Source organism: Oncorhynchus mykiss, chromosome 4 (assembly GCF_057628025.1).
Source record: "Oncorhynchus mykiss isolate SJ-2025 chromosome 4, ASM5762802v1, whole genome shotgun sequence".
Taxonomy (NCBI): domain Eukaryota; kingdom Metazoa; phylum Chordata; class Actinopteri; order Salmoniformes; family Salmonidae; genus Oncorhynchus; species Oncorhynchus mykiss.
Genome location: NC_143025.1, coordinates 18744621 through 18996075, shown reverse-complemented (window position 1 = coordinate 18996075; position 251455 = coordinate 18744621). Strand labels below are relative to the sequence as shown.

The 251455-nt window shown below is 43.4% G+C and overlaps 8 protein-coding genes, 1 non-coding gene and 1 pseudogene across 48 annotated transcripts; 6 read left to right on the top strand and 4 right to left on the bottom strand.

Moving 5' to 3' along the window:
- Positions 1-11778: 11778 nt before the first annotated feature.
- Positions 11779-43927, top strand: LOC110521434 (transcription factor E2-alpha). 22 transcript variants are annotated; one of them, XM_090231326.1, is made up of 21 exons: positions 11779-12357; positions 15581-15682; positions 17133-17205; positions 25894-25967; positions 26438-26510; positions 27106-27146; positions 27411-27546; positions 29474-29520; positions 34958-35057; positions 35225-35361; positions 35520-35661; positions 35860-35918; positions 36033-36111; positions 36290-36366; positions 36476-36682; positions 36842-36953; positions 37121-37262; positions 37557-37619; positions 38186-38421; positions 38689-38840; positions 38932-43927. In XM_090231326.1, the coding sequence occupies exons 2-20, from the start codon at positions 15602-15604 to the stop codon at positions 38832-38834; spliced, it is 2025 nt and encodes a 674-aa protein (XP_090087452.1). In that variant the 5' UTR covers positions 11779-12357; positions 15581-15601; the 3' UTR covers positions 38835-38840; positions 38932-43927. The 22 variants fall into 22 exon arrangements, with proteins under 22 accessions (XP_090087452.1, XP_021454650.3, XP_090087455.1 ...); XM_021598975.3 differs by having other exon boundaries at positions 36473-36682; XM_090231328.1 differs by having other exon boundaries at positions 11795-12357; positions 35550-35661.
- A 435-nt stretch (positions 43928-44362) lies between these two features.
- LOC149983932 (cytochrome b-c1 complex subunit 10-like) lies at positions 44363-46551 on the top strand. Its single transcript, XM_090231344.1, has 4 exons — positions 44363-44443; positions 44611-44718; positions 46070-46208; positions 46388-46551. Exons 2-3 carry the CDS (start codon positions 44660-44662, stop codon positions 46185-46187), a joined length of 177 nt encoding a protein of 58 aa, XP_090087470.1. The 5' UTR covers positions 44363-44443; positions 44611-44659; the 3' UTR covers positions 46188-46208; positions 46388-46551.
- Positions 46552-55658: 9107 nt separating this feature from the next.
- On the top strand, positions 55659-68554 carry LOC110521432 (methyl-CpG-binding domain protein 3). Of its 12 annotated transcripts, none has more exons than XM_021598970.3 (8): positions 56025-56127; positions 57579-57656; positions 59630-59789; positions 60039-60176; positions 60306-60396; positions 61071-61248; positions 61403-61546; positions 64172-66740. In XM_021598970.3, the coding sequence occupies exons 1-7, from the start codon at positions 56114-56116 to the stop codon at positions 61539-61541; spliced, it is 798 nt and encodes a 265-aa protein (XP_021454645.1). In that variant the 5' UTR covers positions 56025-56113; the 3' UTR covers positions 61542-61546; positions 64172-66740. The 12 variants fall into 12 exon arrangements, with proteins under 12 accessions (XP_090087447.1, XP_090087449.1, XP_021454646.1 ...); XM_021598966.3 differs by lacking the exon at positions 56025-56127 and adding an exon at positions 56940-57244; XM_036969183.2 differs by lacking the exons at positions 56025-56127; positions 64172-66740 and adding exons at positions 56961-57244; positions 66835-68554.
- LOC110522751 (unconventional myosin-Va-like) lies at positions 67151-78807 on the top strand (annotated as a pseudogene). The gene is made up of 18 exons (XR_016495565.1): positions 67151-67180; positions 69026-69109; positions 69373-69517; positions 70790-70945; positions 71222-71378; positions 71915-72140; positions 72450-72572; positions 72709-72789; positions 72989-73086; positions 73215-73346; positions 73676-73868; positions 75693-75860; positions 76263-76496; positions 76638-76859; positions 77137-77353; positions 77662-77788; positions 77923-78195; positions 78511-78807. The product of XR_016495565.1 is annotated as an unconventional myosin-Va-like (transcript).
- Positions 78808-84337: 5530 nt separating this feature from the next.
- LOC110522750 (protein unc-13 homolog A) lies at positions 84338-165003 on the bottom strand. Of its 2 annotated transcripts, XM_090231313.1 has the most exons (44): positions 164679-165003; positions 154520-154549; positions 154320-154419; positions 147784-147901; positions 144579-144702; positions 144178-144248; positions 143872-143923; positions 141694-141723; positions 141315-141522; positions 140208-140327; positions 134474-135238; positions 132421-132511; positions 129387-129433; positions 124021-124105; positions 119472-119477; positions 119037-119111; positions 118681-118900; positions 117603-117830; positions 116607-116748; positions 115991-116160; positions 115627-115742; positions 114058-114221; positions 113694-113847; positions 113331-113399; positions 109535-109624; positions 109154-109288; positions 108275-108408; positions 106983-107068; positions 106671-106797; positions 106329-106425; positions 105348-105491; positions 105151-105228; positions 104939-105016; positions 104697-104785; positions 104324-104473; positions 102682-102805; positions 101064-101069; positions 94815-94844; positions 93794-93850; positions 93588-93668; positions 92609-92756; positions 86341-86433; positions 86012-86171; positions 84341-85810 (listed from the first exon to the last, which is right to left on the bottom strand). In XM_090231313.1, the coding sequence occupies exons 1-44, from the start codon at positions 164698-164700 to the stop codon at positions 85522-85524; spliced, it is 5403 nt and encodes a 1800-aa protein (XP_090087439.1). In that variant the 5' UTR covers positions 164701-165003; the 3' UTR covers positions 84341-85521. The 2 variants fall into 2 exon arrangements, with proteins under 2 accessions (XP_090087438.1, XP_090087439.1); XM_090231312.1 differs by lacking the exons at positions 94815-94844; positions 101064-101069; positions 119472-119477; ... (12 more) ...; positions 154520-154549; positions 164679-165003 and having other exon boundaries at positions 84338-85810; positions 119037-119106.
- Positions 165004-166104: 1101 nt separating this feature from the next.
- On the bottom strand, positions 166105-176239 carry hmg20b (high mobility group 20B). 5 transcript variants are annotated; one of them, XM_021598964.3, is made up of 9 exons: positions 175952-176239; positions 172777-172878; positions 171726-171929; positions 171300-171420; positions 169478-169533; positions 169293-169362; positions 168980-169195; positions 168523-168655; positions 166105-166711 (listed from the first exon to the last, which is right to left on the bottom strand). In XM_021598964.3, the coding sequence occupies exons 2-9, from the start codon at positions 172852-172854 to the stop codon at positions 166699-166701; spliced, it is 891 nt and encodes a 296-aa protein (XP_021454639.1). In that variant the 5' UTR covers positions 172855-172878; positions 175952-176239; the 3' UTR covers positions 166105-166698. The 5 variants fall into 5 exon arrangements, with proteins under 5 accessions (XP_021454639.1, XP_021454637.1, XP_090087441.1 ...); XM_021598962.3 differs by having other exon boundaries at positions 172698-172878; positions 175952-176187; XM_090231315.1 differs by having other exon boundaries at positions 169478-169530; positions 175952-176141.
- Positions 176240-184534: 8295 nt separating this feature from the next.
- LOC110521428 (elongation factor 2b) lies at positions 184535-196398 on the bottom strand. 2 transcript variants are annotated; one of them, XM_021598960.3, is made up of 13 exons: positions 196308-196398; positions 191196-191410; positions 190907-191088; positions 190437-190648; positions 190050-190228; positions 189066-189171; positions 188513-188765; positions 188220-188415; positions 187668-188034; positions 185795-186148; positions 185425-185607; positions 185029-185161; positions 184535-184889 (listed from the first exon to the last, which is right to left on the bottom strand). In XM_021598960.3, exons 1-13 carry the CDS (start codon positions 196308-196310, stop codon positions 184696-184698), a joined length of 2577 nt encoding a protein of 858 aa, XP_021454635.1. In that variant the 5' UTR covers positions 196311-196398; the 3' UTR covers positions 184535-184695. The 2 variants fall into 2 exon arrangements, with proteins under 2 accessions (XP_021454635.1, XP_021454636.1); XM_021598961.3 differs by lacking the exons at positions 190907-191088; positions 191196-191410; positions 196308-196398 and adding an exon at positions 190747-190813.
- On the bottom strand, positions 188867-188935 carry LOC118945928 (small nucleolar RNA SNORD37). Its single transcript, XR_005041081.1, has one exon. It is a non-coding gene; the product is annotated as a small nucleolar RNA SNORD37 (small nucleolar RNA).
- A 6189-nt stretch (positions 196399-202587) lies between the features above and the next one.
- Positions 202588-221081, top strand: LOC110521427 (cyclic AMP-responsive element-binding protein 3-like protein 3-B). Its single transcript, XM_021598959.3, has 10 exons — positions 202588-202796; positions 208479-208592; positions 208760-209000; positions 209310-209443; positions 209748-209858; positions 209970-210076; positions 218364-218432; positions 218529-218613; positions 219103-219193; positions 219782-221081. Exons 1-10 carry the CDS (start codon positions 202776-202778, stop codon positions 220105-220107), a joined length of 1299 nt encoding a protein of 432 aa, XP_021454634.2. The 5' UTR covers positions 202588-202775; the 3' UTR covers positions 220108-221081.
- A 3020-nt stretch (positions 221082-224101) lies between these two features.
- LOC110521426 (relaxin-3 receptor 1-like) lies at positions 224102-229423 on the top strand. Its single transcript, XM_021598958.3, has one exon. It carries the CDS (start codon positions 224404-224406, stop codon positions 225607-225609), a length of 1206 nt encoding a protein of 401 aa, XP_021454633.1. The 5' UTR covers positions 224102-224403; the 3' UTR covers positions 225610-229423.
- The last annotated feature ends 22032 nt before the right edge of the window (positions 229424-251455 follow it).

Here is a 251455-nt window from a genome sequence, read left to right as displayed (position 1 = left end):
TACAAAATTCATCTAGAAATATAGTTTTCACATTGCAATACATGTTCAAAAAAAGTCATTGCCTTTTACAATGCAATGCTCACATTACTTTTGTTATGATTCTTTTCTCATTTGTTAAAATACATTTTATTACTTAATCTGTTAGCTCTTAATTGATAATCACTAAATTGAACACAGTGGCCTCCATCATTCTTAAATGGAAGAAGTTTGGAACCACCAAAACGCTTCCTAGAGCTGGCCACCCGGCCAAACTGCGCAATCGGGAGAGAAGGTCATTGGTCAGGGAGGTGACCAAGAACCTGATGGTCACTGACAGAGCTCTAGAATTCCTCTGTGGAGATGGGAGAACCTTCCAGAAGGACAACCATCTCTGCAGCACTCCACCAATCAGCCATTTGTGGTAGAGTGGCCAGACGTAAGCCACTCTGTAAAAGGCACATGACAGCCCGCTTGGAAAAGGGCCAAAAGGCACCTAAAGACTCTCAGACCATGAGAAACAAGATTCTCTGGTCTGATAAAACCGAGATTGAACTCTTTGGCCTAAATGCCAAGCATCACGTCTGGAGGAAAGCTGGCACTATCCCTACGGTGAAGCATGGTGGTGGCAGCATTATGCTGTTGGGATGTTTTCCAGTTGCAGGGACTGGGAGACTAGTCAGGAAGCAAAAATGAATGGAGCAGAGAGATCCTTAATGAAAACCTGCTCCAGAGCGATCAGGACCTCAGACTGGGGAGAAGGTTCACCTTCCAACAAGACAAAGACCCCAAGCACACAGCCAAGACAACGCAAGAGTGGCTTCAGGACAAGTCTCTGAATGCCCAGCCAGAGCCCGGACTTGAACCCAATCGAACATCTCTTGAGAGACCTGAAAATAGCTGTGCAGCAACGCTCCCCATCCAACCTGACAGAGCTTGAGAGGATCTGCAGTGAAGAATGGGAGAAACTCCCCAAATACAGGTGTGCCAAGCTTGTAGTGTAATACTCAAGAATACTCAAGGCTGTAATTGCTGCCGAAGATGTTTCAACAGTAGTACTGAGTAAAGGGTCTGAATACTTATGTAAATGTGATATTTCAGTTGTTTTTTTATAAATCAGCAAAAATGTAAAAAAAACTTTTTGCTTTGTCATTATGGGGTCTTGTGTTTAGATTGACGGGGGAGGAAACAATTTAATCAATTTTAGAATGAGGCTGTAACCTAACAAAATGTGGAAAAAGTCAAGGGGTCTGAATACTTTCTGAAGTCACTGTATATACAGTGCCTAAAGACAGATTAACTAGCATGGCTTGACCAGCTTAACCAGCATAGCTACCTCAGCATTCTACAGCGATACACCACCCCATCTGGTTTGTGCTTAGTGGGACTATCATTTGTTTTTCAACAGGACAATGACCCAACACACCTCCAGGCTGTGTAAGGGCTATATGACCAAGAAGGAGAGTGATTGAGTGCTGCATCAGCTGACCTGGTCTCCACAATCACCTGACCTCAACCCAATTGAGATAGTTTGGGATGAGTTGGACCGCAGAATGAAGGAAAGCAGCCAAGTGCTCAGCATATGTGGGAACTCCAAGACTGTTGAAAAGCATTCCAGGTGAAGCTGGTTGAGTGAATGCCAAGAGTGTGCAAAGCTGTCATCAAGGCAAAGGGTGGCTACTTTGAAGAATCTAAAATATGTTTTGATTTGTTAAACCATTTTTTGGTACCAAAATGATGCTATATATAGTAATGTGCTTATTATAGTGATAACTATTATTAGTTTAATTCACAGTAAGTTTTAAAAAGTCTGATATTGACAAGATCAGATATGCACTTCATGTAACAATGCATCCCTTATACAGTAAACATGTATCCAAAAGGAAGTTGCTGGGGTGAGATTCACACTAAAAGTGTCTGCTATGTAAATGGCATATGTTATGGCATTACAGGACTGTTTTGGCCAATGCAATTTTATAGTAAAGCAGTGTGAATCACACCCCAGGAGCTTCATTTTGGATACATGTTTACTGTATTGGGGATGCATTGTTACATACAGTACATCTCTGACCTTGTCAATATCAGATTTATTTTAATTTACTGTGAAGTAAAATTATAATAATCCTCATAATAGAACATTACAGTATACAGTGCATTGCGAAAGTATTCGGCCCCCTTGAACTTTGCGACCTTTTGCCACATTTCAGGCTTCAAACATAAAGATATAAAACTGTATTTTTTTGTGAAGAATCAACAACAGGTGGGACACAATCATGAAGTGGAACGACATTTATTGGATATTTCAAACTTTTTTAACAAATCAAAAACTGAAAAATTGGGCGTGCAAAATTCAGCCCCTTTACTTTCAGTGCAGCAAACTCTCTCCAGAAGTTCAGTGAGGATCTCTGAATGATCCAATGTTGACCTAAATGACTAATGATGATAAATACAATCCACCTGTGTGTAATCAAGTCTCCGTATAAATGCACCTGCACTGTGATAGTCTCAGAGGTCCGTTAAAAGCGCAGAGAGCATCATGAAGAACAAGGAACACACCAGGCAGGTCCGAGATACTGTTGTGAAGAAGTTTAAAGCCGGATTTGGATACAAAAAGATTTCCCAAGCTTTAAACATCCCAAGGAGCACTGTGCAAGCGATAATATTGAAATGGAAGGAGTATCAGACCACTGCAAATCTACCAAGACCTGGCCATCCCTCTAAACTTTCAGCTCATACAAGGAGAAGACTGATCAGAGATGCAGCCAAGAGGCCCATGATCACTCTGGATGAACTGCAGAGATCTACAGCTGAGGTGGGAGACTCTGTCCATGGGACAACAATCAGTCGTATATTGCACAAATCTGGCCTTTATGGAAGAGTGGCAAGAAGAAAGCCATTTCCTAAAGATATCCATAAAAAGTGTTGTTTAAAGTTTGTCACAAGCCACCTGGGAGACACACCAAACATGTGGAAGAAGGTGCTCTAGTCAGATGAAACCAAAATTGAACTTTTTGGCAACAATGCAAGACGTTATGTTTGGCGTAAAAGCAGCACAGCTCATCACCCTGAACACACCATCCCCACTGTCAAACATGGTGGTGGCAGCATCATGGTTTGGGCCTGCTTTTCTTCAGCAGGGACAGGGAAGATGGTTAGAATTGATGGGAAGATGGATGGAGCCAAATACAGGACCATTCTGGAAGAAAACCTGATGGAGTCTGCAAAAGACCTGAGACTGGGACGGAGATTTGTCTTCCAACAAGACAATGATCCAAAACATAAAGCAAAATCTAAAATGGAATCGTTCAAAAATAAACATATCCGGGTGTTAGAATGGCCAAGTCAAAGTCCAGACCTGAATCCAATCGAGAATCTGTGGAAAGAACTGAAAACTGCTGTTCACAAATGCTCTCCATCCAACCTCACTGAGCTCGAGCTGTTTTGCAAGGAGGAATGGGAAAAAATTTCAGTCTCTCGATGTGCAAAACTGATAGAGACATACCCCAAGCGACTTACAGCTGTAATCGCAGCAAAAGGTGGCGTTACAAAGTATTAACTTAAGGGGGCTGAATAATTTTGCACGCCCAATTTTTCATTTTTCGATTTGTTAAAAAAGTTTGAAATATCAAATAAATGTAGTTCCACTTCATGATTGTGTCCCACTTGTTGTTGATTCTTCACAAAAAAATAGAGTTTTATATCTTTATGTTTGAAGCCTGAAATGTGGCAAAAGGTCGCAAAGTTCAAGGGGGCCGAATACTTTCGCAATGCACTGTATATATCACACTTTATATGTTTCTACTTTACAGACCTACATTTTCATTATGTACTTCTCAAAATCTTTAGTAGACAAACCGGTTTAAAATAGGGTCACCAAGTGGTTAAGTAATAGTAACATTTATTTTAACAAATGAGAAGAGAATCATCAAAAGTAAAATGAGCATTGCATTGTAAAAGGTAATCATTTTATATGAAAATGTATTGCAATGTAAAACATGTATTTCTAGACAAAACATTGATTAATTAAGGATTGGACTCTTTTTTTCTCTCCAATTTTCGCCTAAATCTCATACCCAAATCGAACTGCCTGTTGCTCAGAACCTGAAGCACAGATATGCATATTCTTGATACCATTTGAAAGGAAACACTTTGAAATTTGTGGAAATGTGAAATGAATTTAGGAGAATATAACACATTCGATCTGGTAAAAGATAATGCAAGAGAAAGGCCATAATATACTATTCCAGGTTAGGCGCCATTTAGATTCTGGCCACTAGGTGGCAGTAGTGTATGTGCAACTTTTTAGACTGATTCAATGAACCATTGCATTTCTGTTCAAAATGTTGTATCAAGACTACCCAAATGTGCCTAATTGGTTTATGACTACATGTTCAAGTTCATAACTGTGCACTCTCCTCAAACAATAGCATGGTATTATTTGACTGTAATAGCTACTGTAAATTGGACAGTGCAGTTAGATTAACAAGAATTTGAACTTTCTGCCCATATCAGATATGTATATGTCCTGGGAAATGTCCTTCTTACTTACAACCTCATGCTAGTCACATTAGCCTATGTTAGCTCAACTGGACACTGATCCCGTATAGGTTAAATTAGGTGAAAAAAGTGGTTGTATGATTTTGTGTTGTACTTAGTCAAAAGAAGAAAAAAAACAATATTTAACAATTGAAAAATAAATAGGATATTCTGGTATTAAGAGCTCCCACCTCAACTATATATTTTCCACATGCAGTACTCAGGACATCAGTTCTGCCTCAAGATGGCAGTATCCTTTCTAGAATGACCTGAATACTGAAGCTACATCCCAGTGGTAACTTGCTACTGCACACACAAACATGCTGCTATTCATTCTGCTGAATCCACCACAGAGGAAGCCGGCCCAGCCATCAAATCAAATACATTGTTATTGGTCCAGTACACATGGTTAGCTATAGACGCTAAGCAGACCATGCTGAACATTCAAGTACAGTACTATATTTTTTACCCACTTAAGCAAATGCATAAACACACCACCATTATGCTTCTTGATGCTTTCTTACGTATTCTGAAATGTGTGCACTTTGACTCTTAACTTTAATTCCTCAATTTTTGCTAAGATCTTGTACTCTTCCCTGTCCACTTACACAGTTGTGTGTGTGTGTGTGTGTGTGTGTGTGCGCACGTCTGATTCCCTCAGGGTGTCCTGTGGGGTGAACGGAGTCACGTGACGGCTCCCTCCACTCCCCTCACTTCAGGCCCTGCTCAGCCTGCCCCCTCCCACCACCCCACAAACACACACACATCTAATGCTCTACTAATGACAGTTAAGAAGACTAAGAGTCCACTTTGTGAGTTGCATATTCCCACAAATGGTGTGTGTGGGTGCTCTCTCGTGTGTTATCCATGTGGTTATAAATGTTTCCTAACTCAGCCTGTGATGAGAAGGCATACTGTCGGGAAAGTGTCCAAATTTCCACTTATTCTTCATCTTCACTGAGATAACGTCTATTTGTGCATGTTTGAGTATAATGAATCTAGTATTTTTGGTGAATACTTGAAGCTAACAATCTATTTTCAAACAACAAAACATCATGAATGGAGAACACCTACATTATACATGACTACAGTGAAGTGCAGAATGTCTTTAGGCTTGACACAATGAATAAATGTGTTCGGTATCTCCGACACAGTAGGATGTGGTGTTATTTTCCAGGTTTAGGCCCATGTATTGTAGTCTAAACATATTGGATAAGATGCACAGTAACACTGGGGGGGTAAGAGATGCCTGGGAGCTGTTGTCTACCGTCTCTGGTGACCACTTTGTGTGTGTGTCGTCTTCGTTATGACCTGAGGTAGTTGGGCACCCTGCTGTTTTCACAATGAACACACACAGAAGACATGTGTTCTTTCTTATGTTGATCAGGGACAGTGACCCTTGACCCCTGAACCCTGCCACCCTCTGCATCTACCCCCACTCTGCCCAACTCCCACCAGGAAGTATTTTGGGGACGGGGAGGCTTGGAGCCTTGCCGCTGGCCATTCCCCTCCCTAGAGGAGAGGACGGAGGTGCATTTAAACCACTGCGGCAAAAAACCCACCAAAACTCTGCAGTCATTAATATGCAAAAATGCAAATGAGGAGGTAATTAAGAGCCTGAGCTCTCTGGAGGCTCTTTGATTGCTAATTAATTCTAATCTGCAAAGAAAGGGGGAGGGGATGCAAAAAAAGGATGGAAGAATATAAAGATATAATGAAAGAGGGTCCAATACCTGAATTTCTTACATTTCTAACTTTAGAAATCAAAGTTATTATCTGGGGTCATACGCTTAAAAATACCCTAGTCATTTCAGCCAATAACAAAATGGTAGATATATAGGTCACAAACATTTTGGGAGAATAGCAATATGTACTTGATTCTTTTCGAAATAAAGAAATATAGTCTAGGCATTATTGTTATATTTTGCTGATGTAATTTTTACCTAAAGAGAGATTATGTTTTGAACAGAAAGGGTTGTGGTAAACAATAGAGTATCAATGTAACGGGAGAACGTTAGACATACTGAAGCAGATTAGAACACACGGATAAACACACTTATGGCCTGATGTGTGTCAGGGAAAAAACAGAAAAAGGTCAGGTATCTTGGCAGAATGTGTTCTACTGCTGCAGCAGCTGTGTTGTGGAGTAGAGGAGATGTCATTTCATCACGTTTGCAAGCAATAACACCCCCCTCTTCTATGCTCTTGCTCAGACACATGCACACACGAACACACACACACACGCAGGCACTCACTCACACAGACACACACACACTGCTGTTATTGTTGTTCCAGTGCTCCCAAGACACCAACAATCTCTGTCTCCCTCCCCCACTCGCTCCCATCTATCTCCCTTTCTCTACTTCTTTTCCTCCTCCTGTCCTGGATCTGCCTGACATGCCTGCTCCAATTGATTTAGAGTCAATTCAAACCTTGATCTGATTGTAATCATATGAATTTGCCCTCCCACACTTCCTACTCAGTATGTGACTATTACATTATATTTACAAAATGTCAAGCGACCAAAGATTGGGAAGTGTTGATATTGCCAGGGACCTCTCTCTCTCTCTCTGTCTCTGTCTCTGTCTCTGTCTCTGTCTCTGTCTGTCTGTCTCTGTCTCTGTCTCTGTCTCTGTCTCTGTCTGTCTCTGTCTCTGTCTCTGTCTCTCTTTCTCCGTCTTTTGTTGCACTACCACATTTTTGCTCTCCTTCTCACTCATGGGACCGCAAGTCTGTTCCGTGGTGGGGGTTCTAATGTGCCTGCCTGACAGTGTTCTGTTCACCGTACCTGAAGTGTGGGTTGCAGAACAGGGGCTACCCATGGAATTACTGCGCAATAATGGGATTTCAAGATGGCAGGAGGGGTGTCAAAAATCACAAGAGAAAGGTAGTGGTCAGGAATCCACCTCATGTTAAAATGGGACAATAGGGTTTGTTGGGCTTTGTTAATAGACAGTTGATTTGTTTTTGTCTGTGACATACAGCATTATGTTCATTTTAGCTTTGGGATGGTTATGAGATTCATTTTAAAGTCAATCCAAAAAGCTCTGTGGGAATTATAGTTTCAGTCAAATGCAATATACTGTATTGGAAGTATAATACAGAACACATTTGTGTTCACATTTAACTTATTCTTTGTGTACCATGGGGGTACTTTGTGTACCATGAGGTTATCTACGAATTATTTGAATTTGAGGTGTCTTCACATCACATACAGTCTTAAACTTGTCTTTCCTCATAGCTAGCTGGCCTTGTAGCTTGTTAAACACTCTTCTCTGTGCACCTTGCTGATATTACACAGGTGGGCATCTGAGCTTGGATAGTTTCTGCTCTGTGGGGGTCAGTTTACCATTAGTACAGAGAGCACAACAGATAGGTCCTCCTCCCCTCCCCCTTTCTTTCTGCAGAGATAGACTCAAAATACAGGCATCCATCCAACGCTATCAATCTATCCCCTGCTACCTTCAGCCCCTTTCATTGGAGCAATGCTTTCAAGGGGTACGGAAATATGAATATTTGCCCAAATACACAAGGTTTATTCTCTAAACACACATGTTGTGGACCAAATGCTTTTTTATGTCTGGTTAATGACATTCTCTCAAGGGATTGTCTTGATCCTGTAACAAGTTGCAGTGATGGGAGTGGCTAGCGTTTGAAGTGTTGTCGGTCTTGGCCTAGTTTCTTGTGTGATCAGAACCCTATGCACCTCTGCCCTTCCCCCACAACCAATCCAAAGCCTCTACCATTACTCAGTCATTGACTGTTAGGGGCTCAGTGTAGTGAGCAGCTTGTCTCACTGCTGTGTGATATAACCTGGTGATGTGGTTTGCATGAGTGGCTTTCTATAGACTGAACAGAGAGGATGCTGGGGAGGAGGGCTGGATTTGAAAAAATATGTAAGAGACTGTTGAGACAGGTAGCAGCAAACCACAAAACATAAAGAGGAAAGGTACATGCTGCCATTTGTTCAGTGTAAAATGGAACAAAGAGAACATTGGCCCACAAGGCTTTTTTCCTTGTTCTCCCAGGAGTGGTGAATCCCCCTTTGTTTATTTGTTTCTGTTCTTTACATAATTAATTTGATAAATACATCTAATATTGCATTATTTGTACACTTAGTACACAATTATTACTTACATGAATTGGTCTATATTCAAAGATTTGTATACATTTGAATATTTTATACATGTGCCCAAATATATGACCGATTAGCACCAATGTGCAAAATATATGCTAATTTTTATACGTGCATCTGGGGTTAATTACAGAGAGGAGGCAGGGAATGGCTTGGAGGAAGTAATGAGGGCAAATATGTCACTTTCTCGCTCCAAATACATTCTGTCTTGTCTATTGTACTATTAATGCATTTGAAGATTGTATATTAAATATACAGTATTTTGGTATCCATTTGTTCTTCCAGTGACAATGATATATGATTATCATGATCTGGGGCTGCCAGGCTACCATTCTGCGACCTGTTAATCATAAACAACCATTGCAATATGACGGATGGTTAAATGATGTGATTTTAAATCATACTTGTCTATTTCCCTGGCACACACATTATTGATACAACATTTACAGGTACACTTAACTCAAATCAATACTCCATTTTATGTTTCAAGTTCTATACAATGTCCCTTCCACTCCACCTTTATTTCTTGGAGTTCACTATCCACTCCAATTTTCTATGAATTCATGTCTTTGATCCTTTAGTTAAAGGTTTTCAGACATTTTTTTTATTCCCCCCCTCTCTTCACTCTGGCTGCCCTTGTACATGCTCTCCATGTCAGGCCCAGCTGTTAATACAAACTACTTGGAGAGCTTACAAGCCTCATTGCTAACACTGACAACAGCACTATTCTTACCCAGGGCCCAATAGTGGAAAAATATATTTTTTCTTCTGCCAATTCCTTTTCAAACAGATGTTTCCATCTGTTCAAATTTTTATTTTTGATGAATAGATACCTTAATTCCAGATTTTTCAAGTGGCTGTCAGATAAGTGAATCAGATGTCCTTTTTTGACAGCAGGGATCATTTTCTGTGTTTTTTCTCCCTGCCTTCCATCAATGTGTTCAGTGTGTTAGTAAAGGTATTTATGGCCCATATGTGCATTTGTAGGCAATAACCCCATTACATTCCACAGATGGTCCCTGGGACTAATTAATGCACTGTGCTGCCGAGACTCTCCTACCCAGGGGACACCGTGATTATTTACCTATATATTCTATTGGCAGCCAATCCCTCTCTCTCTCCTGGCTATCCTAAGTGAATGGACAGTTAGATATTTAGTTGATGCTTTTAATAATTTCCATACAAAATCTTTGCTTTCCAACTGTAAACTTTGGCCACAACTTGGACCACAAACACAAATGGTTGTCATCATCCTCATCCTAAACATCATCATCACATGTTTATCTACCCATTAGCCAGTCTGAACTTGATGTTGGTCATTGCATTCCTTATCGCATCCTTGCTTCATGGTTGATCTAAAGGGTTTGTAGTTTCTACACGCAATGCTCTCCAACCCTGTTCCTGGAGAGCTACCCTACTGTTTCGCTCCAACCCCAGTTGTAACTGAGCTGACTCAGCTTATCAACAGGCTAAATATTAGAATCAGGTGTGCTAGATTAGGGTTGGAGCAAAAACCTACAGAATGGTAGCTTTCCAGGAGCAGGGTTGGAGAACCCTGTATGACAAGGTTTAAGGCGGAGCCTCTGACATTAGTTATAAAGCAGCCATTAGAATAACATAAGACCAGCTGGAGTTGGTCAGCTGGTCTCAACACATAAGACATGCTATAAGAAACATATAAGCTGATTAAAACATACATTTCCAATAGTGTGTGATGCGCTTAGAGTTTACATATATATTGCCCTTCAGTGTCATAACATTTTGTTTTGTTTTATTAGGGGAAGTGAATTTGATTTAAAGTCATTGACATTCCAAAGCTGTGTATCTTTTGTAGTAATTTATATAAAGATTCAATCTAACTACCTAGCTATTAAGTCATATCTTTTAAAAAAATGTCTTAACTTCTTAATCACCAAAACGTAGACTTCAATATATGCCTCTTCGTCTCTCAACACATGCTCTCTCTCTCTCTCTCTCTCTGTCTCTCTCGCGCTCTCTCTGCAGCCAGACCTCCTCCCCTCCCCCCACATTCATGCTCTGTTAAAATCCTGTACTCTGTGATCCCATACTCTTTTCTTTCCCTCCTCTCTCAGTGGAGAAGACCAAGGAAGTTTAGTTTTATGGTTAAGGTTCAGCTTTTGTCAATAAATATTGTGTCCACAGTGAAAATAGCACGTAATCAATCAACATTATTTAGTGTCTAGAGAGTTTTCCCTGTTCATATCACCAGGTCAAGAAAAACTCAGGCCCAACAATAACATAGTTATCTATTATCTTTAAAAAAATATTATTCATTGATTGGCAAACATTTAGTAAAAACGGGATAGATAGGCTTATCAATGGTGTGAGCAGTTTTAAGGTGAGAATTGAGAGGGAAACAATTGATTAGGTAAGAAAATTGTCAAAAGAAAAATGATTAAAGTCTAACGTTGTAATACTGTTAGACATGTGGTGTCTATCTGACCTTAAAAAAGAAAGACAAAAATTATAATAATATAGAAACTATTCCTATTACTCTGAGAAAGCATTGCAATACACCCACAATAATAGCTTTTTATTTATTTTAGCTTTATTTAACTAGGCAAGTCAGTTAAGAACAAATTCTTATTTTCAATGACGGCCTAGGAACAGTGGGTTAACTGCCTGTTCAGGGGCAGAATGACAGATTTGTACCTTGTCAGCTCGGGGATTTGAACTGGTAAATATGTGTGTGACCAATACAATTTAATTTGATTAAAGGCTAGATCATAAGGTCTGACATAACAATTTGGTGATGTCCACTCTGTTGATACTACGGTGCACATAGCCTATAAACCAATACAACTAGTATAGTGTGTGGTTGACATAGGCAATGAATGTTATTTATTTGACCATTTCACCCATCCGCTTAGAGTAGGCTAGGGCTACGCTTCCAAAATGTAGAGCGAGAAAAAAACGATAACCACAGCATTAAAATGATGTCAGAGTTTACACTGTAGCCCCCCTCACAGCCTTCATTATCACACAGCAAAAGCAAGCGTCAAGAAGAGGGAGGTTCCAAAATGTATTTCCGGTCGGCTATTGGCCTCTGTGTCTGCTTGTCACTCATACCTGCTTTTCTATTGGCTATGCTCTTACGGATTTATCAATCCATCTCGGGAAACTGCTGTGTAATCACAGTGAACTTTCCTACAATAACCTTCCGCTGAAAGGCGTAGTCCATTAGATCTCTTTTATTTTGAAGAGAACACCATAAACTGTTGACCAACGAACTAACATATGCGGTTGTTACATCAATGTAGATCGTTATATCTAATATATTTTTATTGTCCTATGAGAAAATAGGTTGTCTTTCTATAGGCGTTTGAAATCGGACACCGCTGGCGTTGGGGCCCTCATTTCATGCGTAGGGATACGTTGTTGCTTTTGACAATGTGGACGGAGGTGGTTAAGATGTCTACTAGAAGAATGAAATCATCTTAATTGTAACAACAAAAAGGAAGACGTGAGATTAATAACTAGATATTGTTTGGATTCGGACTGGTTACATTGTACTAATGATGTGAGTAGTGTAACAGAGCAAGGTTCAAGAGGAATAAGGAAGACATCTACAGCGATCCAATGTGTTTCACGCGCTGAGGTTGAAATTCTCTTGAAGTTTTATGTTTTTTCCCCCTACGATACTCAGCCTTTCTTTTTACTGTTGGATGCCAGACATTTGAAGATTAAAGGTAAAAATGTTTCTGTTTCACACTCGCATATAGTCGTTAAAATGCACGAATTCATTGTACCTAATGTAGGCCAATTGTAGGACGTATGACTCTACAATTATCAAAAGTTTTGGGAATGTGTGGTTGGAGCAGGGGGGTGTAAGTTTTTGTCTGGTTTCTAGTAAGGTGGCGAGTTCAGCCATCAAGTGTGTGATGGTCTCCGCACCAACCGTGTAGTGAGGGAAATTAGTCCTTTGTTCACCATAAATATATTGTTAGGTTATTCTGAATATGACACATTTTGATGTTTGCCAGCCTCAATTTTCCAATAAAGAAGCCTGTTATGTGGTTATGACGAAAAACGAATTGACTGTAGCCTAAATAATGTTGAGGGGCATTATAAACTTGTGCTTTCATTTGTTCACCCTACCATTTTAAAGGTTCATAACAAATGTAAAGCAAGTAACAAACCTTTCTATAACCAATAATACACAAAACCACCAACCCTTAATTTAATGAAAGTGGTTAAGCGGCTGTTCACAGGCTAGACTTTAATTTATTTTATTGCACATTTGGCAGGAAATTCCTTATGCCCCCACCATCTCTCTGAACGAACTCAAATGCAAACTAACCTTGAGTTGTATTTTGTAATATTTAAAAATAAGCAACATTTTTATTGCATTATTTCAAGGTCTTTCGCAGTTATTCAGAGGCCACTTTTTTTCAGTATCTTTCAGAAGCCCTTTTCATAAAGGTAATTCATTATTTTAAACTTTGTGTAGCTGGATATTCCACTACATAGAGCATTTTGAACCTGAATATCCTCCGGCTGAAAAGCATCCCTTTTCAGTATAGCTATATAGGACCTAGATGTGGCCTGTTATCATTGGAAACGGATAGCTGACTGTTTAGAAGAGTTTATAATCTGGAATAAATATTTACGTTGTTTCAGTCTTGGAAACTACGCGGAACAATGTGGGGTGAAATGTATTGTAACGAACTATCGTTGGACTGAGCTGATTTGTTTTTATACATTTGATCATGATGTCCACACTGCTTGCTTCGATTTCTGTCGCTGCTACATTCTGGTTGGCTACATTGACATTATATTCTGTTTCTAAGAAGCAACAGTTGAATTTAATTTATTTAAACTCAAACATAAGCAATTTGTTATGATAATAACACAACTATCCAAAGCTCACATTCTACTTACTAGTTGGTGATTTGGCTTCAAATTGCGCGAATATTTTGCGAAGTACGTTATCCCAATGGATTTTATTTTGCTGTTAGATCTCAAATATTTGAGGACTATTAGGTCCGTTTTATCGAACGTGTGTATATATTCATTTTTAGAAAAATGTGTTCCCTTTAGAAATACATTCTATAGGCCTAGTTTTGCACTTGGAGGACTTATTTCATTGTCTGTCTCGCATGTGTACAAGGCAACCATAGACGTAATCTGTTGCAACCGAATATTGTTTGTACGGTCAGTAGCAAAATATGCAATTCTGCATTACAAAATGTGTGTATCCACAAAGTCCTTTTAACTATCATGACATACCCACAACATTTTGGAACAGTAAATGTTTTTATGGTTTATGTTTGGCAAGGTTTGTGTATCCTTGGCCTACCACATTATCCGAAAGTCTGGCAAAACAACATTAGGCTTATTTACACTTGGGCCTAGTGTTATATTAGGGCATTACATTTGTTTTATTCAAGGTTAGGTTATGTAGACCTAACCTGCCTTCACTTTCAATACAAAGGCCTATTCCTGGTGGATCCTTTGCATGGTATATAGCCATTTGTATGGTCAAATTTGATCTCCTTTTGAATCTTTTTTACACAGGTATTCTCAGCCTTCAAAGAATATATTCAAGTTTCAATATGCTGAAGCATCATTTGCTGAAACTCCAAACACATAAAGTCCTTGATCCCACAGTGTGGTCTTGGCTCTAAGGAACTAGGCCCTATGTGTGACAAATAAGAAGAAAGTAAGAATAGCTTTCATTTTGAAATGGATGTATTGTTACAAATCTGGTCTTTTACCTTTTACTTCTGAGAAGTTGCATTTATTTTCTGGTTTAAGCCCCTAAATGGTTGATTACAGCAAATTGCACTAGTAATGGATTACAAAGAATGTGGTAAAAGTACACCACCTGTTGGTGCCCTAGTGCTTCTTTCCAGTTGCACTGGCAGTGTTTTTGTGTGGCATGTACTGCTGCTGAGCATCCAAGCTCTACCCATGAGGCCTCAGGCGCATGTTGGAATGCAAAACACAGGGTAAATCCAGTATTCATGCTTATTTTTTTAATATATTTTTTCATTTGACAAGGTTCCTCTGCGCTGACATATGGTAATTTGGTAATGACATGTTTGCATACATCCATTAGCTCTGCCTTTCACCCCTATTACCCAGTGCAAACAATGGTCCCAATTATGTCTAATTGTAAACCTAATATACTTTACTTTCATATAGAATTGGATGATTGACGTGCGTGTGATTTGTTGTGGAAGCATCAGAAAGGAAGACATGGTCTCAGAAGTCTGATTACTCTTGCTAAAGGTTGGATAAGGGATACAAAAACTAAACAGGCCTATATGTTTCACATAGAAAGTCAGATTCTCTTCTTTGCAGCCTGTGTAGTGAGCCTCACTATTAGTAGCTTATTTGGTCATGCCCAAAGGAGTTGACATTCTCTGGTTGTTCTTTAGGTTGTAGTTGTTCATATGTTATTATTACCAATTAATGAATGCACTGGCCTAACTTTTAACTCTGTTACAACAAAATAGTGTTTCCCATTTTTCCGGTCTATTGTTTGAACAACTGTGTCCCATATGCCAAAATAGCCTTGACACCTCACCCACGTCTGACGACAATTATTACCATGAAAAAGTCAGAGGCGATCAGGCGGCAGTGTTAAGGTTGTAGGGCTTCTGGGAAATCATTTAGTAAGAGGGGAAGGATCTTTAACTATTAGTCTCTGTACTCAACTTCCGCCAATTCTATACTCATCTGTGTCCATAGATAGTGGTAGGTAAGGGTCAATGACAAGGCCGAAAAAGCAGTATGTTAGTATGTTCACTCATTTTCACAAGTGATAGAACTCATGAATTCTTTAGTAATATCAGCCAGTAATATCTAGTGTGATATTTTTTTTCTCAGTCACATTCAATGTGTTTGTACTCTCTAGTCTGGTTCCATTAAAAGTCAGTCTATCCTATTTGCGAATCTCTCTCGTAGGGTTGTTAGAGACTGAGGGGCATGAACGAGCAGCCGCAGCAGAGAATGGCTGCAGTGGGAACACAAGACAAGGAACTCAACGACCTCCTGGATTTCAGTGCGGTAAGAGAGAGTGGTCTAGGGGTCTGGGGCCAGGTCATAAGGGCTGCTGGGCCGGGTGGACGGTAGGGTGGACGAGAGAGATAAATGGGGAGGGACGGGCCCGTTACATCGCTCACCTCATGCTTTTTTTTATCCTTTAACTCCTGCATGGCAGAAGTAGCTTAATTTCCCCCCAGACGTTGTTTGGGGGGAAAATAATCTGTTTTACCCCATCCCACGTCAAAGTAAGGTCACCTGAATACAACACAAGTCCAAGGTGTTTATTCATTGGGTTTTAAATCAGTCTTTGAACATGAGAGAACATAATCTGCAGTAAGGTTGATTTATGGTTTGGGCTGACCTGAATGCTGAAGATTTATTTAGACTAGATGCATTTGATTCCTATGTTTGCAGTTATGTTTATATTTTGCTCCGAGTTTGGTTTATCTTATTTTGTGCACAACCTTGCAATAGTTTGATTGCTGATAAGTTCCAGGACTTTTAAAGGGATGCTCCATACTCTTGAGTGGTTCTGGCACTCTCAAAGTATACACAGCTGAAAAACCTTACATCATATTCAACTCGATACATGCTGTGTGAAATGGGGTAGCCCTGTCATTTGTGTCTCTTGAATAGCAGGTCTTTATAAATGGTCAGATGAATGGGATTTTGGTTAGGATTTTTATCCACTTGCTGGCATCGGCCTGTTTTTTTTTTTTCCCCCCATTCATTTTTACCATATGATTTCTGTCTTGGGCTTTTGAGTTGACATTCATGTCAGTGTTTCTCTCTGAATAAATGTAATATCCTTAGTAAATCCATTGTTATGGAAAATTACCTTATACATCCATGGATTCAAGACCAGGAATTCTAATTAAGGTAAACGCTTGTCATCAGACTTGATGTCCCACATTAATTGATATCCCTCCACCAACCACAGCTTACTAATGTTATCTGCCCATGTATTTGATTTCCTCTCCATTATTTTAGCCTTATGATGTGTAACATTGGGAAATTCCATTGGTTCTGTTTCCTCTGTCAGTTAATGGGCCACTAGTGTGTGGAGCATCAACTATCATGCCCTCAATCAAGACCTTGGTTTGCTATGCACATCATTTGTGTAGCCACCACTCAAATCATAAACGCGTCCATGGTTCTATAAGTAGTAGCTAGGGAAGGAATCTAAACCCACTAGAGACAAAGGTGTGTGTGTGTGTGTGTGTGTGTGCCGTGCCGTGCTATGCCAGGATTGGCTGAAAATGCTGCAGTATGGCTGTCGCTGGCCCAGATGCCAAAGAGGCAGAAACATACAGTGGCTCATGAGATGGCATGTTAAACAAGCCCCTGTAACCAGGGATTAGGATACTTCACTCTTATCCGTGTCCAGCCCAGATTTCATATCACAGATTATCTAGTTTTACTGTATGTTCAATGAAGGTGTATTTATGAATTTATTTCCCACCTCTTCTAGATGTTTGCACCACCTGTGGCTAATGGGAAGAACAGACCGACGACACTCGCTAGCAGTCAGTTTGGTGGATCAGGTAAGATTCTATTCAGAATGCAAGATCCTGTCATCCTGAGCCTTGAATATCCTGCAGGGCCATACTTAAACTGTATTGTATGAAGCTTTAGTTTTTTTTTATAAGGTCATTAAGTAATGGAGAATGGTTATGTAATGACAAAATATTTTGGTTGGAAGTACTAGGGCAGTGGTTAGTGCTTTGGTTCTATTGCACTATGCCTTCACCCATTCACTTGGTTATATAATTAAAGATGCTGTATATGGGGCGGCAGGTAGCCTATTGGTTAGAGCGTTGAACTAGTAACCGAAATGTTGCAAAATCAAATCCCCGAGCTGACATGGTAAAAATCTGTAATTCTGCCCCTGAACAAGGCAGTTAGTTCTAAACTGACTTGCCTAGTAAAATAAAAATATAGATTTTTTTGGATTGACCTCTTACATCCTCTGTGTGCGGACACTATTTCATCACCTTTTAGTGCTGGTAGTAAGTTGGCCAGATCTAGTTACTTTGATCCGAGTTCTCCTCTGGAAACGTGAGAGCCTGCTCTGTCCCTCCATGTGTTCACATTTCCCCTCTTTGATCTAACCAAGATTATTCATCTGTGCTGAAGCTTCAGGACACTGTTGGTGCCTTTGAACGCTGTGTTGTTGGATGACACTTAAGAGAAAAGCTTTCTGGAGTTCAGCAGAATGTCTTCATTTATGGTTGTTGAATGAGACTCATCTTTTTTTGATGGGGTGATGAACAAGCTATCTTGGTAACCCTTTTAATTGATGGCAATATCTCAATTTAGGAAATGAGATCTATATATTTTATTTTCATTGCATCTTTTTCTAGCACCAATATACAAAAACTTGCTTGTATTTTCCCACCATAAACACCTGAAACCCCTGTGTAAGCTAGTTGCTTTTGCTGAATGTTATTAGTAAGTCATGTTCCTTCCCACTGTCACCCTGCCAACCTGCAGTGTGAAATGGAGTCACACTGCGCGGCCCCCAGAGTGAAAACTCTGCCACAGAGGAACAAAGACAGAAAAGGGCTTATGGACTTGAAACGACTCCCCCACCCCGAAGTGTAAAACACTCCTCCCCCAACTCCGCACAGGACTTTTCCCCCCACTGGTTCACAGGAAATGGCTTGAGCCTGAGACAATGCCCCTCACCCCCAGCTCTGGGGCACTTAACTGGCCCAGCATGGAGCGCTGGCTAGAGTAGGAGCCCTCTGAATGGGGATCAGTGGCAGGACTCAGTGTTTGTTTCTATTACAGCAGGCAATTACTTAGCAGTGAGGAGTTAATTCCTGCCCCCGTCCTAAGTGTGCCCCTTGGTCATTGACACCATTCGAATGTGATACTTCATGCTGTCACATTTAACTTTCAGAGAACTCCAGGTATCTCGTAATAGCATTTGAGTGCCACCGCACAAACCTCCATAGATGCCAACCTCTAGAGAATCTATATGAGATTGAGACAAGCCTATCAATCCATGGAGCAAAACAGGGTGTCCATAAACAACAATTCAGGCTTGTGTGTAAACTACAAAGTATTGCACTTTGATGTTTTTATCAGTCATGGAAATAAAAGTGCTGAAAACATGTTGGCTCACTATTTAAAAAGATGAAAAACAAGTTGTAGGATGAAAAAGTAGTTTTGTTGCAGTTACAGCTGACTAGCGCTAGTTAATGCTACCTAGTCCAAAAAATTACAAATTGGAGTCAAAAGTATCGCAATAATATTGTGATGTGTTACTGTCGATTTCTTTATTTTTTTTCCATCCCTCAATCCCCTTGTTATAAAATCAAATATAAAGTGCCTTCAGAAAGTATTCCTACACCTTGACTTATTCCATATTTGTTACAGCCTGAATTTCTCACCCATTTATACACAATACCCCACATTTATTGAAAATAAAATACAGAAATATCTCATTTACATACAGTACCAGTCAAAAGTTTGGACACATACCCATTCAAGGGTTTTTCTTTTTACTATTTTCTACATTGTAGAATAATAGTGAAGACATAAGCTATGAAATATCACATATGGAATCATTTAGTAACAAAGTGTTAAACAAATCAAATTATATTTCATATTCTTCAAAGAATCCACCCTTTGCCTTGATGACAGCTTTGTGAACTCTTGGCATTCTCTCAACCAGCTTCACCTGGAATGCTTTTCCTTCACTCTGCGCTCCAATTTATCCTAAACCATCTCAATAGCCCTTACGCAGCATGGAGGTGTGTTGAGTCATTGTCCTGTTGAAAACGAATGATAGTCCCACTAAGCGCAAACCAGATGGGATGGCGTATCGCTGCAGAATGCTGTGGTATCCATGCATTTGAAGTGTGCCTCGATTTCTAAATAAATCAGTGTCACCAGTAAAGCTCCATCACACCACAACCTCCTCCATGCTTGACCGTGGATCATCCGTTCACCTTCTCTGTGTCTCAAAGACACAGCGGTTAGAACCAAGAATCTCAAATTTGGACTCATTAGACCAAAGGACAGATTTCCACCGGTCTAATGTCCATTGCTCGTGTTTCTTGGCTCAAGCAAGTCTCTTCTTATTGGTGTCCTTTAGTAGTGGTTTCTTTGCAGCAATTTGACCATGAAGGCCTGATTCACGCAGTGTCCTCTGAACAGTTGATGTTGAGATGTGTCTGTTACTTGAACTCCGAAGCATTTATTTGGGCTGCATTTTCTGAGGCTGTTAACTCCTATTGAACTCATCCTCTGCAGTAGAGGTAACTCTGGGTCTTCCTTTCCTGTGGCGGTCCTCATGAGAGCCAGTTTCATCATAGCGCTTGATGGTTTTTGAGACTGCATTTATAAAAAACGTTCAAAGTTCTTAATTTTCCACATTGACTGACCTTCATGTCTTAAAGGTTAAAGTAATGATGGACTGTTGTTTCTCTTTGCTTATTTGAGCTGTTCTTGCCATAATATGGACTTGGTCTTTTCCCAAATATGGCTATCATCTTTATACCACCCCTACCTTGTCACAACACAACTGGTTGGCTCAAATACATTAAAACGGAAAGAAATTCCACAATTTAACTTTTAACAAGGCACACCTGTTAATTGAAATGCGTTCCAGGTGACTACCTCATGAAGCTGGTTGAGAGAATTCCAAGAGTGTGCAAAGCTGTCATCAAGGTAACGGCTGGCTACTTTGAAGAATCTCAAATATATTTTGATTTGTTTAATACTTGTTTGTTTACTACATTATTCCCTATGTGTTGTTTCATAGTTTTGATGTCTTCACTATTATTCTACAATGTAGTAAAAATAAACAAAAACCCTTGAATGAGAGTAGGTTTGTCCAAACTTTGGCTGATACAGTATATATTCCCACCCCTGAGTCAATACTTTGTAGAAGCACCATGGGCAGCGATTACAGCTGTGAGTCTTTCTGGGTAAGTCTAAGTGCTTTCCACGCCTGGATTGTGCAACATTTGCCCATTCTTTTCAAAATTCTTCAAGCTTTGTCAAATTGTTTGTTGATCATTGCTAGACATCATTTTCAGATTTTTGCCATAGATTTTCAAGTAGATCGAAGTCCAAACTAACTCGGCAACTCGGGAACATTCACTGTCTTGGTAAGCAACTCCTGTGTAGATTTGGCCTTGTGTTTTACGTTGTCCTACTGAAAGGTGAATTAATCTGCCATAATCTGGTGGAAAGCAGACTGATCCAGGTTTTTCCTGTGCTTAGTGACTCCCCAGTCCTTAACAATTACAAGCATACCCATAACATGATGCAGCCACCACTATGCTTGAAAATATGGAGAGTGGTGCTCAGTGATATGTTTTGGGCAAATCCAACACAATACAACTCTTTGTATTCAGGACATAAAATTAATTTCATTTGTTACAGGATCACTTTGTGCCTTGGTGTAAACAGGATGCATGTTTTGGAATATTTTTATTTGGTACAGGCTCCCTTTCTGGATGTCAGTTAGACATTGTAGTTACTGTATAATACTAACCTATCACAGCCATTAAACTCTGGAACATGTTTTAAAGTCACCTTTGGCCTCATGGTGAAATCCTTGAGCGGTTTCCTTCCTCTCCGGCAACTGAGTAAGGAAGGATGCCTCTGTCTTTGCGGTGACTGGGTGCATTGATACACCATTCAAAATGTAATTAATAACTTCACCATGTTCAGTGGGATATTCATGGTCAGCGTTTTTGAATGAATATACCAATATGTGCCCTTTGCGAGGCATTGAATAACCTTGCTGGTATTTGTTGTTGAATCTGTTTGAAATTCACTGCTTGACTGAGTGAACTGTGGGTTACAGATGTCATTAAAAAAATGCATGTTATAAACACTATTGCACATGAGTGAGTCCATGCAACTTATTATGCGACTTAAGCACATTTTTACTCCTGAACATATTTAAGCTTGCCATAATTAAGGGGTTGAATACTTATTGACTCAAGACATTTGTAAAAAAACAATTCTAAAACCATTATTTCACTTTGACATTATGGGGTATTGTGTATTATAGGCCAGTGTCAAAACATTTTAAATGTAATGCATTTTTAAATTCAGACTCTAACACAACAAAATCTGAAAGTCAAGGGGTGGGATACTTTCTGAAGGCACTATACAATCAAAGGGGAGTAGCCTCAATACAGGGATAGAATTGCAAACTTTAGCAGTTTTACATCAGTTTTTCCTCCTGACAGTGGACTTTTATTGAAGTAGCCAATGTTTGTGATTCATGTTAACTTTTTCCCCATGATATTTCCCCACTTCTTCCACTTTGTCCTGAAATGACAACTTTATTTGATTTATTAGGATATGTAGAGGCGGGCCTACACACCATACCTTAATGTCAAAGTGGGATGTTTTTAGAAATGTTAACAAATGTAATACTTTTTTTTTTTTACTTGAATTGTCTTGAGGTATTCAACCTCTTTGTTATGGCAAGCCTAAATAAGTTCAGGAGTGAAAATTTGCTTAGCAAGTCTCATAAGTTGCATGGAGTCACTTGTGTGCACTGTTTTATTTTTTTTTTATTATTATTTTTTTTTTTCCCCTTCTCCATTATGATAGGATCACAGGGCCATAACAAAGAGCAGCCTATTTTGTTCTTTATTGTTCTCCTGGTAACTTGTGTCAACTTCCTGTTTGCCTGGGCCAACTGTATCCCGTGACATCATGGCTTCAGTGTGCCTCTACTAGTAGATGACCCAGCGCGGGAAAGGCATAAGCAGAGCTATTCACCAACACAAAAGTACTCAGAGGGGTACTAATTGCAAAGGGAGCTCTATCAGGCGTCCCCTCACTCACCTCTGCAGCTGCTGGCCCCCGTCACCCAGCCAGCCACCCACCCAGGACAGCCCCCCCCCCCCCCCAACCACAACAAACAACCCCCATTCACACGCACAGACAAATGCTCGTGCACGCACCCCCACACAAATATTTTTTCAGATGATTGTCATGGGGTGTTCTGATGTGCCCTATACTGCTGACACTAGAAAATGGCTGCTCTACTAGGTCTATATCTTGTTGTTAAGACATACGCAAGAAACAATCCAGGCTGCCTTTTGGCGGCATATTAGATTTTGCCATGTGAGAAGGTTTTGTGCCTCAAAATATGATTATTTCTTCAGTGGCTGGTTGCTCCTGTGCAGTGTTAGAATTGCCCTCATGGCCTTCACTAGATTCTCATTACTGAATCAGGTCATAAAGTTGAGGCGCAATGTTTCAACAGGTACAGAGTGAGAATAAAATGCAATTACACTTATATTATAACAGCATTACACAAACAATTAAATTAATATTTTCAAAAGAATGACGAGTGAACTTGGAACAATGAAGTCTGTCCTCTCGTCTCACACCGCTGTCCTTCTCTCCTCCCTGTGCCTTTTACTCCCTCTGTTCCTCCAGTCGTTCACCCTTGTCCCTCTCTCCTCCACTTGTCTTGTCTGTTTCTCCTCCCCCCTTGTCCCCCTCTCCTCCTTTCCTTCAGTCCTTTACCCCTGTCCTCCCTTCCTCCATTGTGGCAGTAGGCTCAGTGTTTGGCTCCCACTTCTTAACATGGCTGGCTTTGTCATCTCAGCAGCTCCCCAACTTGTTTAATTGCCTTTGAGTTAATTACTCCACAAAGTGTGAACAATGTTGTCAGAGTTGTCCTCAGTAAGGCGATTCTATCTCAGACACTACCCACTCGTCAAATGAAGGCCTTTAAAAAAAATTGTAATTGTTACATTTTACCCCCTTTTTCTCCCCAGTTTTGTGGTATCCAATCCAATGAGTAATTACTATCTCGTCTCGTCGCTACAACTCCCGTACTGGGTCGGGAGAAACGAAGGTCGAAAGCCATGCGTCCTCTGAAACACAACCCAACCAAGTCGCACTGCTTCTTAACACATCGCGCATCCAACCCGGAAGCCAGCCGCACCAATGTGTCGGAGGAAACACCGTGCACCTGGCTACCTTGGTTAGCGCGCACTGCGCCCGGCCCGCCATGGGAGTCGCTGGTGCGCGACGAGACCTGGGCGCGAACCCAGGGTCTCTGGTGGCACAGCTAGCGCCGCGATGCAGTGCCGTAGACCACTGCGCCACGCCTCAAATGGAGGCCTTTTTAAGTGGTGTAGGTCTAGGTGGGCACCAAATACTATTATTGAGTGGCTGCTGGACCAAAGCCATTGTAGACACTGGATAATGGAAAAGCTTGTTTTATAGACCTGGGGTTCCTCTTATTTGATCGTGTCTCAGTGTTGAGTAAACTAACTCTGCCAGCAAGGCTGTTTTAGATGAAGTGGTGTCCATGCAAAGCCTGTTTTACATATTTCGTTGTCCATCACTCCTGTGTGCTGTTGTGACTATATGTAGCTGTGTTAGGAGTGTGGCCTTTCTGCCCACTGACAGTGACTGAGTAAGGCTGATCTTTGGAGGTCCTGCTCCCCTGCTTCTCCATGCCAGTGGCATCAGCTCCATAGATCATGGCTGTCATAGCGTGTGTAGGTGCTTGCACCACTCTGTTAGCCTAATCAGTCATTTTTACTCGTCAGTCGCTCATCTCACCCAGACCCCCTCTCCCTCCCTCCCTCTCCTCACACTCTCCCTCTCAAGCACACATTTTTTTAATTAGGCAAAAATCAAAGGAGAAATATGAATATTCATAAGGCAACTACATTAATATGCACAATTATGCAAATTAGTATGCAATTAAGCCCTGTGTCTCCAGAGAGGCTTGGTAGCATTAACGGATAAGACTATGGGAGAAGGGGGTATTTGGAATTTCTGCTCCGCCAATCTTTCGAATCCTTGTTTTTCCTATGCCACAGCCACCACTTGTGAAATAATTTAACATATTCATATACGTTTTGTGTACTGAATATGTATGTTATTGGTTGTTTTATGGCTTAGCGTATGATGGCATCTGCAAAACTGCTGTGGAACGAATTTCAATGAGAAGCTGGACAATGACACATTCTGTTTATAGTTTGTTTTCTCAGCCAATCAGTGAAATGACCCCTCTATTAGACTGGTGATTTTCACTTTGATGTTTTCACATGGATATGTATGGAATCGTTCCTCAAAGGGATAGTTCACCCAAATGTACAAATACATATTGATTTCCTTACCCTACCTTAAATAGTCTCTGCCTAGATCTTTGGGATTGTTTACACTGCTTGTGGAAAACTGTCTATGGATAAGGTATGACAGCAATCCATGCTTTTATTTAGTTTCCCTGGCACTGTTTCCACATGCTAACATTTTAGCATTTGTGGCACAAATCCCTTTCAAGTCATGGGACCAATATTAACATATTTTTTATGCATCATGTTCAAAACCTCTAAGTGACTTTGAGCTTCACAGTCAATTTTGAATACTTTTGGATAATTTGGAAATGAGGTGCTAAAAATGCTAATATCGGTCCCCTGACCTGAATGGGATTTGTGCCACAAATGTGAAAACGTTTGTATGTAGAAACTGTGCCAGGGGACCAATATTGCATGGATTTCCATCATACCTTGTCTCTTTATTTTTTTATTTTTTTTATTTTACCTTTATTTAACCAGGCAAGTCAGTTAAGAACAAATTCTTATTTTCAATGACGGCCTGGGAACAGTGGGTTAACTGCCTGTTCAGGGGCAGAACGACAGATTTGTACCTTGTCAGCTCGGGGGTTTGAACTTACAACCTTCCGGTTACTAGTCCAACGCTCTAACCACTAGGCTACCCTGCCGCCCCCCAACTGCTTACAAGTTGAAGAAACCAATGCCATGTTGTAAATTGGGTTAACTATCCCTTTAATTCAACAATGGCAGATTCTCTTAAAGATGACCTGTTGTCCCAGTGGCTTTGCCTTTAAACCAGTTAACTGTTGTGAATGACATACATTGGCTCACGGCCCTGCACTGCTGACAAGTTCACCTGAGTGATGGGTGCTAGCTTGTATTATGGCTACATGCCTACAGATAGGTTTGAGCTATAGGACCCTACCTCTAACTTCACTGTTGGTCGACGGTATTGCCCTGCTGCCACTCGATCCCACTGCTGACACCAAATGAACACTTGCACTAGTACTAGGAAGGAGGAACATGCCCACGGTCTTAGTATAATTTGTCCGGATCTAGTAGTTTAATGGAAGTTGTCTCTTCCATGTTCCAGCCAACCTAATGTGTGTTTTTAAAGCTGTCTATCTATACCAGTCAGTGAGTAACCCCACCGTTTCTCTCATCCAGCTCTGGACGAGCGCAGTAGCTCTGGATCCTGGGGCCCTGGAGAACAGAACAGCCCCTCCTTCAACCAAGGACGGGTAAGCATTACCAGGGACTCCTCATAGGCTCTCAAACTCTCTCACTCATACACGATAACAGCTGAGTGTGTTGGCAAACTTTAGATTCAGACTGGTAGTTTTTACTTTGTACCTAATGTTTTGGATCAGTGTCAGGTGTTGGCAGGCTCTGCGCTAAACTTTACATCTGTGGAAGCCCAACGGTAATTGCAGCTTCACAGCCACGGTAACTGTCTTGGCTCATTTCGGTGTAAATTTCAGGAACGGGGTATAGGGGGTGAAGATTGGCTGCAGCAAACTGTGATTACTGATTACCACAACTTGATGATTATGACATTTCTAGAGCCTGGATTCTGCACATTTCCTGAGCTTGCATGACAGTTTACAGACTGGGATGAACCAGTGCACTGGCCATGGCATGGAAGGACTTCAGTGAACTCTGCTGACTTGGACTCCAGTCCTCATCATGTGTTCTTCCTGTTTTCCCACAGGGCTACGGAGATGGCTCCCACTACAATGAGCATGAGGGCCTGTCATCTCCCTTCCTCAGTTCAGGAATCGGAGGTAGGCTACACTCAGTCTGCCGGCTTGTCTCTTTGTGTCTATCACTGTTGTAATGAAGTGGTTCCCAACCTTTTTCAGTTACTGTACCACCAACTGAATTTTGCTCTGCCCGGATACCCCTGAAGTTACCCTCTCGTGCATTTTTACCAGTAGGGCTGTGGTCTCATAAGTCTTTTCAAGTACCCCCTGTGGATAGGCCAAGTACCACCAGGGGTCCTAATACCCCTGGTTGGGATTCACTGTTGTAATGGGGATAGGTTGTAAATAAGTAGGGGAGGTTACTGTTGGTGTGTACATATTTTGTTATGACCATGAAATTGTTATCTGAGCGACAAAGTGCCAGAAACTGTGTGTGTAATGTGTATTTAGTGGGTGCTGGGGATGTTAGGAGCACTGAAGCAGAAACGCTCCCTTGGGGTTTGTCTGGCTAGCAGCTGAGCACTCTGAAAGGGGGAGCCCGCTTTTATCACTACTTTTGTATTTTAAATGGCTACTAAGAATTTTTTACTTTGTCATTTTGAAAAAGTACTCTGAATACCCAATGTGTAACTTCCATTCCATAAGGAACCTGCTAATTGTACTTTTTGTCTTGCAGGTAAAAATGAGAGGGTACCATACTCTTCGTTTGGAGGCCAGGTAAGAGTACTGCTGACCCCTTTGCTTAGACCCTGTTATGATCATAGTTTAGGTTGCCCACATCACCAATTCTAACTTGATTTGAGCAAAATTCATAGTCAGGTTTCAGTATAAGGAAGACCCTGTTTTCTCACTTCTCTTTTCACCCGAAACACATTGAATTAGAGCGTTCTGGATTTCTCAGAACTGTGCATTCATGTGTTTTTGTATGCATTCCTGCATGTGTTGTTTGTTAACCCCTTGCTCTTTGTGTTGTTCTGCCAGCCTGGCTTCCTACCCAGTGACATCGCCATGCCCAGTCCAGATTCCATGTCCCCCTCTGGGCTAAAGTCTGCCTCTCAGTTCTACCCCGGATCGTACCCCAACAACCCCAGGAGGAGGCCTCCCGATGGCCAGCTAGGTAAGAGAGGTGGATTCGGGAAAAGCTTTTCTTTGTAGAAATGTTTTTCAGGCTCTTCCCTTTTTATGTCAGATTATAGAACAAGTTGTCTCAGCCAAATATATGTGTAGCTTTAACCTTTTTAACTGGGTGAAAAATGCTAACAATACACAATAACAACGTTAATATGGTCAAATAATATTTTATTTTCAAACAAGACACTAACGGCTCTAATTTAATAAACCTAACACAATGGCAAATATTAGTGCTGGCGGAAGCGCTATAGGTCTGGGGTGTGCCAGAAATATTTGTGCTATTTTGACAGCAGGAATTATGAGCGCATTAACTGGCGGTGCTGCGAAAGGACTGGGTTTTGATGAATAAATTAATTGTAGGTGTGACAAGGGCTTGGCCACTCACTGGCAAATTAACGTGTTTCATGGCTTAATACTGCATACCATTGTCTCAAATTCTGTAGGTTATTGATGGTCTTTGCGTTGTCGTTCAATTTGGCTGGGGGCAGGAATATTCTCGTCCTAGCCCCTTGTGGATTGATGCTACAGTTTATTAAATAGCATAGGCTACATAAACTGGTAATACCTGTAAAAAAAAAAGTTAAAAAAAAAAAAAAAAAACAGTGTTTGGAGTGTTGACAGAACATTGTTGTAATTGACTTCAATGAGTAAAGGCCTACATATCGTTATGCATCGCTCTTATTTCTTCTCTAACAAAGAATACTAGGCTTCTGAAAATTGTATTGTGTGAGGCCCGTTCTCAATAAGCAAGATACATCCTTGGCCTACCGTTGATATGGCGTTATAGGACTGAATAATTTGAATACGTTTGGAAATGGGCTTCTTTGGTAACTAGACAAGAGGTGCTCTTTGGAAATGAGGATGGATACAACCTGATTGGAGTATGCACTGCAGGTAGGTCTATGTGAATAATGCAAAAGCATCACGAGTAAACGTTTTTGTAACCTTTTATGGATAGGCTACTTGGCTAATGCATGGCCAGGAAAAACACCTGGTGAATTGCTTTTGAAACAGCTGATTCTAATTCTAGTAGGGTAAGGGTTTCCTACTTTGTGCTTGTTTTGTTATCAAATGGAAGAGAAAACAAGCAATTGTTACAAGAAAATAACTTGAAAGTTTCTAAATACAATGGTCACCGGCATCATCTCAGCTCTCATTCTGTTATGGGCATATGGACATGTAGCCTACATTGAGTGTTTTTTTTGTGTTTTTTTTACACACATCCAAAATAAAAACAGGCGCTGGCTAAAATAACGTACATAGATACAAAGGGGATGTCCGCTCACTGTTTTTCTGCTTCAGAACGTGTTCTTCTAATAAAGCTTTGGTGATTGACATTTATTTCAAAGTGGTGTCACGAGCTTAACCCTTTATCGATAGTCTTGACTACTTGGCGAATGCATTGGGACAGACAAAAAAACCTGCCTTAGTCAAGTGAAACAAAGTGAGAAAATATTGTTTTGATGTTTCTCTACGAGGTTTACGGGAACAAAAAACATGTTTTCCTTGTACCATGTGCATAGGGCACTGTGTGGCACGCCTGGACAGGCTGTGCTTCCGCTGTCAAAATCCATGCCATAACCAGCAGCGTTACCATTAAGGCCAGGTTTTGGTTGGTCTTAAATATTCCCACCAGTGCTGTCTGAAATTGGCACTTTGGCGCATGTTTTTAAGAACATGCCTCAGATATTGCCACCCCTCCCACCTTGGCGCAAGCGAGCTCATGCAAAACAGTTCAATTACCAATCCTGGCGCAAGGGCTGGAAAATAGCAGAGCGCCGGCTTTAACAGGTCAAAATTTCCAACGAGCGTGCGTTTGACAATTGTGCTGTCTTAACACCAGCTGAAAATAGAGCCCTAACAGTCAACCTTTATGAAGCGTGCTATCTGATTTACCTTCTGTCTCCCTGTAGACACCCAACCGAAGAAGATCCGGAAACCCCCTGGCCTGCCTTCCTCGGTGAGTGTTCATTCTGCTCCCCTTCACTTCTCCCCACACTAACACTTACCACTCTGTCTGTCTGCTCCAGAAGCTCTCTGACAGACAGACAGGCAGGGCCAAAGGGCCTCTGCTCACTCAGACAAACAACTGGCAGGCGTGTGAGAGAGCTTCCAAACAAACATTTAGTCTCTACAACAGTGGGCTCAGACTACTGACAGAGTACCAAATGAATAACTTTAGTCTACATTGTGCTCCACTGACAAATGCTACAGATGCTGAGCAAGCCTCCAAATAACCAACAGTAGTAAATAACACTGTAGAGTTGTTTTTGTTGAACTAATGCTTGAGATTGCATGCCGTGTGGTATTTGCTTACCATGCCCTGTAAGATGGTCCAGTGTGTTCAGGGTGCCTGATGCCTTTTTAACTAATAGTGGAAGGCCCCCTGCCAGGGATCATTAAAATGATATATTGGCTTTACACAAACATTTTCTGTAACCCAAACCATGGGCACATTCACTCTCCTGCGCTCTCGTATATGCATATATGACACCGCGGCGAAGACGGTCATAGTGAAACCTCTGTGGCCAGGGTTCGTGACTGCACCACATAGGCAAAATTAAACACCACCTGGGTTTGAGGCCCGTCTCTCAGCCGCTCCCACAGTTTGAGCGATGGCCATGTGGTTTTAGTGTAAATTAATGTAAAACCCCTGGCTGCCCCCCTCAACCCGTCCGCTTACGCTTCGCCACACGATGGTCTGGGAGGCCTCCCCCTATGAGTGACCCAGTTGTGAGGCGTGCTGCTCGCAAGTCCTCTTAGCCTGTGTCTGAGCCCAGATTAATGACTGCTGATGATCCTGTCTCCCTCACCCTGCTCTCCCTCACCCTGCTCTCCCTCACCCTGCTCTCCCTCACCCTGCTCTCCCTCACCCTGCTCTCCCTCACCCTGCTCTCCCTCACCCTGCTCTCTCCCTCACCCTGCTCTCTCCCTCACCCTGCTCTCTCCCTCACCCTGCTCTCTCCCTCACCCTGCTCTCTCCCTCACCCTGCTCTCTCCCTCACCCTGCTCTCCCTGCTCTCTCCCTCACCCTCCTCTCCCTGCTCTCTCCCTCACCCTGCTCTCTCCCCTCCCTGCTTCCTCTCCCTTTGCACCCTCAGCTCTGTGGTAGCCTAGTTCTAGCTCTCCAACCCAACTGCCAGACCCCTCAACTAAACTTCTAATACCTGTACATCAGGTCCTGCCCTAACCCCTAACCTCCATGTCACACACAACACAGGCCATTCCTCAGGCGTATTGTTACCCCTTAATATGGTGCCATCTACACTACATGAAAAGTATGTGGACACCTGCTTGTCGAACATTTCATTCCAAAATCATGAATATGGAGTTGGTCCCCCCCCCCCCTTAACTGCTATAACAGCCACTCTTCTGGGAAGGCTTTCTACTAGATGCTGGAACATTTCTGCAGGGACTTGCTTCCATTCAGCCACAAGCATTAGTGAGGTCGGGCACTGATGTTGGGCGATTAGGCCAATTCCCAAAGGTGTGAATTATATGGACCTCGCTTTGTGCACTGGGGCCTAACCCAAACTGTTGCCACAAAGTAGGAAGCACAGAATCGTAAAATGTTGTCATATGCTGTAGTGTTAAGAATACCCTTCACTGGAACTAAGGGCCCTGAACCATGAAAAACGGCCTCAGACTGTTATTCCTCCTCCACCAAACTTTACAGTTGGCACTATGCATTGGGGCAGGTAACGTTCTTCTGGCATCCGCCTGACCCAGATTTGTCTGTCGGACTGCCAGATGGTGAAGCGCGTTTCCACTGCTCCAGAGTGCAATGGTGGCGAGCTTTACGCCACTCCAGTCGATGCTTGGCATTGCGCATGGTGATCTTAGGCTTGTGAGCGACTGCTCGGCCATGGAAAACCACTTCATGAAGCTCCGGGACGAACAATTATTGTGTTGGCGTTGCTTCCAGAGGCAGTTAAGAAGTCTGTAGTGAGTGTTGCAACCGAGGACAGATGATTTTTACGCACTAAGCTCTTCAGCACTCGGCGGTCCCGTTCTGTGAGCTTGTGTGGCCTACCACTTCGTGGCTGAGCCGTTGTTGCTCCTAGACATTTCCACTTTACAATAACAACACTTCCAGTTGACCGGGGCAGCTAGCAGGGCAGAAATTTGACAAACTGAAAGGTGGCATGCTATGACAGTGCCACGTTGAAAGTCACTGAGCTCTTCAGTAAGGCCATTTAACTACCAATGTTTATCTATTGAGATTGCATGGCTGTGCTCGATTTTTATACACCTGTCAGCAACGGGTGTGGCTGAAATAACCTAATTCACTAATTTCAAGGGTTGTCCACATACGTTCTTTAATACATGCATACAGTACCAGTCAAAAGTTTGGACACACCTACTCATTCAAGGGTTTTTCTTTATTTTGACTGTTTTCTACATCGTAGAATAATAGTGAAGACATCAACTATTAATTAAATCAGAGACAGTGTCACCAGCAAAGCACCATTACACCACCACCTCCATGCTTCACGGTGGGAACCACACGTGCAGAGATCATCCGTTCACCTACTCTGTGTCTCACAAAGACAAGGTGGCTGGAACCAAGATTCTCAAATTTGGACTCATCAGTCCTGAGGACATATTTCCACCGGTCTAATGTCAATTACTTGTGTTTCTTGGCCCAAGCAAGTATCTTCTTATTATTGGTGTCCTTTAGTAGTGGTTTCTTTGCAGCAATTCGACCATGAAGGCCTGATTTCACGTAGTCTCCTCTGAACAGTTGATGTTGAGATGCGTCTGTTACTTGAACTCTGAAGCATTTATTTGGGCTGCAATATCCGAGACTGGTAACTCTATTGAACTCATCCTCTGCAGCAGAAGTAACTCTGGGTCTTCCTTTCCTGTAGTGGTCCGGATTGACTGACCTTCACGTCTTAAAGTAATGATGAACTATTGTTTCTCTTTGCGGCAGGTAGCCTAGTGGTTAGTGTTGGGCCAGTAACCGAAAGGTTGCTAGATCGAATCCCCGAGCTGACGAGGTAAAAATCTGTCATTCTGCCCCTGAATAAGGCAGTTAACCCACTGTTCCTAGGCTGTCATTGTCAATAAAAATGTGTTCTTAACTGACTTGCCTAGTTAAATAAAGGTTAAATAAAGCTGTTCTTGCCATAATATGGATTTGGTCTTTTACCAAATAGCCCTATCTTCTGTATACCACCCCTACCTTGTCACAACACAACTGAATGGCTCCAACGCATTAAGAAGGAAAGAAATTCCACAAATTAACTTTTAACAAGGCACACCTGTTAATTGAAATGCATTCCAGGTGACTACCTCATGAAGCTGGTTGAGAGAATGCCAAGGGTATCCAAAGCTGTCGCCATGGCAAGTGGTGGCTACTTTGAAGAATCTCAAATGTAAAATATATTTTGATATAATTAATTTTATTACTACATGATTCCCTATGTGGTATTTAGTTGTTTTGATATCTTTATTATTCTACAATAGTACAAATTTAGAGAAACGCTAGAATGAGTAGGTGTGTCCAAATCTTTGACTGTTACTATGTGTATATGTAGTTCCTTAGACCAGCGTTTCCCAAAGTCTGTCCTTGGGACCACAAGGGGTGCATGTTTTGGTTTAGTTGATTATTTGAATCGGCTATGGCGTGCTAGGGCAAAAAACAAAACTTGCACCCCTTAGGGTCCCGAGGACCGAGTTTGGGAAACCGTAATTTAACCTTTTTATTTAACTAGGCAAGTCGGTTAAGAACAAATTCTTATTTTACAATGACGGCCAAACCCTTCCCGAACCCGGACAAAGCTGGGCCAATTTTGTACAGCGCTATGGGACTCCCGATCACTGTGATACAGCCAGGGATCGAACCATGGTCTGTAGTGATGCCTCTAGCACTGAGATGCAGTGCCTTAGACCGCTGCGCCACACAGTGGTAATAATACAGACCTACAGTGGTTGTATTATTAATGTAGAGGATATTTTCTCTTAAGTTGATATTGCTTTCTACTAGGCCCATTCTATTGTCATATTATATCACTTGATTTACAAATGCTCACACAGTCAGAACCTGAATTACATTAAACCCCCATTAGTGAGAATTTTCCACAGAAATCCGAATTCTTCCTAAGAACACAATTATCCACCCGCAATCATTGTTTCATTCCCCCACACATCTATCTAGAGCAGAGGATTCGCTCAACATTGTTTCCCCTGAAAGACAAGCCTATTGTTAAATGAAGCCATCTCCGCCTTGTTCTCTCAAATTAACCGTGATGGTAGTAAAGCCCCTATTCACACACTGACTCCCCTGGCCATATCATGCTTTGTTTAAGTCATTTAGATTACCTTATTCTGTCCCCCACCCCAGCCTTATCTATGCCTATTTCATAAATCATCAGCGCCTTAATTCCCCCCCCCACACTCCCCACTCTTTGCCCCCGCCCCCTCCATTGCAACCTCGCTCTCTCTCGCTGACTGGCACCCAGCCCCCGCCTCTCTCAGCCCTCTCCCTCTCCTCGGCTCTCCTCAGCCCAGCTGCCTGTGGAGTTGGACCAGGTCCAGGAACAGGCAGATGGCTCTGTAATTAGAAGTGCATCTCTCCATTCCCTTTCCACTTCTCTCTGTTAAATCAAATTACAGAAAAAAAATCTGTTTTCTGGTTTAGCATTCTTTGCAGCATAGCCTCTCTCTCTTCCCTCTTTCACCCCGTACATGCCAGAAAGCGTGAGTGATGGGTTATAGTGTCAGGAAGCTGGGATCTTTGTGTCCATTTGAATTTTAGGGGAGTGATTTGATGTTTCTGACACATGCAGGGGAAAAAAGGTTTGGAATGGCTTGCCATTTTCAATGTAGCATTCATTGTGGTTCGGAATAACTTGATAGGACCCTTGAAGGGCCATTTAACCAAATGGCTATTAGAGTATTGGGTCACGGACCCATATCACCCCTAATTCAATAAATACAAATTCAATACATGCGTATTATCTATGCCCCTTCAGTTGTGCATATCTCAGTGTGTGAAAGGATAGCTTGAGGGGAGGCGCTGCAGGCTCTAACCTTGCTATGTCACTGGGCTCCTGGGAGAGAGGAAGTGCTGGCTGTGCTGTGGGATTGTAACCGTCACTGTGCCCAGCATGGCATGGCCACACTGTGCTGCTCTCGCATACGGCATAGGCAAGGGAGGCATGCCAGCCTCACCCTCACCACCTCCTGGCTGCTTAGTGCTACAACTGTTAGCTAAACATTAAAACCATTGATTAGTGGCAGTTGTGTATTTGTTATCTTGGCAATTGTAGATGTAAGGTGCAGACACCTTTTATTTTAGGGGAGGCTGACTGTAGGTATATATCATGGCACAAGTGTGCTTTGTGTTTTGTTGAAATGACGGCTAATGTGAAATTTGTTTGACCCATTAGGTGTATGCCTCTTCCTCCGGGGATGAGTATGCCCGTGACAACGGAGGATATCCTGGCACCAAACCTGGCTCTGTCTACCCAGGCTCTTTTTACATGCAAGGTAACTATGTTAACCACTTAAGCGCTGGAGTGATGACAGTCTATCCTCTTTTTTTATGTTAACTTAACGATGTAAGGTATATGAAAATGTGTTTTGAGTTCAAATGCACTGGAGTGAGTCATGTTTGAGTGAGTAAGTCCATTGCCTAACCCTGTTGTTGTTAACAGAGGGACTCCACCCCTCCTCTGACCCTTGGGCCTCCTCAGGACCTTTGGGTCAGTCTGGCTACTCTGCCATGCTGGGGAACTCTCCCCACATCGGCCAGCCCGGATCCTTCTCTGCCATCAACCCACAGGACAGGATGGTGAGGACAACCCCACACTATGTAATATTTCATATCATTTACATTCAAGTAACTGTTGTATTGAGTTCTGTTCTTTTTTTTAATGCTATTTCTACTCTCTGACGAATCCAACTTCCATACAAGTTGCTCTAACCCAAGCTGTTCTGTCTTCCCTCTAGAAGCGTCAACCCCTGCCTCTGTCCCCACAGAACTACCCTCTCCACGGCAGTGAGGTGAACGGCAGTCTCGCGCCCGGCTTCCACTCTGGGTCTGGGAGCTACAACCACACATCCTCCATCAACGGCGCAGACAGCATCATGGGTACAATAAAGGCTCACATGACAACTGTGCATTTTGTTAACCAGTTACCTTGTCCTTCTCCTGTTAAACATGTTGTGTTGCCCCTCGGTTTAACATTGTCTTTAAAGTGGTCTCACTAGCTTATTGGAGACTTTTTATATAGTAGTTGCTGCCTTTTTAAATAATGGGTGAGGTCAATAAGCTGTCGTTTCTCCACAGCCAATAGAGGCACCACTGCAGGGAGCTCAGGGGATGAGATTGGGAAGGCTCTTGCTTCAGTGAGTAATCCTCTCAACAACAAAAATCCTACAAACCTTTTGATTGAACTGCATTGTGTTCTTTCAGTGTTCTGCTGTTCACTGTCTAAAGACACTTTGTCCTGTGTGGGTTAGATCTACCCCTCGGACCACAACAGTAACAACTTCTCCTCCACACCCTCCACCCCAGTGGGCTCACCCCAGGGAATTGCAGGTATACATACTGGATTATATCTGCATCTGGTAGCTTGTATTAGTAAAGGGTTTGACTGGATCTCTGGAGCCCTGAAAATGGTTCTGGAGCTCCATCTACTGTTGGAAATCAGAGCTGTCATTTTGTTGGACAGGATTTTCTGTGTAAATATGGCACTTCTTCTATTCTCTCTCTGCAGGAGCGGCATCTCAATGGCCAAGACCTTCAGGGCAGTCTGCCCTGTCACCCAACTATGAAGGGCAACTGCATGCCCTGGTGCGCCCTCTTCACTCCAAATAATTTCAAAATGTATTATTTGATGTGATCGTATAGTAGTCAACATAGTGACTGAGATTTGCCCTGTACATCTGTCTCCTTGCAGCAGAACAAAATGGAGGACCGCCTGGAGGAGGCCATCCACGTGCTGCGTAGCCACGCTGTCCAAGGCCCTCCCGGCCTGGGAGGAGGAGCCCACTCTGACATGCACAGCCTGCTGAGCGCTGTGTCCTCTGTACACAACGGTGGCCTGGGAGGTCTCTCTCAGGCCTTCTCCAATGCTGGCCTTGCCCTCAGCAACAGACACCCTACCATGGTGAACACACCCTCTGACTCCAAGACTTAGCCCCCTGTTGTCTTACATTAGAGATTATGATGATTTGTATTGAACTTTCCAAGCAGCAGGTTTAATAAAGCTTTTGCCATCGCGTTGCATGTTGTGCTTGATGTCTCATGTTTTGTTACCGTTCTCCAGGGAGGGAACCACCAGGAGGAGCCCACAGGCCTTCCTCCCAGCAGTACCCTGTTGCACGGTCACCACGCCTCCGGACCCCCACAGTCCACTGGACAACCAGAGGGCTTCACCAGTGAGTTACACACTGATTCACTGCTCATCCCCCACATGACCTGTGACCTTTACTCCTGTTCCCTGATTTAATATATAAAACATGGCAAGCCGTTAAGATAATGGGGCTACTTAATTGTTCTCTAAATCGGACATACTGAAGGTATGTGCTTCTGTGCTGCAACACAGGTCTGCCAGGAAGTGTGGCCCGCTCCACACACTCGTCCAGCGGCTCGGACATCAAGCGGGAGGACAAGGAGGACGACGAGAACTCCTCCATCGCTGACAAGTCTGAGGACGAGAAGAAAGAAACCAAACGCATCAGAGCAAGGTAGGTGATCACCAACCGTCTCTCACCCCGACTATTGACACTGGCAACTGTCAGATAATGCATTCCTGTGTATTACCATTGGTTGATGAACATACTGTAGACTATTTTATCCCACATAGGTGGAAATGTTGTAAAATTATGTTAGTGAAAGAAATACGAGGAGAAATGCATTACATTAGCCCTGATGTAGATGCACAATTTCAACTGCTAGTGAGCTGTGTTAGTTGAGTTGGTCACTAATTGAATTGGTAGCTAGTTGTGTAATGCCCTCCCCTCATGTCCCATTGTTTTCAGAAAGGAGGCGTTGACCCTCCAGATCCTCTCTGGCCTCTCAGGCCTGTCAGACCCGGGAGATGAGTAAGTCTCTCCATCCATAGGCCATAGTGCTTTGTGTGCTGAAAGCACACAATTGGGGAGCCAATACTGTATATCAAAGTCTACCGTTCTGCAAAGCCTAGCACATACATTTTCATTTGGTTTGATGGTAATAGACGTAAGTTGGAAAACAAAGCAACATTGAATAGCATAATCGTAAAAGATAACAACATTTCCAACCCATGTGGGATAAATCATTATTGTGTAGTATTTTTACCAAATAGTCTTATAATGTGTTTCACTGCAATTGGTAACTTATTTTCCTAGTCTTGACTAAATTAAATGTTTCTATTCGGATCAATTGTATGACTTAACAATGTATCTGGAGCTTCCTTTTAATACATTTACTTTCAGAACTACATAACTTCCTGGTGCTACCCAGGATTCTTTTAGAATGACAGCTAAATGCTTAGGTGTCTATGCTGCTTCGCATGTTTTGCTGAGGTGCAGCTGGCACATGCGGCCCAACTCTTTGAAAGTCTAGTTGCTTGGTTTGTGAGTGCCGTCCTCCCGTGGCTTCATTCCTCTCCGTGTCTTCCGCCTTCTAGTCAAGAGGATGAGGATGACGAGGACCTTCCTCCTGAGGTAAAGGTAGAGCGTGAGAAAGAGCGGCGAGTGGCCAACAACGCCCGCGAGCGGCTGCGAGTGCGAGACATCAACGAGGCTTTCAAGGAGCTGGGCCGCATGTGCCAGCTGCACCTCAGCAACGACAAACCTCAGACCAAACTGCTCATCCTGCATCAAGCCGTCAACGTCATTCTCAACCTGGAGCAGCAAGTCAGAGGTAACGCAGGGCTACTGTGGCCATATCTCTTGTATTGTCACTTTTTACATGTTGACCTCTGTATTACTTTGTCCCCTGTGTATATTATTTTCTCAGTGGACCATCGAGAACCATCCCGAATATTTCATCCAGCTATTTTTCACACCAGAAAAATCTGTTTTATGTGTCTTTTTAATAAAGGATTGAGTTTTTATAGCACAGTGGAAGGTTGGATAAATGACTTGTATGCAATGTAAACTTTTATTCCCTGCTATCCCCTCTTGTCAGAACGCAACCTGAACCCTAAAGCAGCATGTCTGAAGCGACGGGAGGAGGAGAAAGTCTCTGGGGTGGTGGGGGAGTCCCCCATGCAGCTCTCAGGAGGCCACCCCGGCATGGGGGGAGATGGCCATAACCCAGTCAGCCATATGTAATACCAGGTAGGTATCTCTTCATCCATATTTCATCTTTGTCAGTAATTGTAGTGCTTTCAAGTTTAGAAGACTGACACTATTGTATTTTCCTTTGCAGATCTGGTGGAATTCCTTTGGCTCTCGGAAGATGTGGCCTTGATCTCTTCTTCCACCCATTCTTCTCAGTGTGTACATATACTGATGTGTCTGTGTATTGTCATAATTCAGTTTCAAGACACACATTCACACACCCTTATCCACACATGCATACTGCCAAAACTGACACAGCCAATTTGCCGCACTCCTGACCATGACTACCAGCGCAAATGTGAAGAACCTTGTACTTTATTTTTTTTTTAAATATATATATATACACATGTATTTTTTTGCTTCCGTAACATGATGGATCACCGGAGTACTAGTGTCCGGCCACAAATGGGACTTAAAACACTGCCGAGAGGTGCTCTGTGAAAGACAGAAGCCTAACAAACTACAAATTTACAAAGGATTTGTGCCTAATTGTTACATATTTTATGAGACATTTAAGCAAATGTGTGGAACGTTTTGTTTCGGGGTTGCTTGTATGTATGAGCAAGTGTAGATTTGTCATTCCCAACTTAATGGTACAGTCTTACATATGTTATGTAACCAAATCCATGTGATAGAGAGGGCAGTTGACCTGCATCGTGGGACAGAGTTGAGGTCCCACCCCAGCTCTGTGGGCCCTGGGCCCAACATGAGAGGAGGCAGAAGGGGGAGGAACCTCACCTGCCTAGTTGTCATGTTCAGGGTTGTAGAAGACTCCAAGGCTTTTCTTCCCTGCCATAAACTAAATAATAGTATTTCAGACTCCAGTATTGTTTCAGCATCCCCTCGGTGTAGGTTAATTGGGAGACACCTGGCCAGGGGTAGAAAAGCAGTTTTACAGCACAAAAGAAACAGTAATTTTTCATCCTGCGTCTCACCCATTGGTTACTATTGATGCCATCAGAAACTAGAGAAGCTTTCTGGAAAGCTTGTGGTGTTAACCAGCCACTCTGTTCCGTCTAGTCATGAGACTGGAGGCTTGGTTTGGAATACTCTGATGGGCATCTTATGGCCATATTGTGTAGTGCCACCCTTTGAGTTTCAAATCAATTGACCCTGAACTCATGCCCCATGCATTGTCATTCTTAAAAAACTAACACTAGGCGCCAATTTGCAGGATCAACCATTGATACCCTTAATGGAATGAAATATCCTCTTAATACCAGATAAGCAATTTATTTGAAGTTCAGTTGTCTATTCTTAAAATTGAAGCTTTGAGCATTCCCAATGAACGACACTACATGGCCAAACGTGTGTGGATTCGGTTATTTCAGCCACACCTGTTACTGACGTATATAAATCGAGCAAACAGCCATGCAATCTCCATAGACAAACATTGGCAGTAGAATGGCCTTACTGAAATGCTCAGTGACTTTCAACGTGGCACTGTCATAGGATGCCACGTTTCCAACAAGTCAGTTTATAAAATGTCTGCACTGTTAGAACTTCTCCGGTCAACTGTAAGGGCTGTTATTGTGAAGGGGAAACGTCTAGGAGCAACAACGGCTCAGCTGTGAAGTAGACCGTATATGCTTACAGAACAGGACCATGTAGTGCATAAAAATCATCTGTCCTCGGTTGTAACACTGACTACCGAGTTCCAAACTCCGGAAGCAACGTCAGCACAGAAACTGTTGCTCGGGAGCTTCATTAAATAGGTTTCCATGACCAAGCCACACACAAGCCTAAGATCATGTACAATGCCAAGCGTCAGCTGGAGTGGTGTAAAGCTCGCCGCCATTGGACTGGAGCAATGGAAAAGCATTCTCTGGAGTGATGAATCAAGCTTCACCAATCTGGGTTTGGTGGATGCCAGGAGAAAGCTACCAGCTTGAATGCATAGTGCATTGGTGGCAGAGGAATACTGGTCTGGGGGCTGTTTTTCAAGGTTCGGGCTAGGCCCCTTAGTTCCAGTGAAGGGAAATCTTAATGCTTCAGCATTTATTTTATTTCACCTTTTTTATTTAACTAGGCAAGTCAGTTGAGAACAAATTCTTATTTACAATGACGGCTTACCCCGGACGACGCTGGGAAATTGTGTGCAGCCTAATGGGACTCCCAATAATGCTTGGTTGTGATAAAGCCTGGAATCAAACCAGGGTCTGTAGTAACTCCTCTAGCATTGAGATGCAGTGCCTTAGACCGCTGCACTACTTGGGAGCCCCAGCATATAATGACATTCTAGACAATTCCGTTCTTCTAACTTTGTGGCAACAGTATGGGGAAGGCCCTTTCCTGTTTCAGCATGACAATGCCTCCATGCACAAAGCCAGGTTCATACAGAAATTATTTGTTGAGATCGGTGTGGAAAAACTTAATTGGCCTGCACAGAACCCTGACCGCAATCCCATCGAACACCAGACCTGATCGCACAACATCAGTGCCCGACCTCACTAATGCTCTTCTAGCTGAATGGAAGCAAGTCCCTGCAGCAATGTTCCAACATCTAGTGGAAAGCCTTCCCAGAAGAGTGGAGGCAGTTATAGTAGCAAAGGGCGGACCAACTCCATATTAATGCCTATGATTTTGGAATTAAAAGTTTGTTGAGCAGGTGTCCACATACTTTTGGCGATGTAGTGTAGTAAGAGCTCATGCTGTGTCTTGACTATATTGTTAAAATGTCTGCATAATGAGACAATCTGATTTGTAAATCCACCTCAAGCATAAATTCAACTAAGGATATTGTTTCAAATGGAGCAAAATTAAATGCATATAAATATATATTTGTCTATACATTGTAGATTTTAAATCCATGACAATGTTAGTTTGAAGTTTAGAGTATCGTAGTTGAGCAGAATGAAGAGCTGATATTAAATCTTAATGTATTTTCAAAATGAACTCAAATTGGACTGTCAGATTTGCCACTAGAGAGGAAAGCTTAACTTAAACAAGAACACAGGCTCAGAAAGAGAAACGAAGACCGATGGGGTCAGTTGTAGGCTTAATTATCATTATGTATTTAGTGGCCATTAAGCTGTCAGTCTTTGGTGCATCCCATTTTGATGAGATTTAAACATTTGACAAAGGGGTACAGTGGCCTAAAATATTGATATTGTTCCTGTTTTTTTTATATATATATGAGTAAGGAAGTTTCTTTGTTCATTACCCAGATTCGTTATTTCTTTTCAAATGGGAACGTGTGGATGGAATTTATGCCACTGACTGTCCTATTGAAGTGTTCTTACTGAATGGTCATGTGGCTTCACAAAGCAAAGTCTATGAAGACGGGCACTGTCTCAAACAGTAATTATGCAACTGGTTTTGAATGTAACATTCAAATGTGGATTGCCTTCATTTTCAAGTACATATCCAGGTTTTGTCCGTCGGTTCAATGTTATTATTTACTCTTCATTTCAAACGTTCCATTCTATTTTCTGCATTCGTCCACGTGGTCGTCAATGTGCAGCTACATTGTCCTGACATGTTATTTTTGAGTTTGTGTTTGGATGGTCTGAAAAAACAAGTGTTAATTCCTGTTGTAAGTTAATATCATGGCTTCAGACATGGTATAGCACCGACCTCTAACCACAGAGGCAGAAATGTACATTGTTACTTGTTGGTCATAGTATTGAGAAGGATTTAAGTTTACTTTGTAGAAAGTGAGGAAAAGAAAAGAAAGACAGTTTCAAATCAATAGTGTGGCCTTTTCATTCTCAAGACTAAAGATGTCATTACTGGAGAGTGATGCCTTATCAGTGCCTGAACTTGTATTTTCATTAACTATAAAGACAGTTCTTTTTTTAAACCATAACATTTCATGTATCGCCAAGATTAGAGGTACATCGGATGAACCACCCCAACCCTCCCTTTTCACTTTTCAGGAAGAAGTTGAACATTTAAAAAAATCAAACATTCTATGTATCTAGATAAATAAACATTTTAACTTTATGTAGATCTCTTGTTATTTTTATTTTTTTATTCAACTGGATTTGACCATACTACTGTTATGTTGTGGCTGTAGGTTCAAGTCCTGGTTTTGTTTGTCTGTTTCCCCCCCCCCTATTGATAAACCACTCAACACTACTGGGTTCTAAGATATGATGGGTTCTGCCCTTGTGATCTGCTTTTCGAAGCACCTCAAACTGTCTATATATGGCTTCAGCTTTGAAGTGGGGGGCTGTGTTATTTTGAGCCATGACAACTGGAGCTTTTTGTCACTAGAACTATCATTTCTGTGTAAAAGAGTAAGTCTCCTCCATTTACTTTGAGATCTTTTTTTTCTGATATCAATCTCCTTATTGACTTTGACAGTGACTTACTGTAAGGGGTATTGATGTACCTCTTCAGAGTTGATTTTGAATATTTGTTTCTCTACTATTACAAGGTGAAATATGTGTAGGCCTACTAAATATTGCAGATTTGTTCTGAGAGAGAAAATTTACTGATCTGATGTCATTACGTATTCTGTGAACATCCCACAATGACAAAATGTACAACCTGTATTCTGAAGTTGTTGGATAGGGGGAAAGATGGAGGGTCTTTTCTGTGTGTCGACCTGAAAATTGACACCGGCCCTGTTTGAATACTTAGAAGTGCGTCCATCCCGCCTCGCTTAATGACATGACTGGATAGTGTGAGTTGTATTGTCAACCTGTTTCAAATCTGACATGAATATAACTTTATTTGATTTAATTTCTTATATGAAAGAACCTTGCTTTCACCTACCAAATTATTTCAGACCATAGATCAATTCAAGGAGGAGGGCACTACTTTTTTTAAATTCAAGTATTCAAATGGGGCCACTCACTCACTGCTACAAAGCCTGGCATCTTACACTTGCAGCGAGGACACAATCAAGACTGAGCAGTGTTTTCAGAGTGCCTCCAGTCCCGGTCTTTATTATAATTTTTTTATATATATAAAGTAGTTATTGAGAACTGTCCTGTATATAACAGTAATGTAGCAATAAATGTGCCATTTTTAATAACAGAATTATACCTTTTTCAATGTCTGGCTTTTGAATCTTGTAAACATGAAAGGAAATAAAGGAAAACATTGTAATAAAGGGTTTATCATAGCTTGGCAAATGAATGTCTCCTCTCAATGATCTCCCATTGGTGAGAAAGTATAGACCACAAGCCCTAACTAAAGTTTTCCAAATGGTTGAACTTGGTCTTCAATGTGATGTCCCTTAAGCCCAGACAAAGGTAATGTTATTTACTAACCAGCCTCTTCCTCTCCGGCTCAGATTTAAAAAATAAAAAATCACATTAGAGATTTAGCCAAATTAGGCAGTCATAAAACTAGAATCTAATGGCATTGATTGATAGGGAAATATTGACCATCTAGTACCCCACTGTAAAATGAGCACTAAAACAACAATCATACAAACCATTCGCTATCTATAAATCAAGGCCTACTCACAATTCCAGTATGACTATCTGTACACAAGATTATGTATCTAATATATATGAAAAAATAAAATAATTTTATAGCTATATGTTGAATAAAAAGGAAATTGTGGCTTAAATAGTAGCCAATGCCGTAGTATTGGTATAGTCTTTGTAGCGTATGTATTTGACAACAATGGGTCAACAACTCAGGTTAGCGATCAAATCTCATTGTTATTCAAATGATAAACTAAACTGTACAAACAATTGTCACTACCTAATATTTTAAGAAACATTATTTTACGATGTTTATACTATTTGGAAATACTGTATTCCTTATGATGTATTTTGAAAGCTTTTTGAAACATGAATTTAAACAGACATTCCTGAGGTCCTACAAAGCAGCAGCCATCTGCGACGGAGGTGAGAATGGTGCAAGTGATAAACGAGTTAATGGGGGCAAAATACATTGCCATCGCCAGGACGTGGTAAGTTGAAGTCTGTATCATAACTTTGTGAATATTTATTTGACTTTAATAAATAGATTCTGACAACCGTCCAATGTGTCTCCATGAGCCATCACTCAGTTGGCTAGGTGTACTGATCTAGCTAGCTAACTTTACTGGTCTTTGCAAATCTGTTATCCAAAAGAGTTAATCTCGCTAACAATCTCAGGCCTCTGATTTAGATATGGCCTCAGTATTACAGCATGATGCTGCACGTCACTAGCTTGCTCTGTGCTACAAATTCCACCTTTTTGGAGTTTGTTTACTTTTACGAGTAGGGTCACTGTTAGCTAGTTACTGTAACTACCTAGCTAACGTTAGTTCCATAACAGAACAATGAGGCAGATGTTTCACCGGATGTACACATCTGAAGCATCCGGTTGGCGTTTATTTTCCGCTCGCCGCCAAATATAGTGATGCGAGGAAGCCCAGGGTCCGGCAGTGAGAGAAAATCGACCTAGATGGATTTTGGACGATATTCTGCAAATGTTCTTACCGATTAAACATGTAATCTCAATACAGTTCTGTTACGAACATAGTGGAGTACGTTTTGCAGACTCTTTGCCAAAGTAAAAAAAGTAAAAAAATAAAATTAAATAAGCTTTGTTTTGGAGTGCAATTGTTGTTATTGCACGCGTATTTCACAGAGTAGGCGTTCCCTAACGGAAATATGCAAATACATGCATGTAGGATAGGATCTCGCTAGCTCGTGCTTGGCTCTCCCACTCTGCTTGTTCTGCCCACTGATTTTTATTTTATCTTTATTTAACTAGGCAAGTCAGTTAAGAACAAATTATTATTTTCAATGACGGCCTAGGAACAGTTGGTTAACTGCCTGTTCAGGGGCAGAACGACAGATTTGTACCTTGTCAGCTCGGGGATTTGAACTTGCAACCTTTCGGTTACTAGTCCAACACTAACCACTAGGCTTGCTCCAATTGCAAACAACATATTTGGATATTTTGGTCTCTCTTGGAACAATTACCAACCAAGTGATTTATGGCCCTCATTAGCAACCTATTTTGAGTAACTTCCTTCTTCATATCTAATAAATAATTTATTCGGTTCTAGTCAAGAATGCCAGTAGTTTACAACATGAGCCTTATATTCTTATCTGTCTAAATAACTTTGGCTTTGATTCTGAGACTGACCACTGTTTTTGATTTGGCAGGCATTTCAATACAACTTACACCACTTAGTGATCTCTAGGTTTAGGGGTCAAGGGGTTAAATACTGTGAGGAAAAGATGATGTTGGGACTTGACAGCAGTAGTGAAAACTCCTGTAGTAGGATACTTGACTTCAAATATCTCCTCATGTTATCATTTGTCCAGGGTTCCCACGATGGTTGGTTGGGGATCAGTGGGCGGAGTTGCCCTTGTCCACTTCATGGATTGGAGGCTGATCTTGGATTGTGTCCCCTACATCAACGGAAAGTTCAAGGACAACTAGAGTCACCTCTGGCTCAGAATTGTAAGTGAACATAAAGCAACTGAACAACCCTTTCCGGGCCTGTAGTTGTAGGCTATTGAGTGGCCAACAGATGGCACTGTCGTTAAATCACTTTTCAGTTGTCCCCTAAGAATATAGGCTAGCAAATGAATTAATAAATGACTGGACCGCTAATGACTGGACTGTGTGTCTGTTTGCAGGACTACAACTTGGGGAAGGGAATGGTGGAATGCTTGCTCTTTCTGCGTTGCGAAAGTGTAATGCCCTGACACACCTATCATTCAGGGCTTGTAGAAGTTTTCCCAAAGGGATGTCTAGTTAGATTGTTCCAATGTTATTTCATGTGAATAAATATTTAATTTACTTACTGTCTGTCAAATTATTCTACACATTGCCAATCATTCCAAATATGTTAATGCAATGTTACCAGTGTGTGAAATTGTTATTTTGAGAAAAGGCTCTCAAAAAGTTGGTTCTTAATGCATAAAGTATTTGAAATCAAATGTTATTGGTCACATACACATGGTTAGCAGATTTTAATGTGAGTGTAGCGAAATGCTTGTGCTTCTAGTTCCGATCTAACAAGTAATCTAACAATTCCCCAATGACCAAGACATTTGATGTGGGGGAAAAAAAGCTTTAAATACAGTATGTTTTTCTTTTGTCTAATATTAGTTAACATAAGTACAGCACCAAATAAGTTAATAGTGTTTTTTGAATAGCATTTCATGCAAATAAATTGGTTTAAGTCATTAGTTAGGTTACCATCCAATTGGTGACAGATTTCCATGTGAATATGCTAAAATCGGAAAAAAAACTATGCGCACATTTTCCCACCAGAGATGTTGTGCGTGATGAGGAACTGCACATAAACAAGTACTTTGTGGTTAAATTCCAATTGACCGGATAAAAAAAACTTGTTTAATGGGTTTCTATTGCATTTTCAACTCAACTGATGGTTTTCTCACCAAAACATGTGGGTTATATAGTGAGTGTTTAAAAAAAAAATTATTTAACCAGGTAAGCTAGTTGAGAACAAGTTCTCATTTACAACTGAGACCTGGCCAAGATAAAGCAAAGCAGTGCGACACATACAACAACACAGAGTTACTCATGGAATAAACAAGCGTAAAGTCAATAACACAATACGGTGTGTGCATATATATATACGGTGTCTATATACGGTGTGTGCAAATGGCATGAGGAGGTAAGGCAATAAATAGGCCATAGTAGCGAAGTAATTACAGTTTAGCAAATTAACACTGGAGTGATAGATGAGCAGATGATGATGTGCAAGTAGAAATACTGGTGTGCAAAAGAGCAGAGAAGTAAATAAAAACAATATGGGGATGAGGTAGGTATATTGGGTGGGCTATTTACAGATGGGCTATCTACAGCTGCAGCAATCGGGTAGCTGCTCAGATAGCTGATGTTTAAAGTTAGTGAGGGAAATATAAGTCTCCAGCTTCAGCGATTTTTGCAATTCACTCCAGAGTGTGCCCACTCTAGTATTAGCACCTGTGCTCTGGCCAACAGCTTGCAGATACAGTGCAGGTTTAGCCTACATGATGAGATTATAGACAAAAGAGTGAGATTTTGTATTTGTCAAACGGCAGTCAAGCACCGTTCATGTCACCAGAATAGGACCTTCAACATTTATTGGAAAGGAGCATCAAGCTCATACTGTGCGTTTTCACCACCCTGTGAAGTTATTATATCTGTAGCCTAATAAACTGCATGGTTTCCTGAATCGTAGTGGGAGGACCATACACCATGTCATTGTGTGACTCTTAAGTTTACTTCTATTATGGTTATATCAATATTTGTGCATAAAGGCATTTCTACCGCAATGTTTTGCATAATTATACTGAAGAAAAATATAAACGCAACATCCCATGTCCCATGTTTCATGAGCTGAAATAAAAGATCCCAGAAATGTTCCATATGCACAAAATGTTTATTTCTCTAAAATGTTCTGGGATCTTGTGTTTAGTAAGCATTTATCCTTTGCCAAGATAATCCATCCACTTGACAGGTGGCATATCAAGAAGCACCTTGTGCTGGGGACAATAAAAGGCCACTCTAACATGTGCAGCTTTGTCACAAAACACAATGCCACAGATTTCTCAAGTTTTGACAGAGAGTGCAATTGGCATGCTGACTGCAGGAATGTCCACCAGAGCTGTTGCCAGAGCATTTAATGTTAATTTCTCTATCATAAGACTCCTCTGACATAGTTTTAGAGAATTTGGCAGTACGTCCAACCGGCCTCACATGTAGACCACATGTAACCATGCCAGCCCTGGACCTCCACATCCGGCTTCTTCACCTGCAGAACCGTCAGAAACCAGCCACCCGGACGGCTGATGAAAATGTTTGCTGAAGAATTTCTGTACAAACTGTCAGAAACCGTCTGTAACGGCCGTTGGAAGGGGAGGACCAAGGTGCAGCGTGGTATGTGTCCATATTTATTTAATGAACACAGCAATCACACCGCGAACGCCCGAAACAGTTCTGACTGGTGCAGACACAACAGAAAACAACTACCCATAGTAGGAAAACAGGCTGCCTAAGTATGGTTCTCAATCAGAGATAACGATAACCAGCTGCCTCTGATTGGGAACCATACCAGGCCTAAACATAGAAACACAACACCTAGACATACAACCTAGAATACCCACCCACATCACACCCTGACCAAACGAACACCTAGATATACAACCTAGAATACCCACCCACATCACACCCTGTCCTCACCAGGGTCTTGACCTGACTGCAGTTTGGCGTTGTAACCTTTGATGGCCACTGGCAAGCTGGAGAAGTTTGCTCTTCGTGGATTAATCCCAGTTTCAACTGTACTGGGTACATGGCAGACATCGTGTATGCTGCTGTGTGGGCGAGTGGTTTGCTGATGTCAATGTTATGAACAGAGTGCCCCCATTGTGGCAGTGGGGTTATGGTATGGGCAGGCATAAGCTACCGACAACAAACACAATTGAATTTTATCGATGACAATTTGAATGCACAGAGATACTGTGATGAGATCTTGAGGTACATTGTCGTGCCATTCATCCGCCCCACGTCTCAAGGATCTGTACACAATTCCTGGAAGCTGAAAATGTCGCAGTTCTTCCATGGCCTGCATACTCACCAGACATGTCACCCATTGAGCATGTTGGGGATGCAATGGTTCAACGTGTACGACAGCATGTACCAGTTCGCGCCAACATCCAACAACTTCGCACAGCCATTGAAGAGGAGTGGGACACCATTCCACAGGCCAAAATCAATAGCCTGATCAACTTTATGCGAAGTAGTTGTGTTGTGCTGCATGAGGCAAATGCTGGTCACACCATATGCTGACTGGTTTTCTGATACACACCCCTACCTTTTTTTTAGGGTATCTGTAATCAACAGATGCATTTCTGTATACCCAGTCATGTAAAATCCATAGATTAGGGCCTAATGCATTTATTTCAATTGACTGATTTCCTTATATGAACTGTCACTCAGTAAAATCTTAGAAATTGTAGCATTTTGTGTTTATATTTTAGTTCAGTGTAATTTTACAGATGCAAAAAGATCCCACCATGTTGAACGAACAAATGATGTCACCATTTATAAAATTGTACCAAAACATTTCCACCACAGCTTTTAATTCAGTATGACTTTACTCGCATAAACTGTGAATGGAAACGTGGTTAGTGAGAGCAAAATGATTATTTGTAAAATAGTCTTAAAATGTAATTAACACAATAGTTTACCCAACGGAAATACAAAGTGATATTAGCAACAACTGAAGGATCCGCCCTTTTTTTTCTATTTTCACCTAATATGACACACCCAAATCTAACTGCCTGTAGCTCAGGCCCTGAAGCAAGGATATGCACATTCTTGGTACCATTTGAAAGGAAACACTTTGAAGTTTGTGGACATGTGAAAGGAATGTAGGAGAATATAACACTATAGATCCGGTAAAAGATAATACAAAGAAAAAACAACTGTTCTTTTGTATTTTTTTTGTACCATCATCTTTGAAATGCAAGAGAAAGGCCATAATGTACTATTCCAGCCCAGGTGCAATTGAGATTTTGGCTACCAGATGGCAGCAGTGTATGTGCAACGTTTTAGACTGATCCAATGGACCATTGCATTTCTGTTCAAAATGTTGTATCAAGACTGCCCAAATGTGCCTCATTTGTTTATTAATAACTTTTCATGTTCAAAGTTGTGCACTCTCCTCAAACAATAGCATGGCATTCTTTCACTGTAATAGCTAACTGTAAATTGGACAGTGCAGTTATATTAACAAGAATTTATGCTTTCTGCCAATATCAGATGTCCTGGGAAATGTTCTTGTTACTTACAACCTCATGCTAATCGCATTAGCCTACGTTAGCTCAACTGTCCCGTGGATGGGATACCGATCCCGAAGAAGTTATTAATACAGTGCCTTGCGAAAGTATTCGGCCCCCTTGAACTTTGCGACCTTTTGCCACATTTCAGGCTTCAAACATAAAGATATAAAACTGTATTTTTTTTGAAGAATCAACAACAAGTGGGACACAATCATGAAGTGGAACGACATTTATTGGATATTTCAAACTTTTTTAACAAATCAAAAACTGAAAAATTGGGCGTGCAAAATTATTCAGCCCCTTTACTTTCAGTGCAGCAAACTCTCTCCAGAAGTTCAGTGAGGATCTCTGAATGATCCAATGTTGACCTAAATGACTAATGATGATAAATACAATCCACCTGTGTGTAATCAAGTCTCCGTATAAATGCACCTGCACTGTGATAGTCTCAGAGGTCCGTTAAAAGCGCAGAGAGCATCATGAAGAACAAGGAACACACCAGGCAGGTCCGAGATACTGTTGTGAAGAAGTTTAAAGCCGGATTTGGATACAAAAAGATTTCCCAAGCTTTAAACATCCCAAGGAGCACTGTGCAAGCGATAATATTGAAATGGAAGGAGTATCAGACCACTGCAAATCTACCAAGACCTGGCCATCCCTCTAAACTTTCAGCTCATACAAGGAGAAGACTGATCAGAGATGCAGCCAAGAGGTCCATGATCACTCTGGATAAACTGCAGAGATCTACAGCTGAGGTGGGAGACTCTGTCCATAGGACAACAATCAGTCGTATATTGCACAAATACAGGACCATTCTGGAAGAACACCTGATGGAGTCTGCAAAAAACCTGAGACTGGGACGGAGATTTGTCTTCCAACAAGACAATGATCCAAAACATAAAGTAAAATCTACAATGGAATGGTTCAAAAATAAACATATCCAGCTGTTAGAATGGCCAAGTCAAAGTCCAGACCTGAATCCAATCGAGAATCTGTGGAAAGAACTGAAAACTGCTGTTCACAAATGCTCTCCATCCAACCTCACTGAGCTCGAGCTGTTTTGCAAGGAGGAATGGGAAAAAATTTCAGTCTCTCGATGTGCAAAACTGATAGAGACATACCCCAAGCGACTTACAGCTGTAATCGCAGCAAAAGGTGGCGCTACAAAGTATTAACTTAAGGGGGCTGAATAATTTTGCACGCCCAATTTTTCCGTTTTTTGATTTGTTAAAAAAGTTTGAAATATCCAATAAATGTCGTTCCACTTCATGATTGTGTCCCACTTGTTGTTGATTCTTCACAAAAAAATACAGTTTTATATCTTTATGTTTGAAGCCTGAAATGTGGCAAAAGGTCGCAAAGTTGAAGGGGGCCGAATACTTTCGCAAGGCACTGTATGTAGGCTGCTTTGAAATTTCAGAAAGGTACATTCATTGTCTTTTTTCTACTTGGCTACATTGACACAGTGTGGGGGGGGTACTTTGCTTCAAGCCCCCGTTGATATCCATTATTTGTCTCTGGGTTCGTCAGGAAGTGCATAGAGGATGTTGTGCCTACAGTGACGATTAGAACATACCCAAACCAAAAACCGTGGATAGATGGCAGCATTCGGTCAAAACTGAAAGCGCAAACAACTGCATTTAACCAGGTAAAGTGACTGGAAACCTGAACAAGTATAAACAGACCTTCGCAAGACAAAGAGGCAAAAATAAAGTACAGGAACGAAGTGGAGTCGCAATTCAATGGCTCAGACACAAGACGCATGTGGCAGGGACTTCAGACAATCCCAGATCATAAAGGGAAGCCAGCCACATCGCGGAAACTGAAGCACCACTCCCAGACATGGTCAACACCTTTTTCACATGCTTCAAGGAAAACAACACAGAGCCTCCAATGTGTGTCCCCGCTGCTCACGAGGACTGTGGGCTACTAATCTCTGTAGCCGATTTGAGTAAGACCTTCAAATGTGTTAACCTGCACCGGATGGAATCCGAAGTCTGTCCTCAGCACATGCCCAGACCAGCTGGCTTGAGTGTTTACTGACATTTTAAACCTCTCACTATCCCAGTCAGTCCTCACTTGCTTCAAGATGGCCACCATTGTCCCTGTACCCAAGCAAGCCAAGGTAACTGAACTAAATTACTATCCCCCTGTAGCACTCACTTCTGTCATCATGAAGTGCTTTGAAAGGTTTGGACCATATCACCTCCCCATACCTGACCCAAATCAAATGTATTTGTCACATGTGGCGAATACAACAGGTGTAGACTTTACCATGAAATTCTTACTTACAAGCCTTTCTAACAATGTCGAGTTAAAAAAGTAACACAAATGAGCAAAAAAATAAAAAAATAGTAACACAATAAATAGGCCTTTATAGAAACAAGCCATTTTGCTACACGGGCCTGCCATCATTCACTTTGAACTGGATTATGTGTTTATAGGCAGTTACAACAGCGCGACTTTAGATCATTGGAACGAATTCGCCAAAAGCCACAAAATAAACCTGAATGGATTTCTGCAAATATGTAAATACAACAGGAGTCCTCTTACATTTGGGAACTTTACAGTCCTATTGATCAAACAACCATGAAAAGGTAGGCTCCCTCTGTTATGCACATCAACAACAACAAGATCAACAACTAATGCTAGCTAGAGGAAGATGAGCTAAAATCTAACGAAGGAACATTAGATAAACCTTCTCAAACTGAAGGCCTATAGGTTCGCCACTGTGCAAACATGTCTATAATGTATATAAAGGCTGTTAAGATATTAATGTTTCAAGAAAGGAGTGTATATATTTGGCCTGGTGAAGTGGTTTCATGCATTGACTGAATGGAAGCTAAACACTGAGACAAGACACCGAGACAAGACCGAGACACTCAATATATGGTCTCGATACTTGAGTGTCAGTGTATTATGTGTGTGTGGGCAAATTCCGGTGGTGAGTGTGCATAGTCAGTGCAAAAAAACAGGGTTAATGCAAAAAGTCTGGGTAGCCATTTGATTAACTGTTCAGCAGTCTAATGGTTTAGGGGTAAAAGCTGTTCAGGAGCCTTTTGATTCCAGACTTGGCGCTCCGCTTGATGTGCAGTAGCAGAGAGAAGTCTATGGTATGGGTGTCTGGAGTCTTTGACAATTTGTAGGGCCTTCCTCTGACACCATCTGGTTAAAAATATGGGTTGTTTATGAATTCAAAAGACAAATAAAAAGGAATTTAAAAAACTTAGTGGATTTTAGGCCAGTAGCAACCACCGAAGGGTGTTCATTTAGAACACTAGGAAGCAGTAGTTCCAGTTCAAGGTTTTAATGAATATCCACACACACGCATACAACACCAATCTCTCTGATACTAATTTTGGTTCTGTAAAGAAAAGGGGAAAACTTAGCACAGTATGGGAAAATACAGTATGTCTATTTGCATGTCATAAAACTAAACAGGCAAAGTGAACCCAAACACATGCTAGATGCACAAATAAACAACATATAATAAACATAATAAACATAATAATAAACATAATAAGCATGAGCATGAGTGATCTACAACCAAAAATAGCCTAGCGCCAAAGAGAAATGCTAACAAACACTATATCGCTAATAAGCATGCTAAATAGTAATGCCTTCCGGATGACAATACTAATGCAAACTGGAGTACGTGAGCTAGCTAGCAAGTTTAACATCCATGGTACATATTTTCAAGACACTATTTAGCTCCAGGACTTTGGGACTTACATTTATCTGCACACACAATAAAACATCAGAAAATAAAATAATTTATTTCTAAGGAGGTAGAGTAAGCAGGATGGAAAACCCGGTTAGTCATCAGAATGGAAACTACTGACTGACTGAGGCCTTGCCTGGTCGGGTCCTACGCTAAGTCCCGTAAAAATAAAAATAAAGTACAATAATGATGATTGGGGTGACCTTATTTCAATAAGAAAACCAAAAGAAAGTTGGGGTCTTGGAAAAGAGATGAGCTGTTTTTACTTCTGGTATAGAGATCCTGGATGGCAGGGAGCTCAGCCCCAGTGATGTACTGCCAAGCAGTTGCCATACAAAGCAGTGATGGCAGTCAAGATGGTTCAGTTGTAGAACTGTTTGAGAATCTGAGGATGTTATCGTGCCCTAGACCCACAAAAAATGTGCATACCGCCACAACAGATCCACGGACGACGCAATCGCCATTGCACTGCACATCGCCCTATCCCACCTGGACAAGAAGAATACCTATGTGAGAATGCTGTTAATCAACTACACCTCAGCTTTAACACCACAGGGACCTCCAAGCTCACCACTAAACTCATGGACCTTGGGTCTAAACTTCTCCCTGTGCAACTGGATCCTAGATTTCCTGTTCAGGCGATCCCAGGTGGTGAGGGTAGGCAACAACACCGCCGCCTTGCAGATCCTCAACACGGGGGACCCTTAGGGGTATGTGCTCAGCCCCCTCCTGTACTCCCTGTTCAACCTTGACTGAGTGGCCACGCACGACTGCTACTTAATGATCAAGTTCGCTGACGATTCAAAACAGTGCTAGGCCTAATTACCAACAAAGACAGCCTAATTACCAACAAAGACAGGAGGTTAGAGCCCTGGCGGAGTGATGCCAGGAAAATAACCTTGGGCTCAACGTCAATAAATCGAAGGATCTTATCGTTGACTCCAGGAGACAAAAGAGGGCGCATGCCCCCATCCACATCGACAGGGCCGCAGTGGATGGGATCAAAAGGTTCAAGTTCCTTCGACGTTAACATCATTGTGGTGTGAACAGCGCCTCTACAAGCTCAGACGGCTGAAGAAATTTGGCATGGCCCCTAAGACCCTCACAAACTTCTACAGACGCACCATTGAGAGCATTCTGTCGGGTTGCATCACCACCTTGTATGGCAACTGCTCCGCCTTCAACTGCATGGCTCTCCAGAGGGTGGTGTGGACAGCTCAACGCATCATGGGGCCACGCTGCCTGATGCACACTATATCACACAAAATGCACACACAAGCTATCTCACACACACACACCTTATGCTCAGGAACACATTTAGTTACACACTCACACACTTTTACAGCCAACACTGCTGTCCCATGTTGTTCCATGTAATAGAAACATTAAACCACTCACTTCCCGTTTCACACAAATGCTGTATCACCTTCATAGCTTATTCTAACTCAAGATATAGTTTACCTTGTAAATTCCCCGGTGTACATATATATAGATTGCATTTTGACTGCTGGAGTGCAATTTGAGTTGTTAATTGGATTCGTACCGCCATTCTTGATGACTTGCCTTTTTTATTTTGTAGTATTGTTTGACATTTGACTGCATTGTTATGAGCTAGTAACAAGCATTTCGCTGCACCGCAATAACACCTGCTAAACAGTGTACGCGACCAGTAAACTTTGATTTAATTAGATTTTGTATTACCAGTCAGGTTTAAACTGGGAACGATTCTGTCTTTGCGCGGATAATGTCTTTCATTTCTATCATCGAAGGGGGAGGGGAATGAAAGAGGAGAAGGTAGAAGGGATTTAACACAGACTGAAAAGAGAGAAACCGAGATAGTATGCGAGATGGACAAAAACGAGTAAGTAACCAAAAAAGAAGACGAATACCAAGCTATATTTCTGCTTTTCCTGTCTGTGACATAAAATATGTTATGTTAGCAAAGAATTGTTGCACAATATATTTTTTTCATCGAGGGGTTTATGTTCTCGTGTGGGAGGCGTTTCGGTGGTCTCGAGTGTCTGCAAACCATAACTGTAGGCAGTGTTATGGGATTCCAAATGCAGTTACACACTGTTCTTTCTTATTGGTGTTGCAGTGTTTAACTTTTCTGAAAAGCAATGCATTTATTCAAAATAGGACGAGTAATTCGTTATTATTAGTTAGTACCAGTTATTCTCCTTCAAATGCAGTCATAGGTAGGCCTATATAATTCGTGAGATATCTAATAGATCATTGTTTTATACCTAATATTTGCAGACAACTCCTATAATTAATGTCGGTCTAGCTAGCTAATCAAAACTCCATTAAATTATTGTATTGCTTAGGCCTACTTTGTCCAATGACTGAATAAAAAGTGAGCATTGTCGTGATGAAAACGACTCCCACTGCATTCTCGAATTTCACCTATAGTCAGTGACATGAATCTTTGCCTAAATTATCTCCATTGTTGACGTTGTGAAATCATATTATGGTCATCTGTAGATATTTTGGGGATATATAATGCACAACGTTTGGAGCTAAATTGTGTGACATGCGGTAGTCTACCGCACGCGACAAATCAATGATTTATGTCATCGGATCAGGATGCAATAATTAATGTGTAGTCTACATGTATTGCGGATGTAGCTCTCATTGGCAGACAGGTAGTGATGTGGCTGAGGTTACGGCGGAGGGATATTATTTCTGTACGACAAAGAGATACGGTAAATCGGGGGAGAGAGAACCATGATAAGTGTGTGAGCCGAGATGTATGTCACATAGTAGGCCTAATGGACTTATTTGTATAAAACACGAATTTTAACCCCAAATATAATAACGTTAGGAGCAATCACTGAACACTTCAACGGAATTAAACTCTGGGAGAACATGGAGAAGAAACGGTGGGATTGCTCGGCTCTCCCCAAGGGCTGGCAAATTGAAGAAGTGACCAGAAAGTCGGGTTTGTCTGCGGGGAAAAGCGATGTCTATTATTATAGGTACTGAGCGGGCAGTATTTCAAGACGGCTAGGGCTGAATGGGTTTACTTGAGGGAGAGGGGGGTGACCAGGAGACAGAAAGTTGGGGAGGGGTGTAGCCGATATTAGGCTACTCTTATAAATTGTTGGATATGGAGCTTGTAAAGCAATGTTTAGCCTATGTAGGCCTAACAGCCTGTCAATCAGCTAGGGTGCAGGCCTACATGCAACAATTTCGCATTCCAAATAGCCTAGCCTGAATCTAGGTCCATGCTATAACCTATATATAGCCAAGTCTTACCCTTTTATATGACCGGAGCAACAACCAAGAAACCATAAGCTATTCTTTTTTTAGCCGAGGTAAGGAAGAAGAAGAAGAGGAGGAGGAGCAGAGGCGAGAAAGGGGGGAGGCGGGTCGGTTGTATAGTTTGTGGTAGGCTACCATATACCGAATTTTCATTCTGTGGTGTGATGCACGCACGAAACTCGCAATTGTTGTCTACATTTTTTACATGAATTATCAGCAAGCACGAACGTTTCCATACTTTGGTAATCATTCAACGTTTTCCATTTTTAGAAAATCATCGTGCATCAAAATAAACTGCATTAATATGCCTACTTATTTAAAATAGATATGCTGCAAAGTATCTGGTCGTTAAGGCGTCAGCATACTTCAGTTCAGCTGGCGCTAGCTGAACCGGACGAGTGTGCTCGCATACTCACTTAAAAGACAATTGGCTTGAAAAACAAGAAAAGTGTAAATAGTACTGTTTGTCCTTTTTGAGACGCTGTAGCCACTATACGTTTCAAAATATTTATAATTAATCAAAGGTAACTCAATATATCTGTCATTAATTTGGACATTTTGACGATCTTAGTTGTTAAATGTTAGGCTTACATTTAACTAAAATATATTTGCTGCAGTACTTTTCAATGAAAAACTGCGTGAAAACGAGTGGTCTCCTTTTCAATGATAACAAAGACTTCATTGAAGAATCCCTACTGTTGACCAATCACTGACGAAGGGGCGTAGACTTCAGCTCCGTTTTTCGGCTTCCCTCCAGAAAAAAATGTAATGTAACCAAACAGCCGAAAAACCCCTCAGCAAAGTCAAAAACGTAACAAAATGTCGTCATAATATGTGCACGAACTGTTTCGGCGGAGAATCATGCAGACACCTTTAGAGATGTTGATGGCCGGGTGCCAATATAATATCAGCACCGGCTTTTGTGGCATTATCACTTGTGTACAAGAGGGTTACCAATGTAACCGATGTGAAATGGCTAGCTAGTTAGCGGTGGTGCGGACGGAAGCTATACCGTTACACCAACATATTAAAATAATAGACATATTTTCATTAAAACCTTTTTATTTTGATGAATTTATTCATACTATTTCATAATTCCACGAGATCTAGTCCCAAAACAAATCTAGGGTTGCTACCCAAGCCGGCTGGTCATTAGTTCTACTGGTTCAGTTGCCAGAGACTCATTAAGTCTTTCTGTTCTAAATCTATGGACATGACCCAGTCGTTTGTTCAAAAAATTCCATTGCAATGATGGCTGGCTACGTTCTTATCCCTTGCTTGCTTGCTAGCTAGCCAATTTAAGTTTGTTACTCACCAAACATGGAGTTTCACTGAGAAACTCTCTCTGTTTACTCCCGTTATGGCTGCCATGTACTTTCAAAAAGGTCTGCCCCATAGAAATGGATACTCTTTGCTATAATAACCATTTATATTACTAATTTACCAAAGCCTTTATCCACTGATTTAAGATGCAGATTAAATTGGGCCTGCCTTTCTGCCCACTTTGTCTAGGACCAGTGAACATTAACTCTGAAACAATGTTTCCAATTGAACTTTAGGAAATGTTGTAAAATGTATTGCAATTGATCACCCTGTTACATTGTATCCCAATAGTTGATCCCTACTACTCCTTATTGAACAAATAAGTTATTTCAGTTAAGCCACCTTAAACTCTAAGGTCTATAATTTTAATGGCGAATTGGTTATACATTTGGGAATATGCTGCAATACATGAAAACGTATTCTACTGCTTAAATAGTTTATTACAATTAGCTACACACATTCAATCGGTCATAAAAATATGGATTGTTAAATACATGAATGAAATGCTAATGCTAAGACTCATTGTTCACACTCTGATTCCATACCATTATACATGAATAATCAGATGTCTGTGAATAGTTCATCCGTCTGTAGTCTTTTTTGCGGTTTTGGCTCTTGCATGATTGTTTTACATTTTCTCATGTCTACAGTTTGTTTGCAGCATAAAATATGTTTGTTGCTTTCCTGATCTATCTTGCTACTTTTCTCCTTTTGCTATCCCCTGGTCAGTTGTCCATATCCTCACACTGTGGTTTGTTGTCCTTTACCTCTCGTAGTCCAACCGGGAAGAAGTTTCGGAGCAAGCCTCAGCTGGCTCGTTACCTTGGCAACCAGATGGACCTCAGCTCCTTCGACTTTCGCACGGGGAAGATGCTCATGAGTAAACTGAACAAGAACAGACAGAGACTGCGCTATGACAACAACAATCAGACCAAGGTGAGAGGGCTGTCTCCTGAAATTAATATTTCCATACACGTTGGACACACTTTTCTAAATGACTTCACACTTATTTGCTGTCAAACCAGCAGTTAGAAATTAGAATGCTGAAAAACGTGTTTTAAGGCTTTCCCCAGGTGCAAAGGATAACTGACATATATCTAGCATTATCTAGTATTTGAGGAACATCTCTGTGGCTACGTAGTGTTGGTTGTCACTGCCAGCTGTTTATTTGTGCGTGTCTTCCAGGGCAAGCCAGACCTGAACACATCACTTCCCGTCAGACAGACTGCTTCCATCTTTAAGCAGCCTGTCACCAAGGTTACCAACCACCCCAGCAACAAAGTCAAGACTGATCCACAGAAAGCCGTGGACCAGCCAAAACAGGTAAACACAGCCATTAGCCTGTATGGTGAAACTGCAGTTACATTGGGGTATAATGCTTTTCTTCCTGAAGGTTATTTTTGACTAAGGAGATACCAAAACTAAATTAATGTGCATTTGTTTTGTCCACAGCTTTTCTGGGAGAAGAAGCTTGGTGGTCTCAATGCGTTTGACATCGCAGAGGAGCTAGTGAAGACAATGGACCTGCCTAAAGGTTTGCAAGGTAAGAGAAAGGGCCATGTACACTGAGAGTACAAAACATTAGGAACTGACCATGTGAATCTACATGGAGGCTATAATCCCTTATTGATGTCACAGTACCCCACCGCACATTGACCCGGTACCCCAATAGCCTGTTGTATTTGGCGCATGTGACAAATACAATTTGATTTGCTTTAAATCCACTTCAAACAGTGTAACTGAAGGGGAGGAGACAGGATAAAGAAGGGATTTTAATCCTTGAGGCCATTGAGACATGGATTGTGAATGTGTGCCATTCAGAGTGTATTCAGAGTGTGAATGGGCAAGACAAAATATTTAAGTGTGTTTCAATGGGGTATGGTAGTAGGTGCCAAGCTCACCGGTTTAAGTTTGTCAAGAACTGCAACCCTGCTGGGTTTTTCACACTCAGCCGTTTCCAGTGTGTGTTAAGAATGTTCCACCACCCAACGGACATCCAGCCAATTTGTCACAACTGTGGGAAGCATTGGAGTCAACGTGGGCCAGTATCATGTGTGGAACACTTTCGACACTTGCTCTGACCAATTGAGACTGTTCTGAGGTCAAAAGGGAAGAGGTGTTCCTAATCTTTTGTACACAGTGTATAATCCCCATTTCCCATTATATTTTTTAATGTCTTCTCACTTCTGTGATTGTGAACACCTGTCTGTCCTACAGGAGTTGGACCTGGATGTACAGACAAGACTCTACTGTCAGCAATAGCCAGCGCCCTGCACACTAGTGCAGCCCCCATCACCGGTCAGCTGTCTGCAGCCGTGGAGAAGAACCCAGGGGTGTGGCTCAACACGACCCAGCCCCTCTGCAAGGCTTTCATAGTCACTGACGAGGACATCAGGTACATACAGGAGAGGACATGAGCTCCAGAGTCATATTAGTGCTATGAATAATTGAATCTGTGTAATTAAGAGTTTCCCCATGCTATTTAGCTAAATTGCAGTCCATATTTCTAACAGTTGTTTTTGTATGTTATCTCATCATGGTGAGTGTAGGAAGCAGGAAGAGCTGGTGTACAGTGTGAGGAAGAAGCTGGAGGAGGCTCTAATGGCGGACATGTTGGCTCATGTGCAGGAAGCAGCCAGTGAGGGCGACTCACTCAATGAAGGCAATGATGACATGGAGACTGTATAGCAGAGGTAGGCTACCGTTCAGAGAGACTGTATAGCAGAGGTAGGCTACTGTTCAGAGTAGAGGTCGACCGATTATGATTTTTCAACGCCGATACCGATTATTGGAGGATGACAATTAATGTAATAATGACAATTACAACAATACTGAATGAACACTTATTTTAGCTTAATATAATACATCAATAAAATCAATGTTCAATTTGGTTTAAATAATGCAAAAACAAAATGTTTGAGAAGAAAGTAAAAGTGCAATATGTGCTATGTAAGAAAGCTAACGTTTCAGTTCCTTGCTCAGAACATGAGAACATATGAAAGCTGGTGGTTCCTTTTAACATGAGTCTTCAATATTTCCAGGTAAGAAGTTTTAGGTTGTAGTTATTATAGGAATTATAGGACTATTTCTCTCTATACCATTTGTATTTCATTAACCTTTGACTATTGGATGTTCTTATAGGCACTTTAGTATTGCCAGTTAGCGTGCGCTAACTAGCTAGCCATTTCACTTCGGTTACACCATCCTCATCTCGGGAGTTGATAGGCTTGAAGTCATAAACAACGCAATGCTTGACGCACAACGAAGAGCTGCTGGCAAAACGCACGAAAGTGCTGTTTCAATGAATGTTTACGCGCCTGCTTCTGCCTACCAACTTGTATGCTCAGTAAGATTATATGCACCGCAGGACACGGTAGATAATATCTAGTAATATCATCAACCATGTGTAGTTAACTAGTGATTATGATTGTTTTTTATAAGATACGTTTCATGCTAGCTAGCAACTTACCTTGGCTTACTGCATTCGCGTAACAGGCAGTCTAATTGTGGAGTGCAACGAGAGAGAGGCAGGTCGCTATTGCGTTGGACTAGTTAAATGTAAGGTTGCAAGATGGAATCCCCCGAGCTGACAAGGTGAACATCTGTCGTTCTGCCCCTGAACAAGGCAGTTAACCCACCGTTCCTAGGCCGTCATTGAAAATAAGAATGCGTTCTTAACTGACTTGCCTAGTTAAATAAAGGTATAAAAAAATATAAAATAAATAAAATCGGCAAATCGGCGCCCAAAAATACCGATTTCCGATTGTTATGAAAACTTGAAATCGGCCCTAATTAATCGGCCATTCCGATTAATCGGTCGACCTCTAGTTCAGAGAGACTGTATAGCAGAGGTAGGCTACCGTTCAGAGAGACTGTATAGCAGAGGTAGGCTACTGTTCAGAGAGACTTTATAGCAGAGGAAGGCTACTGTTCAGAGAGACTGTATAGCAGAGGTAGGCTACTGTTCAGAGAGACTGTATAGCAGAGGTAGGCTACTGTTCAGAGAGACTGTATAGCAGAGGTAGGCTACCATTCAGAGAGACTTTATAGCAGAGGAAGGCTACTGTTCAGAGAGACTGTATAGCAGAGGTAGGCTACTGTTCAGAGAGACTTTATAGCAGAGGAAGGCTACTGTTCAGAGAGACTGTATAGCAGAGGTAGGCTACTGTTCAGAGAGACTGTATAGCAGAGGTAGGCTACTGTTCAGAGAGACTGTATAGCAGAGGTAGGCTACCATTCAGAGAGACTTTATAGCAGAGATAAGCTACTGTTCAGAGAGACTGTATAGTAGAGACAGGCTACTGCTCAGAGAGACTGTATAGCAGAGGTAGGCTACCATTCAGATATACTTTATAGCAGAGATAGGCTACTGTTCAGAGAGACTGTATAGCAGAGATAGTCTACTGTTCAGAGAGACTGTATAGCGAGGTAGGCCACAGTGTCATTGTTGTTGAAAGATGAGAGAGACCTTGCAGACTGTCGAAAAATAGGAATAAATCCAATACGGATGATGGCTTGATGCCAAAACATTTGTGCTCTGTTTTTCACCTTTAATTTATGCATTTTTCTGCACAACAAACTTTTAGGCATCATGATGCAGAAAATAAAACATCTATATATTTGAATTTTTTGGATGTATTCCTTTTTCTTATTTTCTACCTTTTTATTTTGACAGGGAGTCAATGCTGAGACCAAGGTCTCTTTCCAGATGATCTATGTTTAGCACAACAATACACATGAAAATACAATCAAAATCCTATTTTTCGAGAGTGTCGGGGTCTCCATCTCTTCCAGTATTTTGAGAACGGACACTATTTGGTTTAAAAGGACCTTTAAAGTGCGTAGACGGCCAGCCTGTTGTTGAAAGCACATATGCTGCTGCTGCTGCTACTGTTTATTATCTATGCTGTTGCCTAGTCACTTTACCTATACCTATATGTACATATCTACTGCCATTACCTCGTACCCCTGCACATGGACTCGGTACTGGAACCCCGTGTATATAGCCAAGTTACCGTAACTCATTGTGTATTTATTCCTCATGTTTTTATTTTTCAACTTTTATCTCTGCATTGTTGGGAAGTAAACATTCCACTGTAGGTCTACACCTGTACACAATTGTATTTTATCTGTAAAATGAGAGGGTTTTTCAGGCTTCCACAGCATTTATGGGCTCCCCCCAATTTCTCAACAGATGTCAGTATTTTAAATTCAGAGATGCAAATCATGCCACCCAAGACACATGTATAATTTGATTTACAATCTGTATTATTTGTTTAGCTATTTCAACAAACGTCTGTCTTCATCCTCTCTTCCAGGGAGATGGGGTGTTATAGAGTAGTCTGGATGGGTTTTTCAACTCCTTGTCAAATGACAATGAAACCAGGAACCCTGTACCAATCCGACCAAAAGAACTGCCCACTTTCTGCCCACCCCCTTCCACGTGCTACCCCTCTGAAGCTCTGCCTACCTACTGTCCACCTCACCCACTGTTTAGCCTCTTCTGGCACCAGCCCCATGAAAGTACTTGGACTCAGGAATTCTGAATCAAATTGATTATTAGCTAAATTAGCTTTCTTTTGAAAAAGATAGCATGAAATAAAATGTTGGCAGGGCAGAGTGAAAGAGATTGGTTTTGCACAGTATGATGAATTGAGTGTTCAAAGATGTAGTCTTTTTGTTTTGCAATACATTTTATGGATTTACTGAATGTGAGTTATGTATTGTGGGGCGGCAGGGTAGCCTAGTGGTTAGAGCGTTGGACTAGTAACCGGAAGGTTGCGAGTTCAAACCCCCGAGCTGACAAGGTACAAATCTGTCGTTCTGCCCCTGAACAGGCAGTTAACCCACTGTTCCCAGGCCGTCATTGAAAATAAGAATTTGTTCTTAACTGACTTGCCTGGTTAAATAAAGGTAAAATAAAATAAAATAAAATAAAATTGTGACGATCATGTCGTTGTCAACCCACCCCAAAACATGTTTTAAATTAATTGGGATATTCTGTTTTTTCCATGGGTTTTTCTTTTTGGGTGTCTAATGCACTCCATGAGGATAGATGGACCATATGTTAAAGGTACTTTGGCTTATTTTATAGGGCTATGTGAGAGGCTTTGGTGAGAGGGAACAAGATACTTGCCTAAATGATGATAATGTGGCAGGTAGCCTAGGGGTTAAGGGCGTTGGGCCAGTAACCGAAAGGTCACTGATTAAAATCCCTGAGCCGATGAAAAATCTTCCCATGTACCCTTGAGCAAGGCACTTAACCCTAGTTGCTCTGGATAAGAGTGTCTGCTAAATGACTAACATGTAAATGATGCACTCTAAATTCTAACGCTTGTGTTAGTCACAGGAGAGAGTATTAGTGAAAAATCACTGGATCATGTTCTCAAGAAAATATCCTTATTGTTGTAATGTAGTCCATATAAACCCCTTACCCAGTACTTATGAGTCAGGCCAAACTGTACGGCGTTATAATGGGTACAGTACTTATGAGTCAGGCCATACTGTACTGAGTTATAATGGGTACAGTACTTATGAGTCAGGCCAAACTGTACGGCGTTATAATGGGTACAGTACTTATGAGTCAGGCCATACTGTACTGAGTTATAATGGGTACAGTACTTATGAGTCAGGCCAAACTGTACGGCGTTATAATGGGTACAGTACTTATGAGTCAGGCCAAACTGTACGGAGTTATAATGGGTACAGTACTTATGAGTCAGGCCAAACTGTACACAGTTATAATGGGTACAGTACTTATGAGTCAGGCCATACTGTACTGAGTTATAATGGGTACAGTACTTATGAGTCAGGCCATACTGTACTGAGTTATAATGGGTACAGTACTTATGAGTCAGGCCAAACTGTACGGCGTTATAATGGGTACAGTACTTATGAGTCAGGCCAAACTGTACGGAGTTATAATGGGTACAGTACTTATGAGTCAGGCCATACTGTACTGAGTTATAATGGGTACAGTACTTATGAGTCAGGCCAAACTGTACACATTTATAATGGGTACAGTACTTATGAGTCAGGCCATAATGTACTGAGTTATAATGGGTACAGTACTTATGAGTCAGGCCAAACTGTACTGAGTTATAATGGGTACAGTACTTATGAGTCAGGCCATACTGTACTGAGTTATAATGGGTACAGTACTTATGAGTCAGGCCAAACTGTACTGAGTTATAATGGGTACAACAGTTATGAGTCAGGCCAAACTGTACTGAGTTATAATGGGTACAACAGTTATGAGTCAGGCCAAACTGTACTGAGTTATAATGGGTACAACAGTTATGAGTCAGGCCAAACTGTACTGAGTTATAATGGGTACAACAGTTATGAGTCAGGCCATACTGTACTGAGTTATAATGGGTACAACAGTTATGAGTCAGGCCAAACTGTACTGAGTTATAATGGGTACAACAGTTATGTAGAATGGACCCTCTGTCACATGGATCCTCTGCTACATGTTGTAGATTTTATTACTTTTAACACTCCCTGTATAGGTGCTCACTGAAGTTGTTGGTTTAATGTTGGTGTTTCTAGCCAATGCACACTTTTCCCATGGCCATGACTTCAGTCAACATATTTTTAAAATGTTTCCAATAATGTGTCAATGCCACCACAACACATGCTGCCTCCTTGTTATCTTGTTCACTGGGTGCCAGACAGTAAGCTAAGATTTTTTTTGTTTGAATAAAGGTGAAGATTCTCAGTGTTGAGAAAATTTAATGAGCTTTGAACATTTACCTACATTTCTCAAAGTTTGATGTATGTATGAAATGTCAAGCTCAATGCGATCCCTATCCCACATCAGCAGGCTGACTGCTGAACTGAATTGGATTGTGTTACTGAATAAAATGTATCTGTATTTCAACAGTAGTACAGTTTCTTTGTCGGTGATTGGTTCCATGTCTATATATATTGATGACATACTTGATACTCCAATGTCTTGTGTATCATTTGAATACTACAGGCGTTCCTGCAGTGCTGACAGGCCTCCACAGCTCAGGGTTAACTGCTGCTGTGAATGAGACCATAGAAGAGAAAGTGCTTGTAAATCCTTCCATCTCAATCACCTCCTCCTTGAGATGAACAGTTAACCTGGCTGCTCTGAGGTTTTCATTTCAGCCTGTCAGACCAGTGCTTGGACACATGATAGAAGGGGAAGAGGACACAAACTGTTTTAGACCTCTGTCTGTTGGAGTAACTTAGGAGTCTATCTACTCTGGACTTGGTCAGGGCCTTTGCAGACAGAGGCTTCGTGTCTGAGAAAGCAAAAAAAAACGATTATGATTGGAACTATTGAGTTGTACACCAAGGTAAGCGTTTGATCCAGCATATCTGATTGTAGCTGAGTAGACTTCATTTGTTGACAGTTTGTTTTCACTGACGTGTTCTTGGTAGAAATGGATTTGATATCACGTTGTCATTGTGAAACCCAACCCTGTTAGTTCATTGTTATCGATTTGATATCATGTTGTCATTGTGAAACCCAACCCTGTTAGTTCATTGTTATTGATTTGATATCATGTTGTCATTGTGAAACCCAACCCTGTTAGTTCATTGTTATTGATTTGATATCATGTTGTCATTGTGAAACCCAACCCTGTTAGTTCATTGTTATCGATTTGATATCATGTTGTCATTGTGAAACCCAACCCTGTTAGTTCATTGTTATTGATTTGATATCATGTTGTCATTGTGAAACCCAACCCTGTTAGTTCATTGTTATTGATTTGATATCATGTTGTCATTGTGAAACCCAACCCTGTTAGTTCATTGTTATTGATTTGATATAATGTTGTCATTGTGAAACCCAACCCTGTTAGTTCATTGTTATTGATTTGATATCATGTTGTCATTTAGAAACCCAACCCTGTTAGTTCATTGTTATTGATTTGATATCATGTTGTCATTGTGAAACCCAACCCTGTTAGTTCATTGTTATTGATTTCTGTGTGCATATGTGAAGTTGCAAAGACATGTTGGACATTTCTGTCCATTACTGTGAGTCAGTTTGGATCAGCTAATGTATGTTGGCCTACGTGTCATGACATGTCAATATCGTGATAGAAAGGCACATAACTGCTGTATAAGCTCATGCTCAACGGGTTGGCAATGATCCACATTGTATGTGGTGCACAGGATCTTGTGCCAGGAGGTTGTCATTACGAGGATAGCTGGGATGATTGAAAAGATGAGTAATCCGAGCTGAGAGAAAAGGATGACAGACGTTCATTTTTAACGGCATTTAAGAGTGTTTTATGCTAATGGGAGACTGTATAGCAGAGGCAGGCTACTGTTCAGAGAGACTGTATAGCAGAAGCAGGCTACTGTTCAGAGAGACTGTATAGCAGAAGCAGGCTACTGTTCAGAGAGACTTTATAGCAGAGGCAGGCTACTGTTCAGAGAGACTCTATAGCAGAGGTAGACTACCATTCAGAGACTGTATAGCAGAGGTAGGCTACTGTTCAGAGAGACTGTATAGCAGAGGTAGGCTACTGTTCATAGAGACTGTATAGCAGAGATAGGCCACTGTTCAGAGAGACTGTATAGCAGAGATAGGCCACTGTTCAGAGAGACTGTATAGCTTTATGGCTTGATGCCTAAACATTTGTGCTCTGTTTTTCACCTTTAATTTACGCAACTTTTAGGCATCATGATGCAGAAAATAAAACATCTATATTTTTGCATTTTTTGGATGTATTCCTTTTTCTTATTTTCTACCTTTTTATTTTGACAGGGAGTCAATGCTGAGACCAAGGTCTCTTTCCAGATTATCTATGTTTAGCACAACAATACACATGAAAATACAATCAAAATCCTATTTTTCGAGAGTGTCGGTGTCTCCATCTCTTCCAGTATTCTCATTTTGAGAACGGACAATGGCCGACAAATGTCTTGCTTGGGTGGCACCTGGCAGTGTAACAGGGAAAGGCACATAGAGTAATAACAGACTGTAGAGTTGAGTGTCCTGTGTGATGTAAAATTATCCTCTCCAATTTCTACTCTGCAGCTGTGTGTTGGACCACTGGCTGTTGGGTCTGTCCACCTAGTGTAAACATTAGTATAGGAAATCCCCCTCAATGCACGCTCACTTCTTCACTAGGTGTCCTCTTATTCAATAAGCTCAACGTTTGTGATAATGTGTATTTCTGTAACAGGGTGCTCGTGTGTGGTTGCCTGACCCAGAGGCAGTGTGGGTATCAGCCAAGCTCCTCAAGGACTACAACCCTGGAGACGAGAATGTACTTCTGCAGATCAGCGCACATGCACAGTCAACAGCTATACTGTACTGTACTGTAGATGTGTTGTTAGTCACTCTTGATAAGCGTCGCAGGTGGCTGGTGGCACCTTAATTGTGGAGGACGGGCTCATAGTAATGGCTGGAATGGAATGAATGGTATTCCGCACATTATTATGAGCTGTCCTCCCCTCACCAGCCTCCTGTGATAAGCATCTGCTAATGTAAAATATTTCATGTGTCACCCTCATCCACCCCTCTCTCAAGGATGTGCAGTACCCAGTGATGCCTCCCTCTGGCCTCCCCCCTCTGGGCAACCTTGATATTCTGGAGGGGGAGAATGACCTCACTGCTCTCAGCTTCCTACAAGAGCCTGCTGTTCTTCACAACCTGAGTGTGATGAAAGGACATAGTGAGAGAGGAATGGTAGGAATAGGTTGAAGGAGAAAGTGAAAGAGAGAGGGGGTGTGGGTCTTTCTTCAGATTCTGTTTGGCCATAGGACAGATGCAGCTCCTGGTGCTCCTGCCTTTATGGTCATGACCTCATAAAGCCATCTTTACTAAGTGTTAAGTTAATTGGAGCAATTTCAATGTACACTGAGTGTACAAAACATTAGTAACACCTGCTCTTTCCATGACATAGACTGACCAAGCTTGTGGCACCTGGCAGTGTAATCTGATCCACTTCGATCTGTGTAGATGAAGGGGAAAGGACAGGTTAAAGAAGGATTTTTAAGCCTTGAGACAATTGCGACAAGGATTGTCTTTGATACCCCTGTACTGACGTCACCTTCTGGATGGAAGCGGGGTGAACAGGCCGTGGCTCGGGTGGTTGTTGTCCTTGATGATCTTTTTGGCCTTCCTGTGACATCGGGTGCTATAGGTGTCCTGGGGGGCAGGTAGTTTGCCCCCGGTGATGCGTTGTGCAGACCGCACCACCCTCTGGAGTGCCCTGCGGTTGAGGGCGGCGCAGTTGCCGTACCAGGCGGTGATACAGCCTGACAGGATTCTATCAATTGTGCATCTGTAGAATGTTGTGAGGGTTTTAGGTGACAAACCACATTTCTTCAGACTCCTGAGTTTGAAGAGGCGCTGTTGCATCGTCTTCACCACACTGTTTGTGTGGGTGGACCATTTCAGTTTGTCCGTGATGTGTACTCCAAGGAGCTTTAAACTTTCCATCTTCTCCACTGCTGTCCCGTCGATGTGGATAGGGGGGTGCTCCATCTGCTGTTTCCTGAAGTCCACAATCATCTCCTTTGTTTTGTTAACATTGAGTGAGAGGTTATTTTCCTGACACCACACTCCGAGAGCCCTCACCTTTAGGCTGTCTCGTCGTTGTTGGCTGTCTCGTCGTTATGTGTGCCATTCAGAGTGAACAGGGTATGGTAGTAGGTGCCAGGAGTACCGGTTTGTGTCAAGAACCACAACGCTCAACAGTTTCTCCGTGTGTATCAAGAATGGTTCACCACCCAATGGACATCCAGCCAATGCGACACAACTGTGGGAAACATTGGAATCAACATGGGCCAGCATCCCTGTGGAATGCTTTCGACACCTTGTGGAGTTCATGCCCCGATGAATTGAGGCTTTTCTGAGGGAAGGTGTCCTTGATATTTTGTGTATAAAAGGTCATAGAAAAAAAATAAATTTGTATTCCTACAGGACCTTTCATTCTACCAATAACACTGTAATTTTCAGCAACCATTCATTCCAGGTATTGTGTTAGTGGCTCTCAACCCGTATGACCAGCTGCCCATCTATGGAGCGGGCAGGACATGGCTGACATGGAGCCTCAGATCTTCTCTGTGGCAGAAGAGGCCTACCGCACCACGACCAGGTCAGGGGTTAAAGGTCAAGAGCCAGGGGTCACCCTCCTTGGCCTCCATTTTATATGCCCTTTGTTACTTCAAGACACTGCCGTTTGGCCTGCTTTTTGGGGGTTTGGGCGAGGGTTGCTGTTGTTTGTAAAGATCTACAGGTAAAATGTGAGTGACTTATGGATGTTCTTGGGTCTGAAAACAAGAGAGCCTTTGATCGAGTCTCTTCACCCTGTGTGACAAATTATTCTGGAAATAGGAATGGTTATTGAGTGTGTAGTTGTCTCTGTGTGCAGGGAGGATAATAACCAGTCCATTATAAAGAGTGGGGAGTCTGGAGCAGGGAAAACGGTCTCTGCTAAGTTCACCATGCTTTACTTTGCCATGGTGGGCGGAGTAGCCCAGCAGACCAGTGTGGAGGAGAGAGTACTGGCCTCCAACCCCATCATGGAGGTACATATGTGTGAATGTGTGATGAATTCTGCTTTCCTGCAATCAAATGACCTTAAATGCCCTCATGGGTGGAATATTAATATTTTTCATAATTAATACAAAAAAAAAATGTAAACACCAAAGATCTGGTGTTTCTATGTGAAGCCGTTTTGATATATTTCAGTCTTGTGTGAAGTATATACTGTAAAGTATAATATTGGGATGCAAACTCAAAATTGAATACATTTCAACTCTATATCTGACATGGTGCAGGTGTCTTCTTCTTTTAAGCCCATAACCATGTGTGTGAAGTGTATACTTTTGTTTCAAAGTAGATTTGTTTAAGACTACCAAAATACCCTCTGCATGACCCTGATTTAGCCCACTGCAGTAAAAGTTTAACCTGTAAAGCTGTTCATGGTTTTCTTTTTGAAGAGTGTAATTTTGGAAAAAGCGTATGAAAAATGTGTACTGTATTGTGGCAGTATTCAGTTGTAAAGGTAATAACAAAAATGATGTAATCTATTGTAGTTATGATTATCTCCTTTACTCTTTAGTCTATTGGGAATTCTAAGACTACCTGCAACGACAACAGTAGCTGGTTTGTGAAGTACATTGAGATAAGCTTTGGATGGAAGGGAGATATCATTGGGGCCAACGTGAGGATGTACCTGCTGGAGAAGTCTCGAGTCGTCTTCCATGCGTCACAGGATAGGAACTACAACATCTTCTACCAGCTGTGTGCCTCCAGAGACCTGCCAGAGATGAGAGTCCTCAAACTCGGTGAGACTGCATAGAATTCATTAACCTATCACAACAATAACAGGGAGGACGTGAACATCAATGGGTCTAGCAGTGTTTTTCAGAAAGGGTTCATTATGTAAGTGTTTTGTTGTGTATCTCTGTAGGTAGTGCTGATTCCATGCAGATCCTAGTCACTGATGATGTAGTAGATCTGCAGCACACTCGCAATGCATTCTCTATACTGGGCTTACAGCATCTATCTTACACAATACACATATCTATGCTAACATGTTTACTCTGCATATAGTCCTATCCAGTATGATCATGCTGCTATGTGTGCTCCTACAGGTGGGCCTCCTAACCAGCAGATGGAGCTCTTCAGGATCCTGGCAGCTGTTCTGCACCTGGGCAATGTCAACATCCAGGCCAATAGGAGACCTGGTGATCGAAGTTACATTGTATTTTTTTCTTAACTTTTTCCACATTATTTCCCTGAAACACACAAAATTCTCTCAAATATCCCATAATCAGTGGGAGGAGTGTTCCCTGGCTGTGTTCTCCAAGCTGCTGTGGTTGGCCCACTGGCTGTGCTAACGCAGGCTGGCAGTAGGGGGAGACATGCTGGTCAAGCCCATGCCCGGTCAGCAGGCCCTGGAGGCCCGGGACGCCCTGGCCAAGCATGTGTACGGTCAGGTGTTCACCTGGACTCAACACAGCCCTCCTTGCCCAGAGGGATCAGGCCTAGTCATGTATTGGGGTGCTGGACATCAATAGCTGAGTAGTAAGGACAGGGAGTAACACTTGACATTAGGTTGGTCTTATACCTGTGTAGTGACATTGTGAATACTGTAGTAACAACATGGTATTAACATATTCCCCTCTTTGACCATTTGTTTTTGGCAGGTTTGAGAACTTTGAAAGGAACAGTTTTGTACAGTTCTGTATAAATTATGGCAATGAGAAACTGCAGCTGCAATTCAACAGGGTGAGTCACCAAGTGTTGTGTGTGCACCTGCAAGCATGCGCATAAATATTAGTGTCTGTCTGTTTCCATGAACTCGTTGTCCTCATGTCCCCTCAGTAACCCTTGGTCTCCTCCTCTCCTCTCCCTAGCACGTGTTCCAGTTGGAGCAGGAGGAGTATGTCCGTGAGGAGCTGCCATGGAGCAGGATAGAGTTCAGTGACATCCAGCCGCTCATCGCTCTCATCGAGGGACAGCTGGGCCTGCTGGATGAGGAGTGCAGGGTCAGTCAGTCACAGTCCTGGTTTCAATCGAGACCACATTGTGTTGTCTGCTTTGTGTTAATGTGTCCAAACCAGCTTGAAATACAATGAATAATGTAGTCAGGATATGATACTGAATCATCACCGTTTGCACTGGCAAGCCAAGAATGCTTTGCGGTGGATTTGAAAAATATACTGTTGTCTTAAGTCCAAAAAGCAAGTCCTGCCAGAAAAAGTATTGCTCTATTAAAAGTCAATCATCAAAGTATTTATATAAAAAGCAAAAGATTTCTCAAGTGTATGTTGATCCAGAAAAACCTTACCCCCATGGTGTCTGTTTCCTTGATCAGATGCCTAAAGGCTCAGAGGAGAGCTGGGCTAGGAAGCTGTATGATCAACATCAGACTAATGACCCAAGTCCACACTTCTGCAAACCTCGCATGTTCCATCACTGACTTCATCATCCTGCACTTTGCTGGACTACAGGAAAAGGAGGACCGAGCATGCCGCCATTCTCATCGATGGGGCAGTAGTGGAGCAGGTTGAGAGCTTCAGTTTCCTTGGTGTCCACATCACCAACAAACTATCATGGTCCAAACACACCAAGACAGTCGTGAAGAGGGCACGATAATGCCTATTCCCCCTCGGGAGACTGAAAAGATTTGGCATGCATCCTCAGACCCTCAAAAAGTTCTACAGCTGCACCATCAAGAGCATCCTGGTTGCATCACTGCCTGGTATGGCAACTGCTTGTCCTCCGAACGCTAGGCACTACAGAGGGTAGTGCGTATGGTCCAGAACATCACTGGGGCCAAGCTTCCTGCCATCCAGGACCTCTATACCAGGCAGTATCAGAAGATGGCCCTAAAATTACCAAAGACTCCAGCCACCCTAGTCATAGACTGTTCTCTCTGCTACCGCCCGGAAAGCGGTACCGGAGTGCCAAGTCTAGGTCCAAAAGGCTTCTTAACAGCTTCTACCCTCAAGCCATAAGACTCCAGACTATTTGCATTGTCCCCACCCCACACCCATTTTTATCCTGCTGCTACTCTGTTTATTATCTGTGCATAGTCACTTTACCTCTACCTACATGTACATATTACCTCAATTACCTCGACTCGACTCCCCCACATTGACTCTGTACCGGTACCCCCTGTATATAGCCTCGTTACTGTTCTTTTATTGTTGCTCCTTAATTATTAGTAAATAATTTCACACTTTTTTAAAATGAAAACTGCATTGTTGTATAAGTGCTTGTAAGTAAGCATTTCACTGTAACATGTTGTATTCGGCACAATTTGATTTGTACAGGCTATTTGACCAAGAAGGAGAGTGATGGAGGGCTGCATCAGATGACCTGGCCTCCACAATCACCCAATGAGTTTGGGATGAGTTTATTTATATTTATTTAACTATGCAAGTCAGTTAAGAACAACTTCTTATTTACAATGACAGCCTACCCCGGCCAAACACGGACGACACTGGGTGTGCGCAGCCCTATGGGACTCTCAATCACGGCTGGTTGTGATAGAGCCTGGATTTGACCCAGGGAGCCTGGATTTGAACCAGGGACTGTAGTGATACCTCTTGCACTGAGATGCAGTGCCTTAGACCGCTGCGCCACTTGGGAGGCCGGAGTTTGACCGCAGAGTGAAGGAAAAGCCAACAAGAGCTCAGCATATGTGGGAACTCTTTCAAGGCTGTTGGCAAAGCATTCAAGGTGAAGCTGGTTTCTACAATGTAGAAAATAGTAAAAAAAATAAGTAAATAAAAACTCTTGAGTAGGTGTCCAAACTTTTGACTGGTACTGTATATCCATGCTGTCTCTTTTCACTTAAACGCATTGTAAGGACTGCATGAACACTCTTAGAAACAAAAGGTGCTGTCTAGAACCTCAAAAGGGTTCCCAAAAGGGTTCTACCTGGAACCAAAAAGGGTTCTCCTATGAGGAGTCGAAGAACCCTTTTGAAAACCTTTTTTCTAAGAGTGTAGGGGTGATCTACAGCTTTCCCCTTGTCAACACTCTTGGCTCATTGTTGCAACCTCCTTGTCCTACTGTAAGTATTTGAGTGCATCTCAATAAGAGGTGTCCTCTTGTCATTTTGAGGGAGGCTTTACTGAGGAACCAGCTCTCAGCTGTCCACTTTTGTCAGTTTGTGGTGAAATCTCAGATCTCATCCTAGAGTGAAATGAAGGACAGTAGACGACGAGTTTTTTGAACCCACTGTAACCCTCTGTTAACCTTGTGTCTGTATTTTGTCTGTACATTGTCTATTGCTGGTAGCACCTATTCACTAAGTCAAATTCCAGGTTTCTGTAAATGGACTGGGCAAATAAAGTGATTGTGATTGTCTGTCTCTCTGTCAGTGTGAGTTGGTGGCTGAGCTTTTCCAGCAGGGGGCACTCTGTCCCTGTCAGGTGGGAGGGAAGTCCTCTCTGCCCAACCGCAGTCTGTGCTCTGGCCCTGGAAAGATATTTCACAGGGATCACAAACTGTGGGCTTCCAGGTACTGTGTCTCCCCCTGCTGTGGCCAGGCAACAATACAGCCAGTATCTACACCTATTATTGAAATGTATCTTCATTTCCAGTTTTTTTTCAGTTGACAGAATGTATTTGTTTGCTGCAATATAATGTCTGTATTGCTGTTCTGTGCACTCTGTTGTTCTGTGCACTCTGGGACAGGAGTGAGAGTTTCTGTGTTCCTTCATGTTTCTCTATGTATTTAATATATGTTGAATATTGTACCTGTCCTGTACCTAAGTTGATGAAAAACATGCAAGGTCTCAGACTATTTGTACTCACTTTGTGAAACTCTGTCTCCCTCCTAACTCGAACATCTTGGTTCCAGGTGGACCTATGCAGAGTTCTTTATCTGGTACCGGGTGTTGCTGCTGGGTGGGGTTCAGACCCAGTAACAGATTCAGCCGTCGTGCCAGCGGGCCCTGCTGGAGATCATCCCAGACCTGGAGCAGTACTGCTTTGTAAAGACCAGGGTGTTCTGGATGGGGCAGGTAGCTCTGCTGGAGAGGCTGAGGGCAGAGAGGCTGAGGGCTGTGGGGATAATCATCCAGAGCTGGGTCAGAGGCTGGCTGGGCCACAGGACATACATCAAGACCCACTTGGGCAACACTCACCATCCAGAGACACACCGGAGGAGCCCTGGCCAGGCGGTGAGAGCAGAATAACTGACTGTGTGGCATGATAACACATCAGTGTTATTTGACTGTGTACTCGTACTGCCATATAGTACAATGTGGCAGGTTCTGTTTGCGATAATATAATGCGTCTCTTCTATCCTCCCTCTTCCCCAGGTGGTGGCAGAGCGGGCAGCGGTGCGTGGCTGGCTGGCCCGGCAGGCGTACAGGCGGGTAAGGGCAGACATGGTGCTGATGCAGCGCTGTGTGAGGCGGCGGGCAGCCACGAGAGAGCTGGTGAAGCTGAAGGCAGAGGACCGCTCGGTGGAGAAGTTCAGAGAACTCAACAAGGGCATGGCGGTCAAAAGGACGCAGCTGCAGCTCAGGGCCGACCAGGAGGTGAGCTACCAGGGTTATGGTGGGTGGTGAGAAAGGGGATGGGATGGTGCGTGGGTGGGTGGAGGTGTAGAAGGGTGGAGAAGTCTGGGAAGGAGATGTTGAGGGGGCTTCAGAAGACAATGGACTGGGGTGGTTTTGGATAGGTATATGAGACCAGGTGTTTGTAGTGGGCTGGTGAATTTCGATGAGGTTTTGGTACATCCAGGGTGAAAAAAATAAATGTGCGAAATTAATAATACAGAAGTGAAAATGTGTGTGTGTTTATGTGTGTCTTCAGATCAGAGATAGCAGTGCTCTGAGAGAGACCCTCCAGGCGGAGCATAAGGCCCACAGCTCTGAGCTGGACACCTGTGGTGGGCGCTAGTTAAACTGGAGAACCAGCTAGAGACAGCTCCAGGCCCAGCAGTCCCATCCCAGCCCCTCCGTCACAAAGAAAGAGATAGATAAGAGGGGGGGGCAGAGGACAAAGCAACCCAGGAGATTCTACGACTCACACAGGTAGAAATTGTTGATCCTAATGGATCAGGAGCATTCCTTATGGTTTTCTGCAGAGTAGTGGTATTTAAGGTCACTGTCACTGTCCTCTTTCTCTGTTTACAGTAGGTGAAGGCCCTGCCCTGCAGGTAGAGAGGGACTCTTTGGGGAAAGAGAAGGAGGATCTGAGCACTCGCTTACTGAAGCAGGGGAAGGCTCAGGAGGGCAGTATTCATAATTGCTATATGTTCTGATTTAATGTGTGTATCTACATTTGTCTGTAATCGTATGTGTGTGCGTGTATATATATATATATATATATATATAGGTGGCCAAGGCAGGTAAAGCTCTGACAGCTGAGCTGCATGAGGAGGAAGTACCAGGACTTGCTCAGAGAGTTCACCAGGCTGGAGCAGAGGTACAACAACCTCAGAGAGATGAGCATGTTCACTGAGGTAGTCATATCCAACTCCCTTTTCCACTAGCTTGGGTGCCAACGTGAGGCATAAATGTAGCATTATAGAGTGATACCCAGGCTATAATATTCAACCTCTAAAAAAATAAGTATATTTTTCTGTTACCACTGCAGCGTACTAAGGGCCACAGATGGACAGATTCAAACCAGAGCCTGATCCTGGAGCCCCCATCCCCATCTCTGTCCCCATTGTCGTCCCCCTTTTCCGGTCTCCCAGCCTTCCCGGTCACACCTTTCTTCTTCGGCCTTCCTGCCCTCCCCTCTCCAGAGGAGCTGAGCAGGGTTAGCGTGACGTCCCCCACCACAGAGAGGCTGGCCTGGCTCAGCTGGGAAGATGACAAGAGAAGATCTGGGGCACGCCTATGATGCTGTATGAGTGACCAACAAGTCAGTCCCTGTTTCCTGATCAATACCTTCACAGCAATAAAAATGATTTATTGTGACATACACCGGATAGGTGCAGTGAAATGTGTTGTTTTACAGGGTCAGTCATAGTAGTACGGCCCCCTGGAGAAAATTAGGGTTAAGTGCACATCGACATATTTCTCACCTTGTCGGCTCGGGTATACGAACCAGCAATGTTTTGGTTACTGGCCCAACGCTCTAACCGCCAGGCTACCTGCCACCCTTTATACATTTACATTTTGTTACCAATAAACTAATGCAGATAGATTCTACCCCCTGTCTGTGTGTACCTGTCAGGTTCCTGGAGAGCCAGCTGCGGAGCCAGCACTCTCAGGAGGAGGCGGAGTTGGAGGCCCTGAGGCTGCAGGTTAAACTGACCTGCTCTGAACCCTCCTCCACTGCACACCAGCAGGTAGGGCCTCATTTCAGTGGTCTGGTATCTTGAGGTGGATTACAGTGGAGATACTATAACTTTGGGCACCACTGCCCAAAGACAAGACCCGGTTCCTCTGCATTGCTGCTGTCACTGCCATGAAGGGGGCTCTGAAGGTACACACACACATACACACGCACACACTCACAAACACTTTTCTGCTTTTACACTCAGGGCGCTCTTATCCATTCTTATCCGATCGTTGTGTTTATCTCCTATCAGAAACACTGTACTGATGTGGATATGACAGCACTGTGGCTGAAGAACACCTCCTCACACAGGATTAAAATGCTGTATATGTGAAGGATCTCTAGGATGGCGCTGTGGATCTGGTGCCATTGACCTTTTACCTCACTTTTTACCTCATTGACCTGAACCGTGCTCTGAGTGACCTCTTTATCCAGGACTATCAGCAGCTCCTGTCCATCTCCGAGAGCCGCCTGCAGCCCAACATTGGTACAACTGACTAACGATATGAGACGAACGATATGAAAATCAGCCAACAACCAACCAACTCAGCCAACAACCAACCAACTCAGCCAACAACCAACCAACTCAGCCAACAACCAACCAACTAACTCTGCCAACTAAACCTTTTATCATATAGTCATCTTTCTTACCATCCTGCAATAGCTCATATGTATTAACATTTAATATTATGTATTAACATGTAAACATTAATAGCTCATGTTCACCTTTCCCATAATCTAGAGTTAGTTTGTAAAGATCCGTTTGTGTGGGCTGCAGGCAAGGGGAGCTGTGGGCTGCAGGCAGGGGGAGCTGTGGGCTGCAGGCAGGGGGAGCTGTGGGCTGCAGGCAGGGGGAGCTGTGGGCTGCAGGCAGGGGGAGCCGTGGGCTGCAGGCAGGGGGAGCCGTGGGCTGCAGGCAGGGGGAGCCGTGGGCTGCAGGCAGGGGGAGCCGTGGGCTGCAGGCAGGGGGAGCCGTGGGCTGCAGGCAGGGGGAGCCGTGGGCTGCAGGCAGGGGGAGCCGTGGGCTGCAGGCAGGGGGAGCTGTGCCATGTTGGAGCCTCTCATCCAGGCCGCTCAGCTCCTGCAAGTGGGCAAGAAGACAAAACGCTGACACGCAGGCCCTCGTTCATACCTGCACTGCTCAGGTGGTTTTTAAGCTGGTATTGGTAGGGGGAAATGTTCAAAGTGTTGTAGATATTAATTCAATAGAATAAAAACCAATATTATTCTGTGAACATTATTGTCTTTACTAGAGAACCGTGTCCTTTCTATACAGTATATGTCTATGTCCAACCTCGTGAATGTTTCTTCCTACTGAACACACGCTTGCAGGGCTAAGCTAACTGTCTGTCTCTGTTGTGCCACAGATTGTGAAGACTCTGGCCCTGTACACCCCTCACAGTGACCTAGAGGTGAGAGCGACACTCATTTTTATCTGCACAGTGCAGGTACTGCAGGTACACATACAACAATAATGGAAATACGTCTAGTCATAAAATGTCAAGTCTGTCTGAATTCACTAGGGTTGTGGTGTGGTCTAGTTACCAGTACTGTGGTTGAGTTGCGTTCATCATCTCCTCTCTGTTCCATCAGGGTCTGCTGAAGGAGCGTTGCTGATGGACGTACAGCGTGTGTTCACCCAGACCGTCCGCTCTGACCAGCTGGACATCCCAGACTCCGTTAAGATGTGTTTCCTGCAACGGGCCTGAGAGGAAGCAGTAGTTATACAGGTCTTTCATTGTGGATTACAAGTCTTGGTACTGCTGCAGAAGTCTTTTCTCTGCAGGATATATAGTATATCAAAGTAATACGTGAGTAATGTGTGTGTGTAATTGTCTTATTTTGCATTACTCCTATCAGTAGCACATGTACAATCACAATATTACTGTTCTTAATGAGCTATTAGAATGCTCATATGGATTTTATTCTTATCTGTTTCATAGTATTGATTTTTGACAGACATTTCCTTATCTGTACTAAGATTACAGTATTGCCTATCTGCTACTAGACATTTCCTAATTGGAGGCATCCCACCTTCCTCAATGCCTACCTACGTGTACATTGGAAATGTGTGCTTAATACATTTAGAAATTGGTAATATGTTCCAGATATCAGAATACATTATTATAATTATACAAATGTAAACACAATAGTGTAAATATGTTTCTCACTCTGATCCAAATGGACACTATGAAAATGAGAGATTCTCTCTTAACATTTTATTGGAAGCAGAAACCCCCCCCCCCCCCCACACACACACACACCCCAATAAGAACACCCAGAATAAAACAAAATAGAAACATCTTCAGTATAAAAAAATCCTCTCATGCGAGTACTTTGTAACAGTCACACATCATCAGCAGTACATACATATATATATATATATATATATTCACAAACCTCTGAAAATGTTTAAATAATATTAAGATAAACGAAGAAGACAATTGCCAAATATAACATCAAATAACACGTGCTGGCACAATACATGTTTTTTTTCCCATCATGCACTGCGTCCTATGTACAGGGCTGGCATCACTGTGTGGTTGTGTTCGAAGATTGCAGTCGGCGACTGATCTACAAATCATCATCCTAATCAGCTACTCATTATTATCTGTAGATCAGTCAATTGATGCTCTTGAACACTGCCAACGTGTCTACCTATGTGGGCGTGTCAGTGACAGTACCTGCGTGTCTGTACCATGCCTTCGTACCTGTCTGTACTACATACATGCAAACCAGAAAGGGTGCGATTTCCTATTTTACCTCAACACACAGACACTAAACGTCTGAAAGAGAATGGTCTCAGTGACCGAATATACTTGTATCATTGTCAACAGCAATAAATAAGATATTGTGCCATTCATTGCTACAGCTGCAATACCTGTACAGTTACAGTACAGCAGTCTGTGAGGCTGTGTATTCAGGGACTATAGACTCCTGTCTCATTAGATGACTAAGTAGCAGCGTTATCACTTCATTCAGTGTAACTATTTCTATATACATTTTCCATATATCTCGTGTATATATGTCTGGTACAGAAGTACTATTTACAATACCCATATGATGACGAGTATGTTGTTGATCCTCTCTACGCTGATTCTGTTCACACTGCTCTCCATGTTGTTTAGCCATTGTCCCCCGTTTCAAAACAGCATTTACACGACTCAACGAAAGCACTCTGTGCTGATAATTACTTGCATTGTAAACATTATACGACTGCTCCAAACCGACTGATCTAGATAGAAACTGTGCCGATTAGATAGACTCAAGTTGTACACATGTTTAAATAGGCAAACCACAATCAAAATCTGTGCTTTTCGGGGCTGGACCATCAGAGTAAGTTGTAATTGGTAAGGGCAGCTAGTTGCAGAGAGTCTGAACAGAGTCACTGATATCCTGTTGTTTAAATGATACCTGGGGCAGATGGACCAAAACCCAGGGGAAGTGAAGGAGAGTTGTGGGCTGTAGAAGGAAGGGAGGCAGTACAGTGGGCCGTAGAGGGAAGAGGAGGCAGTACAGTGGGCTATAGAGGGAAGGGAGGAAGTACAGTGGGCTGTAGAGGGAAGAGGAGGCAGTACAGTGGGCTGTAGAGGGAAGAGGAGGCAGTACAGTGGGCAGTAGAGGGAAGGGAGGCAGTACAGTGGGCTGTAGAGGGAAGAGGAGGCAGTACAGTGGGCAGTAGAGGGAAGGGAGGCAGTACAGTGGGCCGTAGAGGGAAGGGAGGCAGTACAGTGGGCTGTAGAGGGAAGAGGAGGCAGTACAGTGGGCAGTAGAGGGAAGGGAGGCAGTACAGTGGGCTGTAGAGGGAAGGGAGGCAGCACAGTGGGCCGTAGAGGGAAGGCAGTACAGTGGGCTGTAGAAGGAAGAGGAGGCAGTACAGTGGGCTGTAGAGGGAAGGAGGCAGTACAGTGGGCCGTAGAGGGAAGGGAGGCAGTACAGTGGGCCGTAGAGGGAAGGGGGGCAGTACAGTGGTCCGTAGAGGGAAGGGGGGCAGTACAGTGGTCCGTAGAGGGAAGGGAGGCAGTACAGTGGGCAATAGAGGGAAGGGTGGCAGTACAGTGGGCTGTAGAGGGAAGAGGAGGCAGTACAGTGGGCAGTAGAGGGAAGGGAGGCAGTACAGTGGGCTGTAGAGGGAAGGGAGGCAGCACAGTGGGCCGTAGAGGGAAGGGAGGCAGTACAGTGGGCCGTAGAGGGAAGAGGAGGCAGTACAGTGGGCTGTAGAGGGAAGGGAGGCAGTACAGTGGACTGTAGAGGGAAGGCAGTACAGTGGGCTGTAGAAGGAAGAGGAGGCAGTACAGTGGGCTGTAGAGGGAAGGAGGCAGTACAGTGGGCCGTAGAGGGAAGGGAGGCAGTACAGTGGGCCGTAGAGGGAAGGGGGGCAGTACAGTGGTCCGTAGAGGGAAGGGGGGCAGTACAGTGGTCCGTAGAGGGAAGGGAGGCAGTACAGTGGGCAATAGAGGGAAGGGTGGCAGTACAGTGGGCTGTAGAGGGAAGGGAGGCATTACAGTGGGCCGTAGAGGGGAGGCAGTACAGTGGACTGTAGAGGGAAGGGAGGCAGTACAGTGGACTGTAGAGGGAAGAGGAGGCAGTACAGTGGGCAGTAGAGGGAAGAGGAGGGGGAGATCAGAGAGACCTGTCATTACAATCACAGACATAATATAAGCCAATCATGACATAACAGGAATACATACATTCCTCTTCTGCAGCCTCAACCTCCTCCAGGCAGTTTAATCAATAATAAAGGATTCAGGTGAAGGTCCTGGAATGGCACTAGATACAGCATGGTCACAATATGAGCTACTACACCTCCAAGGGTTCCCTGTGCTGAATAGCCTTCCATGTGCTGCTTCTAAATGTGAGTGCCATGAACAAGACGGCAAGTGTTCACATACACAGCCCTAGACACTGGTCCTGTTCCCACAAAGCGATCTCAGTCACCATCTATGGCAAGTCTCACTGTAGTGGGCAGGACTGGTACTATAGCCCTTGTGAACAGACCCTGTGTGCACAAAACCAGGACCAGACAGCCTGGTAAGAGGCCATTTTAGGTAAATGTGGTCATGTCTACGTCGTGTGCCTGCCCCAGCAGAGGGGAAGAAAGAGACCGTGGGGTTGCTATGGCAACGCAAGCGGTAAGAAACGGATCTGTCTTTAGTCTCTAAATGCTCTCCTCCACGCTGACACATATCGATCAGAGAGGTTGAAGGAGAGAGAGGAGGTGGCTGTTTTCCAAGGCAAACGAATGGAGATCTGTTCACAGACGTAATGTTTTACGATCAAACGAGCAATAAACCTTCCCAAAATTGCTTTACTTTCATTCCCCGAAGTCAAAGACACTTAGGAAATTCTCAAAGAAACCAAATATACAATAGAATACGCATTCTTCCACTGTATTGTGTTCTCTCCTCTCAATGGCTTTCTGTGATTAACACATTTACACAAGCAGGGAACACAGGTGTCTACATTATGTCACCGGTGTAATATTATGACACACATAAACAGTATGTACACACACTCAATCAATTCTTTCTCTCAAACACACACACACTGATGAATCGCAGTGCTCCGAGGCTTGTCTTCATCAGGTTGCTCTCACTTTGTACTGAAGACAGACAACAGGTTTTACAGGACAAGGCCTTAGAGGGTTTCAGGCAGTGTGCTCTGTAACAGGGTAGACAAACAGACTTATAAACTGCGACACAGACAGGGACACTCTTTCAAGTTCAAAGTTTTCATATAGTCTTTAAATATATCATAAATTGACCGATAATATATCTCTATATAATATATATAAACATTTCAATCTATATTTAGTCCAGCCTGCTCCCCTATAGAAAACTCCACAGGGGAATTAAGAAAGGTCCAAAACACATAGAAATACTATCATAAACCAGTCTGTGTAAACCTGACTCTTTGGAATGGATGAGGCCTAAAAGCCTGATGGTCTGCTGTACACAGTTGGTCCTGTTAACTTGTGCTTGGGGCTTGACTTGACATAACGTTATTGATTGATCCATTGGCACTAGTCTAGATAAAGGAAGTGAAAGGGCAGGTAATATACAGTAAGTAATAGACGAGAGGTCAAGGCTACAAGATCTTGATCTCCAGGACCATTTAGATACCTATGCATGGAACTAGTCAATATTGGCAGAATCTAGTTCAAATGTGTGATTGGAAGAGCACAAATAGACATGGCCCATGCTATGAGAAATGGAGAGAGGGAGAGATAAAGGAAGACAATATACTCTATCAAGGGATAGTTCAGGATTTTGGCAATGCAGCCCTTCATCTACTTCGTAAGAGTCAGATGAACTAGTGGATACCATTATGTCTCTGCGTCCCGTATGAAGGAAGTTAGAAGTGGCTTGCGAAATTACCTCTAACTAATGTTAGCGCTAGGTTAGCACAAAGACAGGAACTCTTCACGCTGTCTCCTCGACTAGTTCCACACGAAGAATTCAAGTCTTTGTGCTAAGCTATTTAGCACTGGCTGGAGAAACTACCTCTAGTTGCATTCATACTGGACACAGAGACATACAAATGGTATCCACGAGTTCATCTGACTCTGGGAAAGTAGATAAAATCCCAAACTATCCCTTTAAGCTCTCTTTGTGTGAATGTGTTGTAGTAAGTTGGTCTGTTTTGTGAGTTTGTTGTGTTTATGAATATATGTAAGCAAAATGACATGCTTCATTATATTCATAATAAAGATATTGGTACTTTCAAGACAATGCCTGTAGATGGTATCACATGTCCTCTTCAATAAGATGTATGAACAGTACTATAGTAAAGAACTGTTTCTCTGTGCTTCACCAACACTCGAAAATCAAGGCAGTAGTTTGGCTTGCAGTCAGTCCGCATAAGGACTTCCTAGCCTGTAGATGGCGCTGAGCGAATAAAGACTTCTCATCCTCGGCCCTCCTCGGGAGAGCGCTGATCTGACTTGAGCTTGACGAACTCCTTTGCCACGTCGTCGTTGTTGCGCTGGGACAGGATGCGGAGGACGGTGAGGCCCGTCTCGTCCATGTGGACCCTCTTCCCCAGGGGGAGCCAGCACGCCACGCTGCCCCTAGAGGACATGTCCTTCAACTGCATTACGGCTATGCCCACGGTACGGTCCTCCCGGGCGAAGCAGTAGTCCTTCACACACACCTGCAGCTCGTAACACTCTGTGCCCACCTCGTTACTGAGGGCGCTGCAAGGAGAGAAGACAGAGACTCACAGCTTAGAGTCAATGACACGGATTCCACCACTTTGGAATGTAGAAGTGTGATCAGGTAACTAGATGAAAAGCTGACAGGATTCCCTCTTTAATATTCAACATGGTCACTTCCAATAAGATGTCACCAAAATCGCAAGATGCTTTGTACCACTGAGGCCAGACTGTAATACTCACTATGTGAACGTTTCGTTGTATTTGGGGGCGTAGCTGTTGTTCTTGGATTTGGTGGCGTACTTCCTCTTCTTGTCAGCTAGATGAGGACCAATGATGTAGATCTCAACGAAGGGACGGAACACCCCTGTGGTCTGCCACCTAAGGTCATTGGCTGCCACCACTGAGACAGAGAGGGAGAGGACAAAATAAATAGATACAGGAGGTAATTTATCAACAAGGTTTTAACATCAAAGCCAAACAGACATTTTCTGTGGTATGAGTAACCTTCTGACAACAATTTTTAAGACATGGTAAAATGAAAGATCTGACATAATTGACTGGACACTGACCTTTGACGGTGACCTTGTGCTCTCCAGTGTTGGGGTGGGTGAAGATCTCCACGTGGATAGACACCTCTCCCACGGCGTCGTCCACACCAGAGCCTGACAGGGACAGGGGCACAAGTCACTCCTTTGTGGCCCAGAGTGGGGCCTCTTTCACTGCTGCAGGCAGGCCAACACTATAGCCAGAATATCTTCCCTTCAGCCCATACTCCCTCTGTACAATACAGTCATGATCGGCTGTATGCTTAAGTCTGGCAGATGTAACTGTCTGAGGGTGAAAAAAACAACATATTTCATAGGGCTTGAGAGAAGTAGGCTGGTATGAGGGGACAATCAGAGAATGCAGCTATAAGTGGTTTGGGGTTGTAAAGAACTTTTCAGTTAACAGTTCCAGGCAAACTAAATATGATAAGCATCTGATGTTATTAAAGTTCTTTGGATAATTTCATGTAACCACTCATAGCTGCCCTGTGACTCTGCCTGCCCAGCCCCAGGGGGTAGGAGCCTTTCAGTTAGGATGCAGCGGTGATGGTAGTGGGAGGCAGGTCAGAGGAGACTGGTAGTGAGAGAGGAGAGAGTTATCACAGTCCTCCTCTACTGCTGCTGGGCAGAGCAGAGTAGGCAAGTAACATGTTGAGATGGAGCCAGTCAGATGGACAAGCCCATTCCTTGCCGAACCCGAACCCTTTTTTAGAGCAAGCATGGCAACTAGAGGGACCTTGCTGTGGGAGCAGTCCAGCAGCCCAGTCACATTTATACTGAGGCAGGGTGCATTCATGTCTACTCTGGATGGTTCTGACGTAGAATATGTGGACAACCACAAATACCTAGGTGTCTGGCTAGACTGTAAACCTATTTCACAACAAAGCCTCCTTCACTCATGCTGCCAAACATACCCTCGTAAAACTGACGATCCTACCGATCCGTGACTTCGGCAATGTCATTTACAAAATCGCCTCCAACACTCTACTCAGCAAATTGGATGTAGTCTATCACAGTGCCATCCGTTTTGTTACTAAAGCCCCATATACCACCCACCACTGCGACCTGTACGCTCTCGTTGGCTGGCCCTCACTACATATTCATCGCAAAACCCACTGGTTCCAGGTCATCTATAAGTCTATGCTAGGTAATGCCCCGCCTTATCTCAGCTCACTGGTCACCATAGCAACACCCACCTGTAGCATGCGCATCAGCAGGTATATTTCACTGGTCATCCCCAAAGCCAACACTTACTTTGGCAGCCTTTCCTACCAGTTCTCCAATGACTGGAACAAATGGCAAAAATCTCTGAAGCTGAAGTCTTATATCTCCCTCTCTAACTTTAAGCATCAGCTGTCAGAGCAGCTTACCGGTCACTGTACCTGTACACAGCCCATCTGTAAATAGTTCACCCAACTACTTCATCCCCCATATTATTACTTACCCTCTTGCTCTTTTTCACCCCAGTATCTCTACTTGCATATCATCATCCGCACATCCATCACTCCAGTGTTAATGCTAAATTGTAATTATTTCACCTCTATGGCCTATTTATTGACTTTACCTCCCTACTCTTCTACATTTGCACACACTGTACATATATTTTGTCTATTGCGTTATTAACTGTACGTTTGTGTACGTGTAACTCTGTGTTGTTTGATTTTGTCGCACTGCTTTGCTTGATCTTGGCCAGGTCACAGTTGTAAATGAGAACTTGTTCTCAACTGGCCTACCTGGTTAAATAAAGGTGAAATAAAAAAATTAAATGAAAACGTCTATAGAGTGCTTGTTATCTTGCGACAACTAAGGGGAATTGTGCCCAGAAAGCCAACAGGATTTGAACTGCACTTGACCAGGGAATGTGTGTACCTCTCCACACAACACAGGATAGCCTTGGGCCTGGGTTTGGGCTCTAGGGCTAGGAGTTCTTCGTTCCATGCTGATAGGCTTGGGAGTGGTAAGCGTTAGGGGGATACATTCAGGGCCCTGTAGCGGGCTCCAGTCAGGCACGGACATCGTTTGTCTGGGAGGGAGGAGAGATGATGGTGGAAATTGTAGGTAGGTCGGGTGACTGACTTTCTTTCCCTAAAATGTGAGTTTGTAATGATTTATGTCTTAATCAGTGGTGACTGAAAAACGTTAGTGTGTTGGTGAGTTCTATAGGAGGGCAAACAAGTTCTGTCTCTGTCCAGGGGCATGATGGAACTGTCAGTCCTCAAGTCACTCAGAGGGTGCAGCACAAAACTGTTCTTTTTGGAATAAAAGCAAGCTAAACTGATTAGAATTAAACAGCTGCACAATACAGTACAAATTAGAGGGCTTCTTTATTGGAGAACTGTGTGTGTCTAAATCTCTGAGGAGGAGGAGACGTGAAATCAGACCCCCAGAAAGTCCCTCAGCTCTAATATACACTACCTGTCCAAAGTGTGGACCCACACACTCATTCAAGGGTTTTTCTTTATTTTTACATTGTAGAATAATAGTGAAGACATAAAAAACAATTAAATAACACATATGGAATCATGTAGTAACCAAAAAAGTGTCTTAAAAGTAGCCACCCAGCTTGACAGCTTTGCACAATTTTGGCATTCTCTCAACCAGCTTCATTAGGTAGTCACCTGGAATGCATTTCTATTAACAGGTGTGCCTTGTTAAAAGTTAATCTGTGGAATTTCTTTCCTTCTTAATGTGTTTGAGCCAATCAGTTCTGCTGTGACAAGGAAGGGTTGGTTTTCAGAAGATAGCCCTATTTGGTAAAAGACCAAATCCATATTATGGCAAGAACAGCTCAAATAAGCAAAGACAAACAACAGTCCATCATTACTTTAAGACGTGAAGGTCAGTCAATCCAGAACATTTCAAGAACTTTCAGTTTCTTCAAGTGCAGTCGCAAAAACAATTAAGTGCTATGATGAAACGAGCTCTCATGAGGACCGCCATAGGAAAGGAAGACCCAGAGTTACCTCTGCTGCAGAGGATAAGTTCATTCAAGGTAACTGCACCTCAGATTCCAGCCCAAATAAATGCTTCACAAATTTTAAATAACAGACACATCTCAACATCAACTGTTCAGAGGAGACTGCGTTAATCAAGCCTTCATGGTCAAATTGCTGCAAAGAAACCACTACTAAAGGACTCCAATAAGAAGAAGAGACGTGCTTGGGCCAAGAAACACGAGCAATGGACATTAGACCGGTGGAAATCTGTCCTTTGGTCTGATGAGCCAAAATGTGCGATTTTTGGTTCCAACTGCCGTGTCTTTGTGAGACGCAGAGTAGGTGAAAGGATGATCTCTGTATGTGTGGTTCCCACCGTGAAGCATGGGGGAGGAGTTGTGATGGTGTGGGGGTGCTTTGCTGGTGACACTGTCAGTGATTTAGTTCGAATTCAAGGTATTCTTATTTAGAATGCTACCACAGCATTCTGCAGCGATATGGTATCCCATCTGGTTTGCACTTAGTGGGACTATCATTTGTTTTTCAACAGGACAATGACCCAAAACACACCTCCATGCTGTGTAAGGGCTATCTGACCAAGTGCTGCATCAACCCAATTGAGATGGTTTGGGATGAGTAGGACAGCAGAGTGAAGGGAAAGCAGCCAACAAGTGCTCAGCATATGTGGGAACTCCTTCAAGACTGATGGAAAAGCATCCCTCATGAAGCTGGTTGGGAGAATGCCAAGAGTGTGCAAAGCTGTCATCAAGGCAAAGGGTGGCTACTTTCAAGAATCTCAAAAATAAAATATATTTAGATTTGTTTAACACTTTTTTGGTTACTGTATGATTCCCATATGTGTTATTTCATAATTTTGACATCTTCATTATTACTTTACAATGTAGAAAGTAGTAAAAATAAAGACAAACCCCTGAATGAATAGGTGTGTCCAAACCTTTGACGGGTACTGTACCCTGACAAAGAGAGCGCCACCGCTGATTTTACGATTCTGTGTTTTGCCGAAGGGGAGAAGGGAGGGGGAACTGTCACCTCCTGTCACTGCTGGAGGGACCTGCCCTGGGGAGGGATGACTGCATGCGTGTGTGTGTGTGGGGAACAGAGGGTATGGTATGGCAGGGAGCCCTTCCAGACAAACTGATCATCATCACTCCATCATTCAATAAGGGGTAAATAAAATAAGCAAAACAGAAATCCCCAACTATGCAGGAGACTGACCCTGTGGTTCAAATAAGATACCCTTTCAAACGGTCAGTCAGAGATGAACACCCACCCACTCACACACACTCCTTTTGTCCAGTCATTGTCTGACTCACTCACTCATTGTTTTGCATGCACAGTCTAAACGAGCCATGGGTCCTCTATGACGCAAGCTGATGACTGTCTCTGACAGAGCATGAGTCCTCACAGTCTTATAATGTGGTTCCCTTTGTCTGATGGCTACCATGTCGTAGCAGTTTCAGGTCATACGTACATACGTAGTACATACGCATGTCATACGCATGCACACATGCAGGTCCTATGTGTGTGTGTGTTTGTGTGTGTGTATTGGGATGAGGTTAAGGTTGAGCAGGCAGGAGGGTAGTCTGAGGATGTGTATGTGTGTGGAGGTCTGGGTTCTTGGAGGCCTGTTGTTTTCAAACCCTTAGTGTCCACATACCCTTCTCTGGGTACACATCCTCACTAGCCGTGAAGTTTCCCGTCGAAAACTAGTGGACAGAGGGGGTCGAGGAGGAAGACGAAGGATAGAGAAAATAGAAGAGACATGGAGAAATATAAAGAGTGCAGAGAGTCAAACGAGAGTCAGAAGAGAGTCAGAAGAGAGTCAAACGAGAGTCAGAAGAGAGTCAAACGAGAGTCAGAAGAGAGTCAAACGAGAGTCAGAAGAGAGTCAGAAGAAAGTAAAATATATTCAGATATAGAACTTATGTTATCAGTGACGTCTAATTAAGTTTTCATTTTAATTGTAATTATTTTTACCCCTTTTTCTCCCCAATTGGTTACATTTACAGTTACAGTCTTGTCTCATCGCTGCAACTCCCGTCCAGACTCGGGAGAAGCGAAGGTTGAGAGATGTGCGTCCTCTGAAACACAACCCAACCAAGCTGCACTGCTTCTTGACACAATGCCCACTTAACCCGGAAGCCAGCGGCACCAATGTGTCAGAGGAAACACTGTGGACCTGGTGACCGTTTCAGCATGCACTGCGCCTGACCCGCCACAGGAGTCACTTGAGCGCGATGGGACATGGGCATCCCTGCCGGGCCAAACCCTCCCCTAACCCGGACGACGCTGTGCCAATTGTCTGCATCTCCATGGGTCTCCCGGTCACGGCCGGCTGCGACTCGAACTCAGAATCTCTAGTGGCACAGCTAGCACTGTGCAAAGCCTTAGACCACTGCGCCACCCGGGAGGCTTGTCTAGTGAAGTTACATCATTGTCGTCCAGTGTAACTCCTTTCAGTCTATGGTGGTCATCATTCACAGTCTATGGTGGTCATCATTCACAGTCTATGGTGGTCCTTATTCACAGTCTATGGTGGTCATCATTCACAGTCTATGGTGGTCCTTATTCACAGTCTATGGTGGTCCTTATTCACAGTCTATGGTGGTCCACACACACACACAGCTTTCCTTCCGGCTGTGCCATTGCTATGAAGTGTGGTTAAACATTCTCTAAAATCACCAATGATATTTATTCTAATTACATTTCAAATGATCATTCATTTCCTGCCAGAGGCATTTAGAGACCGTGACAATGTTTCCACCACCTAATACACCATCACTGTTATATCACGGGATGAGGAGGTATGAGGAGAGAGGAGAAGAAAGAGGAGAGGAGAATCTCTCGTTAATTCAATCTCAAATACCTGTCTGATCACATAACGCGTTTCTCTTTAAGCTCCCGGAGAGCCTGACTAGAGAATTAAATGTTTTATAACCCGGAGAGAAAGCACCCCTCCAAAGCAGTTGGTTCTGCTCTACAACACCACTGAAATATTTAACAGGAAATAAAATAGTGGGTTTCTGGAAAACTCTGGAGTAACCACAACACAGGATATGTTAGAGAATGTCTCTGATACATAACAGCACAGAAGGCAAACAAGGACACACGGAGCTATGGCATCATATTACACTCAGTAAGTGGCCATCTTACACACATCAATGTCCATTAAGCACAGTGAGAGAGAAACTGACTGTACGGAGGTGGAGGAGAGAGGAAGGAAGTAAAGAAATGGAAGACTTGAGAGTGAGGTGAGAAGAGGCAGAAAGAGATTGAGAGAGAGAGACAGAGAGAGAGAGCAATAGAGAGAAAGAGGGGTTGGAGAGGCACCCTACCTTGTGCGATCTGAGATGAAACAAAGTTCTTGATGAGTTTGTCTGTGGCCTGGGTGTAGAGGGACAGGGCGTAGTGTAGAGACAACAGGTCAGGACTCTTCTCCAGGAAGGTATTTTTCAGACCCACCCCTCCAGCATGGAAGTATTGCTACAGTAAGGCAGAGAGAGAGCGAAGGAGGGAGAGAAAGAGAACGGGAGAGAGGGGGAGAGAGAGAAAGAGAGAGGGAGAGAGAGAAAGAGAGCAGGAGAGAGAGAGAGAGAAAGAGAGAGAGAGGGAAAGAGAAAGAGAAAGAGAGAGGGAGAGAGAGAGGACACAGAGTCCGACTATAGTTGTTTCCAAACTAGGCTGAAGTGTGTTGAGTGTGCACTACAAAACCCACACCCGTATGTCCTTGAAATAAATGACATGCAGATACATTTCAGACATTATACAGACATTTCAATCCTACTACTTAATTTTTCTGAAAGCCACACCTTGACGTTTCCTGATACACGACTATGTTAGCACACTATGGTTTCGTACTCCATAGGCATACTATACTCAGGCTGAGAAGTAGTTGCCATTGGCTCACTGACAAGCCCTTATTCAAATGACCATTATAAATAATCCGCATTTACCTCAGCTTAATCTGCCTTAAATCACACTACACAGGAAACCTTCACAAACTGAATCACAGACCTGTCTGCTACAGTTAGACAAGACATGGCTGGGAAAATGAGTCTTTCATACATCTTGAAAATATTTTTTCTAGATTAGGGTTGTTTAACTGTACTAGCCTAAAGCCAACACTTTTACTGACTTCAATGGAAGGCCTAAAATGACCACTCTATTCATAATACAATATGATGTATATTTTAAAAAGTCATAGTTGATCAGGTCAAAGTGTGTTTGTGTGTGCGTATATGTGTGTGTGTATGTGTGTATGTTTGTGTGACTGTAGCTTAGGTTCAGGAGAAAGACAGTAGTTTTGGGTTGTACCTTGATGGTGTCCAGGGCCAGTTCTATCACAGCACACTGTTTAGGGGACAGGGCTTTGGCCTCCTCACGACCCATGTGCTCCTGAGAAACAAACATATAGACAGGTTAACAACACAAAGAAATAACTCTTAAATGCAGATCGTATTAAATACAAAACTCTTAAATGCAGACAGTACTAATGTGGCGCGAGACAAGATGTGTGGTACCTTTATCTTGGAGAGCTGTCCCAGCTGCTTGGCAGCATTGGAGATGAGCTGAGTTCCCTAGAGGCGAGCAGAGGCAAAAACAGAGGGAAGAGGACTTCATTATGATCACAACACGGGGTAGCAGTCACACAGATTACCGTCATGTCACAAAAGACGGACAATTGTCACATTCACACTCCAAAACTCCCTCAACACCTTAAAGGACTTTCAGAAATACTAGCTGTCATACTGGTCATTATCTTTTTCACACACACACACACACACACACACACACACACACACACACACACACACACACACACACACACACACACAGAAGACAGGAGCTCAGCTTATTGTAAGTAAGAGCACACACACACAGAGACACACACGCACACAATACACATTCACACAGAGAGTAAATGCAGAGGTTCAACCAAGCCAGCAAGCCCACAGCCTTCGCAGTAGCACTGTATGATATATCCTGTATCTATGACGACTCTGTGATACTCTGTTAGCAGAATATACCACTAAGTGCCCCACACAGCACCCATCACTCTGCGGTTACATCTTATCTCTAAGAGAACACTCTTCAAATAGAGAACAGACAAAACAAACAAATCCTTATACTCCTACGAAAAGACAACACCAAGAAGGGTTCCACTCTCATCTCATAAATGTGGCTTATCAAATCATTTATGCCATCATGGACGTTCAATGCAAGTCGGTTGAGGAACAGCGGTCATGGTCAGGCAACGAGCAAACAGCAGTCCTGTCCTTTGGGGTGTTTGTTAGTGTGCTAACGGTGTGTACTGTAACGTCAATGCTCCATGTGTCCAATAGTAGTTGAGCTGTGTGGAGGCTCGGATACAGGTAGCCCCAGGTACGTCTACAGGGGGTGGATTACAACAGACAGAACAGTACGAGAATCTGGCAAAGAGGAAAAGAGAGAAAAGATCGCTTCCACTGCTTTGAATATGACAGACAGGCGAGAAAAAAACGGAGAAAAGAGATATTGAGCTAGAGTGGGTTTAGTCCTTACATCACTGTGACAAGCAAGCTTCACCCTCCCCTGTAAAGAGAGGACATTGGTTAATACTTCAGGAAGGGTCCTGGCCCCACAGTTTGATTGGCTGACTGACTAATGGAGCGGACATCTTAGTAACTGTCCGTCTGCTAGGCTAATGGATATGGTTCAAAGCCAATCAGTCCTAATTTCTAATGAGTCAGATAATGTAATCCAGCAAAATCTACAGATCAAAATCGATGGATCAACATAATGTAATCCAGAGGTCTATGTTTTGTCATTGTCATGTTTTCATCATTTATCATTGAGCAGTCTTGGTAATGAGCCCATTCTAGCTTCAGATAAAGACGGAAGGCCACTGACGGCCAGAAACATCTCCACCAGAGATCAAACATTGAAAAAATATATTTTTTTAACCTCTCTGGGGTAGGCGGGACGGTTGCATAAAAATCGAACTTTCATTAAATCACACATGATACCAAATTAAAACTACACTCGTTGTGAATCCAGCCAACATGTCAGATTTCAAAAAGGCTTTTCGGCGAAAGCACAAGATGCTATTATCTGATGACAGCACAACAGTAAACAAAGAGATAGCAGCATATTTCAACTCTGCAGGCGCGACACAAAACGCAGAAATAAAATATGAATCATGCCTTACCTTTGACGAGCTTCTTTTGTTGGCACTCCAATGTGTCCCATAAACATCACAAATGGTCCTTTTGTCCGATTAATTCCGTCGATACATATCCAAAATGTCCATTTATTTGGCGCATTTGATCCAGAAAAACACAGCTTCCAACTTGCACAACGTCAATACATAATGTCTCAAAAGTTACCTGTAAATTTTGCCAAAACATTTCAAACTACTTTTGTAGTACAACTTTAGGTATTTTTAAACATTAATAATCGATCAAATTGAAGACGGGATGATCTGTGTTCAATACAGGAAGACAACAAACTGACTATACTTTTCGAGTCATGCGCCTCTCTCAAAAAGTCCACTTCAAGTGACAGTCATTCAATATGGCCGTACTTTTAAAGACTGGTGACATCCAGTGGAAGCGGTGGGAACTGCAAACAAGTCCCTTAGAAATCTGGTTTCCCAGGCCTGCCGGGTGGCGCAGTGGTTAAGGCCAGCTGCGCCATCAGAGATGGGTGGCGCCAGCTGAGATGGGTGGCGCCAGCTGCGCCATCAGAGACTCTGGGTTCGCGCCCAGGCTCTGTCGTAACCGGCCGCGACCGGGAGGTCCGTGGGGCGTCGCACAATTGGCCTAGCGTCGTCCGGGTTAGGGAGGGCTTGGTCGGTAGGGATGTCCTTGTCTCATCGCGCACCAGCGACTCCTGTGGCGGGCCGGGCGCCAGGTGCACGGTGTTTCCTCCGACACATTAGTGCGGCTGGCTTCCGGGTTGGATGCGCGCTGTCTTAAGAAGCAGTGCAGCTTGGGTTGTGTATCGGAGGACGTTTGTCTCTCCCGAGCCCGTACGGGAGTTGTAGCGATGAGACAAGATAGTAGCTACTAAAACAATTGGATACCACGAAATTGGGGAGAAAAAGGGCTAAAAAAAGCAGAAGTGGGTTCTCAGACATACAGTAACAGTCAACAGTTTGGACACATGTCATGTCATGTCATGTCATGTCCTCCGATACACAACCCAAGCTCATTCAAGGGTTTTTCTTTATTTTTACTATTTTATACATTGTAGAATAATAGTGAAAACATCAAAACTATGGAACAACACATGGAATCATGTAGTATTTTGAAAGTTTGAAAGTTTCTTCAAGTGCCGTCGCAAAAACCATCAAGCACTATGATGAAACTGGCTCTCATGAGAACCGCCACAGGAAAGGAAGACCCAGAGTTACCTCTGCTGCAGAGGATAAGTTCATTACAGTTAACTACACCTCAGATTCCAGCCCAAATAAATGATTCACAGAGTTCAAGTAACAGACACATCTCAACATCAACTGTTAAGAAGAGACTGCGTTAATCAAGCCTTCATGGTCGATTTGTTGCAAAGAAACCACTACTAAAGGACACCAATAAAAAGAAGAGCCTTGCTTGGACCAAGAAACACGAGCAATGGACATTAGACTGGTGGAAATCTGTCCTTTGGCCTGATGAGTCCCAATGTGAGATTTTTGGTTCCAACCGCCGTGTGTTTGAGAGACGCAGAGTAGGTGAACAGATGATCTCTGTATGTGTGGTTCCCACCATGAAGCATGGGGGAGGAGGTGTGATGGTGTGGGGGAGCTTTGCACGTGACACTGTCAGTGATTTAGTTAGAATTCAAGGCACACTTAACCAGCATGGCTACCACAGCATTCTGCAGTGATATGGCATCCCATCTGGTTTGCCCTTAGTGGGACTATCATTTGTTTTTCAACAGGACAATGACTCAAAACACACCTCCAGGCTGTGTAAGGGCTTTTTGACCAAGGAGGAGAGTGATGGATTGCAATGAGTTGCAAGGAGGAGAGTGATGAGACCAATTCTTATTGCTTTTAGCCGCACCCTTATTCTACTCCTCCTATGTTCCTCTGGCGATGTAGAGGTGAATCCAGGCCCTGCAGTGCCTAGCTCCACTCCTATTCCCCAGGCGCTCTCTTTTGACGACTTCTGTAACCGTAATAGCCTTGGTTTCATGCATGTTAACATTAGAAGCCTCCTCCCTAAGTTTGTTCTATTCACTGCTTTAGCACACTCTGCCAACCCGGATGTTCTAGCTGTGTCTGAATCCTGGCTTAGGAAGACCACCAAAAATTCAGACATTTTAATTCCAAACTACAACATTTTCAGACAAGATAGAACTGCCAAAGGGGGCGGTGTTGCAATCTACTGCAAAGATAGCCTGCAGAGTTCTGTCCTACTATCCAGGTCTGTACCCAAACAATTTGAACTTCTACTTTTAAAAATCCACCTCTCTAAAAACAAGTCTCTCACCGTTGCCGCCTGCTATAGACCACCCTCTGCCCCCAGCTGTGCTCTGGACACCATATGTGAACTGATTGCCCCCCATCTATCTTCAGAGCTCGTGCTGCTAGGCGACCTAAACTGGAACATGCTTAACACCCCAGCCATCCTACAATCTAAACTTGATGCCCTCAATCTCACACAAATTATCAATGAACCTACCAGGTACCTCCCCAAAGCCTTAAACACGGGCACCCTCATAGATATCATCCTAACCAACTTCCCCTCTAAATACACCTCTGCTGTCTTCAACCAAGATCTCAGCGATCACTGCCTCATTGCCTGCATCCGTAATGGGTCAGCGGTCAAATTACCTCCTCTCATCACTGTAAAACGCTCCCTGAAACACTTCAGCGAGCAGGCCTTTCTAATCGACCTGGCCGGGGTATCCTGGAAGGATATTGACCTCATCCCGTCAGTAGAAGATGCCTGGATATTTAAAAAAAATGCCTACCTAACCATCTTAAATAAACATGCCCCATTCTCCCCAGACCTGACTGCCCTTAACCAACACAAAAACATCCTATGGCGTTCTGCATTAGCATCGAACAGCCCCCGTGATATGCAGCTGTTCAGGGAAGCTAGAAACCATTATACACAGGCAGTTAGAAAAGCCAAGGCTAGCTTTTTCAAGCAGAAATTTGCTTCTTGCAACACTAACTCAAAAAAGTTCTGGGACACTGTAAAGTCCATGGAGAATAAGAACACCTCCTCCCAGCTGCCCACTGCACTGAAGATAGGAAACACTGTCACCACTGATAAATCCACCATAATTGAACATTTCAATAAGCATTTTTCTACTGCTGGCCATGCTTTCCACCTGGCTACTCCTACCCCTGTCAACAGCACCTGCACCCCCAACAGCAACTCGCCCAAGCCTTCCCCATTTCTCCTTCTCCCAAATCCATTCAGCTGATGTTCTGAAAGAGCTGCAAAATCTGGACCCCTACAAATCAGCCGGGCTAGACAATCTGGACCCTTTCTTTCTAAAATTATCTGCCGAAATTGTTGCCACCCCTATTACTAGCCTGTTCAACCTTTCTTTCGTGTCTGAGATTCCCAAAGATTGGAAAGCAGCTGCGGTCAACCCCCTCTTCAAAGGGGGGGACACTCTTGACCCAAACTGCTACAGACCTATATCTATCCTACCATGCCTTTCTAAGGTCTTCGAAAGCCAAGTCAACAAACAGATTACCGACCATTTCGAATCTCACCATACCTTCTCTGCTATGCAATCTGGTTTCAGAGCTGGTCATGGGTGCACCTCAGCCACGCTCAAGGTCCTAAACGATATCTTAACCGCCATCCTATTTCGCAACAAAGCATCCTTCACTCATGCTGCCAAACATACCCTTGTAAAACTGACCATCCTACCAATCCTCGACTTTGGCGATGTAATTTACAAAATAGCCTCCAATACCCTACTCAACAAATTGGATGCAGTCTATCACAGTGCAATCCGTTTTGTCACCAAAGCCCCATATACTACCCACCATTGCGACCTGTACGCTCTCGTTGGCTGGCCCTCGCTTCATACTCGTCGCCAAACCCACTGGCTCCATGTCATCTACAAGACCCTGCTAGGTAAAGTCCCCCCTTATCTCAGCTCGCTGGTCACCATAGCATCTCCCACCTGTAGCACACGCTCCAGCAGGTATATCTCTCTAGTCACCCCCAAAACCAATTCTTTCTTTGGCCGCCTCTCTTTCCAGTTCTCTGCTGCCAATGACTGGAACGAACTACAAAAATCTCTGAAACTGGAAACACTTATCTCCCTCACTAGCTTTAAGCACCAACTGTCAGAGCAGCTCACAGATTACTGCACCTGTACATAGCCCACCTATAATTTAGCCCAAACAACTACCTCTTTCCCAACTGTATTTCATTTATTTATTTATTTTGCTCCTTTGCACCCCATTATTTTTATTTCTACTTTGCACATTCTTCCATTGCAAAACTACCATTCCAGTGTTTTACTTGCTATATTGTATTTACCTTGCCACCATGGCCTTTTTTGCCTTTACCTCCCTTCTCACCTCATTTGCTCACATCGTATATAGACTTGTTTATACTGTATTATTGACTGCATGTTTGTTTTACTCCATGTGTAACTCTGTGTCGTTGTATATGTCGAACTGCTTTGCTTTATATTGGCCAGGTCGCAATTGTAAATGAGAACTTGTTCTTATCTTGCCTACCTGGTTAAATAAAGGTAAAATAAATAAATAAAAATAAATCAGATGACCTGGCCTCCACAATCACCTGGCCTCCACAATCACCTGACCTCAACCCAATTGAGATGGTTTAGGATGAGTAGGACCTCAGAGTGAAGGGAAAGCAGCCAACAAGTGCTCAGCATATGTGGGAACTCCTTCAAGACTGTTGGAAAAGCATTACAGGTGAAGATGGTTGAGAGAATGCCAAGAGTGTGCAAAGCTGTCATCAAGGCAAAGGGTGGCTACTTTGAATAATCTCAAATATAAAATATATTTAGATTTGTTTTTACACTTTTGTGGTAACTACATAGTTTTGATGTCTTCACTATTCTATTCTACAATGTAGAAAATAGTCAAAATAAAGAAAAACCTTTGATTGAGTAGATGTGTCCAAACGGTTGACTGTTACTGTATGTCTACTGTATGTGTATGTGTGTGTCACCAGTACTAACCCCCACTTCCGGTATAGACCAGCGATGGTGAAAGTATATACCTTAGCTTATCGCTATGCTATTATGACTATCATTCTACAACAACAGAACATGGAACCAAACCAGGACAGATCAACACAGCAGGCCTGCAGAGACATACTGGGAGAATTACTACAGGGGAGTTGGGATAGGGGCAGGCACCAGGTATTAAGCCACAACGCCAGAGTCACACAGAAAGGGAACCCTGGGACAATATGCAAGAGAAGAACAAGGCAATATTGGGGGTGGAGCAGGGCAAAGGGCAGTAGGAGGCAGGGGGGCGTCCGATTGGTGGGTTCGTATGGGGGAGAGTGGGGCCTTCTCTGAGTCAGTCAGGAATGCACCATGCAGCTGTCACCTCAGAGAGAGAGACAGAGGTAGAGGAGGACAGGAGAAGAGAGGAGGACAGGAGAAGAGAGGAGAACAGAGAGAGGAGAGGAACAACAGAGCAGGTGGAAGACAGAGAGACAGATAGGAGGAGTGAGGATGTGGGGGTCAAAGGGGAGACAGTTTGCAGCCACATATAGCAGAGGACTGACCATCCTTCACTAACGAACTGTGGGACAGACAGACACAATGACACGCAGGATGTACCGTACTTACAATCATCTGTGGAGGAAGAGCAGTGGCAGTAGGATGTAATAACCAGATAGGAGGGTCAGTGATGCTGCACGGAGCCCCAGATCAATCCTCCAAGCAGCAGTAATACACATATCAAATGGATAGGAGAGAGGGACAGAGTAACCTACACTACTGAGACTGGAACTGTAACACTCCCTCTGTCTCTGCCCCTGTGGGACAAACCCACACTAGGCGGGTCTAACTGATAGAGATACAGGGCAACCATGCTACTATAGAATGATGTGAGGCTCTTTTGTTACCAAACAAAAATGACAACAGACATATCAAAAGCAAAATAAGTATACCGGCTGCTGTCCAACATGAAAGGCTCAACAGTTGTATCAATGTCACTGTTGAGTTGGAAGTAGTTGAGTTTAGATGTTAGTTTGTGACTAGGAGCACCATCCTGGAGAATAGGGTTAGAATGACATTGTGCACTCCTTCCCATTTCCACTTTTGGGTTTCACCAAAATCTATGGAGTGAATGAAAGATTGGGGGTCTTTTTGTATGTGGCCTGGGGGCTGGGGAGAGGGGTATATCATTAATTAATAATCACTAATCAGATATATTATTATACAGTCACTTGTAAGCATCTTATAATGTAGACAAAATGTCTGCCATCTATCTCAGCCCTACTTCTTCCCTGTCTAATGACTGTCCTGGCTGCTCACTGTGTGCATATGTGGGAGAGTTTGTTGTCTAAATACTATACTCAGAACAGATAAAATATTCATTATAAACTGGGTGGTTCGAGCACTGAACGCTGATTTTCTGACCACTGTGGTATATCAGACCGTATACCACGGTTATGACAAAACATTTATTTTTACTGCTCTAATTACAGTATGTTGGCAACCAATTTATAATAGCAATAAGGCACCTCAGGGGTTGTGACATTATGGCCAATATACCATGGCTAAGGGCTGTGTCCAGGCACTCCACGTTGCATCGTGCTTAAAAGCAGCCCTTAGTCGTGGTATATTGGCCATATAGCACACCTCCTCGGCCCTTATTGCTTAAATATATCTCCCTCACATACCACATATCAGAGCATGAATCCCTTGAATAAACATAACTCTGATCTGTGTTGGTTCTCATCCCATACTGAGAAGTGGTGTGTGCCTGTGTAGCAGTTGGTAGTGTGGGCTGTGTGTGTGTGTATCAAAGAATGTGTGACTACAGGCATGTGAGTGTGTGTGACTGCGTGCATGTGAGTGTGTGTGACTGCGTGCATGTGAGTGTATGTGACTGCAGGCATGTGAGTGTATGTGACTGCAGGCATGTGAGTGTGACTGTGTTAATTTTGAGTGTATGTGACTGCAGGCATGTGAGTGTATGTGACTGCAGGCATGTGAGTGTGACTGTGTTCATTTTGAGTGTGTGTGACTGCAGGCATGTGAGTGTATGTGACTGCAGGCATGTGAGTGTGACTGTGTTAATTTTGAGTGTATGTGACTGCAGGCATGTGAGTGTATGTGACTACAGGCATGTGAGTGTGTGTGACTGCGTGCATGTGAGTGACTGCGTGCATGTGAGTGTGAGTGACTGCGTGCATGTGTGCATGAATATTTGCATGCTCAGAAGGGTGTGTGTTCGTACCGTCTGGTCGGTGAGAGGGGGCAGGACGATGGTCCTCTCCATAGTGTTCATCACCAGTTTCCACAGCTCCTTCAGAACACGTTTCAGCACCGTCTTTTCACAGATCTTAGCAAACAGCGTCAGGCTGGCAGAAGACAGAGCGAAGGTAGAGGAAGGAAGGAAGGAAGGAAGGAAGGAAGGAAGGAAGGAAGGAAGGAAGGAAGGAAGGAAGGAAGGAAGGAAGGAAATAATGAGCAACAGAAGGGAGTCCAACAGCGCACCAGCCAAGAATTGACAAGAAATGGTGTTCAAACCGAAAGAGAAGAGAGAGAGAAATGACAGAGGAGACACAGAGAGAGATGACAGAGACACAGAGAGAGATGACAGAGGAGACACAGAGAGAGATGACAGAGGAGACACAGAGAGAGATGACAGAGACACAGAGAGAGATGACAGAGACACAGAGAGAGATGACAGAGACACAGAGAGAGATGACAGAGGAGACACAGAGAGAGATGACAGAGACACAGAGAGAGATGACAGAGACACAGAGAGAGATGACAGAGACACAGAGAGAGATGACAGAGACACAGAGAGAGATGACAGAGGAGACACAGAGAGAGATGACAGAGGAGACACAGAGAGAGATGACAGAGACACAGAGAGAGATGACAGAGGAGACACAGAGAGAGATGACAGAGACACAGAGAGAGATGACAGAGACACAGAGAGAGATGACAGAGGAGACACAGAGAGAGATGACAGAGGAGACACAGAGAGAGATGACAGAGGAGACACAGAGAGAGATGACAGAGAGGACACAGAGAGAGATGACAGAGGAGACACAGAGAGAGATGACAGAGACACAGAGAGAGATGACAGAGACACAGAGAGAGATGACAGAGGAGACACAGAGAGAGATGACAGAGACACAGAGAGAGATGACAGAGGAGACACAGAGAGAGATGACAGAGACACAGAGAGAGATGACAGAGGAGACATAGAGAGAGATGACAGAGACACAGAGAGAGATGACAGAGGAGACACAGAGAGAGATGACAGAGGAGACACAGAGAGAGATGACAGAGGAGACACAGAGAGAGATGACAGAGGAGACACAGAGAGAGATGACAGAGGAGACACAGAGAGAGAGATGACAGAGGAGACACAGAGAGAGATGACAGAGACACAGAGAGAGATGACAGAGACACAGAGAGAGATGACAGAGGAGACACAGAGAGAGATGACAGAGGAGACACAGAGAGAGATGACAGAGGAGACACAGAGAGAGATGACAGAGAGGACACAGAGAGAGATGACAGAGGAGACACAGAGAGAGATGACAGAGGAGACACAGAGAGAGATGACAGAGGAGACACAGAGAGAGATGACAGAGGAGACACAGAGAGAGATGACAGCGAGGACACAGAGAGAGATGACAGAGGAGACACAGAGAGAGATGACAGAGACACAGAGAGAGATGACAGAGGAGACACAGAGAGAGATGACAGAGGAGACACAGAGAGAGGTGACAGAGGAGACACAGAGAGAGATGACAGAGGAGACACAGAGAGAGATGACAAGATTGAAAGAAAATAAAATAAAGAAATAGAGACTACAGCCAAAAAGGGATTAGCAACATGACAGGACAACTCTCTCTCACTTGCTGTCCAGGAAATCCATGATAGGCTCCAGAACTTTGTCAGCATCCTGGGCCACACTGCTGCAGTTGTTAGCTCCCACGTTGGTCCCCTTCACCTGGCCAAGGATGTCTCCCATTTGCTTCACATTGTCTTCAATCTGTGGCTGAAAACTACACACACACACATAAACACACGAGACATAGAAAGTGACGTAACTAATATCTCAGCTGAAGTGACATAAAAAGGTTAAATGCCATCATTTTGACATATTCGGATGAGACTACGTAGCAAGGAGAGAAAGGCACTGTGATATTAATGAAATATATAGTAGATGGAATGGCTGTTTGCTGCCTCTCTGTTGTCTGACAGTCCCCACCAGTGTGCCTAGCTCACCTGACAGAAAAGATCCTGCTGAGATCATCCATCACAGTGTTTAGCTTCAACTGCAGGTCTTTCAGGAAGTCACTGGCCTCCTTGCACAGCTGAAACACACACACCAATAGATACATGTACACACACCCATCCACGCACACACAAACCCGTCCACGCACACACAAACGCACACCCGTCCACGCACACCCGGACGGACGGACTGACTGATACTGGGGGCAAACAGGGATATGAGAGCCACTCACATCCTTTCCTCCCATGGCCTCAAACATCCTCTCCAGTTGAACTCTGAGCTGCTGGATGTTGTTGATCAGGATGCATGGCTGCAAATAACACAAAGTCATTGTCCACTACACTATCGAAATACCACACATTTTCATTGAAATGCACAAACACTACACTATACTGATGAGCATCCCCACCCAACATGTGTCACGTCCAGTGATTGGGCACTCACCACTTTCTCCATGTTGACGTAGTTAGCAAAGCACTTGGAGATAATGTCCGAGTAGGATATGAGAACATTGCCAATTGTCTGAGGAGAGAGCAGGGGGAGATAGGAGTATGTCAACCACTGTCTCTGTGACTAGGCTCAGCTTACCATCATGAAGCCATGAATGAAGTGGCTATAGTGTGTAGAATACTGTAGTGTACCTTGGCGAAGCGTTTCATGCAGTTGCCTATGATCTGGGGGTCGGGACACTCCAGCTTGCGGATGATCTCAAAGCTCTGGTTGAGCTGAGAGAAGACATCCACCACGGAGCAGGAGAACAGAGCATGCTCCGAAGTCACCTGGAACTGTAGCGGGAAAGGAGAGAGAGAGAGCATTAAGAGAGAGATGGGAGAAGAGGAGAGAGAGACTGGAGAGAGAGGGAAAAGAGAGGAAAGAGTTTTCCTTAGCACAGCTGAGGGAGAGGAAGGAAGAGAGGGGAAGGAATAGAGGAAGAGGAGAGAGTGGTCCTTAGCAGAGAAGGGGAGAGGAGTAGAGATACCATTATGATTGGAGGACAGAGGCCATGGATTGTTAACATCAGGGGAGAGAGACGGGGGAGGAAGAGAGAGAGATGGTGTCTGGCCTGCTGGACCACTGAGCTTTGAGAGAGTAAATAGATATGCTAGTTGTCCTGAGGACCACTAGTGTCGTTTGCAGCCAGACAGCAGTCCAGACAGATGACCGGGTCAGGTGGGTCTGTCTGTCTGTCTGTCTGTCTGCCTCTAATTGGCAGACAGAGGTGAGTCTGTGGTGGCTCCCCCAGGTGCTACTGGGTAATGAGGGCAGCTCCCATTGGTTGGGAACAGAGCTCATTAATCCACAGGCTGGTACAGTCAGACTTTATCTCCCTACCTGAGAAGAGTCTGCACAAATCTCTTTATAGCCTCTCTCTACTTTCTGAGAACATCTCTTTATATTCTAAACTCCCTACTTTCTACTTTGAACTCGAGTCTCCCCTGCAACATCTGTGCTTCGGCATCCATTGTCTCAGGGAAGTCATTGATGAGTGCTGGAGACGTGTAGGAGGATAAGTCTGCCTGATAACTAGGAGGTTTAGTGAGGAGCTACAAAGGAAGGGATTACTTTCATTCTGCCACAACCAACACAACTTTCATTTTGAGGACATGAGGAGAAGAGTTTACCCCGTCCTTTTTGTCCCTCTCCAGTGCACCATGCAGGAAGTCTCGAGACACTTCCTCGTTCTCATCCAACCACTGGATGACAAATGGCTCGAACCACCTAGGAGACATCACACGGGGGTGGTTTAATTTGAATCAACCCCACTGGAACTTTTGATTTCAAACTACTTCTGGGGTCTGAGAGAAAACCTGTCGCTGCAGTCCATCTGGAACTGGTTATGGGCTGTGCTGTATAGTACCAGGGAGGTAGTGTGTGAGTGCGTACATGTGTGTATGTGGGAATGTGCCTGCATGCATGCGCGTGTTTTAAGGTGAGTGTGTCATCATGGCACAGGTGGCACTTACGCCGGGTACTCAGGCACACGGCTCTTAAAGAAGGTCAGGTCTCTGCAGTACTCGTTGTATAGCCACTTGACCTTGAAGTGCAGGTTCATGTAATCTGCGCTCTTACACAGCCGGTTATTTTTATGCTCTGAGAGTTGAGCGAGAGATCGAGAGAGAGAGGAAAAGAGAGAAAAGAGAAAAGAGAGAGAGAGAGAGAGAGTGTGCCATATCTGCTTGCAAAAGCATTATAACAGCCCCATAAAAACAGAAAACAACTGCCAGGACAGATCTAGAACAACAGTGTGGTGAGGTGCAACATTATTCAGTGCTCACCCTCCATGGCGTACTTCATATCCTGAGCAAACAGGTTCCACATCACCTCAGCACTGATTTTACCCACGTTGAGCTCCTGAGGAAACCTGTGCGTGGCAGATGGTAAGAAACAGATACGGAGTTACATATGGATGTAAAGGTGGAGAGAGACAGAGAAAGAGACAGAGAAAGAGAGACAGAGAAAGAGAGACCGAGAAAGAGAGACAGGGGGAGAGAGACAGAGAAAGAGAGACAGAGAAAGAGAGACAGAGAAAGAGACAGAGAAAGAGAGACAGAGAAAGAGAGACAGAGAAAGAGACAGAGAAAGAGAGACAGAGAAAGAGAGACAGGGGGAGAGAAACAGAGAAAGAGAGACAGAGAAAGAGAGACAGGGGGAGAGACAGAGAAAGAGAGACAGAGAAAGAGAGACAGAGAAAGAGAGACAGGGGGAGAGAGACAGAGAAAGAGAGACAGAGAAAGAGAGACAGAGAAAGAGAGACAGGGGGAGAGAGACAGAGAAAGAGACAGGGAAAGAGAGACAGAGAAAGAGAGACAGAGAAAGAGAGACAGAGAAAGAGAGACATGGGGAGAGAGACAGAGAAAGAGAGACAGAGAAAGAGACAGAGAAAGAGACAGAGAAAGAGAGACAGAGACAGAGAAACAGGGGGAGAGAGACAGAGAAGGAGAGACAGGGGGAGAGAGACAGAGAAGGAGAGACAGGGGGAGAGAGACAGAGAAAGAGAGACAGGGGGAGAGACAGAGAAAGAGAGACAAGGGGAGAGAGACAGAGAGAGAGACAGGGGGAGAGAGACAGAGAAAGAGAGAGAGAAAGAGACAGAGAAAGAGAGACAGAGAAAGAGAGACAGAGAAAGAGAGACAGAGAAAGAGAGACAGAGAAAGAGAGACCGAGAAAGAGAGAGAGACAGAGAAAGAGAGACTGAGAAAGAGAGACAGAGAAAGAGAGACAGAGAAAGAGAGACCGAGAAAGAGAGACAGAGAAAGAGAGACCGAGAAAGAGAGACAGAGAAAGAGAGACAGAGAAAGAGAGACAGGGGGAGAGAGACAGAGAAAGAGACAGGGGGAGAGAGACAGAGAAAGAGAGACAGAGAAAGAGAGACAGAGAAAGAGAGACAGAGAAAGAGAGACAGAGAAGAGAGACAGAGAAAGAGAGACAGAGAAAGAGAGACAGGGGGAGAGAGACAGGGGGAGAGAGACAGAGAAAGAGAGACAGAGAAAGAGAGACAGAGAAAGAGAGACAGGGGGAGGGAGAGCGACAGTGAAACTGATATGGTTAGAGAGAGTGACAGACTCACTGGTTTAGGCAGGGTGTGTAGGAGTTCTTGTCTTCCTCTATGATGGACACGATGAGGGTGATGAGTTTGGACCAGAAGTCCAGGTTCTTGATGCTGGGACCCTGCTCCTCTGGAACGACCACTCCTAGCTTGGCCTGGACAAAACAACACACTCAGTCACTGGGATACTATCACATGGGCTACTATTGTAGCTACTATCGTAGTTTGTCTGATATATATCGCTTCGCTACCACGCAACTCCAATGATATCTATCTCTTCCCTACCACTCAACTCCAATGATATATATCTCTTCGCTACCACTCAACTCCAATGATATATATCTCTTCGCTACCACTCAACTCCAATGATATCTATCTCTTCGCTACCACTCAACTCCAATGATATCTATCTCTTCGCTACTCTAATGAGCTGATGAACCCATCAAATCACATGTAGCAAGTTTAGTGCTTTGAAGAAAGCTGACAAAGTCAGAAAAAAAGTATTCATACCACCGCAGAGGTTCAAACTGAAGAATGAACTGAAGATTCAACAAAATATTGCAAGGAACCTCAAGGTGGAATGTTTTATTCAAAGGAAAAATTAGCTTTTGAAATTCATGAAGGGAGTCGGAATGAATCGCCCCACTTTAATAACGCAAAAACAAGGCTTGTAAATCCATATAAAAATCCTGTCGAGGCTTGATGGAGACCACCTGAGGTCCTAATGACACGGACAGAGAGAGAGACACACACACACACGCACGCACGCACACCTTCACACAGCACACCTTCACACCCACCCACCCACCCACCCACCCCCACCCACACACACACACACACACACACACACACACACACACACACACACACACACACACACACACACACACACACACACACCGGGTCTGTCTGGTACTCGCGGCTGTAGAGTTCGTGACAGTTGTTGAATATGTATTCGTAGGTGGAGTTGAGACAGGCCTTGACACAGTCCTTCACCACCTGACTGGCTCTAGGGGGACTCTGTAGCTCCTGTACCTGAGGACAGACACACAGACACAGACAGATTGAGAAGTTACTGAAACTGGGAAAGCCCATACAACCACACCGGGTCAAAGAAACTCAGTGAATGAAGATGCATGTTTGAAAAGAGCATGTAGTGTAGCGATACTGTACAGTGTAAACAAGAATGGATACATGTGGTACCAAACAGAGCAAAGTAGAGGTGATCCAAGGAGCGGATGGAGTGAAATGAAAGAGAAGAGAGAGAGAAGAGAGAGTTACCTTCATCCTGAAGAAGGTGATGCTGGTGAGCAGGTCCACAGTAGACTTGAGGTCCTGCAGCCTCTCAGGACTGCTGGCTGGGAAGTTATTCTGTTACACACAGATGATAGATCCACAGTGAGATGTGTGTGTGTGTGTGTGTGTGTGTGTGTGTGTGTGTGTGTGTGTGTGTGTGTGTGTGTGTGTGTGTGTGTGTGTGTGTGTGTGTGTGTGTGTGTGTGTGAGAGAGAGAGAGAGAGAGAGAGAGAGAGAGAGAGAGAGAGTCAGTAGAGATATTAAGCTAAACAATAAACTACCAGGATAAACTTCAACATCCCCAGGGGGCAGCAGTAACCTGAGTCAGGTGCTAAGCCAGGAAGTCCTGTGTAGACTTATTAAGCGTTGAAAGGGCACAGGTGCAAGGAACTAGAGTGAGCCATCTTGCAGAGCTGTGAGGCTTCTGGTTTTTCTTGGTAGCCATGTGCACCCTTGGTTTTGGATTGAATATTTTGTTTGGGCCTGTTTCTCCTTTTTTAAATATTTATTTTGGTAACACACTACGCTGTGAAGGACTGAAATCCTGCAGCGCCCGCAAGGTCCCCCTGCTCAAGAAAGCACATATACATGCCCGTCTGAAGTTTACCAATGAACATCTGAATGATTCAGAGGACAACTGGGTGAAAGTGTTGTGGTCAGATGAGACCAAAATGGATCTCGTTGGCATCAACTCAACTCGCCATGTTTGGAGGAGGAGGAATGCTGCCTATGACCCCAAGAACACCATCTCCACCGTCAAACATGGAGGTGGAAACATTATGCTTTGGGGGTGTTTTTCTGCTAAGGGGACAGGACAACTTCACCACATCAAAGGGACGATGGACGGGGCAGTCAAATCTTGGGTGAGAACCTCCTTCCCTCAGCCAGAGCATTGAAAATGGGTCGTGGATGGGTATTCCAGCATGACAATGACCCAAAACACACAGCCAAGGCAACAAAGCAGTGGCTCAAGAAGAAGCACATTAAGGTCCTGGAGTGGCCTAGCCCATCTCCAGACATTAATCCCGTAGAAAATCTGTGGAGGGAGCTGAAGGTTCGAGTTTCCACACGTCAGCCTCGAAACCTTAATGACTTGGAGAAGATCTGCAAAGAGGCGCTCCTAGTAGCCAGGGACTTTCATGCAGGGAAACTTAAAACTGTTTTATCAAATTTCTATCAGCATGTTAAACTTCTTATGGCTGGGGGCAGTATTGAGTAGCTTGGATGAATAAGTTGCCCAAAGTAAACGGCCTGCTCCTCAGTCTCAGTTGCTAATATATGCATATGATTATTAGTATTGGATAGAAAACACTCTAAAGTTTCCAAAACTGTCAAAACTGTCAACATATTGTCTGTGAGTATAACAGAACTGATATTGCAGGCGAAACCCTGAGGAAAATCAAACCAGAAAGTAGCTTCTATTTTGAAAACTCCATGCTCCATAGCCTGCCTTTGCTCCATTTAAAGCGATATCAACCAGATTCCTTTTCCTATCGCTTCCTCAAGGTGTCAACAGTCTTTAGACATAGTTTCAGGCTTTTCTTTTGAAAAATGAGCGAGAAAGATAACATTGCGTCATTGTATGGCTGGGTGCCAGCAGCATTTGTATGCGCAACAGAGTTTGGGCAGCCATTGCCTTTCCCTCTCCTACTGAAAAAGACAGTTGCGGTTGATATATTATTGATTATATATTTTAAAAACAACCTGAGGATTGAATATATAAAAAATGTTTGACATGTTTCTGTGGACATTAAGGATACTGTTTGGAATTTTCGTCTGCGTTGTCGTGACCGCTCTTTCCTGTGGATTCTGAACATAACGCGCCAAACAAACGGAGGTATTTTGGATATAAAAATCATCTTTATGGAACAAAAGGAACATTTATTGTGTAACTGGGAGTCTCGTGAGTGAAAACATCCGAAGATCATCAAAGGTAAACCATTAATTTGATTGCTTTTCTGATTTTCGTGACCAAGCTACTTTGATGCTAGGTGTTCATAATGTTTTGTCGAGCGATCGATAAACTTACACAAACGCTTGGATTGCTTTCGCTGTAAAGCATATTTTCTAAATCTGACACGACAGGTGGATTAACAAAAGGCTAAACTGTGTTTTGCTGTATTGCACTTGTGATTTCATGAATATAAATATTTTTAGTAATATTATTTGAATGTGCCGCTCTGCAAATTAGCAGTTGTTGATGAAAATTATCCCGTTAACGGGATTGCAGCCATAAGAAGTTAAATGTGCAAAAAGAGGGAAAGAAAACTCTGGACCACCTTTACTCCACACACAGAAATGCATACAAAGCTCTCCCTCACACTCCATTTGGCAAATCTGACCATAATTCTATCCTCCTGATTCCTGCTTACAAGCCAAAATGAAAGCAGGAAGTACCAGTGACTAGCTCAATAAAAAAAGTGGTCAGAGGAAGCAGGTGCTAAGCTACAGGACTGTTTTGCTAGCACAGACTGGAATATGTTCCGGGATTCCTCTGATGGCATTGAAGAGTCCACTACATCAGTCATTGGCTTCATCAATACATGCATCGATGACGTCGTCCCCACAGTGACCGTAGGTACATATCCCAACCAGAATCCATGGATTACAGGCAAAATCCGCACTGAGCTAAATTCTAGAGCAGCTGCTTTCAAGGAGCGGGACTTATAAGATATCCTGCTATGGCCTTCGACGAACCATCAAACAGGCAAAGTGTCAATACAGGACTAAGATCAAAAAGTACTACACCGGCCATTACAGACTACAAAGGGAAGCATAGCCGAGAGCTGCCCAGTGACACGAGCCTACCAGACAAGCTAAACTACTTCTATGCTCTCTTTGAGGCAAATAACACTGAAACATGCATGAGAGCACCAGCTGTTCCAGAAGACTGTGTGATCACGCTCTCCGCAGCCGATGTGAGTAAGACCTTTAAACAGGTCAACATTCACAAGGCTCAGGGCCAGACAGATTACCAGATTACCTTGCGGTCAGTCAGACTGAGTGACACTACAGAGTAGTGCGAATGGCCCATTACACTAGGGCCAAGCTTCCTGTCATCCAGGCGGTGTCAGAGGAAGGCCCTAAAAACTGTCAAAGACTCCAGCCACCCTAGTCATAGACTGTTCTCTCTGCTACCGCACGGCAAGCGGTACTGGAGCGCCAAGTCTAGGTCCAAGAGGCTTCTAAACAGATTCTACCTCCAAGCCATAAGACTGCTGAATACCTAATCAAATGGCTACCCAGACTATTTGCATTGTCCCCCCCCTTTTACACCGCTGCTACACTCTGTTGTTATCATCTATGCAAAGTTACTTTAATAACTCTACCTACATGTACATATTATCTCAACTAACCGGTGCCCCCGCACATTGACTCTGTACCGGTACCCCCTGTATATAGTCTCGCTATTGTTATTTTACTGCTGCTCTTTAATTAGTTGTTACTTTTATTTCTTATTCTTATCCATATTTTTTTTAAACGGCATTGTTGGTTAGGGGTTCGTAAGTAAGCATTTCACTGTAAGGTTTCACTACACCTGTTGTATTCGGCGCATGCGACTAATACAATTTTATTTGTTTCAATACGCAGATTTCTCACATCGATGCACATCTTATATCTGGTTACAGACCAGTTAACTAGGCCTAAGACTCCTTGGTGAGGAACAATATTAGCAGGCTAGTTAATTGGTTTTGCAAAAGGGATCTAGAGGTAGGTAAGGACACAGATTGAAAAACACAGAGAGAGAGAAATAGAAGAGAGAAAGTTAAGAGTAGCCTACCCGGTACATGGACAGATCAATCCTAAGGGAGTTGTGGAGTTGGTCTAGGAGCTTCACAAATCGTTCTTTCTGAAAAAAACAAAAATATGCCACAACATATTAGCCTAAGAGCTAGCATACCCATTGGCTCACCTTAAACATTGAGTTGAGGCATTGCATCATATTATGTATCTGTCCATCCCTCATGAATTGCTTAGTGCTATCCAGAATCCATGGGACATCCCTACCCTAACTCTAACCTTAACCCCTACCCTTACACTAAACTTAACAATAAACCTTACGTAACCTTAACCATATTACATTTCAACTTCAATGGGGTAGGGATGTCCAAAAAAGGACCCTCATTCATTTGGGGCGACTCACCCCGAAGTTGGATGCGGCGAAACGGTCAGAGGCAGACACACTGTTGGTGGCCTGGGTGCTGTGGGCGTAGTATGCATTGATGTTGGCCAGCAGGGTACTCATTACCGCCGGCACCCCAGGGCACATGTACTTAGACGACAGGCAGGCAAAGTGACTGTGGGAGAATACACACACGGCATTAACATTATCACTTTAGTATTAATGAAGCTGCCCATGCATTCCCTTGTGATGTTTAGGGTGTACCACAGTATCATCCTAAACACAACCATACACTAGGTGTTCTCTCAATACATCACTCTGGTAATGTGTATGCTATTGCTGAGTGTCACTGACAGGGTGTGTAGGGTACTACATTGGAGCTCACGTCATAGCCTGATAGATTGACTCCACTCCGTAGCGCATGGCAAACTCATCCACTATCTCCTGAGGAGTCTCATCAAAGTACACCTTCCACGCATCATCCCCTTTAGCATCAGGAATCTTCACAACACCAGAACTCTGCACATCTGTGACAAAGTGGAAGAGGTTCTGTAGGCAGAGCGAGCGAGAGAGAGAGAGAGATAGAGAGAGAGAGGATGAAAGAGACGGGTTATTCAATCTAGACTATGATGTTAATGAGTTGAAGTTGCTAAGGCTGAATGAAGGGAGCTTTCATCATGATCTCTGTGTGAATGTGTCTGAGCAGGAGAGCAGAGTAGAATACACACACTATCTATCTGACTGACTGACTATCTGACTGAATGACTGGCTGACTATCTAACTGACTGACTATCTAACTGACTGACATACTGTATGACTGAGTATCTGACTGACTGGCTGACTATCTAACTGACTGACTGATTGTCTGGCTGACTATCTAACTGACTGACTCACTATCTGACTGACTATCTGACTGAATGACTGGCTGACTATCTAACTGACTGACTATCTAACTGATTGACATACTGTATGACTGAGTATCTGACTGACTGGCTGACTATCTAACTGACTGACTGATTGTCTGGCTGACTATCTGACTGACTGACTGACTATCTGACTTGCTGACTAACTGATTGACTGACTGATTGCCTGGCTGACTATCTGACTGACTAACTGATTGACTGACTGATTATCTAACTGACTGACTATCTGACTGATTATCTAACTGACTGACTATCTGACTGATTATCTAACTGACTGACTATCTGACTGATTATCTAACTGACTGACTGACTATCTAACAACTGATTGACAAACTATATAACTGACTGACTATCTATCTATCTATCTATCTATCTATCTATCTATCTATCTATCTATCTATCTATCTATCTATCTATCTATCTATCTATCTGTCTATCTATCTCTCTGACTATCTATCTCTCTGACTATCTATCTCTCTGACTATCTATCTCTCTGACTATCTATCTCTCTGACTATCTATCTATCTATCTAGATTGAGAGAATTTGGTACAGACCATTATTTACAGTACAATTGAATAGTAGCTCTTGTTAGGTTCAGCTGTTTGCAAACTATGTCCTGATATTGGACAGAGTAATGACTTGAAAAAGGGCAATGGTCATTTAGCATAAACATGGTAGACAGTTGCATATTTGAAGAAGGTCAGAGTGAGAGATATTATCTGTGGTATTTTATATCTGATGTGGTATTTATCTTGATAGAGCAATGCAGGCGGTGACACCTTTGTGGGATATTAACTTCTATTTCATCTGAAACAACAACTTCATTGAAAGACTGCTACATCAGTCAGCTAAATGAACCAAGATGACTGGGCTATTAACATCACTTAGCACCTGAAGGCAGGAGCATACACAGGCTCGTGTGTACACACAGACCACACGCACACACAGACCACACACTTTATGCAGGCAGGCACCCATGCTACGCACATGCTCTCTCACACGCACACACACACACACACACACACCTTACCTCGTGCAGACAGGTGTATTGGACATGATATGGAGCGACTGTTTCCTCTCCTTTGATCTCTACATTGATGTGCATCCTGATGGCACCAGACACGGCTGACTTGTCTGTACGCTTGTCTGCAGAGAGGGACCAGACACAAGACTCTCAATCAACACATACCACAGTCAACCTAACAACAACTATCTTTGATAAAGACCTCAACCATAATGATGACTCTTATATGAAATAAATCATTTAAAAAAATTAACCTCATCGTATGGATACCTAGAAAGTAATTATATGGACCCGAAGTGTCAGAGGCTCAATGATTGGGTTTATTAGCTTAACAAGTGGTTATTTCCCCCTGTACTGTGACTGTACTGACCCAGGTTGTACCAGACATCCATCTCTCCGCTCAGCGTGCGGACCTCGATGATGGTCTGACCCAGGAAGTCATCTGACTCCTTTTTGAACTTCTGCTTCACCCGAGACTTGATGTCATCATCCTCGTCCCACACCCGCACCTTGATTCGGTCCGAGGAGTTGTGGCACTCACTACACAGACAGACACAGACAGACACAGACAGACAGAGACAGAGAGAGACAGAGAGAGAGACAGAGAAAGAGAAAGAGAGAAAGAGAGAGAGACAGAGAGAGAAAGAGAGAAAAAGAGAAAGAGAGAAAGAGAGAAAGAAAGAGAGAGAGAAAGAGAGAAAGAGAGAAAGAGAGAGAGATAGAGAAAAAGAGAGAGAGAGCGAGAGAGAGAGAGGGGTGAGAGACAGAGACAGAGACAGAGAGAGGGGGAGGGGGAGAGAGAGAAACCCACCAATGTCATCTATTCACAATCTGTGAATACACAACCTTCAATGTTATTCCAGTCAGGTAATCCGTCGATGTGCCCTTGTGCAAGGCACTTAACCCTAATTGCTCCTGTAAGTCGCTCTGGATAAGAGTGTCAGCTAAATGACTAAATTGAAAAAGTACTTCCTCTCTCTACTCACAAGTTGAAGTTCTCCTCCCAGACAGGGTTGAGGTTTCCATAGATGGTCTTGGTCCTCTTCTTGGTCTTGCCCACCTGGACCGTGACGTAGGGGTCACTGGAGCCTGTCTTATCCTTCGCCTGGAGGCCCTGGGCACACAGCACTGTGGGAAGGAAGGAGAGCGACCAGGGGGCAGCATCAGGTGGTCAGTATGGCCGACTACTGCATTCATCATTGTTTCACTAGTGAGCACAGTGGTCAGTCTAGTTTAGAGGCTAATAGTAGTAGTAGTTTATTACATTTTTACCAGTAAGCCGTACTTGGCAGCTAAAAGCTGAATTGCAGTACACAGCACATACAAGTAAAAAATCTCAAGGAGTTTAAAATATGAATGACATGAGTATAGGTCTGGTCTACAAAGTTCGGAGTACTTCAAACCTCAAACAGATGGAGCGGCAGTCAATAGCACAAGACTTGAGCAGAGCCTAGTTAACCAGGCTAGGTCGAGAGTTCTCCCTTCTACACACTCCCATTGACCTATTCTGGTTCTTTGCCTTCTTGCCTACAGACAAATATCTCAAATCCCTCTTCATATGGGACCGTTATCTAATCTGTCTCCTTCATGTCAGACAGTGACTCAATGGTCTACAGCGCAGTATGACCTTTACAACAAATAGAGCTGGAACACAAACAAGCAAGAGGAGACAGAGGGTGGATGATGTGTGTTGTGATGGAGTCAGACTGCAAATGGCATCTGCCAGAGCTTTACAAATGGATGGTTCTGAAGTCATACTATTCACAAAGCGTCTCAGAATAGGAGTGCTGATCTAGGATTAGTTTTCCCTTTTAGATCGTAATGAATAATATTGTTTTTCTGCTGATATGGACATGGTGGACCTGGTCCTAGATCAGCTCTCCAACTCTGAAGCCCTGGTATATATATACATACATACATACATACATACACACATACACACACACACACACACACACACACATTCACACACACACACACACCTGTGATGCTGATCTTGGCCGACCACTTGGAGGTGCCATCCAGTACGCTCTGTTTGATCTGCTTCATGTAGGTGACGTGAGTGACTTTGACCATGGCAAACACCTCCTGGATCAGCTCAAAGATCTCCGGCTTGTTCCTCTCTCGGATCTTCAACCTGTCTTTTAGAACCATGATGATGTTCTGGGTTCTGTCCTCCGCCCCATGCTTAGAACTCTTTTCCGCTGCCCCTGGGGTAGACAAGCGAGATGAGGGTCAGATTTGATTTATTGAGTTACAAGACAAATAAGGTCTTATGCTGTATTATTCTACAGCAGGAATGGGCAACTGGTGGCATGTGGCCAGCGTCCCCCCTTTTGTAGGCCACTGAATCAATTACCTAAAAATAAAAAATATATGAGTTTGGACACACCTACTCTTTATTTTTTCTATTTTCTACATTGTAGAATAACAGTGAAGACATCCAAACTATTAAATAACACATATGGAATCATGTAGTAACCATAGTGTTACTACTGAGAGATTCCTCAAAGTAGCCACCCTTTGCCTTGATGACAAGTTTGCACACTCTTGGCATTCTCTCAACCAGCTTCATGAGGTAGTCACCTGGAATGCATTTCAATTAACTTACAATTAACATACATAGTCTACAGTGTGATTTCTCGATGAGTGCTCAGGCAGTATCTGCAGACCTGTGAAACGTTCACGAAGAGTTGGAAAGGGGGAGAGGATCTCAAGGAAAGACAAATGGCTTTTCATTTTTTTAAATTCATTTTTTAAATAAAAATAAAAGATAGAGAGTGCCTGAGACTGCAGAGTGAGATAATGGGAGGGAGGAGGACAAGGAGAGTGGGATGAGAGATGTAGGAGAGATGAGAGAGGAGGGAAAAGGCTGAAGTATGACAGTCAAAGGGGAATGCCAGACAGCTATTTAACACTCTTATCCAAAGCAGCTTACAGTCTGTAGTCTCCCACACAGTTGGTGTTGTTAGGTTATGTTTTATCATTATATTATGTTTTAGCACCAACTGAACTAAACTTTACCACTCACTGAGAAAAGTTCAACATGGCTCTACTTACTTTGCAGACAGTCAGCATTGAGTAGGTCCTGGCACTTATCGTGACATTTGACCCCGCACTCGGTGCACCTCATGCCCTGGCGGGCGATGCCCCACAGCAGCCCCTCACACTCATAGCAGTAGGTGGGTGTCGTGGCCGTCCACACCTCAAAGTTATGGGGTGTGGTGCAGGAGATGGGGTAGATCAGAGCCTGTAGGGTCTTCTTGTACACATGGCTCTTCTACAAGAGAGGGAAACGTAGAGGACATATATACAGAGTCAGATAATTAGTGGAATCTATGACTACATGGAGAGAGGGGAAATGTCCACTATCTGGATATACTGAGAGTAGAGAAAGGAAAGAGCCAGAAACGCACCAGATCCTCGTTATTGAGAGTGCTGGACGCCATAGCTGATGTGAACCCTGCCTTCCTGGAGTTCTGAGCCAGGGACTGAGGTAGGCCAGGCAGGGGACAGAAAGAAAGGAAGGAATTCATGACTGATTAGATTAATATATAGTAGTTTTGTACATACTGCGATTGAAATACATTCAATAAGCACTTTTAAAACAAAGTGACAACTTCGATTTTGCTCAAAGAAAGAAGTCTATTTCTCTTGCTACTTACTTTAATATATTTTAACATATCTCATTAAGGCAACAGGTGACAAAGCAATCCAGCTGTATTCTCCCCAAGTGTATACAAGAAACCAGGGGTCATGGGTATCTGGAATGAAGTGCTTCTCTACACAAATTGCTATTCCCCTTGTCTTAACAACATTCTCTTTTCATTTGGAATCGGTCACAGTGTTACCATAGCCTTTAGCATTACAGATGGAGGAAGGAAGAAGCAGGAAGAGAAACAAGTGTTAAAGGGGCCATATGTCAAACAACTCTAGCCACAGTCACAAACATGGCGACAATAGCATAGGGGTGATTTCAAAACAGATACAGAGTGATCGATCATGAGACAGAAAGATCACTATATCAGGGGAGAGTTATTCATTTTGTTGATGGAATACTGGGTGGAGGGAAAGGAGGGAGGACATTTCCATTCATTTAAATCTAGACCTATTAATCACCTATTAATCACGTAAACAACCCAAAACATTGTGCTATCTAGAACCTAAAAGAGTTATTTAGCTGTCCCCATAGGAGAACCCTTTGGAGAACCCTTTTTGGTTCCATGTATAAACCTTTTCACGAGAGGGTTCTACATGGAACCTTAAAGGGTTCTACCTGGAACGCAAAAGGGTTATCTTATGGGAACAGTCGAATAACCCTTTTGGAGTGTAGGACAAAAGCTCTTAGGAACAAAGTGGAAAACTCCGTATTTCCTTAACAATGATATGCGATGTTAAAAGATATATATTTAAAACCCAGAGAGTTACAGGTGTAGGATTTCTAGCTAAAATATATATTCCAAATTTAGAAAGAGTGCTCTAATAGGCTACTTTGAAGCAATGCAAGACATGCCTCATTTGTATTAAAACATTCAGGTTTCAAACAATTAAGTATAACGTTTTTCAAAATGCATACTGCCTCCAGCTCATTGCAAAGTGGTGTGTGGTGTGCTAATGAAGCCTTCCTGCCCTTGCTGTTTTGATGCAGTGTTCATAACAACTGGAAACTCATAAATCTCTGACTTCTGACCTCAGTGTTTTCAGGAGAACTGGGAACTGCCGATTAAACGAGCTCGGACTGGGAAAAATAGTTTTGAACGGTTTTTGAACTCGGAATTCCAACTCGGGAATTCAGGCCTCTTTCTAAAGATCCGACTTTCCGACCTGAAGATCACTGACATCATGATTTGACCTCGTATCGTAGTTGTCTTGAAAGCACCACAGGCAGCAGCTCTTGCGCTTTCTGACAGATTTTCCACTCAAGGGCTCTGTATCTGTATGCTGGTTGTGTGTGATAAATAAGATACATAATGAATATACTGTACATACATGCTAATTTAATTCCATACAATTATGCAGATGAACCTATAGACCGATAAGCACGACCAGACCACCAATGAATAGGCTAAAAGGCATTATTTCACAATGGGATTTTTTCTTCTCCTCCCAGGACAATTGGCCTGTGCTAATTTTATTCATCGGCTTTACTATTTATATATTTTTTATCGGACAAAAGCCGGCTATTATGGCTAATGGAAACGCTGGTGTGTGTGTGTGTGCGTATGTATCTGCATCTCCATGTGTGTGTTCATTCTCATGCAAGTGTGTGGGTTGTACAGTCTAACAGTGAACTGGATTCATAGAGACAAAGTACTGAGCTATTTAGTCCTGTATGGTAATTCTTCATTCAAGTGCGCGGTGGAGCTGAGCAGGCCTCCAGCTTGTCAGTGCTATTCAATTCAAAGCCTGGAAGTCAGTTAAATTGGCAAGGGTGGATGGCACAAGGGCTAGGTCGTCTATTTAGTGTGAGTATAATACCTTAGTTATAGCACCCGCTTTGACAACTACTCTACCGTTCAAAAGTGTGGGGTCACTTAGAAATGTCCTTGTTTTTTAAAGAAAAGCTACTTTTTTGTCCATTAAAATAACATAAAATTGATCAGAAATACAGCGTAGACATTGTTAATGTTGTAAATTACTTATTGTAGCTGGAAACGGCTGATTTTTTATGGAATATCTACATAGGCGTACAGAGGCCCATTATCATCAACCATCACTCCTGTGTTCCAATGGCACGTTGTGTTAGCTAATCCAAGTTTATCATTTAAAAGGGCTAATTGAGCATTAGAAAACCCTTTTGCAATTATGTTAGCACAGCTGAAAATTGTTGTCTTGATTAAAGAAGCAATAAAACTGGCCTTCTTTAGACTAGTTGAGTATCTGGAGCATCAGCATTTGTGGGTTCGATTTTACAGGCTCAAAATGGCCAGAAACAAAGATCTTTCTTCTGAAACTCATCAGTCTATTCTTGTTCTGGGAAATGAAGGTTAGTCCATGTGAGAAATGTGTACTACTCCCTTCACAGAACAGCGCAAACTGTCTCTAACCAGAATAGAAAGAGGAGTGGGAGGCCCCGGTGCACAACTGAGCAAGAGGACAAGTACATTAGAGTGTCTAGTTTGAGAAACAACTGGCAGCTTCATTAAATAGTACCCGCTAAGAGGCCTTCCGGGTGGTGCAGTGGTCTAAGGCCGCGACCGGGAGGTTCATGGGGCGACACACAATTGGCCTAGCGTCGTCTGGGTTAGGGAGGGTTTGGCCGGTGGGGATATCCTTGTCTCATCGTGCACCAGCAACTCCTGTGGCGGGCCGGGCGCAGTGCGCGCTAACCAGGTCGCCAGGTGCACGGTGTTTCCTCCGACACATTGGTGCGGCTGGCTTCTGGGTTGGATGCGCGCTGTGTTAAGAAGCAGTGCGGCTTGGTTGGGTTGTGTTTCGGAGGACGCATGGCTTTCGACCTTCGTCTCTCCCGAGCCCATACGGGAGATGTAGCGATGAGACAAGATAGTAACTACTAACAATTGGATACCACGAAATTGGGGAGAAAAATAAATAAAAATAATAATAAAATAAAATAAAAATAGTACCCGCTCCAACAGTCTCAATGTCAACAGTGAAGAGGCGACTCCGGGATGCTGGCCTTCTAGGCAGAGTTGCAAAGAAAAAGTCATATCTCAGACTGGCCAATAAAAATAAACAATTAAGGCAAAAAACAGACAATGGACAGAGATATACCGGGGGATGTGCATGAACAGCATCTTATGGAAAATAACAGCAGACTCGTACATTTCCTCAGCAAAAACAATGTACTGAGCAAATGTTAAATTGGATTTTTACCAAATTACTGTATGTCATGCCACATATTCACCCCGCAGATTCTAATTGACAAACAAACAAACCAAAACAAAGTCTTCTCATGCTTCGTTGATTTAAAAAATATTTTTGACTCAATTTGGATTGAGGGTCTATACAAATTGATGGAAAGTGGTGTTGGCGGAAAAACATACAACATTTTAAAATCTAAGCACACAAACAACACGTGTGCCTTAAAAATGTGCAAAAAAACACACAGTTCTATCCACAGGGTCGGGGGGTGAGACAGGGATGCAGCTTAAGCCCCACCCTCTTCAACATAAAAATCAACAAATTGGCGAGTGCACTAGAACAGTTTACAGCACCCAGCCTCATCCTACTAGAATCTGAAGTCAAATATCAACTGTTTGCTGATGATCTGGTGCATCTGTTCCCAACCAAGGAGGGCCTACAGCAGCACCTAGATCTTCTGCACAAATTCTGTCTGACCTGGTCCCTGACAGTAAATCTCAGTAAGACACAAATAATGGTGTTCCAAAAAATGTCCAGTTGCCAGGACCACAAATACATATTCCATCTAGACAACGTTGACCTAGAGCACACAAAAAACGATACATACCTCGGCCTAAACATCAGCGCCACAGGTAACTTCCATAAAGCTGTGAACGAGAGACAAGGCAGGAAGGGCCTTCTATGCCATCAAAATGAACATACAATTCAACATACCAATTAGGATCTGGCTAAAAATACTTGAATCAGTTATAGAACCCATTGCCCTTTATGGTTGTGAGGTCTGGGGTCCGCTCACCATCCAAGAACTCACAAAATGGGACAAACACCAAATTGAGACTCTGCATGCAGAATTCTGCAAAATGATCCTCAGTGTTCAATGTAAAACACCAAATAATGCATGCAGAGCAGAATTAGGCCAATACCCGCTAATTATCAAAATCCAGAAAAGAGCCATTAAATTCTACAACCACCTAAAAGAAAGCGATTCCCAAACCTTCCATAACAAAGCCATCACCTACAGAGAAAGGAACCTGGAGAAGAGACCCCTAAGCAAGCTGGTGCTGGGGCTCTGTTCACAAACACAAACCGACCTCTCAGAGCTCCAGGACAGCAACACATTTAGACCCAAACAAATCATGAGAAAACAAAAGATAATTACTTGACACATTGGAAAGATTACACAGACCCACAAAGAATTTGAAAACAAATACAATTTTGATAAACTCCCATATCTATTGGGTGAAATACCACAATGTGCCATCACAGCAGCAAGATTTGTGAGCCGTTGCCACAAGAAAAGGGCAACCAGTGAAGATCAAACACCATTGTAAATATCATCTATATTTATGTTTAATTATTGGCCCTTTTGTGAGTAATGTTTACTGTTCATTTTTGATTGTGCATTTCACTATTGTTATCTATTTAATTTGCTTTGGCAATGTAAACATATGTTTCCAATGCCAATAAAGCCCCTTGAATTTAAATTGATAAGAGAGAGAGAGAGAGAGAGAGAGAGAGAGAGAGAGAGAGAGAGAATATAGAGTGAAATATATTTAGTATATGGTCAGAACTTACACTGACCAGGTCCCTGACCAGAGGCATGGCTTTCCTCTTGCGGAGGTCCGGCATGCTGTCGATGCTATATAGCGCACCACCCACCCTGCATGGGGAGAAACCACACAAACACAGCACTCTTGTTATCACAACATCCTCATCACCATACCGTCCTCATCCCCACAAAATCCTCATTACCACAACATCCTCATCACCACAACATCCTCATCACCACAACATTCACCACCACCACTGACATACGTGACCCGATTCAGGAAACTAGACGCATGTTGCAAGTCACAACTTCACAGGAGAGCTGTTTGAACTTTAAAAAATGTTTTTTTTTTAATCAAAATGCATTTTTGGCAAAAACTCCATCTCAACTAGTCTCGAACATGTGAACTTTCATGTACCTTAATATCAAGCTTGTATGCCATCTGTAAATACAAATTAAATTGTTAAATTACGAGCCTAGTTGGTTTAGCCACAGAAAAAGTGAGCAACCTTCCCGCTAGCCATGATTGGCTGAGATAATGAATGGACTGGACATGCCGAGAGATGCGTTTGGATTGGTCTGCCATATAGCACGCGACTGTCTATTGGAGCTGGTCTTTTCAGTATTTTCATTTCAAGTTAGTGTACTATTAGCTAGCTAGCTAACGTAAGCTGGCTGGCTCGCTAACTAACGTTACGTCATGCGTTGGGATTCATTGTTTACCTAGCTAGCTATCTAGCTACATTTCACAACAAAAAACTCTCATCTTAGTGTGCCAGAGCGCAGAATAACTGATAAATTTTTGAATGATCAACACCCGTTGAATAGGTCCAGTGTCAGTAAATGTCAGCAACAAAGCATAATTCAATTGTTGCCAGCAGCACTGTTAGTCACCACTGCTCTGTGTAACATGAAAACTGCCTAACCAGCTCTGCTAGGGGGAGTAACATGGTCAGAGTGGGGTGTTCTCTCATTATGTCTGGAAGTAGCTAGCCAATCTTAGTCAGTTAGCTTGGGTGCTTGACTGCGGTCAGAGCTTTCGGAACAACCCTACTTATTGGCCAGAGCGTCCAGTGTGCAAATGGACAATCTGACAGCACAGTTGCAGTCACCAACGTGCTGGAAAACATACTATAACAGCCTAACCAGCTCTGCTAGGGTGAGTAATGTTCAGTGAGCTGTTCTCTCTCTCTTAAATGTCTGGAAGTAGCTGGCAAGTTAGTACAGAATATACAGATCAAGCCTTAAAGAGATGTGTGCAGCTAAGGCCTAAGAGGGTGTGAACAACGTTGAATGGGTGTAGACAAAGAAGGGCTCTCCAATAGTTGTACCAAAACATTGAAAGACGGTTTTCTCAAAAGTGAGTTTACAAGTTGATCAACTTTCAAAGCAGAATTACTGTCCCATTGTTTCCTCAAATGCAGTGTATGATATACCATTATGTAGCTCCATGTCTCTACTTTTATCCAAAGTAAAAAACATAATTTAAATGTTGATACATATGACCGAATCCAGGTGGTGAGTCACACATAGACACACTGGAAATTAGAGAAATAGATCCTCTAACTTGGTCCCAGATCCGTTTCGGCTGTATAGCCATGTTTGTATGACAATGACCATAGGCAACGCAGGTATCCTAGTGGTTAGAGTGTTGTGCCAATAACCGAAAGGTTGCTGGATTGAATCCCTGAGCTGATAAGGTAAAAACCTGTTGTCCTGTCCTTGAACAAGGCAGTTAACCCATATCAATTATGCCAGCCCCCCGCACCTCTCTGACTCAGAGGGGTTGGATTAAATGCGGAAGACACATTTCAGTTGAATGCATTCAGTTGTACAACTGACTAGGTATCCCTCTTTCCCTAACAGATCTGGGACCAACTTAACTTTAACTGTTTGCTCAAAATGTCATGCAGTTCTGTATTATTCCATGTTTTGAAGCTTTGTAGCTCACTAAGCTAAGGACCATGGGACTAAACACCTCTCTCTGCAAATGGATCCTGGACTTCCTGACGGGCGACTCCTAGGTGGTAAGGGTAGGCTACAAAACATCTAATATGCTGATCCTCAACACGGGGGCCCATCAGGGGTGCGAGCTTAGTCCCCTCCTTTACTCTCTGTTCACCCATGACTGCATGGCCAAACATGACTCCAACACCATCATTAAGTTTGCAGACAACACAACGGTGGTAGGCCTGATCACTGACAACAATGAGACAGCCTATAGGGAGGAGGTCAGACAACTGGCAGTATGGTGCCAGGACAACAACCTCTCCCTTAACGTGATCAAGACAAAGGAGATGATCGTGGACTACAGGAAAACGAGGGCAGAGCACGCCCCCATTCACATCGATGGGGCTGTAGTGGAGCAGGTCGAGAGCTTCAAATTCCTAGGTATCCACATCCCTAAGGAATGATCATGGTCCACCCACACCTACACAGTCGTGAAGAGGGCACAACAATGCCTATTCCCCCTCAAGAGACTGAAAAGATTTCGAATGGGTCGTCAGATCTTCAAAAAGTTCTACAGCTGCGCCATCGACGCCTGGTATGGCAACTGCTTGGCATCCGACCGCAAAGCGCTACAGAGGGTAATGTGTGTGCCCCAGTACATCACTGGACCTCTATACCAGGCGGTGTCAGAGGAAGACTCCAGCCACCCTAGTCATAGACTGTTCTCTCTGCTATCTATACATAGTCACTTTACCCCTACCTGCAGTACATGTACATATTACCTCAATTACATCGACTAACCTGTACCCTCACACATTGACTCAGTACTGGTAACCCCTGTATATAGCCTCATTATTGTTATTTTATTGTGTTACTTTCTTTTTACTTGAGTGTATTTAGTAAATATTTTCTTAACTCTTTCTTGAATTGCATTTTAAGGTTTTCACGTATTCATGTATTTGGAGCATGTGACAAATACAATTTGCTTTGATTAATATTGGTTTATTTGTTTATTCTGATCCCTATTAGCTTTTGCAGAAGCAGCAGCTATTCTTCCTGGGGTCCACGAAAACACACACAACATGACAAGTAACAAAACACTGATAGACAAGGGCAGTCACACAAATGTAGAATACAACGATACAAATAATACAACTAACACAACTATTATCAAAACAAATCAAATCACATTTTATCATATACACGTGTCTAGCAGATGTTATTGCGGGTGTAGAGAAATGCTTGTGCTTCTAGCTCTGACAGTGCATTTATATCTAACAGCTTCCCAACATTCACCCAAAATACACGTAAATCTAAGTAAGGAATGGATTAAGAATATATATACAGTTGAAGTTGGAAGTTTACATACATCTTAGGTTGGAGTCATTAACTCATTTTTCAACCACTCCACAAATATCTTGTTAACAATCTATAGTTTGGCAAGTCGGTTAGGACATCTACTTTGTGCATGACACAAGTCATTTTCTCAACAATTGTTTACAGACAGATTATTTCACCTAAATCAATGTATCTCAATTCCAGTGGGTCAGTAGTTTACATACAATAAGTTGACTGTGCCTTTACACAGCTTGGAAATTACAGAAAATTATGTCATGGCTTTAGAAGCTTCTGATAGGCTAATTGACATCATTTGAGTTAATTGGAGGTGAACCTGTGGATGTATTTCAAGGCCTACATTTAAACTCAGTGCCACTTTGCTTGACATCATGGTGATAATTAAAAGACATCAGCCAAGGCCTCAGAAAAATATTGTAGACCTCCACAAGTCTGGTTCATCTTTGGGAGCAATTTCCAAACGCCTGAAGGTACCATGTTCATCTGTATAAACAATAGTATGCAAGTATTAACACCATTGGACCACGCAGCCATCATACCTCTCAGGAAGGAGACGCGTTCTGTCTCCTAGAGATGAATGTACTTTGGTGTGAAAAGTGCAAATCAATCCCAGAACAACAGCAAAGGACCTTGAGATGATGCTGGAGGAAACAGGTACAAAAGTATCTATATCCACAGTAAAACAAGTCCTATGTCGACATAACCTGAAAGGCTGCCCAGCATGGAAGAAGCCACTGCTCCAAAACCGCCATAAAAAAGCCAGACTACAGTTTGCAACTGCACATGGGGACAAAGATCATACTTTTTGGAGAAATGTCCTCTAGTCTGATGAAACAAAAATAGAACTGTTTGGCCATAATGACTATCGTTATGTTTGGAGGAAAAAGGGGGATGCTTGCAAGCCGAAGAACACCATTCCAACCGCGAAGCACGGGGGTGGCAGCATCATGTTGTGGGGGGGCTTTGCTGCAGGAGGGACTGGTGCACTTCACAAATAGATGGCATCATGAGGGAGGAATATTTTACTAGGACAGGGAATTTTTACTAGGTTTAAATGTCAGGAATTTTGAAAACTGAGTATAAATGTATTTGGCTAGGTGTATGTAAACTTCCAACTTCAACTGTACAGATATGTCAGAGCGGCATTGGACTAAGATACGGTAGCATAGTATAGAGTACAGTTTACACATATGAGATGAGTAATGCAAGGTACGGAGACATTATTAAAGTGGCTAGTGTTTAATTTCCTTAAAGTGGCCAGGGATTCCTAATCTATATCTATAGGCAGCCACCTCTGATGTGCTAGTGATGTGCTAGTTTAACAGTCTGATGGCCTTGAGATAGAAGCTGTTTTTCAGTCTCTCGGTCCCAGCTTTGATGCACCTGTATTGACCTCGCCTTCTGGATGATAGTGGGGTGAACAGGCAGTGGCTCGGGTGGTTGTTGTCCATGATGATCTTTTTGGCCTTCCTATGGCATTGGGTGCTGTAGGTGTCCAGGAGGGCGGGAAGTTTGACCCCAGTAATGCGTTGGGCAGACCGCACCACCATCTGGAAAGCTTTGCGGTTGTGTGCGGTGCAGTTTCCGTACCAGGCGGTGATACAGCCTGACAGGATGCTCTCAATTGTGCATCTGTAGAAGTTAACCTTGCCCCTATATCGATGTTTATGCTGCTTGATTGCTTTGCGGAGGGAATAACTTCACTGTTTGTATTCCTCCATATTCCCAGTCTTCTTGCCCTGGTTAAATGCGGTTGTTCGCACTTTCAGTTTTGCGCGAATGCTCACCTCTATCCATGGTTTCTGTTTGGGGTAGGTTTTAATAGTCACAGTGGGTACAACATCTCCTATGCACTTCCTGATAAACTCTTTCACCGTATCAGTACTTGTGTCGATATTATTTTCTGAAGCTACTCTGAACATATCCCAGTCCACGTGACCAAAACAATCAAAACACTGCAGAGTTGCTTAAGAGCTAGTCGCAATGCTGCCATCTCCATTGGCGCAATAATCCGTCGGCGCCATCATTAGGCCATCATTATACAGCTATTATCATGTACATTGGTGTGATAGTGACAGGCACTTACCCTGCTGATAGCAACAGGGAGCAAATCCCAACGGACTCCCCCCGAGCCTGTGGAGAGAGGGGGGAGACAGGTGGAGGAATGATTGGCACATAGTACCCCTGGAAATTGTTTTATTAGGTGTACTACATCACACCACTAGCTGTCTGTTTGTAGCTGTCTGCCCCTAGCTGTTCGCCCCTAGCTATCTGTCCACCCCTAGCTGTTTGTCTACCCCTAGCTGTCTGCACCTAGCTGTTTGTCTGCCCCTAGCAGTCTGCACCTAGCTGTCTGTCTGTCCCAGACAGCTAGGGGCAGACAGACAGCTAGGTGTGGACAGATAGCTAGGGGTGGACAGCTAGGAGCAGACAGCTAGGGGCAGACAGACAGCTAGGGGCAGACCGCTAGGTGCAGACAGCTAGGGGCAGACAGACAGCTAGGCGCAGACAGACAGCTAGGGGCAGACAGAGAGCTAGGTGCAGACAGACAGCTAGGTGCAGACAGCTAGGGGTCTGCACCTAGCTGTCTGCCCCTAGCTGTCTGTCTGCCCCTAGCTGTCTGTCTGCCCCTAGCTGTATGCACCTAGCTGTCTGCCCCTAGCTGTCTGTCTGCCCCTAGCTGTCTGTCTGCCCCCAGCTGTCTGCCCCTAGCTGTCTGCACCTAGCTGTCTGCCCCTAGCTGTCTGTCTGCCCCTAGCTGTCTGCCCCTAGCTGTCTGCACCTAGCTGTCTGCACCTAGCTGTCTGCACCTAGCTGTCTGTTTGCCCCAGCTGTCTGCACCTAGCTGTCTGCCCCTAGCTTTCTGTCTGCCCCTAGCTGTCTGTCTGCCCCTAGCTGTCTGTCTACCCCTAGCTGTCTGCAACTAGCTGCCTGCCCCTAGCTGTCTGTCTGCCCCTAGCTGTCTGCCCCTAGCTGTCTGTCTGCCCCTAGCTGTCTGCACCTAGCTGTCTGCCCCTAGCTGTCTGCACCTAGCTGTCTGCCCCTAGCTGTCTGCACCTAGCTGTCTGTTTGCCCCAGCTGTCTGCACCTAGCTGTCTGCCCCTAGCTGTCTGTCTGCCCCTAGCTGTCTGTCTACCCCTAGCTGTCTGCAACTAGCTGCCTGCCCCTAGCTGTCTGTCTGCCCCTAGCTGTCTGCACCTAGCTGTCTGCCACTAGCTGTCTGTCTGCCCCTAGCTGTCTGCACCTAGCTGTCTGCCCCTAGCTGTCTGTCTGCCCCTAGCTGTCTGCACCTAGCTGTCTGCCCCTAGCTGTCTGTCTGCCTCTAGCTGTCTGCACCTAGCGGTCTGCCCCTAGCTGTCTGTCTGCACCTAGCTGTCTGCACCTAGCTGTCTGCACCTAGCTGTCTGTCTGCCCCTAGCTGTCTGTCTGCCCCTAGCTGTCTGTCTGCCCCTAGCTGTCTGCACCTAGCTGTCTGTCTGCCCCTAGCTGTCTGCACCTAGCGGTCTGCACCTAGCGGTCTGCACCTAGCTGTCTGTCTGCCCCTAGCTGTCTGTCTGCCCCTAGCTGTCTGTCTGCCCCAGCTGTCTGCACCTAGCTGTCTGCCCCTAGCTGTCTGTCTGCCCCTAGCTGTCTGCACCTAGCTGCCTGCCCCTAGTTGTCTGTCTGCCCCTAGCTGTCTGCACCTAGCTGTCTGCCCCTAGCTGTCTGTCTGCACCTAGCTGTCTGCACCTAGCGGTCTGCCCCTAGCTGTCTGTCTGCCCCTAGCTGTCTGCCCCTAGCTGTCCACCCCTAGCTGTCTGTCTGCCCCTAGCTGTCTGTTTGCCCCTAGTTGTTCGCCCCTAGCTATCTGTCCACCCCTAGCTGTCTGTCTGCCCCTAGCTGTCTGCACCTAGCTTTCTGCCCCTAGCTATCTGTCCACCCCTAGATGTCTGTCTGCCCCTAGCTGTCTGCACCTAGCTTTCTGCCCCTAGCTGTCTGTCTGCCCCTAGCTGTCTGTCTGCTCCTTGCTGTCTGTCCACCCCTAGCTGTCTGTCTGCCCCTAACTGTCTGTCTGCCCCTAGCTTTCTGCCCCTAGCTGTCTGTCTGCCCCTAGCTGTCTGTCTGCCCCCAGCTGTCTACCCCCAGCTGTCTGTCCACCCCTAGCTGTCTGCCCCTAGCTGTCTGCACCTATGGAGTCGTGACACACGGCTAGTCAGTTTGTTATCTAGTCTACCCCACTTTGTTACTATAAAGTCAAGAAAGATGTGTTTCATTGGGGAAAAAAACAAACCATAATGTCAGCCATAAAACACAGGAGAGAGACAAGATCGGGGGTTTCGCCATCCATTGACGTCAGTCGGGAGGCCTTTGTGTTTGAAGGCCATGGTTGAAAGTGGATTTGTGACAGATCCTTATTTTTTTATTTAACTAGGCAAGTCAGTTAAGATCAAATTCTTATTTTCAATGACGGCCTAGGAACAGTGCACTGCCTGTTCAGGTTACTAGTCCAACGCTCTAACCACTAGGCTACCCTGCAGCCCCTAAAGTTCCAGTAATTGTATCTGTGCTCTTTTTCTCTCTGTGTGTTTAGAGCATGACACAACACTGACATTCACGTCATCATCACTTGCAGCACTCATGACCAACCACAAACACACCCACCTGGCAGTCGGCTCCAGCCCTGGCCAATCAGAACGGACAACATTCAAATCGCTTCGGAAGTGGCACAAAATCAAACAAACACAAATTATCTTAACAACATTAAGCCGGGCAAAAAGAACCACAGGATTACAATTTACAGAGTAAGAGAAGGTGACATGACCACCAAAGGATTGAGAAGTGAATGAAAGAAAGCTGAAAGGGCAAAGATGTCAGAAGAGAAACCTCAGGGCAGGGACATATGAAGGAGTGACAGCATTCTGGCGAGAAACAAAGAGAGCAGCCACATGGTTTCCATACACATCCACGTGCACGCGCACACACATACACACACAAGCATACACACACACACACACACACACACACACACACACACACACACACACACACACACACACACACACACACACTCACACACTCACACACTCACTCACACACTCACTCACACACTCACACACACACACACACACAGGCTGTCTCACCTGCTGCAGCTGTAGTCGGACCTTGCTGCAGAGCCGTTGCCAGTTGGCCCTAGCCCTGTCTGGACCAGGATCCATGATAGGCCTCTGATAGCTGGCAGAGGAATTTACAAGAGCAGAGCTCAATATATTTACATGTTAGAAAATAATGTAACTTTTTTTTATAGGCAGTAGTGGCTAGTAACAGATACTAATAAAACTGTAGAATAATGTATTGTGTATATGTAGTGTGTATATAGTATGTAGTGTATATGTATTGTGTATATGTAGTGTATATGTTGTGTGTATAAGTAGTAAATATGTTGTCTGTATACAGTATTTAGTGTATATGCAGGTTGTATACAGTATGTAGTGTGTATATGTAGTGTGTATACAGTATGTAGTGTGTATATGTAGCGTATATGTAGTGTGTACAGTATACAGTATGTAGTGTGTATAGGTAGAAGATGTAGGGAAGTGAATACTTGTTATAGTATTAAATCTAGAATTGGCTTCCTATTTCGCAACAAAGCCTCCTTCACTCATGCTGCCAAACATACCCTTGTAAAACTGACTATCCTACCGATCCTCGACTTCGGCGACGTCATTTACAAAATAGCCTCCAATACCCTACTCATTAAATTGGATGCAGTCTATCACAGTGCCATCTGTTTTGTCACCAAAGCCCCATATACTACCCACCACTGCGACCTGTACGCTCTCGTTGGCTGGCCCTCGCTTCATAGTCGTCGCCAAACCCACTGGCTCCAGGTCATCTACAAGACCCTGCTAGGTAAAGTCCCCCCTTATCTCACCTCGCTGGTCACCATAGCATCACCCACCTGTAGCACGCGCTCCAGCAGGTATATCTCTCTGGTAACCCCCAAAACCAATTCTTACTTTGGCCGCCTCTCCTTCCAGTTCTCTGCTGCCAATGACTGGAACGAACTGCAAAAATCTCTGAAACTGGAAACACTTATCCCCCTCACTAGCTTTAAGCACCAGCTGTCAGAGCAGCTCACAGATTACTGTACCTGTACATAGCCCATCTATAATTTAGCCCAAACAACTACCTCTCCCCCTACTGTATTTGTTTATTTTGCTCCTTTGCACCCCATTATTTTTATTTCTACTTTGCACATTCTTCCACTGCAAATCAACCATTCCTGTGTTTTACTTGCTATATTGTATTTACTTTGCCACCATGGCCTTTTTTGCCTTTACCTCCCTTATCTCACCTCATTTGCTCACATTGTATATAGACTCCTTTTTCTACTGTATTATTGACTGTATGTTTGTTTTACTCCATGTGTAACTCTGTGTTGTTGTTCGTGTCGAACTGCTTTGCTTTATTGTGACCAGGTCGCAATTGTAAATGAGAACTTGTTCTCAACTTGCCTACCTGGTTAAATAAAGGTGAAGCTGGTCACCATAGCATCTCCCACCTGTAGCACACGCTCCAGCAGGTATATCTCTCTAGTCACCCCCAAAACCAATTCTTTCTTTGGCCGCCTCTCTTTCCAGTTCTCTGCTGCCAATGACTGGAACGAACTACAAAAATCTCTGAAACTGGAAACTCTTATCTCCCTCACTAGCTTTAAGCACCAACTGTCAGAGCAGCTCACAGATTACTGCACCTGTACATAGCCCACATATAATTTAGCCCTATCAACTACCTCTTTCCCAACTGTATTTAATTTATTTATTTATTTTGCTCCTTTGCACCCCATTATTTTTATTTCTACTTTGCACATTCTTCCATTGCAAAACTACCATTCCAGTGTTTTACTTGCTATATTGTATTTACCTTGCCACCAAGGCCTTTTTTTGCCTTTACCTCCCTTCTCACCTCATTTGCTCACATTGTATATAGACTTGTTTATACTTTATTATTGACTGTATGTTTGTTTTACTCCATGTGTAACTCTGTGTTGTTGTATCTGTCGAACTGCTTTGCTTTATCTTGGCCAGGTCGCAATTGTAAATGAGAACTTGTTCTCAACTTGCCTACCTGGTTAAATAAAGGTAAAATAAAATAAAATAAATAAAAATAAGAGTGCAGTAGAGGAGGTTTCACCTGACGACCGGGGTCTTCTCTGGGGGGACTTCTGCTGGGAGGCTCTCTACGACAGGGACCTCCTCCTCTAAAGTCAGAGGCTCCTCCACTTGGATGTCTAGGTGGATGTCATCCAGGGCATCAAACACCAGAGGCTGGGTATCTGGAGCAGGGGGCTGGGTATCTGGAGCAGGGGGCTGGGTATCTGGAGCAGGGGGCTGGATGAGGGATGGATGGATCATTGGGGTGAAGGTAGGCTTGGTGGAGGCTGTGGTGACAGGGGGCTGGAAAGGGAGCATTGAGTGGGCTTGAGAGGTGGGGGCCAGGGAAGAGGGAACCAGGGTGGGGGGTTGTGGCTGCTGCTCTCTCAGGGAGGCCTGTTTCTCCAGAGGAGGCCTGGCAATGGAGGCCTTGGGGGCCAGCGTGGAAACCATGCTTGTAGGGGAGGGGGTGTAGTGCAGCTCCTCGCTTAGCGTGCTGTCCATCTCCTCCTCCTCCTCTCTCTCATAGTCGTACTCCCCCTCTCCATCTTCGGGCTCATAAAGCTCACCCTCCTCCTCGTCATCTTTGATGTAGCCCCCCTCGTCACTGTACACCTCCTCGGGCGCGTCGGGATCCCAGCCGTAGCTGACAGAGGAGTGACAGGAGTGGTAGGCGTTGTCCTCATCGTAGAGCTCCACAGAGCCCCTCATGTTCCCCTCGACCTCTGGGCCAAACTCCTCACTGAGCTGGGAGCTGCCTTGACTCAGCTCCCCGGAGGAAGCATAGTGACTGCTGCCTGTAGGACTTTAGACACATGGACCACAGTCAGATACACAGACACACAAGCAGACTGTAAATGTTACACCCATCATTGCTTGTCACTGTGGCACACCATAGGAGGAGGAGGTAATAACAGGCTGCCACTGAGGCGAAGAGGACGCAGAGGAGCCACAGCCACACAGAACACACTAACACTTCAACACTGCAACTCACATCAATGTGGCACAATTGTTCCCCTATGCCTCCAGACTGGGGATGAAACACTATAAACACTAAAGAACCAAAGTGGCCCCATAGAGTGCATGTTAAAGGTGACATATTGGGATAAGGAGCCAGAGTGGGGACCAGAGGGCATGTTAAAGGTGACATATTGGGATAAGGAGCCAGAGTGGGGACCAGAGGGCATGTTAAGGTGACATATTGGGATAAGGAGCCAGAGTGGGGACCAGATGGCATGTTAAAGGTGACATATTGGGATAAGGAGCCAGAGTGGGGACCAGAGGGCATGTTAAGGTGACATATTGGGATAAGGAGCCAGAGTGGGGACCAGAGGGCATGTTAAAGGTGACATATTGGGATAAGGAGCCAGAGTGGGGACCAGAGGGCATGTTAAGGTGACATATTGGGATAAGGAGCCAGAGTGGGGACCAGAGGGCATGTTAAAGTTGACATATTGGGATAAGGAGCCAGAGTGGGGACCAGAGGGCATGTTAAGGTGACATATTGGGATAAGGAGCCAGAGTGGGGACCAGATGGCATGTTAAAGGTGACATATTGGGATAAGGAGCCAGAGTGGGGACCAGAGGGCATGTAAAGGTGACATATTGGGATAAGGAGCCAGAGTGGGGACCAGAGGGCATGTTAAGGTGACATATTGGGATAAGGAGCCAGAGTGGGGACCAGAGGGCATGTTAAAGGTGACATATTGGGATAAGGAGCCAGAGTGGGGACCAGAGGGCATGTTAAGGTGACATATTGGGATAAGGAGCCAGAGTGGGGACCAGAGGGCATGTTAAAGTTGACATATTGGGATAAGGAGCCAGAGTGGGGACCAGAGGGCATGTTAAGGTGACATATTGGGATAAGGAGCCAGAGTGGGGACCAGATGGCATGTTAAAGGTGACATATTGGGATAAGGAGCCAGAGTGGGGACCAGAGGGCATGTAAAGGTGACATATTGGGATAAGGAGCCAGAGTGGGGACCAGAGGGCATGTTAAGGTGACATATTGGGATAAGGAGCCAGAGTGGGGACCAGAGGGCATGTTAAAGGTGACATATTGAGATAAGGAGCCAGAGTGGGGACCAGAGGGCATGTTAAAGGTGACATATTGGGATAAGGAGCCAGAGTGGGGACCAGAGGGCATGTTAAGGTGACATATTGGGATAAGGAGCCAGAGTGGGGACCAGATGGCATGTTAAAGGTGACATATTGGGATAAGGAGCCAGAGTGGGGACCAGAGGGCATGTAAAGGTGACATATTGGGATAAGGAGCCAGAGTGGGGACCAGAGGGCATGTTAAGGTGACATATTGGGATAAGGAGCCAGAGTGGGGACCAGATGGCATGTTAAAGGTGACATATTGGGATAAGGAGCCAGAGTGGGGACCAGAGGGCATGTAAAGGTGACATATTGGGATAAGGAGCCAGAGTGGGGACCAGAGGGCATGTTAAGGTGACATATTGGGATAAGGAGCCAGAGTGGGGACCAGAGGGCATGTTAAGGTGACATATTGGGATAAGGAGCCAGAGTGGGGACCAGAGGGCATGTTAAAGGTGACATATTGGGATAAGGAGCCAGAGTGGGGACCAGAGGGCATGTAAAGGTGACATATTGAGATAAGGAGCCAGAGTGGGGACCAGAGGGCATGTTAAAGGTGACATATTGGGATAAGGAGCCAGAGTGGGGACCAGAGGGCATGTAAAGGTGACATATTGAGATAAGGAGCCAGAGTGGGGACCAGAGGGCATGTTAAGGTGACATATTGAGATAAGGAGCCAGAGTGGGGACCAGAGGGCATGTTAAGGTGACATATTGGGATAAGGAGCCAGAGTGGGGACCAGAGGGCATGTTAAAGGTGACATATTGAGATAAAGAGCCAGAGTGGGGACCAGAGGGCATGTTAATGGTGACATATTGGGATAAGGACACAGAGTGGGGACCAGAGGGCATGTTAAGGTGACATATTGGGATAAGGAGCCAGAGTGGAGACCAGAGGGTATGTTAATGGTGACATATTGGGATAAGGAGCCAGAGTGGGGACCAGAGGGCATGTTAAGGTGACATATTGGGATAAGGAGCCAGAGTGGGGACCAGAGGGCATGTTAAGGTGACATATTGGGATAAGGAGCCAGAGTGGGGACCAGAGGGCATGTTAATGGTGACATATTGGGATAAGGAGCCAGAGTGGGGACCAGAGGGCATGTTAAGGTGACATATTGGGATAAGGAGCCAGAGTGGGGACCAGATGGCATGTTAAGGTGACATATTGGGATAAGGAGCCAGAGTGGGGACCAGAGGGCATGTTAATGGTGACATATTGGGATAAGGAGCCAGAGTGGGGACCAGAGGGCATGTTAAGGTGACATATTGGGATAAGGAGCCAGAGTGGGGACCAGAGGGCATGTTAATGGTGACATATTGGGATAAGGAGCCAGAGTGGGGACCAGAGGGCATGTTAAGGTGACATATTGGGATAAGGAGCCAGAGTGGAGACCAGAGGGCATGTTAAAGGTGACATATTGGGATAAGGAGCCAGAGTGGGGACCAGAGGGCATGTTAAAGGTGACATATTGGGATAAGGAGCCAGAGTGGGGACCAGAGGGCATGTTAAAGGTGACATATTGGGATAAGGAGCCAGAGTGGGGACCAGAGGGCATGTTAATGGTGACATATTGGGATAAGGAGCCAGAGTGGGGACCAGAGGGCATGTTAAGGTGACATATTGGGATAAGGAGCCAGAGTGGAGACCAGAGGGCATGTTAAAGGTGACATATTGGGATAAGGAGCCAGAGTGGGGACCAGAGGGCATGTAAAGGTGACATATTGGGATAAGGAGCCAGAGTGGGGACCAGAGGGCATGTAAAGGTGACATATTGGGATAAGGAGCCAGAGTGGGGACCAGAGGGCATGTTAATGGTGACATATTGGGATAAGGAGCCAGAGTGGGGACCAGAGGGCATGTAAAGGTGACATATTGGGATAAGGAGCCAGAGTGGGGACCAGAGGGCATGTTAATGGTGACATATTGGGATAAGGAGCCAGAGTGGGGACCAGAGGGCATGTTAAGGTGACATATTGGGATAAGGAGCCAGAGTGGGGACCAGAGGGCATGTTAATGGTGACATATTGGGATAAGGAGCCAGAGTGGGGACCAGAGGGCATGTTAAAGGTTACATATTGGGTTAAGGAGCCAGAGTGGGGACCAGAGGGCATGTTAAAGGTGACATATTGGGATAAGGAGCCAGAGTGGGGACCAGAGGGCATGTAAAGGTGACATATTGGGATAAGGAGCCAGAGTGGGGACCAGAGGGCATGTAAAGGTGACATATTGGGATAAGGAGCCAGAGTGGGGACCAGAGGGCATGTAAAGGTGACATATTGGGATAAGGAGCCAGAGTGTGGCAGAACAGTTAACCTAAAGTAAGAGGAAAAAGGTAGTGAACCAACCAAGGCAACCCAGACCAAGGGATGGGCTAGTATGTGTTCAGATGCATGAGTGTGAGTGTGGGTTGGGTGGTGTAGTTATGGGTCTTTATTTCAGTATTTTGAGATATTATTGGTGAATGCTTTGAATCCTACACTGGGCTGACATTAGTGGAGAAACAGTATCTTTTTGGGATATATTTATCGTCTATGATGAATGAGGCTATTAGTGAGTAGGGAAAGAGAATGAGACGCGGCATGAGTTAGAGAGAGAGAACAGACAGGAACAACACAAACCCCAACACACAAGTCCACCCGTTTACACACTATCGATTAGAGCAGTGAAGGTTCAATAATGCATGAGACGGGGGGACAGGAAAACAGAACACCTGAGGAAAGGACACCAACACGCACAAACACATACACACACGGAATATGCACAAAACCACATACACACTCACAGACAGAATCCTGACCCCCAACCTGCTACTCAATCAAGAAGCGCACACACATGCAAACTCTTTGTTCGTCTCTCTCTTTTTATGTCTCTCTCTTTGTTTGTCTCTTCTCTTTGTTTCTCTCTCTCTTTGTTTGTCTCTCTCTTTCTATGTCTCTCTCTTTGTTTGTCTCTCTCTTTGTTTGTCTCTCTCTTTGTTTGTCTCTCTCTTTGTTTGTCTCTCTCTTTGTATGTCTCTCTCTTTGTTTGTCTCTCTCTTTGTTTGTCTCTCTCTTTGTATGTCTCTCTCTCTGTTTGTCTCTCTGTTTGTCTCTCTCTTTGTTTGTCTCTCTCTTTGTATGTCTCTCTCTTTGTTTGTCTCTCTCTTTGTTTGTCTCTCTCTTTGTATGTCTCTCTCTCTGTTTGTCTCTCTGTTTGTCTCTCTCTTTGTTTGTCTCTCTCTTTGTATGTCTCTCTCTCTGTTTGTCTCTCTGTTTGTCTCTCTCTCTGTTTGTCTCTCTCTCTGTTTGTCTCTCTCTTTGTTTGTCTCTCTCTTTGTTTGTCTCTCTCTTTGTTTGTCTCTCTCTTTGTTTGTCTGTCTCTCTCTTTGTTTGTCTGTCTCTCTTTGTTTGTCTGTCTCTCTTTGTTTGTCTGTCTCTCTTTGTCTGTCTCTCTCTTTGTTTGTCTGTCTCTCTTTGTTTGTCTCTCTCTCTCTCGCTCTCTCTCTCTCTCTCTCTCTCATCCATCCATACATACATACATACATACATACCCACACACACAGACCCACACACACAGACCCACAAGAACACACATTGGCCTGCTGTCCGATAGAAACCAGCATTTCTGTCGGACAGATGTGAGGAGGAAGATGAGGAAGAGGAGGAGGTGGAGAGGAGGTGCAGAGACCCACCTATTGGAGAGTGAGTGCCTACTGTCTAGAGTGTACTGGCGGCTGGTGTGCCGGCTTGAACCTGAAGCTGAATCGAGATCGCTGTGCCCGTTGATGGCTGAGTCTAAAGTATCATAGCATCTGGCAGGTTGGGGCAGGAGAGGAGACGCAGGAGAGGAGAAGCATCAGTACAGCCCAGCCAAAGGCTTTTCAAAGACACACAGCAACGTACACACACCAAACTGAAACACACACTGCCCAGCACACCTACTGCATAAAGATCGCTGGCATGATAGATAGTGATGGGTTTTTAGCCATAGTGGACCTTGCAGGTTCATATCGCTTAAAACAGAATCACTGCTGATAGAAGCCTTTATGCAATAATGTGGCTGCACCTAGCAATGTATGAGTTTGAGTGAACTTGCGCCTTTGAACAACAGACAAAAAAACACACTTATTTAGATTTTTTGGCAAAACAAGTTTCTTCATGATCACAGGGGACTGTATTTCAGCCAAACATACGCACACACACGTGTATACACACACACAATGATCATTGTGACAAGGTGCCAGTAAGGATCTTGACAGACGACCTGTATACAATGGGCTGCTCCTTCAGGCTGATATAGTGAGGCCAGAGACAGTGAAGTCACATTGGGACAACAGGTTACCATAAAACATCAGTGTGAATGTGAAATCAAACAAGGGTCTGACAATCAGTCTGCTTTACTCTGTGAGAACAGAGTGTTGATCTCCAGACGAGACAAAGTCAGTATGGATCCCTTGACTAAGAAAAGGAGGTGAGATCCATGCTGTGTGTGTGTCTCAATAGTCCAGCGTTGTTTCCTTTCCTCGTCTTCTTTCCTTCACCCACACAGATCTCAAAGAGCTGGACAGGGGAAATGTACAACTTATACATTTCATCTACCCTGCATGTTTTTTGATTAGTACAACTGTAGGATAGCAGCTTGTAAAGACATTACTCAAATGTAATTATAAAATGAAGGAAACAAGGAAAGGAAGGCACTTGGGCTTATTGGGACGAACCCCTTATTGAGACCCCGAGGACCGAGTAAACCAGATAATGAACCAGATAAGGAGGACAGGACATCAGAGAGGTTAGGTTACCTGATGGCTCTATGGTTGTCATAGTCCAGCTCTTGGATGGAGCCGTTGTAGGAGGTGTGCGAGGAGTAGCGCTGGTCTCTCAGGATGGGGTACTGGTGCATGGAGGTGTTGGGCTGAGACATGGTGTAGAAGGGAGGGTGGATGCTGTTACTGGTCTCACTGCGGTAGTCACTGTCTCTGTCGTCCATTGCACTGTCTGGGTCCTCATCTACACACACAGGAAATGGTTGAAATATTATGATTATTATAGGGGCTAGGTTCATTACCCAGGATGCTAGTGAGTGCTTGGTGACTAATTTTAAAAACCTGCCAGTACAGGCCTAAAGCAGATACATCACATTTATAGTGCTAAACTGTGTGAAAAGCTATAAAAACTCACTTTGCTGGTTTCCCCACAGACTCCAGTTACCTACAGGGACAGGCAGTAAGAAGTTAACACAATGTTGATTTGGGCCTGAGATATGAACTTCAGGTTAAAGAATGTACAACCATATGACCAGGAAATAAACCAGTCAGGGTGAGGGTACTGAACCCCCGGGAACCATTCTGATTGGGGGGTACAACCCAGAGTGGAGCTGGAGACGGAGCAGGCCAGCGAAGGCAAGATGGCTGACCTTGTGACGGATGGAGGGCCAAGGAGGGTTCAGGGTGTGGCAATTAGCAGAGCGCAGTGGGGAGTCAGCCATAACTCTCACCAGTAGAGTTGCCAACCCAGCGCCCCATGACTCATAGCCCATAAGCAGCCACCATCAATACACACTCACTGAAACACAGCACGTAGACACGCATGCATGCACACGCACACGCACAAGCACTCACACGTACACTGACCAACCTTCATGGCTGGTTGCTCACAAACCGTCTCTCACCCACGCACGCAGTCATGCAAGCAGGCACACACGCACACACACACCTACTGACAGACTGAAACACCCACCGCAGCCCAGACTCATCCACAGACGTCTCCGCCCACTCACCTGGGCTGTCATCATCAGACAGACAGGGCTGTGTCTGACAGGGCAGTGTAAGTATGTCAGCACACATCCATCACACAGCCAGCAGCCATAAATCACTGTGTGTGGAGTTGACGATGAGGCAGGCCTGCTGGCTTGATTCATCATGTCAGCTTTTCTCCTAATCCTTCCATACGCCTGCCTGCCTGCGGACAAGCTAAACACCTTCTTCACCTGCTTTGAGGATAGTACAGTGCCACCAACGCGGCCCGCTACCAAGGGCTGTGGGCTCTCCTTCTCCGTTGCCGACGTGAGTAAGACATTTAAGCGTGTTAATCCTCGCATGGCTGCCGGCCCAGACGGCATCCCTAGCCGCGTCCTCAGAGCATGCACAGACCAGCTGGCTGGCGTGTTTACGGACATATTCAATCTCTCCCTATCCCAGTCTGCTGTCCCCACTTGCTTCAAGATGTCCACAATTGTTCCTATACCCAAGAAAGCAAAGGTAACTGAACTAAATGATTATCGCCCCTAAAATCCTCACAAACTTCTACAGATGCACAATTGAGAGCATCCTGTTGGGCTGTATCACCGCCTGGTACAGCAACTGCACCGCCCGCAACCGTAAGGCTCTCCAGAGGGTGGTGCGGTCTGTCCAATACATCACCGGGGGCAAACTACCTGCTCTTCAGGACACCTACAGCCCCCAATGTCACAGGAAGGCCAAAAAGATCATCACGGACATCAACCAACCGAGCCACGGCATGTTCACTGCGCTACGATCCAGAAGGCGAGGTCAGTACAGGTGCATCAAGAGACTGAAAAACAGCTTCTATCTCAAGGCCATCAGACTGTTAACTAGCCATCACTAGCCAGCTTCCACCAGGTTATGCAACCCTGCACCTTAGAGGCTGCTGCCCTATATACATAGACATGGAATCACTGGCCACTTAATAATGAAACACTAGTCACTTTAATAATGTTTACATACTGCTTTACTCATCCCATATGTATATACTGTATTCTACTGTGTTCTAGTCAATGCCACTCTGACATTGCTCGACCTAATATTTATACATTTCTTAATTTCATTATTTTACTTTTAGATTAGTGTGTATTGTTGTGAATTGTTAGATCCTACTGCGCTGTTGGAGCTAGGAACACAAGCATGTCGCTACACCCGCAATAACATCTGCTAAATATGTGTATGTGACTAATAAAATATGATTTGATTTTTGATTTGATTCGCTGCTTCCCCTCAAATCAGGAGGTGGAGAGTGAAGAAGAGGGGGAGAGGGAGGAATAAAGTGAAGTGAAGTGGAGGAGGAAGAGGAGGATGAGGAAGAAGAGGAAGGGGTGGAGAAAGAGGAGGATGAGGAAGAAGAGGAAGGGGTGGAGAAAAAGGAAGAGGAGGAATAAAGTGAATATGAGAAGAAGGAGGATGAAGGGGAGGATAGCAAAGAGGAAGAGTGAGAAGGAGGAAGAAGAGGGCCATGAAGAAAGTTAAAAGAAGAAGGAAGGATGAAAGGGAGGAGGATGCTGTATGAAAGAGGGGAGAAGGAGACTGAAGACGATACAGGTAGTATCAAGTGTCTACTACTCACAGCATTGTGTTGATGGTGCTTGAAGTGGTCTCTCCTCTTCCTGGTATGTATACTGTAACACACACACACACACACACACACACACACACACACACACACACACACACACACACACACACACACACACACACACACACACACACACACACACACACACACACACACACACACACACACACACACACACAAGGTCTACATCATATTTAATGCATCGAGTAAGTTAGGACTTTTGGAATTACTGATAGCCCTGCCTTGTAGCGGGTAAGATGTAAGCACAAAGAGAGGGGAGGAGGAAGTGTGCCTTACGACCTGGTCCCTCATGGAGTTGAGCTGCTCCAGTTTCTTGGCCCAGTATTGAGCCTCATCCTCTGGAATGTCTGAAGCAGAAAGACCCATTTACTGGTCAGGCACTTAGGACACACACACAGACAACTGTATATGCACAGACATACGCGGGCACGCACATACATACACACACACACACACATGCACGCACACACACGCACAGATGCACACACAATGCTCGGTTCCAAATGATTGCAATATACTTTGACACTCATAGGCTTCCATTGTCCGTGAGTATATTCAGATATAATGATGTAGATATACTGTAGGTAATAACAAGGAGATAGGGTTATAGTTCACTTTCAAGGCACAATAGAGAGCACATTTGACATGAGTGAGTCATTTGACATGAGTCATCTGACCTAATGGCAGTTCAAATCGGCTGTCCAGCAGCACGCGGTGGAAGGTGGGGTCTTTGGTGCCTGTGATCTCATTCTCAGCCATGATGACCTGGGAGTCTAAGGTCAGCCACTGCCCCGGCCCCTCCTAAAACACACACACACACACACACACACACACACACACACACACACACACACACACACACACACACACACACACACACACACACACACACACACACACACACACACACACACACACACACACACACACACACACGTACTGTTACTGTACGGGGCTAGGATGATGCTAAAAATAGCCCTAGCTAAAGTATTTTGGAAGCGGGGGAGATACATCCTGTTACAACATTGTCCCCTGGTGGCACTGGTGCCACTAACTTTTTCAGTTGGTGGCACCAGCCCATGATTGGTGGCACCCCGCAGCATCACACAATAGAATACACTTGAACCATCATCTTATAAAGTAATTATAAATTAATTCACAATGCTTTATTAAGAAGAGTAATAGACCACTGAGAAGATATTCAATAAATAAGTTGTTAAATCTAACATGTATACGCAGGAATGCATGATTCAAACTATTTTGATATACAACCTAATCCAGTGGTTGCCATGAATTCTGGGTTGACAATTAGGCTTTTAATTTACTGTCATAATAGGTCTCCATCATTTTTTTTCAATAGTGTCGTGTCTTTACTATCATTAAATTGAAGACTTAGTTTTTATCAAAGATTCTCTGTAATTAGTCGGGGCACCAAGGAAAATATTCAGATTACAAAGTTAGAATTTCCCAATATAACCTTTCAGATATTTTCATATCTGATCAATAGTCTTCTGATTAATGAATTATTTATTTTACCTCACTTTGGTCTCATTCCAAACGTCAGAAATTGTTGGTTATCTGCATGAACCCAGTCTTCACTGTGAGTCATCCATACATCAATTGTCTTAAATCCTTTATTTATTACTAACTAAGTAATTCACAGAAATGCATAAACAAAACAACAAAGTAAATATGGTTACAAGAAATGATAGGAGAATGTGCCCTAGTGGGCTAAACCGGCACGGCGGCTTGTTAGACAAAAGGGAAGTGGGGGTCGACTAAGAAGTCACTACAGAGTTGATAATTATAACAATTGAAATGCTAATCCTTTGCACATGAACGCTCACTCATTCGGGAACAATTGCAATCAATATATATATATTTACGCTCAGTGTGTCGTCTTGATCGCTGTTGAAAAGTTTGTTTCTTTTGTAGAATTGTCCGTCTCTCTCTCTCTGTCGTAGTTATAGTGGATAGTTCAGAGTGACATTCATTCATGTTGTTGTAGAATAGATGTTTTGGCGGTTGTCGTTCTTCGCGTTCAATGATACCGAATTCCTAGCTGCAGACTAGTAATTCATATCAAAGACTTGTTCTTATTCTGTCGGTATCGATAGTCTAAGAGTTTAACCACGTGGTATGGTTAAAAGATTCAGCAATGGTCTGCAACCTTTGTCCTCCCGTGATTGAGAGAAACATGGTCTGGTTGAGAATATCTCAAAGTTGTGTTTAATTCGGAATTGCAGAAAAGGGGCTGTCCCAGGATGCCTGACCCTAACTGGGCTCATGGGCGGTCCTCTGATTTAGTTCAACTCAAAAGGTAATTGGAGTTTCCATCATTAAACAGTCCAAAATCACATTACACAATTTTACAAACAGTATCATACTCACTCATTCATCTTATACAACAATTAGATGTAAACCTCATATCTGAGGCTATTATATAAACAGCGTTATGGTAATGTGGCCACACCGTCTCCCATGAGCTTCCCCAAGTTGTAACAAACGGACCAGTTCGTAGCTGGATTCTTCACCGATCTTTTATACCTTCTCCGGAACGTAAACGTTGTTCGGACCTCAAGTTCTGTGAGGTGGAAGAAATTCCTTTGTTCTCTATGAAACTTTATATCTATACTGTGTGGCCATGTGGCAAGGACTTCCCTAGGAATTTACAACCTCACTCTGACCACAGCAGTCTGGTTGTAGAAGCAGAGAGCGGGGGATGGTGCTCGCTGTACCCAAAGAGGGCAACGTCATGACAATAGGGATGAATTTGCCTTCACCTTTACGTGCATGGCTGACAGCCATGGTATATCAGGCTGTATACCACAGGTATGACAAAACAATTATTTTTACTGCTCTAAAACCCTCACAAACTTTTACAGATGCACAATTGAGAGCATCCTGTCGGGCTGTATCACCGCCTGGTACGGCAACTGCGCCTCCCTCAACCGCAGGGCTCTCCAGGAGAGTGGTGCGGTCTGCACAATACATCACCGGGGGCAAACTACCTGCCCTCCAGGACACCTACAGCACCCGATGTCACAGGAAGGCTCCCCCCGCTATCATCCAGAAGGCGAGGTCAGTAGAGGTGCATCAAAGCAGGGACTGAAAAATTGCTTCTATCTCAAGGCTATCAGACTGTTAAACAGCCATCAATGACACAGAGAGGCTGCTGCCTACATACAGACTTGAAATCATTGTCCACTCTAACAAATGGATCACTAGTCACTTTATTAATGCCACTATAATGATGTTTACATATCTTGCATTACTCATCCGATATGTATATACTGTATTTTATACCATCTATTGCATCTTGCCTAGGTCGCTCGGTCATTGCTCATCCATATATTTATATGTACATATTATATGTACTTATTCCATCCCTTTACTTAGATTTGTGTGTATTAGGTATTTGTTGTGGAATTGTTAGATATTACTTGTTAGATATTGCTGCACTGGCTGAACTAGAAGAACAAGCATTTTGCTACACTCGCAATAACATCTGCTAACCATGTGACCAATACAATTTGATTTAATATTTCCGTTTTCAATTTTAATCTATGTGCTAAAATTGAAATAAACCTGTTTTTGCTTTGGCAGTATGGGGTATGAGGGGAAAAAACGAGTTATAGGGTAGCAAAATGTGAATAAATGGTCACAGTCTGGAGCCCTGCCTTAAACTCCTTTCATCCCTGATATGAATTGTGTTCCACCTTAAACACTTTGAAATGCTGTGACAACAAACAGTATCAGTCTAGTGTTGTGATGTACTTGTGTCTGAGCCTCAGATGTGCTGCTTGTAAAACACCTTGTACACCCAGGAGGGTGAGGTGTGGTGGGGGAGGAGAGGGGGGCGCCAGGGGGGGCATACCGTACCTCATCAGACTGGCGGATGTTTTCCAAGGGGATCCACAAGGTGCCCACCATGGTGTCCCAGATTAACCCTTTGTTCCACACCTCCACTGTCAGCCCCAGATCCAGCCTGTTGATCTCACTAGAGAGAGAGAGAGAGAGAGAGAGAAATGAGGAAGCATAACAGAGGGATTGAGAGAGGGAAAGGAGGTATGAGAGAGGATGGCAGGGCAGAGAGAGAGATAGAGAACGAGTATGAGACAACAAGAGACGTGATGAGATGAGGAAATGAAACAATATAACCCACCGATATAACCGATCTCACAAATAAATTAATTTTACAGCGCCCAGAAAGTATTCACACCCCTTGACTTTTTCCATATTTTGTGATGTTACAGCCTGAACTTAAAATTGATTAAGATGAGATTTTGTGTCACTAGCCTACACACAATACCCCATAATGTCAAAGTGGAATAAAGTTTTTAGGAATGTTTACACATTTATTAAAAATTAAAAGCTGAAATGTCTTGAGTCAATAAGTATTCAACCCCTTTGTTATGTCAAGCCTAAATAAGTTCAGGAGTAAAAATGTGCTTAACAAGTCACATTATAACTTCCATAGACTCACTCTGTGTGCAATAACAGTGTTTAAAATACTTTTTGAATGACTATCTCGTCTCTTTACCACACATCCAACTATCTGTAAGGTCCCTCAGTCAAGCAGTGAATTTCAAACACAGATTCATCCACAAAGACCAGGGAGGTTTTCCAATGCTTCGTAAAGAAGGGGGCCTATTTATAGATGGGAGGGAAAAAAGCAGACATTGAATATCCTTTTGAGCATGGTGAAGTTATTAATTACACTTTAGATGGTGTATCAACACACCCAGTCACTACATGAATGAATGAATGAATTAATTAATTAATGAAATGAAATGAATATATGAATGAATGACATTTTATTTTTGTGTCAAATCGCCAGTGTGCATCGCATAAAAAATGAAATAAAAAAATACATCAAAATCAATACATAATAATAAATAAGGTTATACAAACAATAATTATATCCATAGAGCAGTAAAAAATACACATATATACACATACATACATATACATACATATACACATACATACAGTGCCTTCGGAAAGTATTCAGACCCCTTGACTTTTTCCATATTTTGTTACGTTACAGCCTTATTCTAAAATGGATTAACAAAAAAAATCCTCAGCAATGTACACACAATACCCCATAATGACAATGCGAAAACAGTTTTTTCATTTTTGTTTCTCTCTCCCCCCAAAAATTAGAGAAATACCTTATTTACATAAGTATTCAGACTATGAGACTCGAAATTTAGCTCAGGTGCATCCTTTTTCCACTGATCACATGTTTCTAGAACTTCAATGGAGTCCACCTGTGGTAAACTCAATTGATTGGACATGATTTGGAAAGGCACACCCCTGTCTATATGTCAGAGCAAAAACCAAGCCATGAAGTCAAAGCATTTGTCCACATAGCTCCGAGACACGATTGTGTCGAGGCACAGATCTGGGGAAGGGTACCTAAAACATTTCTGCAGCATTTAAGGTCATCAAGAACACAATGGCCTCCATAATTCTTAAATGGAAGAAGTTTGGAACCACCAAGACTCTTCCTAGAGCTTGTCGCACGGCCAAACTGAGCAATTGGGGGAGAAGGGCCTTGGTCAGGGAGGTGACCAAGAACCCGATGGTAACTCTGGAAGAGCTCTAGAGTTCCTCTGTGGAGATGGGAATACCTTTCAGAAGGACAACCATCTCTGCAGCACTCCACCAATCAGGCCTTTATGGTAGAGTGGCTAGACGGAAACCACACCTCACATCGGCTACCGAGAGCGTTATCCCACAGTCGTCCAGAACATCTGGTGCTCTCGTGCATGCTTCAGTGTTGCTTGCCTCGAAGCGAGCATAAAAGGCATTTAACTCGCGTCTGGGTTTCCCTTTGTAATCCGCAATAGTTTTCAAGCCCTGCCACATCTGATGAGTGCCAGAGCCAGTGTAGTAGGATTCAATCTTAATCCTGTATTGACTCTTTGCTTGTTTGATGGTTCGTCTGAGGGCATAGCGGGATTTCTTATAAGTGTCCAGATTAATGTCCCACACCTTGAAAGTGGAAGCTCTAGCCTTTAGCTCGATGCGGATATTGCCTGTAATCCATGGCTTCTGGTTGGGATATGTACGTATGGTCACTGTGGGGACGATGTCGTCGATGCACTTATTGATGAAGCATCACTAATGTGGTATACTCCTCAATGCCATTGGATGAATCCCAGAACATATTCCAGTCTGTGCTAGCAAAACAGTCCTATAGCATTTGACCTCTTCCATATTGAGCGAGTCACTGGTACTTCCTGCTTTAGTTTTTGCTTGTAAGCAGGAATCAGCAAGATAGAATTATGGGCAGATTTTCCAAATGGAGGGCAGGGGAGAGCTTTGTATGCGTCTCTGCGTATGGAGTAAAGGTGGTCTAGAGTTTTTTCTCCTCTGGTTGCACATGTGACATGCTGGTAGAAATTAGGTCAAACCGATTAAAGTCCCCGGCCACTAGGAGCGCCGCTTCTGGATGAGCATTTTCTTGTTTTCTTATGTCCTTATAGAGTTGGTTGAGTGCAGTCTTAGTGCCAGCATCAGTTTGTGGTGGTAAATAGACGGCTACGAATAATATAGATCATTATCATAAGCAATATCTCGAGACTTCGAGCAATACCTCGAGACTTCTTTAATATTAGACAACGCACAACAGCTGTTATTGACAAATTGACATACAACCCCACCCCTCGTTTTACCAGACGTAGCTTCTCTGTTCTGCCGGGGCATGGAAAATCCCACCAACTCTATATTATCCATGTCGTCATTCAGCCACGACTTGGTGAAACATAAGATATTAGAGTTTTTAATGTCCCGTTGGTAGGATATTCTCGATCGTAGGTCATCGATTTTACGTTGGCCAATAGAACGTTGGACAATAGAACAGATGGCAGTGGGAGTTTACTCGCTCGCCTACGAATTCTCAGAAGGCAGCCCGACCTCTGCCACCTTTTCTTCACGCTAATGACAGTGATTTTGGCCTGTTCCCGGGAAAGCAGTATATCCTTCGCATCAGATGCAATAAAATGCTAATTAATTACTTAAAAATCATACAATGTGATTTTCTGGATTTTTGTTTTAGATTCCATCTCTCACAGTTGAAGTGTACCTATGATAAAAATTACAGACCTCTACATGCTTTGTAAGTAGGAAAACCTGCAAAATCGGCAGTGTATCAAATACTTGTTCTCCCCACTGTACATACATACATTAATACATACATAAATAAATAACATATACAGATAAATAAATACATAAAAATGAAACAGAAGGCATTTGAACCCAGTCTGGCACAAATAGAAGATTAGTGTGGGAAACAAGCCTATACACAATCTAAGCTAAATATTTGTATAATTTAATTATAGGTATCCCTTTTTCTTTTATTCCAGGCTTTATCTAAATATTATGCAAACGGAAATGCACAATGGACAAAAAAACATTTTAGTTTCTCTTCATCGCTCAGCCACATAATGCCAGAGTATATCTGGTGTGCATTCTGGAATAAGAGCAAACGTATATCGTGGTAGAAAGAGCAATAGAGGACACAATTAGCTTCATTCACTATTTCTTTGAGATTCAGGCATCCTTCCTAACTCAGTTGCCAGAGAGGAAGGAAATCGCTCAGGGATTTCACCATGAGGTCAATGGTGACATTGAAACAGTTACAGAGTTTTATGGCTGTGATAGGAGAAAACTGAGGATGGATCAACATTGTAGTTACTAAACAAGAGTGAACAGAAGGAATCCTGTACAGAACATGCATCATGTTTGCAATAATGGCATTAAAGTAAAACTGCAAAGAAATTGGAAAAGAAATTAACTTTATGTTGTGAATACTGTTGCAGATTGAATCGGATGCCACGTGACCACTTAGGGGACACACAGCCCACTTACAGCAGTGGGAGAACAGGAGATCCCAGCTCAATGCACTACAAATGTACAGCTCCGAGTTAACTCGAATAAAGAAGGATTTATGTTTTAAAGAACAGTTATTTCCTTTAGTATTTCTTAGACAAGAAGATACAGCAAATACAAAGCATTATGTTTGGGGCAAATCCAACACAACACATATTTTCAAGCATGGTGGTTATGCTTGACTATGGAGTGGTGCCAGGAAAATAACCTCTCCTTCAACATCAACAAAACAAAGGAGCTTTAAAATGTTTGTCTAGCAATGATCAACAACCAACTTGACAGAGCTTGAAGAAATGTAAAAATAATAATGTGCAAATATTGTACAATAAAGGTGTGCAAATGTAAAGGACGTTGCACTGGTTGCTTAGCGAGTACATCTCTGCCTTGCTAGCACACATTACCGCCCTCCTGAGGTGTCTTAACAGTTGGCGCCGCGCAAAAAGCTAGCTATTCGCTGGAGCACTTCAGGCTGAGGAGTAGGTTTCACACATCCCCATGTGCTACACAAACCTATTAGAGACTTACCCAGAAATACTCAAATCAAATTGTATTGGTCACATACACACATTTAGCAGATGTTATTGAGGGTGTAGCGAAATGCTTGTGTTCCTATCTCCAACAGTGCAGTAATATCTAACAATTCAGAACAATACATGCAAATCTAAAAGTAAAATAATGGAATTAAGAAATATATAAATATTAGGACGAGCCATGTTGGAGTGGCATTGACAAAAAAATATAGTAGAATAGAACACAGTATATACATATGATTTACAAATGAGTATGATATACAAATAAGTAAACAGTGTGTAAATATTATTTAAAGTGACCAGTGATTCCATGTCTATGTATATACTACAGGGCAGCAGCCTCTAAGACGCAGGGTTAAATAAACTGGGTGGTAGCCGGCCAGGAATGGCTATTTAACAGTTTGATGGCCTTGAGATAGAAGCTGTTTTTTAGTCTCTCGGTCCCGGCTTTGATGCATTTGTACTGACCTCGCCTTCTGGATGATAGTGAGGTGAACAACCCGTGGCTCGTGTGGCTGATGTCTTTTTGGTCTTCCTGTGACATTGGGTGCTGTAGGTGTCCTGGAGGGCAGGCAGTGTGCCTGCGGTGATGCGTTGGACAGACCACTCCACCCTCTGGAGAGCCCTGCGGTTGCGGGCGGTGGAGTTGCCATACCAGGCGGTGATACAGCCCAACAGGATGCTCTCAATTGTGCATCTGTAAAAGTTTGTGAGGGTCTTAGGGGCCAAGCCTAATTTCTTCAGCCTCCTGAGGTTGAAGAATGGCTCTTGCGCCTTCTTCACCACACTGTCTGTGTGGGTGGACCATTTTAGATCGTCAGTGATGTGTATGCCGAAAAGTCATGTGTACGCTGAGGAACTTGAAGCTTTCCACCTTCTCCACTGCGGTCCTGTCAATATGGATAGAAGCGGGCTCCCTCTGCTTTTTCCTGAAGTCCACGATCAACTCCTTAATTTTGTTGACGTTGAGGGAGAGGTTACTTTCCTGGCACCACTTCACCAGGGCCCTCACCTCCTCCCTGTAGGCTGTCTCGTCCTTGTTGGTAAGCAGGCCTACTATGGTTGTGTCGACAGCAAACCTGATGATTGAGTTGGAGGCATGTGTGGCCACCTAGTCATGGGTGAACAGGGAATACAGGAAGGGGCTGAGTACACACCATCAGGAAGTCCAGGACCCAGTTGTACAGGGCGGGGTTCAGACCCAGGGCCCCAAGCTTGGCATTGAGCTCGGAGGGTACTATGGTGTTGAAGTCTCAGCTATAGTAAATTTACATTTTTCTTACATAGCTATTCCTCTTGTCCAGGTGGGATAGGGCAGTGTGCAGTGCAATGGCGATTGCATCGTCTGTGGATCTATTGGGGCGGTGAGCAGATTGAAGTGGGTCTAGGGTGTCAGGTAAGGTAGATGTGATATGATCCTTAACTAGCATTGACTCAGGTGGTCGAATACTTATCTAATCAAGATATATTAGTGTTTCATTTTTACTTTTTTTTTATTTTTTACAAATGTTAGAATTTTTCTTGACATTACAGAGTATTTTGGGTAGATTGATGACAATGACAATTAAATCCATTTTAATCCCACTTTGTAAGTCAAGGGGTGTGAATACTTTCTGAAGGCACTGTATATGCCATGAGAGCAACCAGCTATAATCCAATAGAACGGAGAGACAATATGATTCATCCTGTGGTGGATGTGAGTCACTGAGACACAGAGAGCTGTAGGGAAAAGGTGAGGTCAATAGGGCAGAGTGGAGGAGACCAGTATTATTTCATACAAGGAAGAAATATGTGAATTCTAGCAGGAAGGAAGCGTATAGAGCCAACTGGGTCAGGGAGGGAGGGAGGGAGAGAGAGAGAGAGAGAGAGCGAGAGAGAGAGAGAGAGAGAGAGAGGTAAGATGAGGACTAAAGACAAAGAGGGGGAGAGCCAAGGAAGATGAGGAGGAAAATGAGAAGAAAGAAGGAGAAAAGGAAGAAGAAGACTCACAACATGAAGTCCTGCTCCCAGCATGGCTGGGCACCACGCACAGTGATGGTGGTGCTCTTGACGTTCTGCACTTTCAGCGTCACGTAGGTGTTAAATTTCTCTGTGGAACATCAAGGAATATCAGTCTTATTGTAAAACAAACCAGTGTTTCTAAGACTTTTAATACTAAGTCAAACATGGACAAACATGTCTTGACTCACCTTGGGCCCCATCGAGTTTGGCTTTCTTCACTGCAAAACAGACCGAGAGAAACAAAGAATGAGCCATACTGTAATGTGATCAATGGGTCAATCAATCTAGAAATTCAGGTTTCTAAAAACAAACCTATTAATAACCCACATCTCTCTGGACTGAAAAGCTTTTCTGCATAAGACAGCATCACTTTGTGATTTAGATTTGTATTTATAATTTTTTAATGTATTTTTAATTTTTAACTAGGCAAGTCAGTTAAGAACAACTTCTGATTTACAATGACGGCCTACCCTGGCCAAGCCCTAATCTGGACGACGCTGGGCCAACTGTGCGCCGTCCTATGGGACTCCCAATCACGGCCGGTTGTAATACAGCCTGGAATCGAACTAGGGTCTGTAGTGACGCCTCTAGCACTGAGATGCAGTGCCTTAGACCGCTGTGCCACTCGGGAGCCCAATATGCAATATGCATATAATCAGCATATGCAAATCAGCACATGTGGGGTTTGTGAGTGATTGACAAGACCCTGGCATTTCATAGGAGGAGAAGTGGAATGCACTCCCTCTGATGGCAGAATGCCTGGATCTCAATATCAAAGCCTGCATTAGTCAACAGATGTGGAAGGCTCTCAGCATTATGCTCAGGAGAGAGTGGTTCAGAGAGGTGCGTGCGTGCACCAGTGGGGTAGTGTTCTTTTTTTTTTATGTGATTGAGGGCAAAACTGTTTTTTAAATGACGTCATCAAAGTTTGTAGCCTAGAGAATAGCCTATCATTATAGAATAAACATAACACGCATCCTCCAATTGCAACGTCTGCCTATGCCCAGATATGGACTATTCTGCTTTAGCTAACCATCTTAAAATCTTGTTAGAATTAAGGAGGTGTTTTTGGTGTAACAGTAACGTTATAGGCCTACTATGCTATGCTATGCTATTATATTTGGTTATATTATTTAAAATACTAATGAATCTTTATGTGATCTGGCGAGACATTGATTCACCTTTGATCTAACTTTACTAAACTAGAACCATTGTGAGAAGTGATAATCTTCTATTTGTAATAATAATAATAATAATAATAAGTGATGAGTAGGCCTATTAAGCGTAGGCAACAGATCTTGATGAGATGTAATTTTAAGCGATTGGAGAGTCATTCGGGGTGCTGAAAGGACAGCGCCAGGATCATGCAATGACGTTGAACAAATGTGTGGTGCTGAAGGACAGCTTAAGGATAGCTCTGCCGTTCGGTCAGTTCAGGAACAAACAATAATAATTTGAGGTGGGCCTATAGCCTAATAGACATACGACTGTGTGGTACAGCTAGCTATTTGTAGGCTATAGCCTAATGTAAATACAAATACATATATCTTAGTATCATTGCACTGTTTGTGAGGACAGCTTTATTGCTGTAGCTTACACTCTGTATTGTAAATAAACTTTTATTTGATTAGCTTGAACACATGGCTACAATATACCCCATTACAGAATAAAAGAAAACAGAGAGGTGAACTATTAATTCATATAATTTATTAGCGTAGCTTAAACATGCTACCAAATCAACTGACAAAGTAGTGAACCTAATTACTGCAAAGAATTGAAGGAAGTATTAAAACAGCCATAAAATCAAGTTTTGGTGTGGTGTATTCGTGCATCTCAATAAACTATAACCTAAATGCATTATTACCTCCAACTTGGCCTATTTCACATTTCCAATTTCCTACCCTGACATACCAAGTTAGAACAAGCCTGGCGTCTCAACCAATAGCCAATGTAGGCTAAATATCCCAACCAGGGCTACAGCAACTTCCAGAGAGGGTCAGTCTCCTTGGGCTTTTAGGAGGACACTCTAGTTTGGCTGTCCTCGGCAGAACAGTGTCACCGTAACCAAGTGGTCACATATCGTTCTGGGTTCCACTTTGCAAGAGTGGGTTCGGGGAGTTTTATGAACATCAAGGCAGACGCACAGAGAATTTCTTTTCAACATTCTGATTTGCCAAAGTGATCAAGCCTCCGACGAGTCTTCGCAGTGCACACATGCAGCTTATCAGTTCATCATCATTCTTGCCACTGCCAGACAGAAGACCATAATTTACCTACCTCTAGGCTGCTATACATATTTATTTGGTTTGTCATTCTATCGCTTTATCTTGGCCAGGTCGCAGTTGTAAATGATAACTTGTTCTCAACTAGCCTACCTGGTTAAATAAAGGTGAAATAAAAAGGAAACCCTGTGTTAAGGTAAAGTTACCACTATCATCTCTTATGGGCTCACTTTAGGCAACCAGGACTTTTTTAAATCACGCACTCTGACGTCAACTGGCTCATTCATTATTAATTCATCCCGCGCCCACCCGCCTGCCCTGCCGATGCCATGCACCCCCATGTTCAGGGCATTAATATTCAAAGGTTTCCATCTAATCCCCACTGCTCGCCTCCTTTCACTTCATCTCCAAAAGCTGCAGTTAAGAAAAGGAAAAGAAGGAAAGTGGTCCATTTGGAATCCCCGAGTTGGCTAAATGAACCTCAAAGGATTTTATCTGAGGGCACAGTGGAGCGTGACACTGATGCCCGCAAGCAGCGCAGGCGCGGAGAGTGCTGAATATCTACTAACCCATTTTCTATAATTATGGGTTCAACTGGAGCCCTCTCACCTGTATGAATAATCCATATCATAATTATGAAGCCAATTAAGATTTTAGTTGTAACCGAAAGGTTGCACGATTGAATCCCCGAGCTGACAAGGTAAAAATCTGTAGTTCTGCCCCTGAACAAGGCAGTTAACCCACTGTTCCTAGGCCGTCATTGAAAATAAGAATTTGTTCTTAACTGACTTGCCTAGTTAAATAAAGGTTTTAAAAAAGCACCATGACAATAGTTGATGTACTTAAAATATCTCATCCCAACAGAAGCTGATGATGATGTTTGTTTAATCTATCAATCTAACCTGCTAGTGTGCAGGGGAGGAGGAGTTAGACCAGGGGTCGTTAACAGGCAGCGCCGTTTTACAAACTTTTTAGGACATCTGTATTCCCCCCCACACACAAAAGATGTGATTGTGTGTCAATGTATTGAAGGTATGAAATTAGTGTTATTTTCAAATACAATCTCTTTTTAGGCTTAGTTGTGGACAATTTGCAGTGTACAAATTATAATTATGTTGCGGACCCCAGACCATTCGCTCTGAGTTAGTTGCCTGAGTTAGAGAATGCACTTAACCAACTTCAGAGCTAAGTCTTTCATGATATCATTACTCAATCTAAAAGCCTACTTAATCCCCTTTGGTGTAATTCCATGGAACACTGCAAAATACAAACAACAAAAGAGACGTTGAGCTCCATTGTTATCCCCCCAGGATTCTACTCAGTCATTCTGCCAGCCTGTTCAGCTGTCTATTCCTCAACACCTCTGCCTCAGCCAACCATGTCCCACCCACCCTCCAACGCAGTGCCTTCCCCATCATTAGCCTTGATTCACTGCCTGTATTTCCCCTTTCTCTCGCCCTCCTTTCTCTATCTATCTCTCTCACTCCCACTCTCTCCTCCTGCCATGTGGTGTGTGTATATATTTTTCTTGTGCTCCATTAATCTCTCTGTGCAGCCAAGCGAGGGAGGAGCAGAGCAGAGCCACGCAACACCTCCACCACTAAAAAGAATTGTAGCGGATTGGAGGTTGGGGGTGGTGGTGGGGAGGGGAGAGGGGTAGGAGAGGGGAACTCACACAGCTCACAGGCACAATGCTAAAGCATCTTGGCTGTGACGGCAGGAGGGTTTACAAAAAAAAAACTAAGCCAACATTTTGTACAAACCCTCCGAAATGTGTCCTCTTCCTTACAACAGCAATTACAGATTCTCTTCGCAGCAAATAATGCCACTCTCGGCCAACAGAGGAGCGCCAAGGTTTCATTGCCTGAGATTTTCCAATCAAAAGCTTACAAGCACCTCATACTTCAGAGCAGTTGTATTTGTACCAAGAGCAAGCAACAGCAATATAATTCAAACCTGTAACCTGCAGGAATTCTATAATGTCAGAGGAATTCTCAGTTGTGAAGAAACAGAAGAAGGAGCTAGAAAATAAAAATGATCTGAAAGGCAGGAATGAGACAACATAATGTATTAATCCCACCATATCATCTTATTCTATCTAATTGAAGGGACATCTGCTTTGTGCATGACACGTCATTTTTCCAACAATTGTTTACAGACAGATTATTTATCTTATAATTCACTGTATCACAATTCAAGTGGGTCAGAATATTACATACACTAAGTTGACTGTGCTCTTAAACTGCTTGGAAAATTCCAGAAAATGATGTCATGGCTTTAGAATCTTCTGATAGGCTAATTGACATAATTTGAGGCAATTGAAGGTGTACCTGTGGGTGTATTTCAAGGCCTACCTTCAAACTCAGTGCCTCTTTGCTTGACATCATGAGAACATCAAAAGAAATCAGCCAAGACTTCAGAAAATATTTTGGAAATCTCCACAAGTCTGGTTCATCCTTGGGAGCAATTTGCAAATGCCTGAAGGTACCACGTTCATCTGTATAAACAATAGTACGCAAGTATAAACATCATGGGATCACGTAGAAGTCAGTTGTGAAGATGCTGGAGGAAACGGGTACAAAAGTATCTATATCCACAGTAAAACAAGTCCTATGTCGACATAACCTGAAAGGCCGCTCAGCAAGGTTTGCAACTGCACATGGGGACAAAGATCATACTTTTTGGAGAAATGTCCTCTGGTCTGATGAAACAAAAATAAAACTGTTTGACCATAATGACCATCGTTATGTTTGGAGGATAAAGGAGGAGGCTTGCAAGCTGTAGAACACCATCCCAACCGTGAAGTACGGGGGTGGTAGCATCATGTTGTGGAGGTGCTTTGCTGCAGGAGGGACTGGTGCACTTCACAAAATAGATGACTTCATGAAGGACGAAAATTGTGTGGATATATTGAAGCAACATCTCGAGACATCAGTCAGGAAGTTAAAGCTTGATCGCAAATGGGTCTTCCAAATGGACAATGACCCCAAGCATTCTTCCAAAGTTGTGGCAAAATGGCTTAAGGACAACAAAGTCAAGGTATTGGAGTGGCCATCACAAAGCCCTGACCTCAATCTTATAGAAAATGTGTGGGCAGAACTGAAAATGCATGTGCGTGCAAGGAGGCCTACAAACCTGACTCAGTTACACCAGCTCTGTCAGAAGGAATGGGCCAAAATTAATCCAACTTATTGTGGGAAGCTTGTGGAAGTCTACCTGAAACGTTTGACCCAAGTTAAACAAGTTAAAGGCAATGCTACCAAATTCTAATTGAGTGTATGTACACTTCTGACCCACTGGGAATGTGATGAAAGAAATAAAAGCTGAAATAAATAATTATCTCTACTATTATTCTGACATTTCACATTCTTAAAATAAAGTGGTGATCCTAACTGACCTAACACAGGGAATTTTTACTGAGTTTAAATGTATTTGGCTAAGGTGTATGTAAACTTCCGACTTCAACTGTAAGTCAAAGTGTAACTCAGCCACTCAGGAACATTCACTGACTTCTTGGTAAGCAACTTGAGTGTAGATTTGGTGTTGTGTTTTAGGTTATTGTCCTGCTGGAAGGTGAATTCATCTCCCAGTGTCTGGTGCAAAGCAGACTGAACCAGGTGTTCCTCTAGGATTTTGCCAGTGGTTAGCTCCATTCCATTCATTTTTTTCCTGAATAACTACCCAGTACTAAACAATTCAAGCATACACATAACATGATGCAGTCACAACTATGCTTGAAAAAATGGAAAGTGGTACTCAGTAATGTGTTGAATTGGATTTGTCCCAAACATAACACTTTGTATTTAGGTCTTTGCCAAGTATTTTGCAGTATTACTTTAGTGCCTTGTTGCAAACAGGATACATGTTTTGGAATATTTGTATTCTGTACAGGCTCCCTTCTTTCGCTCTGTCAATTCGGTTAGTATTGTGGAGTTACTACAATGTTTTTCATCCATCCTCAGTTTTCTCCTATCATATCCATTAAACTCTGTAACTGTTTTAAAGTCACCATTGGGCTCATGGTGAAATCCCTGAGCAGTGTCCTTCCTCTACGGCAACTGAGTTAGGAAGGACGCCTGTACCTTTGTCGTGACTGGGTCTATTGATACACCATCCAAAGTGTAATGAATAACTTCACCATGCTCAAAGGGATATTCAAAGTCAAATTTTTATTTTTACCAATAGGTGCCTTTCTTTGAAAACCTCCCTGATCTTTGTGGTTGAATCTGTTTTTGAAATGCACTGCTCAACTGAGGCCCCTTACAGATAATTGTATGTGTGAGGTGCATGCAGAGATGAGGTAGTCGTTCAAAAATATTTTACAGCACTATTATTGCATACAGAGTCCATGGAAGTTATGTGACTTCTTAAGCACATTTAGGCTTGCCATAACAAAGGGATGTAATACTTATTGACTCAAGACATTTCAGCTTTTATTTCTTTAATTAATTTGTAAAAAACATTAATAAAATAATACTAATTCCACTGACATTATGGGGTATTGTGTGTAGGCCAGTGAGAAACGAAATCTGAGTGTCATCCATTTTAAATTCAGTCTGTAGGACAACACAATTTAGAAAAAGTCAGGGGTGTGAATATGTTCTTAAAGCACTGTATAGGCCGAGTTATAATCATACATTTACAAGAAATGGTAACCGTGGAGACGCTTCCTCTCTCCTGGGTTGTTGTCGCTGCCATATCTACATGTGTTAAAGACCTAGAAATGTCCATGTGAAGTCTCTCAAGCTCACCGTGGCAACTGGATGTTAACCAAAAATAACCACTAACATAGCTGTACACTCAATGCTAATGGGAAAGCACCCAAATGCCAGGGAATAGAGGGTTGCTATGCCAACAAAGCTTGAGGATATTGAGGGTACATCTGGGGATCTGTCTCAATCCTGACATCTGTGCAATCAGCTTGTTTATACAACTACCGTGCCAAGAACATATCCTGTCACAAACACTTTGGAGTGGGCGGTTTGGGTTGCTGAGGGTGGCATGTCGCTCTACCTCTACATATAGTACCTTGATATGTGACAATAACATAGAACTGCCCTAATCTATAACAGGCAGGCTACTAGCAAATTAAAATAGACAAGTTACAGAGGGAGCAAAAAGGGTCAAAAGGATTCACAAAACTGCTGATATTCAAACAACCTGACCCAAAAACAGACTTGTCACCAGGCTGCTCGTTATGGCGCACACCTGTCACCATCGGTCCACACATCAGCGCATAATGACAATCACCTGGACTCCATCACCTCCTTGATTACCCTCACCTCCTTGATTGCCCTATATATGTTACTCCCTTTGGTTCCTTCCCCAGGCGTCATTGTTTCATGTCTGTGTGCTGTTAGTGTGTCTTGTTTTGTATTATGTTCTGTATTATGTTCTGTTTATTTTAATAAAATACTCCCTCCCTGAACTTGCTTCCAGACTCTCAGCGTTACAAGACTATTCCAAAGGTGCTCTGATGTCAGTTAAACAGCTAGTTTTGGTTGAAATTTGGTTGAATTGTCAACTAACATGAATTCAACGTGAAATCAACAAAATATTTCACCATGACATTGAATTTAAGTTAAAAGTTGGGTGAAGAAAAAGGCTAAATTCCCTTACCTTGATCACTATTTGCAAATCCAATCAGTTTTGCACATTGATTCAATATCAGCACTCTGAATTGCTTTGTTGAAATTAGGTGGAAACAATGTTGATTCAACCAGTTTTTTCCCCGTTGGTTTTGCTGTTTTAAACTTACAAAACATTTGCTTTTGGGTGTTTTGTTTGGAGAGTAACTGGGAGAGGAAATTGCTTAGGGATTCACGCCAATACCCCATGGCCCAGGGTAAAATCTCTTGGACACACTTTTATCATCTGCTGAGAAATGTATTTCACACAAACAATCAAATCATTTTAGAAGGGGTATATGGTCAACAACACTGATTCAACATAGTAGGCTAGTGCTAGAGGCAATCTACTGTGGTCACGGCACTGAAAGGCTGCATTCAGCAGATTTCCTTGGAAACTCATGATTTCTCAAGAGGAAGGCTGTCATAAGGAATGCAATCATCATTAGATGACCAAAAGCGACACAGTCCACTGGGCACAAACTGGTTGAATCGGCATGATTTCAATGTAATTTGTCAACGTATTGTGATGTGGAATCTGTGGAAAATACATGGATTTGCAAAAAGTCATCAACTGTTGTTTTGAGGGCAAAATTCAACAACAGAGTTATGTCATCATGGTAAGCAATTTTCAACACAGACAACCCTTGTTAGGGTTAGGAGTTAGGTTAAAGGGTTAAGGTTAGGTTTAGGGTTAGCTAAAATGGTTAAGGTAAGGGTTAGGGGAATGGTTAGCTAACATACTAAGTAGTTGCAAAGTAGCTAAAAAGGAGTAAGTAGTTGAAAAGTTTTTAATTAGCTGAAATTCTGATGATGAGATTCGCCTACCCATCCACCCCGACCAACCACCCTCCTTTTGTTATTGCCTTAAGTAACCCTCTGTCTTATGTAACCATACCAAACAAAACTTATCATACTAATTTTAGTGTCTCAAATTACATTTACTATGTTACGTCTAGTCTGAGACCAGGCTGCCCATCCAGGGTTTTAATCAAGCCCAGCCATATTTAGCTTTGATATTTGTCTGACTACTGCCAATGAGCTATCGTGAGAATGATTATTGAGAGATCTCATTACTAAATATATATTCACTGTTGCTATCAAAGTCATTCCAAAGGGAAGGTTTAGCAGAGCAAATTAAATGTAACCATACTCTCTCTCTAAGTCATATATCATCAATGATAATATTTAGGCCTATAATATTATAGCATTTGCGAAGTCATCAACAGCTACTGTTTCAATTCAACCCAGGGTTCAACAAAAAATAGACAATATATATAGGCCCAGGGTTTCAAGCTTTGGTTGATGTCAAATGTAATATTCAAGTTAATAATGAATATATTGGATTCACATCCCTATTTCAACCAACAATTAACCAAAGTTAAAGAATAGTAAATCAGATCAAACTTTATTAAAGTGCATTTAAAGTTTGATTTGATAGGATTTAGTCCTATTCTTTAACTTAGATATGTTTGGTTCAGAAAAACTGGAATTAATGTCAGACTAAGTCAGTGGTACAAAATATACATCTCATTCCAATGTTGATATTTGGTTGCGTTGACAACCAAACACAATTCAACATCACACTATTTACTGTATTGCAAAAGTATGAACTTCTCAACAAGTTAACAAATTCTATGTTGGATTCACGTCTCCAACTAAACCAAAAGTTAAAGAATATTATTACGCCAGTGGTTCAGATGAAACTACCCAAGCATTAGATACATCTCATTTAAATGCTGATATTTGGTTGCGTTGTCAACCTAACACAGTTCGATATTACTTTTGTAATACAGTAAATAGCCTTAACTTTAGGCTATTTTACAAACTAATGTAAGCGTTTTTATTAAACATTAAAATGGGTAACTCATCCATGGCCACATTGAGGTTACTGTAACTATAAAAGTTGTATGTAATCATAGAAAGCGTACATGTTCAAGATAGCATGCAAAAACTGCACAGCGGGAAGCACTCGTTTTAATGTTGCTGTACTACTAAGACAATTAACCTTAATCAAAAATCTAGTGAGGGGATATGGTAAAGAGGACAATCTACTACAAATCAGACATTTTGATACCACAGGCCTAATATGAGGTTTTCGAATTCTGTTCAAATCATAATTATGGTACGGTGAATAGGCTTATGACAATCAAAGTGTTTAGGATGACATTGGTAGCCTATTACGCTTCTTTATCACTAGAAGACACTCATATAATTAAAAGAAGAATTAGACCAATTAAACAACCATAAAATGTTGGCCACAAAATACAAACCTACTGTCAGTTTATTCAGTTAACAGCAAACTTAAATCACATTTAGTAAAACGTGCTTAATTTATGAAACCACAATTTATACATTTTATAGCAGAATCAGCTGCAACGACATTCATTGAAGAAAACAGCCCGCGAAGCAGCTGGTTACCCGACTTAACAAGAGCATTTCTCTCGACAGCCAGTAGGCTACGGCAAGCTTGAAATATGTTTGTTTTTATCGCTTACCTCCAACACACAGCAATGACATCTCTTAGCTCTGGCTATGATCGCTCCCAGATGTCCACCGGCTTCAAACCGGAGTAGATTGCTGTCTCTATAGCCTGTTTAAATAGGTGGACGTGATCAGCTCCGCTTCACAACTAAGCTAATGCGTGTCACTGCTATGTGACAATAAAAAAATAAATAAAAAAAATCTGACCTTTCCCTCTCACCCACTGAGTCAGGATCAATTTGGGGGGAGGAGGGGGGGTATATTTCATCCTCCTCAGCTCTCCGCTCCCCGACTCACAGCCATCTTGTTCAGCACCACCACTGTAAGGACAGTTCCCAAGAGTGACGTCAGGGTAGTGAGGATGGGATGGACCAATGCTGTTTGGCAGTCGGAACACTCTACCACGTTACGTGGCACCGCTGAAAATCTCAAATGTAGACTACAACATCTTCTAATCTCAGTTAACTGGACCTAAAATAGGATTATAAAGACTCTTCAAGTCCACTACCAAGGATGACTACAACCAAGTATATTTACCCTAGTGCGTACTTGGTGTAAAAAAGAAGGAATACATTAAAGTAGAGAAGTAAGCTATTGAATATCTTACATGCCATATTTACCCTGACATAATTATATTCTGCGCCTAGAATTACTCTGCCTCTCCTTGTTCCAATCCAAGCTTTTAGAAACATATATTACCGGGCATACTTTGAGGAGAAAACTGGAATTTGTTTTGTCCTAGGAAAAGGGCAATCAGCTGTTGCTATATTCACTGTACATTTTTTCACTTAAAAATGTATGATTTGCACCCATTTATTCTTGAAGAATATAATTTATAAATGCCTCACGAGTTTAGTTCAACTGTCTCACCTCATCAGAACCCAAAATATAAACTTGTTTTACGCCAATGTCTGTAAAGAAACACTCTATTTTTCCTTAAAACATCCATAGCTCTGTCTATGAATTTGAGTGGTTACATTTCTCCAGCCCCCAGATTTTAAACGAAACGGGGACAACACTTTGTTATCGTTTATACTACCGATTGCTGCTTTAATTAAGTGTTTTCTATAGTAAAAACACATTGGGAAAGGCCTACAGGGAATCAAGAAGATCTAAACAAATTAAACCTGTCAATACTGAGAGTGGATTGAAAAGTCAATTCATGAATGGAAAATTATGAAATTAACTCAAATTTAAAGAAACTGTGTACAACCCAATCAAGCTAACTGACGTTTCTAAATGGAGCTATACCACCCTCTGGTGGGGATCTAGCAACTAAGATCAGATAAGTCTGTCCAAAATAATTTCTGTCCATTGTAAAGTGGGGCCAACAGGTGCTATCGGCGGCTATTGAGTCATCAGGCCATTTCAGACAACATCCTCCATGCGTCACTATAGGCTCTATGTGCGTCACACTCATCCTTAATGACATCTGGAAAATTACACACATTTACTTTTATTGCAAATTGATAAAACAATTACAAAGAAGACAAACATCCAATTTGAATTAACGCAAATAAACCATGACAAAAAAAAATCCCTTAATCCAAAACTACCCACCACAAAACTAATATCAATTACAATACAAAAACATATTCTGAAAACAATGCTATAATCTTTTCCAGTTCATTTTGCCTCTCATTGGACACCAGTACACTTCCGCAACCTCCTCATTTCCAAGTAGCTTCACCTGAAAAACTCTTAATTCACTCCAAATGCCATAAAAGGCATGTCAAATGTTACTTCCATTTAACAAACCAAATTAACTACAAATGGAACCAGTTAAGGCAGTTGACATAATGACTGTTCACACCAAGCCTCAAAGGCTTATATTCGCCACCAAAACTGTACCAGACTGTACACACATGCAGATGTACCACAGAGTAATGGTATATGGACTGAACGTTGTGTTTTATCTGTTACATCAGATAGACATCCCACCTATCCCTTGACTACACTGCGATGGGCACTGATTGGACCTGTCGTTGCACCATCTGGGATCCACCTCAAGTGGGAATGGGTGTGGAGGTCGTCTCATAGTTTCTCACTGAAAATAAGGTGAGGGAGGAGACTGTTAGAACAGTGTGACCATCCATAACAACAAGGTAAGTTGTTGTACTGTATGCATGCAGATCTAGCAAGTGTTTAAATTTGACACAACATTATACAGTGCGGCAAAAAAATATTTAGTCAGCCACCAATTGTGCAAGTCCTCCCACTTAAAAAGATGAGGGGCCTGTAATTTTCATCATAGGTACACTTCAACGATGACAGACAAAATGAGAAGAAAAAAAATATCCAGAAAATCACATTGTAGGATTTTTAATGAATTTATTTGCAAATGATGGTGGAAAATAAGTATTTGGTCAATAACAAAAGTTTCTCAATACTTTCTTATATACCCTTTGTTGGCAATGACAGAGGTCAAACGTTTTCTGTAAGTCTTCACAAGGTTTTCACACACTGTTGCTGGTATTTTGGCCCATTCCTCCATGCAGATCTCCTCTAGAGCAGTGATGTTTTGGGGCTGTTGCTGGGCAACACGGACTTTCAACTCCCTCCAAAGATTTTATGTGTTTGAGATCTGGAGACTGGCTAGGCCACACCAGGACCTTGAAATGCTTCTTACGAAGCCACTCCTTCGTTGCCCGGGCGGTGTGTTTGGGATCATTGTCATGCTGAAAGACCCAGCTATGTTTCATCTTCAATGTCCTTGCTGATGGAAGGAGGTTTTCATTCAAAATCTCACGATACATGGCCCCATTCATTCTTTCCTTTACACGGATCAGTTGTCCTGGTCCCTTTGCAGAAAAATAGCCCCAAAGCACGATGCTTCCACCCCCATGCTTCACAGTAGATATGGTGTTCTTTGGATGCAACTCAGCATTCTTTATCCTCCAAACACAACGTGTTGAGGTTTTACCAAAAAGTTATATTTTGGTTTCATCTGACCATATGACATTTTCCCAATCTTCTTCTGGATCATCCAAATGCTCTCTAGCAAACTTCAGATGGGCCTGGACATGTAGGGGGACACGTCTGGCACTGCAGGATTTGAGTCCCTGGCGGCGTAGTGTGTTACTGATGGTAGGCTTTGTTACTTTGGTCCCAGCTCTCTGCAGGTCATTCACTATGTCCCCCCGTGTGGTTCTGGGATTTTTGCTCACTGTTCTTGTGATCATTTTGACCCCACGGGGTGAGATCTTGCGTGGAGCCCCAGATCGAGGGGGATTATCAGTGGTCTTGTATGTCTTCCATTTCCTATTAATTGCTCCCACAGTTGATTTCTTCACACCAAGCTGCTTACCTATTGCAGATTCAGTCTTCCCAGCCTGGTGCAGGTCTACAATTTTGTTTCTGGTGTCCTTTGACAGCTCTTTGGTCTTGGCCATAGTGGAGTTTGGAGTGTGTGACTGTTTGAGATTGTGGACAGGTGTCTTTTATACTGATAACAAGTTCAAACAGGTGCCATTAACACAGGTAACGAGTGGAGGACAGAGGAGCCTCTTAAAGAAGAAGTTACAGGTCTGTGCGAGCCAGAAATCTTGCTTGTTTGTAGGTGACCAAATACTTATTTTCCACCATAATTTGAAAATAAATTAATTAAAAAAAATCCTATAATGTGATTTTCTGGATTTTTCCCCCTCATTTTGTCTGTCATAGTTGAAGTGTACCTATGATGAAAATTACAGGCCTCTCTCATCTTTTTAAGTGGGAGAACTTGCACAATTGGTGGCTGACTAAATTATTTTTGCCCCACTGTATATGAATGGTAATGCACAAGACTGTAGGTCATGTATGTCCCCTGACATAACTCAGTACAACTCAAGGTATTAGATCTTCTCACAGGTGTGTTACCTGTCAAGGTGAGAAAGGACATCGTGAAGCTGAGCCAGCAAGGCACGGTGCTCATGAGGATTGCTCTCCAGAGTACCACTCAGGCGACTCAGGTAAGAGTCCAGGGTACCAAGAGAGGGGGTCTCACCCGTGCCTGGAGAGAAAGTGTAGTGAAACTAAGGATTAAATTCCTATATGGATAATATTGGGGGTTAATGTAAGAAATACTAAAATATTGTAGTTTAAAATATTTTGAAAACATTAGAACCAAATCTGTATGTTTCAAAATGTCTTGCTAAGGACAAGTCATCAATGTTGATTTTGGCCAATTCATCAACAAACACGTTATGTTTTTACGTCTACAAACTACTTTCATGGTAAGGAAACTTCAACATAAGTAAAAGCAGCCAAATCATACAGGGAGACTGTGCTATCAGGTTCCGAGATGGATGAGAGGGCCCAGTGACATGGTTCTGACCTGGCAGGGCCACAGTGGACAGGCTGCTGACGAGGGTGTGTTTGATGGCCAGCAGGTGCCTGTGCAGAGCCTGCGTCCGGAGCTCATCCTGCCCCAGTTCAGCTTCCAGTCTCTCCTTAGCGCTGTACATGTCTGAAATGTGCTTCTGCAACACTGCGTTCTGCTCCTCAAACTCCACATTTGCTTTGCGTAAACGCCGCAGCTCCGCTTCCCGGGCTGGGAGCAAAGAAACAACCATTAGTAAGGAAATAGCTAGAACTTTCTTCACTGAAACAGTGTTTGTCCCAGAGACGCTCGTTTGCCTGTCTCATACCCTTGTTCTGGTCCAGGAATTCCTCTGTAAATATTGGAACATCAAATCTGTTGGACAGATGATCTGAACCCTAGAGGACATAATTCAAAACAAATCAACCCGTTAACACATTGCACAAAATCAGAAGTCAGCCTACTCATAACCTCTATTCAGAAACACAACACATTATGTAAGGCTAACTGTACCTTCAGAGCAGCTGATCCAGAACTGTTAGCATTGATAATGACAGATGGAGACTCTTCTGAAAAAGAAGATCCCATTATTTAAATGCTCAAAGAAGAAAAATGAACAAAAAACAAAAACTGAAAGGAACAGTTTTAACCACCCTGTCAAACTAACGAAATACAGTGGGGCAAAAAAGTATTTAGTCAGCCACCAATTGTGCAAGTTCTCCCACTTAAAAAGATGAGAGAGGCCTGTAATTTTCATCATAGGTACACTTCAACTGTGACAGACAAAATGAGAAAAAGAAAAATCCAGAAATCACATTGTAGGATTTTTAATGAATTTATTTGCAAATTATGGTGGAAAATAAGTATTTGGTCACCTACAAACAAGCAAGATTTCTGGCTCTCACAGACCTGTAACTTCTTCTTTAAGAGGCTCCTCTGTCCTCCACTCATTACCTGTATTAATGGCACCTGTTTGAACTTGTTATCAGTATAAAAGACACCTGTCCACAATCTCAAACAGTCACACTCCAAACTCCACTATGGCCAAGACCAAAGAGCTGTCAAAGGACACCAGAAACAAAATTGTAGACCTGCACCAGGCTGGGAAGACTGAATCTGCAATAGGTAAGCAGCTTAGTTTGAAGAAATCAACTGTGGGAGCAATTATTAGGAAATGGAAGACATACAAGACCACTGATAATCTCTCTCGATCTGGGGCTCCACGCCAGATCTCACCCCGTAGGGTCAAAATGATCACAAGAACGGTGAGCAAAAATCCCAGAACCACACGGGGGGACCTAGTGAATGACCTGCAGAGAGCTGGGACCAAAGTAACAAAGCCTACCATCAGTAACACACTACGCCGCCAGGGACTCAAATCCTGCAGTGCCAGACGTGTCCCCCTGCTTAAGCCAGTACATTTCCAGGCCCGTCTGAAGTTTGCTAGAGAGCATTTGGATGATCCAGAAGAAGATTGGGAGAATGTCATATGGTCAGATGAAACCAAAATATAACCTTTTGGTAAAAACTCAACTCGTCGTGTTTGGAGGACAAAGAATGCTGAGTTGCATCCAAAGAACACCATACCTACAGTGAAGCATGGGGGTGGAAACATCATGCTTTGGGGCTGTTTTTCTGCAAAGGGACCAGGACAACTGATCCGTGTAAAGGAAAGAATGAATGGGGCCATGTATCATGAGATTTTGAGTGAAAACCTCCTTCCATCAGCAAGGACATTGAAGATGAAACGTGGCTGGGTCTTTCAGCATTACAATGATCCCAAACACACCGCCCGGGCAAAGGAGTGGCTTCGTAAGAAGCATTTCAAGGTCCTGGAGTGGCCTAGCCAGTCTCCAGATCTCAACCACATAGAAAATCTTTGGAGGGAGTTGAAAGTCCGTGTTGCCCAGCAACAGCCCCAAAACATCACTGCTCTAGAGGAGATCTGCATAGAGGAATGGGCCAAAATACCAGCAACAGTGTATGAAAACCTTGTGAAGACTTACAGAAAACGTTTGACCTCTGTCATTGCCAACAAAGGGTATATAACAAAGTATTGAGATAAACTTTTGTTATTGACCAAATACTTATTTTACACCATAATTTGCAATTAAACTCATTAAAAATCCTACAATGTGATTTTCTGGATTTTTTTCTTCTCATTTTGTCTGTCATAGTTGAAGTGTACCTATAATGAAAATTATAGGCCTCTCTCATCTTTTTAAGTGGGAGAACTTGCACAATTGGTGGCTGACTAAATACTTTTTTGCCCCACTGTAGAAGGTAGACGTGTCACATATTTCATCTAATAAGTTAGATGCGTCACAACTCTGACCTCTCTTGACCTTCTTGTCCTGGATCTTGGCACTGGTGATCTGATAGGCTTCACTCTGTTGATATTCTCTCAGCTCCCGGGCATACTGCAGCTTCTCTCGCTCTGCCTCATCCAGGAAGCGCTATCAGGTCAGCACACAAGCAAACTTCAGTTCACTCCAGACACACACAGAAGAGATCTCAATACACTGGTAGCTTGCATTCCCAGACTTCTCCTCAACATTATAGCCTGTAGTTGTGAAGGCCGACCTGGGCTTATCAAACAGATCTGGCTAGTCTATAAATATGAATATAAATATAACTATGCATAAAATGATGCACAATGCTACTGAATGCACTGCCACTAAATACAAAGCTGGGGCAAAAAAAGTGTGTAACTGTTCCTACAACTACATTTCTCTTTCCGACCCATAAAGCCTGAAGGTACCTGTTTGTCATGAGGTGCTAAGCGGCTCCACTCTGCACCCAGCCTCTTGGTGATTTCTGGAAAGGGCAGGTCGGGGTGTTTGGCACGGATCTGCTCCCGCCGTTCATTCAGGAAACGCACATATCCTGTCACTGGTGCCTTGGGACCATTGGGCAACACTTTCTTTCTCTTCTTACCCTTGGGCCAACCTCTCTTCTTCACAGGCTGTACAGAAAGAGAACAGACATGCGATCCAGGATGAAATTATAAAATGCTAGCAATGTGAAAGTGTGTATCAAAAATCAGGAAACATTACATGACATCATCACAATGTTTATGCTCTTCTCCAATTTAAAGGGCCAATGCAGTCAGAATTATGTTTCTCATGGGTTTTGTATCATATTGTACAACAGCTGATGAAACTAACACTGTAAAACTGTTTAGAAATTTGATCAGTTATTTCCTGATAGTTGCTGGTTGAAAACACAATCTACACAGGACCTTCTAATCAGCAGGTTTTGCATGGGTGGAGTTTTGGCTTGCCTGGTGCCGTTGCCAAGTGGTATAAGTTAATACAGACCAATAGGTAAGAGTTCCAAACCGCTAGTTTTTAGATTACATATCGGAAAAGACTAAGTGGGATCCTTGGTATGTCCAACTCTGACATCACCCCATTCAAGTTGAAATGTAAAATGGTTAAGGTTTATGGTTGGCATGTCCCAAGGGGCCTGAATTACACTAACCATTACATATCCCTCTCCACTCAGACCACTCCAGACAGTCCTAGCTAAATTCTTGCTTGGGAAATAGTTTTTTGGTGAAAAGCTATTTGTTTCTTTTTGACCAATTTAATGGAAAATTATTAGAGTAAGGGACTTAAACTGTTACACAGAAAGTATTTGATATTAGGATAAAAACGGTTGCATTGGGCCTTTAAGCTAGATCAGGTCATAGATTGGTAACAACATGTAGGAAACAATGAGATAACCATACAGTGGGTAGTCTGTGTATACACAGAGTAGAGACAGTACTGTTATTCATGTCAGTATGGGGCCAATTCCCCTTCTCTTGCCTCTTCTTGTACTGCATCAGAGGACTGCGTGCCTCTTGGTGGAGGTCCATCATTTTGCTCCTGCTTCACACCACCCATGATATCGTTATCCCAGTGATTGATCTGCAAGTGGGATATATTACATATGATTCGAAAACAGGTCTAGGAAGTTATTAGTACTTTATACTCACTCATTGAGTTTGTCAGAAGAATATGGTTATATGAAGAACGGGACTATATCAGATCTGTAGTTTGTTATTCTAAATATAACCTAGCTCTTGATCATGACTCTCAGTTCCTTTACATTACACATACGAGTCACTGGACGAAGGCGTCTTCTGTACGGGGGAGTTTTGTTAAGAGCGCCGATGCTCAGATTGAACATTACCACGCATCACTTGAATTACGTTTTAGGAAGCATAAAGACCCTATCTTTCATATCAGCGAGAAACAATTTTCAAGAAACAAAAGGTTAAATTGATAAACATCTTTATAGGGTTTGGGTTCCCAGACGGTGATATTTCCATGCTAAAGCGCTTGTTTACGGAAAAAATACAGAAGACAGAGTGGACTAGCTATCTGAGTCTTCGAACACCGGTGTAAACGGAAAATAGATGCCACAAAAACGTTGTCACTGAAAATGACAGCCGACTGCTACTGTGTTAAAACCGGTTCAAACAGTGTACAGTAAGTGGGTGTTTTGCATTTGTGAAATTATTTTGATTTGAAAGTATGGGGATTTATGTTTCTAGAACTGTACCGCAATTTGAGATTCGCGTTTAGATTAAAGTAATTGGCTGTTTTGGCTTCCAGAGCCAATTTGCCTTTGAACAGAATATACATATAAGCTAGCTAGCTACAAGAGTGGTGTTAGCCTGCTGCACAGACCCTATGGACACTAGCCTAGAGCACCAAGTTAAATTGTACTTAGGAGCATTTTTAAGCTCTCTCCACAGTTACAGTAGGAAGAAAAATATGTAATTGTTGTAAAAATGTGTGTGTGCTACATTTACTATCATTATATATTAAATACATTGAATTACTTTGACATATTTAAATTATGCTATATTATGCCAAGTTTCCTATGGTGGACAGAACGTGTTTCTACATTAGCCTACACAGACTAAGGTTTTCACCACACAATAATTACAGGAAATAGTTCAAATTGCTGACATTAGTATTAAAGATTATAGTCACCACAATCTCACAAAATCGATTGCTTAAAGGTGCACTATGCAGAAATCGCCCTGTCATTTCCTGGTTGCTAAACTTCTAGTTTGTCTAATTTCAGTTTGTGACAAAACAATCAAGTATAGTGTAGAGAATCATTGTACCATCTAAACCGCTGTGAAATATATTTTCCATTACCAAACATATTGTATTTTCATCTGAAGCTGGTGTACAAAACCAAAAGTAAAAGACACAAAAATGAAAATTATGAACAGAATCATAGAGAGAGAGAGAGAGATAGCACATAACAGATCTGCTGCTTCTTAGACTTGCTTTCAATGAGAATGAGCCCTATAACTCACATTTCTATGTGAATTTGGTCAGGTCGCTCTGTCGGTTGCTGAAATTCTATGCTGTTTGCTCAATTTCTATTTATGTGAGAAAACAATTACTGAATAGTATAGGAAATCATTGTACAATTTAAATCAATGTGAAATATATTTTCAATAACAAAAAAGCTGGTGGTCCAAAACAGTTGTTTTGAAGCTGGTGGACCGAAAGTAACTTTTGGTTTTGGTCCACCAGCTTTAAACAGATGTAAAAAACGTTTTTTTCGTTGTTGAAAAGATATTTCACATCGATCTAAAACTGAAATTGCGCGAACAGTGTAGAATTTGTGCAACCAGGAAATGACAGCAGTTTCCACTAGATAAGACAGCCACAAAGTCAGAAATCACAACCCTGTTGGGTAAGTAATGCTATGAAACACTATCATTCCATTAGCGCCAGATATTCTGGTCATTTTCTGAAAGTATAATGCAAAAAAAGAACATATCCATATATTTGGTTTAATAGAAGTGTATTTGTCGTATGCGCCAGTACGTAATGGGACTGACTGAACGCAGCTGTAACGTTACTTTTTAGACCATAGTTTTAGAAAAAAAATTGGGCGCTCCTCCCATAAACGTCTCTAGCCAGACATGAATTCGTGGATTTGAGGGTTAAGCTATCATTCAAATGAAAGCCAACCCCTGTCGCCATTTACATTTTAGTTATTTAGCAGACGCTCGTATCCAGAGCGATTTATAGTAGGGAGTGCATACATTTTCGTACTTTTAGAAACCGATGTGAGGGTGATGATTAGTTGAAATCATAAGTCAAGTGTTCTTTTTCCTTATTGGCCATCTACCGAAATAATTTCCTCACTGAGATATAAATGGCTACGACAGGTTGTAATCTATTGAAATATATAAGCAGTATACCCAAGTTCATTGAGGTCTGTCTGTTAAGAGCGCAAACGGTACACGTCATCAAAGTTGTATCAATGTGAGTGATTTAATTTGCGCGCGCTATTGATTACAGTATAACAACCCTAATAAATTCCAGTTGAGTAACCACTTGGTAAATATTGGTGCGTGTGCAGTTTATACGGTACTCATTTAGCGAAATACAAGTAACGTAAATCTGAACACAAGTGTGTAGTAGGGAGTAACTTATGTATTGGGTTTAACAATATCACAATTTATTTCAGCATATCGATTATGAATTTGTACACTTAAAACCGTTTTTTTTTTTACAAACTCAGCCATAAATAGAAAAAGACATGACAACAGGAAGCAGCAACAGTATCATTTGCAATGTATGTTTTACGAATATAAATTATACTTTAAAAATTATTTAACATAATTTAACTTAAATCAGGTCAAAACTACTGAATGAGCCTACTTAAATAGTCCAAAAAATATGATTTATTGATTTTGATTATACAAGTGTAATCGTGAAGATATGTTTGGCCAGGCTATACTCTAGAGCGAGCTAAATAAATAGCTAGCTAATTTTGGCTAGCAAACATCGATGGAACGGACAATGGGAAACGGTCAGAACACTCCCTGAACAGGAGGTACATATGCGTCAAAGATGTGATGAAATATGCCAACAATAACATTTATCTAACAATAATATTCATTTTAATATACATTTTTTAATGTAATTATTTAGCAAACCTACATAATATTTTATTACTCACCCCTTATCATGGGCTCTCAACCTAACGCCAGAGACGGAAGATGGAGCGAGACATCCCACTCCCTATTTTTTTTCTGTTCTAATGGAAGTCGATTAACTAAGTAGAACAGACACAGCCGCTATCGCATTTGTGTACTGTCTATGGGAGAGCCACCCCCTTAAGTAGACCGGAACTGACCATATTTTCCAATGGTAAACGGCCCGAATTAATCTTTATTTATCGACCATCTTTGATATGACTTCAGGAAGAGCGTATTCTCATTGACGATTGGCTGACACAATAACACCCACATGATTGGTTAGTTAATTCTGAGCTATATACACAACGAGGCAAGTGCTGCGTTCAGTACGTTTGTACGTTCTGTAACGTTCAATTGAACGATGCTGTACTGAACGGCCAGTTGAAAAACGGGGAGATTGTGGTTTGGGGAACGCTGTCAGGATGGCCAATTCCTCACAGATAGAACAATGAAACAGATATTTCACTGGATAAATAAAAGTGAAGCATCCGCTTGGTTTATCCACTCGACTACCCAAATGGTAGTGAGTGGAAGCCCACAGCCGGCAGTGGGCGAAGATGGAACGAGATTGATTTTGGCAGACATTCCGCAAATTTTCTCATCAACATTTGATGTCAATTACAGTTCTGTTCCCAAAACTGTAATATGTTATGAACAGAGTGGACTTTACCTTTAGCAAACGTTTTTAAAAGTTGTGTTGTTTAGGAGTGCAAAGGCAAATTGATTGATTTTTTTTTTCTTCACATGCGCACTTCACAAAGTAGGCGTTCCGTAATGGAAATATGCAGATGATAGAAGTCGCCAATTGGAACTCGCTAGCTCGCACAAGGCTCTGCCCACCTCCTTGCTTGTTCTGTCCACTATGACTCATTTATTCCCATTGGAAGCGACAGGCTGTGGTCTATCTTGGTTTAGTTATACACATTTTTGACTTCTTAGGGATAGGAGGCAGTATATTCACATCCAGATGAAAAGCGTGCCCAAAGTAAACTGCCTGTTACTCAGGCCCAGAAGCTAGGATATACATATAATTAGTATATTTGGATAGAAACCACTCTGAAGTTTCTAAAACTGTTAGAATAATGTCTGAGTATAACAGAACTGATTTAGCAGGTGAAACCCCGAGCATAATCCATCCAGGGGAATTTCTTTTTGAGGTCATTGTGTTTTCCTATGGTTTTCTATGGGAATCCTGATTAATTAGGGCTCAGATTGCAGTTCCTATGGCTTCCACTAGATGTCAACAGTCTTTAGAAATTCAATGTTTTCAACGTTTTTCTTTTGAGAAATGAAGATGTGCTATTCATTCCATGTGTCACTCTTAAGGTCCCTACTATTTTGGTGCTCGTGAACAGGAACGCGCTGCATGTTGTTTTTTTTATCAGGTATTAGAAACAGTTTATTCCATCTTAAATTGTATCGATTATTTACATTTTCGGATACCTGAGGTTGGATTAGGAACGTTGTTTGAAATGTTTGGACCAAGTTTACAGGTAATTTATTAGATACTTTGTAGTCATGTTGGGCGAGTTGGAACCGGTGTAATTCTGAATCAAATGCGCCAAATAAATTGACATTTTGGGGATATAAAGAAGGAAATTATCGAACAAAATGACCATTCATTGTGTCAATGAGACATTTGGGATTGCAAAAAGAAGATCTTCAAAGGTAAGGCATTTATTATATTGTTATTTCTGACTTGTGAATATTGATATTTCTGTAGTTTGAATTTGGCGCTCTGCAATTTCACTGGATGTTGTCAAATCGATCCCACTAAAGGGATTGGCACGTGAAGGGATCCCTAAGCCACACCTCCATGGAGTGAGATACCTACCAAAAGGTTGAATGTACGTGTCGTTAGGATCGTAATAATATCCATACGTAAATTAAAGGATTGCAAGAAAAGCCATGCATGAAATGTAAAGGTGAAGTTTCATCTGTGAACATACAAACTCCATGTTACAATTACAGACTATTTACCTTTGCTGTTGATCTGGGATTGATTTGCACTTTTCGCACCAAAGGACATTCATCTCTAGGAGACAGAACGCATCTCCTTCCTGAGCGGTATGACTTCTGCGTGGTCCCATGGTGTTGATACTTGCATACTATTGTTTGAACAGATGAACGTGGTACCTTCAGGTGATTGGAAATCGCTCCCAAGGATGAACCAGACTTGTGGAGGTCTACAATTTTTTTCTGAAGTCTAGCTGATTTCTTTAGATTTTCCCATGATGTCAAGCAAAGAGGCACTGAGTTTAAAGGTAGGCCTTGAAAATACATCCACAGGTACACCTCCAATTGACTCAAATGATGTCAATTAGCCTATCAGAAGCTTATAAAGCAATGACATCATTTTCTGGAATTTTCCAAGCTGTTTTAAGGCACAGTCAACTTAGTGTATGTAAACTTCTGACCCACTGGAACTGTAATACAGTGAATTATATGTGAAATAATGTCTGTAAACAATTGTTGAAAAAATGACTTGTGTCATGCACAAAGTAGATGTCCTAACCGACTTGCCAAACCATAGTTTGTTAACAAGAAATTTGTGGAGTGGTTAAAACGAGTTTTAATGACTGCAACCTAAGTGTATGCAACCTTCCGACTTCAGCTGTACATTCAATCTTTTGGCAGCTATCTGTCTCCATAGGAGCGTGCCAAATTTGACTGCAGCATGAGCGAGATTCCCAAAAGCTGGAGCATCTTTCTCGCCTGCTCCAGTAGCGCTCACTTCACGAGCTCAGGGATGATTATGATTCATGATTGTCTATCATGGTCAGCAAAGTCATTTTCTGTAGAGTTTAAAATGTATTACGTAGTCATTTTCTCTATGATAAATGATATAAAACATTGTATCGCATGCCATTGTGACGAAGCTTATTCATATTGCACTCTAATAAGACTGCTTTCAAGAATAAGCACACGTAATCACATCTACTACCATCTGACTGTTTTCTAAAATGGGGTCACAAATGAGAAAATTCATAATTTGTCACATCCACGACAAATCCATTGTTGCCAGTGCCAATGAAATAATTGAAGAGATAGATTTGTATTTACTTTTAAATAAGCTGATAAGAACAAGACATTTATGTCAAGCTTTTTCTCTCCATTTTGTAAATTCAAATTACTTCCTGAATTGACCCCAACTCATGTAGGTCTATTAAATTAACACATATAGGCCTCCATACACAAACAGTAACAGTATAAACCAAATTTACCAATAACAGCAAAAGCACTGTTGCATACCTGATAAAGCAACAAGGTATCTCTCCAATAGTGAATAGATCAAATTGAAGGTTGATTCACCAAGCTGAGTCCAACCAAGGTGTGTGTAAATGTCCATTGTCCTATTTCTCTGGTTGAAGGGATATGACGCCCCTGCCCTTTCATAGGTAGGCCTGTTAAATGAGCGATTTCTGTCAGAAATGCTACGCAGCAATTGGGAGGTTGGAAGGAGCACAAACTGTATAAAACTGGTGAAAAGTGTATTTAATCCTCATGTTGTGCTTGATTAGGACTTTAAATAAGACAGGACTTCTAATAAGACAAAAGCCAAGTAATAATCACTTGTATTTTCTCAGAAATTACAATTTGGAGAGATGGGCTATGATCTATGAATCAGTCCAAAACCCAAGAGGTGAACCTTTGAATTGATTGCGACCAAGGTGGGTTTGATAAAATTGTTGGAAGACTATGCATAATTGGGGTGATATAAACATATAGCAACATGATTTTACAAGGATACTACCTCAAAAATATTTTATTTGTCAGGCCAAGTGATTGACCTCGTGCATTTTTTGGCACATGTCAAGGCTGGACTTGGGCTGATTTAAATGTGCAAAGGTGACCCATTGCAATCATCATTAGGTTAATCTAGGCCATTAACAGGTATGCTCATCCATGATTGTTTACATTGCATTTAACACTGGAAACAAACATTAAAAAAAGTGTTAACGTTTGTCATTACAAATGATATTCAACAAAACAGCAGTACATTAATTTGTTTTGGAATTAATATAACATGCAGGACCTCCACTTCACTGATCCTCAACACTGGGGCCCCAAAAGGGTGCGTGCTCAGCCCACTCCTGTACTCCCTGTTCATCCATGACTGCGTAGCCACACACACCCCCAACTCAATCATCAAGTTTGCAGATGACACAACCATAGTTGGCCTGATTACCAACAATGATGAGACTGCCTACAGGGAGGAGGTGAGGGCCCTGGTGGAGTGGTGCCAGGAAAATAACCTCTCCCTCAATGTCAACAAAACGAAGGAGTTGATCGTGGACTTCAGGAAAAAGCAGAGGGAGCACGCTTCTATCCATATTGACAGGACCGCAGTGGAGAAGGTGGAAAGTTCCTCAGCGTACACATCACTAACGATCTGAAATGGTCCACCCACAGACAGTGTGGTGAAGGCGCAACAGCGCCTCTTCAACCTCAGGAGGCTGAAGAAATTTGTTTTGGCCCCCAAGACTCTCTCAAACTTTTACAGGTGCACAATTGAGAGCATCCCGTCGGGCTGTATCACCGCCACCGCCATGTATTGCATGGCAATGATGTGGCAACTGCACCGCCCAGAAATGCAAGGCTCTACAGAGGGTGGTGCAGTCTGCCCAACGCATCACCGGGGGGCACACTGCTTGCCCTCCAGGACACCTACAGCACCCGATGTGATAGGAAGGCCAAAAATATCATCAAGGACGTCAACCATCCGAGCCACGGCCTGTTCACCCCGCTATCATCCAGAAGGTAAGGTCAGTACAGGTGCATTAAAGCTGGGAACAAGAGACTGAAAAACAGCTTCTATCTCAAGGCCATCAGACTGTTAATTAGCCATCACTAGCCGGCTACCACCTGTTACTCAACCCTGCACCTTAGAGGCTGCTGAAATATACAGACAAGGAATCACTGGTCACTTTAATGTTTACATACTGCTTTACACATTTCATATTTATACAGTGTATTCTCATCCTAATATTTATATATTTCTTAATTCCATTATTTTACTTTTAGATGTGTGAATTGTTAGATATTACTGCACTGTTGGAGCTAGGAACACAAGCATTTCGCTTCACCCGGAATAACATCTGCTAAATTTGTGTATGAGACCAATACAATTTCATTTGATTTTAAATGCATGTGTCTATTACGCAGTCCCCCTCAAACTACACATATTTGGTTAGTAGAGACCCTGTTGAGTGTTTTCCACCCCACTTTAGCTGAGACAGGTAGAAAAGTTCTATACAAGCCAATAAGTATCCCATTGTACCATGTATTTCATGGCAATGAATGGAGTGGGTGGCGTAAGGAGTCACCAGTACTCTGTATTAAACCTGTTGCCCAGCAAAAGTGTATTTCTTTAAATATAGCCTACACAATAGCTTTCAACATACCATTCTTTCTCTTGGGTACGTTTTTGTGAGGATGAGTGTGGAGTATGCATAAAACATTACATTTGCTAAACACTCGCACTCCCCCTACTGTATTACCTAATGCTGCACCTCCCCATTCACTCAACCTTCTTCCAGCCAGGATAATGCCAACAATAGACTAGACACAAAGCAACCATTTTACTTTATAACTATCAGCTAGCTATATTATCTTAATGTAGCTAACCAGAGATAAATGAAACGAATATTATGCTAGATATGTCAATTCTTTGTGGCTTTCTGGTTAGCTAACAGCAGTAGCTAGCCCTATTGACTTCTGGGCTTGCGATCTACTGTACGTAGACAGATAAATGTATTAACGTATCAAGACAAAATATTGGTTAGGCAAGTTTATTTTCTCTCACTTCAGCTCAAATAATGTCCGATATTGATTAAGAACTTTTGCGTCATTTTTTACATGGTTGTGTCATATTTCTTTGTATACTTTCCGTTGAAGCTTGCTTCGATGCATGCTTGAAAATATGTAAAAACGGAGTACACATGAGAAGTGCCCTCTTGTGCTCTGTTTCGCATACTCCAATCCCTCAATTTGCGTGCCTCGATATGCATTTTGAAAAACACCCTGTATTATTGCTTTTAGACAACGGATTACTATCATTACAAATGAAGATTTACCAAACCATACATTTTTCTACAAAACGTGATGCTACAGTCACTGATTGTCAAGTGGCATTTTAGGCCTTCTCTGGCCGTTAGTTATACACTGCTCAAAAAAATAAAGGGAACACTAAAATAACACATCCTAGATCTGAATGACTGAAATATTCTTATTAAATACTTTTTTCTTTACATAGTTGAATGTGCTGACAACAAAATCACACAGAAATTATCAATGGATATCAAATTTATCAACCCATGGAGGTCTGGATTTGGAGTCACACTCAAAATTAAAGTGGAAAACCACACTACAGGCTGATCCAACTTTGATGTAATGTCCTTAAAACAAGTCAAAATGAGGCTCAGTAGTGTGTGTGGCCTCCACATGCCTGTATGACCTCCCTACAACGCCTGGGCATGCTCCTGATGAGGTGGCGGATGGTCTCCTGAGGGATCTCCTCCCAGACCTGGACTAAAGCATCCGCCAACTCCTGGACAGTCTGTGGTGCAACGTGGCATTGGTGGATGGAGCGAGACATGATGTCCCAGATGTGCTCAATTGGATTCAGGTGTGGGGAACGGGCGGGCCAGTCCATAGCATCAATGCCTTCCTCTTGCAGGAACTGCTGACACACTCCAGCCACATGAGGTCTAGCATTGTCTTGCATTAGGAGGAACCCAGGTCCAACCGCACCAGCATATGGTCTCACAAGGGGTCTGAGGAGCTCATCTCGGTACCTAATGGCAGTCAGGCTACCTCTGGCGAGCACATGGAGGGCTGTGCGGCCCCCCAAAGAAATGCTACCCCACACCATGACAGACCCACCGCCAAACCGGTCATGCTGGAGGATGTTGCAGGCAGCAGAACGTTCTCCACGGCGTCTCCAGACTGTCACGTGCTCAGTGTGAACCTGCTTTCATCTGTGAAGAGCACAGGGCGCCAGTGGCGAATTTGCCAATCTTGGTGTTCTCTGGCAAACATCCTGCACGGTGTTAGGCAGTAAGCACAACCCCCACCTGTGGACGTCGGGCCCTCATACCACCCTCATGGAGTCTGTTTCTGACCGTTTGAACAGACACATGCACATTTGTTGCCTGCTGGAGGTAATTTTGCAGGGCTCTGGCAGTGCTCCTCCTTGCACAAAGGCAGAGGTAGCGGTCCTGCTGCTGGGTTGTTGCCCTCCTACGGCCTCCCCCACGTCTCCTGATGTACTGGCCCGTCTCCTGGTAGCGCCTCCATGCTCTGGACACTACGCTGACAAGACACAGCAAACCTTCTTGCCACAGCTCACATTGATGTGCCATCCTGGATGAGCCGCACTACCTGAGCCACTTGTGTGGGTTGTAGACTCAGTCTCATGCTACCACTAGTGAAAGCACCACCAGCATTCAAAAGTGACCAAAACATCAGCCAGGAAGCATAGGAACTGAGAAGTGGTCCCCACCTGCAGAATCACTCCTTTATTGGGGGTGTCTTGCTAATTGCCTATAATTTCCACCTGTTGTCTATTCCATTTGCACAACAGCATGTGACATTTGTCAATCAGTGTTGCTTCCTAAGTGGACAGTTTGATTTCACAGAAGTGTGATCGACTTGGCATCTGTGAACGACAGGTGCATATCGATATTCCCAGTCATGTGAAATCCATAGATTAAGGACTAATTCATTTATTTAAAGTTGACCGATATAAGAACTATAACTCAGCAAAATATTTCATTGCATGTTGCTTTTATATTTTTGTTCAGTGTAGTATACCAAACATTTAGGAATGTCTTCCTAATTTTGAGTTGTGCACCCACCTTCAGAACACTCAATTATCAGGGAATGACTACAAGATGTGGAAAGCTTTCCACAGGGATGCTGGCCCATGTGGACTAACACTTCCAGTTGTCAAGTTGGCTGATGTCCTTTTAGATGGTGGACCAGTCTTGATACACACACACGTAACTTATGGAAAAACCCAGCAGCGCTGCAATTCTTGATAAACCAGTGCACCTGGAATTACCACACTCCTTTCAAAGGCAGTTATATATTTTGTCTTACCCATATCTCAAGACTTAAAATCATTATTTAACTAGTCTTCTCCCCATTCATCTACACCAATTATTTAACCAGGCAAGTCAGTTAAGAACAAATTCTTATTTACAATGACGGCCTACCCTGGCAAATTGTGCACAGCCCTATGGGACTCCCAATCACGGCCGGTTGTGATACAGCCTGGAATGGAACCAGGGTCTGTATTCACACCTCTAGCACTGAGATGCAGTGCCTTAGACCGCTGCGCCACTCGGGAGCCCAAATTGAAGTCGATTATTAAGTGACATCAATAAGGGATCATAGTTTTCACCTGGTCAGAGTCATGGAAAGAGTGGGTGTTCTTCATGTTTTGTATACTCAAGTGTATGAAATGTGTATATATTGATCCACCTGTTACCGGTAATCGCAACGACAGTCCTCACACAAATTTCCGGTCCTACCACCCTCTCCAAAGAATGTCGAACCAGTTTATATTTTCCATTTTTATTTAATTTATGTTTACAATTCTTCCTAATTGTTTCTCTTGATAAGGTCTTTGCTTTCCTTATGGAAAATGTTTGTGCCCATGGTGATCTGTACAGTTCTGGTCTCAGTGTTGGGGTGGGGGGGGGGATGAGAGGGTAGCCTTTTACAATTTGTCCAGGTAGTTATCCAATGCAGGAATTCCCTCCTTGAGCCCCTTGCGTTTACGTGTGTCAGCCACAATCTGGGATATCTTGGTGGATGCGTCCTGGGGATCTCCCTGGAGGATCTGCCAGTGGTCAAACACACACTGGGGGAAGGCCTGGCCACCGGTGTTGGAACGCAGGTCTGCTGTGAAACCTTGAGAAGGAACACAGGTATTAGCATATATCAATTTGTTTTATACAATACACATTTACTACAAATCAGGGCTAGACAATTCCCTGAGAAATGCATATCAGATAAGGGAAAAGTGGACTGCACTTGGTGGGTCACTCACCGAAGGACTCGTTGACAGGCAGGTAAGCCTTGACGATGAACATGGGGGTCCCCATGACCTGGGACTCCTCGAAAACGTGACCGCGCTTCCTGTTCAGCACACCATAGATGCCTCCCACCACCTGCTCAGGACACTGCAGGGAGAGGGGGAAACAAGGTTAACACCATTGAATTTGATGGTTAACGCCAACCTGTCCAAGAAAGCTATGCTGTTCAAGGTTGTAGCATTTTTCTAGTCAACTTACATTATCCTGGAGATGAGCTCATTTCTAGTCAAGTATCATATTTTATGGATTTAGCCATCACTTGTTCAGTGTGGTGCATGATTTCACATCAGACAGTCCTTGTTGAAACCAAACATTTAATGAAACATTTTAAATGTAAATTGTAGGCATACCTGAATCTCCACCAGGTAGACAGGCTCCATGAGTCTTGGCTGAGCTGTAAGCTGGCATGCATACAGCACTCTGCGGGCTGTGGGAATGATCTGACCACCACCCCGGTGGATAGCATCTGTGTGGAGGGTCACATCGTGGACGTCAAAGCGGACAGCACGCATATTCTCCTCGCACAGGGCACCCTGGAAACAAAATAGTAATGTTTAAGGTATTGATACAAGCACTTCAGTTTGCGTGACAAATCTACATTCTCAGAAAACTACCCTTGGCGTATTCCCCAACACAGAATTGTGCCTCTTCGAATGATGGTATGCTTGTTTTAAAGGGACCAACAAAGTAGGAAAAATTACATCCATGAGTCTTGCTTACCTCCTTGACAGCCCACTGGAAGCCAGCCACCACACTGTCCTTGATCTCGTTCAGGTACTGGACTCCCTTGGTCACGTCCATCAGCAGGTTGGGGCCGGTACCGTCGGGGCCGAAGCACCAGATCTTACGGGCCTCAGACACATCCCACTCGTACTTGTCGGCCAGGAAACGGGCACGGACCTTCAGTTCCTGTCTGGCACTGACGTCACCCTTTTCGATGTCCTCAGCCAGGCCGTCGGGGAAGGGACGGGCTTTCATGTACAGACGGTTGTGTTTGTTGGGGGACTTGGACAGGCACATCTGGTCAGACTCCTCAGACACAGTCTCCCTGTAGGAAACCACCGGGTCGGATTTCTATGTGGGAGAGTGGAGGGGGTGTTTAATTATTAAATACATCAGTAGGATAACACTGCCGTAACGTAACACCATTGTAAACTCAGCAAAAAAAGAAACGCCCTCTCACTGTCAACAGCGTTTATTTTCAGCAAACGTGTAAATATTTGTATGAATATAAGATTCAACAACTGACAAACTGAACAAGTTCCACAGACATATGACTAACATAAATGGAATAATCAAGTCAAAACAGTCAGTATCTGGTGTGGCCACCAGCTGCATTAAGTACTGCAGTGCATCTCCTCCTCATGGACTGCACCAGATTTGCCAGTTCTTGCTGTGAGATGTTACCCCACTCTTCCACCAAGGCACCTGCAAGTTCCTGGACATTTCTGGGGGGGAATGGCCCTAGCCCTCACCCTCGGATCCAACAGGTCCCAGACGTGCTCAATGGGATTGAGATCCGGGCTCGTCGCTGGCCATGGCAGAACACTGACATTTCTGCATTGCAGGAAATCACGCACAGAACAAGCAGTATGGCTGGTGGCATTGTCATGCTGGAGGGTCATGTCAGGATGAGCCTGCAGGAAGGGTACCACATGACGGAGGAGGTAGTCTTCCCTGTAATGCACAGTGTTGAGATTGCCTGCAATGACAACAAGCTCAGTCCAATGATGTGACACACTGCCCCAGACCATGACGGACCCTCCACCTCCAAATCGATCCCGCTCCAGAGTACAGGCCTCGGTGTAACGCTCATTCCTTCGACGATAAACATGAATCCGATCATCATGCCTGGTGAGACAAAACCGCGACTCGTCAGTGAAGAGCACTTTTTGCCAGACCTGTCTGGTCCAGCGACGGTGGGTTTGTGCCCATAGGCGACGTCTGGTTAGGACCTGCCTTACAAGCCCCCAGTCCAGCCTCTCTCAGCCTATTGCGGACAGTCTGAGCACTGATGGAGCGATTGTGCGTTCCTGGTGTAACTCGGGCAGTTGTTGCCATCCTGTACCTGTCCCGCAGGTATGATGTTCAGATGTACCGATCCTATGCAGGTGTTGTTACATGTCTGCCACTGCGAGGACGATCAGCTGTCCATCCCGTCTCCCTGTAGCGCTGTCTTAGGCTCTCACAGTACAGACATTGCAATTTATTGCCCTGGCCACATCTGCAGTCCTCATGCCTCCTTGCAGCAAGGCTAAGGCATGTTCATGCAGATGAGCAGGGACCCTGGGTCAGTAGAAAGGCCTCTTTAGTGTCCTAAGTTTTCCTAACTGTGACCTTAATTGCCTACCGTCTAAGCTGGTAGTGTCTAAACGACCGTTCCAGTTGCATGTTCATTAAATGTTTATGGTTCGTTGAACAAGCATGGGAAAGTGTTTAACCCCTTTACAATGAAGATCTGTGACGTTATTTTGTAATTTAAAAATTATCTTTGAAAGACAGGGTCCTGAAAAGGGACATTTCTTTTTTTGCTGAGTTTAGAAGGGATCATGTGAAAGCCCTACATGTAACAAGGCATGGAGGACTAGTGTACCTTCAGTGGAATGCAGGCATGGTCCTCCTCCAGATCCTTGAGGCAGATCTCCAGATGCAGCTCACCGGCTCCAGCGATAATGTGCTCTCCAGACTCCTCGATGATACACTGCACCATGGGGTCAGACTTGGCTAGACGCTTCAGGCCCTCCACCAGCTTAGGTAGGTCAGCAGGGTTCTTGGCCTCCACAGCCACTCTCACCACAGGGCTGACGCTGAACTTCATCACCCTCATGTTGTGGGCCTGCTCGAAGGTAGTGATGGTCCCGGTCTTCACCAGGTACTGGTCTACTCCAACCAGACCAACAATGTTCCCGCATGGCACATCCTCGATGGGCTCAATGTAACGTCCCATCATCAGAATGGTCCTAATGAGGAACAGGGGAGAGTCAGTCAACTGTTCAATACTGGGCAAGAGCTTATCAGCATTTAAAATGTGCTACTCCCATGCATGTGCTTACTGGATGATCACAGATTTACATGGTTTTCATGGATTGCGAGAGACAAATTACAAAGTATGGCCATTAGAAGTGCAGCGTTCCAGAGTACCAACCTCTGAATTGGTTTAAGGTAGAGGTCCTCTTTCTTTCCAGGGGTGAAGTTTGGTCCCATAATGCGCACCTTTTGGCCGGAAGACACGCAGCCAGAGAAGACTCGGCCAAAGGCGTAGAAGCGACCCTTGTCGGTGGTGGGCACCATCTTGGAGATGTACATCATCAAGGGAGCCTTGGGGTCACAGTTCTTGATACCTTAGAGGAGACAGTTGGGTTAACAGACCGGTATATGGTACTATCCATGTTTCCAGATGAGTGCAGATGAAGGAAAGAAGAGCGGTTGTAGTCTTACCCATGGCAGCTTCATCGTCACCAGGTCCTTCATAGAGCAACTCACAACGGTACTTCTGGGCCGTGACGGGGGAGGGCAGGTGGATGGTGATCATCTGGAGCAGGGCCTCTCCGGCTGGCAGCCAGCGACGCATCACAGCCTTCAGCAAGGGCTTGCCCTCCTTCTCCTTGTCCTCATTGTCCAGCTTGATGTCCAGCTTCTCTATCAACTTGGCCGTCTCCTCCTTCTTGAAGTTCATGATGGCGTCAAACACCTATAGCAGAAACAGCAGTTAAACGTAAAATGGGTGGACCATACAATAAAATACAGATGGCTCATATGGGGAGAGGTAACTATAGAATTGCCTTTGCCATGCGTCAGACTGCAGTTTAACATCACTGGACAATCAGGTCAAAGTGAAGAATGTATTAAGTCATCATTCATAGGCATGAAGCGCTAAAAGGCACAATACGAAATGCACTTTCCTGGTCAGATCTTATCGGTACATGGCTAGTATGTATCCCCTCTCACCTGGCCTAATGCTAAACATTGTTAAAGTCATGTCTCCACTCACCTTGAAGATGGGGTCTAGGACGAGCTGAGAGAAGGTACGGGGGAGCTTCTTTCCATCAGGTCCGTTGGCAGACTTGCTGAACTTGCCAGTGGCTGGGTCGAAAAACCTGAAGGGGAAAAAAATATCACCATTTAACCTCACTAGGGTAGGGGGAAGCATTCTGAATTTTGGATGAAAAGCGTGCCCAAAGTAAACTGCCTGCCAGTCAGGTCCAGAAGCTAGCATATGCATATAACTGGTAGATTTGGATAGACACGAGTCCAGCGTGTGACCGGGAGCGCGCCTTTGTTTCGCCTTTTCTATTGACGAAGCTTTTGTCCAGTTGAAATATGATCGATTATTCATGACAAAAACAACACAAGGATTGATTAAACATCGTTTGACATGTTTCTACGAACTTTTATGGTACTTTATTGATTTTTCGTCTGTCTGTTGTGACCGCTCTTTGTTCCAATGTATTACTGAACAAAACACACCAACAAAACGGAGGTTTTTGAATATAAAGAGGGACTTTATCGAACAAAACAAACATGTAACATGGAGTCTTCGGAGTGCAACCATATGAAGATCAAAGACAAGTGATACATTTTAACGCTATTTCTGACTTTTGTTACTCCTCTTTTTGGCTGCTAACTGTAATTATGTCTGCTGGGCGCTGTTCTCAGATAATCGCATGGTTTGCTTTCGCCGTAAAGTCTTTTTGAAATCTGACACCGTGGTTGGATTAACAAGAAGTTAATCTTTAAACCCATGTATAACACTTGCATGTTTCATACATTTTTATAATGAGTATTTGTTTTTGAATTTGGCACATTGCAATTTCACTGAATGTTGGCCAGGTGGGGCGGTAGCGTCCCACACCCCCTAGAGAGGTTAACTACACTGTAAACTGACAAGCCTTGACATGTACCAGGCAATCTGGCAGGAGCTAGTTCAGGAAAATGTGGCAGATGATTACAAGGTTGACAGTGACTGGTCCCTCACCTTTCACCCCACAGCTTCTTCATCATGTCCTCCACCTTCTTGCAGCGCTCTGCAGGTCCTAGTTGTGCATCACCCTTGGCAGCAAACTTCATCACGTACATTTCAGCAAACTGCTTCAGGGTGAAGGCCCATCCGTGGAGTCCCGACCCAAAGCCAACAGTTCCAATGACCGGGTCAATCTGTAAGAGAATAGTTATTACTACTAGGGCAGGGTTGATACCAAGCCATGAAACTAGAACTCCATTTCCAGAGAAACACTTTCAATATTCATGTAAACAGCAGTTTTGTCATTAGGTGCAAAACAGAACTGGAACAATGTCACAATTTCACAGGTGAATTGTCAGCAATTTCTGACAAGGCATTGTACAGCCAACATAAGTAGCTTACCATGATAGCGCCCATGGGACCACTCTCATCCTCTCCGTAAGTGGCAATGATCACGTTGACATTCTCCACGATGCGCTGGAAGGTCTGGAACAGATCTTCTGGCTCCAGCTGCAGCTCCAGCAAGGCCCGGTCCATCTTGTTCATCATCAGCACGGGCTTGATACGCTCAGCAATGGCCTGCCTGAGCACGGTCTCTGTCTGCACACACACACCTGTGCAGGGACGGACAAGAGCAGATAGTGAGCTAGGAATATGTTGAGAACAAATGGATTGGTTTGTTGACTGACTCCTACTCCTTTTTATAATATACCTCGTAATCATGGAACCTAGCATCAATATGACATCCTGTATGACAGATGTCTGAAAATAAAGAAATACTTGTTCACAAAAAGTATAGAACATGCCATCATTTTTTACAGAAATGAAAGCATGATCGTGTCCGACATAACTAGGGCGCAAGTCGTCCTTACCTGACACGCAGTCCACAACAACCAGGGCTCCATCAGTGACACGGAGAGCGGCTGTGACCTCAGAGGAGAAGTCAACGTGGCCTGGAGAGTCAATCAGGTTGATGAGAAACCCAACGCCATCTTTGCACTGCTTGATGAAGGCCATGTCATTCTCAGAGAGTTCGTAGTACATGGAGATGGCACTGCAGTGGAAGAAAGTGTTAGTCCACTCAACTGCCAGCCCAAACCTCTCCTACTTCTGCCCAGTCAGAAGAAATGTTAATAGGCAATCGGCCAGGTGGACACTCACGTCGACTTGATGGTAATGCAGCGCTCCTGTTCGTCCTTTCGTGTGTCGGTGAAACGGGTCTCTCCAGCACGGGATCCTGCGATGATACCAGCCTTCGACACTAGTGAGTCTGTCAGGGTGGACTTACCATGGTCGACGTGCGCAATCACAGACATGTTACGGATGTTGGACTTCTTGTCCATGATGGCACGGATTTGGTCTACGGTAAAGTTCACCTACAGAGAGGGGGGGCAGGATTATTAATGTAGAGCTGTGACGATAAAACTGAAAATTAGACGTCAACCATACCGATCACTTACCACAGGCATGTTGCTAACGTCACTCATTGCGACAAGTAGACTATACTAGGGAAATGTGAAGTTTGAAATGAAATAAGTTTGCTAATACATTTGATGGCTACACCCTAGGGCTGGGCTATATAAAATTATTTCAAATGTAAGTTTTACACAATGTTCCAAATGCCTGTATCACAAAAGTCAAAGGTTCATTTCTCTCTCTGTTTTTATGAGTGTTTCTTTTGTCTTGTCCCCTTTAACAAGCAGTTTCAACACACTATTTACATTTGAGGATTGATCCAACATAAAAATCAGTCATATGGACACCAAAATAGTATTTTACTGTAATAGAGAAATTAACCTTTGTAACAATACCCTTTTAATGTCTCAACTCCCAAAATGTTGATCAGAGCAGACCCTACTAAGAGAGGAGTATCATTGGACAGGATTGTGGAAAATATATGCTCAGTTTCTGCTGCGTGCAGCAGGCCTACCGCAATAGGCCTGGTAGTCGAGTAGTGCGCACGGTGTTGTAGTGGGTACTGTGTTGTGACAGAGTTGAATGAAATGAAATGGCATGCAATATTTAACTGAATAACTGCCTTAACTTCGTCGGGCTAGGGGGCAGTATTTGGAAGTTTGGATGACTGAGGTGCCCAAAGTAAACTGCCTGGTACTCAGGCCCAGAAGCTAGGATATGCATATAATTGGTAGTATTGGATAGAAAACATTCTAAAGTTACCAAACTGTTAATATAATGTCCGAGTATAACAGAACTGATATGGCAGGTGAAAACCCAAGGAGAATCCATACGGAAAATATACATTTTTTTGAGCTCACTCATTGAAATGGCTGTCTATGGGAATATCAACAGAATACCTCCCAGATTGCAGTTCCTAGGGCTTCCAGTAGATGTCAGTCTTTAGAAAGAGTTTCCGGTTAGTTTTTTGAAAAATGAGCCAGAATTTGTAGTTTTTCTGAGTGGCTCCCATTTTGGCTGTAGTATTGTGGCGTGCGTGGATGACAGTGCGCACCTAGTTATTTATCTCCGGTAATAAACATACTATTCTCTGTCTTAAATTTGATGGTTTATTTACATATCAGGGTACCTGTGGATCGATTAGAAATGTTGTTTGACTTGTTTGGACGAAGTCTATTGGTAACTTTCAGGATTCATTTGTATGCATTTTGAACAAGGGAAACCAGTGGATTACTGAGTCAAGCGCGCCAACTAAACTGACTTTTTTGGGATAAAGGACTTTATCAAACAAAAGGACCGTTTGTTATGTAGCTGGGACCCGTGGGATTGCAAACAGGAAGACCTTCAAAGGTAAGTGATTTATTTTATCGTCATTTCTGACTTGTGACGCCTCTGCTTGTTTGGAAAATGTTTAATGCTATTGTATGCGGGGTGCCGTCTTAAGATAATCGAATGGTATGCCTTCGCCGTAAAGCCTTTTTGAAATCTGACAAAGCGGCTGGATTAACAAGAAGTTAAGCTTTTAAATGATGTAAGAAACTTGTATTTTCATGAATGTTTAAAACCTCTTGAATTTACCCATCCCGGATCCTGGAGCGTTGTCATCAACTACAGTAATTAGCATAGCGCAACGGACAAAAAAATCTTTCCTAGAAAATATTCATATTCATGAAATACAGTGAAACACAGCTTAGCCTTTTGTTAATCACCTTGTCATCTCAGATTTTGAAATTATGCTTTACAGCCAAAGCAAGACAAGCATTTGTGTAAGTTTATCGATAGCCTAGCATAGCATTATGCCTAGCTAGCAGCAGGCAACCTGGTCACAAAAATCAGAAAAGCAATCAAATTAAATTGTTTACCTTTGATGAGCTTCGGATGTTTTCACTCACGAGACTCCCAGTTAGATAGCAAATGTTCCATTTTTTCAAAAATATTTATTTTTTGTAGCCGAAATAACTCTGTTTGTTCTTCAAGTTTGGCTGAGAATTCGACCGGAAATTGCGGTCACGACAATGCCGAAAAATATAAATAATAGCAACAGAAACATGGCAAACGTTGTTTATAATCAATCCTTAAGGTGTTTGTCAAATATCTATTCGATAACATATCAACCGGGACAGCTGTATTTTCAGTAAGACCGGGAGGAAAAATAGATACCTCTGTCTATTACGCAATAATTACTCAGAGCCCTCGGCCGGACACTTACGCAATGTAGTCGCTTACACTCATTTGTCAACATAAAGGCGCGAAACTACGTCAAAATGCTGTAGACACCTTGGGGAATACGTAGAAAGGGGAATCTGGTTGATAGCCCATTCACTGCTCAATAGGGACGCAGAGCTTTCAAAACATGAGTCACTTCCTGATTTGATTTCTCTCAGGCTTTCGCCTGCAATATCAGTTCAGAAAAGCTAGTCAACACAGCTAACAATCACTTCAAACAAGCTGGAAAGAGTGCAAACTAGCACTTAATTTCATTTGATGTTTTTACATGTAGTTGTATATTTCCATAAAAATGATGACCGCAGATTCATGATTTCGACTGGCTGGGAAACGCTGCCTGCCTGTCTCGTCCCGACACGGTCATTACTATGGGACACCTGGAGATCAAATTTGAATATTGAAACAGGTTTATACAAATTTCCGCGGTTGAAAACAATGTTAGTCCAAAAGAAATGTGAGAATGTCTAGATGCTTTTTATAGTGGAGATCATGTTTATAAATTGCCTGGCTGGGCTGATATGGAACAGTAAATAGGCCTTCTTAAAGTAATTGATTTAGCAGGTGGTAACTTGTGGAATAGACACCGGCTGCAATGTGGTTTTAACCAATCAGCATTCAGGATTAGACCCACCCATTGTATAAACTCATTAGGTAGGGAGGTCTAACAAAAGGTATGAGAATGGCTGATTCTGCATGGCTATAAACCGTGGAATGCAGTACCATTAGAACAGATATGGCGCACTGAAAGCTGATGCATTGGGGCCTGAGCATGCAGACAGTAACGAGTATACTTGCCGGTTAGCTGACAGAGCTTTATTGACCAACTTCATGCATTAAATCATTCAATGCTAGGCAACCAAAAACAGTAAACTGCAGTAAATGGTGTGTATAGGTTGGCAAGGTGCACCGGGTGGAAAATTTAACTAGCCATCACAAAAGGCTCTCGAGTGCGCTACTAAGTTAATTAAGCAATTAGGCCTGAGGTGGTGTGGTATATGGCCAATATACCACAGCTATGGGCTGTTTGTTATGCATGACAAAACGCAGAGTGCCTGGACACAGCCCATGGCATATTGGCCATATCCCAAACCCGAGGTAACCAACATAATTAGACCAGTAAAAATAAATGTTTAGTCATACCCATGGTATTCGGCCTGATATACAGTGGTGTAAAGTACCTAAGTAAAAATGCTTTAAAGAACTACTTAAGTAGTTTTTTGGGGTATCTGTACTTTACCATTTATATTTTGGACTACTTTAACTTCACTACATTCCTAAAGTAAATTATGTACGTTTTACTCCATACATTTTACCTGACAGCAAAAAGTACTAGTCACAATTTGAATGCTTAGCAGTACAGGAAAAAGGCAAAATTCACACACGTATCAAGATTATGTCCCTGGTCATCCCTACTGCCTCAGATCTGGTGGACTCACTAAACATAAATGCTGCCTTTGTAAATTATGTATGAGTGTTGAGTGTGCCCCTGGTTTGCTAAATATAAGCACATTTTGGTATAGCATTTACTTTCCCTCAAGTATGACAATTGAGTATTTCTTCCACCACTGCACATTCAAAATCTGATACCTTTAGACTCGTAGTATTTTATTGGGTTAATTTCACTTTAGTAATTTTATATAAGGCATCTTTTCTTTCACACAAGTATCACAATTGAGTACCCCACCCAATCTGTTGATATACCGTGGCTGTCAGCCAATCAGCATTCAGGGCTCGATGACCCAGTTTATACCTAAGGTTAGAAATCTACGTAACCGGTGAACGATCAGACAAAAGTAGGCCTCGATGCAATCGGCAGAAAAATAAAAACGTCAGCTTATTACACCTGGCTGCCATTTAATACCACCAAGTAGCGGGATAGCGAGTCATATAGACAAAACACCAGCTGTTTCTGAATAGTAAACCGAACAGATTTAAACTCGAGAGCATAGCCATTAAGGGTAGATCGTCATTGTAAATAAGAATGTGTTCTTAAAATGACTTGCCTAGTTAAATAAAGGTTATAAAAAAATAATGCATGAATTATTGCCAAGAGACGACGCTTTGACAGCGCAGCCTGAATAGGCCACGTATACAAACAGCTAGCTTTTATGACATGCCGGCATCCTGCACACGCCAGTATTTGAACATAAGTTAATAAACGAACGCTTGGCCAGTTAACACGCAAACCTCGGACAAACAATTTGTAAACATAACAAATACAGCGTTAGCTCTTAACGTTTGCGTCACTGGATATGGGACCAATACTAGAAGTACAAGACATGACAATCGACCGCTAAGGGTTCAAAGCCACTGACCGGTACTTCCAACACTTAGATTCATGCTAGAACCTCATTTTAAAGGACATTACAGGTAAAGGTGGCCTCTGGCATGGGGCATCATCAAACAGGGGGAAAACTGGCATAGTTGGGACCATTTGGGTGTCTGCACTACTGTGCAGAAAGAGGTCTGTTCACACAATTTGGGTGCCATTTTGTTCAAAGCCCAAGTAACCACATACCATCTATCACCTTAGTGTCAGACATTTTACACTTTAATGTTATGACTGAAGTAGCAGAACACATGATTATACTATACTACTATTCCCAAAACGAAAATACTTATCCAACTCACCATTTTGACGGATGGTTAAGGATTCGCTTCGTGGAAAAAGAGTCACGAAATTTTACACTGCCCACCTCTCGAGGGCATAGGCAGGGAAGAGAGTGTTTACGTCAACAGGCACGGTTTTATACTGCTCACGTGCTGCGTAAGGACGCAAAGTCTTGACGCGCAGTCTACTGAGACAGAGACGTGCATTGTTTTGGCATTTTGTGACAGAAGAAACAAACACTTTCTCTGATGACCATGTGTAGCATTTTACACTGGTGGGCAATGGCCTACAAGCATTGACGAATAATTATACTTCTACGAAATTAGGCTGAATTAACGTCAAACAGTCATCGCTAGAGGGTTCCTTACGCGCCACACCCAGGTACAACAATAGACGTTCCACTGCACACATCTTCCCTCGCCCTACCTGACTAGCCCAACCAGCCGTTTATGACGTGAAACGAATAACAGTGCCATCTGACGGATGGTTGGTCTACGACCTGACCTGACCTTGTAGTCAGAACTTCAGAAATTGTTGAACTACAGTTACTTTAGCAATATATAGTTTAGCAGTTCGGCAGTATCTTATAAGTGTAGTGGAATCTCAAGTATGTTTATCCATGTAAATTATACCCAAAGAAAATGCACTTCTATTTGTTTTGACCTCAATCACAAACAAAAATATTTAGATTGGATTTTAAATCAAATGGTGCATATCTTTCCCATTCATTTTGCATTGAGGCCAGCATGTTAGGGTAGCTCTAATGCAGATAAAAGGGAAGCGATAGATTAGAGTACACAATTTGAATTTGATGAAATATCCTATGTAAAGTGAAAGCTATGGAAAAAGCTATGGAAAAATGTCGTAGCTTTAATTCAAACAATGTCTTGTTATAATTGCACTCCCACTGTCAAGGTCTGCCAGTTGTCACGTTAATTGGTCAAGTCATCCAGCAGGTGGTGCCTCTTTGCTGAGTTCAGACCTCATTCTGCATCACTAGCGAGTTACAACTACATTCTAACTCTCAACCTGAAGTGCCATAAAACAGTGTGTGAAAGCTATGGAAAAATGGCTTTGCTTTAATTCAAACAATGTCTTGTTAATATTGCTTTCCCACAGTGAAGGTCAGCCAGTTGCCACGTCACTTGTTCAAGTCATCCAGCAGGTGGTGCCTCTGTGCTGAGTTCAGACCTCCTGCATCACTAGTGAGTTCCAACTACATTCTAACGCTCAACCTGAAGTGCCATAAAACAATGGTGTTACCTAAGGTGTTATCTAAAGATAGAACAGTAAAACATAGATTTATACACCAGAATGTCCTGTTCCATACCCAAAAGGCCATTATAGGGCAAAAGGTCACGTGCCATTGTTAGAGCTGTTTAAGGAGCTTGACATACAATACCAGTCAAAAGTTTGGACACGCAGAAGGCTTTTTCTTTATTTTTTTTTATTTTATACATTGTAGAATACTAGTGAAGACATCAACACTATGAAATAAAACATATGGAATCATGCAAAAAAAGTGTCAAACAAATCAAAATAGATTTAATATTTGAGATTCTTCAAAGTAGCCACCCTTTGCCTTGATGACAGCTTTGCACACTCTTGGCATTCTCTCAACCAGCTTCATGAGGTAGTCACCTGGAATGCATTTCAATTAATAGGTGTGCCTTGTTAAAAGTTCATTCGTAAAATTTATTTCCTTCTTAATGCTATTGAGCCAATCAGTTGTGTTGTGACAAGGCAGGGTTGGTATACAGAAGATAGGTAAAATACCAAGTCCATATTATGGCAAGAACAGCTCAGAAAAGCAAAGAGAAATGAGAGTCCATCATTATTTTAAGACATGAAGGTCAGTCCATCTGGAAAATTTCAAGAACTTTGAAAGTTTCTTCAATTGCAGTCACAAAAACCATCAAGGGCTATTATGAAACTGGCTTTCATGAGGACATATCTATGCTGCAGAGGGTAAGTTCATTAGAGTTACCAGCCTCATAAATCAGGAATTAATTTGCTGGTGACACTGTCAGTGATTTATGTAGAATTCAAGGCACACTTAACCAGCATGGCTACCACATCATTCTGCAGAGATTCGCCATCCCATCTGGTTTGCGCTTAGTGGGGCTATTATTTGTTTTTCAACAGGACGATGACCCAAAACAAACTTCCAGGCTGTGTAAGGGCTATTTGACCAAGAAGGAGAGTGATGAAGTGCTGCATCAGATGACTTGGCCTCCACAGTCACCCGACCTCAACCCAATTGAGATGGTTTGGGATGAGTTCCAAGGCAGAGTGAAGGAAAAGCAGCCAACAAGTGCTCAGCATATGTGGGAACTCCTTCAAGATTGTTGAAAAAGCATTCCAGGTGACTACCTCATGAAGCTGGTTGAGAGAATGCCAAGAGTGTGCAAAGCTGTCATCAAGGCAAAAGGTGGCTACTTTGAAGAATCTCAAATATAAAATATATTTGAAATTGTTTAACACCTTTTTGGTTATTACATGATTATTCTATAATGTAAAAAATAGTTTATTTTATTATAAAACAGCCTAAATCCAGACAAACTTTTGAATACTTTTAGATTTACTTTCACTGAGATGGAGACATCTGGTCAATATGATGAGGCGTGCATCACGCTGATATTCAAAACATTGTATGTGATTGAAATTCCACATTGTGTATTGGACGGTCACAAGACGCAGGCCTCCTAACTGTCCCTAGAATTTCTAAGCAAACAGCTGGAGGCAGGGCTTTCTCCTATACAGCTCCATTTTTATGGAATGGTCTGCCTACCCATGTAAGAGACACAGACTCGGTCTCAACTTTTAAGTCTTTATTGAAGACTCATCTCTTCAGTAGGTCCTATGATTGAGTGTAGTCTGGCCCAGGAGTGTGAAGGTGAACGGAAAGGCACTGGAGTAACGAACTGCCCTTGCTGTCTCTGCCTGGCCGGTTCCCCTCTCTCCACTGGGATTCTCTGCCTCTAACCCTATTTCAGGGGCTGAGTCACTGGCTTACTGGTGCTCTTCCATGCCGTCCCTAGGAGGGGTGCGTCACTTGGGTGGGTTGAGTCACTGACGTGATCTTCCTGTCTGGGTTGGCGCCCCCCCCTTGGGTTGTGCCGTGGTGGAGATCTTTGTGGGCTATACTCGGCCTTGTCTCAGGATGGTAAGTTGGTGGTTGAAAATATCCCTCTAGTGGTGTGGGGGCTGTGCTTTGGCAAAGTGGGTGGAGTTATATCCTGCCTGTTTGGCCCGATCCGGGGGTATTGTCGGACGGGGCCACAGTGTCTCCCGACCCCTCCTGTCTCAGCCTCCAGTATTTATGTTGCAGTAGTTTATGTGTTGGGGGGCTAGTGTCAGTCTGTTATATTTTGAGTATTTCTCCTGTCTTATCCGGTGTCCTGTGTGAATTTAAGTATGCTCTCTCTAATTCTTTCTTTCTTTCTCTCTCTCTCTCGGAGGTCCAAGAGGCCTAGGACCATGCCTCAGGACTACCTGGCCTGATGACTCCTTGCTGTCCTCAGTTCACCTGCTTGTGCTGCTGCTCCAGTTTCAACTATTCTGCCTGCGGCTATGGAACCCTGACCTGTTCACCTGTCCCAGACCTGCTGTTTTCAACTCTCTAGAGACAGCAAGAGCGGTAGAGATACTCTGAATGATCGGCTATGAAAAGCCAAATGACGTTTACTCCTGAGGTGCTGACCTGTTGCACCCTCGACAACCACTGTGATTATTATTATTTGACCCTGCTGGTCATCTATGAACATTTGAACATCTTGACCATGTTCTGTTATAATCTCCACCCGGCACAGCCAGAAGAGGACTGGCCACCCCTCATAGCCTGGTTCCTCTTTAGGTTCCTTCCGGCCTTTCTAGGGAGTTTTTCCTTGCCACCGTGCTTCTACACCTGCATTGCTTGCTGTTTGGGGTTTTAGGCTGGGTTTCTGTACAGCACTTTGAGATATCAGCTGATGTAACAAGGGCTTTATAAATACATTTGATTTGATTTCTGCTGATTGGGCGAGAAGTTGAACGCAGACTGATTATGATTGTGCATAGACCAAGACTGTTCAAAACCATTCAGAGTGACCAAGAGAATAACCAGTAACCTGCTCTGACTCAGTCTGCAAAGTGCTCTCTTTTTTTTCAAGTATCATTCGGACCAAACAGATGCTCAACATTCATTTTCTTGATCTCCATTTATGCTCCATTAACAGTGTCGTTCGGTCCTTTACATCCAGCCAATTTAACATCCACTTGCTTTTGACTCACACTCACAGTTGCTTTTGACTCAGTTACTTGTCTTCATTTTTTTTATAAAATAATTTTTGCAAAGACTGTATTGTAGCAATTGGATGAAAACTTTAAACAAACAACACGTGAACGTTTGCTTGTAGCTTGTAGGAGCAATGACCGGTTATATTCATGAGGGTAATCCCAAAGCCCCAGAGTCTGAGAGTAGTCATAGCTATATTGCTTTTCAGATGTTGTAACAACGTACAAGTGGAACTTGCAGGCTAAGAACAGGGTTTTAACCTTTGGACCCATTCCCCATCAGATAGAGGAGCAATAATGATTATGTAATGCTGACACAATATGAAGACCATCATGGTTATTGGCAGTGATCTAATTGCAAATTGAAGACACAGCTCGCAGGACAGTGACAGACGAAAGGAAAGAGTGACAGATATTGTAAGTGATACTATGAGTAAGGAGAGATAAAGGGTCAGGCTTTTTGGACATAATAGAAAATGAAGACGTTGACAGCTCACATGAGACGGAAGAGAAATAGTGTCTGATAGGAGAACAATTAGATGTAATCTGTTTTATGAGAAATATGAATAAATGGTGCATAGCTTCTCTACTGTATGTGCTTTATTAGCATATAGACGTTGGAGAAATAGCTCTGTCACTATCGAGATGTTCAGACTAATGGCCTTGCCAAAATAATCTACCATCAACTTTTTAATGACATTAATAAGGCCTTCTGATATATATTTTGAGAACAGAAACAGACAAATCAGTTTTGGAATTTGACAAAGTGAGATTTTAATAGATTGTCTTGCACATTAAAACACTGAGAGTGTCAGTTCATTCCTTTTTCTATTTTCCATGCAGAGTCACCATTCCAGTCTGGGATCTTTGCATCTGTCTTTATTGCAACTAAAATGGGAACACGTTTGAATGTATTTTAGAAAAGAGGACACATCAAAATATCCCAATGGGTTGATTGTTATTGATTTATGCCTATGCTGCAGTCCTAGTCATAAGCCCAAATGAATCCCAGTAATAACAACAGGTGGAGCCTTCCAAATGCAGAAAGAACAACTTCTTGGAGATCTACATATTTTTTTTTTTTTGGGGGGGGGGGGGGTAATTTTGAGAGTTTTTTTTCTGGTCAGACTTGAATGAATTGATCGATTTAAATCAGTTATTTGTATGAACAAATAATGATTAGGTTATAAAAGCAGTATTTCATTTTCATGGGGATTGTTTCAAATGGATACATCTTATCATATAGTGCATTGATTACTTTTATGAGCTCAGAACTGTTTGCTAATGAAGGATGTTAGAGCCGATTTGGACATATTTGTATAAAAGACTGAACATACTGAAATATTAGGTACGTACCTTTATGATTTATATTTACCTGATTGAGATATATTCATTTGTTAGTGTAATTCAGTGTTTGGCCCCCTCTTTCCCATTCATTGTATTGTGGTAAGTGTGTTAGGATAAAGGCAGGAAGTTGGGCCTTCGGGGGAGTCCTTGCTAGATGCGGGAGCGGTATAGTTTTTTGAACATACATACAGACAGGTCATGTTATGTATTTTCCATATCAAGTATTCTATGCTTTAAGTTGGTTCATTTCTTTGTTAGATATAAGAAGAATAAACATTTTTGTTGCACCATATCCCTGGATGTCATTGAATGTTTGGCCGTTTGGAAACCTTGAGTGTGGACTGTATGCGTACCAAACTACCCCGCTTCAGGCTTGGGCAGTGGCTATGGTAAAGAGGAAAGGAAGCCACTACAAGGATGTTCAATCAAGCTCTCATTGACAGGCCATAAAGAGCATCTCTATACCATATGAATTAACTAAAATCACACAGAAACTGTGTCAAAGGGTACCCTCATTCCCTGTCAATCTGCTATCAAACACAACAAGAGGATAGGAAAGTAAGTATAAACTCTGATCTATTCATCCATGAAGGTTATTTTCTAGACAGACAGACTTTCCTTAGTTGTCAGTCTTTCCCTGGCAATCAAATCTTTACAAACTGGCCAATGGGATGACAGCCCTGGAGTTGATTACTGGGTGTGCTGTGTTGGAGTTTAAACTTTGGACCTCAGAACAAGAGCAGGGAGATACAGTAGAGACATGGTAATCTGGAACAGAGCTCCTTCACAACAAAGGAAACAGAACACTTAACTGGATTTGTCTTATTTTGGGGAGTTCTGTCCTGTGCCACCCTAGTGCTGAAATTATGGACCACTATTCAGACCAGGTAACAGGGCCCATGTCTTAGTTTCTGTGTTTTTAGTGTCTCCTGGTTAATTTGTTTAGTAATTTATGTTATTAGGGCAGCCAAGTTTATACGTATCGTCAAACAAGTTCAGAGGAGGTAACACACTGTATCTACGTGCCAGTGAATGGGGGTGGGTGCTTTGTGTAGTCTACAAAGGAATATGGGTGCTTGTGTAGTCTACAAAGGAATATGGGTGTGTTGTGTAGCCTACAAAGGAATGTGGGTGCTTTGTGTACAGAAGCCTACTAAGGAATGTGGGTGTGTTGTGTAGCCTACAAAGGAATGTGGGTGCGTCGTGTAGCCTACAAAAAGAATCATAAAACACGGGACGAGATGTTAAAAACTGTCCATTGTGCCAATAGATGGAATGCACTCACATGAGATTTGCCGTGATGTTGACAGAGTGGCATGGGAGGTTTATTTCTTAGACTGGGTTAAGATGTCAATTTTGGGACACATCCTCAGTAGTGTGCCTTCGAATCAGTGGGTGTTTCGGCCTTTAATCACTAAACACTCTCATCAAAGGTGGCCAGCTAAAGGGTGATCAAGCCTTAGCTTGTGTCCCATGCCCAATTAAGATGTCCCACGGGACTATGCAAGGCAGGGGCGTCCTCTTCCCTGAGCCAGTCCGACAGCTGACCGCATACCTCATATGCCCTCCTCAAGTTGGAGGGATCTGAAATGGGTTCTCAGGTGGGGGTGGGGGGTCATGAAGTTATAGCCCAGCAAGGGTCCTTCCGTTTAATCCAGATCCACTGGCTGCCTCTTTCAGCTGCTTGAGAAACTGCTCTGACGGTCTGCCGCAGAGCCTGTCCATGGATTCCAAGTTCTTTCAGCAACCTGATGGTGGAAGAAGCCACGAATCCTCTGCATCCCACTTCAACTGGCCAGACTTTTGCATTCCAGCCACGCTGAGTTGTGTCTGCTGCCAACTCTGTGTAACGCAGTTTCTTACGCTCGTAGGCCTCTTCAACAGAGTTTTCCCACGGGACTGTGAGCTCTATGATGTACACAGCCTTTCGTGAAGGGGACCAGAGTACCATGTCTGGCCTAAGGTTGGTAGAAGCAATCTCAGGTGGAAAAATTAGTTGCTGGCCAATATCGACAAGCATCTTCCAGTCCCGGGCCATGGCTAGGTGTCCAGTTTCTGGCTTTGTAGGAGGATACTTGGGCCTTTTCTGTCCCTCCCGGATGAATGTTGTTGTTTTGACGGGATTGCTTGTTTTTGGAGGTAATGAATTGGTTGCACTCCTCTTGGTCTCAAGTGCTGCAGCCAGGCTCTTGAGGACCTGATTGTGCCTCCAGGTGTAGCGGCCTTGTGAGAGGCTGGTCTTGCAACCTGTCATTATATGCCTGAGAGTCGCTGGAGCTGGGCAGAGGGGGCAGGTCGAGTCCTCGCCATACCATTGATGTAGATTTTTTGGTGATGGAAGCACATCATAAACAGCTCTTATGATGAAGCTGATGTTGCTTGCCTCCATTTGCCAAAGCTCACTCCAGTTGATCTTTCTCCTCTCCAGGCCTTCCCACCGCGTCCATTGCCCTTGTTTAGCAAGAGAGACAGCCTTTGCACTTCTTGCAGTCTCCTCCTGTCTGCGCACCTCCTCGACCACCAGCTTCCTGCGTTCAGATGTTGTTGCCTTATGGAACGTTGGTTTGCTTGCTGCCAGGCCAAAGCCTCCTCTTCCATGCTGGATATTCCCCACAATGTCTTGGTGTCTCAGGGCTGATGTTGCTTGCTGCACAACCTTGGATGATGTCTATTTCCGTCCAGTTTGTAGGGGAGGTGCAGCCTTGCTAATGGTCTGGTCTTTAGAGTCCTTCAATGTCATCTGAAGTCTTACTTTAGAGCACTTGTACTCCTCCGTTAGACTTGTAAGAGGTAGTTCAAGGACCCCTTTGCCATAGAGGCCGATGTTACTCAAGCATCGTGGGACACCCAGCCATTTCTTCACGTATGAGGTAATGGTTCGCTCCATCTTCTCCACTGTTGTTATTGGGACCTCATAGACGGTGAGTGGCCACATTACCCGGGGGAGAAGTCCAAACTGTAGGCACCAAAGCTTGAGCCTCCCAGGCAGTAGGGTCTTGTTGATGTTCTCAAGACCATCGGCGATGTCCTGCCTTACTTGCTGCACTTGATCTTTATCCCGGAGGCTTTCGTTGTACCATCTACCCAGGCTCTTGATGGGTTGCTCAGACACCGTTGGTATCGGGTCATCTCCAATGCAGAACCTCACATCTTTAAGCTGTCCCTTGACTATGGAAATGCTTCGAGATTTGCTTGGCTTGATTTTCATCCGGGCCCACTTGATGTTATCCTGCAGTTTTGCAAGTAGCCGCCTGGTGCATGCTGCAGTGGTGGTCAGTGTAGTCATGTCATCCATGTATGCTCGGATAGGTGGGAGACGGAGCCCCTCCTTAGTTCTCTCACCGCCGACCACCCATCTCGATGCCCTGATGATGACTTCCATGGCCATAGTGAAGGCCAGAGGAGAAATTGTACAGCCTGCCATTATGCCTACTTCCAAGCGCTGCCATGTTGTTGTGAAGTCAGGTGTTGTGAAACACAATTGCAGGTCTTGGAAATAGGCCTTTACCAGTGTAGTGATGGGTTCTGGTACGTGGAAAAAGTTGAAGGATTCCCAGAGGAGTTCATGGGGAACTGAGCCAAAGGCATTGGCCAGGTCGAGGAAGATGACATAGAGGTCTCTCTTGTCCTTCTTAGCTGTTTGGATCTGGTGCCAAATCATACTAGTATGTTCCAGGCAACCAGAGAAACCAGGAATGCCTGCTTTCTGTACAGATGTATCAATGTACTTGTTCCTTTCCAGATAAGTGGACAGCCTCTGTGCTATTATACTGAAAAAGATCTTCCCTTCAACGTTGAGAAGGGAGATTGGTCGGAATTGACTGATGTCTGTCGCATCCTTCTCTTTCGGGATTAGCACACCACCAGCCCTTCGCCATGCCTTTGGTATTATTTCCTTCTGCCACACTATCCTCATGAGCCTCCAAAGAAAGCGTAGAACATCCGGGGCGTTCTTGTAGAGCTTGTATGGTACTCCATTAGGCCCAGGAGCCGAGGCCGCTCTTGCTCTTCGGACAACGTTCTCTACTTCCCTCCATTTTGGAGGGTCAGTGTCCAGATTGAATTCTGGTGGTTGAATAGGTGGGATGTCATGTGGGATGATTATCTGCTCATGCCTTTTCATGTCCTGGTGGACCTTTTCCAGATGTTCTTCCAGTTCAGGCTTTGGAGTTTTTAGGATTCCACACTTTTCCTTTGCGAAGAGATCTTTGACAAACTTAAAGGGGTTTTTATAGAACTGTGTTCTTGAGTGTTCCTTCTTCCTACGAAGTTTCCTTAAGTTTTCCGCTCTTCGCAAGGTTGCCAGCCGACATTTAATGTCTGCTTGGAGTAGCATGAGACCTTCTCTCTCTGCATCAGAGGCCTTCTTCCACTGCTTCCTCAGCTGCCTTCTCTCTCTGACAAGTATCTCGATCTCCTGCTGCCTCCTAGATTTGGCTGGTGCGGGTGGCGTCTTGCCACTTCTCCTTTCGTTTACTCCAAAGCGCTCTTCTCCGTAGTGGTAGATAATGTCTCCCATCCTTTCAAGCTTTTTCTCTGCTGTTCCTACCTGTTGTTCCAAGATTTTTGTCAGGTCGTTGTTGATTGTTTCCCACTCTCTCTTTTCAACAGCTTTGGGCCACTTCACACTCGGTCTGTGCCCTTTGATCTTTTCCTGTTTTAGAGGTCTCTGTGGTTGGGTGAGTTCATCCACCGGCATTTCTGTGCTTGTGTTATCCTCCTCGGTTACAGGGGTGCTGATGCTCTGCGAACTTTGGTTTGCGTCCCGTCGCTGTGCTTCATTCGACTGATTTGACTGGCTGCTTCGTAAGAAGTACTGGTCAATGCGAGGTCCCTGTCTCTGCTCTCCCAAGCACCTTTTCCTCCCTTGATGGATCCTTAACCCCCTTGCCGATGTTACTCTCTCCCAACCACAGCTGCACGCCTGAAGTGTGTGTCCTGCTGCTGTTATGGTTGTCTCATGTGTTGTGTTCCTACTCGTAGTCGTTTCCGTTCCTGGGTCCGTAACCATGTGATCAGTCGTTGAGCCATCTTGCGCCCCAGCTCTCGCAGGCTCTAGGGGTATGTTCCTTTGTTGACTTTCAGTAGCACTTAGCGGGTGTCTCCAACATACTGAAATAGCGTCGGAGACTGCCAACATGGGTAGCTAGCCCATGACAGCCCCAGTGGGGTCTATTCCCTCCGGTCAGCTGTCTCTCCAAGCTGTCACACAGACTTTCCTATGTTGTCAGCTGTCCTTTCACAGCAGTCACTGGACTGGTCCAGATGATCAGAATCATAAAACACGGGACGAGATGTTAAAAACTGTCCATTGTGCCAATAGATGGAATGCACTCACATGAGATTTGCCGTGATGTTGACAGAGTGGCATGGGAGGTTTATTTCTTAGACTGGGTTAAGATGTCAATTTTGGGACACATCCTCAGTAGTGTGCCTTCGAATCAGTGGGTGTTTCGGCCTTTAATCACTAAACACTCTCATCAAAGGTGGCCAGCTAAAGGGTGATCAAGCCTTAGCTTGTGTCCCATGCCCAATTAAGATGTCCCACGGGACTATGCAAGGCAGGGGCGTCCTCTTCCCTGAGCCAGTCCGACAGCTGACCGCATACCTCATATGCCCTCCTCAAGTTGGAGGGATCTGAATTGGGTTCTCAGGTGGGGGTGGGGGGTCATGAAGTTATAGCCCAGCAAGGGTCCTTCCGTTTAATCCAGATCCACTGGCTGCCTCTTTCAGCTGCTTGAGAAACTGCTCTGACGGTCTGCCGCAGAGCCTGTCCATGGATTCCAAGTTCTTTCAGCAACCTGATGGTGGAAGAAGCCACGAATCCTCTGCATCCCACTTCAACTGGCCAGACTTTTGCATTCCAGCCACGCTGAGTTGCGTCTGCTGCCAACTCTGTGTAACGCAGTTTCTTACGCTCGTAGGCCTCTTCAACAGAGTTTTCCCACGGGACTGTGAGCTCTATGATGTACACAGCCTTTCGTGAAGGGGACCAGAGTACCATGTCTGGCCTAAGGTTGGTAGAAGCAATCTCAGGTGGAAAAATTAGTTGCTGGCCAATATCGACAAGCATCTTCCAGTCCCGGGCCATGGCTAGGTGTCCAGTTTCTGGCTTTGTAGGAGGATACTTGGGCCTTTTCTGTCCCTCCCGGATGAATGTTGTTGTTTTGACGGGATTGCTTGTTTTTGGAGGTAATGAATTGGTTGCACTCCTCTTGGTCTCAAGTGCTGCAGCCAGGCTCTTGAGGACCTGATTGTGCCTCCAGGTGTAGCGGCCTTGTGAGAGGCTGGTCTTGCAACCTGTCATTATATGCCTGACAAAGGAATAGTCTTACACTTTTCTCCTTTCAAATTAATCAGAACTAGATCAACTTAATTTAACTCACGCATTGAAAGGCATAGTCAAATTGATATTTTTTTTTAGATAGGAGTGCCATGAGATAATGGTAATAAAAAGCATTAGTCCTGGGTATTATTGCTTTTACAGCCATCCTGTAAGGCTCTTTGTATGTTGTCTCTCAGTTGTAAATGTAGAGCAACATGTCATTAAGTGGCCTGTTCTGTTCCAGGGTTGCGACGGGATTGAGCTGCTTGATTTGCTGTTTGATCAAAACAATGGTATCCTCCGTCACGAGGAGATGGGACACCATGACAACCATGCCTGGCCAATCCATGAGCCTAACGTGAGTGGAGTGAAATATCTAACTCTGTGATTTTTATCCTGCAGTGTTTCTAAAATGTCCCCTTACCTGTGTCTACTACGTGATTCACATGTCTAGCCTGCCATTCTCAACCACTCTCTCCAGTTTGGCTGTACAATAATTGTCACTTTTGGTATGTCATTTGGCAGGTGTGTCCAGCAGAGCAACAAAGCGAGGACTTCCTGAATGCCCTCCTGAGTGGCAGTGGCTCAGTGTCGGGGTCCCCCCTGTGGTCTCCCTCTCCTAGTGACAGTGGCATCAGTGAGGACCCGCCCTCGGATCAGATGGACAGCCCCCAGCGCCCTGAGAGCCCTCCCATGGAGCCCCACTTCATCCCCCCTCAGCCACAAACCAAGGTCGCCCTGGATGCCAACTTCTCCATTAATATCAGTAAGACAAAGCTGGCACAAATTACTAAGCACAGAAAGTATAACACAAACTTGGTTTAAAGTTTCATGATAAAAAGAAGCAACAGAGGCAGTTACATTATTACGCCATGCTGAATATGTGATTAAGTATTGCAATTTGTTAATGTCAAACATTGGAACAGAAGTTCATCCTTTGAAAGCAACACAGTCTGTGTTCTTATGCTCTATGTATTCATTAGGCAAAGGCCTACATTGTCTCAGTATCAACACATACACAGACAAATGATGGCACTTCTGTCTGGTCCCATCACGTCTCTCTGTGTGGTTACAGATGGCTGGGACTCAGGCTTCTACCCAGGCAGGACTGGGGGGACAGAGTGTTCCTCTGATGCACACACAACCCAGCTGTCTTCTGGATTTCCCCTCACTGTCAAGGACCTACTGCTCTCTGGCACATCTGATCCGGTGAGTGATGATGAAGGGTGTGTTTGTGTGCGCTTGGGGGGAGTGTGTCTGTAATTGTTTGTATATAGGTGAGTGAGTGTGTTGGAGTAGAGAGAAATGGGTTAGAGGGGTACAGTCATTCTATAAAAATCAGGTAATGTAATTGGCATGAGCAATGCATGAAATGAGAGGGATCGAGGGCTATGCTGTCTGCCGTGTAACTCTGCACTCCCTCCATTCACTCTGAAAATCCCATTGCAGCTGGCCACTGGTTGTGATGCTGTGCGTATGACTTACTGTATTAACATTTTCATCTCACTTCCAGCCCCCACAGCATTCCCAACAGTCCTTCCAAGAGTTGATTCTTAATGAGGATGAGAAAAAACTGCTGGCCAAGGAGGGGGTGACTCTGCCTAGCCAACTACCTCTCACAAAGGTCAAACTTTTTTGCACACTTTGCAACTTCACAGAACAACTTATGGCTCTTGAGTATTACCAAAGTGTGTAAACACGTTAAATATGTACTTCCTTTGTCTGTTTCTATTAGTATGAGGAGAGGATTCTGAAGAAAATTCGCAGAAAGATCCGAAATAAGCAGTCGGCTCAGGAGAGCAGGAAGAAGAAAAAGGAATATATTGATGGTCTGGAGAGCAGGTACTGGCAATATGCACTAAATAAATGGATAAGGCAGGGACTCACAGACCTCAATTCAAAGTAGACATGATCAATTCTGACTAGAACTGCCTAAAATCGATAAAGCACTTCTACAAACTAACAAGATATTTGGAACATGTCACAGGGTGCTGAGCACAATAAGTTAAAATCAAAGGTCCAATGCAGCCATTTTTATCTCAATATCAAATAATTTATAGATAACAATTAAGTACCTTCTGTGATTGTTTTCAATTAAAATGGTAAAAAATAAAGACATAACTTCTGAGTGTGGAGGGGAAAACTAAAAACAAGCTGCTATTGGCAGAAAGGTTTGGAAGTCACATTCTTAGTCTTCAGGCTAGGGTCTATTTTTCTCCACTTCCTGTCTGACTGACATGCCCAAGTAAACTACCTGTTGCTCAGGCCCTGAAGCCAGGATATGCATATAATTGGTATCATTGGAAAGAACACACTCTGAAGTTTGTAGAAATGTTAAAATAATGTAGGAGACTATAACACAATACATATGGTAGGAAAAAATCAAAAGAAAAACCAACCTGATTTTTTGTTGTTGAGAGAGCCCATGCTTTTACAATGGAAAGTATAGGGGCATATCCAAATCCAGCTCCCAGATTGCAATTCCTATGGCTTCCACTAGATGTCAACAGTCTTTATTCAAAGTTTCAGGCTTGATTCTTCCAAAACGACAAAGAATAATGAGTTTTGGTACTGGGATGCAGACTTGGAAATGTGTGTGTGCGCGTGCGACAAACTGGATGCACACCTGCTAATATCGGTTTCCTATTGAACATACTTCTTTCCGTATGAAATATTATAGTTTAATTACATTTTAAGGTATCTGAGGATTATTTAGAAATGTGTTTTGACTTGCTTTAACAAAGTTTAGCAGTAGCTTTTTAGATTCCTTTCTCTGCATGTTGAATGAGTGGACTACTCAAATCGATGGCGCCAACCAAACAGACTTTTTGGGATATAAAGAAGGATTTTATCTAACAACATGACACCACATGTTTTAGCTAGGGCCCTTTGGATGACAAATCAGAGGAAGATTTTCAAAAGGTAAGTGAATATTTAATCGCTATTTGTGAATTTATGAAACCTGTGCTGGTGGATAAAGATTTTGATGTGGGGCGCCGTCCTCAAACAATCATATGGCATGCTTTCGCTGTAAAGCCTATTGTAAATCGGACAGTGGAGTTAGATTAACAAGAATTTAAGCTTTTAACCGATATAAGACAGTTGTATGTACCGAAATGTTTAATATCCATCATTTTTATGATGATTTATTTGAATTGCGTGCCCTCCAATTTTACCGGAAGTTAGCGGGACACCTAGGCCTAAGAAGTTCTAACTAATTTACCACCTTGCAGGTGAAAACTGCATCCCACCAAATAAGTCAGAAATTTAAGCCGATCTTTTCAAACAGTTCTTACACTAAAACAGTAATATCATAATTTTCACAATTTCACAGTATTATTACAACCTCATAGTGTGGAAATATATATAAAACACAGGAAAATTACATTTTTGACTGCACTTGGCCTTTTTATACACTGCTCAAAAAAATAAAGGGAACACTAAAATAACACATCCTAGATCTGAATGAATGAAATATTCTTATTAAATACTTTTTTCTTTACATAGTTGAATGTGCTGACAACAAAATCACACAAAAATTATCAATGGAAATCAAATTTATCAACCCATGGAGGTCTGGATTTGGAGTCACACTCAAAATTAAAGTGGAAAACCACACTACAGGCTGATCCAGCTTTGATGTAATGTACCTAATGGCAGTCAGGCTACCTCTGTGCGGCCCCCCAAAGAAATGCCACCTCACACCATGACTGACCCACCGCCAAACCGGTCATGCTGGAGGATGTTGCAGGCAGTAGAACGTTCTCCACCGCGTCTCCAGACTGTCACGTCTGTCACATGTGCTCAGTGTGAACCTGCTTTCATCTGTGAAGAGCACAGGGTGCCAGTGGCAAATTTTCCAATCTTGGTGTTCTCTGGCTGTAAGCCCAACCCCCACCTGTGGACGTCGGGCCCTCATACCACCCTCATGGAGTCTGTTTCTGACCGTTTGAGCAGACACATGCACATTTGTGGCCTGCTGGAGGTGTGCAAAAAAGTAAATAAAAACAACATGGGGATGAGGTAGGTAGTTGGGTGGGCTATTTACAGATGGGCTATGTACAGCTACAGTGATCGGTAAGCTGCTCAGATAGCTGATGCTTAAAGTTAGTGAGGGAGATATAAGTCTCCAACTTCAGCGATTTTTGCAATTCGTTCCAGTCATTGGCAGCAGAGAACTGGAAGGGAAGGCGGCCAAAGTGTGTGTTGGCTTTGGGGATGACCAGTGAGATATATCTGATGGAGCGTGTGCTACGGGTGGGTGTTGTTATGGTGACCAGTGAGCTGAGATAAGGCGGAGCTTTACCTATCAAAGACTTATAGATGGAGCCAGTGGGTCTGGCAATGAATATGTAGCGAGGGCCAGCTGACGAGCGCATAAAGGTTGCAGTGGTGGGTGGTATATGGGGCTTTGGTGACAAAACGGATGGCACTGTGATAGACTGCATCCAGTTTGCTGAGTAGAGTGTTGGAGGCTATTTTGTAAATGACATCGCCAAAATTGAGGATAAGTAGAATCGTCAGTTTTACGAGGGTATGTTTGGCAGCGTGAGCGAAGGAGGCTTCTTTTGCGAAATAGGAAGCCGATTCTAGATTTAATTTTGGATTGGAGATGCTTAATATGACTCTGGAAGGAGAGTTTACAGTCTAGCCAGGCACCTAGGTATTTGTAGTTGTCCACATATTCTAAGTCAGAACTGTCCAGAGTAGTGATGCTAGTCAGGCGGGCGGGTGCGTGCAGCGATCGGTTGAAGAGCATGCACTTAGTTTTACTAGCGTTTAAGAGTAGTTGGAGGCCACGGAAGGAGTGTTGTATGACATTGAAGCTTGTTTGGAGGTTTGTTAACACAGTGTCCAAAAAAGGGCCAGATGTATACAGAATGGTGCCGTCTGCGTAGAGGTGGATCGAGGAATCACCCGCAGCAAGAGCAACATCATTGATATATACTGAGAAAAGAGTCGGCCTGAGAATTGAACTCTGTGGTCCCCCATAGAGACTGCCAGAGTTCTGGACAACAGGCCCTCCACTTTGACACACAGAACTTTATCTGAGAAATAGTTGGGGAACCAGGCGAGGCAGTCATTTGAGAAACCAAGGCTGTTGAGTCTGCCGATAAGAATACGGTGATTGACAGAGTTGAAAGCCTTGGCCAGGTTGATAAAGACAGCTGCACTGTATTGTCTTTTATCGATGGCGGTTATGATATCGTTTAGTACCTTGAGCTTGGCTGAGGTGCACCTGTGACCAGCTGAGAAACCGGATTGCACAGAGGAGAAGGTACCGTGGGATTCGAAATGGTCAGTGATCTGATGGATTTAGGTCTGTAACAGTTTGGGTATAAAGTGTCTCCCCCTTTAAAGAGGGGGATGACCGCGGCAGCTTTCCAATCTTCAAGAATCTCTGACATTACGGAAGGGAGGTTCAACAGACAGTAATAGGGGTTGCAACAATGGCGGCGGATAATTTTAGAAAGAGAGGGTCCAAATTGTCTAGCCCAGCTGATTTGTATGGGTCCAGGTTTTGCAGCTCTTTCAGAACATCTGCTATCTGGTTTACGGATTTATGGTTGTACCTGGTGGGTTCCTTGATAATTTGTGTGAGATTGAGGGCATCTTGCTTAGATTGTATGGCGGACGGGGTGTTAAACCTATCCCAGTTTAGGTCACCTAACAGAACGAACTCTGAAAATAGATTGGGGGCAATCAATTCACATATGGTGTCCAGGGCACAGCTGGGAGCTGAGGGGGGTCTATAACAGGTGGCAACACTGAGAGACATATTTCTGGAGAGATTCATTTTAAAAATTAGAAGCTCAAACCGTTTGGGCATAGATCTGAAAAGTATAACAGAACTGCAGTAGATTGCAACTCCTCCCCCTTTGGCAGTTATATCTTGATGGAAAATGTTGTAGTTGGGAAGGAAATCTCAGAATTTTTGGTGGCCTTCCTAAGCCAGGATTCTGACACGGCAAGGACATCAGGTTTGGCGGAGTGTGCTAAAGCAGTGAGTAAAACAAACTTAGGGAGGAGGCTTCTAATGTTAACATGCATGAAACCAAGGCTTTTACGGTTACAGAAGTCAACAAATGAGAGCGCCTGAGGACACACAGGGCCTGGGTTAACCTGGGTTACATCACCCGAGGAACAGAGGAGGAGTAGGATGAGGGTACGGCTAAAGGCTATCAAAGCTGGTCGTCTACTGCGTTGGGGACAGAGAATAAAAGGAGCAGATTTCTGGGCGTGATAGAATAGATTCAGGGCATAATGTACAGTGGAGTTAAACCTAGGCATTGAGTGACGATAAGAGAGGTTGCATCTCTCTGGAGGCATTAGTTATGCTAGGTGAGGTCACCCCATGTGTGGGAGGCAGGACAAAAGAGGTATCTGAGGCATGTTGAGTGGGGCTAGGGGCTCTGCAGTAAAATAAAACAATGATGACTACCCTAAACAACAGTATACAAGGCATATTGACATTAGAGAGAGACATAAAGCAAGGCATAAAGCAATCACAGTTGTTGATTGGGAAAGCTAGCTAAGACAACGGGTAAGACAGCAACAGCTAATCAGCTAAGACAACAACAGGTAAAATGGTGATGAATGGGCAGAGAGGGTCAGTTAACTACACACAGGGCCTGAGTTCGAGGCTGGGGCAGACAGATAAACAAAACAAACAAAATGGAGTCCCGTGATTAATGAGCAGTCCAGCAGGCATCCGCTATGTAGCCAGGTGATCATAGGGTCCAGTGAACAGCAATAGATGAAACAGGGAAGTCGTTACTACGCTGGCAAGCAGGAGACACGGCGTTCATAAAGTTAGCAGGTCGGGGCTAGCAGAAGCGTCTTCTTCGACGTCCGACAAAGGCCGGTTGATGGCACATCAGATGGAATTACGTCGGCAGACCAATCACGATGGATCTGAGGGGCTCCGTGTCGACAAGGGGTCCTGGCCAATTGACAAAAGAGGTAATGTAGCTGGAGTAATACCGTTTGCTAGCCGGGAGATGCACCTGTCTCAAGGCTAACTGGTGCTAGCTTCGGGTCAAGGGCATTAGCCACTATAGACACTCGGTAGCAGCTAGCTAGTTGCAATGATTCGATGCAAAGGTCCAGAGCTTATGGCAGGAATCCGCCGATGAATCTAGTCGTGTTAGTGAAGAGTCCGGGAGGCATCAGCTGTGTAGCCGAGGGATCATAGGGTCCACTGAGCTGGCCGGGAGATATGCCTGGTTCAAAGGCTAGCTTCGGGGCTGGGCCACTCGGTAGCAGCTAGCTAGCTGCGAGGATCTGTAATAATGGTCCAGTAATCTGGAGCAATGGTGTATAAAAGCAGTCCTGATATGCTCTGGGTTGATATCTTGCTGTGCAGACTGGCGTTGTGCAGACTGACGGGCCGATGGGCCGCCCCCAGGTGTTGAGGGTAGGTAACAACATCTCCACCCTGCTGATCCTCAACACTGGGGCCCCACAAGGGTGCGTTCTGAGCCCTCTCCTGTACTCCCTGTTCACCCACGACTGCGTGGCCACGCACGCCTCCAACTCAATCATCAAGTTTGCGGACGACACTACAGTGGTAGGCTTGATTACCAACAACGACGAGACGGCCTACAGGGAGGAGGTGAGGGCCCTCGGAGTGTGGTGTCAGGAAAATAACATCACACTCAATGTCAACAAAACTAAGGAGATGATTGTGGACTTCAGGAAACAGCAGAGGGAGCACCCCCCTATCCACATCAATGGAACAGTAGTGGAGAGGGTAGTAAGTTTTAAGTTCCTCGGCATACAGATCACAGACAAACTGAATTGGTCCACCCACACAGACAGCATCGTGAAGAAGGCGCAGCAGCGCCTCTTCAACCTCAGGAGGCTGAAGAAATTTGGCTTGTCACCAAAAGCACTCACAAACTTCTACAGATGCACAATCGAGAGCATCCTGTCGGGCTGTATCACCGCCTGGTTAGGCAACTGCTCCGCCCAACACCGTAAGGCTCTCCAGAGGGTAGTGAGGTCTGCACAACGCATCACCGGGGATAAACTACCTGCCCTCCAGGACACCTACACCACCCGACGTCACAGGAAGGCCATAAAGATCATCAAGGACAACAACCACCCGAGCCACTGCCTGTTCACCCCGCTATCATCCAGAAGGCGAGGTCAGTACAGGGGCATCAAAGCTGGGACCGAGAGACTGAAAAACAGCTTCTATCTCAAGGCCATCAGACTGTTAAACAGCCACCACTAACATTGAGTGGCTGCTGCTAACACACTGACTCAACTCCAGCCACTTTAATAATGGAAATATATGTAAAATATATCACTAGCCACTTTAAACAATGCTACTTAATATAATGTTTACATACCCTACATTATTCATCTCATATGTATATGTATATACTGTACTCTATCATCTACTGCATCTTTATGTAATACATGTATCACTAGCCACTTTAAACTATGTCACTTTGTTTACATACCCTACATTACTCATCTCATATGTATATACTGTACTCGATACCATCTACTGCATCTTGCCTATGCCGTTCTGTACCATCACTCATTCATATATCTTTATGTACATATTCTTAATCCCTTTACACTTGTGTGTATAAGGAAGTAGTTTTGGAATTGTTAGGTTAGATTACTCGTTGGTTATTACTGCATTGTCGGAACTAGAAGCACAAGCATTTCGCTACCCTCGCATTAACATCTGCTAACTATGTGTATGTGACAAATAAATTTGATTTGATTATCCAGGGTAAAAGCGGCTGGTGTCTGAGCTAGAGGTAAAAGCCGCTATCAGTGGCTAACAATGACTAAATAGCTAGTAGCTAATTAGCTGGTTAGCATCTGATGGCTAGCTTCTGATGGAGTTTCTAGCTATAAGGTCTACAAATAGCGGATCCGTATCACTTTGGGTAAGACGTGTTGCCGGAAGGTATTTCTAATTTAAAAATGGAAAAAGAAACAGTGTGTGAAAGCTCAGACACACTGGTAGGATTGTCAAACGTTTGCGTGCCAACAAGACTTAGCACCTCTGAACAGAGTGTCGGCAGTCAATCTTTATTGTGTTCACACAGCAAAGACCTTGGAAGTTGTCAGCCACTCAGCCATGTAAAATACTCCAAACCAGAAGGTGTCAATAGCGTTGTTTGGCAATGCATATCCGTGCGTATTGCCTGTGGTCTAGATTCCAAGCTATCTGTGCTAATGTTTCTATTTTGTAGAAAGCCCTTGTTGGTACTAACCAGATGGCCACAGCTAGATAACTACCTGGCAAAACGATGAAGAAACTAAATTAAATAACTATAATAACTAAACTAAATTTATAACTAAACTAATAACTAAACTAAATGTAATTAAATTCACTCTCCATAATCCCAAACCGTGCCAGCCCATAGCCAAATATTTCACTAGCTAGCTAATGTTAGCATATTCGCTAGCTAGCACAAAATAGCTAGCTAGCTTAGGACACTGCAAAAACTCACTAGCTAACACTGGCAGCTGTTTCATGGAAACTAGCTAATCCATTGTGATTTAATTACAACGGCAATACTAGCTACAGTGTTTAGATAGCTTGGAGAAAGTATTTAGTGTTGTGTGCATTGCGTCTGTGCACTTAACTAGCTCCCATCCCATAGTCATTATTGTATATGAAGTGTGACTGGCTCATCCGTGGATGTACGGAGAAAATGACACATTTTTTTCATTCTTTTGTTGGGGTACGTGCTCTCTGATTGGATCAAAGTTAAGTTGTTGGCCACTGACGAGCATTGCGATTCTACAAGTAGAATTGGTAGGTTTGTCACTACAGGGTCAGCACGTCCCATTTTAGTTCTAGCAAGAGATAGAACGGCCTCCCACTGTGATATGTACTTATCGGCAGTCTATCGGTAGTGAGATTCTTGATGTGTTTCTGCTTAAGTTGCGTGGCACAGAGAAACTTCACAGTGCCCACTGCTGTCAGAAATGTGTAATTCAGTATACTTGACTGTCACATTATGATCTAATTCTACAAAAGGGCTTTTCAGTGTGGTAGTTAGAGTGACAGCTAGCTAGTATGTTTGTTGGACTGATCAAGCAGCAGCAGCTCGTCAGTCTCATCTGGGAAATTCCCTTGTTGTTTGTCTTCCAGGATGGCTGCCTGCAACACACACAACCAGGAGCTACAGAGGAAAGTGTTCCAGCTGGAGAAATGCAATACGTGAGGGACCTCCACACTAATCTGCTCTCCCTGCTCTGTTTCTGCCTCCGTACACCCAGTCGCAACATTTGCTAATTGAGCCTTTGTGTCTCCCAGGTCTCTGATGGGGCAGCTGCACAGGCTGCAGACTCTGGTCATGGGCGGCTCCAAAAAGACCGCCCAGACTGGGACTTGTGTCCTGGTAAGGAGAAGTGTCACTTTAAGATACAGTTTTACAAGATCAGGCCATACACCATGTGAAATTAGAGAGAGACCGACAGGTGGAGTGAGAGAAAGATGTATGCCAGATATACAGATGTAAATAGACACAGATACACTCCAGAGAGGCAAACCATTGATTCCCTTGTCTACAACATAATTGGACAGAACACAAATCACACCACATCAGTGCAAGCAGTAATTAGACTTGTAAATCCACTATGAATATGAATGAGTTTGTATCTCTTCTAATGCCGTTCGGAAAAGGCAAACATTTGAATTATAAGGATAGTGTGTTCAAGCCTTGTGACTTTGATGCCCATGTACGGGGATGAGATGAAAAGTTCTGAACAACAGTTAGTGTCTTCCACTCTGGAACTCCACCGGGGAGTGGAAGCTCTCCCTAATGGCTAAACCTTATTCACTTTGGCAAAGAGCAAATTGTGATTTTTACCCTTCTCTTTTTCCCCAGGTACTGCTCCTGTCCTTCTCCATCATCCTCTTCCCCAGCCTGAACCCTTTTGCCAAGGTCAGCCAAGGAGGGGACTTCAGCCCAGTGAGGGGTGAGTCAGCCTCCTGCACTGTCTGGCCAAACCTCGCCCTGCCACCCCATACCTCCTGCCTCAAATCACAGCTGGAGAGCTGAATAGACTAGAGCTCCTCTCACTCCTACTGCCAGATGCTGCTACGACGCCACTGTTAAAACAACTCTGCAGAGCAAGGCGGCCCACCAATTCACATCAAAGAGCTGAGCTGGCAACCCTCAGCACAGAAACCATGTATTATTGAGCACTCTTCTCATCAGCCTGTCTGACTGTAAAATTCCTCTCAACAGTTGGAGGAACTGTTGAATAAAATATGAAATGGACTTCAAAGATATCTAATGGTCTCATCAATGGTTTAAGATTGGGAATTACTTAAATGTAATTTGTCATCTTTACCGACTGTTTGTTAGCTCTATGAATATTATAAATTCCTAGTTGTCTTTAGGTAATTGTACAACTGAAGACCAAGGTACAAGATTGTTGAGGGTGGCTTACAGTTAACGACTTAAAGTTGGACTGGGGATGTATGTACTGTCACACATACATCAACATTTAATGACTGGAATACATACTCACCTGTAACCTGTGTCCCTCTCGCCCCTGCAGTCCAGTCACGGTCCCTGCACAACCTCCAGTCCTCCAGAGTGCTACATGTGATTGACCAGCTGTACCAAACTGCAGACGACAAGGCCAAGCCTCCAGACAACCATGTCCTGGGAGACCAGGGTGTGGATGCGATTATGTCTCTGCTGGGAAAACTGGGCACTGGTCATGGCAGCCAAGGACTGCCCAATTTTGACCCCATGTCTCAAAATAATAGCATGGACGAGCAAGTCCATTTCCAGGGAGACCCCATTACTGGCCATATAGCTACAGTGACTTGGAATCCACACCGCAGAGCCACACTACGCCCACATGCTGATGACATGTGATTTGGAGAGAGTATTCCCAGCAGGATTTCTCTGTTCTGCTCCCATCTCCACACTTCATATCATGAAACAGAGTAGCACACGCCTAAGGCTCTCCTAAGGCTCTCTTTACACTATGAGTTGGGGAATAATAAATACATTATTTTGCCTGTTATATTATATACTGTGTGTGTGTGTGTATATCCTTTTTTTTTCTTGTTTGTTATTCTGTTTTGTATTGTTTTAAATGCGGAAGACACATTTCAGTTGCACAACTGACTAGGTATTCCCCTTTCCCTTATTTGACCAAGTTGACTTGAATGACTTGTGTGTGTGTGTGTGCATGTCTGCAGACGCACACCCCAACGATTGTTTGTGTCAATCGTTATCTGCCGTGGTGCCTCTCATCTCTCAGCCTTTAATCATGGGGAGAGTAGCTCAGCGACCAGCATTTTTAATCAGCTTCTCTGTGACCCACTTTGATTGTCCATCTTCCACCAGCATAGTGGGATATGACCCGTGGTAGGAGAACTCTAAGTCAGACCCTGAGAGAGGGACAAAAAAAAAGGACACAGTCAAAGAGATGTCCTTGTTTTCACTTGTTTAAAGGGGCAATCCAGGATTGAAGCATACATTTTTGGACTTTTAAATTAACATTACCATTGATTATTTCAGAATTGAATTTATAAATGCTTCACAAGATTATTTCAACTCTCTTAACCCATTAGGACCCAAAATATAAGCTTGTTTTACATCATTCAAACACTGTGTAGATTCTCATGGATGGTCAGTCCATGCATCAATAGCTCCTTGCATCAATAGTTCTGTCTATGAATTGGTGAGTGGTTACATTACTCCAGCCCCATCCCTCAGCTGTTTACCAAAACAAGTGGCAAATCCCAGATTGCCCCTTTAATTCTGCAAATTGCTTTTCTGTTTTAAAGTGCATTGCTGAACCAGATAAACTCAGAGCTTGTATTAAACTCCATTAACAGCTATTGAGTGGCTTAAACTTTATTTTTGCTTATTTATTTTTGAATGAGAGTCACATGGGTAAATGAAACCAAACCAAACATGATTAATACCTCCTTTCACTTTGGTGGAGTAAAATTTCATTGCCTCCATCAGGAAAGGGACAACAGAAAGAAAAGTTCAATTTGTGATTTCATGCCAAGTTGTGGTTCTGTTCACTTCTGTTTGAGGTGTATGGTATGATTCAACAAATATTACAGATGCAAAAATAGCTAGCTAATCACTGAATGGACGGTCCGAGATATGCAATAAAGAGATTAAAGTCTGCAGGTTTATCGAACTTCACAGGTGCGCTCATCTTGGTGTTTGATAGGATTAACCTGTGCCGTGGCCTTAGTGTCTATGTGATGTTACAGCTTGACTATCCTCTGTCTACTGACATAATGCTTTACAAAATGTCAATATCTGGCCATCTGTGCTATACTATAGGCTGTGCAAATGCCAAACACTAGCTACTGGCTCTCTCTTCCCGGAAGTTCCTACCTTGGGATCTGACATGAAACATGTCCTAATTAGCTTTCGACAGGATAATAACATCCATTTTAGTTTCATTCATTTGAATTGATACATTTGACAATAGCATACTGACTCTGCAAGGCTCACTAGTTCTAAGTGACTATTACTGTGCCATAATATTCAGATCCAAGAACAGCACTTTAGAGCAATGGCAACCCCACTGTGAATCACTACGACTTGTGTCTAACCCAGGCAGCACACAAGATAAACACCATGCTTTTACTGAACGTCTCTAGGACACACACCACTCTAGTTCACAAACCACTCTAGGTCACATACCACTCTAGGTCCACCTTACTAGAGGCCACACGCCACTCTAGGTCACACACCACTCTAGGTCACACACCAGTGTAGATCACACCACACAACTGGCATTTCTCCAGTACTGTAAAAAGAAACATTCTAGGAAGGAAGCGATCAGCGCCATTGTTAATCATAATGTGTTTGGGAAACCCCGTTCCAGACTACTTTTATCATGGAAGATTTGAATATGTTTGATTGCTCTGTATATTGGAATACAAATTATTTACAATTAATTTATTAGTTTCTCATAGACAAGCTCTCTTCTGACCCTGTTGCTTCGGCTTCAACCATGCTGTGCCGGAAAGATAGTCCTAATTTTACTTTGGCTGCCTTTAACAGTCTAGATCCTCTTAAGGTTTCTTCCTATAGCCAGGAGTTTGTTTAAACTGTTACAAACACAATGGTTACTTCACTGAATAGATTATTGATAAAATATTGGATATTTAACAGTCTACTGGTTGTCATTGGTTGTATATCTATCAGCTTTTAGTTGAAAAAATTAAAATTAAATCACTTATTTATTCTCAGAATGCATCCACAGTTTCACTCATGATGACCACTTTCATCTCTACCTTCTGAAACATCCTGGTCTCAGAGCATTGCGTATTATTCTGTACGTAAATCTGAGACACTCCATTTAGTATAATACAATACGTTACATTTCTTATGGTATGTATTAATTTGTGGATGTCCATCATCCATTTCGTACGATATGTTACGAATTTGCTAAATGTACAATATGCTACAAATTAGCAAAACGTACAATATGTTAAGAATATGCTAAATGAATGATTTGTTATGAATTGCAATTTGTTGTGGCTAACATTAGCTAAGTGGCTAACGTTAGCTAGGCTAGGGGTTAGGGTTAAGTTTAGGAGTTAGGTTAAAGGGTTAGGGTTAGATAAAAGGGTTAAGGTTAGCGTTAGGGGAAGGGTTAGATAACTTGTTAAGTAGTTGCAAAGTAGCTAAAAAGTAGTAAGTAGTTGAAAAGTTGATAATTAGCTCAAATGCTAAAGTTGGCCCTGATGAAAATCAAACATGCAACCTTTGGGTTGCCAGATGTTCGCATTATACGCCCACCCACCCTCCTTTCGTTTTTGCCTTAAGTAACCTTCTGTCTTTATGTAACCATGTCAAAAGTAACATATCATACTCATTTGAGAAACTGGATTTACATGTATTCTTTTACGTCTAGTCTATGAGACCTGTCTGAAAGCACTGGGGAGAATCTGCCAAGGTGCGCCAGGAAAACATTTCAGATGAAATAATATGACAGCTTTATCCTTCTAAACACCTGCTATTAATCCCTAGTCCCATGACGGTCTGATTTCTAAGTGTAACGAAAGTGGTTAAGCAAACCATACTCATGTGCCATGAGACCTGAAAACGTGTGTTAGCTCCCCAAGCTAATGTAATGCCTAGGCTTTAGGTCAGCAGGCTAATACAGTCTTGTGGCACAAAGACGACCTGGGTTAAAACCCAGTCAATCACATTCGTGCGTAGACTCGGTCAATTGATGCCTATCAGCTGCAAGGGTTGTTGTGGATAGGGGGTTAAAGAACAGGTCATTCTGTAAAAGCATGCTCTTTTGATGATTAACCTTGCCTGAGAGTTAAAGAATTGAGTCAGTTGGAAACAATATTGGTATTTTTGCTGTTGTTGCCCTTTATAAAACAACTATAAAGAGCTGGTATTTTTTTATTTTTAAATTGGTTATATCTGTTAATTTTCCAATTGTCCAATTTGATCCCAGAGGTAATAACTTGAGCAGTAGGCTAACAGTGTGCCGCCCCTTTTCTCTCCCCATACTCTCTGTTCCAACACGTTTCAAGCGCTGAGAAAAAGAGAAGTAGAAGTTAAAATACCTTGAGTCAAGGCTGATAATATCTCTGTTTATTCTGAGGATGAGAGGGCAGTTCAGGTGAATAAATGTGTTGTTTGTTTGTTTTGTTTAATCCCAAATTAATTCAATAACGCCACGGAGCTCACCCCATGACACATTTACTCACACCAACCAAATTGAAGACACACAGCAAACAAGATTTAAATTCCAATGTCAGAACATATTGAGATGTATTTATGATGAATGGGATATGTGCACAGACATTGCAGGACGACCATGGCATTATCTGGGTTGTTTCTAACGGAGACAGGCGAGAAACTGTGGTGGTGATTACGAGCCTGAAACTTGCGCGCGCCTGCGGAATCTATAAAAGAATGAGAAGTGCTTCCACCGAGCTCAGTGAAGTGAATGAGAGACGATACGTGTTGCAGAGGACAGACCTATACAGTGGAGAACAACTTGGATTTAGCAAAAAGACAGCTCCACAGAGAAAATTAATAGGACAGGTACGTTTTAAGTAACATGTAGGTTGCTTTTTTCCCCCTCATCATGAATGTGGCATCTCCTACCAATTTCTACTCCTGAGCATAAGAGGTCTCCAACATGCCATGCTGAGTGATTTGTGAATGAATAAGTTAGCCATGCAACCAAATGACAGTGCGCAGACCCTGGTACCAGAGGTGTGTGAGCAAGTACTGGAGGATAATGCAGGACTGGGTTACGGTGGCTCTACTGGCAACCTGTCGCTGCGCTGCTGGCTACACTTCTTAAGCAAGGAATCTATACTGGAGCTACAGGGAGATGGTTCCAGCATCACAGTGCGTGTAATGATAGCTCTGGTGTACTCTGTCGTGTGTGCACTGGGGCTAGTGGGGAACTCTCTGGCACTCTACCTGCTTCACTCACGCCACAGTCAGACGCAGTCCTCAATCAACTGCTTTGTAATGGGCTTGGCTCTCACCGACCTGCAGTTTGTTCTCACGCTCCCCTTTTGGGCTATTGACACGGCTCTGGACTTCCGCTGGCCCTTCGGCAAAGTAATGTGTAAGATCATCAGCTCCGTGACCATCATGAACATGTACGCCAGCGTCTTCTTCTTGACTGCCATGAGTGTGGCGCGATACTACGCTGTGACCTCAGCCCTCAAGATGCACAGCAGGCGGACGGCGGCAGCCAGCGCCAAGTGGATCAGCCTGGGCATCTGGGTAGTGTCACTGCTAGCCACCGTGCCCCACGCCATCTACTCCACCAGTGCCCAGCTATACGACGAGGAACTGTGTTTGGTGCGATTCCCTGAGTCAGGCAGCTGGGACCCTCAGCTGCTCCTGGGGCTGTACCAGCTACAGAAAGTACTGCTGGGCTTTGTTATTCCCTTGGTGGTCATCACTGTGTGCTATCTGCTGCTGCTGCGCTTTGTGCTGAGCCAACGCATTAGTGGAGCGGCCAGCTCAGAGGGCTCGGAAGGCCGCCACAAGCGCCGGTCCAAAGTAACCAAGTCGGTGGCCATCGTGGTTCTGTCCTTTTTCTTGTGCTGGCTGCCCAACCAGGCGCTGACGCTGTGGGGCGCGCTGATTAAGTTTGACCTGGTGCACTTCAGCAACGCATATTACAACGTCCAGAACTACACCTTCCCGCTGACTGTGTGTCTGGCTCACACCAACAGCTGCCTCAACCCTGTGCTCTACTGCATAATCCGCCGTGAGTACCGCGCGGGCCTCAAAGAGCTGCTGCATGCCACACCCACCTTCAGGAGCCTGGCCAACCTGCTACCCCGCAAGGCCAAGGTGGCAGAGGCTCCCCCTGTCATGACGCTGGTCCAGATGGATGTCTAAAGGTGGGCGTCTCAGGGTCTCTAGTAGACAATGGGCAACAACAAGGAATGCACTCAGCTCTCCAAAATACCAGTTTCATGGAATTTGATTGTTGTAGTTGATGGAGCAGCATCACAAGGCAAGCCCATTGGGATGTGTGCGGTGGAAATTAAATAATAATTACATACTATACTATTTAATTAGTCATACTATGCTGTTTTACTTGGATAATTGTCTGTTGTTATATGTTAGTATTTTGCTGATACAGGTTTGTCTTGTGTGACATAGTCATGGGTCAGGGCCTACAGATAAGAGCCATTTGGGTGTGACTGTAGTATGTGGCATCCTGTTTTAACAATCTACAGGAACTTAGATGTGTGGAAACATGCAGGAAGGAACGGTCAATGGTGGCAACGTAAGCTATCTTAATCTGCACAGACAAGCTAAATCAGCTTTTACACACCATGTTCCGTCCCTGTTTCCACCGATCTGCTAAACTGCCACGTCGACAAAATAGGTTGTTCTTTTTCTATGAGAGGAGAGAGACAACTCTTTTCGTTGAGCTTTCCTAACAATGCACTGTTGAGTGGTTGTTATTGATTGCTTCATTTTTGCAAATCTTATAAATAGTTGTTTTGAAGAATACAGTCTCTCCCTTTGGTTATAAATTCCACGACATGTGCCCCAGTTTTCTCCCCCTACTCAGATTCTCTTTGCCAGATGTCTTTTTCCTCTCTCTTCCACTGCTTCTCTGCTAGCTAGAGATACATTTAGCAAGCTAACGTTAGATAGCTATCATGATGGTAGCTCGGCTACATAAGGTTACATAACATTCAGATATGTTGGGCAGTCATTGAACTTTATTTCCCGAACTCACATCTTCTTTGTCACTAGAAGCCAACTCCTTGAACATACACTATATAAACAAAAGTATGTGGACACCCCTTCAAATTAATGGATTTGGCTATTTCAGCCACAACCGTTGCTGACAGGTGTATAAAATTGAGCACACAGCCATGCAATCTCCATAGACAAACATTGTCAGTAGAATGGCCTTACTGAAGAGCTCAGTGATTTTCAATGTGGCACCATCATTTCCAACAAGTCAGCTCGTCAAATGTATGCCCTGCTAAAGCTGCCCCGGTCAACTGTAAGTGCTGTTATTGTGAAGGGTAAAAGTCTAAGAGCAACAACAGCTCAGCCGGAAAGTGGTAGGCCACGCAAGCTCACAGAACAGAACCGTTGAGTGCTGAAGCGCGTAGCGCATAAAAATCATCTGTCCTCGGTTGCAACACTCACTACCGATTTCCAAACTATTTCTGGAAGCAACGTCAGCACAAGAACTGTTTGACGGGAGCTTCATGAAATGGGTTTCCATGGCCGAGCAGCCTCACACAAGCCTAAGATCACCATGCTGAACACCAAGTGTCGACTGGAGTGGTGTAAAGCTCGCCACCATTTGACTCTGGGGCAGTAGAAACGCATTCTCTGGATTGATGAATCATGCTTCACCATCTGGCAGTCCGACGGACCAATCTGGGTTTGGCGGATGCCAGGAGAATGCTACCTGCCCAACGCATATTGCCAACTGTAAGGTTTGGTGGAGGAGGAATAATGGTCTGGGGCTGTTTTTCATGGTTTGGGCTAGGCCCCTTAGTTTCAGTGAAGGGAAATCTTAACGCTACAGTATACAATGACATTCTAGACATTTGTGTGCTTCAAACATTTTGAGGAAGGCACTTTACTGTTTCAGCATGACAATTTCCCTGTTCACAAAGTGAGGTCCGTACAGAAATGGTTTGTTGAGATCGTTGTGGAAGACCTTGACAGACCTGCACAGAGCCCTGACCTGAACCCCATCAAACACCTTTGGGATTAATTGGAATGCAGACTGCGAGCCAGACCTAATTGCCCAACATCAGTGCTGACCTCATTATTGCTTGTGGCTGAATGGAAGCAAGTCCCCACAGCAATGTTCCAACATCTAGTGGAAAGCCTTCCAGATGAGTGGAGGCTGTTATAGCAGCAAAGGGGGGACCAACTCCATATTAATGCCCATGATTTTGGAATGAGTTGTTCGTCGAGCAGGTCCACATACTTTTGGTCATGTAGTGTATATGGTTGGATTTGTTGGAATTCTCTCTCCAGATCTTCCTATAGGGAAGCAAATCTTCCTTGCGATGTAGTTAGACACAAAGCTGCTCTCGCTGTCAGAGACGTCTGTGTAGCCCATTGTTCAAATGGTGATGTGTGTGTGTTTTTGACCGAGCTAGTATAAGCCAGCATAGTACATGCCCACTTATGCAACATAATGCCTGCCCTTCGACCTTACGCCTGCGAAAGTTCAAGTAAATCACATGATGAATGAGGTGAAAAGGAGACTGGAGGCCGTCTTTAATAACTTGTGCTGCCTTCTCATAATTTATCATAAATATGTAACACGTAGCACTCATGTGAGGGGTCTTAACAGGTTCAAGCTGTACTGCTTTACTCTCCACTTTTTACCTGCGAGATAAATACAGATCGTCAATCCCCCCATGATCTCCATTATGGAGGAAATAAATTATCAATTTGTTTTCACTCATTTGAATCAGTGAACTTACTCTCTATAGAAAATACTTTTAGCAGCTTATTCTATTCATGAGATGTTGAATTGATGAGAGACTGTTCGTAGGATGTTCGTAGGAGTTCATTCAGATAGCACACTAACATGATGTCTGTGTAGGGTGTTATTGTCATGCAATTCAATACCTTGTTATTATTAAAATTGGTCATGTCCTCCTGTGCTATAACTGTCCTTAGTGGGTAGATCCTTTAATTCATCAAATAAAACAAACTCAATTATGGCCTCATTGTATATTGTTTTGATTCAATTTATGTGGTGAACTGTTATTACCAGAGCCTTATACACATGTATGTATATATATGGCACTGTTAATTACTCATAAGATAACCACTGATGAAGGGAAAAAGAGGAGGTCTTCATGAAATTACCTCTTTGCTTTGGGGTCAGGTCAGGTGTTGAATAGAAGCCCATAAAGCCATTTCTTCAAGCTTTCTGGACAAATGTCTCGCTTCAAGAAGCTTTGTTGTGTGTGCAAGCAACAGATTAGTAGTTGTATTGTTTTACTCCAATGGACATAGAAACATTTAGTGTGGTGGTAACATACTGTATATGTGATTGAGGTAAGGAATGTACCAGAGGAACATACCAGAAAACAAGTGGTAAGTCATTGCCATGCACCACAAGCTGATCATAAAAGGAAAACATTTCTCCCAAGTGTTAACTACAGTTGTATGCAAGGTCAGGGTCTCTTTGTTTGTGCACTAGAATGTAAGAAAACAATTATATTTGAAGGAATGGAGAAATTGCATTACAACAAAAATACAACCTTGCTTTCATTGTTACGGACAGAGAGCTGCTCTCTCCCTCTCTCTCTCTCTCTCTCACGCACACAGGCACACAGGCACGCACCCAGACTGAGTCACTGCTTGCTATAAGAGATACAAAGTGAATGTCATATTGGATATCATCCTCCTACCCATTCATGCATCTGTATTCAGAAATCAGTTTGAAGGAAATATATTCAAATATTGAAATAGTCTAAACTTTCAATGGGATATGAATAAAAAAAACACAAGACTGTGAAATCATGTACTGTAAAGATTATACTGCAAAAGCTCTACAGTATTACTACTGTGATTCATCATTCTCTGTCATTTTGTTGCCTAGGTATATCGTCATATAAACAGTTTTTCTATGTAATTATGAAAATTACAAGTGAATACATGATCTGCATTATGTAAGACTAATAAATAAACCACTCAACTTGAACATTCTCTTTTGATTAATTGGGCCGTGTTAGAATTCAGAGCATGCTGATGGGGATGTGTTATCTATTGTTTATCTGACTGGCTGGCCGCTGAGGGTCCCAGTGATGGAGTGGCTCTAATTATGCTGTTAAATACTTGACATTCTCAGCATGTAGACAGGAATGTGGCTCTCCCCTTCCTTCTCACGTAGCGTTCATTCTGGGTTCACCAGGCTATTCTTCTCCTGCACTGAAATACAAATTCTGGTGTTCAAATCTGTCAAACCATACCAAACTTTCAGCCTGAGAAATGATGAGGATTTTTTCTTTTGTCAACCTGTAACAAATAAAATGCTTTGACACCAGCTGGCCATCAAGAGCTGCTGTATCGACTTAAGGAGCTCCTTTCCCAGGCACCGTGATTTATTCATTAGTCATTGACGGACCAGGGTCCACTGCATATCCATAGAAAATGTATTTGGTATCACCTTCCACTTGACTTTTAGCACTTTTTCTACTTAGCCTGACATTGCCTTATAGCAATGCTTAGCTAAACTTTCAGATTCATGATGAGCAAAGAATTTTCAAACCATCTAAGAAATCTAGAATTGGTCACGTTGTGATTGAAAGTGCAAAATCACCAGATGATAAGTAAATTAGCTGACGACAGTCTAGACGTGTGAAATCTCTCCAATAATGGTATTACATATTTAGGCTGATGAATATTACAGGAAGCCCTACTCAAAAAATATTGTAGGATTCCAAGAAAACAAATCTAATAGAAAATCCTATCAGATTTTGGGACCTAGCCTATATTTATTTATTTATTTATTAATTTCACCTTTATTTAACCAGGTAGGCTAGTTGAGAACAAGTTCTCATTTACAACTGTGACCTGTCCAAGATAAAGCAAAGCAGTTCGACACATACAACAACACAGAGTTACACATGGAATAAACAAACATACAGTCAATAATACAGTAGTAAAAGTATATATACAGTGTGTACAGATGAGGTAGGATAAGGGAGGTAAGGCAATAAACAGGCCATGGTGATTTTAGGCTATATGAATAGGCTATATGATTTTAGCTAATAGAATATAATCCTATAGGAGTACAATAGGACTGGTTCCAAAATCTGATAGGATCTTTCTATTGGATTCTTGTATTGGAATCCTATAGGATCCTATAAGAAAATCCTGGTTCCAAAATCTAATTGAAATGTTCTATTGGTCATGTTGCAAATGAACTTGTCTGGAATCACTCTTAATATTGTAATGGTGCGTTGAAGAGGTTGAGAAGCTCAGGGAATTATCGCTGGTGTGACTGGGAAAAGATAAAGTATGTGCTCAGGAGATGTGTGAGAGAGGCTGTTCCTCAGTCTTTAATCATGATTGCAGTTTAACAATTAAAAAAAAAAGTTTAGCATTGAAATTGTCCAATAAAGCTGTATTTATCCAAATGTAGTGTTCATACAATGTGGTCTGAAATAACAATGAAAAGAATAATATCAATACTATGGCTTGACAGGTTATAATACAGTATGTAGGCAGGGTGATTGTCAGTGTGGGAGATCTTTCTAGAGCGCCCGGTTAAATTGTGCATAAGAGCATTTAGTAAATTTAAATGGTTAAACTAGTGAGAAATACTGTATGTGTACACTATCATCATAAATTGAAATGTTAATTTATTTGTACATATTCTATTATTTCATATTGTGCTAAGTTTGGACCTACTTACTAATTCAAGGGTTTTTCTTTATTTGAACTATTTTCTACATTGTAGAATAGTAGTGAAGACATCAAAACTATGAAATAACACAAAAGGAATAATGTATTAACCAAAAAAGTGTTAAACAAATCAAAATATATTTTATATTTGAGATTCTTCAAAGTAACCACCCTTTACCTTGATGACAGCTTTGCACACTCTTGGCATTCTCTCAACCAGCTTCATGAGGTAGTTACCTGGAATGCATTTCAATTAACAGGTGTGCCATGTTAAAAGTTCATTTGTGGAATTTCTTTCCTTCTTAATGCGTTTGAGACAATCAGTTGTGTTGTGACAAGGTAGGGGTGGTATACAGAAGATAGCCCTATTTGTTAAAAGACCAAGTCCATATTATGGCTAGAACAGCTCAAAAAAGCTAAGGAAACGACAGTGCATTATTACTTTGAAGGTCAGTCAATACAGAACATTTCAATAACTTTAAAGGTATCTTCAAGTGCAGTCGCAAAAACCGTCAAGGGCTATGATGACACTGGCTCTCATGAGGACCACCACAGGAAAGGAAGACCAAGAGTTACCTATGCTGCAGAGGATAAGTTATTTAGAGTTAACTGCACCTCAGATTGCAGCCCAAATAAATGCTTCACAAGTTCAAGTAACATACACATCTCAACATCAACTGTTCAGAGGAGACTGCGTGAATCAGGCCTTCATGGTTGAATTGCTGCAAAGAAAGCACTTCCAAAGGACACCAATAAGAAGAAGAGACTTGCTTAGGCCAAGAAACACTAGCAATGGACATTAGATTGTTTTTTATTCCAACCGCCGTGGCTTTGTGAGACGCAGAGTAGGTGAACGGATGATCTCCGCATGTGTGATTGCCACAATGAAGCATGGAGGAGGAGGTGTGATAGTGTGGGGGTGCTTTGCTGATGACACTGTCTGTGATTTATTTAGAATTAAATTCACACTTAACCAGCATGGCTACCACAGCATTCTTCAGCGATACGCCATCCCATCTGGTTTGCGCTTAGTGGGACTATCATTTGTTTTTCGACAGGACAATGACCCAAAACACACATCCAAGCTGTGTAAGGGCTATTTGACCAAGGAGAGTGATGGAATGCTGCATCAGTGGCACCAGAAAGCCTAGTGGTCAGAGCGTTGGGCCAGTAACCAAAAGGTTGCTGGATTGAATCCCCAAGCTGACAAGGTAAAAATCTGTTGTTCTGCCCCCGAACAAGGCAGTTAACCCACTGCTCCTAGGCTGTCACTGTAAATAAGAATTTGTTCTTACCTGACTTGCCTAGTTAAATAAATAAAATATCAGATGACCAGGCCTCCACAATCACCCGACCTCAACCCAATTGAGATGGTTTGGGAGGAGTTGGACCGCAGAGTGAAGTAAAACCAGCCAACAAGTGCTCAGCATGTGTGGGAACTCCTTCAAGACTGTTGGAAAAGCATTCCTAATGAAGCTGATTGAGAGAATGCCAAGAGTGTGCAAAGCTATCATCAAGGCAAAGGGTGGCTACTTTTAAGAATCTAAAATATTTTGTTATTTCATAGTTTTAATGTCTTCACTATTATTCTACAATGTATAAAGTAGAAAAAAATAAGAAAAACCCTTGAATGAGTAGGTGTAACCTTTGACTGGTACTATATGTGTTACTCACATTTTGACCACATCGGTTGAGTGTAATTGCACATCCTTTTTTACCTTAGATTAGTGATATAAGAATAAAAGTTTATGCTAATCACCATGACACAAAATTGCTTGAAACAGATCATTATCATTGGTTTTGTACAGTTGATTTAGTTATATGCGCTGGCTGTCTTAGGACTTCTACTATCATCAAACTCAAATGGTAAGGAAAATTTGTGATGCGCTCTGTATAATAGTTCCCGGCCACGCACCTATACATGGATTTGCGCGTCAAACTATCATACAAATAACAGCCAACACTTGTCACTGTTGATATGCTATGTTGGGTCGTGATTTGTTTAAGTTAAATAATAAAGCAACTGATTTGTTTCCTTTCCCGTTTTGGCAGCCTGCCAAAACTTCCATCCGGCATTCTAGAATTTTCCCCCCCTAATCAATATGAGTGATTAATTACAACTTCAAAACAACTGTGTTTTTTTGGTGCATATGCAGTTTACAAGGGGCTTGTTTAAAAAAAGAATAAAGTAATATGATTACTATTGTGGCACATGTATGTGTAAGTAGTACATTTTGTGTTTAGGTTTTCAATATATCACAAACTGTTTATTGATTTATCAAAAGTTATTGTGAATGGGAAGCAGTGACAGCATCATTTTCGACTTATGTTTTAGGAATATAAATGGTAGTTTCAACATTCATTTCTAATAGTAGTCTACTCAATTAGGTAAAAACTGCTGAATGATTCCAAAAACATTATGTCATTTATTTATTTTGATGATCTACCAGAAATCATGAAAACGGGATTGACTCGCCTATAATAAGGCACATATATTTAGCAATAACAAACAATAAAAACATTTATCATCGGCTATAAAAATACAGTGACTTAAAAACAACATACAAATTAGTACAACTTAGCTAGCTAGCTAGTCAGCTGACAGGCAAATGTGACTAACATTAACGTTAGTTTCTTAGCTAGCATAAAAACACAAGCATAAAATACTGTACAATGACGAAAATATTACTAAAACATTGACAACTTCATCAGGAAACATAAGGAAACAAACACCGTACTCACAGTTCCTGCATTCACACACATTGAAGGACAAAACAGTTAGAATAATAATGTTAGACAAGCAGAGATTCTCTGCACAGCCACAGGTGGTCAGCTGACCTAGAGAGTTAGGTTAATTAACACGGCAAGCTTCTGCTGGCTGTGAGTTCATCAGTCACTCTTAAAGGGACAGGCTTTCTTATAGGTGAATATAGAAATGAATATAGGTCTGCTGTTTCAGATCAATGAAAATGTAATTAATGTTGTTGTATTGTACTTGACCTAATGACAGCAAACTATAATTTAATGGGTTCAATTAAGAAAAAAAAGTTCTGATTTGGGGAGATACAAAATCCTATAGGATTGCTCGAAAAATATATGGTCCACTATGATTATTGGAAGATTTTTGATGCCACGTTCTCCGGGTGAGAGGCTGCCCGGAAGCTAATCCAGCTTTGGCAGGACTCCCGCAGTGTAGCTGATTATGTGTTTGATTTCCGCACATTGGCAGGGGAGAGTGCTTGGAATCGATATGTTCCTGCACAGTGTCTCGGAGGAGGTCAAGGATGAGCTTGCAGCCTGGGAGTTACCTACGGAGCTCGATTCCCTCATCGCTTTTACCATCTGTATCGATGGGCGATTACGGGAATGACGGAGGGATAGGAAATTGCCCAGGAATCCCATCTTGCCATCAAGTCATCCCGGAAGCTCCCAACGGTCTCATTGCCGAGAGAACCCGAGGCTTCCCGACCTGCCCCTAGGGCTGCCGAAGATGGCCTGAGTCACCGCTTCCTGAGCCTACGCCACTAGGCAGAGCTGGGCTGTCTCCAGCATTTTGTGTCCTCTTGTCCTTTAAAAAAAACAGGCTCACCGGCAGGAGCGAGTACTCTGGTGGGCCATATGGAGAACGTTCCTGCTTCCCCTGTTCAGACCCCTTTTCATGCCATTTTGCTGTGGGCAGACAAGTCCAAATATCTTCAGGTACCTATTGACTCTGGGGCCGACAAGAGCTTTTTGGACGCTACCCTGGCGTCCGAGCTGAACAGCCCCTCTCCATTCCCATGGATGTTAGAGTGCTGGACGGGCGCACTATAGGCAGAGTTGCCCACAACACCACTCCCATCAACCTACATGTGTCAGTGAACCACAGCGAGGCTAACAAGTTCCTGCTCATCAAGTCCCCACAGATTCCCATGGTATTGAGTTTCTCCTGGCTCCAGCGACACAATCTCCTCATTAACTGGTCTACTGGTACCATCATGGGCTGGAGCCCGTTCTGCCACGCCCATTGCCTGAAGTCAGCACAACCTGTCCCGGGACGTCTTCCTGGGGGCTCGGAGGGTGCCCCGGACCTCTCCGCCATTCCCGCGGAGTACCAGGACCTCCGGGAGGTGTTCATCAAGGCCCGGACCACTTTTCTCCCGCCGCACCGACCTTATGACTGCGGGATTGACCATCTCCCTAGCACGACTCCACCCCGGGGATGACTGTACTCTATTGGGACCAGAGACCAAGGCAATGGAGATCTACATTGGGGACTCCCTTGCTGCAGTATTCATCCGTCCTTCTTCTTCTCCCGCCCGTGCATCGACTACCAGGGTCTCAATGACATAATGGTGAAGAACCGCTTCCTGCTACCACTCATCTCCTCAGTCTTAGAGCCACTCCAGGGGGCCACCGTGTTTTTCAAGTTGGATTAATGGAATGCCTACCACCTGGTGCAGATATGGAAGGGGCCTTCATCACGGCCAGTCGTCACTACGAGTATCTGGTCATGCCATTTGGCCTTACCAACGACCCTGCTGTGTTCCAGTCTCTGGTCAATGATGTTCTCCGCGACATGTTGAACTGGCTCGTCTTTGTACACCTAGATGACATCCTCATCTTCTCCCGTTCCACCCAAGAACATGTGCTCCATATCCGACAGGTTCTCCAATGCCTCCTGGAGAACCAACTGTTTGTAAATGCAGAGAAGTGTGAGTTCCATCGTTCCACCATCCCTTTTCTGGGTTTCATCATCGGTGCAGGGAATGTGCAAATGGATCCCAGGAAGATGAGAGCGGTTGTGGATTGGCTCCAGCCTACTTCCAGGGTGCAGCTACATCGCTTCCTGGGGTTCACCAACTTCTATCACCGCTTTATCCACAGCACCCTGGCTTCCCCCTGTCTGCACTCACCTCGCCCAAGGTTCCATTGACGTGGTCTCCAACTGCTGACCGGGCATTCCGGCACCTCAAACATTGCTTCACCACAGCTCCCATCTAGGTTAATCCGGACCCTTCCTGTCAGTTTGTGGTGGAGAGATGCTTCTGATGTCGGAGTGGGGGCTGTCCTGTCCCAGTGTTCTGCCCTGGACCTCAAGCTACATCCCTGCGTCTTCTTTTCCCACCGCCTCAACGTCACGGAAAATAACTACGATGTGGGGAATCGTGAGCTTCTCGCAGTGAAGATGGCGTTGGAGGAATGGAGGCACTGGCTGGTGGGCGCGGAACACCTATTCATCCTGTGGACCAACCACAAGAACCTGGAATATCTCCACACCGCCAAGCGCCTCATGGGCCCTGCTGTTCACACGGTTCAACTTCTCCCTCTCATACCGGTTAAGGATCCAAAATGTCAGGCCGGATGCACTGTCCGCTGCTGTAGCCGCACCGGTACCACTCTGGAGCCCGAGACCATTATTCCCACATCATGCCTGGTGACAGCACTCAACTGGGGTATAGGGAAATAGGTCCGGGAGACGCAGCGGTCCCAGCCGAAACCTGGGGGGGTCCTGATAACCGGATGTTTGTGCCTGACGCTGTCCGCTCTGCGGTCCTGGAGTGGGCCCATTCCTCCAGGCTTGCTTGCCACCCGGGCTCCCGCCGTACCCTGGCCTTTGTGCCACAACTCTTTTGGTGGCCTATGATGGTTCCGGATGTCGCCATGTTTGTCAACGCCTGCATAGTCTGTGCTCAGAATAAGACTCCTCGGCAAGCTCCGACTGGTCTTCTGCAACCACTGCCTGTCTGTAACCAACCCTGGTCCCACATATTACCGGATTTCGTCACAGGTCTCCCCCTTCTGAGGGCAACACTGCCATCCTGACTGTGGTCGACTGGTTTTCCAAGGCCGCTCACTTCATTCCTCTCCCCAAACTACCCTCGGCCAAGGAGACGGCCCAGCTCATGGTGCAGCACGTCTTCCGGATCCATGGACTGCCCGTGGACATGGTCACCGTCCGGGGGCCTCAGTTCTCATCCCGGTTCTGGAACAAAATAAGAATTTGTTCTTAACTGACTTGCCTAGTTAAAAACAGGTAAAATAAAATAAATAATCACAGATTTTCAACACTGACACCCTGGTCAATCAGGTATGCACTCCCATGGGCAGGGGTGGTGATCTGTTTCACCTGTGATTGTCTCCACCCCCCTCCAGGTGTCACACATATTCCCCATTATCCCCTGTGTATTTAGACCTGTGTTCTATGTTTGTCCGTTGCCAGTTCGTCTTGTTTGTCAAGTCACCCAGCATTTTTGTTCTCAGCTCCTGCTTTTTCCAGTCTCTCCTTTTTCTCACCCTCCTGGTTTTGACCCTTGCCTGTCCTGACTCTGAGCTGCCTGCCTGACCACTCTGCCTGACCCTGAGCCTGCCTACCATCCTGTACCTTTGCCCCACCTTTGGATTATTGACCTCTGCCTACCCTGACCTTGAGCTTTCCTGCCGTCTGGTACCATTGCCCCACCTCTGGTTTCTGACCCCTGCCTGCCTTGACCTGTCAATTGCCTGCCCCTGTTGGAATATTAAACCATTGTCTATTCAACGTGTCTGCATCTGGGTCTTACCTTGATTCCTGACATTCAGAAGCTTCCCAGAATGTATGGCTTTCCTGGGTAAATGTACTGTATACTGTAAATAACATCTGCTGTGGTTCCTCTCACCAGAGTTGTTTTTGTTTTTTCCCCATTTCCTATCAAACTATTCTACCTCTTCTGACCATTCCAACAACACACACATCCACATCTTTTCAAGTCAATGATGTAATTCAATTTACTCTTATGTTGTCCACAGCACGAGAAGGTGCTTATCTTTGAGCCCATTAAAGGAAAAGTCCACTCAAATTATATTTTGGTATTTCTTTATTAGACCACTGTTGATACAGTCCTCAAATGGTTTGCTTGTCAGCAGTCAAGTTTTCAAGATATTGCACATTCAAGAAGAAAAGTGTCACCGGCCACATCATTATGATGATTCAAAATGCAAAATACTGTTCTTTAAGAACTGTGCCAAGTAAACTCTCACAGTCCTAAAGCATACTATTAATCCCCGGCACTCTCCTCCCAACTTTGCATTTCCAATAACAACCCCCTCTGTGTCTTCCTTCCTCCCTCTCCTGGTTTATCTCACTTTCTACTGCAGCTTTTATCCAACTAAGTATGAAGGAAAAAGGAAACCGCACACTGCTCTTGATAGTATCACCGATCTTAAATAACCTTACGTATCAGCCACACGGCCTTCGTCAGAGCTTTAGGGATTTTTTGAAAGTTGCACCATTATGTGGACCTAGCCCCTCCCACATCCGTTCTACACATCGAAGGGGGTTGGAGGCAAAGGAAAAATAAATAAGTGCTACCAAATATAACAATATGCATTTCATAAATATTACAGAAGTGTATAGACAAGGTGTATTAAACACGTCTGTAAAATCTCAATAAGGACATAGCAAGTTTTCATTAGTCATAGGGTACATCATACGAAAAACGTCAGAATAATCTACAAGAGACACATATTTCATGTTATGGAATATCTCCACACCGCCAAGCGCCTCATGGGCCCTGCTGTTCACACGGTTCAACTTCTCCCTCTTATACCGGTCAGGATCCAAGAATGTCAGACAGCACTCAACTGGGGTATAGGGAAACAGGTCCGGGAGGCGCAGCGGTCCCAGCCGAAACCTGGGGGGGTCCTGATAATCAGATGTTTGTGCCTGACGCTGTCCGCTCTGCGGGCCTGGAGTGGGCCCATTCCTCCATGCTTCCTTGCCACCCTGGCTTCCGTCTGACCCTGGCCTTTGTGCGACAACTCTTTTGGTGGTCTATGATGGTTTTATCCAACTAAGTATGAAATCACTACAGTTTTCTAAATGCAAACTTCAGGCACACTTTTTGTGCCCACGCAGATTCATGACAAGGTGTGTCAGGGGCAGAGATGCTCCCTTTTGACATCAAAGTCACTTTGACGTGACTCAAAAGTACATTGTAGCTCTCAAATTGAAAATCTCACTGGGGAACGTTGACATTTCTTTTCAAATTCCACCCCTGCTGGTACTTACAGATGGCATTATTTCATGTCTGTAAACTTGAAATATGATTTTCGGAAAGTAGATTTTAACCCAACATGGCTCCCAGTTGTAATATCTGGGACTTGCTATGGTAAAGGCCTGCTTCTGTTAAAGTAATATGCCAACCCAAGTGCAGCACATTACGACCAGGTCACCTATATTTGAACCTCTAAGAGCAGTGCTATGAGAGCTCCAATGCCTCTTACAGGATGTCATAATGGACACGTGGTCAGTTTAACAAACAAATATCTCCTGGAAGTCACAAGTGGAGTCAGCAGAGCAGTTTAGAGGGTGACAGAACCAGTCTGATAGCCTTTCAGCTCCTGAGGCAATTCAGCACTAGACAGCAGCCTTTTAAAGTGGAACTGACAGTGTTTTAGCAACATAAAATCTTTTTTTTTTTTGAGAAGCAAGCACTTAGATACGGTCATTTTCACATTTTCATACTTTCATAGAATGTTTGGGAATTACTTAGAGTAAGGTATTTTGTGAAAATTCTATAGTAATATAGAGTTCGTAAGCAGCCGAAGATTGGACAATTTATAGATACTGCAGTCGATAAAACGTAATAAAAACGTGTCAGTCTTGTCTAGGACCAGACTCTACACAGACCGGTGCGCCATAGCCAATCAGAGCTACAGTAGGCCTATATGCAATTAAGCCATTTTCCACACGGGCCTGCCATCATTCATGTTGAACTGGACTGTGTGTTTACAGGCAGAAGCAACAGTGCGACTTTAGATTAGTAGAACGCATTCGCCAAAAGCAACAAAATACACCTGAATGGATTTCTGCAAATATATAAATACCACGGGAGTCCTCTTACATTTGGGAACGTACAGTCCTATTGATTAAACAAGCATGAACAGGTAGGCTATCTCTCCTTCAGTTGCCTATGCACAACAACAACAGCAAGATCAACAACTAATGTTAGCCAGAGCGAGATGAGCTAAAATCTAATGAGGGAACAGTAGATAAACCCTCTCAAACTTTTTCAGCTTTTAGTTGGCCGTCAAAACTACTCTGATAAACAATGGGTAGTACTGTAAGCTAACACATCGTGCTGTAACGTACAATTGACCTTATTTTAGCGCCCCAAAAACATAATTTTTCCAGATCAACTGTAATATGAATACCATTGTATTCAAGCATGTATGAGCACAATTTCTCCCCTTTCCAGCCAAATCAATGACGAGACCTTCATGCTGCCCATCTCTGCATGATTGAAGAATGATTGAAGATCCGTCGGGTCTTTTTAAAACTGACGTGTGGGGAAGCGAAACCTACTGTGTGATAGGGAAAGGGGGAGGGAGATAAGCTGTGTGGGGAAACAGCTTTTTTCACCCGATCTGTCCAACTTATCACCTCTAAAATGTAAATGTAAATAAAACACAAAAATGTAAATAAAACACTAAAATGTAAATGTAAATAAAACACTATAAAGAGTTTATATAACGTGTCATTTCAAACCTATATGAAGGTTTGTGTCGAATTTGAATCGGGATTTTAGGGATTTTGCGTCATCTTCACAAGTAAACAGCGGCTGTCGCGGCTTTTGAGAGTCATGACGGCTTGTAGTGATGACGGAGAAAATGAATGCACTAGGTTGTAAAATTGACTTGGTATCCCCCCTTACCCTGTCCCTTTCTTATTTTTAACTGCGAGAGAAGTTGGTGGAGAGAGGCTGTACAACACAGAATGAGTTGCTTTATAAGTGCTATATGTCACAATTTAATGAGTTTTTTTCAACTTTTTCCCAATACTATCAGTCCATTACCATGTCAATCAATGCTTGTAGTTCACACCCCAGATTTTTGATGCCAACACAGTCATTACTGTCCCATTAGTTTTCATTACAGCCTTGTTTGAATGCCGCGGTTGCGCAAATTTGTATGGAATGGTTAGTCAACAGTACTAGTGGTAGCTTGTTCCAACCCATGTTTTGACAACTGAAGGGGAACTTGCCTGCATGCCCTCCAATTTGATTGATGCCAAATAAATTTGATTGACAACTGTGGATCGTCGTACAAGTTCAGCATAGCTATCTAGCAAAGTGTTTCACATTTCTTGCTAGCTAACCAAATGACACCTGCATCTCTTGTAGCCCCGAAAAACGATATGGGGAAAAAGTTGGCCACTCACCCACACGTCCAATGACATGACATCCTCCAAACAGCTAGCTAGCTAGTTAGTTAACGTTTGACGTGTTTTTAGCATGCTAATTAAATAGCTACAGAAATAGATAAGTTAGCCTATTAGCCATGTTATGACTGACTTGTGGTCATTGCCCTTGCTAGTTTGATTGTATTGGTATTCCAAGCCTTAGTAAAATTTGTCAGTTTTTGTCCAAAATATTGATTAATTGAAACTGAAACAGTGCATCCCGAATGGCTGCAGGCAGCAAACAATGTACCAGGCCAGCTGTGATTTGCAACCTGATAGCAATATTTGTTGGATTACCAAGAAATGTATTGGTGAATTAGCTATATTAATTATGCATTGAACTGCATCCATCTATTCTGACAACAATGCTTCACTGTACGTCATGGAATTTGTCAAATATAATCAATTTTTAAAAGCTCTTGTGAAGTTGTTTTTGTAGCGTAAACCAACGTGGTCTCAGAGCATTACATTTTATTCTGCACGTAAATCCGCGACACTCCATTTAGTATGTATGATATGTTACATTTTATATGGTATGTATTAATTTGTGGATGTCCATCATCCATTTTGTATGATATGTTACAAATGACAATTCGTATGATATGTTACGAATTGCAATTTGTACAATATGTGTCACGTCCTGGCCATAGAGAGGTTTTTATTCTCTATTTTGGTTAGGCCAGTGTGTGACTAGGGTGGGCATTCTAGTTTCTTTATTTCTATGTTGGTGTGGTTCCCAATCAGAGGCAGCTGTCTATCGTTGTCTCTGATTGGGGATCATATATAAGTTGTCCTTTTTCGTTTGGGTTTTATGGGTAGTTGTTTTCTGTTTAGTGTCTGCACCTGACAGGACTGTTTCGGTTTTCCCTCTTTGTTATTTTGTTTGGGTGTTTTGAGTATTAAATTTATCATGAACACTTACCACGCTGCGTGTTGGTCCACTCCTTCATACGACGATCGTTACAATATGTTACATATTGTACGCCCACCCATCCACCCGACCAAATAACCTTCTTTCTTTCTTGCATTAAGCAACCTTCTATCTTATGTAACCATACCAAAGTTAAAATGCTGTCAGTTCCACTTTAAAGCCATATAGAGTGCAAGGACCCATGAAAAAAAGCTTAAGAGATGTGATGACTCGTCTGTAATTGCATGAATCATCGCACGAATGCTAAATGTTCGGCTCATATGTAACCTACAGTGCTTTCAGAAAGTATTCTACCCCTTGACTTATTCCACATTTTGTTGTTACAGCCTGAATAAAACATTTATTAAATAGATGTTTTCTCTCACCCATCTATACACAATACCCCATAATGACAAAGGGAAAACATGTTTTTAGAACTTGTAGTAACTTGACAAGGAATGCCCACACACATTTCAATATTACTTTCCTTGACTTTCAACCTAAGAAATAAAAGGTGTACAGCCATGTACAAACGGTACAAATACAGCAAAACGATACAGCCCATTCAACAGGTGGTAGAGTCGCATTGTGCAGATCCTCAAAGGGGAAAGGTCAATGCCAATGCCAACAATAACCATATACACATGAATAGCAAACATCCTATACTGCAGGTAAGTACAATAAATATTCCATGTAATTATTTATATAGTGTCCACACAATAACAGAACTTTATGTCATGTATTGTCATGTTGTGTCTTTCTGTCCTTTCCTTTCACCCTGTCTCCCTCTGCTGGTCGTACTAGGTTACCGTTTCTGTCCCTCTTTCCCCCAGCTGTTCCTTGTCTTCTCTGACTACCTCATTCACCCCTTTTCCCACCTGTTCCCCTTTTCCCTCTGATTAGGTCCCTATATCTCTCTCTGTTTCTGCTCCTGTCTTTGTCGGATTCTTGTTTGTGTGTCTCATGCCTGAACCAGACTATCATCGTGTTTGCTGCAACCTTGTCCTGTCCTGTCGGAATCTGCCTGTCCATCTGAGCCTACATGTGTTTCGTCATTAAAGAAACTCTGTTTTGTTAATTCGCTTTTGGGTCCTCATTCACGCACCTGACAGAAGAATCCGACCAAGAATGGACCCAGCGACTTCGGATCCTCTCCACTCAGCCGTCGAGATCCAGGGAGCGATGCTAGGCAGACACGAGCAGGAATTGTCTGCTGCTCGACATGCCGTTGAGACCCTGGCCACCCAAGTCTCCAACCTCACAGAACAGGTTCACCATCTCCGCCTCGATCCACCGGCCACTTCCAGGGCTTTCGAATCTCCGGAGCCCAGAATCAATAACCCGCCGTGTTACTCTGGGGAGCCCACTGAATGCCGCTCGTTCCTCACCCAGTGTGATATTGTGTTTTCTCTCCAGCCCAACACTTACGCCAGGAGCACTGCTCGTGTCGCCTACGTCATATCTCTCCTTACTGGACGGGCTCGTGAGTGGGGCACGGCAATCTGGGAGGCAAGGGCTGAGTGTACTAACCAGTATCAGGACTTTAAGGAGGAGATGATACGGGTTTTTGATCTATCTGTTTTTGGGGAGGAGGCTTCCAGGGCCCTGTCTTCCCTATGTCAAGGCAATCGATCCATAACAGACTACTCTATTGAGTTTCGCACTCTTGCTGCCTCCAGTGGCTGGAACGAGCCGGCTTTGCTCGCTCGTCTTCTGGAGGGTCTCCGCGCAGAGGTAAAGGATGAGATTCTCTCCCGGGAGGTTCCTTCCAGCGTGGATTCCTTGATTGAACTCGCTATTCGCATTGAGCGACGGGTTGATCTTCGTCACCGAGCTCGTGGAAAGGAGCTCGCGTTCTCCGTTGCCCCCCTCTCCGCATCACTACCATCTTCCTCTGCCGGCTCGGGAGCTGAGCCTATGCAGCTGGGAGGTATCCGCATCTCGACTAAGGAGAGGGAACGGAGAATCACCAACCGCCTCTGTCTCTATTGCGGTTCTGCTGGTCATTTTGTCACTTCATGTCCAGTAAAAGCCAGAGCTCATCAGTAAGCGGAGGGCTACTGGTGAGCGCTACTACTCCTGTCTCTCCTTCAAGATCCTGCACTACCTTGTCGGTCCATCTACGCTGGACCGGTTCGTCAGCTTCCTGCAGTGCCTTAATAGACTCTGGGGCGGAGGGCTGTTTTATGGACGAGACCTGGGCTCGGGAACATGACATTCCTCTCAGACAGTTAAGGGAGTCCACGGCCTTGTTCGCCCTGGATGGTAGTCCTCTCCCCAGGATTCAGCGTGAGACGCTACCTTTAACCCTCACTGTTTCTGGTAATCATAGCGAAACCATTTATTTTTTAATTTTTCGTTCACCTTTTACACCTGTTGTTTTGGGCCATCCCTGGCTAGTTTGTCATAATCCTTCCATTAATTGGTCTAGTAATTCTATCCTCTCCTGGAACGTCTCTTGTCATGTGAAATGTTTAATGTCTGCTATCCCTCCTGTTTCCTCTGTCTCTTCTTCACAGGAGGAGCCTGGTGATTTGACAGGGGTGCCGGAGGAATATCACGATCTGCGCACGGTGTTCAGTCGGTCCAGGGCCACCTCTCTTCCTCCACACCGGTCGTATGATTGTAGTATTGATCTCCTTCCGGGAACCACTCCCCCCCGGGGTAGACTATTCTCTCTGTCGGCTCCCGAACGTAAGGCTCTCGAGGATTATTTGTCTGTAGCTCTTGACGCCGGTACCATAGTCCCCTCCTCCTCTCCCGCCGGAGCGGGGGTTTTTTTTGTCAAGAAGAAGGACGGGTCTCTGCGCCCCTGCATAGATTATCGAGGGCTGAATGACATAACAGTGAAGAATCGTTATCCGCTTCCTCTTATGTCTTCAGCCTTCGAGATCCTGCAGGGAGCCAGGTTTTTCACTAAGTTGGACCTTCGTAACGCTTACCATCTCGTGCGCATCAGGGAGGGGGACGAGTGGAAGACGGCGTTTAACACTCCGTTAGGGCACTTTGAATACCGGGTTCTTCCTTTCGGCCTCGCTAACGCTCCAGCTGTCTTTCAGGCATTAGTCAATGATGTCCTGAGAGACATGCTGAACATCTTTGTTTTCGTTTACCTTGACGATATCCTGATTTTTTTCACCGTCACTCCAGATTCATGTTCAGCACGTTCGACGTGTCCTCCAGCGCCTTTTAGAGAATTGTCTTTTTGTGAAGGCTGAGAAGTGCACTTTTCATGCCTCCTCCGTCACATTTCTCGGTTCTGTTATTTCCGCTGAAGGCATTAAGATGGATCCCGCTAAGGTCCAAGCTGTCGTTGATTGGCCCGCCCCTAAGTCACGCGTCGAGCTGCAGCGCTTTCTCGGCTTCGCGAACTTCTATCGTCGTTTCATCCGTAATTTCGGTCAGGTGGCAGCTCCTCTCACAGCCCTTACTTCTGTCAAGACGTGCTTTAAGTGGTCCGTTTCCGCCCAGGGAGCTTTTGATCTCCTCAAGAATCGTTTTACATCCGCTCCTATCCTTGTTACACCTGACGTCTCTAGACAGTTCGTTGTCGAGGTTGACGCGTCAGAGGTGGGCGTGGGAGCCATTCTTTCTCAGCGCTCCCTCTCTGACGACAAGGTCCACCCATGCGCGTATTTTTCTCATCGCCTGTCGCCGTCGGAACGTAACTATGATGTGGGAAACCGCGAACTGCTCGCCATCCGGTTAGCCCTAGGCGAATGGCGACAGTGGTTGGAGGGGGCGACCGTTCCTTTTGTCGTTTGGACTGACCATAGGAACCTTGAGTACATCCGTTCTGCCAAACGACTTAATGCGCGTCAGGCGCGTTGGGCGCTGTTTTTCGCTCGTTTCGAGTTCGTGATTTCTTATCGTCCGGGCTCTAAGAACACCAAGCCTGATGCTTTATCTCGTCTCTTCAGTTCTTCAGTAGCCTCCACTGACCCCGAGGGGATTCTCCCTGAGGGGCGTGTTGTCGGGTTGACTGTCTGGGGAATTGAGAGGCAGGTAAAGCAAGCGCTCACTCACACTCCGTCGCCGCGCGCTTGTCCTAGGAACCTTCTTTTCGTTCCCGTTCCTACTCGTCTGGCCGTTCTTCAGTGGGCTCACTCTGCCAAGTTAGCCGGCCACCCTGGCGTTCGGGGTACGCTTGCTTCCATTCGCCAGCGTTTTTGGTGGCCCACCCGGGAGCATGACACGCGTCGTTTCGTGGCTGCTTGTTCGGTCTGCGCGCAGACTAAGTCCGGTAACTCCCCTCCTGCCGGCCGTCTCAGGCCGCTTCCCATTCCCTCTCGACCGTGGTCTCACATCGCCTTAGATTTTGTCACCGGACTGCCTTCGTCAGCGGGGAAGACTGTTATTCTTACGGTTGTCGATAGGTTCTCTAAGGCGGCTCATTTCATTCCCCTTGCTAAGCTTCCTTCTGCTAAAGAGACGGCACAAATCATCATCGAGAATGTTTTCAGAATTCATGGCCTTCCGTCAGACGTCGTTTCGGACAGAGGTCCGCAATTCACGTCTCAATTTTGGAGGGAGTTTTGCCGTTTGATTGGGGCTTCCGTCAGTCTCTCTTCCGGCTTTCACCCCCAGTCTAACGGTCAAGCAGAACGGGCCAATCAGACTATTGGTCGCATCTTACGCAGTCTTTCTTTTCGCAACCCTGCGTCTTGGTCAGAACAGCTCCCCTGGGCAGAATACGCCCACAACTCGCTTCCTTCGTCTGCGACCGGGCTATCTCCTTTTCAGAGTAGCCTCGGGTACCAGCCTCCGCTGTTCTCATCTCAGTTCGCCGAGTCCAGCGTCCCCTCCGCTCAGGCTTTTGTCCAACGTTGCGAGCGCACCTGGAAGAGGGTCAGGTCTGCACTTTGCCGTTATAGGACGCAGACTGTGAGGGCTGCTAATAAGCGTAGAACTAAGAGTCCTAGATATTGTCGCGGTCAGAGAGTTTGGCTCTCCACTCAGAACCTTCCCCTTAAGACGGCTTCTCGCAAGTTGACCCCGCGGTTCATTGGTCCGTTCCGTATTTCTCGGGTCATTAATCCTGTCGCAGTTCGACTTCTTCTTCCGCGATACCTTCGTCGCGTCCACCCGGTCTTCCATGTCTCCTGTATCAAGCCCGTTCTTCGCGCCCCCGCTCGTCTCCCCCCCCCCCCCCATCCTTGTCGAGGGCGCACCCATCTACAGGGTCCGTAGGATTTTGGACATGCGTCCTCGGGGCCGTGGTCACCAGTACCTCGTAGATTGGGAGGGGTACGGTCCTGAGGAGAGGAGTTGGGTTCCCTCTCGGGACGTGCTGGACCGTGCGCTGATCGAGGATTTCCTCCGTTGCCGCCAGGTTTCCTCCTCGAGTGCGCCAGGAGGCGCTCGGTGAGTGGGGGGGTACTGTCATGTATTGTCATGTTGTGTCTTTCTGTCCTTTCCTTTCACCCTGTCTCCCTCTGCTGGTCGTACTAGGTTACCGTTTCTGTCCCTCTTTCCCCCAGCTGTTCCTTGTCTTCTCTGACTACCTCATTCACCCCCTTTCCCACCTGTTCCCTTTTTCCCTCTGATTAGGTCCCTATATCTCTCTCTGTTTCTGCTCCTGTCTTTGTCGGATTCTTGTTTGTGTGTCTCATGCCTGAACCAGACTATCATCGTGTTTGCTGCAACCTTGTCCTGTCCTGTCGGAATCTGCCTGTCCATCTGAGCCTACATGTGTTTCGTCATTAAAGAAACTCTGTTTTGTTAATTCGCTTTTGGGTCCTCATTCACGCACCTGACACTTTAAGTAAATTAAATACAGAAATATTTCATTTACATAAGTCTTTACACCCTTTGAGTCAAATATATGTTAGAATTACCTTTGGCAGCGATTACAGCTGTACGTCTTTCAGGGTAAGTCTGTAAGGTTATTGTCCTGCAGAAAGGTACATTTGTCTTCCAATGTCTGTTGGAAAGCAGACTGAACCAGGTTTTCCTCTAGAATTTCACTTCTTAGCTCTATTCTGTTTCCTTTTATCCCAAAAATGTAAGTAGTCCTTGCCGATGACAAGCATACCCATAACATGATGCAGCGACCACCATGCTTGAAAATATGAAGTGGTACGCAGTGATGTGTAGTGTTGGATTTGCCTCAAACATAACGCTTTGTATTCAAGACATAAAGTTAATTTATTTTCCATTTTTTTTGCAGTTTTACTTTAGCTTATTATTGCAAACAGGATGTATGTCTTGGAATATTTTTATTCTGTACAGGCTTCCTTCTTTTCACTCTGTCAATTAGATCAGTATTATGTAGTAACGACGATGTTGTTTATCCATCCTCAGTTTTCTCCTATCACAGCAATTAAACACTGTAACTGTTTTAAAGACACCATTGGCCTAGTTGTGAAATCCCTTAGTGGTTTTCTTCCTCTCCAGCAACTGAGTTAGGAAGGACGCCTGTATCTTTGTAATGACTGGGTGTATTGATACACCACCCAAAGTGTAATTAGTAACTTCAACTTTGCTCAAAGGGATATTCAGTGTCTGCTTTTTTAAAAAAAATTCTGTGCCCTTTTTTTTTACCAATAGGTGCCCTTAAATGTGAGGCATTGGAAAATCTCCCTGGTCAGAGATAAGAGAACCTCCCTACAGATAATTTAATGTGTGGGATACAGAGATGAGGTAGTCATTCAGAAGTCATGTTAAATACTATTATCGAACACAGTAAGTCCATGCAACTTATGGGACTTGTTAAGAACATTTTTACTCCTGAACTTATTTAGGCTTGCCATAACAAAGGCGTTGAATAATACTTATTGACTCAATAATTTTCAGCTTTTAATTTCTAATTAATTTGTAAACATTTCTGAAAACATAATTGCATTTTGACATTTGTGTGTAAGCCAGTGACAAAATCAAAATGTAATCAATTTTAAATTCAGGCTGTAACACAGCAAAATGTGGAAAAGTCAAGGGGTTCTAATACTTTTCAAAGGCACTGTAGGTAATGAATATGACAGAGCGCTAGTCATCCCGTAACTGCGTGATAATAATTGGGATCTTGGGGTATGGCCTTGTTGCTTCAGTTTGATGGTGACCTTTACCAGATGCTCCGGCTTTGATAATGATCGTGTCCAGCTTGGGGACAATAGAGCAGCTGAAATACCAGCCCAGTCAGTGTTTCAAGCCTTATCGCTCTGTCACATTGTAATAAACCTCTTTCTCTCTCCCTCTGCACCAGCCAGCATCAGGGGAGGCTTAGCTGATGCTTTCAGCCTGCTCCTTGCCATCATTATCACCTGCGTCAGGACAAGCAACGGAGACAAAACAACTTTACAAGCTCAATCCAGGTGTGCTGTCAAGGCCCATAAAGGTTGATTTGTGACATTGTGTCAACTTGACCTTATCATGTTTTATAGCTTGATGATATTTGAACCTATAAACTACACATGACAAGTGTTAGAAAGTGATCCCATTGAAGTACACATTTTGGTATTTACACTGTATACACCTAGGCTACCCAAAAGTTGAAAGTAATTAGAAATGAATAGAAAACCTCTCATCTAGTAAAAATAATTGATTCATTAACTGATTGGGTTTAAATTGAGCTTTTCCTGATGCTCAGGGGGTGGGATGGGGAGCAATCAAAAACACACTTTACTTAAAGCTTTGAGAATATCATTGTTGAGTGTACGCAGGCAGGTAGCACCAGTAATACGTATCATTCCATCCAAGTCATATTTCCGGATGATGACATTTAGTATGCTGAATTATGGATGATTCAATGCTTTAGCTGTGCCATGTGAGCCATGTGGTGGCTTGTTTGTTACTTGACCAATGTATTTCCATTAGTACTATAACTAAAGTTCTGTCACATTGACTAACTCTGTTATTAAATCAACCACACAAAGATTATCAGCAGGTTTTCTCTGCTGTTTAAGTCACTTCTATTTGAATCACATTAATCCAGCTATTTTTGACGTGAGTTCACCCACGGATATTTCTGGGAATCAGCGATTGAGCGACGTCTGTGAAAACACCTCCTTCAAAACCAGGGCAGGGAGCTTCACAGGATGTTCAGTTTAAATTATAGCAATACATTCTCTGTGAAATGATTTGACTTCTGAGCAAAATGAGCATGTCGTCCAGCTTCTCACTGTGGCTCAGGAAAGACAACATTTGTCCTATTTTCAAAAGAGCTTTTTCTGTTTCTGAAAAATTGCTGTAGCCTATATCTGTGAATGGGTCCCCCTGAGCAGGAATTCATTAATTAATTATTTTTTCTTGAGAGTATTTTGTTAAAGTTCTCAAGGGGAAAAAATTACCTTCATTCATTATAACTCAGAACTTAATTACAACTCATTCACTTGCCAGTTTGAATAGTTGTGAAGACATTTAAGAAAAAATAAAGCAAGTAAAGTTAATTGGTAATCGCTGAAGAATGTAAAGTAATGCAAAGCTATGTGTGAATTACAGGGGCCCAGGGACATGAGTCCCCCTGTCTCTAAATATTGCTAATTGAGCCATTCTCCTATTTGTTTCAAATGCAATTTGCACTGCTACAGCGGTCAATATGAAAATGAAAACGTATTCCAAATTAAACTAACACACCCACCTATGTGTCAACAAAAATGTATCCCCATGTGGCTGCACTTGTCATTCTGGGACAGCCCCGTCTCTCAGCCCCTTTTCAGGTTTCGCAACTTTTCTTTCTACAAAAAATTTCCTTTTGTCAACAACTTACATGATAAAATACCACAATTTAATATAGAGTACTATAGTACTTACTATATAATTATATAGTTAACTGGAGTTTAATGTAGAATACTATACAACACTTTATAAACTAGGCAGTTTGAGCCCTGAATGCTGATTGGCTGACGGTCGTGGTATATCAGACCGTATACCACGGGTATGACAAAGCATTTATTTTTACTGCTCTAACTACATTGTTAACCAGTTTATAATAGTAATAAGGCACCTCAGGGGTTTGTGGTATATGGCCAATATACCACGGCTAAGGGCTGTATCCAGGCACTCCGTGTTGCGTTATGCATAAGAACAGTTCTTAGCCGTGGTATATTGGCCATATACCACACCTCCTCTTGCCTTATTGCTTAATTATAGTATCCCTCAATCAGGAGTAGTACTTACTATAGATAGAATGTTGTAGTATACTGTAGAATACTATAGTAAATGATACAGTATTATTGTCACGCCCTGACCATAGTTTACTTTGTATTTTCTATGTTTTG

Coding starts and splice junctions, on each gene's coding strand:
- LOC110522750 (XM_090231313.1), bottom strand. CDS start 164,700: ATGTCATTGCTGTGTGTTGGAG. Junction 116,161..116,606: donor TGGGAGGAGAACTTCAACTT/GTGAGTAGAGAG, acceptor CTGTCTGTGTAG/TGAGTGCCACAACTCCTCGG. Junction 105,017..105,150: donor ACGTCAACATGGAGAAAGTG/GTGAGTGCCCAA, acceptor TGTTATTTGCAG/CCATGCATCCTGATCAACAA.
- LOC110521432 (XM_036969183.2), top strand. CDS start 57,135: ATGGAGAAGAAACGGTGGGATTGCTCGGCTCTCCCCAAGGGCTGGCAA. Junction 60,177..60,305: donor CCGTGGACCAGCCAAAACAG/GTAAACACAGCC, acceptor TTTTGTCCACAG/CTTTTCTGGGAGAAGAAGCT. Junction 60,397..61,070: donor CCTGCCTAAAGGTTTGCAAG/GTAAGAGAAAGG, acceptor TCTGTCCTACAG/GAGTTGGACCTGGATGTACA.
- LOC110521427 (XM_021598959.3), top strand. CDS start 202,776: ATGGACCACTATTCAGACCAG. Junction 209,859..209,969: donor GCCAACTACCTCTCACAAAG/GTCAAACTTTTT, acceptor TGTTTCTATTAG/TATGAGGAGAGGATTCTGAA. Junction 218,433..218,528: donor CAGCTGGAGAAATGCAATAC/GTGAGGGACCTC, acceptor TGTGTCTCCCAG/GTCTCTGATGGGGCAGCTGC.
- LOC110521426 (XM_021598958.3), top strand. CDS start 224,404: ATGAATAAGTTAGCCATGCAACCAAATGACAGTGCGCAGACCCTGGTA.
- LOC110521428 (XM_021598960.3), bottom strand. Junction 190,229..190,436: donor GTCCCATGGGCGCTATCATG/GTAAGCTACTTA, acceptor ATTCTCTTACAG/ATTGACCCGGTCATTGGAAC. Junction 188,035..188,219: donor TACCTTAAACCAATTCAGAG/GTTGGTACTCTG, acceptor GTTCCTCATTAG/GACCATTCTGATGATGGGAC.
- hmg20b (XM_021598962.3), bottom strand. CDS start 172,829: ATGATGGACCTCCACCAAGAGGCACGCAGTCCTCTGATGCAGTACAAG. Junction 171,421..171,725: donor TAGCACCTCATGACAAACAG/GTACCTTCAGGC, acceptor CTGACCTGATAG/CGCTTCCTGGATGAGGCAGA. Junction 169,196..169,292: donor ATTCCTGGACCAGAACAAGG/GTATGAGACAGG, acceptor CTTTGCTCCCAG/CCCGGGAAGCGGAGCTGCGG.
- LOC149983932 (XM_090231344.1), top strand. CDS start 44,660: ATGGTGCAAGTGATAAACGAGTTAATGGGGGCAAAATACATTGCCATC. Junction 44,719..46,069: donor ATTGCCATCGCCAGGACGTG/GTAAGTTGAAGT, acceptor TCATTTGTCCAG/GGTTCCCACGATGGTTGGTT.
- LOC110521434 (XM_090231324.1), top strand. CDS start 15,602: ATGAACGAGCAGCCGCAGCAGAGAATGGCTGCAGTGGGAACACAAGAC. Junction 35,362..35,519: donor TCAACCCACAGGACAGGATG/GTGAGGACAACC, acceptor TCTTCCCTCTAG/AAGCGTCAACCCCTGCCTCT. Junction 36,112..36,289: donor CTCACCCCAGGGAATTGCAG/GTATACATACTG, acceptor CTCTCTCTGCAG/GAGCGGCATCTCAATGGCCA.